Raw genomic sequence first — 209,414 nt, forward strand, 5'->3', positions numbered from 1 at the left:
ATGTATAAATGTCAGAAAGAATATTTCCTTCTCCATTTTTCAGTTGTTGGCTTAATGTAATTGGAACAGAGGACAGAAGGACCATTTAGGACTAGCTTTTAATTCTGGCCCTCCATAATTGCAAGCAACCATTCATTGCTTTGTGCTTACAGATGCAAGCTAGAAGATGCAAATGAAGACCCTGACTTTACAACCATGCCCGCACCATTATGTCCCAGGGTTTGCTACATCAGGCTGCGGCAGCAAAACAACCGCGCTTTGCAAGCAACTGAAAAAGCAACTGAAACAAGCATTATAGTCTTCATTTCTCATGAAAATGCAAGGGTGTTGTAAAGAAACAGTTTATCAGTGGATCAGAAATAAAACCTTAATAAATCTGAGAAGAAAACATCATTTTAAGAGAAAAAGGCATCTCTCGGAAAAAAAAAGAGAAAACTAGCAGAAAGCATATCAGAACATGTTGTTCACTTCCACTGGAGTAAAAATGCGCTATGAATAGATTCCAGGCAGTTTTCAGCTACTCCCACATTTGCTGCTGAACATATGTCACAACAGCAGCTTTGGCCATGGTGGTGTAATGTATCATGACAGCAAATATATTTGAATTTGGGAGCAGGCTGAGGTGCGGATTCAAACCACTAGGCAATGGCTTCAAGAATAGATGGAGAGAGAGATGGACAGAATCTCATTACACGTTATAATAGGATAGTTCCTATCATCTCTGAGATTTGTGGTTATAGACTTAGTGATTCTCAGAGACATTTAGATGCCCAAATATAAAGTTAGGCATAAAAAGGGATTTTTAAATGCATCTGGGCATACACTGAATTAATGCGCTCCTGGCGCAGTCTCATAACCCCATAGTCCCACCAGCTGCTGATGCCGAGACCTGCACTCCCTTGCTGCTGCCCCACAGACATGGGGGCCACCATCGCCAGAGGTCTGACTTGGTCGCTGGCCCCAGATCTGCTTGCTCTGTCTCTCCAGTTGCTGGCACCTAGACTTGACAGCGCTCACACACGGGACAGAGTGGGAGGTTACATGATAAGATAGTTAAGAAAGGATTTATTACGAAAATAGGGTAGAGTGCAGTGATCAGGCGCAGGGCTCGGTCAGACAGCGTACTGACAGGCACTGCATACGTGCGGCCAGCCCTTTTTATACCCCTCCTCTCTCATCCCCTCTTTGTTCCTTAGAAAGTTTCGCATAGTCCTGCAGGCCGCTCCCTGTGTAAAAAATCATCATGTTCCTCTTGTTTCCTCCTTCTTATCAGTTACAAAGTCCAGGCTGCTCATGCCTGCCAAAGCGACTGAAGGGTTGGCTCCTTGTCTTTGTCTTCCTTACCGCTTGCCTGCTGGGGTTTGTATCTCTGGGTGCCGTGTTTATTGCTTCCCCCTTTGCTTATTGTCCCCTTTGCACTGAAAATGTCCTTGTACTGATAACGTTAATAACACAGATGCTCTTGCATTCCACAAATCCTTACCTATCTGTAGACCCCCTTGCCATAAACAGCTTGTAAAACCATGGCCTGTCTGTCTTCCTGCAACCTGAGACAGGAGCTCAAGACATTATTAATCTCAGTTGGAAGATGTCATTAGCCTTGGCATTTAAAAGCTAATAGGAAAAGTGAACAATCAAATTTATCTGTTATATTGTTGAGATGTAGTACCAGGTACAAAATACAAAGACAGAACGAGCCGTGCCAGTGGATGAGTGGTGCCATATGTTAAAGAAAGTATCTTTCAATTACCAGTTAACTGTATCAACAAGTAAGATAGAGTCTCAGGGGACTGAAATTCCAGAAATAAATAGAAAAAATACACTACTGCACTAACGGTCAGCTAAAACAAGGGTAGTAGCACTTCTAGTGGGAGGAAGGTCAGAGAGTCTGCAGGGCAGGCAACTGATGGGAGACTCCAACAACTCGAATGTAGACCAAAAGAGGAAAAGCAACCCTTGGCTTGGTCCTGAGCAGGGTCATCATATTATTGACAGAGAACCACTCTGTAACAGTAACCATAATATCCTTGGATTCAACATCCTGTGGAACCACCAACAAAAAATCAGCACAGAGGAGTAATATAAAACAAGAGAAATGTATCATTAAAAGGGGGCTAAAAGGAATGTCTGAAAGAGTTAAATCTTCATAGGTGGCATGGAGACTTTTTAAAGACATTGTTCTGGAGGCAGAGCAAATGCATACTGCCTATCAATAAAGACCTAAGAATTTCTAAAAGGAAGGCTGTGTGTGTAAAAAGCATGGTAAGAGAGATTTGTAGATGAAGAAGGCATCCTTCAACAAGCAGAAGTTGTATCCCAATTAGAAAAATAGGAAAGGACTGTAAACTCTGATGGGTTAAATACTCCCATAATATAAAACCTAATAAGGCAGCCAGAAAAGGAGGTTAAGGAACAACTTGCAAAAGTTATAAAGACTAATAATAAATCCTGTGAACACATCAGGAGCCGAAAGCCTGCCAGAGAGTTTGACTGGTCTGTCAGGCAAGTAGGTTGTTAAGATGCAGAAGGAACATTTGGAGAAAATACAGCCGTAAAAGAAAAACTAAATGAATTTTTGCATTTGTGAATGGCATGGAAGAGCTGGGTAAATTCCAGTGGTGGAACACTTCTCTAAGGGGAATGACTTTTCTCAAGTTAAAGTGTGAGAAGAAAAGATGAGAGAACATGTTAACAAAATGAACAGTAGCAACCTGCCAAGACCAGATGGTGTTCAACCAAGAGTTTTCAAGCAGCTCAAGGATGAAGTAGGTCAAGTACTAACTGCTGACTGTAGCTTCTCACTTAAAACTATCTCAGCACAAGAGCACTGGAAGGTTGCTCATGTGACACCAGTTTTTTAAAAGGATTTCAGAGACAGTTTGGAAACTGTGGACCAGGAAGCCCACATCCTTACTAGACAAATAAGTAGAAACAATGTAAAGAACAGAAGAGAATTAGTCATCACATGGAGAAAATGATACATTAGGGGAAGACAGTATGACTTTTGTAAAGAAAAGTAGTGTCTCACAAATCTATCAGCCTTCCCTGAGAAGTCAGCAAGCATGTGGACAGGGAAAATTCAATTATTACTGATTTCCAAAAGCATTCAACAAGATTCCTCACCAAAGGAACTGATGAAAATAAGCTGCTATGGGTTATGAAAAGGTCTTACATGGACAAATAGCTGATTAAAAGGAGAAAGACAGTAGGAATAAATCATTGGTTTTAACAGTGGAGTCCCGCAAGGATCTGTGATCTGGTCCATGCTGTTCAATATTGTCATAGAAAAGGACGTGAATAGTGTGGTAACAAAACATGCTGATGATATTAAACTGTTCAGGGCAGGGCAATTTGTGAAGAACTGTGAAAGACTTTATGTTACTAATTGACTCAGTGACAAAATGGCAGGTGAAAATCAAATTAGATAAATATAAAATGATAGCATATGAGAAAAAACAATCATAACTTTACATATATAGTGATGAACTTTGAATTGACCTTTACCACTAAGGAAAAAGATCTTGGGCTTGCAAGAGAAGGTTCTGTGAAAACATCAGCTCAGGGCTCAGCAGTGATCAAAATGCAAATTGAGAACTAGTGGGATTATTACTAGAAATTATTAGGAGAGAAATAGAGACAAAAACAGAAAGCATAATTATGCCACTGTATAAATCCATGATGTACCTAAATCTTGAATTCCCTGTGCAGTTCTAGTATCCCCATCTCAGAAATAATATAATAGAACTGGAAAAGGTTCAAAAAATTTATAGACTGATGAGAGATAGCGGAGGGCTTCCAGATGGGGCATAACTAGATTGGACCTCTTCAGTCTATAAAAGAGATAATTGAGGGGGAAATATGATGGCAGTCTATAAAATCTTCAGTGGTCCAAAAAAGGTACTAGGATTCAAGATTGTTCACCGATTTGCTGGATGCAAGAACTGAGATACATCAAATGAAAGTAGAACATGGAAGGACCAAAACAAACTAAAGGAGATAATTCTTTCTGCAAGCTATAGTTAAGCTATAAAAAGTCTTTGCTTCAGGATATTGTGGATACAAAACCTTCCACAGGTTCAAAAAGCAACTGAAAAATCATCAAAGACTCTCTCTCTAGCTCAGCAAGTTCCTGACTTGCAAGTTGCCGGAGCTGGGAAGGTATTCTGGGGAGAACGTGCTTGCCCTGCTCTTGTACTCCTCCTACTCATATACTATTAGCTGCTGTCAGAAACTGCTGGGCTAGATGGAGCTTTGATCTGACCTGTTAGTGTTTTTTACATTCTTGCGATTATTTTAGCATTGTCAATCTGATAATATTACTTCCCAATCCCAGCTCACCCAGCTGTTACAATCTCCATGAACCCTTTTAGCTCATTAAATAATTGTATAGGGTTTCGGCACCTCCTTTCTGTCTTTGTCTTCATTCCTTCACCGTTTGTGGTACCTTAGTATCGTTTTTAGACATGCATGCATTTCTGTCACTGTTCACTGTTTTGAAAAACTATCTTCCCAAAAGCATTAAAAACAAATTAATGCCTGTAGATGTACTGCATTCTTCACGTTCAGGGGAATTCAAGTGGTCAGTACAATTCTAAATAAGGCCTGTATGGAAAGGGTAGTGTTTTATGTAGTGTGCTGTTCTAGAGGAAAAAAACATTGTATTGCTGGGAAGTCAGTGGTCCAAATGGGTGGATACACAGCAGTCTGCTGTTCTTCAAACACCTATTTTGGCATTGTGTTTTGAAGGGAAACAGTTACAACAGAAATTTTCATACTTCCCCGCTCAGCTCATGCAGACAGTCTTAGGACTAATGGGGTAAAGAAGGATTAATACAAATATGTCATTTAAAATGGTGATAGACCAGATACAATTTATTTATATCCTTTTGTATTTCTCCGTTTCCTAGAAGAAAATATTTTCATGCAGTTCATATCATTTTAAAGCAGTCTATTAATAATTGTACAAAACCTAAACAGCAGAGATAGTAATGTATATATTAATAATGCATTTACAGAAAATAAATACTCAATTAAGCAAGCGCATAATGCCACAAAAAATTAGTAATAGAGAGCAAGTATAACCTTAGATCATTTTATGAGATTATAGATGTCTAAGAAAGTTTTTGAAGAGTACATGTAGCAAAGCCATCTGCAAGGAGAAAAACATCCAGCCTGGCTGCCTGGTAGCAGCCAGCTGCCACAAACAGCCGGTTGGAAAGTTCTCTGCGGCTTGGCTAGCCAGAGGGCATACCTCGGCCACACGGCCATCTGTGGACTACCACTCTAGGGAATATTAAATTATATCACATCATCTTGAGCCAGAAGAATGACTTTTCTGACTTCTTTCTTCCCCTTTTTTCTCCACTGCCTCAGACTTCCATAGAAACTTCCAACAGGATGGCATGTTAAAACGTAAACTAAAACCGAAACAGCAAGCTAAAGGAGCAGGTCTGTAATTTCCATAGCAAACTTTCTTTTGAACCTATATAAATATTACCTTTTCTTTTTGACTCTATAACATTACTAATTCCTATGCATCTCCTTTAATAATTGTCTTTAAAACCTGATAAAAATCACTGATACTATTGTTCCTTTTTCCTGAATTTTGTTTACACAGATTAATAGATTTCTTCATAGTGAAATGTAAGCACTTGTCTCCTGTTGGCTTAAATCTATCCCTATGTTTTAGATAAGCATGTTTACTTATCATATCTGCTCTAACCTTTAGCATTTTTCTGAGGAGGAGCTGTATAAAGAGTTGTTTCCCAGGAAGCACAACACACTGCGGTCCACACAACTTCTACCCCATTCTTTATCGGTTAAGCAAACTCTCAGATCACCTTGTCTACTATTTTATAGATAAGCTACCCTGTGCATATATTTAAATGAGATATATTAGGATCCTAGGAAAAGTCAGACTGGAAGGGACCTCAGGAGATCTCTAATCCGATCTCCTGCTCAAAGCAGGGTCAGCTATGAGGTCAGACCAGGTTGCTCAGGGTTTGATTCAGTCACGGCTTGAAAACCTCTAAGGATGGAGTCTGCATTACCTCCCTGACCAACCTGCTCCACTGCTTGACAGTCATCATGTTGAAAAAGTGTTTCTGTATATACAGCCTGAATCTCTCTTGTTTCAATTGATGCCCAGTATCTCTTGTCCTCCCACCATGCACCACAGTGAAGAGCCTGGCTCCGTCTTCTTGGTGACATCCCCGTAGGTATTGGGGGCTGCTATCAGATCCTCCCCAAAGCTGTCCCATGTCCAGCCTGAACAAGCCCGGTTCCCTCAGCCTCTCCTCATGAGGCATGTGCTGCATCCCCAGCCATCTCAGTAGCCCTCTGCTGAAGTCTAAGTGCTGAGCAGAGGGGTATGATCACTCCCCTTGCTGGCTGTAATCCTGGTAACGCAGCCCAGGGTGCTTTCTGGCCTTCATTGCTGCCAGGGCATGCTGCTGGCTCATGCGCAGCTTGCTGTCTACCAAGACCCCAGATCCTTTTCAGCACAACTGCTTCCCAACCAGTCAGTCCCCAGCCTGTATCATTGCCAGAGGTTCTTCCTGCCCGGGTGCAGGGCTTTGCAGTTGTGCTTGTTGAATTTCTTAAGGTTTCTGTTAGCCCATTCCTCCAGCCTGTGTAGGTCCTTCTGAAGGCAGCTCAGCCCTCAAGTATGACTGGTCCTCCCAGTTTGGTGTCCTCTGCAAATTTGATGAGAGGGCACTCTGTCGCCTCTTTCAGATCATGGATAAAGATGTTAAGAAAACCACAACAACAAAGTGTTGTAATCTTCCCAGCAGCTTTGCCTGAGGTAAACCAGATGTGCAAAGAATAAAATACTGTGAAAAGGCAGGGGCTAGCAAGGCTGCGACTGGAAGAACTCTCCTGTCTCTCCCCCTCTGCAGCCTCCAAGAGCATCAATAAACTTCCTTCTGTGTTACCTAGGCTTAAATTCAGGACAAATGAGAGAGCTATGGGTAAAAAATGTACTTTGGGTGAGCAGCAGACTGACAACCCATTATAAGTAAGGCTCAGCTGAAGCAGAGAGAGTAAGTGGATAAAATAGAGAACTATAATAAGAATAGAGCCACTAGGCAGAAATTGCAAGTTAGGCTGATGTAAAGGTAGACGATGTAAAGATTCTGTGTAAGGGTAGACTGCTTATTAGCTCATGCTCTGCTCTGTTCAGGTCCTGAAAGGAATTCTCTTCAGGTGGTGGTAGTGTCTGGGAAACGGAGCAGACACCTAAGCTGCTCATCACTTTATTGTGTGCATTCCCAGCAGTGGTTTTACTTAATGTGAAGTTGTAGGTTAGCTCTGTCATCCTAACAGGGCAGCAAGACTACAGCTGCTGAGCTACATTCTCATCTGTAGGGCACAGCTCAGCTGCATTGAGGCTGAAGTTGGAAATTTTGCTCTGGAAGGAAGGGAATGTTAGTTTATAGGAAACATTGAATGGTGATCCTTGACGCTGAGTAACCAACCAAACGTGGCCACACATTTCTGTTTTTATTGCAGTGTGTTCTATTTTCTACAGTTTTTATGAGTCCAGAGGAGCAATGAGGAGGAGGAAAGAGGTGATTTAGAGTTGCCTGAAGAACACAAGAGCAATTACCGTAACCCATCAAGGCTTTTCACAGCTGAAGAAAGCATGAGGAGCGTATTTTGACAGTGTGCCATAGCCAGACAGTGGCCTGCTTTGTGTTACTTTGTGAATAAATAGTGCATGGCCGTATCATGAGTTTATACAGATTTTTCAGAATCTGCTGAGGATCTATCATTTAAGAGTTTTGTTTTGCTTTTCTGAACTGTATAGCAAATTAAAAAAGAAGGCTGTCCACAATACACGGTTTTATCGTGCCATAATAGGAAACAGAGTAAGACAAACCAGTTAAAATCCCTGAAAAGGAACAGGCAAGATGGAGACTGTGCAAGGGACAGGCCAGGGCTGAAGTAGTCAAACAGTCCCTTTTTCATGCTGTGGAGCTATATTACTGCTTGCTGGTGCCAGAAGGGGGAAAGATGCAGACTCTTGGAGGAAAGGATTATCCACATTGCATTATGCAGTTCTGACAAGTCTCACATCCTGGGCATGAAAATCCCACAGTTGATCTCCCCTCTCCTAAAATGAGGTTTTTGTTCTCATAAATTTGCCCCAGCAACCCTCCCACTCCATGTCTGTGCTCTTCTGCCCCTGAATGAAGTCCAGCAGGACAACCTGATCCTTGGCCTTGGGACCTGCTAAGCATGAGGTCTCTGTGTCTCTGACTGCCGGCATGTGGTCAGACATACCCAACACCTGACCCCCTTCACCACAGCACCTTCTGAACAGGTCCAAAGCATCTCTTTCTTTCTTTCTTTCTTTCTTTCTTTCTTTTCCCCCACTGTCAGGATCAGGTATTCTTTCAAAACAGGCCAAAGTCACTGCTAAATCAGATACATGGATTCAAGAGCTCATGAAGAAAAGTGCTTCCTACCACTATTTTGCTGTAGATCTGTGTAAATATTACAACAAGGGCCAGTAAAGGGTAGGGTATGCCCTAATAACACAGAGTAAAGACGCAGGAGTATGAATTCAGACCAGAGAGGTCCCCTACTTTGGTTGTTAGTCTCACCTGCAAGCCTCTTCACTGCAGTAAGGCCACCAACACTTCCTGCATAATGCTGTGGAAAATGTCTTACCTTGGCAGGTAAAATAAAGAGAAATAAATCTGCTCTTCCTACAGATGTACAGATATTGAATCATGCTTGCTTGCTAATATCACTGAAGTTGTGCCAGAGAACAAAAGAGAAGTCTGGGCCAAGAGAAATCAACTCTGAAAACACAGAAGGGCATTATTTGCCAGCTAGGCTTGTGAGCCAACGCAAATCCAAGTGCCCTGAGCCAACACATGCCATTTCTGCTCTTCGAAACTGCCGCTAAGGGACTTGCTTAAGATGTGACATTTCAGGCTGAGAAACAGAAATAAAGTGATTTTGGCATTGTAATAGATTTATAGAATTCCTCCTGCAAAAGTATGTAACCTGAAAACCTTATTGCAGGATTGCTTGGAGGCATCTTTGGGCCTTCTCCACACTTTGGATGCTCAGTGTATTGTGACATGTCTTTATTTTGACTTAGATTTGCATTGTCTATCCTTTCTGTTTTTGTTTTCCCTTTTGCAAAAAAAAAAAAAAAAAGGCTTTGGAAAGCATATTGCTTTCTGAAAACTCTCTTTCTGCTTATTTTAAACTGCTTCTGCCAATGCATGGTCTTGAAATTAAACACTGCAGGAGGAACTCCTTTGCTCATCATATTCAGCCTCTGTTTTGAAGGGAGGGAAGGAGGGAGGGAGGGAAGGATTACAACAGTCATAAGGAAAACGAGTACAAAAGTCATGCACAATGGATGCCCTTAGTACCACTTTCCAGAGTTCATTTCTCTTCCTTAATCTCTATGTTTAGACACATTCAGCTTGACTGGGTCCAGAAGATTCTGCTTATTTCATCTTTCCTCAGCAAACCCTTACTCACTGTGCAATGGTAAATAATATAACAAACTTATTGTCTGAGCTGCAGGTCATCTTCCACACCTTCCTGGCAGGGGCTGGAGGAGATCTTTCTGTACTGGTATGTAGCACTATCAGATCTTCAGCTGGCCCTCCCCAACTCTTGAAAATGCCTATGGCACTGTAAGTAATGATGCTCCAGGAGTACATCAGTCCATCCTCAGTATTCACCCATGTTCCTGTAGAACTGATGTCCCATAAGTTATTGGTTCATGGATGTCACACATTACTATGTAACGTTTAAAAATCAGAATAGTATCCAAGCAAGGTGAATGATAACTTGTTTGCCAACAAATTTTGCAAAAATAAGAAAATATATTTCTAATTGTGATCTAAAACATAGCATCCTTCCCAGAAATTTTTTCAAGAGTTTCTCATTCCACACAGCTCTTGAAGATGAATGCCAGAACTGCCACATTTCATCTTGTCCTGGTTATAGAGCTGTATCTATACCTCTAGCTCACTAAGGCAGACTCTGAACACCCAGGAACCCTCAGGCTTTAGCCACAATCTCTCAGGAATGAGCAGCAAAATGAACAAACTCCCCAAAACCTTTTGTAGAGCAGATCTCTGTGTGGGAGAACATGCATACAAACTTCTGTCCTCAGGAACACCTTACAGATAAATGAACTGCTTCCAGTAGCAGACTCTTAGGACTGTAAATTCAGTATGTCTGGTTCTTTCTCACATTCTGGTTTCACCTAACACTGCAAGCAAATACAGAAGGCCTCCCTTCCTCTTGCTACTGCCACCCCATCTTCCCCTTCAGGATCTGCTGAGATTTGGCACTTTTGTTGTGCTCACTATTTCTAATCTAGGGGAAAAAAAGAAGAAAAAAAAAAAAAGGCAAGATTTCATCTGCCAGTTGCTTTGTTTTACAGATTGTATAACCCCAAACCCAATGATTACACCTGTGTCTTGGGTAAAACCGCAGAAAACTGCAGGCCAAACATGAATCACAGACACATATATCATGTACGTGATGAATATGGAAATGGGGTTTCTGCAGTGAGTAACGTCTCCTGTCCTCCTCACCCCACAAACATATGGTTAGTTTTTGGATGGTCTATCACACAAACCTTCACATATCTTGTGTAGGTGGTGAAGGCAGAGGTGACTAAGGGGTTGAGCATGTGGTGGTGGAAAACCAATTTAAAACCAGTCATCGTGCTGAGGTTGTGTCAAACGCCCAGGAGCAGGGCTGCACTGTATGGGCTGCTGGGTGGAAAGTATGTCTGACTCAGGAAAGGCCTGAGCGAGCACTGAAAGCTGCTGTCGTGGGGTCATCTGCTGCAGCCTACACATGGCTTAGGCCATTCCGAAAGTGCATTGCTGTTTCCCTGTCACATCCTGTATGTTCCCATTAGCCGTTCTGTTGGATAGCATTTTCCATTCCTCTGGGAATTCCACATCTGGGGCCACATTGCTCTTTCCTTTGCAAGCTGAGCAGAGCCCAGACTTCTTTCCTCTTCCAGGAAGCAGCTTGAGGTTAACCCGAGCCATTTTATTTTTAGCTGAAACTTTAACTGGATGTGCATCTGTGCACTAAGGGCGCTAGCAGGACAGGAGGACTTAAGGTGGAAGGGAGGCCTTTACCTTACTCTTTACAGACCTTTCTCTCTCTGCTCCGCTTGTAGAGCAATTAGCCCCAGCTAAAGTCGGGTTTTATAAATACCTCCCCCTCTTAGGCCTGGAGCAGTGAAAAATTCAACCAGAGCAACCACTGGTGTGGAGATGAAGTGCTGCAGTCTTGTAGCTGCAGGAGCAGTTGCACTGGTAAAGGCATGACCGCAGCACGACACGAGCATGGTAACAGCAGAGTAATGCTGAGTGTCTTCCTGTGAAAGTGGTTTCAATTCACTTTCCAGAAGTAAAGGGTATTTTTTGCAAAGCTGAAAGCAAGGCAGCAGTTGGTAAGCTCTGTTGGGATTGTCAGCCTGACCTGGGTTGTTATAATCCTTAATAAACAGTATAACTGCTTTAATTAGGGGTATGAACTTTTCGGTTTGTTTTCTCACAGAGGCATTGTACCAGGAAAAGCCACCGATTTTTTAGCATAAACATGTGAATATCATTACAGTTTCTTTCCCTTCTCAAATGGAAATGCACTTACTTCGCTATATCTGCTTACTGCTTTAAACCTGATTAGTTGAACAACATTAGAAGTAAAGCAGTGCTCTAGGACGAGCTCTAGGACAAAATATTCAGAGGATGCGCAGCATTTGCATATTATCAGTAGTTTCTGTTAGACAGCAAACCAAAAGCAATAGGGAAATTCACTGCTGTGGCTGTAGGGGCCAGGTGCACACTTAAGCTTTGGCAGCAAAAAGGTGGGGGGTTTTCCACAACTTTTCTGTCTTGGCTGAAGTATGTAGTAGGACAACTGTCCCGGTGCGTTTGCTAGTGTATCTTCCACCAGTGGTAAATGCTTTTAGCGCAGTTATGACAAATGTTTCTACCACAGTCTATAATGAAAAGCCCTCGTAGGTTCATTGGGAATGTCCCCACTGATGGCAGGAGCTGTCTGATGGCATCACGGATGATTGTAGGGCTCCTTCTTATGGCCAGCATGGTGTTCTCCTCACTCTGCTGTGGACATGACTGTATAAAAAAGGGCGAGTCCTACCTTAAATATGCCTGTTTCTCTCCACTGACACAAAAGGAAGCCCAGAGCGTCTGGCTCAAATATCAGCATCTCTGTGGTAGGCCTCGAGGTTGGGTCAGGTGAATCTCTCTGCAAACCAGGCTCAAGTTTCAGATAAACCGTGTCAGGCAAGCAGATACAGCAGACCTTGCCTTAAGCAAGGTTGAACAGTATTAAAATACTAGAGAGGAAAAGAAAACTAATAGCTCATTTAATTAGGCATTACAGCCCCTGATGGATAGTAATAGGGTTTTGCAGAACTGGAGACAAACCTGCAGTGTTTCAGCTGGCTCAGACGTGAACATATAAGTGAGTCACCTAGTCGCAGCTTTTCTTCAGCAGCAGCAGCAAGCAGAAGTATTAAAATTAATCTAATTTAGTGGGGAGTAGCTTGTTTGCAGACCACATATAAGAGCCATACAATGTGGTTATTTAAATCAGATTCAATAGAGCTTATAAACTTTTCTAGTAATGCAATTGTTTTCTCTAGTAATTGTATTCACATTTATATTCTTCTGATTATTTACATTGTGTTGGGGAGTGTAAGTGTTTTATTGCTTCTGATGAAAGTTATGAAGAGCAAGGTGGATAATTATCCTGGAAAATGATGTCTTCAGCTTTCTCTTAACTTCATATTACTATTATTTAGTTAGTGGTAAGAAGAAAGAACTTGATTTACTTACCTCAAACTTCTTTACTTAACGGTAGTGAGAAAATGGGCTTTTAATACAGCAGGACAACTTTTAAAAAGTTCATGGAAGATGCAATCTAATTACAACATAAGCAGCCTTTGTCTTTGCTATATTTGGAAATGACGTGATTTGACATTTCTCATATGTGGAGATGGAGGTGGAATGAAGAGATTTTGGCCCAGAAGTTTCGTGTTTGTTTAGAGACAATGGAAAGAAGAACCAACTCATGCCTGACGAAATTTCTGTGTCTTTCTGTAATTACTTCTATAAACAAGCTTTCCTCTGTCTGCTTTTGCTGGAGTAATGCAGCTGATGTGGGTCCAAAAGTAAACCATATGTGCGATGTCTGGCCCAGTATCAACACCAGTACCCATACTGTCATGGTCCTGCTCTGTTTTGAGGTGCTGGCTGTCCAGTTTACTGATGTCCAGTGTCTGCACAGTCAAGGTTGGGGTTTCCATTCTTGCTCTGGACAGCTCTAGCAGATCATTTTTTTCTGGTAGTTCTCAGCTTCATAAACCACCTATGTACAATGGGAGGAACTGTATGAAGAGGGCTGTTGTCAATACATGTCCTGTTTTAGCACTTTAAGAGCAACAACTTCATTTTAACCACAAATGACTATAATTTATTTTGTAGCAAGTCTGCCACAACTTTTCAGTAGACAAAAGTCACCTAAAAAAAACCCTATCCATTTTAAGCACATTTACAATCAGTAATGCACTAAAAAATGGTGGTTTTGCATGCCTTTTTAGGTAGCATTTCTTCAGCCATTCTCTAGCAGATCATGGTAGAACTTGTGACTTGCTTCTCTGGCTATCTCATTCAAAAACATTTGGCAAAAAGCATCTGCAAAAACCATCCGCAACCAAGGCTTACCTGTGGGGTCAGTTTGACAGGAGTTCCTCCTCCCCTTGTCCCTTTGGACTTTGCCATCCAATTCACATGATCATTTCATTGCTTTATGGTTGTTCTTATCTGATGCTCTGTGTATAGCCTGTCAGATCCACCTCCATTTCAGATTTTGAGGGCAAAGCATTCTTCTCCTACCATAATGGTTATTACCCCTTTTCACTTCCCCTCCCATGTTCACAAAGGCAAAAATGCTCTGGAGCAGCTGAGACCTCAGTGTGGATGTGCATTAGTATGAAAGTGAGACCTTACATCCCTAGGAATTGTGGGCCTCTGTGAAACGCAGTTTGCTCTTTTTGTCCCTCCACACTTATCATTGCTGCTATGAAAATAACACTTGAGCTTTGGACCTCGGACTTGCTTTCCCTCAAAACTTTTCTTCCAAGAATTATCCTTGTCTTTCTTATTAATAAGAAAAGAGTTCATTTTGTTCAGACCTGCCAAGTAAGGCGCATTGATTCTCTGACGTTTAATTTTTTGCTTACATAAGGCCACATTTTAAGCCGCCAGCAGCAATGGAGGAACGCACAAAGAGATTTCAGTATACCACTGAGACAAGAAATCTCACCTTCCTGCTGTTATCTACTCCCTCATCACAGTTTGGCCGTATCCCTCTGTTTTTGCTGCCATGTTTGTGTCTTCTGAGTTAATCATTCTGCTTCCCAGCCTGCACAGTGCAACCACTTCCTAGTACTTGCAGACCACCATGCAAGCTTGGCCGGTGCTTCAGTAGCTTTCTGGACGTGCGTTCTGTCAGCTTTCCTCCTGCTTTATTTGTCCTGCCATATAACAGACGCCAAACATAGGTCATACAGAAAGTGTTTACTTTCTCCTTCTGTGCTTTGGCTGTACACCCGGTGCATTGAGCAGCTCTTCTTGCAGAGACACACCATTCCTGCTCCCATATATATGCCTTCCCCGAGCTGTTTTACTGTAACTGTCACAGCAATAGGGAGTGCCTCTCTCATCTCTGTGTTCACCAGAGTTTATTTTGTTCTCAAATGATCAAGAATGCTTTATCAGAACCTGTTTTCTCTGTATCAAGACATTGCTCTGATGTGGGAGCAGGCTGGTGGCACCTGTATCTCTCCTGCGGTGCCTCAGGTTGCAGAAGGAGCTGCTGACAACAGCCATCCCAGCTTCCTTTTTCCCTCCCTTAATACACTCTTTCCCAAACCTTCTTTCAGTCTAGTTTCTGTCCCATTTGCATGAATGAGCTTTCCCTCTGTGCCTGCCTAGCTGGCTCTGCATTTGGCCTGTTTCTCACTGCAGCTCGCTGGATCTTGATGCTGTGCCTGATGTATATCACTGGTTCATCATCATGGACATTGGCTGCAGGCTTGGGTTTACTGCATTTAGCTGTCCAGGTGCTTTTTTACTGACACAAGCAACAGATACATTTCTATTGGTAAGGTTCCTCATTATCATGTTTCACCCAATTTGGCACCTCAAGTCTCGGTTAAGGCTCAGGTGCACTGCTGAGCACAGGTTAGTTTTGAATACTCCAGTGACAGCTTCTGTCTCCTCCGCACCTACAGCCTGCTTCTTTTTCATGGCAGGGATTCCCCGGAGCTCCCCCCGGAGCTCTATGTTCTTGGACTCCTAACAAATCCTTACTGGTTGCTTTTCTCAAAGCTTCACCATTTCTCATTCTCTGTTTGGTTTATATTTCTCTTCCTGCTCTCTGGAAGAGAGAGACAATGCTTAGCTGGAGGAAGGACCGGAAGGAACTGGGAGTGATGCCTGTATGGACTAGTTAGAGGAGAATTCAGCTTGTAAAAAGGAAGCAGGAGAAAATGACTGATGGAGGCTGCTATTTTGGGGGGGGGGGTCGAGTGACACAATGAGAATTTCACAGAATCACGAAATGGTTGAGGTTGGAAGGGATCTCTGGAGCTCCTCTGGTCCAAGCCCTTCTGCTCAAGCAGGGTCACCTAGACCATGTTACCCAGGACCGTGTCCAGATGGCTTTTGAATATCTCCAAGGATGGAGGCTCCACAACCTCTCTGGGCATTCCCACCATGCTTTCACCTCTTCTTCAGCTTGATCTTTCAAAACTAAGAGCCATCTCTCAGAAAATGTACTCAACCCCCTAATTAGCAAAGGCTTAACAGTTTGAAGAGCACTCATTTATCCAGCCCACTCACTACCATACATAGCTAATTTTGTCTTTCCCTATTATCTTTAACAATGACAATTATTAGTCAGGGATGGTAACATTGCTTATAATGGCGAAAAGACTGACATGCCTTCACAGGGAGAAAAAACAAGCAAAACCCTTATTCAAGTGCTCTTCAATAGGCAGGAAAGACACTGGAAGAGCCAGTAACTAAGCTGAAGCCAGACTAATTCAGATGGGAAGTTCAGCAGACATTTGCAGCTATAACCATCGGCGCACACTGCAAGTGAACCCCTGTATTCCCCATTCTTCTGTGGGCTTCCACTCTAGAGAGAAGCTCTCTGAAAGGAGTGTTTTAGCAAAAAGAAACTCCTGCTTTTCTCCGAAAGTGAACAATCCACAGTCCAGATATGACCCACCAAAAGACATCATCCAGCCTGTGGCTTGCTGCTGCCCTCTTTCCCCAGGGCTCCATGGCTTCTCCACCACCGCATGACTGGTCACACATCTATCACCTGCCATCAGAGCCTCACACTGGGGCATTCACATTGGATCACTTGACTGGAGGCCACGTGTATGTCCACACGGGACAGGAGCAGATGAAATCACAAGCTTTGAGGAAAGTGATGGTAGAAAACCCTTGAGTTCCTATGGAAGAGGAGTTCAGCATGACCAGCTTAGTTAGTTGAGCATAAAGTAGTGGGTGCAGCATAGCTGGAACAAAATGAGACATAATAGTTTGTGAAAGCCTGGCAGTCATTGCCTCTTCTGGCCTTAATAGCTTGAATTTATGAATCTATTAAACAGGTATTACAGGGTGACATTGGCCGTGGTCTGGCTACACTAAAACGTGCACTAGATAGAGTTTAATTAGCCTAAAGTGATGTACACCTGCACTCCAAGGGTACTTAAACTGCGTTAACTCTTTCTTAAATTGATTTGGCTTCTGCCTATAAATTACTCAATTTAGAGTAATTGATTTAAGCAAGGGTTAAAATGGGTTGAGTGCATCTCCATTATGGGCTCTTACTGCTTTAATTAGGTCAATTTAAAATCATTTTAGAAAACTTGTACCAACTGGTTTAGTTAATGTAGATCAGAAGCTTGATATGGTCAAACAGCAAAATAATTCATTGAGTCATCAATTCATCATTTTAATGGGTAGAAGTCAGATGGTTTCTTTGGCCTCAATTTATGGTTTTGGTAAGTCCAGCTCTGCTGGAGCGTGCATGTATGCCAGGGCCAAAATCAGCAGAGTTTGAGAACAGCTCTTCCCGCCATGCTGCCTTAGATTAAAGCCAGCTCGTGTTTGGTTTATCAGTTTCACGTTAGAAGTGGCAGCTATTTATGAGAGCGTTAGCAGCCTAATGCTAAGACTGTAACCCTGCACACAAACGACGCCCAGCTGGTGTGCACCAGGCCTGTGCCGCCTGTCTCCGCCGGAACGCCCGTTGAGAGCAAGAACCTGTATTCCCAGTGCTGGCTCTTGCATGCCTCCAACCCGGCATTCAGGCGAGGAAGACAGAGGTCAGGAAGTCAGAAAAATGAGCTGTGCTGAACCACAGAAAAAGGCAAGAGCATTGCAGGCACCGTGGGGAAAGCTCAGAAAGCCAAGTCAACCTCACTGCTCGCCACGAGGATTCACAACAGGGGCAGATGCCTGGTGCTCAGGTCCCGGGCTCAGAGGTGAGAGCAAGCGGTTCAACAACCGGCCATAGCACAGAGCCTTTCTGCTGAAAAGCCACCTCCCCCCAGAGCTAGATGTGCCTGGAGCAATCTGAGAACATAGATCGCAGCAGACCGAGCGAGATATGCTTCCTTATGTTGCAACGCTGCTGGCGATATCAGCCGAAGCACTGCACAAATACTGAAACAGCCTCCATTTGCACCGGCAGGTAATTGCACCTCGGCTACTGGACATAAAAATCCTCAGGCTCTTCCCCTGCCCCAGGCGCATGCGGGCAGCGCCATCACGCAGCACGAACAGGAGAGCGTGAGAGTGCTGCCTCTCCGGCTTTTGTCTCAGATTGGTTTCCTCTTGAACGGATTTCCTCGGGGGAGTTTGTGCATGCACGCTGTACTCCGGCTGCAGTCAATAACAAAGCTTTCAGTTTTTGAAATGGGGACAAGTCACCCTCTGGTCTTAAAAGGCTTTGTTTTTTTGTAGTGCGTCGGGTGGCTTAACCTATTTTAACAATTTTTAACGTGACACGGTATATGTAATGCATATATGTATGTCTGAATAAAACTGTGACAATCTCCTGAAGCAAGGGCTCTTTTGTTTTTCATTTGGACAGTGTCGTATAGCAGATGTGGGCGCAGTGCAGATAAGCAATACTATAAACTGGAAATCCTGCCCATCGTCATGTAGTGGCCAAGTCAGTATTGCCCTGTACTATAAAGTCAGCCATGCAGGATCACGTAGTTGTAAAACACTACCAAGGCAGAAAGCTGGCCTGATATCTCAGTACCACCAGCTCGAGGAGGAACATGCAGTAGGCTCATGCATTGCAGTTTGATCTGGAGACTGCGCAAAAGCAGCCACGTTGGCCAGGACAAAAATCTCTCTAGCCCAGTATCGGTCTCCAACACTGGCAAACAGCCAATGCTCAGAGCTTAAAAAAAAAAGGCAAGTACAGGGCGATCCTTTCTCTGTCAAACCTTCACAGATCCCGGCAACTAGCAACTTAAGAACGTCCTGAAGCAGAGGGTGCAAATAACCCAGCGTCCTCAATGACAGTCCTCTATGAATTGGTTTCACCTCTTCTTGAATCCATGTGTGGTTTTCACGGCTACCAAACCTCATGGCAAGGACCTCCAGAGTTTAATGATGGAAATGTTTCCTTTTCTGCAGCTAAAGCTGTTTCCTGAGAGCATCCTCCAAAGGAGGAGCAGGAACGGTCTCAAGGAGGACCAAAGCAGTGGGGCAGGAAAGTCAGCTGCTCTGAGGGCAAGGATCAAGGCACACCCATGCTCCCTGGATATTTAAAAAACAGGAGGAAAAGGAGTGGGAGGAAAATTCCTCCCTCTGGTGCCCGGGCCAGAGGGTGAACGAGCAGGAGGGTGAGAGGTTGCAGGAGAACGGAGGTGCTTCCTCCAGCAAACCTGCCCCGCTGGGGTCAGCTCCAGCCAGTGCACACTGTTGGGTTACAGTGGCTGCTGACGTGGGCATGGCCACCTTTCCTGAAACGGTCACAGTGGCAGTCAGCCTGACTTGGATTCACCTGCACCCTTCACATCTGCAGCTCACGGGAGCCTCCGGTTTTCAGGCTTTTGTCCAAAACAAGTGTTTTACTTCAAAGCTGAATTTGCATGGGAAGCCAGAATTCCCCAGGCCTGGCTTTGGCTGACTTTCCCATGTTTCTCTGCTTCAAGCACATAACTAGATACACTGGAGAAGGAGTCTTTCCTAATAGACTGTCAGTCATTATTTTGCTTGACCCTGAACTGTGGTGTTTTTGACTTCTCAGCCAAATAAATGTTTGGGGAATGTACTTCTTTGTGATTTTTATCTCTCTTCTCTCAGCGGTTGGATCAGCGTTTCATCTGCCCTGAGCCAAAGTTCCTGGCTGCAACGTTTAAACCTCTTCATAAATCACACTTTATTTCTCCTTGCTTTCCATCACTGGGAGGTGTCTTTTCCAACTCCAGCCTCTGGGTTTTTAACCATTTTTGGAAGAGCCAGAGGAGCTAACGGTGCTGGTTTTGCAGAGGAAAGCTTTGCTCTGCCAGGTTGTCACGTGCAGTGCCATGGGACATCAGTTTCCAAATGGTTCAGAGCGGTTCATCCACAGTTTTGCAAAAGCACCATAAGTACAACTGTCCGTCTTGCTGCACGCATAGAGTAACTGAACTTGCAGATGCTTGGGCAAATTTCAGGTAGATTATTTCCATGAATTGTTCTTCTGGTTCTGCATAGAGATAGCTGCAATTAATTTCTTCAGTAATGGGGGGGATTAATTCATTAGTTTAAACCTGCTCCAACACTTGTATTCTGATTTGGAACGACACGGATGTTATCTGTCTCTAAATCTTTGGTGAGAAGCTGAAGTGCTACATCACCACTTCCCTTAGGGAAGAGGAAGAAAAAAAAAATCATATGTATTTCCATGCAGATTTGAACAGTTTAAATATAGCCTGTTACGCTTCCGCCAGCAAAAAGCAACTGCACTGTGAATCAAAAAAATTTTTTGAAAGAACAGTAGAAATAATCAAAAGGAAGGATCCATGAGAAAGCAGTGTGTGGGTCTTTTTTCTGATAGTCAATAGCCAGAAGAAAAAACAGTTTGAGCCAGAGTGGTGAGTCACAGCAACATGCAGCCAGCCCAACTTTTAGGAGTTAGTCTGGCACCCTGCAGAAGCTGACCACGAGCTATCCCCAGAGACAGCCCGATGGCTACCAGTCCCTCCTAGATAGAGGCCAGAGAAGAACACAGGGTCACGGTACGGTGGAGGAAGAGCACGAACAAACAGTTTGGAATAGAAAGGGAAAACAAAATCAGGGCTGTACATGATTAATGATGGCTTCCAGGAACTAACAAGAGCCTCCAAACTGTACCGGCTCATCTTTAATTTGTTGTGAGCTTTTATTTATTCTGGTCACAGAGCATTAGTTTAAGTCCCATTTCATGACCTACGCGGGGAAGTAAGAGATTTTATTGAGAACTGCTGAGCAGTGCCGATCTCCGAGGCAGGCTCCAGTGCCAGGAGGAAGTCCCAGGGCAGCCACCAGCCCTGCGGGCGCCCGAATGAGGCCGGGGCCCTGCTGTCATGTCCCCATGTACCCACAGGTGGGAAGAGCAAAAGCGGCTCTCCAAGTTCCCTTTTGCATTTTGGTCCTCTCAGCTGAACGCGTGCTGTTCGCAGCGCAAGGTCGTGAGCCTGGCGTGTCTCAGCGCCTCCCGCTGCCCTCTGCTGCTGCGGGCTTGGTGGGACGAAATCCTGCCGGCAGCTGATTCTCACCCGCATGCCTGAAAGAGTCAATATTTGTTTATTGAAACCCAACTATTGCTCAGCAGCTCAGACGATTTAGGCTAGAAAATCAACATAAGTGTTTGTGTCAGGATCAGGGGAGACGGATTCACAGCACCTCCAGCCTGGGAGGGTCGTTTCTAAAGGCCAGTTAGGTGAGTAATTCCCTGATCTCCCCTACATCTTCCCCACTTTGTCTTCAAACCCGCCATCCGTGAGTCCTTCAGGCCTGTCCCCCAGTCCTGGTATCTTCTAGGTCCATGAGCTGATGGCAGCCAGCTCTGCCAAAGGTGCCAAAGACTCGGAGACATGAGATTTCTGAGTCACGAAAAGCGGCAGGAGCAAAATCAACGTGCCTGGCGCACCAGAGTGCACGGCTGAGCTGGGCACCGCACCCATTGCTGCTCTCAACCAGCAGCCCAAAAAAAGGAGATAGGCACCTCAAGGAAGACTTAGGGATATTAGCAAGGCCCTGAGGGATGGATGTTGTGGAGGAAGCAGATGGAGAACAAAAATGGCCCAAGACACGGAGATACCAAGGCTGAGGGATGTAGGGGGTTCAGGACAACTCAACCAGGCTCCTCCAGCCCTTGCTATCCCCTGGCAAACCTTATGCAAAGCAATGGCAGAGGTCTTTTAACTGCTGTTCCTCTCCGGTATTTCTGAAGAAAATGCCATGTATTGATTCTTCACAGACTGTAAAACCTCTCCTCAGGATCTGGCATTTTCTTCCAGCTGTTAATTATTAATGATCTCACCTCATACTGGGGTTCTCTCACCCTGGCAGGCGGATCCAGGCCTGCCCCAACAAGCGCAGGTGAGGTGGAAGAGGAGGGAGGACCTCGATCTCCTCCTCCCTGTCCTCAGAGCACCCCAGAGGTCATGTCTCCTGGCTGCGCCAGCACAGGAGGGTGGAAGCTCAGCATATCTATCTTCTTCCATCTTCCAAGCTCTTTACCACCAAATAAACAAGAAGATTTATTATTTTTAGTATTAATGGCCCTGCTGTCATTGCCTTATTTTTAGTATTAATCATCCCAGACATCTGGGATAATATCTGAGGCTACCCAATACTGTAAGATTTCTTAAAAGCAACACATCTGGAGTTTAATTTGTTTTGTGCCTTTGATGATCAGAGTTCATATGTTCAAGTCCCATAACAGTGAGAAACTTCCTCCTTCAAAAACAAAAGCAAATATTCTCAAGAAAGCAAATCTCTTGAACGAAACACCCATTACCACGTGGCATCAACCCATGACAGTTATTGGCACTGTGGCTTTTTAAAAGGGGTAAACTATCACAGCTGGAAAATCAAACACGGACCCCAAAGATCTTAAAACAGATTGAGAAAAATTCAGTTCCTTTGTCACCCGGACTTGCATAAACATGCAAACATAATGGCCCGTGCATTAGAGGACATGATCATTTTCCACTGAACCTTCATTTTCAACACTAACCCATAGAGATGTTACTACAAAAATCAAGTGTGGCCTGCCAAATCTGGCCAGAGGAGCAACTTGCTAGAGGTGCTTTCAACCTGGCTCCAAAATAGGCAGAGCAAAAATATATGGAGGACCCACCTAGCCTGCAAATTAAAGTAATACTCAGTGCTTTTCCTTGTCCGATTTTGGGAAGAACTTTTGAACTCGGCTGGCCTCTCCTTCAGGCTGACACCTCCTCCTCCCCACAGCTTTTAATATGCGGTAAGTGAAGAACAGCCAGCTAGCAAATGCACAAGAGCGAAAGCACTTCCCTGCTGCGTTCAAATGTGTCTCTGGAAGAAGTCAGCACTTTTACAGACAGCCCCTGCCCTGCTACGCCGGGCTGCCAGTGACATGACTGGAGAAGTTAAGGGGCAGGAGGAGAGATGAAAAAAAACCAAGAGGCTGCTGAGCCGGGGGTGACAGCAGAAACCAAAGTTCTGCAAAAGAGTAGTTACAGGAGGGAAAAAAAGCCCTGGGGTGGGGGAGAATGTGACCTATGGACCAACGGGGAGAGGAGTGAATGTCCTGGCACTGATCTAGCAGAGCATTTCGGATCGATCTCAGGAAGTTCCCGACTGATGCTGGGAAACCTTAACCCCACCTTGTTCCTGGAGATGCCCTGGTCCACAGGCATGTGGTTCCCCTGTGCTTACAGTCTGCATCAGCGCACAGCCGGGAAAGCTTCAGCGGGTCACTCATCCACGCCCAAGTCCTGCAAACAACCCCAAAATAAGCATTCCTACCATGCAGGTTTTGTTTCTTGTCCACAGTGGGGGAGATGTGGTTCTGGTTTCTGCACTGTACCAGAGTCATCGGCTAAAACTGAGAAGAAATAGGGAAGCCAGCTAAGCCTGCATCTTGCAACGCACAGCTAAACCCAGCCTTAAACGATCTAGCTGCAGATCCACATAGGGCTGGTGGGTCTGCTAGAAATCCAAGCTGGTGACTGATGAAACCTAGAAACAGTGCTCAGATCCTTTCCCTCAGGGGCTTGCTTGCTTCCTGGGTATTTTATCCTTTGAAAGGTTTTGTGTAAGGAGTAATTGCCTGTAAAACTCTAATGAGACCAAGTGTAATTGATGTCAGGGAATTGAGTTAAACCTCTTCAGTGCATCATCGCACCTTTCTCTCTGGAAAGAAGAATTATATGGCAGATGGAAGCTGCATTCAGATGGACTGCCTGCTTCCCAAACGCAGCATTTTTTGTGTCAAGCAGAGCAGAGCAGAAGATGACTGTGGTTTGCAGGATCCTAATATAGGTATCGCCACAGAAATGCCCGAGTCCTCCACCATGCTCTCAACCATGATGTTTCTCTTGCCAAGCTGAGCAAAAGAAAGATGACTGTGGTTTGCAGGCTGCTAAAGCAAGTACGGACCCAAAAATGCCATGCGAAGTGATGTGATTTGTCTGAGATCACGCGACGTCTGGGTCTGGGTCTGGGAACGGAGCCCGGCTCTGGCGAGCGTTAGGCACATTTGCTCTAACCGCACAGCTTTCCTCTTCAACTTAGCGGAAACCTCCGACTGCCTGGGCAACCTGCAGGTACTCGGGCTTCATCGCGCTGCATCAGCCGGTGACAAAACCAGAGCGGACACAAGGGTGAGACGCTCTGCACTGACCCGACCTACTTACAGCCTGGAGAGGAGGTGCCGGGTGTTTGCAGCTAAGCGGAGGCAGCCACTAAATACTGCAGCAAGACGTCCCTTGACTGCAGAGTGGAGAAAACCACAATTTTGTTTGCAGCAACATTTTGGCTCTCGAGGCAGAAAAAAGCCAACACCAGCTGCAGCACAGGAATGCCCACGACGGCTAAAAGCAGGGTCCCTCGCCCGCCGTTGCTTCACCCCATATTTGTGCAGCACAGCTGGATGCTGCAGTCTGTCCCATTTTAGGGCTCTGCACCTGGGTAAGTATTAGCTGGTTGGCATATATTTGTGTCACTGCAAAGATGGGTAGTTAAGGAATCATTTTCTTCACCGATGCATATAAAAACCATTTACCAATATATTTTTCTGACACTATGCAAAAAGCTTAGCAGTGACACAGCTTCACTCCACACTAAAGGCATTAAAAACCGCAGGCTTGGCTTCACTGGGAACGACAGGACTTTAGCTGTCCCTTCCCCTTCTCTTTTTCCCATCGGCTCTGCTTAGTTTAGGGAGTTTATCCAGGATTTCTCAGCCTGCTGTCCCAAACAGCCGGTGCAAATACACTGTTCGACACAGAGGCACATCTAAAATCAGACCAGTTTCAGGAGCACCAAGAGTGAAGGATCTGAGCCCATGGCACGGAGGAGTATGGACACCAGCTGCCTCATGGGCAGGATTGCAGAGAAAATATCCATTGGGAGGTTTCTAGGGTGGGATTTCCACCCACAAACTTCAGATGTCTCTAACACAGGAGCTACACGGCTCGATAGTCACAGGGAAAAACAGGCTCTTTTAAGATCTGAGGCCTTGGCCTGTTGCACGTAGCTGTTTCCGAAGGAAATCATTTGCCTCAAAGTGCCTCTGCTGCCTGTGAAGGCAGGCCGGGGTGACGAGCTCACACGCCATGTTAGCAATGAAGATGTTCATGTTTTCAGGCTGACGGACGTCACCTCCATCTCCTTCGCAGAGCCACCTGCGGCACCGTGAAGGACTGCTGTGGCCGGGGGTGCTCGGCATCACGTCGGCGTGCCGGGAAGAAATCCCACCGGAGCAGAACCTGCTGGTCTTCAGCTCTTGCCCTGTATCCGTTCCTGCAGCGCTTCCTCTGCCCAGCCACCACGTAACCATCTCGCGTGCTCACGGGTAGGCTTTGAATACTCGAGAGCGACACATAAATAGTAATCTGAGCGCGAGCGGAGAAGGGAATTGGGTGGCAGGATTGTCTGACAGCTCTATTTTTAAGCGGTGTGAGGTCTTGCGAGGAAACCAGTGAGACACCGCGGCGCTGATGGACGTCCCATGTGGGCTGCACCAGCTCAGATGGTGCTCCCGACTCCCGGTGAAAGAAAGCAGACACCTAAGCAAGCCTCCGACTCGCTAAGGGAACAGCAAACGTGATACAAGCCTGGCTAATGCCTGAACGCTTGTTCGCATCCCAGCAGGCCAGTAGCTAATAACAACGCAATATAACCTAAGGAGACGGGTTCTGAGGACGTCCTCTAAATAGCGAGGGGAGTCTCTCCCAGGCGAAAATCTTGAATTTTGCATTTGCACTGAGAAAAAGGAAGGAAGGATGGGGGAAACGTGCATCAGTAAAGTTCACAGACAGAGGGAGAGTTCATGCCAGAGAAAAAGCATCCGCGCAGCAACGAGGTCAGGGGAACTGTCCCTGCAGCTCCAGGATCTCAGCAACCTCAGGCAAGAGACGTGGAGACAGCAAGGGAAGCAGCTTAGCGTTGAGTCTAATTTAGAAGTGTGTTTCCATATTTCTTTTTCTTTTTTTTTTTTTTTTTTTGGTAACCCTATTTCTAAGTTTGTGATTAGGTGTTTAACCAATTTACACCACTTTCCCTCCCTCCTGCGCAGGACCGTCAGCTGGATTTCTGGTCAATCATGACAAAGATGCTTTGTATCCATTTTCCAAGAGGGACAAAGAGTCTTGGCAATGCAAGATTTGTTTTCCAAAGTGACTTATGGCCTAGGAGCCTAAATCCATCAAAAGTCTTCCTTGAGGAAATTTTCCAAATTTCCTTTGGGCATTTTTCAAATGATTTATTAGGCAGTGAATAAACTCTCTTCTCAGATCTACAAGACTTCATTGCTAATTTATGCCAGATTTAGAAAAATAATTAAAAAAAAATTAGAGAACTGTAAAAGTTGAAAATAGTTTTATCCTTACACAAACCTCTTCTAAAATCATTTCCAAAAAAAATCTGGCTTTGTAAAAATAACTCACTCCCCTAAACAGAGCTCGCACAAAGTCTTTTGGTTGGCGGTACAGAAAACGTCAGTTTTGTTATGCTAGGAAAACCGATACCACTTGATCTGACATATAACACACTGGGTTTTGTTTGGGGGTTTTTGTTGGTGGCGGTTGGTTGTTTGGGGGTTTTTTTTGTGACCCAGCCGGCAAGGTGAAAAACCCAAGTTAAACGCACTCTTCAGAACGTCTGTGTTCCTCTTTCCAAAATTTCAGCTTTCTCATTCATAAAACCTCATCTGAAAGGCTCAGTTCTTCTCGCGCAGTAGATGCGGCATCCAGAAGCCCAAATCCTCTTACATCCTCGTGTCATCCCGGCGCACGTGGCCCCGACGCGCGGCCAGGACGCGGGACCTTCCTCCCTGCCCGCCGGCTGCGAGGGGCCGCGGCTCTGCCGGGTGAATCCCGGCCAAGCCGGACGCGCGGCGGCCTCCAGCAGCACAGGTGGCACGAACGAACGGGCAGAGACCCATTAGCGTGAGTAGCTCCCCTTGGAATGGGAACGCTTTAGGATGACGGATCTTGGCAAGGAACCCCCCCCCCTCCCCCCCGCCACGTATGTCGGGTTCTTCCCGCAGGCCTTGAACTGGAAGCCAGGGAATGTCCCCCGGCAGCAGGCAGAGGAAACGGCCCTCAGCCTCAGTTCTCGCAATCAGCCCGAGGCCGAGAGGGAGCAAGGAGCTCCCGGAGCAAGGCGGAGAGCGGCTGCGGCGGGGACGGCCCCGCGCGCTCGGCCAAGTCCCGACTCGGCGCAGCCCCTGCGCTTGCCCCCCAGCCAGCAGCGCCCGGCACGAAGCAGCCCAAGAGCCTCCTCCTGCTGTCGGGAGCCGCGTCCTTGGGTCTCTTCCCGCAGACGTCAGCTTTGCCGCGGGCCTCGTCGAACGCGTCTGCGACGGCAGGCGCCTGACGCCGGGGCTCCGGGCATTGACCCAAACGGCGGCCTCCCTGCGGAGCAAGCGCTGGAGGAAGGGAACAGATGTGCTCCAGCAGCCCATCGTCTTCCAGACACTGGGCTTTGGGCAAGAGGCACCAGAAAAAGCAGCTGCTAGGAGCTGTCAGCTCACTCGGCAAGCCAGGGATTTCTTCTTGGAAAAGGCAGTGAAGCCATGGCCACAAAAGGCTCCAGTGACGGCGTGGGAACAGCTGGTAGCCAGGCCCCTGCAAGCCGCAGAGCAGCAATTCGGCGCAGCGGAGGTCGCCTGCCTTCACAAATTGCTGCTGGCCTCTTTAGCTGTCAGTCGCAATTCGGAAGATAAGCGCCAGCAGCCTAGCTCCAGGCTGGGTTTATTCCATATGAAAATGGACTTGGAGCATGTACGTTGGGCATGAGCCACATCTCAGAAGAATGAAGATCAGCTTTTTCAAGGACTAGCTCACAGCTGTAAGCTTAAGCCATCAGATATGGTCACCGCCTGTATCCACAGAGCGGGGAAGCAGGAAGAGCTGCGGCATTTCCCTTGGGAGCTGCAAAACACACAGAGGAATGGCATGAAGTTATTTCCTTCCTTTAACAGTGTGTTCAAAATTTTTTTTATTCCTAAAGCCCTGTTGGATCCTTCTGCTCTCTCGCAAGCAGACAAAGAACTGGGAGGATAATTTTACAACAGGGGTTTGGGGGTTATTGCTGCTGCACGTGCAGTTCTGGATTTGCAGCACGGCCAGCCGGACTCAGACTCCCGAGACGTTGCACAGCTTCTCCGCTAAGACACAAAAATCCTCTTTCCTGCTTCTCGTACTTCTCCCGAGCCGCTGTGTAACCACACTGCCGTAACCCAGTGAGCGAGTCTAGAAGAGGAAGAGGCCCCAGGACTATTTTTAGCAAAACCCAGTTTGTCTTTATCATCACGTATTTTCACCGCACATGCAAGCTGCTAGGTGCACGCCGCAGGGCGCGTTCTGCAGCAAAAGGCAGCTTAGCTCAGTCTAGCCTGGCATCGCTGGCAGAGGCTTTGCCCCGTCATTTAGATTTGTGCAGAGAGGGCATGAAACGAGCATTCACTGTTGCTGTCCCTGGCTTGGGAGTATTTACCCTCCCTCGGCACCAGATGCAGCATAAAGCTCCCAGGCAAGCAGAGAGTCTGGTCCGACCCCAAACTCCTGCCAGGCCTGAGCTTGGCAAGAGCAGCAATTCAGAGGCAGCTGTCTCTGTTCTTGTAACGATTCGGTTCTGTAGCTTTACCAAGAATTAAGGAAGATCCATTAACTTGCAACTGATCCCTGTAGCAGGCCGAGGGCACTGCTCTGTTTTACAGGATTATTTACATTCACGAGGCTATCGGGGCTAAAACACTTCTCTAAAATTCTGCATCTTGCCGAAATAATTCAGGCTCCCACGCAGAGGATATACAGTATACTGGAAAGCAGAAGAACCCTGTACTGAAGTGTTTTACAGAGCGTTGATTTTTCCAAGGTACTGCCCTGGGATTTTTCTACTGAGCTGTTGCACCACGAGCATATGATTTGCTCTACTTGCCCTTTCGGTTTTAACGTCCCATTAATAATGCAGCTATGTATTTACTGCAGTTTGCATTAATGTTCCACTGTTACTTCTTGATCACTCATTATTCTCTCTGTAGTGCTAGGCAAGGCTCCAAAAAGCAAACAGCTGCAGCAGTGTTACTAGAGAACAAGTCGCAGCCCCAGAACCAGATTCGACGCAGACCTGCGGCGGGGGGGTGGGGGACCATTTATAGTCACAAAGCTGGCAGAGAAAGCTACACCAAGGCAAACAAGCACGGCTATACATCCTCACGGGCTCGGCGATGAGACCTCAGCTTTTCAGGGGCAATCGGATAGTCAAACTCTTTCGAGGGATCTAAGCCAGAAAACTGTAAAACATTGTTAATGAACAGCTTGCTTAATCCTGGCTCTGAGACATCCACTGTAACAGGAGCAGGAGCAGGCTTTGGAGCTTCCTCTGGCTGACAGCTCTGCTCAGACCAGCTGCCATGTGCAGTCATGCAGACCTCTTTGGAGAACGTGCTAATGATACAGACACCCTCCACCTTCACAGGAAGGGTCTCTGCTCAGCGCTGCATACCTGAAAACCACTGCTTATCTACCACTTGCCCCTGCAGCAACCTAAGCTCTTGGAGGCACCTTGCTTTCTCCAAAAGCTGCCCCAGCCCAGCATCTCCCTGGGATCCGTGCTCCCACGTTCCTCTCCCAACACCCACCTCCCATAGGGAGCATCCTCACAAAGCTCACCCATGAAACACAGCTTGGACCTCGCACAGGAGGTGCCGCAGTGCAGCAACTCCTTTTCCCTTGCCAAGTTCTCACCTGCCATCGGTGCCCACAAGCTGCCTCCTGCCAGACCGAGAGCTCCCAGACAGGTTGCTGGCAGGAGGAAAACCCCTCCTGCCGAAGGAGGCACTCGGGCACAAGCTCCAGGCCGAGAGGTGGGGAGCAAGACCATACAGAGAGGCTGAGCACCCCACTCAGGTAGCTTGGCCTCTCCTGTCTCGAGGCACCAAAATCTGACAGGGATGTAAACAGAAACCTTTATCGGTCATATCTGCGCTGCACAGCTCTTTACAATGCATCTATCTGCTGCCCCCGAGGGCTCCATCCTTCCCAGGTAAGGCTGGTACTGCACTACAGAGCAGACCAGAAACGATCTAGAAAGCCGAGGAGGAAGGGGCTGGGTGGCTGCCTCTGCTGGGGCTTGCAGCGCTCACCCATAACACAAGGGTTCGGGAACCCTCTTTTCCCTAAGGGACTTCCAGTGCATGTCTTCCATGCAGCAGTAAAGTGCCCTAAAGCCCCTTAACAAGAAAGCAACAATCCTGTTTTGAGGCAGGATTTTTCACTATGCTTCTGGTTGAGGTTGTTCAAATGCTAGAAAAAAGGCTTTGATGCTCTGCCAAGAAAGCCCAGGGGAGCATGACTGCATGGCCTGCCTTTTCCTACCTTCCCCTGGGAGCAGGGAACTCAGAACTCATCCCTCTCTTATCCCTAGGAACAGTAAATCATTTCCAGCAGCACTGAGCAGTTTCGGGAAAAGCGAAGCCTCCCTGTTCCATGCTGAGCTGCGGGGTGGTGGTTAGGGCCCTCGGAGGAAGTGAGTTTCAGGTCCCTCAGGGCACCGGAGAGAGCTGAAAGCAGGGCTCCCACATCCTGAGCGACTGCTCTAAACACCAGCCTCGTGGCACTTGGGTTTTTTTTAAACCCTACATTTAACCTACAAAACACAACTTTGGGTCTTCAGGGCGAGCAAGTGTCCAGGCTGTTCTCCGTGCTACACAAGCTGCAAGGAAGAGCAGGCATTCAAGATGCACAACGATTTCCAGGATTCCTTTCTGGCTACATTAGCAGGTTGCCATTGAGCAAGCTGGTGGACACAGATCTCATTCTCATCTACAGCACAGGGGACGTCCGCACGCCGAACGAGGATGCCCGATTCTACCCCAAGCTTCACATCTACCCCAAAGGCTGTATTCAGCACTGACACCTTCAAAAGGCTTTTTGAACCTCAGCCTTTGTGACTGATGCTCACAAATTCTCCTGCTTGACGCAATCCCCTTGAAGGGAAAGGCTTTCCTTTGGCTTGACCTGCCAGTAGCCTGCCAGACCGGGGAGCATAGTCCGGTCACCACCATCTGACCTTGCGTGAAGTGTCTCGGAGGTGTCACAAGCCCTGTACTTGTCAAACCCTTAGCAGATGAAGTAGCGTCCAGTTTTAGTGCTTACTAGCAAGCTTCAAGTGGTTTGTCCAGAAAGGCTCGGAATGATTAAACATCTTTTAGAGGCCCCTTGTCACCACTGCTTGGTTTGACCTGCACAAGCATAACAAGGGAATCAGTGAGCTGGCAAAGCAATCTTTTCGGCTCCCTGTGTTCTAATATTTAGCTTAACTTTCAAAATGAAAGAAGCAGTAATTCCTATTTGTACCCATTTTTATTGCCTGTCTTATGATTTTTAAAGTTTACTGACAGGAAACAAGCCTTTAATTACAATTTGTTAAGCTTGAATAAAGCTCACTTTCCATCTGCTGTGCAAAAATATAAGCTGACTCATCATTACGGACACAATGAAAAGGTCTGATCTCCCTATCTTACAGGTAGGAATCTGAATCAGTGAGTAGGTGTTTTATACCATACAAACAGGATGAAAAATCGCACTGTAGGTCTTGCTTGCCAAAGCAAGCGTCACCAGAAGACACTCAGGATTTGTGAGGATCACCACCTCCCCTTCCGGCCCCATAGCTACGAGTCCCTCCTGTTACAGCTTTAAAAGAGCCTCTTTCTCCGGCTTGCACGGCTGCATATGCACCAGTCCGTTCCTGGAGTGCACATTCAGTCAAGCTGATAGCCTTTAGCTTTCCAGATAGATCACACATGATTACTGTATTAGCAGAGAAAACACAGAAAGAAAACAATTTTGGAAGCTAACTTTTCTTCCCTCATTCCTCCCAGCCTTAGAGTATCTTGGCACCATGCAACGCAGCACATCATTAAGATAACGGATGCTTCCCAGTGAAGAAGCATAAGACCGCGGCCAATGCCAGCACCGCATCTGATTTCCGAAACACCTACAAACATAAATGCAGCTTCTAAATGCTACATATATAAATTAAAATACAGCAAATCACCACAAGGTTTGTTCATTGTTAAACTAGAACAGTCAAAAAATAATAGAAAAATCATGAAGTCAAAGATAGCTGAAGAGAAACTTAGAAATAGGGTACATTCAAACTGATCCTGCTGAAGACAGTCAAAAGCAGCGTAAAGTGGCTGGGAAGACTGGGAAGACTCAGTGCCTGGGAAGACTTAGTCATCTGCTGTGCTTCTGCACCACTCCTTACTAGTTGAACTTGGTCTGATATCAGAAGGAACCAGGATGAAAATAATCTTTTGTTAGCAGCAAAAATCCCACCAAATTCGGATTCGGATTCATAAAATAGCTGGTTGGAAAGAGTTCCAGTTACGAATTCCTATCTTATTTAAATATTTGCAAAGCTCGATTCTCATAATCCAAAGCAACTTTCTACCCACTTGTTTGGCCTTTCAATCCTGATCCCCTCTTCCCTATGAATCAGCTTTTGGGGGTCCTTTGCTCCAAAACTGACCCTACTTGTCTGTCTCATATCATTACAGAAGACGCAGGCAGTGCCACATCCATAATTATAGCCATCTCCGAGAGAGCGTGTGCGAGGATGCAGGCTACCTACCCGCAAAGAAAACAGTAGAGTGACAGGAAGAGTTGGAAGAAAGAAGAAAGAAACTTTTAAACATACGAGGTCTAGCTGCACAGAGCTTCATTTGTGTGAGCAGAAACAGAAGTCTTCTGACCACAGGAAGCAGAACATTTCTTCTACCTCCATTTTCTGTATGCATGCGAATTTTAAACAAACCAGAACTCCTTCTGTCCCAGAACTTCTGTCCACAGACAGAAACAGCCACCTACTTTGTTTTTTTAAGTAGATACGATCCGAACTGCAGTGCTAGGGGCTTTCCTACACTGTCAGCTGTTAAATTACAGATCAGAATAGCTTTTCTGATAGTAGCATGTGCTTAAGCTTTAACAAAATAGACAACTCAAAACTCAAAAGGGAGGTTGGCTCCTCCTGGCACAGTCAGAGCAGATTTTCCAAAAGGCTCTATTTCAAGAATCATCAGTATGAGATAACCTGGTAGCATGACTGACTTCTTTAACCGCCTACTGAATTCATCACCATTTCCTGCACAGCTGATTCTGCAGGGAGCAAGAAACAGCTCTTTGGCTTAAAAGCACAATTGATGTGGTGTCAACCGAAAGATAATAGACAGTTTTCAGATAATATCACTTTAAGTCTGTTTTCTCAGAATGAGACTACATACTTGCAGGCACTTTAGGGCACTGATCTCATTTAGATTCCCCCCCTAAAAAAGCATGCTGGCTGGCTGCTGCCCCACCGACGTACAGCAGTATTTCTCACCACTGAGAGCAGCAAGCAAAGCTGACAAGATTGCTACCCGGAGCACTAGTCTTGGGACCTTCAGAGAAGCAAGCTGGTACCTAGAAAAAGACATCTTCAGGTTGCTCTGGTTATTCTCCATCTTTTCAGCTGCAGCACAGAATAACTTCACACATACACTTCCAACACACAGCACTTGTATTTATAAAGAAGTATCAGACTACTATTCATTACTCCTCCGTAACTTAGTTTCCTACCAGGACACAATCAAAGACACCTCTTCAGCTTCACTGAGAATGAATATGAGCCTTCAGACTTAGAGTCTGAAGAAATGCCACCGTATCTCCCCAAAGAAGATGGGGCACAGGTGCAATCCGCAGCACACTGCAAATAATTCTTAGGGATTTTTCTCAGCACAATGGGCTGTAATAGCATAGAGGGTAGCCTGAAATTCAATCTTTTGTTACAACGTTTGTTCTTTCCTCATCTAGCTAGTTGCAAAACTGTATCCAACCCACCCCTTCCTGGCTGTTTACAGAATTCAATGTTTTTGAGAAACATGTAGCAGGTGTTAAGATCAGAGATAGGCACAAGGAAATCTTTTACAAAGAAATTCAGAGTGAAACTGCAGAGCAACCAAGCTAATGCATTTGTTGAGCTTCAACACAATTTGGAGCACATCTGACACACAATTCGAAGGGGCTGAGGCAGACTGGAGTCCGTAAAGATACTCCACAGAGGCTCTTCCCTAATCCCACACCAACATCTCCCAGTGTCTGATCGCCTTTAGCACGGCTCCACTGAATGCAGCCAGCCCTGGAGCTCCTAAGGGAACTCTGGCACTTTTCCACTACTGTAGGGGTGCCACAGAGAACAGTCAAGGGTTGAAATCACTCAGAAAAGGTGCCTATATGGTAGTGAGCAAGCTCCGAAGAGAGCACAATTTGTGTGCATCTTGCGCATTTCATTTTGATTAAAAAAAGTCTAAACAAAAAAGTCAGATTTCTGAAAAGTGACTATTTCTATAGGTATCCAAGAGTGCAGAGCTTTTGGCTATGCCATTTTAACAGCTATCATAGTCAAAGTGATGGCTGTTGACTGACAAAATTCCCTCTGTATTATAGCCACATAATAGGGCGTTCATAATATTGTTCATGATGTCCTTTATTAAATATCCTCTTTGATACAGAACATATAAGCAAAAATAGTTTAAAAACTCTTTTTTAGTCATTCTTACAGGAGTCTTCTATGCATTGTTACAGCAGTTCTCTTTAAGGAATAAATCTTTATCAAATGTGAGGTTTTTCTTTGCGTAGAAATCAGTTTCATACAAAGAAGTTGCCAGGGCAGATCCTGAAAGAGGCCTACAGAACCCAAGAAAACTCTGAATTCAGATAGTTGGTTAATAATGCAATCTATTAACTGTGTCACAGACACATTATTCTTAAACAGGATAAACAGGATAAGAAAATACATCTTCTAAAGCTTAAAAATAAAATAAAATAAAAGGCAGTACAAGTAAATACAGGAAAAGAAGAGGACATGCCTCAAGCACAGACACTTCAATACATCTGCAAGTCTGAGTGCTATTTCAAATACTGGAAACTTGTCATGAAACAACCGTGTGGCAACTGGCACTCCCATCCAGACGGGATTCCACCCCACAAAAACCAGACAGCACAAACAGATTCTACTTTGACTTCTGCTTAACAAGGGTGTTGCACAGGTTACGTGACACCCACAGGACCTGCTTTGTTTCATTCTTTTCTATGTAAACCAATAATCTCATTTTTTACATTAATGAACAGGAAATAAATGTTTCCTTGGGCCAAAGGATAGCTCCTAGGTGCAACGTTTCATTAAACAGATTAGGCTCATCAATATCCAGGTTAACGAAGGTACCGGCACGGGGAAGATGACTGGAGACAGTACATGCAGTCGTTCCACATGCTGCAGGAGTAGCTGCAGGGCATACATATCTCCTATGATGAGCATTTTAATCCGAAGCCTTAAGTTACAGGCAAAACATTACGTAAGAGGTTGCTTGAGGTCAAACAAACCAGTCCCTCCTTTAACGACTTTTCCAACCACTAGGCACGCAGACGGAGATCTCAGTTCATCGTAGGCACCTATAACAGAAATCAAGCGACAACGTATTAGGATGGTATCCAAAGGCTTCTCACAGGTCAGTGCTAAAAGCCGATTTGTTTTTACACACAGGAACTTATGTGGCTCAGCCGCCTAGATTTGGAAAGGCACTGCCACCTACTGTTCAGGTGGAATTTGTATTTCTGGAAGCAGAAGTCCAACACGCTTCCTGTCCCTCCCATACCAGCTATTATCTCTTCCTAATCTTTGGGGGCAAGAGGAGGATCAGGCCACACATTCCTAAATTCTCTCCAGTCAGCATGAAAAGACATTCCGAATTCCAAGAGAACATGTATTTGGCCTTGCACTGAACACATTTTGCTGATTAGATAAATTGCTAAAAGAAAAAAAAAAAAATCAATGAGGCAAAAACCAAAACGATTCCCTTTTCATTGCAGCCTTTTTCCTTTGTCAGACTGAATCCTTTTGATGTGGATTTTAAACCCTTCCGGCTAGATACGAAGAGGACTTTGCACTGGAGAGACATTCCATGAATTCCTTTGATTTTGTGGTTACTCGCTGTAGCGCAACAGTGTCACAGAAATTTGGAAGCTCTCCAGATGACATGTCTGGCTAGGAGTGTTTTGCTTTCAGTGTTTTTATAAGCGTTTGGACTGCTTTTCATTCATCCTGAATACCAGCAAGCTGGAATTTTGTCATTATGGCACGTTGGAAGATTGGAAATAAAAGTTAAAACTTTTGCTAAGTTTGGGTCATCTTTATTCTATCGAGCAAAACGCACCGAGCTTTCTGCCTTACAGAGGCTGGGGGGAAACCGCAACGCAGCACAGTGCACGGCGTGCGCTTGCTGCTCTGACCTCAGCTCCAGCTGTACGAGTAAATCGCTGCTCCTAAATGTGTGCCCGTTGAAGGACAAAAAAGAAAAAGCTTCTTTGTTAGAGCGTTACACAAAACGGTCACAACTGTCCTGTTGGCTCATGTGATATATTAACAAAGAGTTGTTCTTTGAGCAAACTGCCACGGGGGTTTCATTTCTGATGCAGACGTGCTGTCTGCTCACTGGACCCTCCTGGGGCAGCAACACGCCGGGTCATACCTGCTACCGATGGCCCTTCCCGCTACTTTAGCTATGCCCGGTAGTCCCAACCCTTCTTTTTTTTTTTTCCTTCTTACTGACCAGGGCCATAAGGCGGCATCTTTGCAGTGTCTCTTTAAACGTACAGTCAAGTCATCAGCTGCATTATAGCAAATTAGATCCAGACGGCCGCAATCCACATTATGACTTTGATCTCTATCTTGATGAAATCAATAAATCCCTCCACTCATAATCGCTGTAGCTTTCATGCCGATTCCCCACGCCCTTCTGTCAGTAATGCACTTCATATCTTTATTCATCATATAAGCCATAAATAAAATTCACTTGGCAGAGACAAAAAACCCCCTTACTTCTAAGCCAATATGTGATATAATATAAATCCAGAGAGAGCAACTGGCAGGATATATCCTCTTCTATTCAATGTCACCCTTAATTTACACTTTTCCTTTCTGTTTTTCAGACTTAAAAGATGCAGAAATTTTTTGGCTGGGACTCCTAAATATACATCTAGTGACATTTCAAATGCTCTAAAAGAGCCACGTGGCCAAGTGGGGCTGGTAGAGATGGTTCAGAACCTAAGAGATCTGTACCCTTTCCAGAGCAGCAGCTGCTGGAGGCCAGAAAGGATACTCTTGGGCATCTCAAATGGCACCAGAAACCTACTGTTAAACAAATGAATATGACTCTGTGTTTGAGGAAAAAAGCAAAGACAATAAAATGCTACAAAGTGGAAGAAAAATACAACCAAAGTAACAAACGGGAAGACTCTTCTCAGAATAAAATTCCAAAGAACAAGGTTAGAGCAGAAGAGATGAAGAGGTGGAAGTTATAATAGAGACATGAAAACAAAACAGAGATGACAATTTCAATGGTGCAGGTAGAGACAGAAAAAGACAGATTTAATAGTTCGTTATAAGGCTTTTTTTATAGTAAATCTTAACAATCTTACGGTTTGTTATAAAAAAAATGCTATCTAATTCTTAAAGAAAAGAATCACAGACCCCACATGTGGGAGCTGACTTCATTTAAGCTGACAGAATTTTATTAAAAACATCTGGGACATTCTCATAGGCAAGGGCTTAATTAAAATTTTAGCCTCTGGCATTTTTTCCTAATGCAATTCTGTATTACTCAAAGTAGTGCAAAGTTACGATGAAAACAAAGCATATGTGAGATGCTGCAGCAATATAGTCCAGACTAAACCACTTACCCATCATTGTTGCTTCCTTCAAGAATTTGTAGCTGGTTTCAAATGTCATCTGTTGCAGGGGGGAAGAGTTGGACTGAATTCCAAAACGATTCAGTGGTTTATAAACTCCTTCAAAGCACATGTAATCTGCCACCAGCGAAAGGTGCCGAGGGTCTACCACAATACCTAAGAACATGGAAAAGAATGAACATCAGAGCGCTCACGGGCTAAGGTTTGGGGGGGGGGGGGATTGTTTTGTTTTAGAAGAAAACAGATCTAAAATAAACACCTTGATCCTAATGAACATGGAGAACATCTCTATTAACATTCCTCTGACAGCTGCACTTCTGCGTGTAGCTGGCATAACTGCTCCCCTCAGATACCCAAGATGGGCAGACCTCACTATGATATAAAACGATATCTCTGCAGGGAAACTATAATGTCAAGAATGCTGTAACGAGGCAGAAGTTTCACTATACATAACATCGATACATTACTCATCTAGAGCAGGATTCAGTGCTAAGAAAACCTGCGTCATTGTTTACGCAAGATGGGATCCCACATCCTTGCATCTGTGGCAGGACAGAGCTCTTTCCCCTCACCTGATAAGCCATATTTGCTCGACACTGGAATCACAAAGGTTCTGATATTTTCTGTGCATGATGTTATGCATCCACAGAAAACCCTATTTAGGCTAAACAGAGGTAGCACATGTTTTTAAATAATGTTCACGGAGTCAGTGTGATGGGGGATCATTACTAGCTCTGTCAACATTTACCCAGCAGTCCTGAACAATTTGAAGGTCAGATGGTTTTGGGCTGCCGTTTGGCAAATGTGTTTAACGTATCTGGTTGCTAAAATTCTCACTGCATTAATCTTCCCCCTTTTCAATAGTTTAATTCACAGCAAGACTTAGATCACCTAAGGCCAATTCAACAATGCAACTTCAGCAGCCTAAGTGGTTAGGCATCTTACCTAAGCTAGCTGTCTGGATTCTCTAAATAAAATAGAAGAAAACCTCAGACAATGCAGTACAGCTATTTTAGGAAAGATATAAAGGCAGCGTAGACTCCCATCATTTAAGCAGCAGACAAGATTAATCCTGTTCTCACGGTCGCTATGCAAGTCTTACACAGTTAGGTTCTTCGAATGTTAATAGCTAATTCATCTGGACCTTCCGGCTTGCAAATTAATAGACTAGAATAGAAAAGATTTGTGAAGAGGGAAATAAATTCAGCTTTGTCTAGCAAATTTTCTGCTGATTAAATGGAACCTAGCAATTAACTAATGAAGTCTTCACAGAAGGCACCATAATGATGAAAATGATGAACAACTGTAACTTAAGAATACACACATAAATGAAAACATCGTGCAAAGACATAACTTTCTGAGCACAGAAAGGTTTCTGTGTTTTTCCCATCTTAGTGATAATACCTAAAAAATGACAGTCTTAAAATAGAAAGAAATCCTACCATATACAGCAAACACATCTTTTATTTCCTTTATAATCACCCTCAGGGCAGACTCAACACCATAATTCTTAGCCATGGCATGAATATCATTGGAATAAAGTCTGTTCAGGTCCAAAATCTGAAAGCAACAAACACAGATGCAAGTTAGAACAGCAGTTACTCTATTTTTCTAAATAACTAAGCAAGCTAAGATCTTTTTTCACTTTTCATTAGCTTAAACTGCACCAACAGTTGCAGAACAACTAGACAGCAGCTCAAAAATGACCATGGATTTACGTTTAAGCTAGTGACCACAGGATTTAAACACGAGGACAAGTAGTGGAATCAAAATTCAGCACAGAAAAATATGACCTGAATATAGGGGGGGAAAAAAAAAATAAATCCCCAAGCAGGAGGAGAACATGTAAAAGTCTCCAAGCAATGCAATATAATGCCAGGCCCAGTCTGTCTCAGACATCCAAAACTTTCAGCAAAAGCAGTAGAGAAAATGTAACACAAAAAAAATCCTGCATTTGTAGAACTATGGGCTACATGGCATAACACAACTATTCATCTCCAAGTACTGCAATTCATTTAGATGGAAGAACTCCCTCAAGAAACATTTATAGAGACGGTTACAAGCATGGTGTGGAATTATTTGTCATTAGATACCGGGCTGCTGCACAAAACTCATTTGCTATCTACCCTTGAGAAAAGACTCTGTTGAGCTCTGAACATATCCTGGGGGAAGAAGGAAGAAGAGAATTTAAGAGCTGAAAAGGACACACATCACCCCTGCTAAATTTAAACGGTACCCATTATCCACTGTTCCTGCCTAGAACACAAAAAGATCATTCAAGTTCGAGTTTATAAATAGATTACATACATCAGAGTATCTGAACAGCTCGGCAAGGTTTATCCCTTCGGTATGTAAAACGAGTTCCTTCTCTCCTTCCGTACTGGTGTTTTCATTCAACAAGCACCGTGTGATCCCCTTTACCTCATGAATGACTGTGTTTCGTGCCAGAGACACCAGCAAGGAGGTGAGGTCAAAGTACACCTTCATCAGAGGAAGCGCCAGTGAAACCTAGAAGGAAAAAAACCCAGTGCAACGTCATTCTGTAAGGAAGCTTGAACATTAGGCTCAACGAGCAGCCTACTTTTTCTGAGGCAAAAAGTGGACACCTGGGACTATCCTAGTGTTTATGTGCTTGGGCACACGCAAGTCTGACTAGAATTACAGGCAAATGATGCTAATATGAACACCGCACCCCAGGACTATTCATGCACACTGCTCTCAAGATCCTTGGACTTGAACTGATGGGGGTTTTTTTTTTTAGATCTTTAGTCTTTTTTCCTTCTGTCCTGCAGGAGGACCACACAAGCTTCTCAGCAACTGTAGCTTGTTTGATTTTGCTGCATTTTCTCACCGTTACAAAGCAGTATTAGGTCAGGTCAAAGTAAAGGCATAAAATTTTTCAGCTTGATCTAAACTGAAAAACTGGGGAGGTGGATGGCAGAGGTTGAGGTCAAAGGTTGCTGGTGGGGAGGTTTTGGGGGACAAAGGACATGGGAGTAGAAGTGGGGGGAAGAGAGTGGGACAGAATTATCCAGTTAGATCTGAAACAAGAAGTTTTATTTTTTAAATAGTTAAAAAGGTTTGTTAAAAAAGGGAGAGCGAAATGTTTCTGGATCTATGAAATTCACATTCCCGCGAGATTTTTCAGCTGACACTATCACATTCATTCCAGAATTTCTGCCCTTTCTCGTTACTGTATCACAAAATGATATACTCCAGCTTTATTCATTCTAAATTCCTCTGCGAAGAGACGTGCTTCCCCCTATAGAGCAGGCTGCCCTTCTGCCCATCACCTTCAGGACACATTCACAAACAGCCTCCTGCAACAGTCCTGCTGTCACTTTTCTTTGTCAAGCAGCTACGCAGTGGTGCATCATACATTTAGAAGTTAAAACACCACGAACCTGTCAGTTGTCATAAAAAAGTTTCAGTAGGGGTCCTGGAAATTAGGGCCTGCTAAAAATGTCAGCTAGTATGTTTGCTTTGAGGCATGAGCTGCCCTTTTTCTACATTAATACAGCAGTACTGAGACAAAGCAGCAGAACTACACTGAAGAGATTTATTTGTTATGAGCTCTACACAATCATTTTGCAAGAGCACACAGATGTTTACAGGCACTAACTATAATCTTACCTCACACCAGAGTTCATTTTCTGTATCAAATGTGTAATCCTGTATTGATGGGTGGCTGCTCAGAACAGCATTTATTCGTAACTCTGCTGATTTAACTAATTGATCCCTCTCTTTTTTGGTCTGAGACATAAAGGAAAGGTGTTGAGAATCATCACCATCTGCTCCACTCTGATCTCCTCCTTCAGCGCCTTGAGTCCTTTCTTCTTTCTCCGATTCAGCCTCTTCCTCTTCTGGATTCTCACCATGTTCATCCCCATTCTCTTCTTCACTCTCATAATCAACCTGCAGAGAAACAATATTGTACTTATTATTTGAACCAAAACATATACAGATACAAAGCACACCATTTACTGTTTTACTCCTCAATATCCTTGACAGATGAGTTGTATCTCACCTGCAACTCAATGAAAACAAAATTCCGTTATAAAAGCAATGATATAACAGATTCAGTTCACCCTCTATTTTTTACAATCTTGCCATTACTTCTCAGTACAGTCAGGGATGATAGAGGTTTTTGTGACTGCAGCAGAATTTGTTTTTTTCCCCAAAATACTCTTTCCATAATTCAGCTCTGGGAATGAACTCTCATCACCTCAGGAGATTTTCAATTACTCTGCCCTCCTGCTGAAATTACAGCAACCCACCTTTAAACAACAATTTTAAAGTAGCGAACGTGAAACAACATGAACAGCTAAGGAGAGTGAACTATAGTAAAGTTTTAAATACAACTAATAGCATGAAACTAGTAAGAGGTAAAAATCATTACCTCTTCTTCCTGTTTCTTCCTCCTCTTTGCTTCTGTAGCATCACCATCCCCTTCATCAGCTTCTGCATCAACAATCTTCTCTTCTTCATCTTCTGGAGCTTCACGATTATTCAATACCTAGAAAACCGTGACAGGGGAGATAATCAGGCTGACTATGCTGGGAAGCTGCAACTGCATCAAAAGATATTAGTCAAACATTCAGATTTTTCAGTTCCCCTGTCCAATATTGTTCCACCCTTAAGGACAAATTAATTTCTGTAAGACTACTATTCTAAAGAAATAATGACCTCAAACTGGTGATAGCTTTAACAGTAAACAGGAGGAAATTCTACAAGATAAATAAGCTACCATTCTGGTTATTTGACAGTCTTTGTAGGGAAAGAGGTGACAGAAGAAACATACAGAAGCCTTTCAGTGAAAAAAGGAGCTTCCCCAAAGGTTTTGGCAACAGCTGCTGCAATAGGACCTTGGTCTGGGAGCAAATGGAGATGTAACAAGTTTTTATCTCACTAAAGTTAAAAGCAAATAGGCATTTTCAGAATACAGTCCTGAAGTAAACTGGATTTTATACACAACACCTTTGATTTCCTTGTTAATTTTATGAGAATGCAAAGATAGTTTATGCACAAAGAAAATATTTAAGTAGTAAATTAGTATCTGTGAAGAACTTCAGAAATAGAATTAGTTGTTCACACCAACATGTAAATCTGCAAAGCACTATATGCAAAAAAGGAGTATCTTTATTTTTAAATGTCACTGTTCACATCGCAACATGATAAGCTCTTCTGAATTCTGGTTCTCAAAAGAACGTAAAGGAAGTAAAGCATTTTCCAAGTCACATTTTTCTGTACCTGGTCTTGGTCACCATCTAAATCTTTCCGAGTTGCTTTCCGGGCACTGACTTCAGTAAAAGATGCCAGCTTTGCATTCTTCCTCTTAATTGCTTCCATCAAGATTTTAAAGAATCTGAAAGAAATGCAACCCAAAACATCTAAGCTCAGCAGTACTGCAGTCAATTACAAGCTCTCAGAAAATGAGTATATTTTGTTTAAGAAGCCAGTCAACTTATAAGAGGACATATTATTTGGTGAATACAAAAGTACTTCTAGGTTAAGGCAATAATTTTTTCCATGTCCCCTCTCCGCTCCTTCGAGAATAAAAGTGTTGGTGTCCTCTGTCTTGCAATACGTATGTAATAAACACCAAGCATCCAAGGATAAGGAGTAGGATGTTGCTTATATAGGCTATTCTCCAAGTACATGGAAAAGGTGAGAAAGATCTGCCCCGATGCAACTCTGCATTGTGGCCAACCTACAGATCTAGAGTTTTATTCAAGAGCATAGAAAGACATGGTGCAGATGCTTTTGCAAGCCTGTGCTTAGGAGGCTGCTGCTGAGCAAACATGAAAGCATCTGAAAGTGAACCAACCTTGTTTCCATGAAGCATAAGATGTCCCTGGGCTTCACACACTTCTCCTCTCGGTAACATTCGTGGGGCAAGAAATGGAATTTGATTTTGTAGAGGCGATGTCTGTTCTCCTTGCTCTTCACACGCAGAGATTCCTCCATCTCAACTTTCTGCAGGACCTACAAAAGCAACAACTAGGAACACAACTCCTTTGATGAAGGCATTCCATTTACTTCCTGCAACTCCAACGCTTTCCATACGAGACTGGAATTACACACAAGGCTAGCTGCCAAACTTTTCTGCTGGCTTTGGGGCAGCTCCTGGGGAGGAAGATTATATCCTAATGCAGCATTCTTTTTGGCTTAAACTCTTCCCAGCAATCAGTTTAGACAGTACTGGGAGAACAGCTCCACCTCCTACCCCACTCTCTCAACAAAGGCCATACTTCCTAGCGGGTCAACAAATCCATCTTATTGACCCTTACTCCTTGCTCACTGAACACAACAGCATTTCAGCACCAAGCTGAGACTTAACTCTATCCTTGCTGCTTTCCAATCTGAAGGAGGAATAAGACAGAAGGAGGTAGTGCATGCAGCAGACCACAGGAAACACCGTAGTCACAGGAAGAGAGAGGGAGCACAGAATAAATCAGATTTCAGTACCCCCGGTCTCCAAGGTGCCGCAGGTTTTGCTTCTATTGAGCACAGCCACAGGGTGGGGGGCACACGACATGACAAACAAAATGCTCTCTGCAGTGCTAGTCACTTCCAGATTAGCTTTTCTCTTAAAGATGAGGCAAAACCCTCCAATTCTAAGGCTAACAAAAATGAGCTTGAGGTAAAGACAAAGAAAGCTGTGCCAGCAAACCAAAATCCTCCCTTCCATTATACTATTACTATGCCTAAACTGTGTGGCTATTACCCTTTCTTTATGTCCCGTAGAGAGTTTGTAGCCTGTGACAGTGCTGTACATATTAATTTGAATCTAAGCCTCATGGCCGGTTACAGAAATTCCTTTCAGTGCTCCACCTCTCCTAGCAGATTTCACAGGTTCAGCAGGCAAGAGGTGAAAAGAAAGGACCCTTTCAACTCTTTAGTCTTGCACCCATAGGTGTGCCTTCAAAAATGGAAATCACTAAAAAGCCAGGCTAACTGATGAGCTTAAACGAGAAATATTTTGTTTTGCAGATCCTCAAAGGATACACTAAACAGGAGGCTCACCTCAGCTAAGCACACTCTTGTCAGCTGCTTCTTAAGCTGTTTCACCTTCTTGTGAGCTTTCTTGGTATTGAACACAGGAACACTCATCATTGGTGTTTTAATATTTGCACTGGCTACCATCAATACCTCCCGCAACCTTTAAATGAAGAATGATCTTTCAAGTTAAGTAATAAAAGCATTATGCAATCAAATAAACATCTAGCTCATTTAATAAGGTAGCATGCAGCAATTGCCAGCTCCAGCAAAGCTGCATACATCAAGAGCAGTGGCTACCATTGCACTGCACCTTTTCACTTTTCTGGTTCATCAGGCATCTACAGCACAACAGTAGCCCTGCTGCTCTCAATCAGATTATCACCCCAATTACAGGAAGAGACCAGAAAAACTAACGAAGCTCGTTTCCCACACATGCACATTGTATGTTCCTTGTACTTTCTCCCCCTCCCCTGCTCCACACAACCACCTCCCACCTAAGGCATCACACCCAGACATGAGCCAGGGTCAGCACCGATGTTACTCAGAACGAGCTAAGGACTGGCTGGTAAACACGTGTGTCAAGTGGCAAAGTCACTGTCACCAAACAGAAAGCCAGGGCGAACCTGGCTGGTGTTAAAGAGGCCTCTTTCTACCCAGGCGATGACAACCCTAAACCTGCAAGACTATTGTCTTTCAGACTCCATTTTTTTGGCAAATTTCACTGCAATTAACTAACAGGTTTAAAAATTACTAGGTGGAAGAAAGGGTAGGCAGAGAGCAAACCACAAAGCTCAATTTCTTTAGGCTTATTTGTTTTTGTATTTTGCTTAGTAGAGTATAAGCCATTTGCTATGCATCACGTAAGATTAAGTGGCCTTCACAGGTTATTTTATATCTAGAAAATAAATCAAAACACCTGTAAAATTGTAAAACATTAAATATATCTGAACACGCACAATTTACAATTAAACTGAAGCATCATTTGCCCTTAAGATTACATGTGTAACAGCCAGTAAGATTAAGCAGTATTACGTAAGGAGTCCATTGAGAACACAAGTTTCTCACCTTGGAATACCCAATGTGACATTCATTTCACCTCTGCCAGCAAAGTGGAAAGTGTTCAAAGTCATCTGTGTGGAAGGTTCCCCAATACTCTGGGCTGCAAGGAGACCCACAGCTTCTCCTGGGTCACACAGGGATCGTTGCCACTTTAAATACAACAAATCCTTTAATCTGAAGACAGAAAACAAGCAGAGGTTTAACTCAATGTAGTACAAATAAAGAACTGGGTATAGACTGAAACATTGCTCAGTTTAACAAAGTTGCATCTTTCAGCCAATTTCTCTTGGTGGCCTCTGGACGCAAACACTTTACAAACTACAGAACTGTTTAACCCAGTCGGATCTGACAAACGCATTTCATTAACACAGAACTGGGATGTTAGACAAACCATATTCTATTTGCTGCTAATTCCTAGATTGTTAAAAGAGAATCTATTTACTCTCATTTGCTCCTCTTAACTGCCTTGCTAACTCCAAGGGGTGGCAAGAGTACATTTTGATATTTAACTGTGTTACTGTAAAGTATTATTTTATATGTAGGGGAATACACTACAAAACTCCAGTTCTGAGGAGAAGGACCTGGGAGTGCTGGTGGACAACAAGGTGACCATGAGCCACCAGTGTGCCCTTGTGGCCAAAAAGGCCAAGGCTATCCTGGGTTGCATTAGGAAGAGCATTGCCAGCAGGTCGAGAGAAGCAATCTTCCCACTCTGCTCAGCCCTGGTGAGGCCACAGCTGGAGTACTGTGTCCAGTTCTGGGCTCCCCAGTACAAGAGAGACATGGAGCTACTGGGCCAAGTCCAGCAGAGGGCTGCTAAGATGATTAAGGGACTGGAGCATCTCTCATATGAGGAAAGGCTGAGAGAGCTGGGACCGTTCAGCCTGGAGAAGAGAAGGCTGAGGGGGGATCTTATCAATGTGTACAAGTATCTGAAGGGAGGGTGTCAAGAGGATGGGGTCGGACTCCTTTCAGTGGTGCCCAGCGACAGGATGAGAAGCAACGGGCACAAACTGAAACACAAGCAGTTCCGTCTGAACATAAGGAAAAAACTGACAGGGTGACTGAGCACTGGAAGAGGTTGCCCAGAGAGGTTGCAGACACTCTATCCTTGGAGATTCGCAAAATCCATCTGGACACAGCCCTGGGCAATGTGCTGTAGGTGACCCTGCTTGAGCAGGGGGGCTGGACTAGATCTCCAGAGGTCCCTCTCAACCTCAACCATTCTGCAATTCTGTGAATAGCAATCCATTGCTGTTATTCCACAAGCTATTTGCGAAAGCCCTTACTAGCATGGAAAATTCAGGTTTGGAGGGAACAGATAAGCAGTGCCTCTCCATTGTGTGCCAGGCACATTCGGCTTTCAGGAACCATTCTGAAACCCACTGTTTTGTTTCAAGAAGATTATCAAATCTTGACTTTGTAAAGACTTTTCATCTTTAGCAGTCTCAATCCGAAGAATAGAGGGTTTTTTTCCCCCTTTCAGTGCAAAGAGGTAAACACACAGAAGCTACTACCTATCGGAAGAAAATGCTGGTTGCACGTAACATCCTCTGTTCTCAGATTCCCATTTGCTGATGTAATCCTCGACTCCATTTTCAAATGTTTCCGAAACAGATGCAAAATAAGTATCTGGACGCCAGACTGCAAGGCTTGGGTCAGGACACTTATTTGTCTTTTTCTGATATTTTCTTCGTTTCTTCTCATCTAGTTCATACCACATCTTCAATAACTGAAAATAAGCAGATTTTTAAGCAGGTTGGTTTACCCACAACAAGACCAAAACAAAATAACACTACTCCCACCAGTAATCAAGCAATGGAAAAGAAGGAAGAGAGCACCACCTGCACAATGCTTAAGGGCATATGTAACACATAGCAAAGAACAATCGAGTTACAAAAATGGCTTTCTCCATTTTCTGGTATTTATATGTAGCACTTTTGATCCCACAAGATTTCAAGGTACTTTACAAGCTTGAAATAGTCAGAGTATCTATCCACAGTGATCACTTTGGACTCCAGTGAAATATAGCCCCCTAAGAATGATTTTAGATTGGGAGTGATATCTCTGAACATACTTACATTGTTACTTCTAGCTGGCTAGCACCTCACTTGTCTAAGACCAGTATGAGAAAGGAGCTTTTCTTATTTATAAGAGTGCATATTCAAGCCCAATAGTTCACCAGAGATCTTCAATTTAGTCTGCATCTTGTGCATGCTAATTGGTCTTATTTCTGTTCTTCATTTTGTTATTTTTTCAAGTAACATTTCAAATGTTGCGTTTAATAAAGAAAAATTAACACTGATTAAAAAAAAAAATCAATACAGAAAATGATTTAAATGTATCTTTACAAAAGCCTTGCTGTTTTATGAGGCATGAACTGGGCTTGGGATAAGGAAGTCTGTTCACTGAGCTTTATAATATATTGAGCTAGAGATATAGCTATATCTATGTATCTGTCTATCAAGAGAGAGGGAGAGAGAATGAACGAATGAACGAAGGTAAGAATCATGTGGCCAAATTGTTCCGAAGGTTATCAAAAGTGCCTATAGTCACACAAATCTAGCATAGCTGCATAAATCAAATCAGTGACAAGGCACAGTATTTACAGAGAAGCTACTGGAGTTAGATCTGTCAACACCTTTAACTTGGACTTTCATGCAAACTGTTCACCTTCTAGTAGGGCAAATTCCTTGTGAAGGCCAGGCCGTGGCGCTGTACCTGCCTGCATTTTGTGCCTGTACATTTGTTCCTCGTTTGCAGCCAAAACATATAGATTAGTGTGCTGATGTACAAGAGTTACCTTTTGAAAGGATCATATAAATAGTCTATGAAACACTTCAGGATGAAGAAAAAAAAAAAATTACTGAATTCTACATTTTTAAAACAGGCTAAGTCAGTTCAACTGCTTTTGCTTTACCTGTAAAGTAACAGGATTTCTTCCATTTTTGCTCTCTCCTCCAGGAATCTGTGCTTTTACACTTGCCATTTTCTTCTGGGAATACATCAGAAAACCTCCTTCTCTTTGCACAGAGCTTTGGTGCCTGGCTCGCCACTTTTTGATGGCTTTGAACTGCTGGTTAGCTTGGTGAGACTCCATCTTTGCTAAAGCTTCATCCAGATGGTTTGTCTTTTGCATCACCTAGGAAAAATAATCTCTTTATGATCATTCTTCTCTCTACACTCACTATAGCTGAAACGGCAGAGCAAACTGAAAAGGACATCTGCTGCCACTCAAAGTTTTCAGCTGCTGCAACAGAATTTTCAAAATTGGTTTTCAACCCAGCTGAGGCTAAAGCTCTTTTATCTTTATGTGAATAGTGTCACTTTTTTACTAATTAGTGTTTGAAGCAACACTGGTAAAAGGAAGTTATCAAACTTGAGAGGCTTAATGGTAAAATCATCTGTATGGATATGAATCCAACTGCAGCAGTTAGAATAGGAGAGAGAACAGGGAGAATACTTGGTGCTCTGTTGAATATCAGACTGCTTAAATCATTCCACAGACTTAAAATACGCTTCCATACTTTGAACACACTGGCAAATAAAAATGTAGGATAATCAGAGTGACATGCAAACAACTATGCCACTGGATCATTAACAGATATGTCAGATGCTAACTGTGCATTTAAGTGCATGAAGTCTTCCCCTTCATCCCATATAAGTACTTAAGATTTAGGTGTTCTACCTCATAGTTTTCTGCAATGAAAGGAAACTGCTTGGGTTGTAAAAACTGAGTTTTAGGGATATCAAGCCCATCTTCTCCATACAAAAACTGCACCACACTGCCATCGCTGTCACGTACAGTCAGGTCATACTGAACCACCAGCCCTTCCAAATGTTTTATGATACACCTGCCACAAGGGAAAAAAATGTTGTTAGGAGGCTACAAAGTAACAAGGATGATATAACTCTAACATAAGATATTACTGAAAACAGTATTTTTCAACTGTACTTAATGGCTGATCAGGAAATCCTGGAAGCCAAAAATCTTACATACACATAAGGCACAGATGAAACATTAAATGATACCGCAAAGCTTTATGTTACTTGTTCCAATTTCCTTGGACTGAAGGGCCTGAGAGAGTAATTGGTTATTTCATTTTATCCCTGCCCTCTCCCTCTTAAGTAGCTGTCTGAAAGGAGGAGATATATCTCCCTTAGAACTGTCTACTACCTTGCAAAACAATTTAAAAATTCCACCTTCTTCTATATATCGGAGGTGTTACCTGAAAAAAGATGAGAGCCACACAACGTGGCCTAGAAAAGCTAGAGTTGCCTGAAATTTATGCATTTTTACTCGTACCAAAAAAAGCAAGTCACCAAAAGAAGTTGCTTCCAACGTGAGCCAGAGAGAAGTTAGAAATGATAAAGGTCCCCTTGATCTAGTCCTCTAGAAAGTCAGTCTTAGAATAAACATTCATCATTTGAGACAGCAAACACTTTTTTTTTTTTTTTTTTTAAAGAAAGCAAGTACTCCGTGAAGTTAATCTAAGCAATACATGTGCCTCCTCCAGTCTGCAGAATTTTAGAAAAAGCATCTTTTAAAGTCCCAAACTCTAAAACAAGCCTCGTACCTTTGAAGGTATCCAGATCGACTGGTTTTGACAGCTGTATCTACAAGACCTTCCCTGCCAGCCATGCAGTGAAAGAAGAATTCCTAAATACAAACATAATCCCATCAGATTACATTTAAAAATAGGGTGTACACAGCTGATTTACCTATAATTGCAAACTCTGTATTACAGTACTAAGATCTAATTAAACTTCAGTATGAGCACAAGCAATATTAAACTTACAGAAGGTTTGATCCCAGTGAGAAACCTGCCGGTCACAAATCCTCCTGAGCTAGGGGAAAAATCATAAGGCTGGAAACAGGGCAGTGATTTGCCAGATGCCATCAGCGGGGGCCTTCGACCTTCCAGCTCAATCTGGCCCAGCAAACAGGAAATCTGCACATGGACAGGAAGTATGCAGGCAAGGAAAAAGGAAACCATCACTTTTCCACCCAACTGTTTGCTCACATTAAGTGCAACACTTTTCAAGAAAAACATTTAAAAACATTAAATATTCATTAAAGAAATTCTTGCTACTGATGGGCAACAGAGGCATGTAAATCTCGTCTGATCTTTTTAAGCTATTCCAGCCACTCGACCCATCCCTTAACATTTCCATTCTCATTATGTATGTTTATTTTAATACAAAAAGACATGACACTAAAATAATTAAATGCTGAGGTTCCTACATTGCCCTCACTACCTCTTAGCAGTGCACTGAAAAACAGAATAAAAATCTCTTGAGTTTTGGTCATTCTCTCTCACCTTCTTCCCAGAGCGAGAATATACGGACAGAATTTTAGACAGCATTTTATATCTAGGGTCTGTTGCTTGGTATCTGTGTTGCAGAAGGCAAAATGAAAGAGCATCCTTGCCATTTCCACCAGATGCAATGTAGGTTTTAGTTGTCCCTTATTCGGTGGTGGAAGAAGGGAACAGAGGGGTCAGCCTCCAGCAATGCCCAGGAAAGCTTTTTCTTCTGCAACAGGCTTGTTTTTATAATCTTTAGCATATTCCTTCTACTAAGAAGATCTGCTATTTCTATAAATCTTTATGTACTAAGAACAGATGCAAAAATAGAAGGTTATAGTAAACACTGACTCTCCCCCATCACTTGCTGAGGTCTTTATTACATTCTTCTAAAAATTTTCCACATCAAAGACAGTGCCATTCCCAAAGCCCAAATTAAATATCTTGCTTTGCTATTAGATATTCACACAGTTCCCACACGAGCTTCAAAATAATTTGCATTCTAGGACAAATCATCTCAACACACATAGCTGCCAAGTATTATAACTGTCATATTACCTGCATTGTATTTACAGTAGATCCTTTGGCTCCTGACTGTACCATCAACTGCAAATTGTTCTCTGGAAAGCTCCTATGGAGACCAAGAGGCATACAAACCTAAAGTTTTGGGGTGACGGGAAGAACAAAGCCAAACCATAATTAATAAACCATAATTAATAAACCATAATTAATCAATAAACAGTAATTCCTGTTGAAGGCTTTAAAAAAGTGAAACCAAGACTAATCACAAACATTCCTATTTATAATTAAAGAACAACAAGAGAATTGGAAACAATAATTTATGATAGGCCCAGATGACAAGCCAAAAATTAAAGAGTGCCTTGAATATTAAAGAGTGCCTTGAATATTAAAGAGTGCCTTGAATATTAAGTCATCTTCTCATTCAGGGAGGCCAAGGTTAAGGTACACTGGCAAGGCAGCATGTGAAGCCTCATGCTGGGGGCAGATGGAAAGCTTCAGCCTTCAGAATGGTCAGCCACTCCTCATCAACGTTAAATTAACTTAATAAGAAAGTCTCCAAACAAGATTAGTATATACAGATGCCTCAGTGCCAACCTTGTTAACTTCATTGTTGTAATTGTTTACTTCCTCCTTGAATTTCAGATCAACCATGTTAAAATCTCTCTGGTCTTTGCGGAGATGGGCATCCTGCCATTTCCCTTGGACCTCATCACATGATGCTGTTTCTGGCAAATTAAGAGCAGCTCTAACAGCCTGAAAGTAGAAAGATTTTTTTAGGTGCCAAGCAGACAGGATTACACAAAGCAGGATTTGCAAGTTTTTAAATTATGGGGATAAAAACTTTTCTGTAAGACAGACTTACTTCAATACCACAATGAGTTGACTTTTCAATAATTTTTTGTCTTTTGTGGTCTGCTTCAGGTTTAACCAAGATATCTTCAATCCCTGTTAAAGACAAGAGAGATCACATAATGACCTAAGCTCTAAAAAGAATGAAGAAAGGACACCACTTTTGTTGCCAGGAAGCTTGAGAGCAAGGAAGTGGAAAGGAAAGACAACCACAAAATGTAGTAATTGCCAAGATCAGGTTAACCCTAGTTTGACAAGAAAAAAATTAAAAGCTCTGGGTGTTTTTCTGAGGGAGGAGGCCTAGACTGTCAACAAAATATGCAGTATAAACTAAGTTAAGTAGTAAGACTGCAAAAATCAACTCCCTAAGTTAAGAAGCCTTAACATCAGCAGTCCTTATAAAACCCTAATCAGTGAACTTGCACATGTACAAGCATGTTATAGGCCAACCACAAACTCTTTGGTTTCCTCTTCCATTCACTTCAAAGTTCCTTTTAGATGAGTTTTTGAGCATCAGTCATTTACTAGATTTTTAAAAAGGTAAACTCAAAATACAGACCCTTGTGACGACAGGACCATGAAAACAGTGATTTGGAGCATATCAAAGATAGGAACCCTATCTTGCTGAAGGCTAACCAGGCCTTTCAAACATCCTGCTGGGCCGCACCCCAGTGTTGTCTAACAATAACATAAAGTATTTCTATGACAAGGACATGTAAAATGAAGCCAGCGGTTCCTCATTCCCACTCAAGAGCTATTTTGCAGAACCCTACTTCTTTTTAAGTTATGAAACAGCTGTCAATTAAAGTCCTTCAGCATGGTCTCCCATAATATCCTGACAGCCAAACTGAGGTTATACAGACTGGGTAAGTGGAGGGTGGAAAATTGACTGGATGACCATGTTCAAAGGGTTGTGATCAGCACGATCAAGTCCAGCTGGCAAGGACTACCCGTGGCATCCCTCAGAGATCATTACTGACCTCGAAGAGTTCAACAAAGGCAAAGGCAATGTCCTGTATCTGGGATGGAAAAAACCCATTTAGCAGTACAGGGTAGGGGCCAACTGCATAGTGCAGCTTTGTGGATAAAGGACTTGGGGCAACGTGAACATGAGTCAGCAGTGTGCCTTTGGAGTAAAAGCCAACCACATCCTGGGCTGTATTAACACGAATGTAGTCAGCAGGGTGAGATGGCAGTGATTCTTCTCCTCTATTCAGTACTTGTGACACTGCATCTGCATACTGTGTCCTGTTTCTGAGCTGCCCATTACAAAAAATAAAATAAAATAAAAAAATCTGTAGGCAGTCCATCAAAAGTCACCAAGATGGTTAGGGGGCTGGAGCACACAGTGGACAAGAGACTGAAAGAGCTGGGTTTGTTCAGCCTTAAGAGATAAGGAAAAAAAACCCAAAACAATTCTTCTTGAGGAAAAAATGTTTCATATTGTGGGTGGTCAAACACTGGCAGAGGGACCAAGAAAGGTTGTGAAAACACCATCCCTGGAGATATCCAAAACTTGACTGGACACAAGCCCTGAGCAAGCTGATCTAGCAGGACCCGCTTTGAGCAGGGAGCTGCATTAGATGACCTCCAGAGATCCCTTCCAGCCTAAATCATTCTAAGACTCTAAGCATACAGTAGCTCTAGGAGTAGAGGTGGGACACTTCACTAGTGAGTTCCACACATTTAAGACTGCTGAGGCCATAGGCTGTGTTGCCATCTCCCTCTATCTTGGCTCTTTCTGTCCAGCCCCCGCTCTGCTGTTCCCATTACAACCTTGACTCTTCTACCTTTTCTCCTTTTCTTGAACCTTATTCACTTCATTCCACAGTCTCATTTTGATCAGTCCTGAATCTTCTCATCTTCATCCAATCCCAGACTCCTGCTCCAGTCCCACGTTTCTCCTCCTGATGTTTTAACTATCTTGTGGTCCCAGGTAATGTTCATTACTTTTGTCTAACCAGTTCTTGCACCCTGTCTCTCAAGATTTATTTTGTGTCTTACAGTCAATCACCTTCCTCGCTTCTCAACAGATCTCCACTCTTTCTCCTTGGTTCACAGCAGTCTGTTGGTTCCTTACTACTACTGTCTACCAGTTGATCACATCTGCATAACCCTAAGTGATCATATTGTGACTTCAGACAAAAGCTGACTTAAATCTGCTGATATATATTATAAATATTTTATTAGCATAAAAATACCTTGTAAAACTCTATACAGCCATTTGAAATATTTTAACTACTGCAAAAAAGGGTATAGTGAAGGTCAAATCTTTTTTGTTTGACAAGTGCATTTTTGCATGACTTTGCAGAGCTGTAATGAAAGTCAACAATTTACCGAAAGATTAACAACTGAATGAGACATGCAAAACTTGACTTAACAACCCCTCAAAGTCCTTCCATCTCACTTTATCACTAGTTATGGTTTCTATGCAATGATTCTTTTTCAGAGGAGTAGAAAAAAAAACAAACGCTCATGTGTGTACACTTTGATAGGGAAGGACAGGAGAGAGAGAACTCAGTGATGAACTCAAGATTACACTTTTTCTTTATGTTTACAAGGCCAGCTATGCACTGAATGGAAAAAAATGTTTGGCAAACAGCTATCCCGCTGAGGGACACAAAGTCTTGTGGAACTTTATTTAGACAACTCTTGGCATGTATTATGGCCGACAATGTCTGTTTTACACCTCAGGAGGTGCTGCACTACAGCACTGGTGAATGAGTCCTTGTGTTACTCACCCATTGTAAATCCCCTGTAGAGCTGCAGATAAGCAGTAAAGAGGCGTCCTAGACATGTTAGCACTTTCCCACTAGTTTCACCCCCATAGATTTCATAGCAACAGTGGACCAGGCCATAGGCAGAGCTGCCGAAGTGAGCTTTGTCCAAGACACCACAAAGTAACTCCCCGCTTCTAATAATAACCTGAAAATGAAAACACAGTTAAGCAAGCAAACAGAGATCTTGATCCCAGTGTGATCCAGACCACATTTAGAGTGCAGACTTCTTTGTGTAATCCACATGAAAACAAGTTTAAGAAGTTTAAAAGGACACATCAATTGGTGAACAATATCTTCAGTTAAATATTTTCAGATTATTTATAGTTCCAGAGAAAGGAAAAAAAAAAAAACACCTTCTAATCAAAGAAGAAAACTTCTAATCACATTTATATTTTTCCACCTGTAAAATAAGACAATGAAGACATACAACATAATAAAAACACAGACGGAATCTGTATCAGAGTCAGGATCAGAAAAAAGTTCTTCCCGACTCCCAGGCTTATCCTCTAGTTACTGCCAGAAGGTGGCGATTATTTCTCAATATTTATTTTTAACTTTGTCATCTCCATGAGTCCCTTCCCATTCTTCTACTCTTATTAGACTTGTATTAATATATAACCCATCCCAGTATCCAGAGTCACTTACTGCACCAGCATACCTGAGATTCACACATTGAATCAAGATTAGTTTCTAGACATCTTTTTGCAGGTCCCTTTACCCAGGCTTTTCCACCAATTTTAGCTTTCCCAGTCAAATTCAGTGGGATGTGGTTTTCTGGAATGATGTTTATTAACAAGGTAGAAACAACCTATGAAGAAGCAGAAAAAGTGGCAGGAGCTGTCCATTTTCTATATTCCCTTCTCACTATAAAGAACCTGGCATGGAGAAGAAAAGCAACATCCTATGCATATTTTTTCCACTGACAGCAAAGCTTTGGAAGCTCAGATCTGTAGTCTCCAGGACAGGAATATCCTCTTGCTACTCCAGCCTTTAAAGGATCAATGAGCTGACACACAGTTATTCAGGAACATATGGCACCAAATATACAGCTCTCCTAAATAGTAGAGAATACAGCACCCACCAGGGCTCCTCAGATATTATACCAACATAACGATGATTTCAACCAAACTGTCAAATACCAGAGTATTTATCTGCAACCTTTAAGTTCATGGATTTAATAGCTTTAAGTGGTTCCACCCTCTCACTCTCAGCAAGAAGTTCTATTTAATGGGATCAGCAAATTTTTCCTCTGCTCTCATGCCTGTGAACTGCAGCACTGTTAAGAGCAACAAGCAAAAGTACAATTCTAATACTGTTATTTTAAAGGAAACAAGACTCACATAACTCTAATAAGAACAAATATCAAGTTCAATATAGTGTTGCTTAGACGATGGGATTCTGCTTTTCAGCAACTCAGCAGCACTGGTTGGAATATTAGTTCCACTTTGGAACCACCAGCATTCTTAACAACTCAATAAATTTTAAACTACCTGCTTTCCCGTCCATAATCGCTGTGGCTTCATAATGGCAGGTGGAAAGATTTTAATTCTTCCCTTTTTGTCTGTTAGTCCTCGGTAGACAAGCTCCATATATTGCTCCCGCGTGAAAAAGCAGCCCCGGATTGTCATGCTGACACCAGAAATCATGTGATCTTGGATCAAGCCAGGAAGTGGCTTGCCATCCTAAAGAGAGAGAAAGATAAAGGGTTGGAGGGTAAAAGGTCATGTGCTAGCACAGCTCCCAAAATTAGTCCAGGTGGATAAAAGCACAAAGTCATTTGTGAAGAACTCTTTATCATGGTATACCTCTCTACTAAATCTCTTCTGCACGTTGACATTAAAAGGAACAAGATTGTTTGGATGCGATGGTCCTTCTCTAAAAAAAGGAGACCAACTGGGTTTTGGAAGATAAGCAAGTAATAATGCCTGAGCAACAAGAATCTGCAAAGGGAACGAGCAAGCCTGGCAACAAGTGGGAGATGGAAAAGGAACCAGGAATATACTGGTACGGATAAGCATTTCAGGTGCCACAGACAACAGCAGCCAGGTACTACAGGGGGTTAAAAAGAGCAACACCACCATGACCCGTAAACAACCGATCACCACAAAAAAAAAAAAAAAAAAAAATCAAAGCCAGGCTCAGAACTAGATTTCCAGATTTCTTTCTGGCCTCCCTCCCATGTGCATGATTTGAGTCTGTGCTCAGCTTACAAAAGGCAAGAAGGCAGAGGCTTCCCCAGTCACATTACAGAGTTACCATTACATCAAGGCAAACAAAAAATTTTCATTAATTATTAGGCAAAACAAAACATTTTCAAAGAGCGTGATTTCATGAAGAAAGTAATTTATCCGACAGTTTTATTTACCTTTGGAACCAGATACTGTTCATCAGTAAAGGCTAAGGTGTAGGCCTCTGCTCTGCCCAGCTCACTTTGCGGAAAGTGAGCGTTCATCTCATCACCGTCAAAGTCGGCGTTGTAAGCCTTGCAGTTGGCATAGTGAAGCCGCAGCACTTTCTCTCCAGGCAGAATTCTGGCCCGGTGAGCTTGGATGGAGGGTCTATGAAGGGTGGGCTGGCGGTTCAGTAAAAGGACATCTCCATTTTTAATATGGCGACACACCTGCAAGAGAATTTTAGTTGCTGCCTATTAGGCATTTTCCTGCCTGCCTCTGAAAAGAATGAATCTTCAAATATACACACATCCAAAACATTTGCTTTCTAGTATTAATGTTCTGCATAACCCTTTATATGAGAATCAAGTCTCCTTGCCCCCGGAACCTCTCTGTTCTCCATCAAACCACACTAAGACTGCAAATGCACCATTAACACCCACAAACCATAGAGATCAAACCAAGTTAATAGCGTGCAAGCCATGTCCTATCAACCCCTCCTCTCCCATGGCAATGCAGAGATCAAAGACTGAAAAAGAAAGGAAATTCTGACACTTGTAAATGAGAATACAGGCTGTTTATCCAAAGCCCTTAGGGTTGACTTGGTTATACCCATCATAACTCCAGGCATCCCAGAATAAGGTACTACCAGCTGGAGGCCAGGGACCTCTGAGTTCTAGTTTCAAGTTTGAATACAAGACATGTTCAAGGCCACACAATACAGTTTCCTCTACAATTTAGTCCCTCAAAATAGTCTCATTTTAATTTTTCTGTCAGTAATACACATGCTATAATAGATCCATCTAAGTGATTATCAACTGCTGGAAGATAAACTGCTTGTACAATCTAAATACCTAGTATTTATTTGAATATATGCGGATTTCAGTAGCCATGCTGGTATTTCCAGGAGTTAAGAGCAAACAGAGCTTAACTATGTTGTGCTTAACATTTCATAAGTTTCATTCGCAGCTTGGGTGGTGGGAGCCTTCAGCACGTATTTCGGCAGTGAACTCTGTTTTCACATTTGTTTTGCAGATCACCATCCCTTTAAAAAGAGCCAACAGAGAATTCTGAAGTTTCTCTTAACTAGCAAGAGAGACAACCCTGCAAGTCCCAGAACAGTGAAACTGCGACTGATGCAACTTCACAGTCCCACCAGTGTGGTAATCACCAGAGGAACCACCACTTTCCACCCCAGCATTTGTGAGCCTCCGATACCATCTTGTGTGTAAGCAGCCTGGGTTGCATCCTTTCCAATCTCGCTGTGACACTTGGTCTAGGGGCTCGCCATGTTATGTCGTTTCAAGCAGATATAATTTATTTCTGCCATATAAAGAGACTTTAGATTGTCTTCACCCGACACTTCATTTGGAAATGTCCAGCAAGTTCAGAACTGGAGCAAATACTTAAATGCCTGAGCCCTGACATTTGGTGGCTCTCCAAAAAGCTGTTTTCCTTCACTGAATATTTACCACAGTGTAAGCTTTCACGTGGCCCTGAAGGATTACCCTCAGCCTCCAAAACATACACTATAAGAAAGAGTCTCATTATAGAAATTCAGGAAAGGAAAGATAAAAGTGCATACTAAGCTGCCCAACGGTTCATCATTCCATTTAAGGATCTTCCCACATGTACTTAACTGAATCAGAATCAACCAAATTCTATGATTTAAGATACTTCTATATCCTGATTACCACCAAAATCTCACAATCCTACACGCAATTCCCTCGTCAGGTAGCCACGGTTAGCCATTTTCAAATCACACTACTCTGCTATTGCTGAAGAGACCGTAGCTTCAGCACTCCAATTCACAGGTGCTTTTCTGCCACGGCACACAACAACGGGAGCCAAAATTTCAAATCCTGTCCAAAGCAGAACAAATTAAGAGGCCAAGGAAAATGCCTCTTGATCCGTACAGTTTCACTTACACAAGCACTTGGGAGCTGAAGCCCTCTCCTTGAAACACTGTGTTGGCTAACAGGATATTCTCTGTTCCTGCACTTGTTTTCTCATTTCACACTATGCTAAAAGCAGCTTTCCTTATGTTCTGTCTTGGGTATAAACATCTGTCAGAGGTCTGCATATACTGTTTGCACTGATGAACCCCGAGGAGAGGAGATTGCTATCAGGGGCGACAGCTCAATCATCATGTTTATTTAACAGCAACCTGGGCTGGAAGCCAGGAATTCATGGGCTCTTCTTGTCTGAAAACAGTCCTCTTCAGACAAGACTTACTACTGCTTTGCGCCCCTCTGAAACACAGGGGCAATACAGAACTTGCAAGAGCAATATAAATATTATATCTGTGACAGGTTCTGAGAGAATTGACACCACAGAAATACTCAGTCTTAAATATTAAATCTGCATCAGGTCTCTATTAGAGACACAGGTATGCATAACATATATTGTGAGAAGACTATTCATCATTTCTGCAAAACTTTTTGCCCTAGCAGCTAAACAGCCTTTGCAGACAGCAAATTCCCAACTCTTGCAAGGTAAAGAAGCATTAAGAAATTTCATGGGTTGATTAAATTGTAGCACAGAGAAGTCAAGTTCTCAAGCATCTCCAAAGAAACAATCGCTATAAACACTACGCATTTCACAAATGTTAATGTCTGTATAAATAGATGTGAATCGGTGTGGCTGTTTCTTGTTTTGCAGTAGGTAAAATCCTAGGTCATACCACCAAAACCCAGACTGTTCCTTCCCTGGTCTGTGCCACTATCAGCACTGATGACCCCAAATGGAGGACTTAACTCCATCCCTGCTCAGGGATACTCACTGCTGGAAGTCACATCAGCTGCTTGTGTTCCAACTATTCTACAAGTACACTGAATTTTAGCCTTCAGAGCTACCATGAAACAACTGTTCCAAATATGGAACATATTTAGTATTTCAAAAAGGAAGGAAAACACCACAAAATTGGCTGGGAAAAGCTGCAGGGGAAGGGACACAAAAACATAAGATTAAAGCAATAGTTTATCTTCCAAACTATTGCCACTAAGACTTCCCAGCAGTAGTCAAGTAAGAAGAGCATCTTGGCAAGGTGTATGCCACACACTGGACATTAAGAGAACAGTAAAATTCAGAAAGTGATCCAATATCAAAAGTGATATTAGGATTCTAAAAAGTATCAAGCATGTGGTGCAAAGTCTAGTTGGAGGCCTGTAGCTAGTGGTGTCCCCCAGGGGTCAGTACTGGGTCCAGTCTTGTTCAACTTCTTCATCAGTGACCTGGATGAAAGCACAGAGTGCACCCTCAGCAAGTTTGCTGATGATACCAAACTGGGAGGAGTGGCTGATAGACCAGAGGGCTGTGCTGCCATTCAGAGAGACCTGGACAGGCTGGAGAGGTGGGCGGAGAGGAACCTCATGAAGTTCAAGAAAGGCAAGTGCAGGGTCCTGCACCTGGGGAGGAATAACCCCAGGCACCAGTACAGGTTGGGGGCTGACCTGCTGGAAAGCAGCTCTGCCAAGAAGGACCTGGGAGTGCTGGTGGACAAAGTGACCATGAGCCACCAGTGTGCCCTTGTGGCCAAAAAGGCCAAGGCTATCCTGGGTTGCATTAGGAAGAGCATTGCCAGCAGGTCGAGGGAAGCAATCTTCCCACTCTACTCAGCCCTGGTGAGGCCACAGCTGGAGTACTGTGTCCAGTTCTGGGCTCCCCAGTACAAGAGAGACATGGAGCTACTGGGCCAAGTCCAGCAGAGGGCTACGAAGATGATTAAGGGACTGGAGCATCTCTCATATGAGGAAAGGCTGAGAGAGCTGGGACTGTTCAGCCTGGAGAAGAGAAGGCTGAGGGGGGATCTTATCAATGTGTACAAGTATCTGAAGGGAGGGTGTCGAGAGGATGGGGTCGGACTCCTTTCAGTGGTGCCCAGCAACAGGATGAGAAGCAATAGGCACAAACTGAAACACAGGAAGTTCTGTCTGAACATAAGGAAAAATCTTCTTTACTGTGAGGGTGACAGAGCACTGGAACAGGTTGCCCAGATATGTTAAAAAAAAACAAACAAACAAACAAAAAAAAACCCTAGGAGAGCTCTGACAAGCCAAGTCTTTGTAATACTCACAATCTTCAGTCCTGACTGGGGGGCACCTGAAGAAGGGGTAAGAAGCTGCTTAGCTATAGCTTCCCTTTGGGTCAGGCTGCTGGCACTCAACACCGTACGAGATCCATCTTCATTAATGACCATGGAGGCCCCAGGGTGAACCTTTGGGCCGTTTATGACAGCCTGCCTCAGCTCTTTGACATTCCAGGGAGTGACTGGCTGAGGGTAAGTCAGTTTGGTAGCAAATACCTAGACAGGAGGAAAAAGAGGAAAGAAATAATTAGTTTTTCAACCTTGGCTTAAAACAGTACTGAGTCACTGAGAAAACAGTGCTAATTGTTAACTCACACAACATAAGCAGAAATTATGTGAAGTTCTTTCTTAGAAGCATCCTCATCTCAACCAGTTGTCATGCTTAATAAAATCACCTCTGTTCTAAAATCCCCTACTATAAGAATAGAAACTATGCATTTTTTTATGGTTTTCAACTGCAGTTAAAGATGAAAACTCAATTAATTTAAAAAAGTATCAGGATTTTAGAATCTGCAAAAAACTGACAAAGATATGGGGGGAAAAAAGCGTAATCGCCATGCCCATCATTCTCAGATAGGCAAGCAGAGAGTGTTATAAGAAAAGTTCAAGTTCAGGCTTGCTGTGATGTCTGGAAGGTAGCAAAATTATTAGAGATGAACTTTTCTTAAAGGTTGTCACAGCTGTTACAAGATACATTGTACAAAGACTAAGAGAGAAACAGGATCTACCTATAAAAGTTCATATTAATTCAGAGTCTCAGGAAGCAAGTGCAGCTTCTCCTTTTTTTTCCAGTCTCTTTCCTAGATGTGGTGTTTAGTATAATGGTATCACATATAAGCAAATACAATGGTTAGTATAACAGCATTACCTGCTCTCCAAATCTCCTTCTTTATTAACACAGAGTGTTAACACAGAGCTACAGACACACTGGAGAGGTAAGAATTCAGATGAGACAGTAAATCTGAAGTTTTAAACTGCTTGCTCCGTAGCCAGAAATGCTACAGTATTTCAGTCCCCAGTGGTACCAAAAAGAAATAGTCCTTTATTTCTTCTTACCATGGGAATGCCAATCTCATTCGTACCAATGTACATATCAGGGCAAATGACTGATCGAGCAGCATAATCCACACGTTTTCCCATCATATGCTTGCGGAACAGACCTTCCTTTTTCTCTAATAGCTTTGAAAACAAAAGTTAAATTAATGATTATAATGTGAAACACACGTTACAAGCATGGAACATCAGACAGACTCTCAAGATATTAGTGATGCGTTTGATGAAAATGCCTGCATACTATGCACAAATATTCCACTTATTTTTTATTCCATCTATACTTCTCATTACAACTGTCTGTCACATACGAATTTCAGCAAGTCTAAGGTTCTCCCTGCTACTCACCTGACGAATACCAGGGTATTTTTCTGTCATTAGCTTGTCCATGTCACTATCAAACACAATGTTGACATGGGTCTGAAGACGAATCCAAGCATTGTACAGCTTATCTGCAATGGTCTGCCCTGGAATCACTGCCAGGACAGAACGGTCCAGAGGTTCATTAGACTCCCCTGTCTCCTACAGGGGCAGAAAATGGAAAATTGGACTTAAAGAAAAACACCCTCCATTCACTCAGTTGGAATTTTAATATTAAACACCAAAAGAAACACAGGCCAATATTTTGCACCTCATTAAAGACACTGAATCCAAAAAAAGCATTAACAATATAACCATAATTTTTAAATTATTATAACAAAGTCCTTCAGACTGGTCAGCTGTCAAGCTTTAGAAACCCACTTGGATGGGAGATCTCCAAAGACAACAGCTACATATTCCAATGGGATTTTAACAGATGGTTGCTTGGTAAGTGACAGTCTTCTTTCCAAATTATCTTTTTGCTAGTTAGTGACTCCATGCTAAGAATCACTGTGCTACTGGAAAGTCCTATTTTTAGATTAAAATAATATAAATCCAAGAGCCTGTACTATTTACATCACTTTGATTTCATTCTTTCTAAAAGCCTGTATCCCAGACATCTCCAAAACGCATTAATGTTCTGTCACATCAAATGTTTTAAGAGCATTATCTCCACCTAGCGGCTAAATTCAGAGCAACTAAAATAACTTAAAATGTTTACAAAATATTTTACGCTTAAGGATGCACATCAAGCTGAAACTAAGCTCCAGGATCAAAGAACCCTCCGTGACACAATTCATGAACACACATGAGAAGAGGAATTCACTAGGATTATGATTTACTTCCGCTCTGTAGGCTAAGTGTTAATTTCTAACCTGCATTATAAAGTTTTTCCTTCAAGTTAGATACAGAGGTTTCCTCCCTTTAGAACACCACATAGGAGTGAACCTGCCTGGCAGAAACACAAGGTTTCTTCCATGTGTGTGTAGCACCATGGAGACAGACCTGATTAGAGTCTCTAAAGGCTATTAGAAAAATATTAGACCTCATAACAACGGAAACAAAATACTTGGAACTTGGATGACACTCCAAAACAACGTATAACTGTTATTCCAAGATTGGGAGGGGGGGAGGGAGGGAAGGAGTTATCATGCAAAAGCTGAGGATATCCTGACTGAAACTAGTTTATCTAGTTTCCTTTACACTTATGTTCTTAATGAGGGGGTTTCAAGGGCAAGAGACACAACTGCCGATGTGGATGTTTAATGTTCATGACACGTATCTCAATCGTGCTTGCAAAAGTGCTCTCATCACTTGTTAAGAGAACTAACAGGTATGTATTTAGAGCTCCCTACTATATGGTCAGGTCCCTCTGTAGGCAATAACCTCAATTCACAGGCTGAATTCAGGAGCTGAAGTTTTCCTAGCTTCCTCCTTGCCTGGCTTCGCAACACAGATATGAGAAAACACTATGAAGTCGCACAGCTCACCTGATTGGTGATGACGTACGTTATTATTCACCACTATATCACCCATGGGAACTGGTCAGTAGTAACCAAGTATCATTACTAGTTATTGTTATTTGTGAATTAATTGGTTCCATCTAGAAATTAATGGCCAATAATAACGACCATCACAATTGGCTCTACTAAGCTTAGAAGATAGTGGCCTTTCCCCTCGCCCCCAATTTTCATTCATTGAAATGCTGGAAAAGTATTACTGTGACTGCTTCTGCTGTACATATTTCATTCTCCAATAGCAGAAGCCCATTAGTTCTCACATACAGTAATCAAACACAAGAAAAATGAAACTAAAGAAATCTGCGCAGAAGGTTTTTGCCTTTGCACCACGTGAGTGGAAAGTGGTACAAGCAAAAAGCTATGGAGAACACCTCCAACTGCATATATTCCAACAGCTTAGGCAGAAACTGTTATTGGAACAGTTTTAACAGGAACCTACTTGAACTTTACCCATGTATTCAAAAAGGAAAGAATAACACAGCCAGCAACACTTACCATTTGGATTTCATCTTCTGTGATTTTTATCGGCTGACATTGTTCTTTTGCCATGAAAACCAAGAGCTTCCGTATCATTTGGGCATCTTTCATGACAGCCTGCAGGTTCACAGTCTGTCCATTCGTGAACATCCGATCTCCGAGACGATTTATGGGACGATACCTACAGCAGATCAGAATCATTTTAGCTTAAAGTCACCCCCCCACCAAAAAATCAGCAACATAAGCCTCAAACATTCTAATTCCTCAATGCATGAAAAATAATTCTATGAACCAACAGTGTGTATTTAAAACTTCAAATATTATACTGGGACAATCATAAAAGAAGAATGATTTCTTAACAACAAATTTTACTGGTACTATACAATTATAATATACTGTAATAACTTGAAATTCTAGTACAAATTTTTTTTTTCTCCCAAAATAAGTATTTCAGTCCTTTTGTCAACTTCCTTTGAAGTTATACTGAAATTTATCATCCATTACTGCTATGATTTTTAACACTTCACTGATACAGACACTGATTTGCTAAAGTATTGTAGGAGTTTACATCCCCAACCTCTGCAAAGAGTATGTGCTAAAACCCATGATTTCTACAAAGCTTGTCAGGAAATTTAGTTACCTTGAAGGTGGAACCACAAGAAGATCTAAAAAAAACATATCTGGACTGAATCCTGCACTCTCATGAATATCCATCCCAGGGAAAAGATAACGCAAAAAGAAACCTGGAAGGATACAATAGCAAAGACAAACTCATTAAGACTGCTTTTCAGTGGGAATGCAAACCCACAAATGCATTTGGTGAATCAAGCCAAAGGCATCTGCTGGGTTAAATACTAGAAAGCTTGGTTAAAATAAAAACTTATAGGACTTGATTAAAATAAAAACATATAGGCATAAGCACCCTGGAAAGAATTGCCATTGTTCTTTTTGGTTACACACATGCTTTTTTAGAAATAATTCCAACCAGAAATATCGAGTATAGCAAAAGAAAAAAGTAAAGCAGCAAGAAACAGTTCACGGCTACTGGCTGTGTCTGATATATGAAGCCCTTAGATTTCTCCTGGTAACTGCAGATACGTTCAGTGCACAGGGAACTCAAAAGTCCACTAAATACATTCTCACAGTCTTTAACCTATGTAGCTGTTGGGAACAGTAGGCACAGCACCATACAAACATCAAATTCTCTGTAAATAACAAACAAGCTTTGTGGGGAGCCACAATTTGAGAAGAGCTGATCAACAAATTAATTCACTGAATCCGGCGCTCTGCATTCACTAGCTACCAGTCCTCCTGTCACAAAATCTATTTTGCAGGCAGGAGCCTTTAAGGCAAAAGGCAAAGATTTGAGGAGTCCACACGAGAACAAACGTTTGCAGAGTCTGTCCACTAAATGACACAAAGAACATGAGGTAACGTTGCTCTAACACGAGTTACCTTCATTCTTCCACAGAGACAGGATGTACTCTTTGGCAGTCATTGGTGTTAGATATCCTCTCTTCCCTAACTGGGTTTCATCAATAACTGAAAAATGAAAAAAAATAAATTTAAAAAAAGCACAAGATGTTATTTTAAAGGGTTTTCTTAGCTTATAATAAATGCTTCTAGCAAAGACAAGAAATGAAAAGAAGAAAATGCATACACCAGCTGATATCTACATTAAAATATCATTAAGATGTTTGCTTTGGGGATAGAATATTAACTAAAAAGAAAGACTCTGCAGCATGAAAAAATAAGCCAAAATATACATGACTATTGGATACCAGTACAAAGGACTGAAACAGAACTCAACTTCTAGCATCTGAAGTGTATGCTTTATTTGATTAATAGCAAAACTGCACCCCTCTTCAAATGATAACGTCCATGGACTGAAACACAGATCAAGAGTCAACCTGCAACGGGGGAAGTAGGATCGTCAAGTATTACCAGCAAGATCATGAAATACCCAATCGGCTGAGGCAACAGCTATAGTCAGCAATCCATCTGTCTCTTAACTTAAAGAGACTGGGCTAGCTATATTTCTGATGGGAAATAAAACACAGTATGGTTTTGCTACTGAAGAGCAGAGAGATGATTTCTCTTCAAAAAAGAGCCAACGCTTTTAGGTGTTAATTTCCACCTCTATTGCAGGTGAGCCCTTCTGCTCACAGAGTACACTAATTCAAGAAAAAACAATTCTCCTATGACCTCAGATAAAGTTTCCTACTGTTCTTTTTGCTGAAGCCCAGAGATCCACATTTTTCATGCTGAAACTTTGGTTCCCTGTTCCTTCACACAGAAAGCCTTTCCATATCTTAAATGTGAACGCATCAAAGCCAAGGTTAGAGGTACTTCCTCCAAGATACCACATAAAATGAACAAATGTAACACAGGCTGTGCAGAATTTACATAACTATCTGGCTCATCCCATTTCAGAAGATACAAGACTTCACTGGAATGAAAGCAATCACGTGCTGTTACAGCCTTGGTCTTTGAACATTGACAGGAGGAAGATATTTCTTACTTGTATTTCAGATGTGAATGTTCACAGAGACCATGAGAACAAAATGCCTGGTTTTGGAGCTTGCTGTGGTAAGGCAAGGTATTCTAAATCTGGCAACTCACCTTAACCTCCAAAGCAACTATTTTGATCACTAGTATAATTAAACATTCCTGCAAAATTGGGACAATCCTAAAGGGGCTCAACTAAAAAGGTCAAAGTTGCACCCTACAGTTTCATAGGGTGAAGTCGCAGTTGTCACTCAGAAGTGGTTAACATGGGGATATCCGTATCCTTGCCTTCGTTGAAAGTGTTATGAATACAATGCTAAAGCAGAGACCTCTCCACTTAAACTCATCACTGACGTGCTCCTCCAGGAACAACTCAAAGATTTAATCTAGTGCTCAAACCACAGACTAGCAAACAGAGTAAGCTCTATTTCTAAATCTTTTCTAAGAATTAACTAACTAATACGCAAATCCATTTTAATTCTATCTGGTCATGTAAAGGATCAAAGATACAACAGAGGGGAAAAAGGGAAGTTTCAAGAGATTCATACACTAGAATAATTAGGCCTAGGAATTGTTGCCAACTTTCTCTTCCATCTTTTCCTCTTTAAGAGGAAATTCTGCTGTCAGAGGTAAGATTAATTACTTTGCTTTTTAAATGAGGTTCACCATCTTCCTCCTAGTTCTTTTTTATAGCTTCCATAGTCTGAAAATCTAGAAGAAAGTCTGCTACCCCAAAAATGCAGTGTTCTATAAACCACATTATAGTCAGCATATTATGCTTTTGTACTTCTGCTCTTGACATACACGGAGACACTCAGAGCTACAAAAGCACAGCAGGCTCACAGAGAATACAGGAATTCTATGGAACTGGACACTCTCCCTACTGATGGGCCTAGTCTTTCATCCAATTTTTATACAAGTTGCAAGTGCATATTCACTGACAGGAGTCCCTGCGCCTTAAATACAGGAAAAAAAGTGCAAACAGTTGAGGAGAAGACAAATATTTTACTTGCTGGCTCTTCTAGGATGCCTTCTTCTCCTGACTTCTGATATACTGTGGAAGGATAGGTTACTGTCAGCTTGCTGTTATGCTCTTTTCGCACTAGTGATCTCCTAGATCTTAAAGAAAAAAAGGGAAGGTGGACAAAAGTCAGTACAAAGGCTTGTAAAGGTCACCATAATTAACTTTATGTCATCTGTTTACTTCGTCACATAGTAAAACTTACTTGCAGTTTGGGCATTTCTTTGAAGCCATATGTGCTTTCCAGAACTGTGCTATCAGCTTATTCTTACATTCACATACATTTTTTACCTGACAAAGAAACAAAAACTTAAAAATAATGGAAATAAAATAATAATACTAACAGTCTTCATGTTGATTGTTAATTAATGCACTCATTTAAGCATTGACCTCTAGTGTTCTTCCATCCTCCTCCTGTCTTTGCTGGAAACCTAAGAATTCCTTCTCTCCTGATGCTCAACTCCCCTCTTTTTTTAATTCATCCCAGAAGTAGTCTTTATTCTTCAAGTTTGTACTAAATTTTAGAGCTTTTCTCTAATGATGATTTAAGAGGCCAGAAGTCAGTCTTCACTTTTAACTGGTCCTCAGTGTGCACCGTTTCTAAAGTGCTTCAGGTTAGTTTTGAAACAAGTAACTAAGGAATTAAATTTGGCTTATAAGAAAATCTGCTCTAAGATGTCAGACAGTGAGTAACTCTGTAAACCTGCTGGATGCATGAGCTCTCAAAAAAATGTTATGCAGTTCAAACTAGCTGATACACTAGCTGGTACAAAATTATCATAATCGGCAGATAGAGTACCCACAGCAACATGAGATTATTTTTATATTGTATTTACATCATCAAAGCATTTGCCTTAACAGAAAGAAAAGTGTGATTTCTAGCAACCTAATAGCTACTCTAACTTTTTATGGCCCAGAAAATAAAACCTTTTCAAGCTTAACTTTAGACATTTGACTCAAAAAGTCCTTCTTAAATATAACAAAATTCAGGGCTCTGGAGTCTACATAGTAACATGCAGAAAAAAAATCTATTGGTCTATCTTAAAAGGACATAAAATCCAAGATCCTGGGAAGAGCACTGATTCTACTTACATTTGAACATTGATCTCCTAGTTGATGATTTTGTAGTATTTCATGAACATGGTGATTTAACTCTTCTTCAATTTCTAGACCTGTTGCATCTGCATTTTGCTCTAGAAACTAAAAAAAAAAAAAAAAATTAGAGAGAGAATAAAAGAAATAGTGGTAGTTCTAGTGTTACAGAGCTATCAACTTAAAAAGGAATGGAGGAAGAGAGAGTACTTACCCTATTCAGGATGACTTCAAGATCATGGACTGCATGAAGCAACCCTCTCTCCAGAACCTTCAGCTGACTTAGCAGTAAGTGAACCACAGCTCGAGTACAAGTCAGCATGTGACAATTTAAACAAGAACCTCGAATTAGAAGGTATAATTTCTGTGAAGGAAAGGAGAAAAAAAAAGCTATTGCTGTAGATTTATTAGTTTGCACAGTACGCAAGTAGATAAATTTGTTTGAACTTAAGGAAAATACTATTATAAATCAGATATTAGACTAATCATTAAATTTAATCATAAGGAATTGGGTGAAGATAAAAATCAAGCTCATACACAAAGCATATTCTGCCAACAAACTATCTGCAGACTGTCTACATATCAATTATGGGGAGAAGAGCCAAAGCACGTCACCCCCACAGCCACTCAGGGACGAAGGCTGCTCTCACGTAGCACTGCAAGTACAGCTTTCTACTAGCTTGTTCCATAAATGACCAGGTGGTATCCAAATCTCCACCCCAGTGACTTGAAACTGTCAGGACACAAGGACTGTCATCTGAAAGTGAGATATTTAGGCTGAATGAGTAGCCTAGGCAGGAGCCTACTACTGTAAATGGAGAGATGGTCACCTCAAGAGGAGAGCTCAGGTGCCTGTTATAGGCTGGATGAATTGTCCTCTGGAAATAGCCCCACTTCTCAGATTCTAGAAAGAGCTAGAAAGTACTAGGCAGATTATACATCTCACATTCAGAGGACTAAAATATGGTAAATCCTACCCTTAGTGTGAGGAATCCTTTTATATTTAAAAGATGAGCCTTGGAAAAACACCTACATGAAGCACTTAAGAAATGCTGCACAGTTTAAAGTCTCATCTGCAGCTTTCAAAACAGGCTTATAAAACCTGTCCTGAAGGATGTACACCAGATCTGCTTTACATCATGTCTATAGCATCCCATGTAAGTACAACAACTGTAAAGCTATGAAAAGCACATATGTCTGTCTTATTTTCAGGTGCTAGAAATCTTCCTGCCAGCCTTTTTTTTTTTTTTTAAAGGAAAACAGATGGATTTTCTCTATATAGCTTAACGTTTTTCAACTCTCTACTACTGTCAAACTTACAACACCGTGTTCTTCTATTTACTTAGCACATGCTGTATGTCACTCAGCATACTGCTGGACAGGGTCTTGGGTCTTACCCGCATTGATCCAGTCTCCTGAAATAGTTATTCTGGAATAAGAGCCTGAGAAGAACATATAAACACAGATACTCCAAGCTTAAACAAGCCCTGAATGTCCAGGAAGCACTCAGAGATCCTAGGGTAAAGGCTTGTGCTGTAGTTGCTCATGTAAGCTCATAAGAGTAGATTAAGGAACCAACTAATAGTTTTTACTGTGTCATCCATTTAATCAAATCATGAGACCCTGCAGTTGGCCATATAGTTCAGTGATCAACATTTTCCCCCTCCTCATTTCTTAATAGTGAATAAAATGACAGTTACAGCAAAGTATATGTTTTGAAAAAAATTTAAGCAGTCTATTTTTATCAAAATTTCATAGCACAATAAGTTTTTTCTACTACATTCACTTACCAGGTATTGCTACACTTAAACTAAGAGGAAAGACAGATCTCTGCATCCTTAATATTTTCAAAGACTACAAGATAGCTTGAGCACCATCACCCATTTCATTAGCAAGGCAAAAAATACTTATACTTACATCAAAAAATAGAGGGTTATAGACAGTCAGAGGTAGTTCTATGTGGCCAAAATGGCCTGGGCAGTTGCTGAAGTTCTGCATGCAAGTCGCACACACTTCTTTGGAGTCTGGAGGTCCCAAAGCCAAGTCATACAGTCCATTAACGGCTGGATTCCCCACACTATCCAAATACTGAGGATTTGTTATGTTTTTTACACTGAGTTTCCTGTAATTGGAAAAAAATAAAATCAGTGGCAGCAGTCACATGCTATACACTTGAATATTGCAACTAGCATTTATGTTTAATATCTTTTTTTTTTTAATATACTTGAAAACATCTCCTTCAGGGCAGCTCATGAAATCAGCAGGAATTTCTGCATCATCAGCTTTATTCATTCAATCACTCATCCCACAGTAAATATTTCTTTCAAGCCTCTATCCAGTACATTAAAAAGACAAATCGTTTTGTCCGCAATGCTGTTTGCGAGGTCCCGGCGCTGCAACTCCTCAGGCTGGTGCGAGAGCAGCTGCAGCTCCCCCCACCTCGCAGACCCCTTCCTCCCCACCCACGGGCCCTCTCCCGCAGGCTCCCCCCGGCCCCACAAGCGCTTCCCCACCCCCAAGACCCCCAGCCGGCCCCGCCAGGGCTGAGGGCCCCACACAGAGCCCGGCAGCCCCCCATCCCCCGGCAACTGGGGGGGAACCCAGTTGCTCCCCCCCCCCATGTCAGTGGCTGGTGAGGGCCGCACCGCGGCCGGACTACATGTCCCAGCATACCGCGCGCCAACGGCCCGCCGAGGCCAGCGGGCATCCTCGCGCGCGGCATGCCGGCAGTTGTAGTTCCCGGCAGCCCCCCGCTAGTCAGGGAAGAGAGCAAGTCACCGCCTGCCCCGGAGCTTCACCTGATCTCGTCGGCCGTGTACATCCCGAAGGAGACCCTAACCAGCCGCCGCCACGGCACCACCTTCGGCGGCCTCATGGCGAACGAGCGAGCCCTCGCCGGCCAACGCTTTGCTAAGGCTGCTGCGCCACGGGCAGCACCACGCGAACCCCAGCGGCGGCGGGGCGGGGCCGGGCGATACCACTGCCGCGGAGGGGAGGCCGGGGGGACGGCTCCCCCCCGCGCCTCCCCCCCGCGGGAGCAGTGGCACCGCCCCCCTTCCGGCAGGGCACTGCGCGAGCGCCGACATGGCGGCGCGGCGGCTGGGCGGCAGCTCTTGGCAGCAGATGAGCTTGCTGAGCAGGCGGTGGTGCTTGCAGGCAGGCAGCGCCGGGAAACGGGAGCAGAACCGGTAAGGCTCCCCGCTCCCCTCAGCGCAGCTAACGCGGGCCCGGCGGCGGCGGAGCGTTAGAGGAAGCTGTTGGGGGGTGGAATTGAGGCGCGAAGGGCCGCGCAGGCGCAGTGGGGTCGGCCAAGTGCTGCGCGCAGGCGCAGTGGGGTCTCGGGCGGCTCCCCGCGTGCGCGGCCGTTGCAGGGCGGGAAGGGCAGAGGGGCAGCCCCGGGGGTGGGGGGGGGGTCGGCTTTTGAGCCGTTAAACGATTTCTAGCCCTGAATCTCGGGAAGAAGCACGTCGGGGGAGCGGTATGCCTTGAGCGAAAGGACCCTGCTGCTCCGAATACTGCTTATAGGCAAAATGTAGCTCCCACTTGAGGTAGCAAAATCATAAATTATAAGATAAATAGGTTCGAAATACAGAAGAAGTAGTAACTGCATTGTATGACTTTAAACCGCACAGGTGTGAATATGTGTTAACTGCTTCTCCCATAGGGTCGAGATCAGTGTTGAAGCATGTGCTAATACCAGGGCTGTAGCAGGCTTCATGCCACATGTGGTTTGATCCTGCCTATGGTGAAGTGTTAGACTGCTCCATGAACAAAATTGTATTTTAATATAAGCTTTAATTTATGTTAAAAGCAGTAGAAGCTGGCCAATGGCAAGAGAGCCTTAGAGGTGTGTCCCGTGAATCTGAACTGAGTACAAAGCAGCTGCTTTGCTGTACACAGCAGAAGCAAGTTTAAGTGAGTGTGCCTTTCACGGCTCCAGTTACGCCAGTGTGCTCTCTTCAGCTCTTTAGAAAGCGGAAGGCCAGGCAAAGATATGTCTAGTTTCACTATTCCTGACTCAGAGTCTTTTGTTTGTTTAAACACTACTGCTGTCTAAAATCTTTAAGAAAAGCAGCTGCTTTAAACTTCACTCTGCCTCTAAAAAGTAAAATTGATTGTTTTTCTAATTTATATTCAGGACTTTCTTTCTCGGATGCAGTAATTTTTGAAAACTATGATACCCCCAAAATCTGTAACTCTTTGCTTTATGTAGTATGATCTTTTTCTATAATCCCTTTTCTCTACAAATTAGGCTTTTAAGAGAAGCATCTAATAGGAGGTTTATAATAATACTCTGGAGCTGGTCACAGTGTAGCATTTCTGTAACCTTTCTCTGTTAAGGTTTGAGTTAATGCTACTACTGTAAATTCAAAACTCTGTTTGGTTTGTAGGTACTCTTCTAGTAGTACGACTTTAGAGAAGACTGTGGAAAACTCAGAAGGTATGATATTTTAATTACTAGTTTCTTATGTGTTTACTTTTGTATCTCCACACAGTATAGCCCGTGATGAGATAAAGAGGATATCGAATGCCCTTCTCCCCGCCCCCCTCCCCCCCCCCTTCTCTTTTCTTCCCTGCTTTTTGTGCAGAGATTTCCTGGCTTAACTTGCTTGGTTACCCTCACCATCAGTTCTTTGCTTAGCTGTATGAGAAGATGTGACTCCATCCTTATTCCTTCTAACTAGGTTTCTGCCATGCTGTCTTTTCTTGTGAGGATACTCTCCAGCAAATTAAGACTTCATCTCTGTCTCATCTAGTCTCACCTCACTAAACCTATGAAATCTCTTTTATAAGAATGACTGTACCAAATCAGACTAAAAATCCACCTAACCTGGTATTCCGTTGCCCACAGCAGCGAGAAGCGGATGTCTGTCAAAGTGTAAAAATAGGACATGTGTGTAGTGTATTTCTAGATGCTGTTTTAGCCCCAGCAGCTGGTAGCCAAAGTACTTATTGAGTCAGAGGTGTTTTTATGCATTTAGTAGCCTTGACGGAAGTTGTTTTGGGTTTTCCAGTTGCTCTTTGAAGCTGCAAAAACTTTTGATAGCCACAACTTCTGGTAGCAAGGAGTTTCCCACCTTAACACGTGACAGTTTCTTGCACTTTCTTGCTTCTGTTCCGTATCCCATACTGTAATTTTGCTGTAAGTTTTGTGGAAGAATAAACTGGGATGTTTGGAGCAGTGCTGCACATGGAAACAAGTTACTGCCAGTCAGTAACAGCTCATGGAAGCACCAATACAGAGGCAATAGGAAAAGTGCCTCTGCAGACCCTGGATCTGGGGGTTGTAAAGAGAAGGTCACACGTTCCTTTTAAGTGGTCTGTACACTCAGAGGTGTGCTTGCTGTAGTCCTGTAGGGTTTTTTTCCCCCCCCTGTGTCTTTATTTCAATTATCACTGTCCTCTGTGAATGGCTTTACTAACAGGCTTTGCTGACAACTTCTAGCTTGTTCTTTGCAGTGTCCTTTTTCTATTTGTGGTAAAGCTGAGAAGACTGATTTTTGTGACTGAAAGAAGTTAGCTGTTGGTGTCAGGGTGCAGGAGCAGGAAGTTGGGAGGGTGCGTTGCAGAAGTGTTCAGGCAAGCTGAATTGTAAAAAACAAACAGGCAGAGGCAACGAACTTTGAACTAAGGGACTAAGAGTAGTAAAGGGAGGAAGCGCAAAAGATTTGGGCTCAAGCTGGAAGATCTGGCAATAAGGATAACTGAGGAAACTTGGGTGGGTAAATGGGTACAATCTCTTTGATGTAGAAAGGATTATTTGCCACAGACTCTGACCCCATCTGGACACAGGGCTGCTAGTCTTCCCATCAGCCTTTTTTTATTAACATTGCAATAAATTGTGGTCTACGTCAGACTGTGATTTTAAAATCTATGCTTGATAAATACTTTTAGCTATATTATCTTAAATGAGGGATTTTCATGAAGCTAAGATAACGTTTTCTTTGGATATTTGTTGGTTTCTAATAATGATTTTAATTTTGTTTCTTACAGTTACTCGAGAAGAAATTGTGCTTCCACGAAGGAAAACCTGGTAAGTGTTTGTTTATTGTTGGAAAATATCTTGACCTGGAAAAAATTCATTGTCAGAAAGCAAAATGTAATCTGTTTATGCATAAGACTGGAATGGGGATGTACCAAAAACAGTCCTGCATTACTACCCACTGCAAATGAGTTTTCTGTAAGGGAAAACAGATGTGCTCTGTGGAATTTGTCTTGTTTATAATTAGTATTTCACTTGACAATGTATTGCCAAATTGAAAAAGAAAATTCAAGTTGCCATAATCATGGATTTAGTGTCCCATTAGTGGTTTTACCTCTGAATGGGAGTTTTAGGACTATTCTTAACTCTTCCTTTCTATGCAATGTATACCTTCATTCCTGACCATTCTTTTAAAAATAGTTTAGGCACTGCAGTTTTAAACATGGTTCTGTTTCTTCACGAAAGATCCCATTCACTAGAAATCTGTAAAAATGAGTTCGTTTGACTGTCTACCTGTAGGTATGTTTTGTTCGGCAAAGTCAACTCAGCCATTGACGGCCTGTTGAATAAAATCCTTCCTAGAAGTAACGCAGCTGAACAAAAGTGATTTTGTTAGGATTGTCCTAATGTTCTAAAGTGCTTAAGATGAAATCGAATGGTTATACAGAAAAATTAAATTTATAGCCAAACGGTGTCTTCAAGTAAACCCAAAATAAGACGACCTTCAGCCTGAAGCCTTAGCATTTTCTCTTTCGGTATTCTTATTTATACTCATTTACTGTCTGCCAGAACAGGACACTAATATGTACTGAGTGTTAGCTCGAGGAAAAATGCTAAATAACTACCTCCTAAAATACTTTGTGTTTTGTTTGCCTTCATGTGTTTAGTTTCCAAGTATGTTCCATCCATATGAGGTGATCCAGTTGTCTGATTCTACTAGGGCTATACAAATAGCTTGCTTAAATTTATGCTCATTTTTCCTCAGCATTTCTTAGGATCTGTCCATGGTTCTGTTCTTGTTACTAACTCACCAGGAATTTTCACAGCCATTTACAGTGTTAACATAGTAGCCTGCTATTTCGTTCACACATTCTGACCGTGTGAGGTGTCATGTAATATTCTTTGTCTCTTTTTTTTCTCCTGGGTAAATGACTGTGTTCTCAAGACTTTCAGAGGCCTGTTCACTGTTTGCCTGAAACACAGCCAAAGTCTTAAGGATGTGCAGGCACAGGAGTCTGGCGAAATCTAGCTCTCATTCAAGACTTCTCTTGAAGAGAGACTACTACATCTGGCATTAAGAGATGGGATAGTCTTTAGGGACCCTGAGAGAATTCTTTTCTGTCCCTGCCCTGTATTCTTCCTTTGATACTGCATAACAAAGGCAGTGGTGATGACCGGAAGCATGCACATTTTTCGGGTTTTCCTCAAAGTCTTGGTCTTAATCCCTTAATTGGTCTGCACGAAATGTAACACACAAGATTCAAAGTCTGCAACCCAATGTTAATCAAAGCTCCTTTACTTTTAGGGATAAGCTAGCGGTTCTTCAAGCACTGGCTTCTACAGTGAACAGAGTAAGTAGTTCTGTTAAGATCATGGAAATAGGTTGAGTTTTCCATCTCATGCATTGGACTGTCACTCGAAAGGATTGATTTCTGCCTTGACCATAAAAGAAAAACGGGACTTTTACATCAGATTGTACAGGGTTTCACTTTCGCTTAACACTCTTTGCTGTGTCTGCAAAGCTCCTTTACCACTCCAGTTTCCCAGTCCAGACTGCTTCTGCCCAATCTCAGTCTAGAACTCACGCCTTGAAGGAGCAGACAGGCTCTGTTCTTGTCAGGCCAACAGCTGTAAATACTATGGTGCCATTCTTTAGTGCTGGGCCACTGATACAAGATGAGTCTGTGCCATGCTTGTAGTTTGAATTTATCTTTTGTGACTTTTGAGGGTAATGAAAAAGATCTTTGTCTCAATTAACATCATTTTAGTTTTCAAAGAACGCTAGTTTCCACTGGCCTTGGAACCTCAAAGTAATCAAAAATCTGCATAATTGCCAGTTACCAACATCTTAAGTCCTCAAAACACAGTGGATCTTCCTTATCTTTAATATTATGATCTTCCTTATCTTTAATATTATGATTAATTTAAGTCACATGAAAAAACACTACTTCAGATCTTTATAATGGCAATCAGGTATATCTTACTAATGACAGTGAGTAATCCAGAGCTTTTAGTTTGCATTACTGTGTGGTGCTGGCTCTGTACTGGGGCAAATAACTATTAAAGGATGGTGGAAGAAGGTCTGAATATGCAGCATGAGTAAGAAAGATTGGATTTCATGACGTTCTACACAGAGCAGAGCAAACTCAGGATGTTATTTTGATCTGAAAGTTTCTCCTTCCCTTTGCTGTGATGTAAAATGACTCTTAGGTATAGAGAAACAGAACTTGACCTTTCTAATTAGTGTGCCATTTACACTTGTTAAGAGTTGAACTGCCACTAGCTTTTGATTTACAATATTGCAGACCAATGTGCAGAGATATCTGTGGGGAATTCTGGAAATTGAAACTGATCCCACAAGTTCCCTCCGCTCCCCCAAGACTATGGTAGTTGGGGGCCCTATTTGCTTTGCAGGGCACACATTGCTTGTCGTGTTATAGTAAGGACCCTTTTGTGATCGTTATGTCAGCCTGCATATGTATATGTGTGCAAAGGAAGCGCTCTTAAAACTGTTTCCAAAGAGACTACCCGCTTTTGAACAAGTGTTTGGTTTTTTAAACGGGCATCAGGTCATGGTTATGGTGGAACTGTTTGTTGTGCCTTAAATTGCATGGGGCAATGTGATAGGTCTACAGCATGCCTGTGTACACAACTATAAGCCTTTGAATCCTGGATTCTCCTTTCTGCAGGATCCTACTGCTGCTCATTATATGTTCCAGGATGACCCTTTCCTTATGCCAAGAAATACAGCCAATTCTGTAAGTATTTTCTTTCAGATCTTTGATAGCTTTCTCCCCCCAGACTATGGGAACTCTAGCCTATTGTTGTTTTAATTACAAAATAACATGAAATATCTATTCAGAATTTTTTTGTCTGTGTTTCTTAACTCATAATGATTGTGAAGATTTTCTGGATACAAAAAAATTATACAAAATTATCCTTTTTTCTTCTGCCCCTGTAGGGAGCTGCCAACTGCCACAGCTCTGTTAACATTCCTGCGGGGCTTACCTATTTGGTTATTCTGCTTCTCTGCATTCATAGTCCGTTAAATAAATCCAACAGTAATTCTTTAGGTGAGGCTTTGAACATACTAAGGCTATTATTTACATACCTTGGATACAGAATGTGAAGATATTGTGGTGCAAGTGTTGAGATTTTATGCTTACAATTTAGTTAAATTTGACTCAAGTTTGTGAACTGGAATGCATAAGGTCACTACTTACATGTATGTTGCTACATAAACTACATGTTATTAGTTATTTGTCCTGACCAAGGTGCAGAAATTTTAATGTTATCACAGGACAGCTGTTTGGTAATTTAGTAGTATTTAGATGAGAATAGAAGGAGAGAAGGAAAAGAATTTTCTCCTGATATTCTCTTTGTCTGAGATTAAAGAGCCTGAAGCTGAGGCAGGAGAAAGCAGAACTGAAAAGGAGGGCAGGAAAGAAGTGTTGTAGGTGACGTTAATTAGAGTGTAGCCAGAGAAGACTGGGAGCTGAGATGTGTTGTGCCAGATCAGCAACATGGTTAGGAGAGAAGAGAACTTCAGCGGTTCTTGTGCAGACTAGAGATGAATGAAGCTACTGAGAAGTCTGAACAGAGTTGTCAAATGTGAGGAGTTTTAAAAGAAATTGTGGAAGAGGGTCTGACTTAAGAACTTGAGGAAAAGGAGGGAATGAGAACTGGGTGATGCTAATGATGCTCTTGAGAAATGACAGACAAGGAGAGAAACTTCCTAATGCTGTACCTCTGAAGAGAAAAGCTTTTGAGTTTGTGGTGGTAGTACAACATCTCAGATGTGTGTCTGAGACTAAGTCAAGGGGTGAAGTTCTGTAACGGAGAAGTAAATTGCATTCTCGTTTAAAGAAATTGGCATAAATACTTGAATGTTTATCTGGAACATTGTCTCGTCCATATGTTCTTCCTAAGAACTGAAGAGGAAGAATGAGTTAAATTTGATCTCCTCAGAATATTCAATGTTACAGAAGCTTTTTCCTTGTTTTCAGTCTCATTCAACTTTAATTGCATGTTTCTTCGTCGAACTGTTGTTCTCTCTCTTTCCTATGCAGCGTCTACTTTCATTGTCGAAGGAGTCTGGGAGAAGCGCTGCCAAATACATTATTAAGGAATTTCCTCAATATTTTGACAAGACTACTTCAGAGCCTAACATACCAGTAAGATTTTGCTTTTCATTTTCATCCTTTCTGTGCTTTGTCAGGTAGCGAAATGACTTGTAAGACTGGGCTCAAAACTAATGTAGAAGGATAATTTTGCTAACTGTTTTGCAGGCAGCTATGAAAGAAGTGTTATATTTTTATGGTGTTTCTGAAGTGAACATTTTGGCTTAGGAATTTATCATCTCAGGCTCTTTGTAAAAATGGGAGATCAGGATGTGTGTTCCTTTATCACCAAAATGACTACTGTTTTAGGCTGGGAGGGTCAGGAGATCATCAAAGCAGCGTATTATTGGGTGAAGAATAAACCATATTTGGCTAGTGTTTTAGCTGTGAGAAGGCTTGAACATCTGTTTAACTTGTGCTCTTTGCTTTCAGTGTTTGATGCCTGAGAATCTCACACCTCAGATTGAAGGAGTGAGCGAGGCAGCTCTCAAAGAGCGTATCCACCTCAGAGGAGTGAAAGCTTCTGTGGACCTCTTTGATCAGCTCCTACAAGCAGGTATGCGCTCAGTTGCTAGATCTTGAGCTGGAGCTCCACTTACGTTGTGCCAAAAATGATTTGTTAGCTGTCATAGCCTAATGTGAGTTAGTCACCTTGAATTAGAACTATAGAGGGGACCGGTGCATGGGTTGACACTCAGTTTGTCTGCTTGAATTTGTCTGTGAGGGCACTTAGTTTAACCCATGCTGAACAGTGGAATTCCTCCCTGCTCAGTGTAACTACATCCATAGCGCGTATGGAGACCTAGGCCTTGTACGGAGGCAATTACGTGATTATGTTGCTGGCTTTCACTGCTGGCTCTGTTCTGGTGAACTGGTTCTCCAGAATTGTTAGGTGCTCCCGATCCATTGCTGGTCTGTCACGTCACTTTGGTAATATGGAAAACAAAGAGTTTTGCTGATGAAGCTGTGGATGGTATGGTATTGATTTTTTTTCTTCCAAAGTGGAAGAATTAGTGAAAGGGCAAAGCAAGACCTGTCAAGAGTGGATGCAGTGTGGTTGAGTAATATTCTGCCAGCAAAGGCCCTCATGCAGTAACATATTGGCTGGTATAAGCTACCTCTGTACCAAGCACTTTACTGCTGTAAGGAACAGCATAGCCCACCAGCTGAGTGCCCCTTCTGTGAACCTGCCCTCAGTAAATGAGTCGTTACGATTTCCTCCTTAATCTGGATCTTATCTCGGTCATGGGTGAATAAGGAGGAAGCAGTAGAAAACTCTTAACTGACAGAGCCTCTGAAGGAGGAAGATCACTGGGAAGCTGAGACCTTCTCATATCCCTTAGCAGATGGAAGCAAGAAGATTCCATCAAATCATTGTCTTCACTTGTTGGGTTTAAATACATTTCATAGGAAAGTGAATCACCTAGTAGTCTTCACAACAGGTTGTATTCTGTGAGTAGTTATGAAAAGCACTTGAAATTTTAGTTGTTGACTTAGGCTTTGGTTATTTATTGCTCTTGGTTGCCAGCTGCCACTCCCCTCTACCACTTGATCAGCAAAGCTCCACCCTTTCCAGTTCTCTAGGTGGCATCAGTGGAAAACGGGTGGTCTAGTTCAGTGTTAAAAGTGCCTTCTAATGTGACTGGGTTTCTGAAAGTGTTGATTTCACATGCAGTTGTTACAAATTTGCTAGAGAACACTTTTATGTCAGAAGAGAGCAAAGTGGCGTAATTTGGTGTCCAAAAGTGTTCCAACATCCTGTAGAATTAATAGCATATTCTTTACTTTCTCTGCAACTGTTGTGCATCCTCATTTTTTATAGGTAGTCCTGTATCTCTGGAGACCACAAACAGTCTTTTAGATTTGTTATGCTTCTATGGAGATGGAGAATCTGCTCAGGAAAAACAGAATGAACAAAAAGGAGATTTGGAAGAACCAGAGGTATGAAAAACCTATTCTCTTATTTCTGTCCTAAGTAGTGTAGGAGTGTATTGAGATGAGATTGTACTGTGGCTGCCTGGAAGATGGGGTGAGATGGGTCAGATGCTATATCTTGAAGGAATGCTTATTGCAATTATAAAAGTCCTGTGTCTGATCTGCTAGCAAATGTAGTTTCACTAAAGCTGAACTTAACAGCTGGAACCCAGCCAGTTCTGCTGAACTGTGTTTAAATAGCTGTATCCCACTGGCAGTCATGTTTTTGTAGTTCACCTGCAAAGAAGACTTCTAGTACCTCTAGTGTAGTTCAGCTAGTTTATTTTCCTCCTGTTTGAACCCTAATAACTGAGTCTTAATGAGGGCGGGAGGTTCCCTGTGTGACCTTGGAATATCAGTTGATCAAGTAGAGCAGTAGATACCTTACACAGTACCTCTTTCTCCCTCAACAATTTACCCAGGGATAGTTTTATAGATCATGTGATACAGTGCAGTGATTCCCACTAACTCCACAAAAAATCATGCATATATAATTTGTCTTGTTAGTATGCTTAATAAACAATGTATATTTAGGTGTGTTTAACATAAACAGTTTTCTTACCTAATTTTTGCTTCCTGAACATTGTAATAGAAATCATTTTAACATAATTCATACAAAACTGCCTTTGGTAGCGTATAAATTGCTGCTGAACTTCTGTTCAGCAGATCACATAATTTGATGTTGAATCATAACTTTGAATTCTGAGAAGCTCATTTCCACAAAAATTTTTTCAGGAGAATACTTCAGAGCAGAGAAGTCCAAAGAGGCAGTTCCAAAAATCTTTGAACTCATCTGGCTTTAGATGGAGGTATAGAAAATGCTTCCGATGTTCCTGTATTCAGCGGGCTGTGCGCGTGCATTGTTATTATAAAACAGATTTAAAGATTTTTTGTCAACCTACAAACAAAAAACTTTCTAGAGGAGATGCAGATCCCTCTATAGCAAACTTTATAGATAACAAACTTACTTTTCTTACTTCTATCTTGGAAGTATTCCTTGTTACTCAAAAAATTTTTTTTCTTTGTATTGAATTTGCAAAATCAGATGACATATTTACAGATACTGCTTGTTAAATACACCTGTATTCACTAATCTTTTAAAGTGGTGATGGAAATCTAGTAAATGATTACAGAATCACTCCACGTGTCAGGAGTAATATGTTTGAATGTCAGTCCTTAGGAGTATAGCCCATTATTTTGTTCTGTATGTTGAATTCTTTTCCTAAAGGTGTCTTTTACTGAGTTCTTTGACATGCAACCTGTTTCTTGATTCTAGGGAGAACAGCAACGCTGAAAGGATATTTAAGATAATGCCGGAGAGGAATGCACACTCCTATTGCACAATGATCCGTGGGATGGTGAAGGTAAAATTATCCTTCAAGGCTGGGAGGCCTTTTTCAGCTTGTGAAATCTCACATAGGCATAGAGATTGTCAATGTTTTTGTTCATTTATTTTTTCCAGCATGGGGCTCCTGCTAAAGCCTATGACATGTACACAGACTTGCTGAATGAAAGGCACAAGGGTACGTGTCTCTTGGTTTTGATTTGTGGTCTTCTATGTAGCAGAAACCAGTTTTAGGGTACATATATATTCATTTCATGGCAATGATGATTGGCGCAGGGGTACGGACCTCAGCTAGATCATGGGAGCTGAATGCAAACTGCTTATTTCAGTGCAGCTGGCATGTGGCTGGCTCGCTGGAAACAGGTTTGCATGAGAACTTCGCCAGAAACTGAGCCATGTTAGAACAAACTTTTCTGCAGAATGTAGTTATCAATTAAAATGAATTATCTTAAATTTTCCAGCTGATGTGCACACTTTCAATGCACTGATTAGAGCAGTCCCATATCTGAAGGAGAAGTTCGCAGAAAGATGGGCATTAGTCAAGGTAAGGAGGCAGAGGGCAGAAGTTTGCAGCTGTTACAAGACTAATGCTAAAAACAAGAGCTTCCTAGAAGGTACTAATTTAAACCACTCTGCAAAGGAAGTACGCCAATTTAAACATACAAACTAACTACTGAGAAAGAGGGGAAAATGTGCCAAATCAAACCTGTGCCCATGCAAAATAATGTGCCTTTTAAGAACACAGCTGATCCAAGAACTGTCCAGCCAGAAAATGACTGGGAAGTTAGGTGGGGAGATGAAAAAAACGTTTCTAGATTAAAAACTCTTCTCTGAATTGTAATTGAAGGTGTTGTGATGGAAATGGAGTTTGGGGGGATAGCATTAGAGGTTCCAGTTCCAATGAGATAACGTCAGGGAAGAAAATTGGTGAATTTAAAAATCTTCTTGGTATGCTAGATACAGATCTTCAGGATCTGCTGAAGTGATTTAATTGTGTAGTCCTATTTCTTGGTTAGCTTAATTAAAGATGAGATAGTACTCCCTTTACTAAACGATCAGTTGAGGCACAGTCATTCACTTGCAGGGGAGGAGAAGGGTAAGATTGGGGAAATGCTGTGGTCCATAACATGTGAAGTATGTGAAGTACTAAGGGTTTGGAATATTTTTGTTTGTTTAAGGACTTCCTGAATCACATGGTTCAACAGGAAGTGCAACCAAATGTGCTAACTTTTAATGCTGTACTGAAGACTCTGAGAAGATGTGGTGGCGTAGGCAGAGGTGTATCTTTATCGGTAATACAGGAAATGAATGCACTTGATATAGGTAAGAGAAACAGAATGGCTGTTATATTCCAGTGCCAATTCCAGAATAGCTAATTTAAGAGAGTTCAGCAGCAAACACAGTGGCTCCTAGTTCTAGGGAAGAAATATAAGCATTTGCCACTGTGTTCTTGGCTTTACTATTTGCCTCCTGTTGCGAGAAAATGGAAGAATGAAAGCTGTAATAACTAAGCTGTGGCCCCTCAGCAAACCAGTGCCACTGAATTTCAAATTAAATCATAGTCTTCAGAATCTTCATTCAGTGTTTATTACTAATTATAATACAGGGGATGCATTAAGCCACTTAGGTCAAATAATGAAGCATTTTGACGCTAAAAACGCTCTGAAGTTTTACGGATACCACTTTGAAATCTGTGGTATTAAGGCTCTTTAGTCTTAAGTTATGATCTTGTATATCATTAGATTGTTACCTGTAATTACATCTGGCTATTCAAGGACAGGTGTGTATGCAGTGGAGTAGTAGGTCCTGGCCTCTCTTACTCTTCTTGTGCTGCTGTAGCAGGAATAGTGAATAATGTGAATATATAATCGCAGCAGGCAGCTGAGTCAGCTAGCTTCCTGTAAATCAAGGAGATAATAGTTCACAAGCCACCCAGTTGAGTTCAGGGTTATATATCTACATCTGTACAGGAAAAAAAGCTTTTGCTGCTTTAAGTGATGATTTTTGATGATGTCAACTGACTATTGCAGAGATAGGGAATATCTGCACTATTGGTTTTATGTGTTGTAGAGAGCGCTTTGTCCTAGTAATGTGCATGCTGATATACTAGAGGTCTGTTCTTGAGCAGAGTGGAAAACTAGTTATGAAATATTTATGCTGTTAATTTAAAGCGCAGGAGCCTGGCTGCTTGCCCCATAGCAATATGATATCCCAGCTGATGGTCTGCCCTCAGGAGTCATCTCTCCCGGTTATAATGTGTGTGTGAGCTCTGGTCCAGCAGTTGGGTGGAAGCTGAGAGAGATGGTGGAATAAATTATGCACTTGTCTAACTGGAAGTGCTGAAGACAGTGCAGTAGAGCTCAGGCATAAAGCTCAGCCAAGTATGTCAAAGTAACTTCAATGTTTTTTCTTTTCAGAGCCTAGCCTTGCAACATATGAGCATCTTCTCCATATATTTTATAGATCTGGTATGTGCAATATGAACCCGTCTGTAAATGTGTCCTGTTTACCTTTTGTTTTAAGTGTTTCCCAAATGTTATGGGTGAAAGCAGTTGATACGTGACTTTAAAGACAACTTCTTATGTGTGCAATCCCAATCTGTGCTGTCTGATTCTACCTGAGTGAAGAAAAAGCTGCAGAAGATCCTAACCCCTTACAGAGAAAGAAGAGTCCTTGTGCTTTGAGGACTGGTGGAACTGGAAAGAAAACCTATTTCCTTCCCATTTGTGGCCTCAAATTGATATAGTTGAAGAGCAAATGCTGTAGTCTGACTACTACACATGTGATTTCATAGCCTCTCCCACTCAGAGGGAAGAAACTGTAGAGAGATTCTGCCTTTTGGGGAACTGTTCTGTGATTTGGAGCTATCTTGAAATATTGTTGTGGGGAAAGGTGGGAGCCCAAATCTTGCGAGTCTGTTAGCCAGAAATCCTTAGGCATGGGAGGAGAATAGACAGAGTAGTGTCATAACTGCGGTCCTTGTGCTATAACACATGTGAAAGAGCTGCTCTGGAGTCTCATTTTGCTTTTTCTAAATCTTACTGCTTTTTCCAGTGCCACCTCCTAATAGACAAGCTTCCTGGCCTGTTGTGTTCCTAGCTAGAATGTGCTTGAATATTTCTGAATCTGTCCTGTCATGGTGTAGAAATCTGGCAATAGTAGGGCAGCTTTTAGTGCTAATAAAATGGCAGCTGCGTTTGAGCCCTACAAGCAGGGACGGAGAGAGGAGAATCTTGACACCTGTTTGCAGGGCTTGTTTCCATTTCCATAGTGTATTTACAGACTGGGGTTCTTTACTGAATGAAGCACGTAGCGCAGCTGAGATATGATGTTGCCTGTCTGTTTGTCCCACAGTTGAGCTTCAACCATCAACCATCATCGCTGAGATACTAGAAGAAGTTGAAAAGAGGAGTTTCACTCCCCAGGACCCAGATGACGGTACTGACAACCTGCTTTTTTTTTTTTTAAGCATGAATGAAAAAGCTACTTAGGTAATTTCAAGTAGTTCTGCCAGCCAGAGAGAATGCATGCAGCTTGCTTACATCAGCCCCTTCTGATAATTTTTGGAGACAAAGAACCAGTGCCTGGAAGGTGTGCTATGCATCGGCACGTTGGCTTCTGTGTGGGAAGTATGAGCAGTCGCCATGTGAATGTGTGTTCCATGCAGTAAAAAACATGAAGCTGTTCATGAGACTATTTTAAGGAAAAGCATCTGCTAGCAGCTTCAGTGAGATGATACATCTCTGGTGAAGAGATTGCAGTATGATGCAATTTACTGTCCTAGTACTTTCTAATCCTTTTCAGAAAATTACATGAAATGAAACTTTATGGAAAACTGTATTCCAGAAATCAATCTTGGATCTGTAGGAGGGGAAGATTCTGAATATCCCACATGTCTCCTGGGCTCTTGCTCCCCTCTGTATGTCCACTCTGTGCCCTAGGATGTACATAAGCCTTTTGTACATACAGAAGTAGCTGCAGCTTCAGTCAGAAGGCAAGTGTGGCAAAGAGTGTGCAGCTGTGCTGTGTGCGACGTGGTGTTAACAGAGTGCCTGAAGGCACTCTAGCTCCTGATAGATTTACACGTGATAGGATGAAGAAGCTGTTACAGTGCATGCTTCAAGAAACAAGTGAAGAGTTGATCTGCTGTTTGGCCATTTAAAGGACAAGTGTAGATTAAGAGACGTTATGTTTAAGTAGCACGTTAGGTTATCCTACAAACGATTTTTTGTCCTTCAGAAGGAGTCCGGAAGTAGTCAGACTGCTGTACACCTCTTTTGTTTGCTTCTGTTTTGCTATGCTCGTTAGTACTGTTTCTTGCTCTAAACTCCTGCCAGAAATGTAGACAATGACGATACATGTTCAGCTCCTTCAGACTCTTCACAGAAATATCACTATTCAGCAAAGGCAGTGATGATGGGCACAGGGATACAGACCTTGCCTAAATCATGGGAACCGAATGAGCTTTTCCACACAATGCAAAAAAAGGAGAGAGAGAGAGAGAGATTGCTCACATAAGACTAGATGTGAACCACTTTGTCTAAACAAGATGTACACATTCTCTACTCTTGCTCAAAGTGGGATCCTTCTCATGCTCTTGATGACTGCTGTTGCTGAATTCAGCTTGACACTTTGAACAAAATTGAGGCTTGTTTTTCCTTGTGTATTGTGGTTAGCTGTATGTGAACTGACTCTTACCTTCAGAAACCTCTATGTTCTCTGTGATGCCTTTCCTTGGCTCAGAGGATTCTGTAAGCTGTAGCTGGAGTATACACTAACCACTCGAATAACACAGTAATATCTTCTCCAGCTCTAAAGTGTTAGGTTAAAGAGTTAAGTCTTTCAAGGGGTATGTGTATTGTGCGTAGAGGTTTTAAGTAAATTGCCTTACAGGTCTTTCCTCCCATTTGCTACCCACAGAGAGCCATTGCTTCAGTCTCTGATAGCATCCAATGCTATTAAGTTTCCTTTAAAAAATATAAAAAGACTCCCAAAATCTTGCAGCACAAATAAAATGAGCTATGGAGCAGATGGTTTCTTTTGTACATCCTGTTCCCCTGTGGCTTGCTTTGCCGGTTCCCTCATCAGGGAACGTCAGTCTCCTTGCTGCTTTGAAATGTTGGTTACAGAGACCAGAGTAAAAGCCTCATGAAATGGGAAGGAGGCATCTGTTTCGGGGGGCAATTGCACATTCTTGGACATCTCTGGGGTGTACTGAAGAGGTGGGTGACCTGCCTGAATACCTGTCTTTGTTGCATGTATTCTCTTCTCCCAGAGTTAATGGAGAAGGGGAGCAAGCTGGCTGCCCTTTTTAACCTTCTGATTTAAAAAATAATGCTCTCTTGAGTCAAACAAGTGAATGTAGCTTTTGTAAAACAGTCTAAACTCAAACAGATCATACGTTTAAATCTGTTTCCAAAAGCACAGCCATATTAAGTGGCTCCAGAATACTGGCTAGCAAAACTCATACCATGCCAAAGTCTCTAAATATAAAATCAAGATCCCTGCTACATTGTCAGCTTAGCTACCAATCTGCTTTCTAACTGAAGATGTCTTGTCTGTCCCCTGGCAGGCTGGGTTATTGAGCTGCTATTTGTCTCCTTTGGAGCTGGAAACTAACAGACTGCACTTTTTCCCTTTCAGCCAACTTTTTTCCCACTGCTATGCAAGCGGTAAGTACCTGTTGCCTGCAATCAGAATGAATTATTCCTTTGAGTCCTCCATCTATTTCAGAACTGCCTGTGAGTTTTTCAACCTGTCATAAAAAGCTCAGCTCTTGGTATCTTTTCCTATTTCACCTGCCTTGGTCACCTCCTATAACTTCTCTCCCTTAGTCTGCTGTTCTTTCCTTGTTACCTGCTAAACTGCTAACCTGTGTGCCTGCGATGTGTGCATCTGACAGCTGCACAAGTCCCCGTCTTTCGTGCCCTACCATCTGCTTGCCAGTCACACTGCAGCTGTCTGACGCTCTCTGTCGCCGAGGCTGTCTGTTGAGTTTGGAGAGCAGCTCTTAATTTTGCCCACTGAGACAATTACACATTTATGTCTCAACTAAAGAAAATGCCTAGTCAGTCATTGCACTGAATTGCACCCTGTTGTTAAAACTGTTTGCTTTCAGCTTCGTATGTTCGTGAAGCTGAGTCTAAGAAGGATGTATTGAGTGTTATATTTGGTAGCTTTAAAATCTGACTGGTTTATTCCAGTGCTGTGATCTTAAGGATATCAAGCTTGCCTATAGATTAAACAAGTCAATGGAGAAGGGAGACAACTGGAAATTCTTAGACATGGATCGGTTAAATGCCTACTGGTAAGTGAAGTGCAGCTTACATTCAGTGTCTGTGTATTGTTGTCAATTTGAATACAAAGTAGGATTTGAACATTGAGCGGTAGGATGCTTTGTTGAACATCAGCTAGCTGCTATATGTGCAATTTAGGAATTAAATGACAAAGTCCCTCTGAAGAACAGTTATGGCCTTTCCCAAACTGAAATGAAGTGTCTTGGAGTATGTGAAGTTAGGTGAAGTTCATAAATGTCAGAAGGCTGAGTGTGTAAAACAGATCGTAGATGACCATCAAACTCAGTATTTAAAATTATGCCTCTTTAGAGGTCCCTCTTGCATTGTAGGAGAGTGTTCTGCTGCCAAGAGAGCAGGGAAGGAACAGAAGTCTGTAACCCAGCCCTTTCACTGCCTCAGTCTAGCTTAATCCTTATCCAGCCAGTTGTATTTTCCACAATCCTGTTGTCCACTTAGTGTTACCGCCTAACCGTTTATCCTGAAACAGAATACAGGTCAAACCTGGCTGTCTGCATGGTGTTGTAGAGAATAGCTTGCAGGACAACAGATGTATTTAGGCACCAAACTCCCAAGTAATTCCACCCTTTGACAATGTAATCATGCCGTCTGAAGCATCTTCACCAATGTTGTTAAATACTGCAGTCACAGAGCGTAATTAACTGCTTGGACTGGCACTGACCTGATTTGAAGAAGAGCCTATTAGAGCAGTGGAACTAGAGGTGCTCTGATAAATTCGTGGAAAAATAGTATCCTCAAAATAAGGTGCAGTTTGAGGTGGGGTGATTCATATGATCTGACTTCATCTTACAGGTAAATAAATCAAGGCAAATTAATTTCTTGGTATAGAAAAGTTGTTTTTCCTATTCCATTTATTGGCTCAAGGTTCCAAGCTTGTATTGTGAACTCGGGCAAGTACCCAGGTTAATTCAGTTCACTTCAGTTCTTACTTAACCTTCAGCTGTGTTCAAGAGGGGTTCAGATACCTCAAACCCGGTGTCAGGCAGAGAGATTGCGTTTTGTAGAAACTGTAAAAGGCAGTGGCCTACTTTTAACTAATCCTGCCAGTTACCTAGTGTTAGCAGTAAGTTTTTTTTCATCAAAAATACTGCTGCTTTTTTAATTGTATTAGGTATTGCAGTAGTAAAGTGGGATTTTCATGACCTGTAATACAAACCTGATTAGAACACCATGATTTGCTGGTGCTTCTGTATGGTTCAGCTGATCTAATTGTTACTAATTAGTACTTTTTGTCCTCCTGTAGGTCAAAATTTTTTTCACTGCTGTGTATGATGGAACAAATAGATGTTGTCTTGAAATGGTACAAAGAAATGACCCCTTCGGTAAGTGTGTCTTAGCGTAAGCAAGCTTTAAAGCTTTAGTATGGAGAAGTAGTACAGTTATAGTAGACTAAAGTCACTGTCTTCATCAGCTCTTCTATCCAAGTACTAGAAGTATGTTTGACCTCCTTCAAGCACTGGATGCAGCCAACCACTTGGAAGTGATCCCTTCAGTCTGGGAAGGTTAGTGATAGCCATGTGGCTACCTGGGCAATTTGCTTGATAAAAGTCACGATGAACTTGAAGTGGGAGGGAGGTGGAAGCAATGCTTGTCATTGGACCTGTGACAACGTGGGTAACTGTGCTCCAGTCTTCAAAATGTAAACCTGCCACTGGAAGCTTCCCAGTGCCACCACAGAATTGCCGTGATAAGATATTTTGGTGTGAGGGACATTATTCTGTAGTGGGGTGGTGGAAAAAGTACTAGAGAAAGGCAGAATTGACATTTTTGCTGGAGGTACAGACAGTCAGATAAATCATGGCTGTGTGATGGTTAATATTTATCTCTTGGAAAACTGAGCGCTTACTGGAGAGTAGTACCTTAATCAGCAGCCCAGGTTTAACTCATTTAAATTCATTGCCTACTTTTTTGCATCTTCAGAAGGGGAGACAAAAATGCAGCTAAAGGCTTTAGCATGCAGAAAATATCCTACTAACTGCTGTCTTTCTCTAAGCAGATATCAAACAGTTGGGATTTAGTAGGAAACAAGATCTGCTGGAGGAGCTTTTGTCTTTGATGAGCAGGGAGGAGCACCCTGAAGAGGTAAGGAGGCCCAGTGAGAATTGAGTAGAGCATTCTGCATTTCTGAGCGGCATACACGCAGAGTTTAGGTGCTGTGTTATTGTCCTTGGTCACTTTTGCAGTGTTCTCCCAGTTGGTGTGCATATACCAATACAGATACGCAGGTTTATGTGAGCCTATGCAGGTCTGCTCTTTACTGTCTTCAATCGATAGAGAAACCTCAAATTAACACAAGAAGAGAATTCCTTACAAACCGGGAGTTTGAGAAGGAATCCAGCCCAGCCACAAGGGCTGCTCAGCCAGAGCTTAGCACATCATCGGGAATGCAGAGTGCAAAATTCAGGGATTTTGCCACAAATGTCATTGCAGTAACTGGCTCCTCAAACTGAGGAGGGTTAAGGCTTGTGTACGCTGCAGAGGTCTCTGAACGCAGCTTTTCCACCAAAGTGGTCTTGGAGCTTGCCTAGCGGGGACAGTCCTCCTGACAGAGGAGAGAGACTTTTCTGCCAGGAGCAACCACTGTTAATTCAGAAATTTAAATCACGCAAAGGCAAAAGTTTACCTTATTCCAAAAGCTTGAGAGGAACCTCCTGTAAAGGTATCATCTGGTGGTATTCCTTCTTGGTTTGGCCAATGATGATTAACCGACACGTAGGCAAACTAGCCAGTGCAGATCCTGCTGGTGGCACTTACCAGACCTGTAGTATCTGTAGGAGGATGTTGGAGGAATGTCACTGAAAAGGATACCTTGATCCTAGAGGTTTTGGCATTAACAGCATAATCTTTTACAGACTCAGCTGGCATTTGCCAAATGTGCTGAAGATATTAAAGCTGCCCACGAGCAATCCGGGAGGGACCAGGCCCCATTAGAGTGGACAGGCAGCGCACTGGGCCATGTCGTCGTGTTGTTCTCCAGGGCTGGGAGAACCCAGGATGCTTGGTACGCCTGTGGCTTTCGTGAGCTCTTGTCTTGCTAACGCTGTAATTCAAGACGTAATCACAAAAATCAGAAGCTAATGAGTGATTGCTTTGGGACACTAGTGCAGACAACAGCAGGGAGTAAATCCTGCTGGGAATGTCATGGGGAGGGGTTCTTAATTTTGCTGTTCATTCTTGGCACCAAGTTACAGCTGCCTGTTGTATAAAATGGTTTAGAAATAAATGTAGCAACTGGCTTAGAGCATCATACACCTGCTTTGGGCAAGGCAGGGGTTGATTATCACTTTAAGTGCTGCTGATTTCCTAGAACTTCCTAATTTCTAATTTTTAGAGCTCTTCAGAATTGAAAATCCTTAAGAGTTTAATCAGAGTTTAATTAAACTTTTAATTAGAGTTAACATTAATTAACGCTATAAAGAAAAGTGGTTTTTTAGAACTTTTTAGAATTTGAAGCTAGAATTTTCTGTCCTACATGCTTTCAATTCAGAATACTGATTGAAATACCCAGCCCCCAATTTTGGGTTGTGAGCCATTTTCCATTAAATACAGATAATCTCTTTACACTGATTCATTTGGAACAAAGAAGTGGCAAGTACCTCCCTAAAAATATGTGAGATTTTAAATTAAAGTTGTCACCAGCTACACTTTTTGATTTTTCTGTAGTAGAAATTACTGAATAGCTTAACACAGTATCTTAACAGGTGTATACTGCAGCTGTGAGAATATGGATGGCAAGGGATCTGTTCCAAATCTGTGGGAAGATCACCTCATTAAATAGAGCTTGCAGGTGTTCCAGCAGGTGTTTATACAGGAGATTTAATACCTGCCTTTTTTTTTTCCCCCCTCTATTGAACAGGAACATGATGGAGCATTTCCAGCAAATCAACAGGATCCCCACGTGAGTACATTAAGGTTCTGATTTCACATACTGAGTAAACAATAAGTCGTCCATATCTTACTGTTATGTCCTGAGTGTGCATCTGTATGCGTTTGTCCATCAACTGATACTAATGTTCTGAGATCTTTCTGCATCCCAAACATGATGAAGATGCAAAGGATGGTTTAAGTGGTTGATCCTTGAGATGCCATTGAAAGAAACTCTGGAACATGGACAAACAGTGTCACTGATTAACTCTGTATTAGAAATCGGTCTAAGCGGCACCCTTGAACATATGTGTTCACCCCTTATGCTCAAAAAAAAATTCTAATATGCTGTTAACCAAGCATAGGTGCTTCAGAGGTATCTGGATTTCTGAAGATAAGTTTATCAAGTTAAATCCTAAACTGTACATGCCACCCTCTCAGACTACAAGAGTTACCTCATCTCTGGATTTTTCCAGTGAGAAATGCTCTATTTAAAGTAGAAAACAATTTCTATGCAAGAAGAATGTGTCTGTTTGGTGCTTATGTAGTCCTTGAGTGTGGCGTTGGAGATGGGGTTTTGCCAAGACTCATTACTTCTGTGTGGCTGACTGCACCAGTTCAGATGTCTGGTGCTGAAGGCAGCTTCTTAATGGTACTTTGTGCTTGGCCTTTTCTGCAGACTTTTGTTAGTGTGGCCCAAGGAAGCATTGATGCTGCCAAGCCACATCGGAGCCCCTGTCTCAATTTGGGGAACAGGGAAAGGAGAAGAATCCTCCTTCTGAAATCTCAGCGTAGCTGATAGTCCATGGCTGCTGTGGGTTATGAATGCGAGGGGAAAGGAAGCAGTTTCCCTGCTGTTACCTCATCAGAAGGCTCTTCTGGTTGAGAAGTCCCCTGCTTTCGCTTCTCCACCATGTTCCTCGCAGCAAACGCTTGTTTCCCTGCCTGAAGGCAAGACAGGCATCTCCAGCAGCTGTCGAAGCACTTTGACGTGAAATGGAGCTGGCAGAGCAGAGCCAACTGTCAGCAGCTCCCAGCGCCCAGGCAGTGCAGTAGCCTCCAGCAGTGACACGCCTGCCTTGGATTTAGAGGCACTGCTCTCGTTGCTCCTTTACTTCTGCCAGCCCCATGAAAGAGGGGCAGGGCCTCGTGCCGGGACTGTAAAGAAGGGAAGGTTATTTAGGCTGCTGCAAAGGTAAGATCGTTATTTGGAGCAGGGCCCTGTCTCTGTGCAGGGGAGCAGAGGTGGTGCCTTTGGTTAGAGTAGCAAAGGCTGAGGTAAAATTCCCAGCCGCTCTGGTATGAGCTGAATTGGCCTGATTCTGAGTGATCTGAAAATCTGTCACCTCCTTTCCCTCTCTGAAGCGCCTGCTGTAAGTTAATGGCCACCCTGCTTGGGGCGCTGTGGAACAGTAATGCTTGCTTTTCTCTTGCAGTGACCAAGTGATGGATGAGTTCTTGAACTGTGCCAAAAAAACCAACTGCCCGGATGAGGCAATTAAGCTGGTAAAGCTGGCAGCCTCCTTTGGTCTTCCTTCAACTCTGAAGTTTAAAAGCAGAACAGAGCAGGAATTTGAACTCTCTGAAAAGCAGAAGTAAGTTGGAGTACTTAATAGTGTTGCTTGAAGGGGTATTGCAGACAGGGTGTCGGATCATAGTTCCTTCATGAAGGCTTTTCTGCCAAGGACAAAATTGGCTTTCCAAATGGTCCACGTCTGTTAAGTGGTGCACCTCTGTGTTGACAATCGCTCTGGTTCAGTTCACTTGCAAAAATCCCTCAGTGTTTGATCCCACACTGTATCCATATCCCACCTGGGAGGGAAGCTAACCTTCCCTTTTGGTGGTAGTTATATCCAGCGCTCGGATTTTACCTTTCTTTCCGGAATGTTTTGCTGCCTGCGTTTGGCCACTTCAAACATAGTGCGTATTTCAGGCTAGGAAAAGCAGGGAAATGGTATAGATGGTTTGCAGGTTCTGAGGATCACGGTCAACCATCAGTACATCGGGCCAGGCAGTTTGTTGCTGAGCTGATGCAGTCAAACTCAGACCACGGGCCATAGCCTTGAGGGACCATAGTTTGGGAGCCACTGGTCTGGTCCAAGGGAATGAATAAACAGAAGTTCCAGCAATCTTGACAGTTGACCCACCAGTTTCTGGGCAACTGCAGTAGTCTGCTTTTTGGGAGGAAGATGGACGTACTCCTACCAAATGCTGGCGGAGCCTGTCCTTTGAGAATGGTAGGCATCAGACAGCTCCTAATGTTCTCTTTGGAGAGGTCTGCCCTGTGTTTTGGATAGCTTGTTTCAAGCAAAAGGTTGCAACAGGTCACTGATCTTTACTGAATTGTTTTACATCTACAGGAACACATTGGAGAGTATCCAGTCGGATAGCGACAGCAGCGATAGCGACAGCGATAGTGACCGCGATTAGCTGCCCCTCCTGCTTTCCCTTTGGAGAAATTGGGAGCGGCTACCGCTTTGACTCCAGGATGCTGCGTTGTGAAGTGAACTGGATTGCTTTGGAGAGATGCTGCAACTCTCCGTTTCCTACCTGTGCTACAGCACTTCATGCCATTATGATATGGGAACTACTTGGCAAGAGTATGAGGTCCTCATCAGAGCACCCTGGGAGCTGTCTTGTTAAATGTCCTCAAAAACTTCCACCACAAACATGGGATACACCAGAGTGGTATCTTCTGAATCACTGCCTGCAAGAACTAGCTGCTGCTGAGCAGCTGAGGCCTGGTGGAACAGCTTGGCTGAAGGCCTGGGGAGCTCCAGTGCAGACGGCTGCTTTCTGGAGGCTGCTCAGCAGGTGCAGGTGCTTGACAGCTTGGGCAAGATCACAATTCCTGTGGCTTAAACCTGCTCTGGGTTGAATTCCTTTCCTGTTGTCACGCTTTCATGAACTACTTAAGTATAAGCTTACTCTGTACATAAACACTGCAAGTAATGAAGTATTAAATCACCTGTGGTGTTCTTCCTTGGTGGACCTACAGAACCTGCCCCACCTTTTGGGTGTTTTGGAACAGGCTTTGGCCTGTAGAGTTTAAAGCTGTGATTGATAGAAATAATTTCATTAGCCTCTGTACAGCTGGAGACTGCATCTCATAAGTCCTTAGCTAAAACTGTTGATTATAGAAAGTCTTGCTGCTGTCCATGAGAGGATACATAAAGTTCATGCAGAATGCACCAATAAATGTACTGAGGGGACTGTCAAGGAAGACAGATGCCTGCCCTGGTCCTTTCTCTGCCTTGCAGTTAACTAGCCCTTACGGCAGTGTTCTGCCTCTGTTCTGAGCTCCTCAAAGGCTCTTGAAGGCTTTTTTGAGGTAGTTTAGCTGAAAGTGCCAGGGAAGTTGTGTTCCTTCAGCTGTGGCTTAAACCATGTTCCAGTGGAGGGAGTTTACCACTTCACTGCCATGCTTATGAGTCTTTTAATCTGATTCTATTTATTTGTGGAAAAAAACACCTTGATGTGCATAATGCTGCAGCACAGCAAGTGAGAGCTCACCACTGTGGGACACAGCAGAGGGCTTAATGAGCTTGGGAAACAGCAGCTGCTGCAGGTTGAACAAACTGCAGCTTAAAGGCTAAAACTAAAGTGTTCCTCACATTACACTAAGGACTCGCAGTTAAGCTGTTTTGAAGGCACTTTGCTCCAGCAAGTAAATGTGTGCGTTGTTACTGCAGGTTAGGGTTAGAAAATGAACAATAGAGGACTATCAATCATCACGTGCATTTTTTTTTCCCCCACAGACTAATTTATGCTCCTTGCTTCACTGTACCAATGGTTTAAAACAGGAGTATTGCTAGGTACTTAACAACAGAAGGTAGGCCAAGCCACGAGTTAGTACGTAATTGCTGCAGGGAGCACTTTAGGTTTTGTTAAACCCAGCTAAATGTGTTGCTCTGACGCTATTTTAAGTTATGTCTACTTAAACCTGTACTCATACATGGATGTTTTACAGCCATTGTACAAATTAACAAACAGACCCTTGATCCCATTAATGAATTCTTACTCCTTGAAAATAGGATGGGTATAGAGATAAAAAGTTTAGTCTTCCTCAGGTCACTGAGAAAGGCTGTTGTAATACTACCAGCTGTCATCCATAGTTTATTTTAAACAGGAAACTGAACAGCAGGAGAAAGTGGTTGAAATCTTGTTTTATTCAGCTGACAAAGTGGCAAATCATTACTGAGAGGTTACAAACATTATTTTGGTTGGATCACAAGCCCTCTTGGTAAGATGGGGCAACAAAATTGTTACACAAATTGTAGAGAAGCTTCCTGAAGTTGGTTGTCATGATAACTCAAAACCAATACGAGTGCAGCGGGTGGCGAAGTTAAACACAGTGCAAGGAAACAGGACAGTACCCGTGCTTTGACGCTTCCAGCCCAGGCCAACTGCTTGGTTTGCAACCCTTAGAGACTGTTGGGTTTCTTTCCAGCACAACCAATCGCGAACTGCCTCCAAAGCTCTACTCCTAGCTCACTGCACTTGAGTTGTTCCTAACCCCACGGCACTGGCGTATGCTGTCAGGATATCCACAATTTGTTTTGTTTCTAGGGTCATTCGAGCCTCAGTCAGCCAGTCGTGCGCCACTCTCCTGGACTCTCCTTTTAACTGGTTGACAAATTTAGCTGCCAGCTCCAGATCTCCATGTTCGATGCAATAGGAAGCATAAGACAGTAACTTAAATGTATCCAGGTCATCAGGGCTGAGCTCAGCAGGCGGCTTCAGCTGTTGAGGGTGAAACACAAGAAGGGACTGCAGGTATGACAGGAAGTATTGATACAAGCTGTTTCTTGTTTCGTCGATCATAGCCACTCTTTTTGCCAGTTTTTGGACTGCATAGAAACGTGCTCGGAGGGCCTCCTCGCTGTACACTCCCCGCGTCAGAGACTCTTGAGGGAGAGCTGCTGTTAAGGCTTCTGTAAACGCGTTGTCGGAGCAACTGGCTTTGATGGCCTTCACCGCGCTCTCCAGTGGTTCTGTGGGACTATCCCCAGAGGCTGTTTTCATGCAGTATTTTAGTGCTTCGACTGAGAGCCACAGCTGGTGGGCCTTTCTGGCTTCTTCTTCTGCAACAGCGTGGCCTGGAAAATAAGCCAAGAAGGGGACTGTTAGTTGGGGGCATACATATAGGCAAAGTACTAAACACTTAAGTGTTTGAACTTAAGCAGCAAAAGGTCCCCCCCCCCCCCCCCCAAAACCAGTTTATTTTCAAAAGCAGCACTCTGAATTGTGGATCAGACTTGCTTTGACCACAGATGCTGCATTGGATACTCCATGCGTATAAGAGAAAGAGCTAGACAGCTTTGAACTTCCGCAGCTGGGATGTGTTAGGCGCTGAGCACAGCGGCAAAGCCAGACCCACTGGCTACAGGCCTAAACCTGTGTTTAGGCACCCAGTTTTGGTAACAGGCCTCTAGTCTGTGAAGAGATGCAGTTTCAGTGCTCACTCTCAACTGCTTGCTCGATTCCTTTCAGTCTGGCATAGGCAGTGTTTATATCCAACGTGAAGTTGTCAAGTTGTTCCTGAGTAAGGCGTCGGAATTGCATTTCTTGTTCACTGAGTTTTTCTGATAAGTTCTGAAACAGAGTGATAGAAGAGTAACATCTATTTAACTATATTAACGTATCTTTATAAATTAGGTGTTTCTGTCAGGGACAATGCATGCAGTCAATACAATACGCCCATAAGAAGCCCTATTAGGGTGAGTTGAACAATTACTGCTTTTATAGCTATCAAAAAGTCCTCACCTAAAGCAAAAGCTTTTAGGAGAAGTCAGGATAAAACCCACATGTTCAAGCACTACACTTCATCTCTTCTGGATGAGCAGGCTTCACTCCCTGCCTACACTTCAGTGTTTTGAAGGTGGTTTGGGACTCTCGTCCTGTGAGGTGCGTGTTTTGCAAGGGTCCTGCGGAGGCATTTAACAAAATTGCCACCTAATCCATTTGGGCACTTTCCTCTCCTACCTGCTCAAATTCCACTTTCAGTTCCTGTTCCTGGATCTTCAGAACATCTCTCAGATGATCCGTGTGGGCAGCGGCCTGCCGCCGGAGCTGGGTCCTCATTTCGCTCTCCATTACCTCTCGGACTTCTTCAATCTGCACCCAAAGCAGCAGTTATTACACCAGTTTCTCAGTTGCTTGCCAGCAGCTAAGATTATGTTATCCATCAGTGATTACTTAGGGTGCATTTCATAGAAATCCCATTAACAGAGCCTATGTTTCATCTTAAAAAGCTGCAGAGGTCCATCTTAAAGCTGAGGCTTTTCTTAATTAAAAGAATAGCTTCACAGTCCACAATGCCAGTAACAGGTAGTTATACTCGCTACACCCTTAGCGGGGCTATCAAAGTATTGTATTAAAAGTACACTGGCCTGACAAACGGAACACTTTGGTGTTTACAAATGAGATTCCAAACAAAACAAAAAGCACAGCACCTTCCCTGTGTGCTGTAATGCTGTTCGAGTCGGACACAGTCATACCCCCTTCCCCTGATCTTTTAGAAAAGACCTGCTGCAGACAGTGCAGGTTGGCACAAGGAAGAATGGGTCAGCTTTGTTTAGGAACAGTTGAACAGTGTTTTTTCTTTAAAAAAGGAATTTTATCATATCCCACCTTCCCTTAAATGCAGTTTCAACAGTTCAAATAATTTAGAAAAAATGAGCTCTAAATTAACACCAGTCACTGCAGTACTTGCAACTAATAGGTTGTAGGTGAAATCCTTAGTTTCACTCAAGTCAATGCAAATTTTCCGACTAATGGCCAATGTTTGATCTCGTTTTCAGAAGCACATATGTAAAAATAGCAGTAGCATTTAGCACAAGCGGCTGCTTACAGTACGATAGCTCAAAGGGCAAAAACTCCAAGGGCCTGGATTTCTACGTGTTTGAGTTGTACACCCTCAACGTCCAAAGCAGCATTAAATTCCTAAGCAGTTTTCCTAGTCTTTTTGAAAGAAATCAAATCCCAAACCCCAAGCAAAGCCCACAGTGGAAAAATATGCAGATACCTCCTGTAAGGAGGCAGGATGGAAGGACTACAGACCCTCAGACAGCCGTACTGGGTCAGATCAACGCTTGTTTTGACCCAGTAATCCTGTCTCCAAGAGCAGCCAGGAAAGACATTCTTACTTAAGAATGATAAAATTCTCCCTCCTGCTCAAGGTCTTGTTTCCAAGCTTAGCCTAGCAGGGGGCCCGTGTTCGAAGTCTTCCACAACTCGCAACATCCCACCTGCTCTTCCGTGCACTTTTTCTAGTTCCAGCCCACCCTTTTCGATACACGGGCAGGTGCGTTACTCCATTTTACCTTCTTCTCCTGTTCGATTTCAATCTCGCTTTTGTGATGCTCCAGTGCTTTGGCCACCGCTGCCTCAAGCGCCTTCTTATCTTCGAGTTTTTGCTTCTGCAGGGCCGACTCGATGTGCTGCTGCTCTCTCACCCGCTGCTCCGCCAGCTCCTTGTTTAACTGGTCGATGCGGCGATGGGCGTGCGCAATGAGCGAGTTCAGGTCGTCCGTGGATAACTGGCCGGCTAAAGCAAGCACAGGGCGTGAGGAAGGTCTGCACAGAGCTTCCCCCTTCCACCCCAGCGTCCCGGGGCTGCACAGCTCCACGTTTTAACCAGCCAGCTTGTTTTATGAAAGGAGTTTTGGAGCACGTGAAGCCCTTTGAGCCATACTAATGCCCCCCAGTTTCCTTTCTGAACCACCCCTATAAGCAAGCACTTTCTGCCATTAGCAGGCATTATTTCTTTGTCATGATCCACACCTGTTACCTATACTCCCATATCCACGTTACATCTCAGTGAGAAGAGACTCCGGACAACACTGCCCATTTCTTGGTCTTTACACTACTATGTATTTTCCACCAGGATGTGTAAAACTCAGGTGCTGACTGATGTATCTAGCTGGGTACTGAGAGGAACAGCTTAAAGAAATTTAATCCAGAGAACACCAAAGCGATGGTGAAAAAAAGCCAAAATAATGTTATCTGTTGAACAGTTCTCCAGACCAACTGTTTACAATTAGATTTCTTATCCAAATTTGTACCTTTCAGGTGGCTCCTCAGACAGCTGCAGTGGCCACAACTAGATTTGCATCTGCTAAAAAGTTTGCTACCTTTTTTTCTGGGAGAGGAGGAGGAGGAGGATACAAGCTCTGCCTGCAACATCTGTAGGTTTGGTGACCTGAGAGTGGAACGTGCTCTGTAAAATGCTGCAGCTCAGACTTTCATCCCGACTGCCAAATCGCCCTGCTTCATATGGAAAACCTGGGACTACTCAGGAAAAACATACGCCTGCAGGGGCCAACGCAAGCAAAGTTCAGCAGTCCTTTAGGTGCTCTGCTGGAGAGCGCTGGAGAAAGGGCTGGTGCGGGTGGGACCTAAACTTGGCTTTTACGAGCCAGCAATCACACTCAGCTAGGAAGTGCCGCTAGACAGAGAGTTTGTGGTTTAAGCTACACCTGCAAAGCGAGCGGAGAGGATCCCAAAGCACAGCTCGGTCTGAAAGGCTTTAGGGATGCACCATCCCCACTCTGTCCGTATCGCGCGTCGGTTAAAGCGATGTACAACACAAACATAAAAAAGGACAAAGAAAAGAGACGACATTCACAGGACTGGACAAAGATGTAGCGACTCACCTAAATCAGTTATCTCTGCAACAGAAAGAGGAGAGGTTGGAAGAGTTAATGCACATTCACGGCAGCAAGTCAGTCACGCAAAAGCAAAATGGAAAACAGTATACTAATAGCTTCCTATTTAGAGTGACTTAAGCCTGAGTCCAAGTCTTTAGGAACTTAGAAAGAACATTACGGTGAATATAAAAGTCTCTGTACGTTACAAGCACGATGTAGCCCAAAACATCCCATAACCACTCAAATCACCTGTAGCAACCCACAGACTGATGTTTAAGTTTAATGGTCCTCGCAAAGGAGTGGTGCAGATAAACCACAACAGCTTAGCCAAAGCAAGGGATACAAGTTTGAAGCAGAAAAGTGCAACATGATACTGCAATTTTCAGTCTGGCGTTTCTAGGTTCTTCTAAATCAGAAGCCGTCGGGGGTGGTGTAACTAGATAAGCGAAGGAACAAAATCTCCACGCAGCAGCGGGACTCACCGACCCTAACCAGTCGGTCCCCTACGCTTCAGCAGGCTGCACCAGTCTGGAACTGGATGCACGGGAGCTACGAGGAGATTCCCTCTCCTCCACGCTGCCAAAAAGCAGTCTGTTTCAAGACCAGATCCCAGGAAAGAAAAGTCTAAAAATGTTTTCATGTTCTTATGTAAAGAAAAGGAAAAAAAAAACCAAACCTCTGATTATTCTGTTGTTATAATTCCATTTTTCTACAAAACTAATACCTCAAAAGACTGCACATTTAAGGCAACACAGCAAGCTCTGCAAATAGTTCATTAATTTAGAAATGTTTTTTCCCATATTTGTTTGAGATTTTTACAAAAAAAAAAATCAACCATTTCAGAGATCTGGTACCTTCTTTTAGCTACAAAAGTGATTTGTGGACTAAGGTCCACACTTCTAAAGCATAACACAGTACTAAGAAAAAGTACGTTGCAATACTTCGTTCTGTACTTCAGGAAAGCTGCATTATGCAATATTAACACCACATTTTTACAAACAGCAGATGTTACATCTAAAAATAAATCTGCTGCAATTCAGAAATGAAGTTATGATAACTCCCTTTAAACACCGAGACTAAAAAAAAACACAAAACCATCTTAGATCATTTAGTACATTTTACATAACACGACTGCTTGGGATTATGTGGATTGCGGTTTTTTTTAAAGCCTGTTACTTTTTTACGTTAAAACAGGCAGTAATTGTGCCACGGAAGTACCACAATCAAGTTCTTGCAGTAGCTCATCCGCAGTAATGGTAGGTGCACACGCTCAACCTACTGCCGCTTTGCTTGTCTTTAAAATGGGAGTCGTTAAGCTAAGTCACGTTACCTGCGGGCAAAGAGTGTGCAGAGGTGATTACTGTGGATGAGCTGCCTCCTTAAGCCATCGTAACTCGATCATGAGTCTGATTCCTTCCCTGCTTGCCTCCTGCAACACTGTGGTATAAGAATATTTCCGACAGCTCAAGGTAATACGTTTTTATTCCTCTAATAAGAGAGAGAGATTCTAGCCTAACTTTTGACTTGCATTTCTCATTTCACTTTTTGCTATTATTAGAAAGCAGAGAAGAGCTCAAGCTGAAAAACCCAAGTGCCTCAAACAAACGCTAGCTCATAAGATGTCCAGATTTCAGGCAAAGAATTGTAGTAGCATTAGCAGAAAAAACAAGAGACATCTATTCACCGCTTTTGGGCAGCGTGGGCTGTAGTTCGATATAAGTTACTGTGCCAATTTAATTTAGAAACAACATATGCTGGAATAAGGTAGTGTACAGAAGGGAAAAGGAGGAAATTGAGCAGATGGGACAAGTTTCTGGTGGTTGTTTCTTTCTTGTTTTTCAACACAGTTAAAGAAAAAAGTTATTGGTTCCCAGTAACAGCTCAGTGCTAACTGTACATGAGAAGCAGCACTTACGCACGTAACACCACCTGAGCAAGGCAAGTGACTGTAAGCATAAGCTTCTCTCATCACAAAAATGCATCTAGAGTTGAAATTTTATAGTGAGAGAACATTCGGTATGTATTTAATCTGATAGTCACTAATAAGCTTTTGCAGTAGCTGCTCAATATCCAAAAAGAACAATAAATTATCTCTGTTCCAGTTTCTCTCTCATTTCAGTGATGACCTAGAGAAACTCCATAATCATGCTATACCTACAATCACAGAACTACTGATCACTGAGCAATGCAAATTTGACCCAAATCTGGAGTGACCACAAGACAATTTCTCAAATCAGGCAGAGCACATGACAGATTTTATGCTGGCTTTATAGTGTGTTTAGGTATCGCTTTTCCTTCCACAGTAACAAAAACTGCTAAAACATGATACATTAATTACCAAAACAAAAAAAAAAAACCAAAAACCCTAACTCTGAACCAGAATTTATACCAAATCAGCACTTTGCGTCCTGCACTACAATACATTACAATATTAGAAGCCATAAATCCAAATTCATTTATTGTGGAAGCAGGGACTCGGTTATAGCTGTTCTGTAGCTGTTCTGCTACCATCGTGCATTCATGTTAACGGCAACAAGACAGATGCCAACTCCGTGAGTAACTGCGCTTTCCTGAGAACGCCCCCGGCTGAAATTCAGCCTGCCTCGCTCTCCTCTGCGGAAGACACGGGCTTCCCAGGGTCTCTATTCCTGGAATACCAGGGGAGGGAAGAGATGTTTAAAAAGCTACATGAGCTTTATCATACAAGAGCTACATTTTGTGAAATACAGTGCAGGTAGTTTATAAAAATTAAGTCATTTTGTAACACCTGCTTTAGACTACTTGTTTTAATTGTGAATTAATTTTAACTTCTAACCAACCCAACGATATAGGAAACAGGAAGCTGGACATTTGATTGAGTGGTCACAATTGCAGAAATGCTGGCAAACAAAATGACTAGTGTGTAACAGACTTCCAAAGTAACACTGCGATCAGAGACTTACTTAGCCCCTTCCAGCCAGGCTGCACATCTGGAGTGATACTATCAAGCTCTCGCTGAAATTCTTCTCTGGCTGTAGCCACAAGCTCATGATATTGAGCTACTATCTTAGCCTCCGACTGCGCTGCCTGAACCTACAACAAACAAAGTAAGATTATATTTATTTTTCAAGGCAAATATTGAAGCCAGAAACATAAATAATTCAAGAGCAGGACTCGAGTGAGGGGTGTTTATAATTATAATTATAATTCTTTGCTGGAACTATCACAAGTCCATTCTCTCTGTCATGTGCACTGTAACTAGATAACCAATCTATAGCCCGGACAGGACCCAAAGAGTATCATAAATTTAGTCTATATCTTCAAAGATACCTAGCTCTTTTCCTCTGCTACAGAACAATTTTTGCTTCCAGACCAGCTTTCAGCTATCAGATAGGTGCAGCAAGTTGGCCCTGTGACAGCTGCCCTCCTCTCAGTACGCTGTGATGTTCCCACTATTAGGCTAAACTGATAGTGGGCTATTGGGCTAACGGGCTGACCGCTGGGCTAACAGGCCGACCGCTCACCTTTTTCACTACGTTGTCCAAGTCGACTATCATATGATGAAGATTTTCTTCTGCAGCAAGTATGTGAGCTTTGGCTCCTGCGATCTGAGACTTCTTGGCATTCTCGATGACACCTTTCATCTTCTCTAACTCTTCTCTGAAAAGAGAAGCTGCCCGTTACAACTCGCACATGTCTTGCGACACAGCCCCAGACAGAAGTTGACTTCCTGCATTCACTGGACGACTCTACTGATGTTTCCCACCTACCAGCTCTATGATTAGGATGCTGCGATCAGGAAGTTCTTAGAAGGAGGAATAAGATTGTTTCAGACTCTTTGGTACACTGAGGAGCAGGAGCACAGGCACCAAAGAAGTACAAACTACAAATTAAGACATGTGACTACTTTTTCAATTTGGCCTGAGCAGATCAGTTTGATACGTGCACAGGTGACCCTACACACTTTCTAGAAACTCATCTAATTTCTGCCAGCCGTCACATGGGTGATGTTACCTTACCCCTTGATAAGCCTTAAAAAGGAGCAACATACTTGGCTTTCAGAAGGGCATCAGCAGCTTCATCCACCGCTCTCCTCCGATCCTTCAGTGCTTCCTCCAGCGTGCGCCACTGAGTTGATTTTTTCTCCCCAGCACTCTAAAAAGCCCAGATTTCTAATTAGGGTAATCACAACCACTAAAAAAAAGTTATCGGAAAAAAAAAACCTGCAGAGATTCAGAAGTTCCTAAATTCATTTCATTTGAAAACTGAGCAACGTTCACTTATTTTACCACCAACACAGCTGCAAGCTTTAAGAACGTTTTTCCTCTCAATGTTATATTCCGTTTGATTCTTCCATTTTGTTCCACTTGAGCAACAGCCACTTTTACACACAGCAATCCTCACACTTCTGCATAGTGCTATGGCATTTGGGGGAAACCTCTACATGTACTAAACTTAAAAACAACTTTAAAGTTTTACAGGATTTTAAGTATTAAGCTTAAAAAACAAACTCTCATTAAGATCTTTTTTTTTTTTCTAACCAGTTAGTTTTACTAACTACCAGGTTAGCTTTTGAGTGCTTGTACAGTTTGTGCGTATGCCCCTGTTCACCTGATTAACCACTAGATGATATGATCTGCTCCAGAACAAGAAGCAGCGGTTCTGCACAAACCCAGATGTCGGGGCACCAGAGCCACAAGCCGGGATAGTTCATACACCCCCAGTCACCTCCAGACAGGGCAAACGTATTCCAGACTAAGGAAAGAACAATCCCCCAGGAAGACTTTGGCAAAGGGAATGGTTTAACGGAGCTATCAGGGTAGACAGTACGGCACCCTAACTATAATCAGATAAAAACGGGGTTGGAAATTAAAATACAATGAAGCATGAACTGTCAAGACTATCAGTGTGTAACTTGAATTTCTCTACTTGCAAAATGGGAGTAAAGGAGCTGGGGAAAAACAAGTCATAAGCATGAACACTTTACTATTAAACTGCATGAGTGGAAAGATTAATTAATTAAAACTGCGACAAAGAGACACTGCAAGAAAAGCTTCCAACTTTATCTTTCATTGGAAGATGGAAAGGTTTGCTGAACACAGTGCAAAAAAATTGTTCCCATTTGTCCCGTTTACCTCAGAATTGTCCATTGCCTCCTTCAATATTTGTGCGTGGGCATTCACAGCTTGCACAGCGGATTCCTGCGCGGTAATGGCCTGGAGGGTTATACGAGCTGTACTGCTTAGGGCTCCTTCTAAAGTTGCTGCAAGGGCTGGAAAAATACACTGAATTAAACTATAAGGAAAAGAAAAGAGTCTTACAATTAGTGAAATGACACGTTACATCCTCCGCATTTCCTCAGCTGTCTCCTTACATTACTTTCTGTGACACAAAAGACTTGGTCAGTTTGGGAGCTATGCTGCAGCCTACAGAAGAGGAAAGGTCACCAGAATACGCTCCTTTTTTTAGGAAATGAGTAATAAGCCATAAGCCTGCACTTAGAGCAGTTCACTCTGTAAATAAATTATTAAATAAATATTCAGTTAATAAAGCCATTCAGTGGAAGACCTTTATCACACTTTTGCAAGGAGGTGCGTTTAATACAATAGGTATTTTCCATCTTCACTTGTTAAAATGGTTACCAAGAGAAAGTAAGTGTATATTCCTATCTTCCACAAGGAAGTACAGAGTTTTTCTTCCCAGCCGAGAAAGCAGTGGAAGCAATTATCTGTTCCCGTTGGTATGCAAGCACACATGACCTACTAATTATTCAAGAAGGATCCAAAGCAGAACAGTTAACAGAATTATCAACTACCGGAGCCAGATCCAAATAGTGGGGCAAGTAAATCCACCTTCCCAGTAAATATTCCTTTGTTTTTTTTCCCTTAACACCTTAACTTCTTCACTTGCAACACAGTCCTAGTAAGAAGCAGGGAGCTAATGCCACAACTCTTGTTTCTATTAGTGTTGCTGGGGCTCCTCTAAGCCAGACACATTCCTGCACAGTAACAAGCAGCAGCAGACCACAACGGCAACGTCTGCAGGGAGCTCGACGTGGCTCTGAGCCTGCGAGGTCCAGGCTCGTACACCGTTCCCATCGCTCGCGTGCAACAGCGCGCCCAGGCGCGGGCCGCGGCCGAGGTCCAAAGCACCCAGGGAAGCCTGAGCGTGGCCGGCACGTTTGCCAAGACCAAGTTCACGTGCCCAGGGTGTGGGCAGGTCGGATGGGACCCAGCTCGCTACCGGCATCTCTTCCAAGGTCAGTTCTTTCCAAACACGATGGGAACAATAAAATAAAAAGGTTATAGCTCTCAAGGCAGGCTAAAGCACATCCAGTACCCCAGTATGGTTAAACTCCCTTTCGAGCTTGTTCTAACTACGTGGTCAGCTATAAACTTTCACTTACTTTAAATACAGTAAGGAAGGTTACAATTTTTTTCTGAAATAGCTGATCAGCATCCATGCAGCTAATGCCTCTACCTTACCTCCCCACCAGAGGCTCCCTCCATCGCTGCAGGTCTGCGGAGCCATCGCAGGCAGCCGCACTTGCATCCCCCCAAGTCCGAACCAGTTCTTCAACATCCCTTTGCTTCTCCGAGAGGCCGGTCTCCCTCTCAACCCGTCAGGGCTGGCTAAGGAGAGCATGCAAGTACCCCGGCACTGGCAGACGACCTGCAGCCTGGGCTGGGTTTGCTTTCAGCAGAGAAGTCTCAAGGTAGCTGGCCACAGGTTTCCCCAGACACACTAGACAGCAAAACACTACCTACCAAAAACACTTCCCTATTTCTCTGGCTGCCCCTGAAGCCAATGGGGAAACGACCCAAAACTCCTGATTTAAAGAATCCTGCTGCAGCAAAACCAAAACCAAACAACAGCCCAGAAGTATTTAAAAACTAATAAGTCAAGTAGGAGAAAAACAAAACAAAATGAAATTCATTGTTTTGAGCAAGATGCGCAAGAAGGACGTAAGCTGCAGGACATGGGGAAAGCTAGGCAACCTCTCAGTAGCATGGCTGCTCCAAGAGCGCTTGGATTAATAGGTCTGTTCAACTTAAAACCCAAGCAAGGACTAGTCACAGTGTCCAATGCAGAACCTGTAAGCAACTCTTCAGTGTCTTGACACAGTGCTGCTGAATCACCACCGAACAAGTGGAGGTAGCAGCTCTGGGAAGCAGGACCCGGCATCCCAGGGGATGGGCAAACTGAACATGAGTCAACAGCAACGAAGCCTAACTGTGAACTGGGCTGCACCAACAGCAGCGTATCCAACAGGTCAAGGGAAGGAATCATTCCCCTCTAACTGACACTCCTGAGACCACATCTGGAATATCGTGCCTCGTTTTTAGACCCCACTATAAGAAAGATACCAACAAACCAGGGAGAGAGCACTGGAGGGCCACTAAGAAGCTTGAGCACAACTCATTCTGCCAGAACAAGACAGGTAAAACCGAGGTGCATAAGCAATTTAGACTCTAAAGCCAATACAGTCTAGCAATTTTTCTGTTGTTGATGCATACAACACACACAGAAAAACTAAGGCAACAGTCATTTAATGGTACAGACTTACCTGATATCTTCTCTTGTTCCTCTTTGTCTTGCTGGGCAAGCCGGGCTGCAACTTCCTCTGGTGATCGTTCTTTCACAGCGTGGGAGTCTTCACGTTCTTTACCTGTTCAGAAATAATACGAGTTAAACCATTTTAGTGGATAGTCTGAATTAGTACATGGGTTATTTGTAGGGAAGTAACTTTCTAGTCAAAATCAATTTTCGTAGTTAGTATTGCTTCATAAACCTAACTCCCACATAAAGCCATCCTGAACTACCTCAAGCTTTTTTATGCCCATAATTTCAAAGGCTAGTCTCAAAGCTTTTCAAAATTAAAGACAGTTGCGTGGATACCTCATTTGCACCTGTAAATTCTATGCTCTCTAGTTACAAAAACATACAAAATTGAAAAGTGAAAGGTAAAGCAAGAAGTGAAAAAAACTTATGGGTCCAAGTTCAGGCTTTAAGTGAATATCTGCTCACATTTTTTTCAGTGCTTCTTTGGCATGCTTGGAGAGTTCAGCCCAAGTAAAGAAAGATTAGGGAAAAGGCTACAGCAAATCAAGATTCTGTTCTCTTCCCCAGCCTAAGGCTACCGAGAACAGTTTTGCTCCCCAAAACAGAGCGAGAACACTGAGCTAGGTGATTCCCTGAAGATCAGCAGTAAGTGTGCAGACAAACTGAGGAGACAACCCAGACGTCTCAGCTCCCAGACTCATGCTGCAACAAAAAACACCAGGAAACCTTTGAATGCTGATGCCAAGAATGTATTTACTCACTGTTGGCACACCTTTTCTGAAACCTGATAATATGTAAAGAAATGAATATAATCTTATCTGAAAGACACTATCATAGAGAAATGAGTGTTTCTTATACAGTGTTAAACAGTAAGTTCAGTTCCTTCACTTAGCTCTGCACAGACCTGCTTTTCCGAATCAGAAAAGCCACAAAGAGCAGAGGCAGAGCAGACTGTACAATTTCCCGTTCAGCACAAGAAAAAAGGCAGGATTTCTTCTCGAGTTCACGGCTACACCTGTCCACCTCTCCTAGGTATCGATCTCAGCTCCTTAGTATGCTAAGAGTCTTACTAACAGACCATGCAAGTTCTTCCTTCTGCAAGAGCCACAGAGGGTCGCATCTTTAAAACCTGACAAATATCAACACAAGAATTTAGGCACTCAAGGTAACAAGTTTTTGGTTTGCTTCATGGTGTTCGTGCATATGATCGTTTTTTACCTTCGTCAATCTGCATCCCAGGGGCGGGCACTGACATGGCTTCACCTGCGGCAGAGATGACCTGAGCTGCAGTTGTGCCTGCTGTCAAGTACAGTTAGAGAACAAAACCAGTTAGTATATACATGCTGTAAGGCAAATACAGGGAGGTACAGGCTTCTAAATTTTTTTCCTCTATAGAAACATACTATTTGGATACTCATATCATTATTTCTGGGAAAAGAGAACTGCACTCCCCCCTGTGGAATAAACATCTTATATGGAATAAAGTGAAGATCATAGACAGCAACCAGGTAGTACTTCCGCACACAAAACTTCACTGGACATGACAAATGAAGGGAAAAGGATGACAGCTGCTCCTCTCTAAACCAATTCCATCTGATCTGGCTAAAAAGTAGTTTGTAATTATCCCAAATTAAGCTTCTTGCACTTGTTTAAAAAGAGGAGACAAATCCCCTCAGAGCCCAGCAGGCAAAGTGCTCGTCCTGCCAAGTCTTGTATGTAAACCATGAAGGACAGCTCTTGCTTATATTTGATTCCAAAGCGTTCTAGAAGGTAAATAAACTTCCTAAAAACTAACCCAAAAATAAAGCTAAAGCCACTTTAGGCAAGTTTTCTTATGACTAGAATAGAAAATAACGTTATTTCTAAGAAATTATATTCATTTTCAACCACTCCAAAAGACTACTTTAATCTACGATAAAGGTATGATATAGGATAACGTTAGCTATTTTGTTTCCCTCTGCGCGACGTTCTGTAAAGTTACCTTCCTTTTCTTCTGAAGCAGCAGCAGCTTCCGTTTTGCTCTTTTGGGATCTGGTAATGGGCTGTTTAGAGTCTTTCATTACTTCTGCTACAGATGAGATCTTCAGTGGGCCTTGCTGTATCTTGAAGATCAAAAATAAGAAATGTTATCAGCTTTCTAAACAGCCTGTGTCTCACTGAGTCCACTACAACGGAGAAGAACATTTGTTCATCCAGATGACTCTACCGTAAATCTAAACTTCAAGGTACATGTGAGAACAGTAACAAGGCCATATAATTTCTTGCCCTGATTTTTGATTTCAGAGAGAATCTGTGTAATTTTCACCTCTCCTGAACTGAGCGTACAGCAGTGGCAGTGTTCAGTACAAATAAAAGTTCATTAAGGTACGCATAGAAAGCAAGTAATTTCATGCCCCAAACATTACAAATACTTCTCAGTGTTTTGAAACACTACAGAAAATACAGATAACGCAGAGACTAACTATAAAGATCATCTGCACATGAAGGTCTGAAACAGCTCCAGAAAGTATATTTTAACTACCCTCTTGGACATTATTTAGTCCATTTAAGAATACCTTAAATTAATTCAGTCTACACTTTTCCTCCCCTTCAGCTGTTATCCTCAAAACAAGTTGGGCCATCGTTCTTCCCAACCCAACTTCAGTTTTTCAGCTAACTGCGCCAATAGCTTGTTCCCTCAATTGTAATTTTTTATCCATTGACAGCTATGGGAGTCACCTCCCGTCCCCACCCCGCCGAGCTCCTAGATAACGCTTTTCCAAATTGTAGTGGGGAAAAAAAAACAGAATTGTTTTAAAGATAAATGACTGCATAATTAAAGATGTGTTCTAAAAAAAAAAAAATTGTACACAAATATTTTATCTGGATAGCACTGAACCGACGATCCTAGAGGCACGGAATGGGTTCAACAGACACGGAAGAATCAGGTTTGCCTGGCCTCACCGCTGCCCCTTTGGAAGGGCTCAGCCGCCAGCACGCAGGCAGATGAACGCTTTCTCGAGGGTCGAGTACCGCACGGTAGGAGGCTATTAAGCTCTTCCTATCCAGCATACAAAGCCACAAGGCAATAACAAAAGCATTTAAGTTGGAGCCATAACCGGGCAGACGACAGTTTTGTTGTCTGACCGCTGTGTTTGTCACAAAAGTTCCTGGGTTTACTCGCTGCCTGGGAGGCACGAAGAACTTGGACGATCGCAAGGGAACTGGAGCGAAATCCAGACGCGACACAGGTTGGGTTAATCGATACGCCACACTCTCCCATCCCATTCGAGACAGCTTGCTTAAACTCAAATTAAAAATATTTTGGTGGTCTTGGGGGTCAAACGGCTTCTGAAAGCTCAGAACAGGCAGGGGCAGAGCAGCTTTTCAGCTTGCTTGTTTTACCAGGAAGTTTTACCATTTCTTTTAGATGAAGTTTCTAGATGCAATTTCTAGTGTTGGGCTGAAAGCAGGATCAGGTTCAGAGAAGGAGACCTCTCCTTTCTGCGGGGTCACATCACTAAGATCTCATGGTATGATGCTCAGGTATCACTCTGAACTGTTCACAGTGTTACCAATTCACAAGGTTCTCAGTACTCTTTAAAACAAAATCAGCTTAGAATGAATGGTTCTTAATCTCGCTCCATCACTAAGTACACTAAATCTCTAGCTGTAGCGAAATGGCTAAATTCCGGTGTTTGACTACCCCTTTTTGCCCAGACTATTTATGAGTATAAGCATAACAGTTTTAAATTACAATCTTGCTGGATTATTTTACTCTTAGATAAGTAAAAACGACAGTTTTACAACCCAGGGACCACAACCATACTAAGATGATAACAGGAAACGTACAAGCAACCCTACGTTAGGCAGCACTAAGAAAACTCTGTTAAATGGGTAATTCATGCAACAAGAAACAAAAGTGCGAAATAGGAAAGAATCTACTATGTAGCTCAGTATCTTTTTGAAGAAGGGCAAAAATCTACAACTCTAATTCATGAAAATGCTCAGTTAATAATTCTAAACCTAGTACATGCCAAACTTGATCAGAATTTGAAAACTAAGAGCAGCTGTTTTCTCTGTAAGAAGAAAAGAAAAGGAGTGGAGGTGAAGGCAAAACACTTACTGGTTTCTTTGGCATCATAACGCTATAGGGCGCGGGACCGAGTGCCATCTCAAAGAGCTTATCAGAGTAGGGAACAGCCTTCTCCACATTTTCCCGGAAACGAGCATCATAGCTGGCGTATAAGATAGTTCCACCTACTCCTCCACCCACAAACAAGACACCTGCACCAATAACTTTACCTACAGAAACACTAGGGGAAAAAAAAAAGGAGCAAAAGCTGTTTATGTAAATCATATCAGTAACATGACAAGCAATCATCAAACAGATTTTAAACCTTTAAGCTTACACTTTGTTCCAAAAGTTCGCCAACGAATAAACCCAGAATCCACTTTCAATCGCTCTGAGCCCCAGAGCATCCCCAGCACCGCACGAGGCAAGACGCCAACCCACGACCTCGCTCTGAGGGTCTCCCTTCTAAATAACCATCACCTTGATTAGCTTCACTTAAATCCGATTGAATCAAACAACAGACATACAAAAGCCATGAGAATAAAGTTACTAAACAACCCCACCACCACCATTAACGTGCCGTCACGTGAAGCTCAGAAGCAAATTCAGTCTTGGTGAATGTGACGCAGGAGTCATCTCCACCCTCCAACACCTGCCACGTACCCGGATTCTCCCGGCGCGGCAGCGTATCCACGGCACTGCCATAACGGACGGAGTGAAGCTCTCCCACACCGGCAATTCTGCAAGGGACGAAGAAGGCAAGAGTCAAGCAGTGAACACATCTAAATGTCTCCTCACCCCAACAAAAGTAACAGATTCGTTTGTTTTATCATCACATCTCGCACATATTCTGAGGAAAGTGGCAGCTGGTACCAGAGCAGCGACGTTAGACTGTGTTTTGCTGAGACTGGGAGTCCCCACAAATGCAGCTCGCAGGCTGAAGGCATTTTAAGATGCAGTTGGTCATTTCGAACAACAAACAAAAAACCACCCCAGCTTATTTCTGCATTTATTTTGCCTATTTACGCTTCATACCTCCAGCCTGGGTAGTACCACTGCATTAATCAAGATTCATCAACTAGGGCAGCCCAGCTGTGACCAACACAGAAGATGACAACACTTGTTTAAATATTTTAAACTATTTTCATTTTGAAGACATAAAAGCACTTCTTGAGCGTGGGACGCCCGCCTTCCAACCCAGGACTCGCTCTTTGAAAGAACTAATAACACATCTGCTTTCAAGATAGAAATCAGATTATAATACAAATGAAATTGCTGTATTAAAGAGTGGTATTTCAGCAGACTCTAGTTAATAAAGAGCACATCACTCAAGATTTTTATCTTCTTTATATCTTAGCTGAAAACGAAGGTCGACCAGAAAGACTGGTTAAACTACACTAACCCAAACAGTAAGGAAAAATCTGTTTCCCTGTGTTTTTTTTAAACATGAACTGCTGGAAGAGGAATACAGGTCTCACGGGACATCAGCGTGCAAGTCGCAAAAGGAGCTTTCCCCATAGTTGAGGTCTTCTGGGCAACCAGGCAATTTTTCTTAAAAAACAAGACAGCTTCACTAAAACATAATCAAGTAAGAGACGTTTCTCTATTTCTTTTTATGTATGGAAATAAACAGAACGCACAAATCTTGCGGTTTAGCTCCTATCATCATCCGATGACACAGGGAGGAAAGGCAGCAACGCTGAATTCTTATTCTTTCCAGAACATCGGCCAAAACCGTGTAATTGGTAACAGGAGCGTGTGCGTCACGAGGGGAAGCACGCGCTTCTCATGCCGGCGAACTTCACAGGCCTTCACTGCGCTCAACGTTTCCATTTTCCGGTTTACAATGGGCAGTACAGAAACACAAAATTATAATCAAAAACGCTACAGACTAAGTTTATTAGACTTGATTCTCCCAGAAGCATACGTTGAGGTTTTACTGGTCTGATTAAATTGAATTTTACTAATAAAAGCCTCTTAAATGATTTTGCAGTCAACTGTTGCACGTGTTTCTGACTCTCAGTAGGTCCTTGTTACACCAGTAAGTACAGAACAAGCAAAATATTTTAGTATTATCCATACAGCTCAACCTAATAAAATGAGGGAAAAAAAGATCGAGTTTTCAGTCCCTTCCCAAACTTTATTTTGACCAACGCTCATCTGGAAATAAGCCTTTGCTCAGAACTCCCCTCCCCAGGCTTTCTGGAGAGCGTTAACTGTAATATCAGCATGTGGTCCGGTTCGTTATTTTTCACACCGGCTACACCTACACGATTACAGCTCAGACCTAGCGATGGCAAATAACACCCTGCCCATTTTGTCTTCCCACCTTCAGCAAACACATCTGTTCGCACAGGCTGCATTCGGGAATCGAGCAGGACGCAGGAGAAAGCTTCCTTTGCTCTGTCCAGCACATGGGCTTTGTCCACCACAAGGGCTTGCTAGTTCGGGTTGGTTGCTTTTCTTCTAAATAAAAATAAATAGTCTAATTTATTCATAGTTACTCAAGGTGAGAGCAAGAGAAATGCAGGCATTTGGTCCACGTTGTCAGACCCTCGCACTCCTACCAAGTATCTCAAACCTAAGTAAGGCCCAACAATTTTTTGGAAGGTGCCTGCAACATGTAAAAAATCCCATTGCTAGCCAGGCAACGGCAAACTAAAATCTTTAAGTGCCGATGTTTTATAAACAGAAGCCCGAGTCTAATTTTTTCCTTCATGACCAAATACGCTATTATCTCTAAAGGTCATGGGCAAATTTCTAAAGTAACATTGCTCTCTCTTGGCCATTTTCATCATCTTACTTATACTCACTGCATAATCTTGATTTGGAAAATTACAAGAAGTTTCTAATCTTCCTTTTGCATAATTACCAGGAATTTAGTACAAATAAATATTAGAAGTCTAAAAAACTGCCAGTGTCCCCAAGGATTTGAAAGAATTGTATCACCTGCACGGTGCTGCTTCTTGTAAGGAGGCAGCAGCAAACCGCTCGCTGCTCTGCGGAACAGCAACTCCTCTCGATAAGGAATCGAGCTGCCAGCGCAGCTCCCTCGCCACAAGGACACCGCAGAGCGGTTGTTGCCAGTTCCACCTCCTACTCCAATGCTTCTACGTGCTATTTGTTCCATCCAACGTCTTAAACACTTATCATTTTACATTCGCTATCCACTATTATATCACTACAAGAATCATTTTGCCAGGCACATCACGCTTGCCGCCCAGTTCATATGAAGAACTCCAGTGAACCTGACATTTGAGATTATCCATACAAGCTCACGCCGGCAAAGCCCTCAGGACGGGTGCAGCACAGCACGGCGCAGCCAAGCATTTAAAAAACAAAGCGAACACCTGCCTTGCAGGTTCATCCTTCACGCACAACTTCAAGCAATCAGACACAGGACAGAGGACACGCCATCCTCTGCACTCATTCAGCCCTGGATAAACCTCTCTCTTCTAATCACAAGGCTCAAGCCTCTTTACACAGACTGAAGCCTGTAAGACAGGTAGTTTCCTACAACACTGCAGGAAAACAGAAACTTTAGAGGAAACTACCTTTGCATTGATAGAGGTTATGTGTAACAAGGGTATCTGACCGCAGAACTGAAAGTCTTTTTGCCGTCATTCAAGACTTCTGCCACCAGTATCACACCTTCTAAAAGAAGCTTGCATTTATTCTCAAAGAAAACTATAAATACTCCAACCGACGCAGGAAGAGTTTCTCTGCAGCACTGCACATGTACTTGGGAGCTTTTATGAGATTGCCATGATGAAGACCAACCTCCTTGGAGATGTTCTACACCCGACTGGACACAGTCCTGAGCAAGCTGCTCTAGTTGACCGTTCTGGAGCAGGGCATTGGGCCAGGTGATCTCCCACAGTCCTGTCCCACCTCAGCCTCTCTCTGATTCTGTGACTCTCTCAAAGTCACAAGTTTGACTTACTTATTAACAAAATTGCTGATTCTCCCATTTGCAGAGCTCACCAATAAGAGGGAAGGCTAAAACTTCTACCAGTCTCCACCATTAACACTCTACCATGAAGATTTGCTATACCTAGACCCTTATGCTGCTCTGCTCTAACTTTGGTGCAGAGCAGCTGCTTTAGGACCTGTCCATACAGCTGCGCTCTGCTTCCCGGCTCCCTCTGCTCAGGAAATCACACATCCTCAGGGACCTGCTACCCCACAGTCCCGACCAATTTCACCTCTGCGCATGACTGGATTTTTGACCTGCAAAGGATTATCTTAATATCACAACACAGAAGCAGACTGTCCCAGGGTCAGTTTCCATATTCCATATAATTAAAAAAAAGGTTATTTCCATTCTTTAAAAAATGGTAACAACTTGCCATTAATCGATACCTAATACTAAAAAGTCCCACACATCTCTTTTGGGGCTATATCAGCATGTAATGATCGAGTTTCCTAGCCGAGCAGCAAGGTACTGGTGACTCCTGAGTGACACCACTGTGGGGGCTGCAGGCATGGACTGGGCTCCGGCCCGAGGCTCAGCGAACCGAAAGGGACCCGAGAGACTACTCCACATGGCAAGAGACGCTGCAGATTACAGATCGAGAAGCTGACAAACGTTAGAGAGGGCTGCAAGAAAAGGCCGGATTGCAGATGTGGTTACAGGGGGAGACAGGCGAGGTGTGCCTGGGGATACCTGCTGGGCAGCTCCGCGTGCCACCACCGCAGCCGGAGCAGGACAACAAACCGATGCTGCTGCTCCGATGATACCACGGGCGTCAAACTGCCATCAGGCGGGTCGAGGGATCGGGGCGCCCGCCCTTAGCAGCAAAGGAGCCTGCAGGACAGCCAGATCCCACAACCTCGCATCACCATGCCGGCGCCCCTTCCAGGCCTGATGGCTTCAGCATCTTCCCAATAACATCTGAGCAGCCAGAAGGTATCAGTCCCATGAAGGGAGATATATTTTCAGTATGTGTGAAAATCAGCTAATAATATCGTAAACCAGGTTAGGACTTCTTGATTATAGGCCTTGATTACAATTCTGTATCTCTTGCAAAATAAACACTGGAATTAACACTTGTTTCTTATTTCCAGTTTCGTGTTTCTTTCTGTGTGACAGAAGAGCAGTTTTTATTTACAAAAACTTCACGTGACTGGCAGTTGTCTTCATGTACATGTACAACAGCTGTCTTCAGCTGTACATGTATAGTACAACACACATATCACTGTATGCCTTAAAACTTCCCTAAAATATGAATAATCAAGTGAGTCCTAAAAATAAAAATATAAAAACTGTTTTTTTTTTCATACATGCTTTCTCTGGCAAAACTAGGTCTCCGTTGTTCTCAGCCTCATGAAAAGAGGAGCGGGGATGCAGAAAGGAAGAAGAGTGAGTTATTTCTGAAGTCAGCAAACAGCCAGGGCACGGAGGAAAAGCTCCACAGACACCCGGGCGCCCACGTTAGTTTTTCCACTTCACTTCTGCACACCGAAGGCACGCTGCAGCGCAGCACCGCATCTCCCAGAGCCGTAAAACCATTCCAGACTTTTTTACTTTTAGGAATGAGCATTTGCCCGGAGCCACGGACGAGGGGCACCCACGAAAGCCCGTTCTCTGTCTCCTCCCAGCCCAGCTCTGCCCAGGCCCCGATTTCAGCGGGCCTCGCGGACCGGCCGCGCAGGACGCCCCAGCGCTGTCAAGCAGGAGCCGAAGGCAAGGTCACGTCCTTCCTCGTCGCCGCGGGGGCCCGGCCGCCCCGCGGCGGCGCTGCCGGCCGCCCGCACCTCACGGCCGGGCCCCGCCGCCGCCCCGGGGCCGTGGCTGCCGCCTACAGGCCGGGCCCAGGCCCGGGACCCCCCGCGAGGCCCCGCCGCCGGCAGAGGGGGCGGCGAGGGGACTACAGCGCCCAGCGTGCACCGCGCAGCGCAGGCCCAGTGGGGCCCCCCCGGCCGCAGCGCCCAGCGGGAAATCCCGGCGTGCCCCGCTACAGCCCCGGCCCGCGGACGCCTGCAAGGGGGCCGCCGCCCGCTACGAGACACGTAGTAGACTACAAGGACCAGCATGCCCTGCGGGCAGCTCTTCCCACAGCCAGGGCCGGCGCGCTGCACGCCGGGGCTTGCAGTACATTCGACCAACCAACGAACAGCGCCCACCCGCCGAGGCGCCTCATTGGCGCTCGCAGCCGTCGCTCAGCGGCGGAGCAGCCAATCGCGCCCGGCCCGTTCAGAGTCATTCAGAGAAGACTGAGCCGCGATTAGAGGACGCGCCGCGCCTCATGCCCCCCCCCGCCGTCTCCTCTCCCCCCTACAGCCTCGAGTCAATCACCGCGGGGCGGCCCAGCCCGCTTCCCGCGGCGCCACGAGGCGGGCAGCGGGGCCTCGCCGGCCGCGGGCGGGCGGAGGGCAGGCGACGGCGAGGATGACTCACAAGGCTCTCCCGGGGCTGCGCGGCCCCCTCCGCCTCGCTCACCTGCGCGGCCACTGCGGCCCCGGCTCGGTGACACGCACGCAGCATCGCCTCGGCGCCTGTCGCGGCCGGGGGGAGGTTGCGGGAAGGCGCCGTGCGCGGTAACTCCCAGCACCGCTCAGCCTCCGCCCCCCGCTCGCGCGTAGGGCCCGGGGCGCATGCGCGGCAACCGCCCGGGCTTCCGCGCCGTGAGGGGCGTGGCCCTCCCGGCGGAGAGGGCGCGGCCGAGCCGCGCGTCCAACCAGAGCGCCAGGAAGGGGCAGTATGCAAATGAGCGGTCGCGCGGCAGCAGGCGCGAAGCCTGGCGGGGTGGCGCATGCGCAGGGGCGCGGCAGGTCGGCGGCCCCGTGGCGGCGGGGCCGCTGCTGCGCAGCCCTAACAGAGCTCACTGAGCAGCAGTGCGGTGCGCTCGTAGCCCCGGTGTGGAATCTGTCGGGTCCCCAGGAAGAAAGCACGTAGGCAGCGCTACACAAGCGCCCCGGCGGGAACGGAAGAGGCGCTCCTGGGCGGCGGGGGATGGGGAGGGGCCGGGCCCCCGTGTCATTTTTCGCGCAAACGCGGTGGCTTCAAGCAGCTGTGGAGCCGCCCCGGGCAGCGCGGCCGCCGGGCGGGGCCAGGGGGGCGCGCCCGCCCCGCCCCGCCCCGCCCCGTGTCCTTCGGCGGCCGCCGTAGCCGGGAGGCGCGCGGCGATGGCGGCGGCGCGGGGCGCCCTGGCGGGTGGGTGGCGGCTGGCGGGGGCTGCGCGCGCTGCGCTCGCGGCTGAGGGGAGCGGAGCGGAGCGGCCATGTTGGCGGGGGTGGCGGGGCGCCGGGCCCTCGAAATGGCAGCGCGGGGCGGGCCGGAGCCGCCGCTTCCCCTCACGCTCTTCTCTCCGCAGGGCTGCTGCGGCCGCTGCGGGCCTGGGCCGCGGCCCCGCTGGCGCTCGGCCGCCCTCGCAGCGCCCCGCTGGCGTCGGGCCTCTCCGCGCCGAGCGGCGGACGAGCGCGGGCGCCCGTAGCGGCTGCCGTGAAGACACTGCTGCTGCCGTGTGTCAGGCCGCCCGGCGCGGGGGCCCCCTCCGTCCTCAGCAGGTACGGCCTGGCCGCCGGCGGGCATTGCGCGCACGTCCCGCGCCGGAGGAAAGTCGGAGGAGGAGGAGGAGGTTTGCGTGAGGTCCAGCGGCAGTCGGCGCTCGCTGCGCTGTGTTTAATATTTCCCGTGGTGTTTCCCGGCGTTGGGCTGGGTTGGGAGAGCGATGGAGGGACGAGACCAGGGCCCTCGGCTGACGTCTTAATTTCTATCTAATATTTATCAAAACAACTTGAGCTACTGCTAAATCAGCAGGAGGGAACCAAAAGAGAGCCGTTAACATGGGCAAGGTCACGAGAAAAAATATTTTAGTAATAAATCTAAATTTTGACCAAACTCCAGCTCCTCTTTAACACTGAGGTGAAAAAGCACTTTCCTCCTTATTTTCTGGAAATTTTCTTGTACTGCTTTTTACTGCTGCAAACAGGACTGTATTTTAATCTGAAGTCTCCCACTTCTGTTAAAAGCATAAAGCTTGAAAGAGGATGCAAAATGGAATATGCTTTGCATACATACGCTTTGCTTTACAATTAGGCTTGTTGTTATAATCGGCATTGTTTCTCTTGCTCATTAAATTTGCAGAATGTTAATATTCTAACACTTTTATGCTTATCCTTGAGTTTTTAATTACATCTTTAATAGATGAGAAAGCTTTTTTTTATGGAACAATGACTTCGAGATTAATTTTAGCTAGAGTTCAGCTGTGCAGTTTGAGTGTTGATATGTACACATCCATTAAATGGTGTATTGTAATGTTAGCTCAGCTGCTCTTAAACTTCTTCAAACAAGTCAGAGCTGCTTTCTCATTATGTGAAAAATCCGGTGATTAATTTTAGGGAAAAGATATTTTATTCCTGTTTATTTTTCCCCATTTTTTTTCCTGTAGTGTCACATTTCTACTTCCAAGTATACTTCAGCAGCCAGTGAGGACTCTCACATATTGCAGCTTGAGAAATGGAAAGAGGAAAACCGTGAAAGCTGTGACTGATAGGTTTCTCCGACTGCACAATGGTCTTTGGGTAAGGAGAAAGGTAAGACTTTCTTTTTTTTTTTCTTTTTTTTTTTAAATGATCTTTACACTTCTTGTAAAGTGCTTGTTCTTTACAGATGGTGGGCTAATTGTCCTCCTTTCTGTTAGAAAGAAGTAGCTAGTATGGAAGTTTAAAAAATAACAAAAAAATACAGACTCTTGACTTCCTGAAAGCAGAATGATTTGTTCTGGTTTGCTTAGCAGTATTACTATATTTGTATATGCAGCAATCCGCCTTAAAATTCTTTCATGTATTGTCTTCTGACAGGCTGGTTACAAGAAAAAATTGTGGAAAAAGTCAGCTGCCCAGAAAAAGCGCTTGAGAGAGCTAGTGCTGTGCAACAAAACACAATGTAAACTGCTAGATAAAATGACCACTTCTTTCTGGAAGAGAAGAAATTGGTACGTTGATGATCCCTATCAGAAGTATCATGATCGCACAAATCTTCATATGTAGAAATCTTTTGTTTCATTTTTGCATCCCTCTAGGAAACAGGTGATGTTATATGGAATATGTCTCCTTTATCTATTTCCAAAGGTAAATCTGTAATGCCTGTTAATTTTATGAATAAATATGCCTATATCATCTGGACAAAATTATGAGTCTCAGTGGCCAAAATAAAGGGATGTTCAAGAATATTTTGAGCAGTAACTTGTATTTTACTTAGCAGAGGTCAGGTCACCTACATGTTCTGAAGTCTCTTGGTTGAAATTCTTGTGAGTGTGTGTAACACGTATGTGGATGAACACAGTTTAAACATTACTGAAAGACAGTGAAAAATTAAACATACTAAACTTTAAAATTTTCTAAAGAAACATGTTTAGATAACTTTGGGATATTTCTTGCTATGTCCATACCTATTGGTAGCTCCCCGAATGGAGTTCCCTTGCAGAAGGGGAGAAGGGAGAGGAGGGTCCCACTTCAGCACTGCTGCCTGTTACAGTACCAGATAGACTGCCGCCATGTCTCCCATGGGGGGGAGCACAGAAAAACAGGCATTGCGTGGTTACATGTAGCTTTGATAACTGATTTAAAAAAAAAAAAGTATTAGCCAAATTTAATTACAGAACTTCTTTACAGGACTCAAAGTTTACTATTTGTGTTATTTTTGAATAGTAGAATAGATTCTTTGGGTCCTACTCTACACCCTCAAGCAGTCAATTCTGAATATTTTCTCACTTGCTCTTTCTTTAAGCATAATTATACCCTACACTGCATATTGCATATCTCTGATCACATTTATGTATGGAAGGATTTATTACAGAGTCCTTTTGCAGTGTGAGATGTGACTAGTTTCTGGTTTTGGCAAGGGCTAGATCATGGGCTTTCTCTACAAAGTCAATGAATTCACTGGTTACTCAGAGTGTTCAGTAGCTGTATTTTTTCCAGTTCATAATACAGAGAAAAGTTCTGAAGGACATGCAGCACTTAGTGAATACATCTATATACAGTTAGCCAGAATTGAGATAAAAATAATACAGCAATAAAAGTAATTATTCTGGCCTGCCAGATACATTGAACAGAATAAAGATGTTTTCTTCTTTATTTTTTAAAAGAAAAGATTAAGACTTTATTCAAGATGTATATCGAGCAGTATAACAAAGCCAGCAAAACATCAACCTTTGGAATACTGTTGTAATGTCCATCCTGGTGAGGCATTAAGTTACTATTTCATCACAGATCTCTTCTACTGACCACAGAAAGAAATCACATGAAGTGCACAGTTATGATTCTTAAATAGTTTGTATAAATGCAAATCCCAACATAGTGTTCTCTGCTACTTCAAATATGGTGCTAGATGCAAAACTGGTACCCGGAACAAACAGCAAGAAGGAGACCGTGATTAACAAGCATTCAGTCACAAGTACATAGATTTCGATACTACAGGAGAACACTTATTTCAGAGAGCAGTCAGAGGCAGCAGGTTGTTTACATGAGGCTAAGGAGCATTATATCTCTCTAAGCAGCTTTCTCCCCTCCCTTTAGGAACAAATAACCTGATTTTCCTTTCCTTTTGTGCTGGGTTTGCACTTATACAATTTAGATTGATCCAGGATTATTTCAAGGTTACAGTGATTCGACATGAAGTCTTTCTTGTCTGTATTTGGCATGACCCTGATTCAGCAGTTGGCAACCACCGCAACTGCACTGATGCTGGCCCCAAGAGGAGAAAGGGGGCACGGAGGGTTGCAGTGAGCTGCTCCAAGTTTATTCTGTTTATAATTGAGGTGGTTTTATGGTATTGTGGTGAGGTAACTTAGAGGCCTGTTTACCCCAGAACGTCTTCAGCTGCAGTTTCCTTACCTTCAAAGCCTCGATTTTATTTGCATGCAATAATGAGCATTTCATGTGAGACCACCCTTATCCTGATTTAAGCTTGTCTTTTTTTAGGGCTGACCTATAACTCTTAAGGTTATATGTTCCAGGCCATCTGCTGAGAAGTCGGAAGGTGGTGTCTGCTCCACAGGAATGATGGTAGAGGCCAGCTGCCTGACAGCCTCTGTTAACAGGCTTTTCTTGCTTAACCCCGCGAATCCCAGCTCTGTAGCTATTCTAAGCCATCAGCTGAGCGATTGCTTGCTTTGAGGAGTGAGTAATCCGCAAGCTGCAGAGCTAACAGTCACAGGCTGAGGTGGGAGGAAGCTAGGCATTGCTTTCCCGTGAATCCGTGCCTAAGGATCCGGCCACCCGGGAATCCTCTCTCTGATGGAGGTTTGCAAACTCTGGCTCGCCACGAGGGGTCAGCATCAGAGTAGGAAGGCGACTCGCTGAATCAGGCTTGTTCCCTGGCAGAGACTACAGAGAAAAACTGGAACAAAAAACTTCACGTCTGGTGTTTATTCTAAATAAATGCAATAGCCAAGTAGTAAAATGACAAACTTGGGGCAACATCTGTAAACAACCTGTGTGTGGAATATGAGGAATTAAAAGCGAATGACCACTCTATTCTGTATACAGAACACTACAGCACTAAGTGTACGTGTTTAGGCATTCACATTTCCTGTCTATCTATCTATACACAAATATACAGCTCAGTTGATAAATTAATACATTTCTGCCAGAGATATGAAAAGTCTTTTTTTTCTCATTTATACAGTGAATGTTTTGAGAGATATAAGGCAACTCCCTTGTCAACAATTTCACCTCAGCACTTAATAAAATCTAAACAGTCAAGTTTACAGTAAAACAGCAGATTAGACGCACATTTAATAATTTTAGTGAGAATCAATGTTAATACAGCGTGTCTGAGAATAGAATTTGTCAGATGTTATGTAGCTCTATGTTTTTATTTTTTTGGCATAATTGAGTGCAAACTTGTCAGCTTTTTTATCTTATGGCAGCCTATTGCATAGCAGGGAAACATAGCTTGCTTGCAACAGGATTTTATTTTCTGCTAACACTGCAAGCAGTTTTTCTATTTCTTTTTAATGTTCGCCAAAAAAAATCAAATAAACTCTAAAGCTGCTTAAAAATAAAACACGCAAGGTTAGCTCCTCAAAGCTTTTGCTGTGTATCTTCTAAGGACTGACTCTTTTGTAACTGCTATTTAGACAGATTTTGTTTTCAGTTTACCTTCTGAAAACTTTTTCCTTCCTATCCATTTCAAAATATGATTGAATTAGCACATGTAAAGAAAATAAAATTCTCAGGTAATGGGGCCAAATATTGTGGCAGACACAGGAAATACGTTTGTTTTTTCCACTTCCTAGCCAGGTCAGATAACATTTGTGTGTGCACATAGTTTATTTCTTCTTCCCCACGTACTCTGGAAGCTCTGGGGAAAACCTCGAGGATGCATTAGAAAGGGACAGCTGGGATATGGATGCATACCCGGCAGAGAAAAGTTTTTAAAGGCCACTTCAGATTTATTTCTGAGCCTGATACACTCCAACCGGCTACTGGCATCCTGGACTGCTGCACCTGCACAAGATTAACAGTACTGTTCCTAATCAAGTCCGTGTATTGATCCATTAGTGATGGCACTTCTACGTAATGCTAAATGTTTCTCTAGTCTATAAGATAGGTCCAAGAGCAAACACAAAGAGTCACGTAATTAACGTATGTGTGAATTTCACATGCTTAACACTTACAAGAGACACCAACTTGAAGCACAAATACACAAATCCTACAACGTTTTCCTCTTCTTTTATATTTCTCATTTATATATGGATACAAATACACCATTCAATCTGGTTCTTGTGATTCTAACCAAACTCCATGCTACAGGCAAAACTGCAGGCCTCGAAAGGAAGCTCAGACCCAGTGCCCTGCTCCGCTCGTGTAAGGAAAACTCCAGCACCACACCAGGAAAGCAGAACACTGGAGCTGACATTGGTACATGCCGGGGAGAAAGGTGCATTTTTCCCCTGGAAATAAGTCACTAAAGTCATTCTAAATTCTGTTGCTGCAGCTATTACGAGCCTGGCTTGCTCAGGCTTTAAAATTGGCAGTAGAACATTTGCGACAAGCAATACGATCTAGTTCTTCTAGCCTCCATCATTTTCCACACAATACTCTCTTGGCTCAGGCTGATCAAAATTAAGACTCCCCCTTCATTACATTGCTGAAACCATTAATTTTCTCTTGTGCATCTCTTCCTCATCCTCTCTAAGTGGTTCTGTCTCTACATTTTTAGCACAATGATTTTCTCAGAATACGTGTGATTGATTTGCAGAAAGAGAAATGGAGTTGCAGCTCAGCTTTCGCTAATGAATCATGGGCATTTGTACAGTCAAAATAATTCAACATTTGCTATATCACTCACAGTCTTGAGGAGGAAGGGAGGGAAGAGAAATCCATGGCTTCTGCAAATCCACTTCATTAATGATAAAGCCATAAGTAAATACACTGTCAATGCATCATCGTGAGCAATTGATCAGTTCTGTTTTTACTGTGCATTCACAGAGCTAGAGCTATGCAGACACAAGTAAGAATTATAAAGGTACGGCCTTACAGGAATAGCGTGAATGGGTGTCTATTCTGCGAACGAAACAAGGACTCGTACTCTGCAGGGGTCTGTCAGATTGTCCTAACTGTGTTGCGGACAAATGCATGTAGAAGCGTTTAACAGAAGAGTACAGAGAGAGGAGAGAGAAAGGCCATGTCTACAATGCTGTACATCAAAGCACATCCATCCCACTGCTGTTTTCTACATTATTAACATGTAGCTCTTTAAGGCAGAAGAGAGACATTCTGTGGATCTTGGTGCTATCGGCTCATTGCACTCACATTGCTTCAGTGGCAGAGGACGAGGTACTTTTCTTCCTGAAGCGAGATCTAAGGGTCCTAGGCGGTGCCTGCAGAAAAGTAAGAGAAAACTTCATTAGCGCCATAGGAAAAAGGTTGTTCTTTACGTGGTGCCTCTGTGGTAATTATCCTGTTTCAGACGTGAAGAGAGAAGCAGATCCTTAGCCCTGAAGATCATTAATAAATGACCAACTGAGGATTACTTACCCCTTTTAAGAAAACTGTTGTAGGCCTTTATCCAGGTTACACCACCACCACCTGCCCCTCTGGCACTTGGTAAAAAGCATGGCTAAAGGTTGCTAATAATGCAACGGGCTAAGGAGCCAGGTCACGTTGGTGCAATTTACAGCAGCCCTTGGATCAAGAAAGCAAATTGGTGGTAGAAAGCCAAATGTAGTGTTTCCCAGCCCTCCCTGGGATGTCCAGGGCAGCTCCAGCATCTCTGAGGGTACAGCTCATTGGGACACTACAAACCAGAAGGGGTCCCCAAGGTGGAACAACCCGGGCCTGAATTTTCACAAGGCAGAGCTCTTCTGAAAGATCTCCATCACCTCAGTCTTACTATAATCCAGTGATGCCTGCCAGTGCCCACCAAATAGCCAGCAGGGCTTCCTCACCCGGCAGAAAGGCCAGACACTCATTTGAGATTTTTTAAAGAGAACTATTGCAATTCTGCCTCGCAGTTAGCTGCTGCAGAGAGTAGCAGGCAGGCAACTCACAGCATGACTCGCAGGCCAATCTGAGGAGAGCCACTGAACGCCCAAGAGGAGAAGCCAGACCCACTCCTTGAAATTGTTTACTCTGATTAACCCCAGACTGTACAGACTGAGAGACAGAAATTAGCTAGAGTAGCAAACAGAGAAGCCCTTATCAGCAGCGTGCACTTGGCACGGCATTGTGTCTTGTGAGATGCACAAAAAAGTTGTTACAGGCCGTTAGAGAGGAGCATAAATTCTGAATGGAGATGCCTGTCGCAGCATCATGTAACACCACAAGGCCTGGTAAGCCATTCCGCTTCATTTACATACATATCCAAAGCCTTGTTTTCATTAACAGCATAAACCTATTTACCTGTGAGACTATGGCAGCATCTTACCATTCATAAATGAAGACTTAATCATGTCTATTTTAGAGGACTTTCCAATCCACGATCAGGCTGCATTCTTGTGATGTAGCCAGGTATAAACATTCATACAAATAAGGAACTGCAGCACAGTGAAGTTGTGTTTAGACTCCAGCTCGCTTGCCCATAAACAAAAGAAGCTGCTGGCAGAGAAGGGATTAATCCAAAGCCACCCAGCTTCCAAGCCTGAATTTCTACCCAGGTCCCCACTGTGAATCACCAAAGAGCTCAACACACCAGGGTGGGTGGCTCCATCCAGAAAGGCCCAGCTGGAGAACGGCTGAGGAACAAAGCTCCTGTGCATGGCAGTCAGCAATCCTGCACCACCAGACTCCATAACTGCTGACTCCGAGTCACCACCTGCAAACCAGGAGCCCTGGGACACAGCTTGACCCCTGGACTGGTACCTCCCATAGCCTGGGAGAAGGCTGCTCCTTGGGCAGCCAGTCCACCCTTACAGCAAAGCAGCCATTAACTACACATTAGCTTCTACACTGGGAACAAATAGCTCTGCCTCCTCTGGGAGGCCACTTGGTAGCACTGAGAGTAGCTACAGAGGCACCACCTTTTCATGGTAACAACAGATCAGCCCAGCTGTTGGTGACAGCCATCAGAGCAGGAACCCTTGGACAGGTGGGGTCCCTGCTGGGGCATCTACATCCTGTCCCTGCAGCAGGGCCAAGGCTGTCGAAAGCAACGCTGGGTATAAATAAGGAGTGTAACTAACGGTGGGACATGTAAGGATTTCAACGCTCCTTTTACACTGGTGATCTTAGAAGCTGCAAGTAGCAGAAATAAAAACCCATTAGAACAACACAGAACCGCTGACTGAACCACACCGCTCCCACACTCTCACACCGAGCCGAGGGAAGGTGGAGCAATCCCGCTTACCCATGGTGGAGATCTCCCTCTTGAGTCTGAGAGTTACATTCAGTGGCTCCGTTTCCACCACCACCCAGATCTGGAAGGATTCTTCACCTACAGCATCTCTCACAGAGGTTGTATCTCCTCCGTAACAAAATGATGCTAAAATTCTTTTGGGCAAGCCAAAATATGAGATCTGCTCTCCTTCAGCTCTTTTTGTATCTTTGTAGCAAATTAAACCACACTTGCTAACACAGTCCCTGATTCAAAAACCTGTTGAAGTCACTGGAAAAACTCCTGCTGATTTCAGTGGGGTTTGGCTAAGTGTGTACTGAAGCAAGAGGGACCAGGCTCTGAATTATGAGCTCTCTGGCTGTGGCTTCTGGCTGTTCTCACCACAATTATCCCGCCTCAGGGATGAGAACATATTTTCCTCTATGGAAATGAAAAACCACCTAATGGTTGGTATCCAAAACTTCTCACTGAAATACCTCCGCATTAGCACATGGTTTAGAGCTAGATCCAAATTTTGCAATTCAAATACATCTCTGAAGCTCTCTGTAACTATTATCTCCACATGCACCAAATTCCAGCTTTGATCAGGGAACCCACACATGTGGAAAAATAAGTGTACCCATAGCAAGACCCACCCATGGAAGACTAGAAGTACATTGCTTAGAGTCAGTGTTTTTATGCCAAAGAGTTCAGCTGGACATTCAAGGAACCTCATAGGAGACAGCCTTGACAATATGGAAGTACCTCCAGAGGTCGATCCTTCTTTTTGGGCTTTTTGTTCATGGATGAACAATCCAGTAAATCATTCTCTTCATCATCTGAGAACACAAAGCCTTTTGTTTCACAGTTTGCCTCACGTGGCTTTTCATACTTATTGTCCACATCTAATTAACATGGCCATTTACAGTCTAAATGTGAAGACAAAGGATGAGGAAGGTCAGCGATAGTTTGATTCACGTTCCACCAAACCCCATCTCACTGCAAAGCCATGCATCTTCCAGGGATTAATAGACAGAAAGTTCACACATCACACTCTAGTAATAGCAGTTGTGGGGTTAGAAATCAAAAGACCCTAGTTTTGAATCCATTGTAAGCTCTATTTGGATTATTTTACATAGAATTTAGACTAAATTCACAGCCTCTGATGTTCTGGCTTTTGACTCCATTAGCAGATTTTTTTTATGTTTGGCTCAGGGATAAATGAGATCTCTTGAACTGCCAATCTCATCCATAGTTCCTGCATCTACTGCTTCCAGAAGGAGTGTTCTCCGGAAGACACCAAATGAGAGCTGAAGCTCTGTGGACAGTAGGGAGATGGCTGCTTTGGATGTGGAAATATGCAGAGCTAAGCACAGCAGCACTGACTCACCTGAAACTGAGAGAATTCAAGCCAAATGCCCAATTTAAGATCCACTGAAGTTAACCAGATGAAGCTTCCTGCACCTCTGCAGACAGTTTCTTATCAGCAGGGCTGGAGCTTTCTTAGTTAAATTGACAATTATGCTTCTTCCATTTTGAAACATCTCAGGAGTGGAAGCGTTGCTGTTCAGATGGCATTAATCACAATTATTGGCTCTCTACTTAAGACTGTTCTGTAAGTACGCATATAAAATAGTGCTTTGTACTTCATGTCTCAGACTGACAGCAAGTCTCCACTGGACCGAACACTATAGTAAGAGGATGGAGAGAGAAAGGGGAAGTGATTTGCCTACAGCAACATCACAAGTCAAGAGTAGGTCACTGGCGCTCTCTCCAAATTGAAGTCAACAGCTGAATGCTGTCAGCGCCTGTGTTCAGTCCACAGGATGTAGCTGCTACTCCAGAGAGCAGCGCACACCATCCTCTGGCCACTGACCCTGTGTTTCTACCCCTTTATCATCATTTGCATGGCTAGGTTGGAATACACCACCACAGGTTTTCAGGAAAAGCAGGAAGTTGGCTTTTTCCCGGTTGTACTGAAAATGCTGATACTCACATTGCAGAGAGGCCAGGGATAACTGCTGATTTAGGGGTTTTCTATATGTGGCTGTGGTGCTAATACTATACTGTGGGGAGAACACTAAATATTTTTTAGACCACATGGCAAACCAGTCCAGGGACATTTTATTTCTCCTTTCACTTGGGAAGTGAGATATCCAGGGAAAGCCCAGCTTAGGTCCTCCTGGTGTGGGAGTTGGTCCTCAGGGCCTCTCTGAGCCAAGGAAAATGAAGTCAAGTTGGCTTTAGATGTGATTTGTTCAGACGTTGAACACAGCCTAAACCAAGGATGCCCAAATCTGCAGCCTGTAGGCCAAATGCAACCCCAGACGCCAATTCATATGACTGCTCCCAGCTGCTCTCTTCCCCAGAGGTCCCTCAGGCATGGACTGCAGGCTGGATGGGTAGTTCACCTGCCGTAAGCGTCTGGGCCTTTTGAAAACGCACAGATCAACCCTAGCACACATACAGTGCAAGCACAGTGAAGCAGTAAGGGCCAGACCACTGCACCAGGCCTTCTCCTGCCAGCAGAGCCCATGGCCTGCCCTGCTGGGTGATCAAGTTTTGTGGCTGAAGTGACAGGGGCCAGCTGACTTTGGGCAGTTTGACTGCTTCCAGATCAGTAAAAATGGGTCAGGACTTCTTTAAACTGCCTCATTCAAGGTTTGCACAGTGGCACGGACTATTTTTAGCCCCAGTTCAGCAGCATTAGAACCAGTCTGAAAGCAGGGGAGAATGTATTTCCTCACTGGATGAACATCAACCCTTCAGCAATGGAAATCCCATCTTGTTCCCCTTGCCGTGTTCTTTTTAGAGGAATGCAACCGGGGTCCGACAAGCCCAACAGCACATCCCCAGGCATGTGCCCCTCTGAGCAGACAAGGGCTTTCCCTAGGGAAAAAAAGGGACATTTAAGAGGAGAAGTAAGGGGTGTTGAACAACCAGCGTTAGACAGAGCATCCAGCAGGATCAGTGATCAGACTGTGGAGACACAGGCAGCTAAAGCTGAGAACATATAGGATCAGGCAGATGTGCCCCATTCCCTTCATCCTCCAGCCAGCAGCTCCACTGCAAAAGGGCACAGAAGGAACTATCAGCCCTGATAATGTTTCCAGGAATCCCATGCTTTTCCAGTGTACGTCGCTTTCTTCATTATTATTCTCTCCTTTGAATGGGTGCTGGGCAGAAAAGCTATCCAGATGGCCCTGCCATCCATGTCTTCTCTGTCTCCAGGACAGACACGGCCTGCTGCAGGCTCTTCCACAATTCCCATCAGGCTGAGTGTCATATCCCTGCCTAGGAGCTGCTCCCTTGAGGACCCAGAGGATGGATCAGTCGCCAAGCCGCCTGCATGTTGCTTCGACCCTTGCAGCAGAAGGTTTTGTAATGTCCACTGGAAATAAGGCTGAGACCCTTTTCTTCCCTACTTCATCTCATTGTGGATGAGGCACCAAAAACTAGCCAAATGGAAACCAGGTTTGCTTCAACCTTACTGAACTGGAAAAGGGAAGAAGAGGGTCTATCCCAGGCCTTTCCACTACATCTCTGACCACGGACCAGAGCAGATCTTGAACACACAGGGCCCATCTTTTAAGACACTCAGTGAGAAGGGAAGCTTCCTCTCCCCTGCTGACTCAGAGAGGACACCTGTGTTGTGAGCAATCCCATCCTCATATTGATTTGGGGTGTCAGACTTTGTCCTACATTTGTGGAGCCCACAACATGGTACTGTAGTGGGACTGGAGCAAACTTATCTCAGAAGGACTGCCGATGAGTTAGCGCCAACTCTGAGGCTGGTTTTCTATGAGCAGGGCCATTACCGGATAAAACTGAAATTCAACACTTTCCTGCATCAGGACAGTGGGTCCTTTGTAGTAGAAAATAGATGTAAAGCAGGGAATTAATCATAATAACAAGCACACATGTGAGGAATTAGTGGGAAAAGGGATGAAGGCTTAAAGCAAATGGATAAGTTCTGGGACACCAAGATTTGATTCTGGGCAAGGGGCAGGCTGAGGAGCAAAGCACTCTCAGGGGTGGCACAGGCTTCTTGAGGGCAGCACTTGGCCATGAGTGACCTCCTGTGTGTTTCTAGGAGCCCTCTTTAGGATCGGGGGCCTTGGGCCCTCAGGCCACTATCAGATGTCTCAGAAGTGGCAGAGCTAGCAGTGTGCACAGCTTCGGGGAAGCAGCTGACAGCCCCTGGGACTGTCTCCCAGGGAGGAGGTGGCTGTGTGAAAGCATGGGACGTGCGCCAGATGCCTCCCCTGGCTCCCTTGTGCGTCAGAGACTCTCACTCCCCGTGTCAGAGCAGGGTGTGCTTTGGGGTGTCTCCCCCTGTTACACTTACAGCTCCACATCTTTGCACACAGGAGCAGATCCAAACCAGATTATACTCCTCTCTTCTCTAAGGCAAGACAGACTCTGACTGCTTAGAAAGGGACCCCTTAATTCCAATTCTTCTGATCCTATCCTAATTCCTTCAAAGGGAACCGATATAACCAACACTTTGTGTGGGAGGCCTCGAAGCTGTGCATTTCCTGATGAAAGCAGACATTCAAGTGCTTTGCAGAGTTGGATCTAAATTACTAAATGCACCACAGGGAACAACCCAGCACTGACAAGAAAATGGAGAGCCAGATCTTTGTCATCTTTAATCTTTGCGATTCTACACGGGCTAAACAGTCTCACTTGTGAAACTCTTTTTACAATAACAAATGAGATTCTGTAGCAGGCTGTTTTCTCAGGAGGTGTTTGTTATTGACTAGTCTCTGATCTATACTGTTGTGCAAATCCAGAGTGACTCTGGATTTACACCAGTATAACAGAGGGCAGGACCTGGTCCAGTCAAATTATGAATGAGCAAAGGACGTTGACCTAGATCCTCTGAAATATTTGAACTTGAATGCACTTGCAGCCAGAATCAGGCACCCCAATACTTTTGAGAGGAGCTGGACCCCCCTTATTTTCCCGGTCAATATTTCTTGGCCACCTCAGTTTAATTCCTCAGGGGTAATGGGATAGATCACAGTCACATATGATACAGGCCGAGGAGCCAGGTATTGTATTACTGTAATGGAAAACAAAGTCACTCCAAAGCTAAGCCTTCCTTCATATAAGGAGGTTTGCACACCACTTAGTAAGAGAAAGAGAGCAGATATTTATTCTACGATGGTGATCAGCTTCTTTTCCCTGCAACAAAGACAAATTTGCCATCATTTCCAGAAGACACTGACCCAAGTCATGTACCTTCCCCAAAGTTTTCATTGCCAAACCAAGAAGTTAGGAGCAGCCAACTCCACCAGCACACACTGCCCAGCAGCCACAAAACAGAGAGAGGCAGGATTCATCTTTTCAAAGCTGAAGTCACGTGCAACCAAAGCAAACAAGTCTAATCACGTCATCCACAAAGTCATCAGTTAATGAAAATACATCCCACAAATGATTAAATTGTTAAGGGCTATTCTATTCCAAACACCTCAGATGAAAACTCATGCAATCTGTAACACTTACATCAGAGTCCCATAATATTTACATGGAGAAAAGGAAAGAATAAACTGTTAGGGGAAAACATTTGGGTGTAGAGGGGAAGGAATATTGTTTCAGAGAACAGAAATCTTCATGTTGGCTATTCATAACATCTGTGGTTGAACCAGAGTTCATTAAACAGCAATGTATGTTTTAACTTTCTGTTGCTAAAATGTAAATGAAAAATTTTCCTTCCCTAAATTAACAAAGATATACATACTAAAATGTTTTTAAATACCCAGAGAAACTCCCAAATTTTCATTCAGAAGATCGGCATTACAAATTATCCCTGAAAAAAATCTGATTCACCATTTAATAAAGGGAAGCTTTAAGGAACAAAGAGCAACAGGAAGTTGTCATTTTTTTCTTGAGTGGAGTGATTCTTTTTCTTTTCAGTGAAGAAAGGTGAAAAAAATCTGCAAATCTCCAGCACAAGAGCTGAAAGCAAAATCGACTAAGAACAAAAGCGAAACCAAAGACCACGTAATTGTTTTAATTCAGAGACCTGTGAACCGACCCTTTGATGACAAGTCAGTTAGTTAGTTTTTTTAAAAGTACTTTCCACTGTAATAATCTTAGGTGCAATTTGTAACACACCACAAAGAAGGGGTTGGATACATCTAATATACTAGTAAGGTGACTTGTTTAAAGCATGGTTAAGTGAATGTCTCATTAAAGTCCCTGTTAAGCTGCATTGCTGATTGTGCGTGATCTGTCACCTGGTCTTCAGGGGACTAAATCAGCCACATGCAGGAAAAGAGCCAACGTTATTTTGCTGCGAAATCTCCAGGAGCTGCCTTTATGCTACAACATCTTGTGCATGACTGACTGAACGCGTTGGCCAGGCTGATAGCGCTGAGCTGTAGCTCTAAAGACGCGTGTTACTGGATCAGTCGCTGATACGGAGCACAACCCCGTGATGCTTCCGCACAAAACGGTTCTACTCCTCACTAACATCCTTGCACATTTCGTACATTGTCTGAGGCTTTGATCAACATTTTAGTATTAAATGTCCCCCTCTAATATATGTTGCCATAACATTCTCCTGATGCACCACTGCTTCTTGAATACCTTCTAGATATATTTCTTCTCTTCCAAGATTAAAGTGGGGCCTCCCTCTCACTCATGCCACAAAAGATCTTTACAACAGCATTCGAGAGATGTCAATGGAGATAATACCATTGAACATAAAACTTGGGATTTCTTAAATGCAAGTTCCAGTCAAGCTTGTTTAACACTGACCAGTATTTAAGCATTTATTTGGGCACTGTCTAAAGACAAGCAGCTCTCACTGGAGATTTTCATTCCATTCTTCCTGAAGGGGAAAAAGGTTCTTACGTAATTGCATCATTGCTCCTTAATGCTGCCGTCTGATTTTCCACGGGGCTTGAACACAGGAGAAATAAATGAAAAGCTTTTGTAAAGACCCTGGGAGGAGTTTTGTACCACTGAACAAAAGCAGGGAGAGCTGACACAGAAGCTGTCAAGAAGACACATTTCAGTATACGCAGTGGAACATGCCTGCATTTAGTGAAGCTGCCCAGAGCAAAGGGGGATGAATGTCCTGAACTGTGTCAGTGCCCCGTCACGTGCGCACCGCAAGGCCAGCCCGAGCGAGCTGACAGCGCCGAGAAAGCTCCTCTGCGAAACAAACGTCGGCAGCGGTAGAGGAGTCCACTGCCCTTGGACAGTGACAGATCTGCTCCTGTATGGGCTGATCCCACGGCGCACTTAGCCTCGTCTTCAGTCTCTGCGTAAATGCATACTCCATGACACCTGCAGGCCACCTTCTTATGAAGCCACCACGGTTTTGGTCAAAATTTTTCCTTGTCCAGTGCCCCCTCATGACATTACACAGGGAGCAAGGGCAGCCACTTTTGTTCCTACCAGACTGTGCTCTTACAAGAACTGCGTGGGTTTTTATGAGTCAGCCAGCGAGAGAAATAATTGAGTTTCACCTGCGAGAGCATTAAGGCAACTGCTCCTGCCAAAAAGGCTGCATCATGGCTCTGAAACAGCTTTTAATATTCCTGCTTGAGATAAGACTTGACTATCTGCCCACTTAGATTGCAAATTCTTTGGGAACGAGGCAAGGAGTATTTTTATGTTGGTATTCTGAAACTGGCTACACGAAAGTTTGTAGCAAAGAAAGATTGGTAACAATAGTTTAGAACAACTCAGTCTTAGCTAAACTAACTTAGCTTCTTTCTTCTCTCTGCTTTTCGCAGAGTTGAGAAAATATATTGACATTACGTAGTCAGGGAGCAGTTCTCCGAGCTACCGAAGCTGCACTTACAAAAGAGCATTTTAAACGGCAGGCCATTGTCTGGGAGCGCATTAATGCATCTATTGCCTTGGAGACGGAGCAAGGGTGGCCTGCGGAGGCAGAACGAACCCACTGTGAGATAAAGCTTCGCCGTATTCTTATTGACATGATCCGAGTGGCTCGATTATGTTGGGGGAAAAAGAAAAATTAGTAAGAAAAGCCAATCTGAAAGGCAGCGTACACAATTTAATGCTGACCAACACGACTTTGGGCCCAACTTGTAAACACATTGGACTGATTACTGCTGTAGCATCATTAAATGACTTCCCTAAGGTTAACTCATGACTATCAAGCACTTAAGGACTCAAGTGATTCTTTTTATAAATAGCACTTTGGATTCAAATCTAAAAAAATAAGTTTAGGCTAAGATTAGAAGGGTGCTAATAAAATGTACTGTGAATACAAGTGTTTAATGACTGCTTGAACAGATACCACTTTAAACAGTCTTCGCTTTCCTGCACCGTGGCACGCTCACTGCAACCCGTGCTAGTGCCAAGGAACCAGAAAAGGATCAAAGGGAGGGTGACAAACCGGTTACGAGGGCTGGTCTGCCACCTCTCACTGCGAAAGGAGCCAGGGAGGCGGGCTGTGAGCATTAACGCCGCACAGCACTGAACGGCACATCAGGAGCAAGGCAGGGGAAACGCGCACCCTGCTTCTCTGGAAGTGACACGAGCCAGCCGCGGTGGCTGCAAAGCGGTGGCAGCGCTGTGATCCTTCAGTCCCTGCGCTGCTGCGTCTCAAGGGTGCTGCCAGTGTGCAAAATAAACACAGAGCACACAAGGTGAGTACTAAAGGAGTGAGTTAAGGATGTCTTTTGCTTCCACCAACGTGAGATGCTGCGGGTCAGGACTGCTTCTTTCTCCCTAGCCAACCTGCTTGGCAGCCCCATCCTCTTCTCCTGGCATGCCCTATTTATCCTGCCTGTCCCAAACACAAACGCCCCTTGCGCATGGGAGAATCCTGCGCTAGGGTAAATCCACCAATACAGAAACACGTGCCAATCCCTACTGTAGGGCACGGTGCAAAGCAGGGCTGGGACTGAAGGAGGTTTGCTCTTGCTGAGTTCCCAGCCGTTTTACACTAGTCCTGGGGTATACAGGGGAGAGGAGTTAAACCGGTGCAGCAGTGACAGCGGTGCATCCTCTAGAACAGAAGGGACTGAGGTTTTCCTCCGCAGAAACACTGCCCAGCCTTGGTAACGCAGGTCAGTACGGTGAAAAGCACTGCAACGCTTGCCATCAGCACACACGCAGCTACAAACTCATTCGCAGCCTGTCCTTCCCCTCGCCTGTTCCCGCTGTGTTAGGAAACCCAGTGAGTAAGAGCGGCAGGAGCAAGCCAGGCTGGGGAAGGCAGCCATGCCCGAAAGGGATGCGTGGATGTCACGGCACGGGAAATCCAGCACTCACCTCTGAGGAGTCGGCACACTGCACAACACGTGCACACTGAAAGAGGAGCTGAGCGTTAAGACCTCATCGTGCCCAACTAGCATGTCTCAGAAAACTCTTAACATCGCTCCCTCCACCGAACCGTTAGGAAAAGGACTTTACGGCCCCTGTGTGCGGTAAAGAAACAACTCTCTCGATTCACTAGCGAGGAGCACAGACCCAGGAACGCAAAGTGACTCACCCAAGGCTCTGTGCCTAAGGGGTATTAAGGCTGGGATTACATACAGCTCCCTGGCTCTATTTTCAGACCACTAAACAGACACAGCTTCTGACTAAGGGGGGCTGGGAACGTGGATAAGCAATGTGTAATGCAGCACAAAAAAGTGTATGAGAATAAACACACGGTGCGATACTGGGGCCTGGATTTTTTCAGTAGATTTAGAGAGGGCTTCTATTGCAGGCACTGATGCAGCCATTCACACAGCTTCTGAAGGAATATTATTCATAGACCCGTGATCTTAAATCAGGAACATGCTGAGGAGTTTTGTGGGGATTATATTTTAGTGGAATTACTACAAAGATGAAAGTAACCAAGGGAATTGCATTGCACCCTTCAGGGCAAATACAGGTGATTCACAGGTATTCACAAAATTTGTGGCCTTAACAGCTTCACCTTGCGGATGGTTTGCATCTCAGGAAACAGCCTAGAAAACATTTCCAGTTTGATCCTTGTGATATAATCCTCACGCTGGCATCAATGATTCCAGACAGAAGTGGTGTTTGGAGAAAGCAAGGTTTGAGCAGTGTGTGATCTCTTTAGTCCCCGTCATTCTGCACTGTAGACACCGAAAGTCCTGCCATAGTTTCACAGTCATTTTAAACCAGCATAAAACAGCACTGCTGCTGAAAGCACATGTCCCATTGCCCCTCGCACTCTGACCTCCACCTTCCTCGTCTCAGTGCTGATGTCTGTGCTGCTGCTCTTTACCAGCTTGAGGATCTGACCCACGCCAAGAGTAACCTGGCAGCAAGTAACAGCATTTAGCTTGAATCAGCTCCATGTGTGGGGTCATCACAGGCAAACAAGATTCATGCTTCTCCAAGGGAAAGGATGGTGTGGGACAGAAGCAAGCAACTGGGTCATGCCACTTCTTTCAACAGCAGCGCTGGCTCACACCGGCTTGACTTTGCCATGAAACTCTAGCCTTTGTGTAAAAGCGAGGCATCTCGGCCAGCCCAAGAGGCCTGCTGTGGGTTTAGCCGTTGCCTCTGATTTCACACAGAAGGTGCTCAGATATTCCAGGTGATGGGACATAGTGACAAACCCAAAGAAAACTATACAAAAAGAAGACCATAACCCAGCCCAAATGCTTAATTCCACTTTCTGTTCAACTTTCAAGACTGCAGCACAAAACAAAATGGCAGGTGGAGTGAAGGACAGAGGGACAACGAGTGATTTCCATTACTGATCACAGTTTTTTAAAGTTTTATTCTCTGAGAGCTCATACAACATATGTGTATGAGCTGTTCTCATACATCTTGCCAGAATTTTTCTGGTTGGCAGGGACACAGCTATCCAGGCATATCCTGATTGCTGATATCCCCCCACCTTTGTTCTGTCCTGCAAAACCTTCAGAGTTTAAGATCAAAAAACAAACCCCAGAAACAGCCTTGATTCTCTCCTGCCCAGAGGAGTGGAGCGTCGCAGAAAGCACACTGCACATTTCTGCTTCGAAATCATTCTGCCTGGGAATGATCTCTGCCTGGGCTCAGGCTAAGCAGAAACAGCACTCGCAGTGGGCAATACGGAGGGGGCCTTCGCAGCACGTGCTACTCCAGCCTGGATGGTGTCAGATCCGGACAGTGACACCCCCTGATGCAACGCAAATCTCTTCCTGCTGAAGCATGCCCCACGGACTCACCCAAAGCAAGCCCCGTCTCCGTGCCCAACCAACCCTAGAGGTTTCAGCTGACATCAGCAACCGTGACACGTGTTTGTACCAGCTACAGCATTGAGCTTCGTGACAGACACGGTGGGCCAATATCTCATTCCTCAAATCACACGTGTCACTCATGAGCCATCAGAAGGGAACAAGTTTCTGCCGGCACTGTCCAGGATGCTTTTAAGGCAATAATGTAAGGTTAAGAAGTGCCAAAGCCCACTGTTAATACAAACACATATCTACATGGATTGTTGCTGGGCGGTCGCCAGAGCAGCAGAACAGCCTTGAAAAGTATTTGGAAATATTGTTCTGGGGCTTCCAGTTCTCTGTAACTTCAGGCATTTACAGCTCCCCGAAGAGAGGGGCAGTTCTGCCTGTGCAAGGAGCACAGGTCAGGACATGCATCAAAGCTAAAATATCACAGAGGCTGCCAGGAGGCTAAATCGAGAAACGCTGAACTAAGAGCAAAGCGGGAGATCAGACAGAGGACAGGTGGTCGGCCGGTTACACGCAGGCAGGGCGAGCATCGGGTTTCCGCCGCGGACGCCCAAGGAAGGTGTGCACGTGCCCCGGAGGGGGGTCTGCAACCACACACAAGTCGTAGCGAAAGGAGCCTTGTCCCCCAGGTCGCCTATACGTGGCTTCTGACTGGGTGCGGGGAGGAGGAGGACAAGGCTCTTTCTGTGGGGATCAGGGTGAAGACAGTGGGTGCCCGCTCTTCGGCTCAGCTGCCCGTACGAGCAGCACTGCTCGGCGTATAGAGGGCTCCGTTTACAGGCAGCTAGGACAGCTGGGGCTGCCCGAGCGACTCCACTCTTGCTCAAGTAATAGCACAGCTGTCTGCGGTGCCTGGCCACGGGGTTGCGGTAGCTCCGGGATGAGCAGCAAGAGGGAGAGGAAAAGCAGGGGAGACTCCCGCTGTCTCAAAGGCAGCTCTCTGAATATTCTATTTCGTGGCCTCAGTGGGCAAAAATAAACCTTTGCTGTGTCTGCATGGGGTCCTTACAAACTAAATGCCAACCTCTTCACACAGCGCTGGTGTGAACAGGGGACTCGGTGAGTCGCAAATCAATCCAACCAGCATCAGTCACATTTTAAAATTAACAGCAATGGAAATGAAACAAGCTGAGCAGTTATTTACTGTAGCCTGAGGACAGCATGGTCCTGTAGCCAGGTTTGGGCAGAGCCAAAGCCCGCTGGCGTCAGGAGAGTCTTTCCACTATGTCAGTGGGCTCGAGAGATGCAGAACCAAAACCCAGACCACTCCTGGTGGTCACCAATGCAAGTTCCAACAGTCCTGTCTATCCAGGGAAGACGATGGACCTCTTTCTATCCCCTTACCTTTCCAAAGCAGTTTCTTTTAGATACAGTATCTGACTAACACCAAGTTTCACCCCGGATCTGGTTGTGTTTTCATTGCTCCGGGAATGGGATCCATCTGTACTTCCGCACCCTCAATCTAAAGCGCCATCTCTTGTCTTTGCCCTGCTGCTGTAAGTGAGGGTGTGCTTCCACGGACCCTTCTTTCAGTAGCAAAGCCGGCTTGAGGAGTTTCTGGTTCCTGGCCACTTGTTGCCATACCACCTCTCCCTACAGGTCTGCCAACATAGTTATTTTTGAAGCCCCACAGTAAAGTGGATCAGTGAATTGATCCAAGTTAAAAATAATCTCACAAAAACAGTAAAAGAGAGAAAGCATTTTTAATTTGAATCAGTCACTGATCCAACTTACTGCAGGTCCCCCTTAAGCTGACTTAGCCATCAAGAAAAAATGTGGACATGTGAATAGAGAAGTGAACACTCAAGAAATAAGGAACAGCAGTGCCAGGTCAGATCACAGGTCTGGTCAGACCTGTCACCTGTCACCGACAGTGGCTGGCAGCAGTTGCCGAGGGAAGGGTGTAATACCAGGGCAGGCAATAGCAGGGCTTCCCCAGGTTGCCCTCCCGGCTGCCATCCATTCCCAGCTCAGGGACTGTCACAATCTCAGACCAAGAGCAGCAGGGCAGCTCTCCACAAACCAGCAGGCTTTGCCATGAAAGCAGGTACTTGACAGCACAAGAAAATAACTCCTGATTTTCCCAAGGTGGGTTTGCTGCTTTAGGAGCACAGCTACACCGTTTTCAGAATTTCTTCCTAAGTTCACAGCTCTTTACTAACAGGACAGCTTGAATGACCACAGCTAACCCGTTCCATGGTCTAGGGCTAGCACCTGACATCTTGCTATCATAAAGCTGCTATTCTCTCCTTGACGTGGCTGTGTCTCCCACCGAGAAAATTTAGAGCCTGTACTAGATGGAAAACAAATTCTTCAGTTTTTGTGCATCCTTGACAGCCATATGAGAGAAATAAAGAAAGCTTTCAGGAACCCTACAAAAGCAGGCCCTTCAGCAGGCTGCGTGTGTATGTGCGCCTTTGGCAGAGCCCGCAGCCTCCGTAGAACTGGGTGATGCTCGCACACGCTCCCAGGCGCGTGGATGCCAGTCCAGGAGCAACAAGAGTTACAAGCACTACAGCAGCGCTTGGCTCTTCTGTCTGTCAGGTTGGGTAAGGCTTTACTGGCCTCGCGATGCCACCTTCCTCACACAAGCCCCACATACATCAGCACTTCTCAAGGCACCCGGGCACAATAACGCTTCAGGTTCCTGTCCCTGCCGCAGCTTCCAGACCAGACTGGACAGTAACGTTTGTCATGGTGGGTCCTGTGCACAGCCAGCGTTTTATCTGCAATCGCTTCCTGAGGAGCTTGTAAAGCATCTGCTAAGGCTGAACATAAAAATCCTGCCTATGGGAACGCAGACAGACACGAGCACTACAGTTACTGATCATCTGTAAATTCAGGCAGCCTCTTTGGGCGGACAGCCTAAAAGAAGGGTAAACATAAAAACAGACATTTTAGTTGGCCAGAAGTGTCTCAGAGGTAGTGGCAAGATAGAGGCACTGTTACTATCAACGGAGAAACCCTCTTGCAAAACTGGATCAACACACAGACAGGCCTTTTCCACTGATCAGATATTTTACATGTTACAATCATTGAACAGAAAAGCCACATAAGAAATCTTCCAGGGCATTGACCATAAAATACATGAGCATCTTCTAGTCTGTCATATATTGCTTTCAAGACCTGTGCATGGGAAGTGCAGCTTGTTCTGCTTTACCGACATACCGAGGAACAAAAACACGCTCTTGGTCACACCAGTATTTTGCAATAACGCAGGGTCTGAACTCAGGCACCCTATTTTGCAGTCTTGCTTCCTAATCATGACACTGCTCTTTTGCAAATGCAGGACCTGTTCCTTAAGCCTTCCCTAGAAGTCTACATAAAGCAGGATTTCTACTCAGACCAAGTGTACAGTGGCTGCAGTCCCACACAGGCTCTCTAATATTAATGTTCTTAAAGCTGTCTTATGTATCGCAGCTACTGCTGTCATGCTTCTAACAGCCGGTGGCTTCCAAGACCCTTTACAAGGAAGCAGAGCTCTTCAGCTGAGTTACCCTCACGTCAAACACCCGGTCAGAGGTATTTTTGCTGACTCCCTCTGATGTCAGACTAAGTCCCGTTATCTCTAAACCAGGCGTATAAACAGAAGTCGAATGTTTCTGTGACACAGTGGGCACTGCTGACATGGACGTTTGTGTTATCTAAGGGCTTTGACACAGGAAAAAGAGCTGTGTGTCAGCTGCTCTGTAGTTAGTGCCCATGCACAAGTTCCTATATATACACTACATGTATATATAGTATACCGATAGGCAGTTGCAAATTATCTCTGTCCCTTGTTTTTATGTGAAAGCTCTGATTAAACAAATACGGAAGCTGGAGAGACAGGACAATGTCTGGGCTTGTGCACTGAGGGCAACGTCTACTCATGCAGAATATGGCCCTCGGGATGCGATCCACAGATCTTATTCCTCCATACACATATACACACACACGCGCGCGCTTGTCATGACTCCACTCTGATCAATTCACCCGTCTGGTCAGTGCCCGTGCAATAATTGTGTCCCTACAAAACAGCACAGGGACGGGAGATACTATGACAATTTCTTTCACTTAATCTGATTAAAAGCGATGGCAGAACTGCAGCCATCAGTCTTCCATACAGCACGACCCGGCCACAAGGTAATGAAATTACCTTCTGGCGACGCCTCTCTGTACTGGCTGGGGTGAGAGAGGGGGCCTACAACAAGCAGGTCCTCCACTAGGGATGTCAAAGAAGTGCCTAAGTGAGGTGGGACAGAGGGAGCTCTCAGGAGATTTTGTAGCTTTGTGTAGATTTCATTAAAGGAAAAATTAAAACCAAAACTCCAAATCATCCAGATCCAAAAATCTGTAATACATTCCAGACTCAGTTTGAAAAGTTTACAAATGGTTCCATTTTTCAGAGATCCATTTGGAGAGATCTTTGTACAGTACTGATAAGAAATTAGATCAAAATCAGCAATTTGGGTGTATTAAGACAGGGTTTTGTGGCCAGGTGAGCTGAGCTCGCTGCCTTCAGAAAAAAATTACACAGGCTGCTCTGCATAACATTAAGATGACTAAATTAGGTTTGTGCCATTAATTATTTTGATACAAATGATATGTGGATTCTTTTGTTTTTCTATTCTGTGCATGAACCCTTTACCTTCAGACTGATTACTTCAGATGGTAATATTCTAACACTGTATACAAAACAGTCCTTATCTAAATGCCAGAATAACAACCGCTGTGCATTAACGTGAGCTATTTCAGTTTACCTATAGAGAGAAATTATTCAACAGAGGATGTTAAAAAAATAAATTACAATAATGAGCTATAATTCTCAGAATGTGTGAAGGGCTTGAAGGATATTCTTTAGGAAGGAAGAGACAGACGTCTCTAACATATCACCAAACTAAATGCAAACTAGAAGAGGCAGCAATCTACAGATGCCTGAAACACTGTTTCCGCAGACCTCAACACGCACAAGCTGAAACCGCTGAATTTCAAACTTGCTGGAGTACGTTCCACAAGCCAGCGAGTGCAACACGCCTGCAACCTTCTGTGGCTTCTCACTGGAGCAGCAGAACTGCCTGATCTGTGGGGTTGCCCTGGAATCACAGAAGCAATCTGGAGCCCCCTGCTCGGGAACACCCTCCCTGGCTCAGCCTTCTGGAAGAACAAAGAAGAAACTGCAAAGGTATCTCAGATTACACGTTTTGGATCTGGGCCCACAAAGATTTCTTGAACCAAGCTTGAAGTAAATTTGTGTAACCATGGGGCTGTTTTTCCCCTTTGTCCTTTCAGAATCTGAAGTCAAACCATTGCCTTTGCTTGTTTTCCATGCCAGCGCTTACACAGTCACCCTTCGTATCATAAATAGCTGTCAGATCTTCGTCTCTGCTTCTAGGAGTGCTTTATATGAGTTTTGTTTCTGAGTAGGCTTCATCAGTGATGCAGTTCTTAAAATACAGCTGTCAAGTGTTATAACAGCTACTGTGCAATTTAGAAAAAGCACGAGTGGGCCTAACTCAAATCAGATACACATTAGAACTCTATTTCACCTTTAGATGACATAAGAGATCTAGCCTGTATCATGGTATGGGGGCTCTGATGATAATAATGACCCTTGCGCTCTCCTGTGCATTCATATCCCTCCTTTTTTGCAGTTCCATTAGCCCCTCTCATCGAAAACCCCATCATCGAAGCCCCAAATCCAGGGCCTGGCTTTTCAGCTCAAGTTGCCAGGACTGATGCTGTCTCCCTTGACTGCTCGACTCCAGTCTTGGTACCAGCCAGGAACAGTAACTATCAAACAATGATACTGTTCTCTCTCTTAAGTGCCAGGAGACTCAACAGCGTGTCTGCATCCTGCGAATTCTGGTACGCGCTGCCTGCAATGTCTGTTCCTATATACCCCTGCCAGCTGCATGACTTCATTCAGCTGCATGATATTCTGGAAAACACAACGGTGAGGATAACGCCGGCACTTACCTGAGCTGCCAGTGCCTTCCGATGTACTTCTGGATGTTTTTGGCTGGCTCTGTTTGCTACTTGTTCGTACAGTGACCGAGGGAGGAACAGTGCTGCTGCTGTCTCCACGAATCGTCGAGAGGTCCTGCATGCTAAAGCTTCTTAGTCTCTCGGACAGAGCCCCTTGTCCCTGGTTAAACAAGCAAGCAAATGACACACACACAAGTCAGATCCCACAGTTCAGTTTGAGCCTTTCTCCTCCCTCCATCAGGACAATAGGAAGAGAAAAAATTGTCTGGTTCGGTAACCTAGAGAGGATACAAATGAGTTAACAGCTTAACTTCCCTCCCCTTGCTTTTCCTCCTGGAGTAGTACTATGACTAAAGTCTGACCATTCACATTTTTGATGGAGAGCATCTCTGATTCTTCAGTGTACTCATTTGAGCTCAGAGTGCTCTCAGCCCTATCTGAAGTAGCAGGATATTGAATCTGTCTAACAGGTACTTTTCCTCACCAATATCTCTGTTAAATAGGTGCTTGCCCTCAAAAACACAATTAAATGTTCTGCATGAAAATAGCTCCCTCTTCAAGATAATCATCTATGATGACATTCACTCAGCAGTTCTCAGTCATACAGAGAATTTCCAGAGCATGGAAAATTTGAATTCTTAAGGTAAGAAAAAGTTATTCTTAAAACCAAAGAAATACACTTTTTCATGCAGCTTAAGAAGAAATAAACTCACACACTATTTTTCTTCCTTTTTAAGATTAGCTCTCACTCAAGCAACAAGAAACATAGTCCTTGGTGAAAGGAATATAATTGTTCTTCATAAATGACAGGTTGTTAAAGGGATACCTTTCATTAAAACTACATCCCATCAAAGAAGATAAATATGTATCTTCCTGAATTCTGTCACCCACATTCTACACGATAGCCCTAGAAAAAGAATGCTAGAAATTGCAGAGAAATCGAAACAAAATTTATCTATCCTTCCTATTAGCTACATTAAGTGACATTCATAATAAAAATAAATAGCATAACTGATGAAAAGTACATTTAGATTTTAGTATTTTTCTGTTTTCTTCAGAAGGACACTCTTCATAACAAATAGTCTTGAAAAAAAAATACTGACATAAATAGACAGGACTTGATTCCAAAATATTTCTGCTGCGTAAATTAGAAGAAATTCAACCAGAGCAAGACTGCTTAGGCTGAGGTGAAGTCAGAAGAAGGCAAAAACAATCAGAAATCTTGCCCTGCTTATTTAACACAAAATAGAGAGCGGGAAACCAATGTGCAAATGGCCCAATAAGGCACATTGTAGCAATGCACACACCATCTTCACCTCGACTTGTTCCTGTCAAAGCAGTACGTAAGGGGAAGCGTAGACTGAAGTGTTCCTCAGGGCTCTGCTTTGGGACTGGACCAGAATAGGCCACTGCTCCCTTCTGGCCACCGGTTTGAGTTTCCTGCCCCCAAAGTGAGGGTGCGGGCGAGGGGGCAGTGAGGAGTATGCTCTGGTGCCGGCCTGACGTGGAGAACGGACACATCCTGGCCATCTACGATCAAATCCTGGCACATTCCTTGCAACGCTGCCCATCCTCTAGTGCACTGTCATTGATACGATGGGGTGGCAATGCATTAATTATCTTAGAGGTACCAGTTTCCCAACATTACTTCAGAAACTTCACACGCAGGTAAGTGGAAAACTAGTGCCTCTACCCCAAAAAATTTTTCCTTGAAAACTGTTACTTCTAGGGATGGAAAATAGACAAGGCATCAAGTGCTTAGAACTACAGTCACTGTGACAGCTTGCACCTTCTGCCTTCAAGAAAATTGCTAGATCAGGAAACTCTCAACTTGCCAGCCTGAAGCTTTTCAGGCAAGAAAAGTCCTCGCCGGGTTCCAGCTTCCTTCTCAACTCCACAGTGTATCAATTCAAGCACAGCCAGGTTGTGCGTTCAGGGTTGCAGCACTTTTCCACATCAGCAAGACGCAAATACCACATGATGAAGACTTCTTCAGTGCTGCCCCGAAAGAAATATCATCTAAGAGAAACCAAACTGAACTGCCCTTTCTAGAAAGGAGTCGCATGGTGGAGCTGGCCAGGAAGCTGCACTAGGATTTTTCTTTTCTTTTTTTTTTTTTTTTTACTGAACCTTTGCTTTCTTAAGATCTCTCTCTGTATGCTGTGTTTGGCAGCATTTTGCATTTAGCTTTTCTGCAGACTGCTACAGAGAAGTGTCCACACACCCACCACGCTGTTCCTGCAGACTTTATTTTGCTCTTTCTTGTTGACCAGTTCTAATTTTAAAGCATTTCAAATGGATGAGGCTTTATTCCTTGAACACTGAGTTACTTTGCTGATTTTATATTTTTGGCAGTGGAGTCCCTAAAGCAGATACTTAATTAAGATCTCGCCTCTCCTATCATACTCTCCAACCTGCCACAAGAGTTGATGCCTGAATTTTGGCTACTTTCCTGCCAGTGGCTAAGCCACTCTTGGGACATGCTCTTACTCTAACAGGCAGCTCAACTTACTCCTTTTAGGCCAGTCTACGGTACATTTACTCTGCAGTAACAGGCTGCAACTGTCACTGATATACTGAAATTTGCTACACTGAAGTTTGCTTGCACGGCTGCTTAGTTGGGGGTGACCTCAGCAGGGTCACAGCCACCAGAGCTCAGTGCAGTATAGTCCTGGATGGGTTTTCTAGCTTGTCTCGAATTCCTGCCCTGCAATATTATTCTCAGTAGCTAGCTGAAAACTAACACAAGCCATGCTACCCTGCAGTCCGACTACAATGGACAGATCCTTAGCGAGAGCAAGTTGAGAGCCATCAGATCACTAAATAACATCCTGGGGCTGCAGACCGGCTGGAGCAGCATAGCCGGAGGGTTAGCAGCTGATGAGCTGCTGTAAGGCGAGCGCTGGATTCCTCCCACGTTACCCGCTCAAGTGTCAGCGGTGCCTGAGCCTGTAACCTCCCCCAGCCCCTCTGCTCAACCAGGTCTGAGTACCACTCCGCTCAAGCTTTGTGCTTGCGGACAGGAGTCGGATTAGAAACAAGCTTCACGCGTCGGATGAACCTGGCAAGGAAGATGACACCAGTGCGCTCTTTTGCATTGAAAATGAAGCCATGCTAATATTCTTGCACTGCAACCTGTGATATAGTGGCATACAAGGATCAAAGGCCCCAGAGAGCTTTAAAACAAAAAGACCCAATATATGCCTGTCATCTGCTGTCCATTACATAGTATATAATGTGCATGTCTTAAATACATTGATATCATGGCAGCTGTGCTAAGAAACTTTGATGTTCTTCAGGAAAAAATTAAAGAAATTTAAAACACGAAGAAAAAATACTATCATTCATTAACAAGCCTCGATACATCGCAACCCGAGTTTATCACAGCGAGAATAAAGGTTGCTCATTACACACATAATAGCAAAATACTACCGTTATTGCCATTCCATGAAACAGTTTGTTCAAATTTCACAAATGGCAGGAATAGAAATAGCTTAAGCTGAGGGGTGACAATTAACGTGTGAAGGAGCTTGCTGACCTTCCTTCCATTTTTCTTATCTTTCAAACTTTTGCCGTTCCTACAAAGACCTTCCATCTTTGTAGGAATAGACCCGACTTTTCAGTTTTCCTAGGACACCACATAACACTTGAATCACAATTCTTTCCTAGTCACTGCAACATTTCTACCTGAGCCCAAATAGAAACATGACAGAAATTACAACAGAATCAGGACAGTTTCAAAGTTAAATGGTAAATGTTATTACCAGCCTTAATTTCCCTGACACAGAAGCAGCTGCTGTATATGAAATCACAAACATTTAAAAAGCCAACATTGTGAGGGCTTGCACTGCTATAGTTATATTTTTTAGCAATAAAGTCTTTGTCCTGCAGTAAAGTTTATTATTCCGTAATAAGACTTACCATTTATTAATAACAGAAAAAACAAGTTAATAGCTTTATTTCACAATAGATTTAGCATAGCATACATCTTGGTCCATACTCGGTTAAGTGATCACGTGGCCGTTCAAGAGCAGTTGTTTGGGCCTTTGGGGGGTTTATTATCTTGGCTGCGATCCTACAGGCGCTCTTCCAACTGCTACAGACACACAAGATGTCCCAGCGATTTCAGCACACTGTGTGTCCCACAGGTCCTGCAGCTATGCCCAGGCCGCAGGCCAGAGGTGTCTGCAGCACGTCCACCCGGACCTGGGCTAGTTTTATCCTAGTGAGCTTGGCTGCAGTGACACTCTGAGAGTGGCCATGGGCAAGAGCATTTCACCGCGTCAACAGCAAAACAGCATGCTGGTACTGAATAATTTTTTGAACACGGGGACGGGAAAGGCTGTGGGGCTGTGGATGTCGGCACCTCTCTCTTTTTCCCCAGGGGCCCAGTCAGGCCGATCTTGCTGGCAGTGTGGGACCTGTCCCTTGGGGACTTCATCCCCGAGGAGAGGACACATGCAGACAGTAGTGCTGGGACACTGGGTCTTCTCTTTACTTTCCTGGGGCACAAGACTGCCTGTCTAGATGCAACTTCTGCCTCATCCAGTTCTCGCCTAGGACACAGACTGTCCCCAAATGCATGGCACCCCGATAGAGTATTTTGCTAGACAGGGTGGTTTTTGGTGGCAACAAGTGGGAGGAGATATCTATCTGTCCTCCTTCTCACCAGTACCCGCTCCCAAATTGATCTGATCTTGTTGTCTCTAGGGAAGTTCACCCCATGGTGAAAGCATGGTACAAGCTGAAAGCAGAGCCCTTCCCACCCCACTGATGAAGATCTATATCCCAGCACAAAAGCTTCCTTCTCCTGTTCCTCTCCCAGGACCCACCAACCTCGCTAGGCCCATAGACAGGACAGTTCTCCTCTAAACAGGAGCACGGAAGGGCCAGGCTGGGCCAGGCCTCAGCGGCACTGGATAGGACAAACGACTAATATCACAAATGACATGGTAACATCACCTCCCAGTAATGTGCTATCAGTTGGTATCAACCTCATTTAGATTCATGACACTACCAATGGTATTGATTTATCACCCCTCAAAACATGGATATTTAAGCTGCACAAGGTTTTCTATGATTCTAAGGGTTTTTTTGGCAGTTAAAGCTCCCATCCATGTGGCATACTAATTATTCTAAAACTAATTTAGGTATGTCTCTACCTGCTTCAGTCGTAACTCCAGCGATAGTTTAGGCATACCTTACCTCCCCAGAGCTAGTGAATTCTCTCTCCACCTTTTTGTGGTAAAAAACAGTTATCAAAACATTCAGCTTTTAAAGTCAGCTAACCTGCATGCTACCTTCCTCTAAATGTTGCAGACATTGTCATCTCTAGAAATTAACGTTAACCTCGGTGGGCCCAGGGTGCAAACACTGACCCAATTGGTATTTGCCTGTAAGGATCAGAATTTTTGATCTTTTTCAAAATCTGAAGTCAGTAGTGTGACAGGCCCTATAAAAAGCACTTCATCCGAAATTGCTGGCATTTTCTTCATTACTTTGCTTCTCTATAGTTAATCCGTACATTCGTATTTGAATTAAAACCTTACAGAGGAAGAAGGATTTAGGAATCTGGAAAACTGGATTTAAATCCAACTGGATTATTCATGGGGAAAAAAAATCCACATACTCAGGTGGCTTTACATAGGCCCTACATAAGTGAAATTAGGCACACAATTTAAGCAATCTGCAGTTCATATAAAAAGTCCAATTAAACGTGACCTAACTGTAAATAAATAACAGTGTCTAGATATTCTCATACCTTCAGTCTGAAAATCGGAAAGAATTCTGTAGACATTATTTAGGCTTCAAAACATCTCTAATACCTAGAGAAACCCCATTTTGCAGCTGTGCAAACTGTAACACAGCATGGTGAAGCGACACAAAATCAGCAACCCCCCCCCCCAAAAAAAAAAAAATCACATCATAAAAGAGGAGCTTTTAATACGGTCAATGTTAAAACAGGTTGGCACCTTCTGGCCTTTTGCAGCTTAGGATGAGTAGTTAATTGACAGGCAAGGGAACGCTAAGTCACACTTACCACACCTTTAGCACAATGCTAACCCTGTTAATGTTCTCCTCTCGTTCTGCTGTACCTTTGGTTAGCAGTTCTCCTCCACAGTAACAGACATGTCTGCATGCATGTTACAGCTTCTGTCCTGCAGATATTCACTACAAGCTGTAGCGCGTATTCCTAGGATACCAGTAATTACTCCAGGGTCAGCAAGACTTCCTCAGCTACCCCAGCTGACACGCTATCAGTAAATGCTCACGGAGCTGCGTCTTCACCTCCGAGCCAAGTCCTGGTCTCCCTAGCTCCACTGCAAGCCCATCCATCCTCATGGAATTGCAGCAGTGCGAGAGAGGCTCCCTTTATACGTTAGTGAGAAAACAAAAGCAAACACAATAGCTTGGCCAACACAGTAGCAACAACCTGAGTTAGTTGGTTTTTTTCCACAGACAAAATTCCCTGCCTGGCTGCTGGAGTCTCTCTGATTGCCAGCAGAGGACTTGGGAGGCGCTTTGCTGATAAGATCAAAGAGAGGCTTTCAGAGCTCCACACGCAGGATCTACCCACTGGAAGCTGAGCAGACGGTAGCTGACCTCAAAGCAATCTCAGCTGCAAACAGCTCAAACGAGCCTTACGGGGAGGCAGGCATTAGTTCGGGGTTAGTGTAAGCATTCCGCCGGTTACCTGCCCTTCTTTCTGGTCCAAATACAAGTGTAAATGAAGTAGCTGAGAGACCTAGCAAGGGAAAAAGAGAGCCAATGTGGCAACACACATAAAAGCTTTGAGAAGAAAGTCTATTCAAAGCATAAGTAACCAAGGTGAGACATGAGCATGACATCGGGTACTGCTGTACGGGGACTCACATACACATCAGTGATGATACTAGAAACTGGGAGAAGCAGCAGGGACACCTGGAGGTTACACCTTTGAATGTAGCTTCTCCCTTCCTCAGTTTTCCCAGTGAGATGGAGAAAACACTCCACAACCCCAGCCGATAGGGTGTTACCTAGCAAGTATGTTTAGAGTTAAGCACGTGATAAACACAAAGGGTTACCGCTCCACTCTTTGCACTTGATGGGTGCTTCCCATTGGAGAAACTCCTGGTGTCTGGCCACTTTTGTAATCCAGACTTAGGATCATTAAGAACGGAGTGGATTTACTACTAATTAAGGCACAGGATTAGGGGAGGGACATGTGACGGTTGGCAGTGCTCAGCAGCCATTTTCGTGCCAGGGACTGAGAGCTATTGTGAGAAGTAGGTTAACACTGGGGACCAGCTCCCAGCAATGAGTGGGAGTCTGCACGCAGAAACGTATCGCACTTGGCTGCAGGAAGGCCCTGCAGAGCGCCGAACCGATGACTTTACGCTCCGAGCACAGGCCTGAGGGAAGGGGGCAATTGCTTCTGCCATTCTCAAACTGTATGAACACAAACACCCTGTGAGAAATGCCCTTATGAGCAGGGCCTGCGTGCCGAGCAGGGAACAGCTACACAGTTCGGAGATGTCAGACACTACTAAAGATCCAAAGGGAAACCAGGTGACGTTAATGCAATGGTGGAAACCTAATTTCATCCACCCTTTTTGTTTGTGTAGTTCATTTCCTCTCCTGGGAACTGTCTGTTATTGTCTCTCCCAGTCGAGTCTCTCCACGTAGTTTTACTGTTTGGTTCTGCCTGTGCATTCACTGGCTGTTATCTGCTCCTCGGAGACATCACTGCAAGAGCCAACGGGAGGGAAAAACTAAAGCAGCTACCTGGGTTGTAGCTCTGAAACAGCATTCAGTTTTCATTAGTTTGGTAAAAATGGTTTCTAGAAGATGTCAGAATGAAAGATAAATCACACCATGACAGAGCAACAATCCATGAAATACTGTAATCGCTGGCATGCTACCATACATTTCAAGAAAACAATGAGTATTTTTATTTACTGGTATAATATAGCTCAGTCAAGTGATCATAATTTTGGATCCCAAATGGAGATCCCTTAAAGTAAGCTACTTTCAAACAGAAGGTACTTGGCACTTCTGAGATAACAGATCTCCAAAGGTTTCTCAAACAGAGTACTTTTAATCACTCCTGCTTTCTGAAACTCTTGGCCATACAGACCAGGGCATACATACAGTGCGATCATTACACATCCGATACTGAGCAGGCTGGACAGAATTGTCCTCTGATATGTTTGGTAGGCAAAGAAATAATCTGCCCCCGAGCAGTGGGATCTCATCATTAAGAGCAGCTTTATCCAGTCTCTTCAAGGAAAGGATCCTTTCTGCCTTCCTCTTTCCCAATTCAAGTAAAAGGACAGTTCTCCACTGTCACACCATGAAAGGCAGCATTTCCCACGTGACCTTGGACTCCAAACTCCCACAGTAAATAGGTCTCAATTCTCATGGAAAATTAGGGAGCTAAACATTTTTGACTTTCAGGCAATTGCACTGGCTATACCAACTAGATATCAGAAATGAAGAAACAGATGCTGTATGCCTACGGAGGGTGAAATCTAAACTATCATCAGCATTTCTTTCAATGCCCTAACTTAAAAAACAAAGGCACTGTGAGACATCCCAACAAATTTCTTGGGCCAAGGAAACCTAAACCAGTGGAGCTGCGAGCTGACATGGGTGGTGAGCCCAGAGGTGAACATGGAAGTGAGGTCGCTAGACCAGAGAGGTGGTTGTGAGCTGAAGCAGTTTAGGAGCTGCTGACGCTGCCCCTCCGGAGAGTTAAGGAGGTGGATGAGCATACCGAAATCCTCCCGCCTCCATTTGCACGCCTGGCCTTTTTAACAGATAACCAGAATGACTGTTAACTTTGGCAGCACCACAAGTCATATTTCCCCACGCATAAAAGGCTCCTGGACTATTTCTCAGACCTACTAGGCACAAATGGGCTTTTCATCGACACCAGTCGTGCGTGCCTGCTCCCTCCACCCCATTCATCATCTCCTGCCAAGGCACCGTGCCCACTGCCAGCGGCTCCCCTTTTCTGAAGATGGGCTGTACCAAGGGAGCACACAAGGGGCCACAGCACCAGCTGTTGGGCAAACAGTCCCTGTCCCACGCAAGGCAGAGGAAGATATCAGAAACATCTTGGTAGTGACCATCTGTTGGCTGTAGGATGTTTTCTGCAGCTCTCTCTTCAAACGGTTAAAGTGGCACTTTGGGGATGGTTAAATAGTTGGAAGAAATATTTGTCTGGGAGGAGAGGGCATTGACCTATTTGGCAGAAATAGTTTATCTAGGATGATGAACAAGGAAATGTGAGCAGGATCTAGGAAACCCAGGAGCTTGATGGAGAGGATCAGTGAGGGGGAGAGGCCAAAGAGCTGCAGAGACCAAAAAAACAGTGATGGGAGCATTGGGGAGACAGAGGGAGGGAATGGCAGGGCTGGGCAGGGTCTGGGAAAGGGAAGGAGGGAGTAGAAGAGCTGGGGATGTGGGACAGAGCAAGGAGGCAGGAAGCTCAGGGTGACAGACGGAGTGGTGGAGGATGAGGAGGCCAGAACAGCAAGTGCTGGAGCGTGGTGCCAGCGAGGAAGCACACACGGGTGTGTTGGAGGAGGCTGGCGGTGCTTCCCAGCAATTGGTGCCTCCCTCTCTGCAGCCACACGCTTGTCCTAGCCGCCGTTCACATTAGCAACCGGACTGGCAGGCCCAGGGCCCCGTCTGATGGCTCTGCTGCCTGGTCTGGACCTTGCACCCACCCCCTGTCAGAGCCCCACACCTGGGCCTCTAACAGCCTTGCTGCTGCTCCACTTCTTCTCCTAGAGCAGAAGAAAGGAGAGGTGCTTATTTCCCAAGGCTTTTTCTGCTTTTCCTCTCCTCCTCTGAGGGGAGCTGGAAAGAAGAAGGTGATCAGTGCTTAGGACCCCTCAGGAGCAGGAAGGGCTGAACTAGCTGGAACTAATTGAAAACATGCAAAGAACAGCAGGATTTACTGGCTGGTCATCTAATCCCACCATTTAGCACTGACCCACTTGAAGTCACAGCATGCGACAGGATGACCAAGCAGGGAGGACAGGATTACAGAGGCCCAAATGAGATTAGGCTCCTGGGAAGGGAACATAGGCTGCTGGGGGCATGGAAAGGAGCCGTGCTGAGTACCTAGCAGGGGTAATAAAACCAGATGTCTGACACTCTGTCTCCACTTGGAGAGCATCAAAAATAGACTCTCCTGAGAGAGAGAAAACACCCAAGCTAGCCAGCTGGGCAGGCCCAGGGTACTTGGGACACTGACAGCTCCTCAGCCTGTAAAATGATTTGGCACAGGTTTGTGCCAGTGTTAGCACAACTGTGGCTTCAAAACAAAACACAACAGGGGAGGGGAGCAGGAGGAAGGGGACAGGAAAGAGAAGCCTGTGCTTGGCTAGCTAAAAATACAGGCTATTTAAAACAGAAAGGGGAAACGGCCAGGGGATCGGAGATAACGAAGGTGCGTGTGTCTGTGCTCAGCTTGCAGCATCTTGGCCTGTGATAAATACATAAGTAGCGTCACGGAGAAACCCCAACCCGAGAGCCAGCCTCGTTGTGCCGAGTGATCTAGACACAAAATAAAGACATGGGCTTTGCCCAAAGATCTTATCGCCAAAGGCAAAAGACTATGATGGATCCAGACCACTGTGGGAGCACAAGATCAGTTACAACTTGGAGAACTGGGAGAGGACAGGGCTACGCACAGTGGGAGACATGTCTCCAAGTACAAGAGCCTTCAGATTGAAGCTCATTTCTGAAAACAGGTCTGTGAGGAGCACACTCTCAGCCCAGCATCTTGCTGGCTATTTGCCAGCAGAAGATGCTGATTTGCAAAGTCTGGGGGTCCATTTCTTAATAACAAAGCACCTTTTCCTCACCCATTAATCCAAGTGAAGTCAGACAGATCCTCACTTCCTTTTGCTGGTAAAAGCCATGTTTTCCATGGGAGCTGTAGGTGCTCAATACTCCTGAATATATGGTCACTTCTACAGGCTCCAATTTTAACCTGACCAGTTAAAGACTGTAACCCAATGAACCTGTTCAGGGCTCACTTTCTCATCTACACTCAATGCTTATCATATGCTAGCTAGATACCTTTAAACCTTGGCATTCAGAAAGCCAGAATAAGCCCTACAAAGAGTGCTCTCCTCCTGCCCCCACAAAGCAGTCTTGCTCGGCATCTGTCAGCTCAAAGTGTTTTCCAGATAATTAGTCATTTAAACTTCTCTCATGTGGGATAATCTAGCCCTGTCATACCTCTTTCTCAAGTAGCATGTAAGGGTGTTGACAAACATTTAACAGCAGTTGAAAAGTGGGGCAACAAAAGCTGTTATTACCACCCCTACCTGCCTGTATCACCCTTCTCTTGGAAATGGCTCCCTCTGCAGCAAGGACAGCTAAATGGGCACAATGTCCACACCGGACCCATCACACTTCACATCCTGGGATACTGGAGTAATCCCAGCTCAGCACTTCTGTACCGCAACACATCAGGCTGTGAATCTCAGCCATTCAACTCTCTCTCTGCCAAAAAGATGGCAAATTCAGTTAGAGAAGGGGAGAGCCAGAAACCACTTCAACCATTCCTGACTAATACACCATGAAGGGTGCAAATGTATTAAGGGTGAGGTCCTGTGAGCAGCAGATCTCATCCGATGGCTCCCCACTACCAGAAGAGATCTCGCTTTGCTTTCCTCTGGTCATACTGCTCACCATGCAGTTCTGCCCCTTCCCTTGTGCTGGCTCAGGCACTGCTGAAACACATTTGTGAGCTCTTTTACTCACTAAGAAAAATAGTATTCCCTTCCTTTCTCTTTCTGGGTCTCCAAAATGGTGTACAGGAAACACTCCTCTGGTTCATTACAGGTAGTGCTGTTTTAAGCGCTGTCTCTAAGGTTAGGCCTGCAGATGCGCCACACAACAGTACTACAGAAGTCACAGCATGGATTGCTTTCTTCCAGCACTGAATGGGGAGCTTCGTTAACTCAAGCAACACAGTATCTTCCTTGTACCCTGAAGACTCTCCTTTCTTCTGCCCCGCTTCCTGCTGTCACTGGACCTGGATTTCAAGGGAGCGGGATTCTTAAGAAACATACTGGAAAGCAGAACGGTAGGAAGAACAGTGGTGCTAACTGTTCATTCGGGCTAAAGAGCTGATAAAGACACTGTTCCAGTCCTGAGATGAACAAGTGGGTACTGTGGGTTGGGGCCACTGTTGGGTTTCCCATATTCTGGGGCTACCCAAGCAGGAATCAGAATTTCTTCAGGATTTATGCACAGTTTCTCCCTGCATCCTACAAATGGCTCTAGCGCAGAGAGCCTGCGGTGCATTGTAGGAAGGCGTTCGGAGCAAAGGGAGTGCTGCAAACAGGCATTCCCAAAGCCTAACTTATGACCGTGGTGCGACTTCTTCATGCTTCCAGAGCAGCAGCGAAAGCCTCAGTGTCGCAGAGGTATCACAAATGCTGAGACTTTGGGGACATAACACACAGCTTTGCCTTAGCTCCACATCTATCCCAGATTTCACTTCAGATTTGGGTTAGCCAGCAGTCCCTGGGTTAGCAGAGCCTCCCCACTGAAAAAGCAACAGTTCAAGAGCAGAGTTTGAACTGCCCATGGTCTGAGCCAGGCCTGAGAGCCACAGGGAAAGGGAGGAAATTCTTCACTTCTCTTCAGAACATGACACAGGTCTTTCATCCCACCTTTGCATGGCACATCCCAGGGACTCCCCACTTCCATAATATCTTCCATTCAACATGCTTTATAGACCTTAACATATTTGGCCACCTAAGGATGTATTACTCAGTTTTACAGAGGCTAAGGCCAGGAGAGATTAAATGATGTGCCTGAGGTCATAAAAGAAGCATGTGGCAGAGCAAAATCAATTCTTTAAATTCCCATTCATATGTCTTTCCTAATACCAGCACCCATCTTGCCCATATGCTCCTACTATCCTTTTGCAAAAGACACTGTATTTGCACGAAAGCCTTATCTTCTCTACCAGTTTTGCCCTGCAAAGCACAAGAGCGTGGTCACTAAGCACATCTACCCTCAATCATGGTAATCCATTGTCCGGGAGCAGGACCACAGAGCGCAGTTATCAAGCGCATGCAGCTTTTATGCAAACAAAGAACAGAGATACCAGCTATTTTTTGGTTCTGTCTGTAAGCCAGGAACAGAGTACAGGATATACCTCCTCACATGAGACCATCCCTCCAACATCTAGTCATTCTCCAAAAGCAACTAATGCCATTTCCCATTCACTTGTATATACATGTGCCTCCAGTAAAGTATACACCAGGTATGTGTTAACCTTGCAGCTGAACTTCTAACCTCCAGGAACTTCTCCAGATCCCATCTGCTTTCTGTCAGTACCCAAATTAGAGGTCACCAGAGCCTCAGGAGTTCTCAACAATTCAGCACAGCTATAACAAGCTGCAGTACAGATGGCCTTTCTCTTCACCTCAGGTGCTGCTGATCAAAAAAACACGCCTCAGCCAGGGCGTTAACTGTGTTCACCTAACGTTAGTCAGCATCCTTCATGGGACATATACACAGGATACATAGGATATATAAATTTCAACAGAGGTCTGAGGCAGACCCTAGCCTTAATCCAGCATTTACCATCTCAAAGAGTTCACTTCCCACCACATTTACTGCCTTCTACACAGTATTCATCCCAAGAGGCACCTGTGTGGCTGATGAATGGGAGATTGGGAGGCAAGATCAAAAGCAGTGAGAGAATCTTTACCCCCATTCTCTCCCCCTCCACACTGTGGCTGCTGTTGGCGATGGATGCAGACCAGATGCTAATGTCACCCTGCTGACCCACACCGTTACCTTGGAAGCCGCCATGACGGCTGCTGTGGCCGCGACGTTCAGCCCTCGCTTCCCGAAGTGCACAAGGGCATCGTAGCTCCGATCTTTTGCCTGGACGAGGCAGTCATCAATCTCCTGTCATGGCAGACAAAACAAAACAAAACAAAAAAAAAAAAGCACAAGAGGGACAAGTTCAGAGTGCTCCCAGCCTCACTCTCTTGGCAGAGTCAGGTCATCTCTCATGGAGACAGACACCTCCCTCCATTTCCCCAATTTGACTGGAGAGAAGTTCCTAGCCAACGTTTGCAAGAAGAAAAGTTTGGTGAGGAGCAGTAACTTCCATTGCAGCCTTGAGGAGTTCTTTATTCTATAAATGGATGACTGGGTCCCCAGCATGAGGATACGCCTGCACAGTGCAACACCACAAAGAGGTCCTGGAAGCAATATAGCCACATCCACCTGGGCAGAACGGACCAAGATACATCAAGAGCCATTTGTAATCTGTGGGGTCTAAAGACAAATTAGATCTTTTCCCTAGTTTAAAAAAAAAATGCAGCATGGTTCTGCGCAGCTGCAGTTCTACTGGCCTGGGTCCAGGATTGGTGGTCTCAGAAGTATCTGAGATATCTTTGCATAGTACCACAGTGTTTGGCTTCAACATGCCCATGGGATTGGTAGGTCCTGTGGTGCTGGACTCAGATGCTGCTCAGTAAACAGTGAAATGGTTATGAAAGTCCCTGCCCTCACCCTCTCTCTCCCAAGACACAGGGGCTTGGATGATAATGGATGACAGAGACTTCCAGAGCTCAGCTATTGGGTATGCTGGGTTAGCAGTGACTGGAAGCTGCAAGAAGCTGCTGGCTGTTTAGCGATTCCTTTCCTCTTCCTAATGGGTGACAGGTGGCACCCCAAAATGCACAAGCACCACTTGTGAGGAGCCTAAGCAGAAGTTCCCAGGAAGTAGAGAGACAGGAGACTAATCCCCACTGTCCTTCTGGAACAAGACTGAGACACAACTGTTCATTCACTGTCTATGGCTAAACAGAAATCTTTCACTTCCACAGCTGCCACTGTGGGAAACAGTTATTTGCTTCTTAACAGTTTGCATGTTGATACTTGGCTAATAGCTGTTCTTGGCCCATGCGTTCAGAAGAGCCAAATGGATCTGCCTGACAATGTCCCATTCACAGCCACTGCAGTCCCCGAGGCAGGCAAACGATCCAGGCTGCAATGTTCCCTCTGAAGTGAACAGCGAGACATTTCTCAAACCAGGACTTCAACATGCTTCACAAGTTTTATGTTAGGCGCTATAACTCTCCCAGCCAGGCAAGTGCTTCCTAAGCCCCTTTCACAGACAGGATAGACTAGTCTCATAGCTGCACAACACGTATTATGTAGAGCTGGGTACAAAGTTAAGAAGTCCTGGCTGCCAGACCCTGTTGCTCTGATCATATCCAGCCACAACACAGCACTTCAGCTATATTCAACAAGTATGTGCAAAGCCACTCAGGAGGTATTTTTACTCTCCTCCCTCCTAAATTCTCAAGTGCACAGAGATGAGCTAATACGTGTCAGTGAGCTGAACAGATGCCAGTATTTAAAAACACAACAGCCACAGACAAAGAACAAAAACACCAACAAAAAAGAGATGGTAAAATGGCAGAGGAAGAGAATCAGCAACTCCCAGTCCTTCAATGAAAATGAGTGATACAGAGACTGGAGCAAACACACTGTAGATCTGCTTCACCCAGAGAGAGCCTGGGCACCTGTGATTACCTTTTCTTTTGAAGACAGTGTTGGGTGAACAAATTTTCTGTACAGGAGGCTGGAGCCTTTTGTGTATGGAGAGAGCAGCCAAGCTACAAAAGCTATTTTGAGTTCATAGTAGAATGGAAACCTAGAAGAAAAAGAGCTGTTAATGCCCACTCCCAAAGTAACCACTGTTCTGATTAGGGATGCTCAGCACAGGAGGGGACTGGCCAGTTCTTAGCTTAGGGCAGGTTTTACTTACCAGAGAATCCAAGGATCAACACACATTTAGTCACCTTTGCACGCATCTCAGCTAGACATGTGGGTAAATCTTCCCTTTACTCAGGTATTAGGGCCATTAGTTAATGGGCTGGAAGAGACCCTGCTGCGTGATAAGAGGAGCTGTCTCCACGCAGAGAGCACAGATGCTGCCTTCATAGCATCCCCAGTCATTGGGAGGCAGCAAAAACCAGCCCAGGAAATGAGTGCTCCAGCAATTTATTTATGCACCTTTCATCCCTCTGTCTTTCTGCATTTAAGATAACATTTATCTGACTAAAACTGAAATACAAGGGCCCTTTGCTGTCCAAGCAACATGCAGTATAAAGGTGCATATCCAAAAGGCAGCTTTCAGGTAGTGTGGCAAAATAAGCAGGGCACTAACTCTAACTAGGAAAGGAACATGCTCCCATTATCACAACAGGTCAGGGACTTCTCGAGATTAGATTATTTAGACCCCTTCTGGAGGACAAAGCCTAAGCACAGTGCTGGTACCCTTTGGAGGCAGGGGTGAGGGAGACCCTGTGATGGTTGCACACCAGCCCAGCTGGACCATGCTAACGCAGCCCTGTCACTGAGCCAGATAGGCCATACAGCAGCCAGGTCTGACCCAGTGGGTCTCTGTGGCTCTGCTCTGAGCATGGATTTGCTAGTTTGGGCTTCTATTCGACCAAGGATCCCTACAGCATACTCTGTTTCACAGGCTGGACAAGCCCTCTGCCATTCCTCCAGAGACCCATGCAAAACCTCCTCCAAACAACAAAGTCCCAGATGATCACAGTGGAGGTAGGTCTGGGTGCAGACTAGATAAAGAGACAATAACGCCCATTATCTCCTTTTGCACCAGATTTGACATGGTGCCAATACCCCTGATTCCCTTTTTTTGGAGGACTTGCTACAGGTACTCAGTGCTGTGCAGGGACAGGCTTTAGGTGAGGGACAGGCACTACAGTTAAAACCCATTGACCCGAACCTGAAACCTACTGATCTCACCAGTTTCCACTAGCTTGGAAGAGGCCTTACTAAAAGGGCAACCAACATTTCCAGACTTGAGCATCTAAATTTAAGGCTCTGAATCTGATTATTGGGCATTTTTGTGCTCTGATCCTGACAAATGTTACCAAGAAACCTTTGGCTGGCACCAGTGAGCCCCCATCAGCACAGATTGTCATTGTCCTCCATCAACCATCAACTCAGTCTACCCAGGAAAGGACCTGGGAAACATCTCAGGAACAACAACAACCCATGCAGCAGCCTAGAGACAAAGCCTGTGCTGCAGCGCTCTTTCTGCCTGATTCACAGATTCTGTGTATTTATTGCAGGACACAATTAGGTAAGCCCAGATCTGTGCCTGAAGCTAAAGCTACTGTTTTTTCTGTGATGATTTCTGGAAGCATCCAACTCGGTTATCAGCTGCGCCTCTGACAGAGTCCTATTTCCTACAGGCAGGGGACAGAGCCTCCTGTAATGATTTCTCAATAATCTCTGAGCTGTTTCATCCTCTTCCTTCCTTTTCATATGACAACACTAAGAAAGGAAGCACAGATCCTCCAGACAAAATACTTCTATGCTCCTGAAGCTGTTCAGTCTGTGTTCAGAAGGCAATGCACCCCTGTACCCCTCTTTTCCTTATAAACATTTTCATTTTCTTTCCATCTCATTCCAAAGACCCTCTCCCATCTGATGCTCACCAGCAAAGAAAGATATCCGTGAACGTCTCTGCTGTTGTGAAGAGCGCGAATATGATCCAGTACATCATCCATTTGACCTGACAAAAGAAAGCAGTAGTTGTATCATTTTTCCAGAGGGTCTCAAACCATCTCTTAAAGGCACAAATGCAGAGGGATCCCTCACAGAAGAGAGGGTCATTTTTTTCCCCCATATATTTATAATTACTAAGGACTTGAATATGATGCCAGGGCTTCTCCCACCTCAGCACGAAAGACTCATCAGATTTCCATGCAAGCCATTGGGAAGGAAGAATTTGGCCCTTCGGATTGGTCTCACAAAAAGGCAGAACATTCTGACTTGCTGATCCCATAGAGGAAGCTCCACTGGCCAGATGAGGGCTACCACTGTCACAGGTCATTAAAAATCTCATTTGGCACATCTTAATACCAAAGGCTAGTATTAGGGTGTGGGCCAAATTGCAATTATGACAAAATACAATTACTTATATAATATCCACAGACAGGAAAAAGCAGCCAAGAAAAAATAAAGAGTTATCTGCCCATCCCATGATCCAGGGGTCACACACAAAATCAACTTATCATAAGTTACTGAATTAATATGTATCGGTTGATCCATGGTACCTACTCGCATACGTACCTTTAGACCCATTGCACTGATAAGGCAAGTGCAATAGCTTAAATCTCTTTACCTAGGGCTTAAGCTTGAGCATTTACCTCACATTTGCGGTGAAAGCACATACTGTGCTGTCACTGCGTTCAGCTACAGTAACACCACCGGATGGACTCTGCAGTGGGTGATTTGGGGGGGGGGCTCTCCTCTATGGTGACAGTGACAGACAAGGAAAGAGTCTTTAGGGACTGTGACTTGGTCAGAGAAACTGCAGAGTCTTGAGTAATTCAAGAGTCTGGGGGTTTTTTTGCTACTGAGCAGTAAATGGCATTTAAAGGCAGGGCCTAAATTATACTGAGGTATGGAGTATTGGTTCTTCTTGGTCTGGAAGGAAACAGCTTATCCACCATATACCACCTGCACTTCCACTAATTTTTATTAAGTGGTGTGGTGCTCCTCTTCTGCTGCACTATCACCACAGAGCTGACGTGTGTAGCAATTTCCAAATACTGGAGATGAGAGAGAAGCATTTTATTCTCTCGCAATAATTTTTTTCCATTGAAAAACTGTAAAACTGAAAGTTCAAAAAAAGCTTTAAGGATCAGTATCTCTAAAGGAAAAGTGACGGCAAGGCAACAGTTATTAATTTAACAGAAAATTGATGGTTCTATTTGAAAATGGAGGTTCCTATGGAAAATTCCAATTTGATAAAAAAAGCCATTCCTGTCTGGAAAAAATAACTGCTTAATGACAGAAATGTACCCTGCATCCCTAAGCAGCTTTGCCGGAATATTATAAAGCTTAATGAAGTAAAATCCATGAAAAGCCATCAGAGTTTTAGGCCTTGTCTGAACTAGAATATTGGATCATGTTAACCGAGGCTGGGATGATTACAACAGAACGAGAGAAGGCTGCAAAGAGGGCAGTACAAGAGGGACACCTCTACCAGGCGTTGCTCTGGAGAAGGATGATGGAGGAGACAACACGTCTGGATCTCACCAGCTCTTGCTCCAGCATCTCTCCTGACGGCAGCGGTGGAGCCAGTACCTGCAGCGTCTCTCCATCTGACTACAAGTGCTGCAGTTCGTCCCTGAGCACCTGTCACCCAGCTGTGTACCTGCTCCCCTGACATTGATATTGGGTTACAGCAGTTACACTGCCAAACGCCTGCGAAAAATGTCTTCCCAGGGCAGCTTCTGCCAGACTTTTTACATAACTGACTCCTTTAAAGTCTCACTGCCAGCACGGCTCTGCCAGACACTGCTGCCAGCAAAACTTTTAAACACGACCCAAAATCTAGTGTGGTGGGGCTTAGATCAGCCTAAAACACCATGTATCCAAATGACTGTTACCAAACAGAATAAATATAAACTGCAGAGATTTAAGTTCAGACTAGTACAGGTACACCTGCATGAAGGTTTGTATTCTGTCAGTGTTAATTTTTTCTTTCTTTTTTTTTTTTTAAATCAGACCTCTAGCCAATGGATCTCCACAACTGATGTATTAAACTGAAAACCAGTTTCAGGTACAGACAAGGTCTTAGATCCGCTATTCCCAAATTAGGGTCATGACCCCATAAATCTGATGCAAGTTCCTCTTTTGCAATTGAATTTCCAACAGGAAGGGGACTCTTCAATGGAAAATTTTGCAGAAAGGGACTATGAAAAGGTTAAGTATCAGCAGTAGACACTGCTTGGGGATGCTAGCACAAGCATCAGCACTTCCAAGCAGGGGACACACCAATTTTGAGAAGTACAGCTTGTGCAAGGGCTGCAAGGACATTTTTCCTCAAGTATCTGGTGTGTTGGGTAACACAACTCTCAAAATATCCCAAACCATGATCTGAAGGAGGGCAACGATAGACTGGAAAAATCTTAACAGCCACTCTGAGTCACACTTTGAGTTTGCACTAAGGACTTAACGGGATAGCCATCTAAGCCGTTACCCAGAGGAGAAAATGGGCTCATTATCCCTGAGATCTTGAGAGGATTGAGGAGTCAGGATCTGGAGGCAGAGCCGGGTTCAGCAAAGTTAACAAAGAGCTGAGATTGTGAAGGGCACTGCAAATCCCATAGGACCCCAACGGGGCCCAAGTGGTATTGATTCTCCCACATTTCACTTTCCCTAATGGCACATCTGCCTTTAGAAACTGGGGCCGAGGGAAAATTTTTCAGCAGAAGGCCAAGACAGCAAACCCAGTCACCAGACCTGTCTCTAAATAGGTCAGTCCACAAGGAAAGATATTTGTGTCTCAGGATCCAGTCATATACGCTTCGAGTTGCTTCTTCTGATCCTTCTTTTGAACACGCAGCTAAAGCTTCAGGGCTTTTTGAAGCGGCTTTGATTTATGCCACTCTTCAGAAACAAAGGAAAACACGCAAAGCTCTGGATGGCAAACACCTTTTAAGTCAGCTGCATGTGGCTCGCACCACCAGAGGAAGAGCATGCATTTGTCAAAGAACACATCAATGCCATGGAGAGCCAGGAGCAGAAACCCAAGTCTCCCAGTTTGAGCCTTCTGCCTAGCAATCAACCAGGCAGCCTTCAGGCCAGACTTCCCCTTGCCCTGGTTTATGAGCCTTCCCAGAACACAGCTGACATCTTTACAATGTGGTGAGGAGCAATCTTAGAAAACGAACCCCGCGGCACAGTCACCGACCTCATTACTCACATATTCTTTGATGTCCTTTGATTTCACGGCTTTGTAAGAATAATATGCAGGGTAAAGAGTGCCAAATATCAGCCTGAAAAAGAAACAAACAAATGGCAAATGGATTAAATTGATTTCCTGTCACAGAGGAAGATTTTCTTCCCTTCTGTTAAACACATTTCTTGCACTAATAAAAAATGTTGAGATCTGATTTAAGCTGTAGTGAACTAAGTACAGTATATGACTGATTTCACATCACTGAATTCAAAGAAATTGTTGCCAGTGATATGAACGAAGAGCAGGCATCCAAACCATCTTCCCCTTTCGGAATGGTTTCCATGGCTCTAATTTACAAGGCCACATCACATTTAATAGATATTGACCTAAGAGGGCTGTCACATAACACACAAAAATAAGACCACCATGCTTAAAAGGAAATGAAAAATCTGATTTTAAAATAATCTACTGTGACACCACGAATATAGGAGCATCGCTTCCAGAGACAGGGCAAAACGAGAACCATTTATCTGAAATTCCTTCCATCTCTGTTCAAAATGCTGGAAAAGCTGAAGAGGACAAAACAGCACCCAGGTTATACTGGCCCTTGGTTTGAATGTGAGGCTTTACCCTACATTAAACCTGTTAAAGGGAAGAGCCCTGCACTGTTCTGTGAAGTCCGTTTGGGCTTTCCACAGAAGGAGGAATTTGCCCACCAAGATACAGCAACAGGATTCACCCTAAAAATCCCAAATCTCCTACTGTTCTTTCAGACAGCTTCCTTTCAGCTTCAAGTCTGCAAGGGATGCCGTCAGGTTCAAGCTTTTCTATAAAAAAAGAAATAAGGATCCGGATGTTGAAAATAGCACCACAGAGGAAAAAAGCTGGTAATTTTTTATAACGACTCCTCTCTGCATCACTGCCTAGCTGCTTATTCACTTCGATTATTCTGGACCTGGGCACAGGCTTGTCAAAACCACTTTGCTCTGCCCAGGCTTCAGTCAGTTTTGTTCAATGCAGGATGATGCTGCAAAGTCTGAACTCAAAACATTGCGGGGGAATGTTTATTGCCTTGCAAACATCCCTCTTCCCGTTGGATATTTTGCTTCAAATTCACCAAGCTGTTTCCATTGCTCTCGGGAATGGAAACGATCAATGTTTCAGTCCCTAATTGCGAAGCCACATGGACCTGCGGTTGCCTTTTCCACTCTGCCCGTAGTGTTTGTGTGCCATGGGACTCATAATTACAGTTGAGTCCATTACGTGCGTAAGGCATTAAAAATTTACATCCTGGGATACACTGCACCATTGAGCTTCTCATAGCCCAAGAAGGTATTTGCGAAAGAAGGGAATGAGCCAGCGCACATCTTGATTTCCAAAGCAGCGACCGAAGATGATTTGGCCACTATTCATCATGGTTGCTGTAGCATAGCTTAGCAAAACCTGAAGCACAATGCAGATTTCAGAAAAGCAACTACTGAGTGAGAAGATGCAGTATTTTACAGAGGCTACACACTGGCTTCAAAAAGCTTTACTGTCAGCTCTGAACCTATTTCACCCACTGGGGCTGTGCTATATGCAGGGATTAGACACAAATGCTCAGAAAGAAGAGTCTGGGAAACCAAACACTTTGTTTTTCCTTGCAATATCTTAGCAAGCAGCAACACTGTTTAAGGCAAGAAAAACCCCACAGACAATGGTTTGATCCTGTTCTCAGTGAAGCTAATAACAAATATTCCCCCCTGAGTTCAACGGCAGCAGGACTTAATCCAAAGAAGATAATGCTCACAAAAGACAGAAAGCTCCACACTATTCAGCAAAACAACCAGGCAAGCGAATAATATTTTTGGCTCTGCTTATAAAAAGTACCACGTTTCTGTCCTTCCTCCTCAGCCCAGGCAGGCTGCTATCTCATGCTTTTATTTCCTGCAAGTAATCACTGGATGATTGATACTCACTTCCTCAGTTTATGCTGATAACAAAAAGTAACTGGATCCTGAAGAAGCAAACAAGTTTACAGGATCACTAAGACAGAGCTAATGACGGACAGTAAACACTTGAAAAAATTCCTGCGAGGGAAGGAAATCCCACAATACGTTTGCTTATGCAGAGCCAGGGACAGTTACTAAGCCGATGCGCTCTGCCCAAATGGGAGTTGGAGAGTTTCGCTGATTTTGCCTTTTAATGCGTTGTCTGCATATATGGACATTTACTTCTGCTATGGTTTAACAGACTGAAAAGTGGTTTAAGGGGTGTTGGGTCCTAGCCTTGACACTGCTGTAACTTAGTGGAGTGGTTTGGAGTCACTTAACCTCTGGGTACACCCTACAAAATGAAGATAAAGCCATCTACGCATTTCTGTAAAGCATGCTCAAGGTTATGGAGGCAAACACCTGCACATGGGTATGTCCCAAAGTCTGTTGAGGTTACCATCTTCACTGGGCTTTGAATCAGGCTTAAGGAGCATAGCTGATTCAATTTATGGAATTTCGGCATTTCTCCATCTCTTCCCTCCATTCCTCTTCCCTGCTGAAGACAATACCTCTTTATTTTCCCTCATCTAAGTTTCCTGTGTAATCAAGGTTATCTTTGGTTCCTGCTGTCCTCCATCCTACACCCAGACCATTGCCATATCCCTCCTGGACAATGCTCTGAACTGGAAACCACACGTGCTATGATTTTTTTCTATGATACGCGCGTTGGCTGCCTGTCTGGTTGCCCGTCAGCTGGAAAGCCAAATTGATGAGCTACCTATGGAGTCTACAGTGCAGCTTTTACCTGGCAGACACCGCTATGAAACACGCTCTGATCCAGCAGCTGATTTTTATGAACAGTATAGAAACTTAGTATTTGAGACCCCTCTGACCCATCTAGTTTGGCTGAAACTGCTTTGTAGATCCAAAAGTGGTAAGAAGAGGAAAGACAGACTGCTTAAGCCTCATTTCCTTAGGCTAAAAATACAGTGTCAAGCCCCGCTCCCCACCCATCCCACCCATCTCCAGCTCTCAAATCTCCTTTAGGGTGATCTATGTGTCCTGGGAAGCCTTAGCTCTTTTACCCTCTGTGCAAAAGCAGAAGCAGACGTCTTGATCAACAAACCAGGGACCCCCAAAGCTCAGTGCAGTAGTTGCTACATTTAAAGCTTCAGAGATGTGTCTCTACAGTCTGGGCCCTCAGGGGACAGGGAAAGGCAAGGAGCTAGTGATATTCACCGGTGAGTTAGGACTAGTTCACTTGCAGCACTAAACTAATAACCACAACAGCCTAGTGATTCTTCCCCTGCTCCATGCTGGAGCTCTGCATCAATCGTAACTGCCTTGAAAGAGGACAAAATAGCTGCTGTAAAGAAATCAGTGAAGAGTCAGCTAACTGTGCAACAGGAGGCAAAAGTCTAAGCAAAAGGTTAGTCTGACTAAAGAGTGGGATAAGGATTAATACCGAAAATCTTATAATCCTATTACGCTCCTCAGCAGCATTGCCCAGTCTGGACTGCTACGCGCACTTCCGGTCATTCTTTGTCTAAAGGGACACAGCGGAAACAGAAGGGGAAAGGAGAAGGGCAATGAAAGTGTGTGGAAAGACACTGGAAGAGATCCATAAGAGCATCTGCAAATACTGCAATTGTTTCTTTTATAGCAAAGACAAATAATCAAGGTTAGAACGGGGAAGCAACAAAATACCCAAACAGTATAGAAAAAACAATGCAGCTATCCCTACTGCAAAATCATAAAGAAGGAAAAACCTCCTCTCTGTCACAAAGAGTTAATCTGCGCTACTCATTGCCTCAAGGTATGTCACGGAGCTGACTAAATGCATTTATTTATGTAATTATATTATTTGGATTTGGAGGTTGTTTTTTGCTTGCGTTATTCAAGTTAACCACTAAATGACCTGGGAAAGGATGGAGCTTCCTGCACTATGGGGTTTCCTGATTATCAGGAGCAACTGAAAGCAACTGAACTGTCGGCTTCTCTTCAGTGGTCTCTGGGATATTACAGGGGGGCTGCTGCACCATCACCAAACCACTTTCTGTCTCCACTTATCTGCACAGCCACAGCTAGCCCTGGACATTATGTCCTTTCTGCTCCTTCAGCGGAACTGCAAGTACAGTGATCTGACCATCACAGAGCATGGACAACCGGGATGCAGCAATACTCTTGATAGGATATAGATCATAGCCTGGGGATCAGCATCAGAGCTGGCACCAGAAATTAGGAGGCTTCATGTGACATCTTGAGTTCTGACGTTTTGGTGACGCTATTTTCCTCCTGAGGGCCCTGGTCCTGTGGCCATTTACATGTAAAATTAACTCTCGCATTCAATACAGTGGCCACTGAAATAAATGGAAAGATTCCCAGTGATTCCCAGGAGCACTGGCCAGGACTCAGAAGTAACCTCCAGAAATACCTGCACGTCCATTCTCATGAGCATTTTTAACCACGCAGATATTTTCTGGACGGGAACCAACGTTACAACTATCTCAGCGTGGTGCTGTTCGTATCCCAAGCCATTTGAGTTCTGCTTACCTAGCTGCCACACCATCCGCGCCCCTGGCTGCTTGGGCTGCGCAGCCATTTAGAGCACTGCAGTACTACAACACAAAGAGAACAGCCTTTATTTTCCCCATAAATAACTAATGTTTCCGTATCATCGGCACACAGCAGTCAGGATGACAAACTTCTGCTCGAATGCATGGATGGATACGTTCAGGAACTGCCGAAATATTTCGGTTTCTTCAACATGTTCACTGGCTAGTATGTACTTCTTGTGCGCTGAGCAGCAGCTGAGCTGTCGCCACGCCAGGGTTCGTAGCTGGGACTGCCAAGAAGGGTGCCAATAGGTTTGTGTTCTTTATTATCAGTCCTAATTAATGTTCACACGGTGCCACAGATTAAAAATAAACGGCACTGTCTTTGCACCAAAGGTTCCCAGTTTAAATCTAACAGCTGTGAATGTGAAAATAAGCAGAGCACAAGGTCAGGGAAAGGGTTAATGTGAGTCACTTTACAGGCCAAATGCCTGATATCCAAGAAGTGACTGGCATGAAGGAAACACCAGCTGCAGAGGAGCAGAGGCTCCAGGCTGGTATTCCCTGGGAGATGGTTCAGACAGACTCTTCATGGTCACTTTGCAGCAGAATAGATACTGCGAAGTGGCTCCAGGGTGGCCAGGAACTCGGCCCTTCACCTTCAAGGGTGACACTATGTCCGCCACCTCTACCCCAGGAGACGTGGATACCCAGCAACACCAGACTGGCACCCTGATATGCACCGGGAATGCCAAGGGTGCACTATGTCTCAGTGAAAAACAGTCCCCTGAGGAAAGCGGTGGGCCATTTCAAACTACATTTGAAACTGGAATCAAATATATCGACGTGGGGTTGGTACAGTGCGGTTGAGCAGAGCTGTGCGGCTGCACCCATGGCACTTGGCAAGAATCACACATCACCTCCATGGGTACTACCAAGGTGTAGTCCCCTCATTCACCCAGCAAGTCTCTTTGCTCCCCACCTCCATGGCTGATGACCTGGTTAGCTGCTGAGATCTTGTCTTCACAACTGCTTCTGAAGCATCACGCGCACCCACAGCGTCGAGGAAACAAAGAGCAGGCCCGAGACAGTTCAGCATCTAACACAAAATGACTCCACTTTCCATCCGGATTCACTCCTGACTTCTCTCACTATAGGCCGCTACGGAGGTCCCCTCAGCCAGGATATGAGAGAAGCAAACCACAAACTTCAACTTGGCTACTGTAATCTAACGGCTGGTGAAACCTAATCACTCCTTTTGGTGAAACTGCCGAGTAAAGGGACACCCAACTGTCCTTACAGCAGAAATAGCTGGAGCAAGGGCTGTCCTTGATGATTCTAATTTAAGCAGTCTTGATCCTCTCAAAGCAGAACATTTTTCCCTCCAGTTGACGCCACCTTTTTTTTCAGGGCCAGGGCACTCCTCACAGAGGAACTGGAGGAGAGCCAGGCATGAACAGGTGAAGAGACATGAGAGAAGGAGACTGGTGGAGGAAGTGGCCTCGGCTAGCCTGGAGGGCTTGCAAGGGTCCCTGACAAGCAGGGGAGAGCAGTTCCTCCAACTGTAGTGAGCACAAGGAAGCTCATCTGCCTTTTTGGCAGCAAGCAATGCAGTGATGTCCTTTTTCAGTGCATAACTCCCCCTGGATAAAATCCCAGCTTCCTTTGCAACATGCAGGGCAAGCCACCCAAGGGAACTACTAACTGGAAGGCAGTTGCTCCCCCAGTGCTTGATGGCAGTCATTTTACACTCTCCCAACCTCCACTGAGTCTTCTACATCTTGACCATTGACTTAGCACCTGCCACCTTTTAACTTGATACGGACATTCACGGGCCACAGCAGGCCCACAGAGCCATTCCAGGGGGGCCAGGGAATGTGAACCCAACTCGAGGGGCCGAGAGCCTCTCTTGCAATAAGAAAAAAAGGTTAGCAACACCTTGCCTGCAGAAAATATGGGACAGCTGGAACAGGGAGGATCCAGTAATGGCCAATCCTGTCATGCAACTGTGACATTTGCCCACTTTAAGATCCCACACCGTGACTTATCTCAAGAAAGAAAATGTGATTTTCCTTTTCCCCACTCCCCACTTCTTATTACAGACAAAAATACTGAAATAACAATAGCGAGAGCATTGCAAAATATTAGGATTGTAAGATAATGCACCTGAAGGCTGTTTCTACTAAAACTACCAGCACTGAAGTGGCTCGCAATGTTGATATTTATACTGACACCCTTGAGTTTCATATTAAAGCCCAACTGAGATTAAGCGCGTAACTCACTCTTTCCAGAGCTATTGCTTCAGGCTCTCTTCAAACTCGGTCAGAATTGCATCAGTTTACCTACAAGTTAGCACTACAAGATTTTCTTTACAGTCTTTCAGAACAGCAAAGGCCAGTGTAGCTGCTATAAAAAGACTTCAAGGCTCTGCAGCTATTTTAGGAAGGGAATTTATTGCAGGTAGATGGCTTAGTAAGCTGCTCTGTTCTGCTTTGCACTGCTTTCAGTAGAGCCGCTTGGCCCAGTGAAGAAGGGCTGCTGATGAGCAAGGGGAATCAGTTTGCCACCGAGGCAACACTTTGCAGGAAGGGTCTGTGTGGAGAACCTGTAGTGCTGGTGTGGGACTCCTGACCGTTGCGCGAGGTGAGGAGCTGCGGGCTGGCAGGAACGCTGTGCCTGGCACACGTCGTGAGGCTCTCAGCAGCTGCCTGCGAGAGATAGCGTTTCATGGGCCTCATCGGAGGCATTCGTGCCACTGCTGCTCCTCCCCTCGCACTCCTCTCTGTGCTTTGGCTCAGCAGGCCCGGAGGAAAAGCAGTCCACATCCCAATCCTTGTCCATCCCAGCACTGCATACAGACCCTTTTTGGGGGAGAAGAAATAATTCGAAGTGTGATATTGAGGGGAATAAAATCGGTGCCTTTTTAAGAAGGAAACATCCTCTCCTACGTGACTTGTACAGACCATCAGAGCCACCAAGCTTCACGACCCTGAGAAGGCAGGACTTAGCATCTGCTGCGCCCGTGTTTTCCCCATCCAATACAGACTGTATAGCTCCTGCCCTGAGAGCTCTGTCTTTCTCCAAGGCAAATAAATGGCAATTTGAAAACCCGAACAGCATGTTTTAAATGGAAAGGGCTGTTTTTCCTGACTGTGAAAGGTGGGATGTTAATATGGAAAAAAGCTCTTTTCAAAGCATTGACATTATATTCTATAGATGACAGATGGTTTAAAAATTGTATTGTGAGTTAGCCTACTGTTTTATGATAGGCTCATGATACAAAAAGGGAAAGAACTATATAACCTAACCTAATTTTTAGGCTAAAAGGGGTATAACCAATGTGGATTGCATATCAAGAAAGCAGCTCTGCATTACTATCATCTAAAAACACAAAGATCATGCTACAAGTATTATTTTGGCATTATTTTAACTGATGCTACGTGAATCAAAAATAACTCCACGAATTCTTGGAGGAAGACCAGAAGCCCTAGCTGTACCCCTACACTAGTCAAGGAGAGCAGTTTGATATAGGAACAGGTCAGCCCAGCACAAAACAACCCAAGGAGAATATCTTACTACTGTCTGGATATTTTTATGAATAATAAGCTAGCAAATGAACAAGAAACGGCATAATTCCTTCCAACAGTAACTGACTTAACTTCTTACGTCTCTGCTGACTCTACAACATTAACCTGAAAAAGTACAGGGCCAAATACTTATTTGGAGGGACCAGCTGCATGGAAAGCACATGGGACCCGTCAAAGTCAAACCACTTCAAAGTGCTTTATTTTTATATACACACACACACACACACACACACACACATACATATATATATATATATATGTATCATCAATCTCAGTGGTAAAGCAGGTTTCATTTCCATTAATTTCTGATTATTTCCATTTCATTCATGTTTTTTTTTTCCTTTGTAAATGATGAGGAAATTGGGACCCTCTTGAGATTACACAGGAGACACGAGCAATATCCATAACTCCTATTTTAAAGCACGATTGCAGGAAAACTAAGGCAAGATGATTCTACACGTAATTTCATAGTCAGACCATCCTAATCCTGTAGCTTGTACTGGTATCAGACTGCCACATGCTATATATAACATCTGTGACATTGCAGGGAGTTCACCGGCCATGCAAACCACATTTCTCTTTATGGCCCACAGCCACAAACTGGTATTTCTTTTGGGTGCTGTAACAACCTTTTAGGGAGGGGCCGAGACCTGTCTTTACTAGAACCTGCCAAATTAAAAGAAAGAAAGAAAATGAGACTCTGCCACACAGCTTGAAAAAGCCAGAGCTCTAGTTTTTTTCTCATACGCATTTTACAAGAATTTCTAGTGTGAATTTAATAGAGTTCCTTCCTCAAGGGTCTTTTCTCATTTCATTCATCCTTTTTAATCCCTCCATTTTAGACAGATAATAACAGCACGTTAATGAAATGCATGGTACAGCAGAGATAAACACAGAGGGGCAGATCCCCAGCTGGAGCAAAACTGATACAGAGCAACCTCTAGTCTAACTTAGACGTAAAGGAAAGGAAATCAGAAGGAAACAAGACTGATCCGGAGCCATGGATCACTAATGCACAGTCAGGCAGAGCTCCTAGCTACGCCTCTGAATCCAGTAAAATTATTCATCTCTAATTAAAATAAATTAAAAGCAAAAAATCACCATTTAATGGATAATCCCAAATCAGAATGTTAGGTTATGTGATAAAAAGCTGGTTTCCACACACGCAGAGGAGCACAAAGGCACGACGGCAGGTGGGGAAACACGAATAATACCCTGTCCCGGCCCCTGCCAGGGCTGTCCCAGGAGAGCCACCAGCCCCACGGGCCAGGGATGCCACCCATCGCCACGAGTCAACGGGAGAGAGTCTCCAAATCACCTTAAAGACTGAAGGGGGTTACAGCCGACAGGGGAATGGGACTCGCTACGGGATGCAGGGGAAGAGCATCTGGGGATCGCACAGGACTTATTATGAGATGTTTAGGGGAGGAACCAACGGCAGAGAAAGGGAGACATCAAGGTGATTTGGGGAGGAACAAGCATGGGAAAACAGCGGGATAAGGAGACAAAAGGGGCCAGTTGCCTGTAAACAAGACACTTGTCTGGCCATGGCCTGCACCTGGTGGTACAGTTTGTCCTGTGCTCTCATTAAGCTCCATTTCCAACTATTCTCCTGGGTGAGGACTCGCTATTCTATGTGCACGTGTGTCTATGGAGGTCGAAGTGCCAGCAATCGGAGTCGGACCATGGGTCATACGGGCCTGTGTCCGTGGTGCCAGCAGCTGGTGCGGGTGATTGTACGTATGCCAGTGTGCAATCGCTAGCGAATATCCAGCGGGACTAGCCGGCGCACCTAAGGGCCAGCACACGTTCCCTACCGCGATGCACGTCTTTAGCCCATTTTCTCCCATATCAACGAAGAGCAGCTTAGATTTAAAAAACAAGGCCTCAGCCAACACCAAACCAAACCACTGCAAACCAAACCATTGTAAACATACTTCTTCCCCACACATTCTCCCTCTAGGAAAGAAGAGGAAAAAGAGCAAAACTCATGTGACAGATATAATTTAAAGCACTATTGGAAAGTGATTGAGTGAAAGCATGGGGAGAGCAATATAAGAAACAGAAATGTTTCCTTTAGTATAGAACCACAGAATAATTTAGGTTGGAAGAGATCTTTGCAGATCTTTAACCCAAAATAGGACCATCTTTGAGGTTACATCAGATTGCTCAGAGACTTGTCTGGTTGAGTTTTCAGTTATCTCCAAGAATGAAGATTTCACCATCTCTGGGTCCCTGTTCCAGTGTTTGATTACTCCCACTTTGAAGATTTTTTTTCTTTATTTCTAAATTGAATTTCATTCGCTATAACTTTTGTCTGTTACCTCTCATCTTTTCACTGGGTGCCTCCAAGAAGTGCCTGGCTCTATCTTCTCTGCAACAAGCCATCAGGTCATTGAAGACAGCAATAAGTTTCCCCTTTGCCTTCTCTTCTTCAGGCTGAACACACTCTGCCCCCTCAGCTCTCCTGGTACGCCATGGGCTCCAGCCCCCTATCCACCTTGAGTCCCTCCACTGGACTCACTCCGGTTGGCCAACGGACACACTACTCCGGCCACTGTCTCACAACTACCAAATAGAGGGGAACAGTCACCTTCCTCAGCCTGCTGGTGAACCCCCTCACTGAACCAATCCTGTATGCAGATTTGGAGAACGCCTCTGCACTTTTCCCTTCTTCAGAGGTGCCAAACAGACAGGGATCCACTCCTGGAATCCAGAGTACCTTCAGCTGAATAAATTTAGGAGAATTTTCCTTGCTGCTTGGAGCCACACCACACCCTTTCCTTTGCAAGCAGAGCTCTCCCTGAGGAGCTAAGCAGGGGTCATGCTATGACAATAACGGATGTCACACGGCAGTGAGGCTCAGAAAATGTTTCTTTTATTCTGCTCCAGATGACCCATTGTAGCAGCACAAACTTCACCAAGCTTCCTGTAAAACAAAGAACTTGCCGGCAAAGGAAAGCACCTGAAGAACAGCACCACATTGCTTTACCTCTGCTGTTGGTCTAGCTTGCAGTTAGCTACAAACTTAAAAAGGGGGGATGGAGAAGATGAAATGAATATTTACAGACACCTCTTACTTTGATTCTCCTACTTAGTCATTTTTATGAGCTAGAAGGGCAGCTAGATTTCCCCTTATCTCTTAGTGTGAGCCTTTGGGTCATTGCACTGTGCAGTGTCACTGTGAAATGTAATGTTTTTATGGTAATGCTGTTGCATGATCTACTCTTACGTAAAAACCACTAGCAGTGAGAAGGTTATTATCAGCTTATTTACTTCTACGACAAACACCACTGCCCATGGCATGTATCTGGAGATATGATGACACATCCTTTATTTTGCTAGAGCTGCATATCTCATGGAGAGAGTAAATTATTCATACACATGGCTAATAGCCATAATGTGATAATTTTTAAAAGCGTCAGAGGCAGCAACCTCCAGCAAAGCCTTGTTCGAGCAGAAAGCTGATCTTAAAGGCTTCCCTAAATGACAATCTTCACCATAGTGTCTAAATTCAGCCTTTAAAAGTTGGAGAATCACTGTATTTTCCAGGTTAAATGAAAGGTTAAATGAAATTGATTCGAAGAATACTTATATTCAGCATTTTCAAAGGTTCATCTATGTTAGCAGCAGGACAAATACACACCCCAGTATTCAGTGAGCTTTAATTTCTCTGACCTACTAATTCTCAGAAGCTTTTCAGGAATATAGCTGGATGCATGACCAGACCCTAGGCACAGAAATATCAACATCTCTCTAAGTGTCTTACCATCCTCAATTAGTTCTCTCCAAGCCTTTGGGAAATGGGTAAGTACTTTTATCCCTGTTTTACAGATTGGTTTCTCACAGGCCCAGCTGAGTTTCCCCCGGTTGGACATTCATCAGGTTGCAGTGACAGCATCTAAACACCGCATCTGTTGTGCCTGTAACTTGCCAGGGCTGAGTAGAGCATAGTCACTGCTTCTGGCTTGGAGCACACCAGCACACAGCGTGTGTGAGCACCTCGTGCCTAGGACACCTCTTCGGAGGAGAGACAGTTGCACAGCCTCTCAAATTCATATCAGTCCCTCAGCAACACTTGCTTGTTGCCCAGAACCGCACCAAAGGTTAAAGATTTCTGATTTACAGTTCACTTTATGGGAGCATGTGACAGATTCAACACAGGCAGTTTGCACAAGATTCTAAAATATCTCCACACTTTGCTCAGTAGTACAACAACCATATACTTCAAGACAGAAATACTGGAATTTAGACACATTTCCTCAGCACTCTGGGATGTTTCTTAAAATTCAAGGCTTCTCTTCTGAACCTTGGAATCTTTTCATTTCTATTTAACTTCCCTACTTCGTGACTAATCCCACAAACGAATATTCTTCTGCTGCTACGAAATGACTATTCTGCTCTCCCAAATCATTCGATCTCAGTAAGCATCTCCAGTTTTTATATTTCTTTACCAACACCCAATTCCCTTGTTTCATTTCTGGTGTTATCCTACTCTACCTCAGTCTCTCCTGAAGCTCAACAGGTTAAACAGTTCTGTTACACCAAGGACTCTAGATTTCAGTCTCTGTAGTATAGGAAGTTAACTTTGGGTCTTTCCATAAAGATAAGCCAAAGGAAAGGGTTTCCTTTAGCTTCCTCCAATTTTCACAGCATTGCTACTATTCACCTGCACCAGAGTTTTTAAGTTTAACAACCATCTATTACACAGACTGAAGGAAAGACTTAACACAGCAAGGACAGGTACCTATGGAGGCATCCTGTGATACATCACTTCACACTAAGAACTTCACTTATCAACCGGAATTCATATATTTTAGATAGAGATTCCCAGTTGGAGTACACTGAGACATGGAGCGGTTTTCAGAGATGACAAATATCTGTAGTTTCCATTGATTTTGCTGGAAATACTGAAGCTTTCCAGCACTGGAAATCAGCAGCTTGGTCACAGTCCAGGTAGAGTCCATGCAAGAGCCGGAAATAGAAGTCTTGATTTCCAAGCTATGTTTCTGTGCTAACCTTTGTCTCCTTCATCATTACATTTAGATGAACTCACTCTGTGAGGCCAGCTTAGTACCTCAGTACTGCTAATTCTCACATTTCTTCATTTAATCTCATCAAGTGATTTCTTTAAAGCCCAAACTCCTAGAGTGACATGATTATAGGAAAATCTCATTTTAAAATAAACTCTCAAAACTTCATGGTTTCTGAAAAAAGAACCTGCAAACGATCTTGCAGGTTCAGAGTGCAAATCAAAGGGTCTGATGTACAGATATATCTGCATATATATTATAAAAGTCAGGATTTTAAATCTAGTCTCGTGATTTGGTGGGGAGGTGAAGAGTATTGACTCAGGTTTTTTTTAATGCTTTTGGATAGCAATATTGCTACCCAGATATCAATAATTGTTTTGAAAAAAGATGTCACTCTCCCATTTGCATTCAATTTTGATCTCTCCCAGACTTGTTATCTCTTTCTAAATTTCAGGCTTTAGCTGAAAGCATTAAAGAGTAAAAGGGACTAGCCATGCCGTTCTGCTGTGGTCTGGATGTCCTCAAACAACAGTGAGTTTAAAGCAAAGCCTGTGACAGCTCCATTCTTACGCTGTGAGGAACACCGCTCTGTTTGGGGCTTGGAAAAAAAGCCAGTGCACAGTGCAATTCAGAAACGTAAAGGTTTTGCCTCTGCTTTTTCTTTTGGCTTAGTGACTTCACTCTTTTTTCCCCTCCTCACCTTCTCTCTCACACACATATACGTTGCAGTTTGCAGCTACTCAAAACATAACATGATATATAAACTTAGGTTTAGGAGCCAGATGGAGATTTCACAGAAATAACTTTAGAGGAAAGCAAAGAGAAAGAGAGCCAACGCTTCCAAGTCCATTACGGAGATTTCTAAGCAAGCAGCTGCTTGAGAAGGCAGCCTGTACTTTTTGCAGGAACACCCACACTGCCTGCTATTTTACGCATGTTTTTTCCACCACTTCTTACTGATTGCAATACTGCTTGTTTAAATGCCACAGTCCAGTGAGTGTTTATTCTCCTTCCCAAACAAGAAGATTCACACAGAAGGAGTACAGTGCTGCAAGTATCACTCTCCTGAAACAAAGCATTTGCTGTTTTGAAGTGAAATGGTTAATTGTTTCAAATTCAGCTGTAAAAAAAAAAGATGCCTTGAAAACTGGATCTTAACAGACTTCTTCAGCTATCCCTGGATTGACTGCCAGGAATGAGGTTTCTTGGTTTCAGGAATATACCTAAAACACAATAGAGTTTTGAATAGGGATCTGATTTGTTACAGCCAAGTATCTGCAAACCTCAGCAGAATAATAATTGAAAAAGAATGCTGAGCTATTCCAGCGGCTGCATAGCACATCCGAGCACAAAAGTCTCAGGGCACACTATAGCAAAGAGAGGAATATTATCCAATCTATAAGAAAATCTTTGAAAAAAAATGGAGATGTTTTACAAGATGAGATTTACATGAGATTAACTATGAATCATACACAAACAACAAGAAAAGCAGATGCTTTCACATTACGGTACCATGCAAAATCTGGCATAGTACTTATGTACTTAAAATGCATGTCCTGCCTCATGGACAGGAGGAAAGATCTTTCATTCTGGCTGTATGTAGTGTCTTATCCAGCGCTGCTCATTCTGCACTGATTTAGGAATAAGCTGTGGAAATATGCATAGGGTCTGCAGCAGCAGTCATGTATGCCACATCCTCCTGGCCCTTGGAAACGGCTGTCAGGGGGCCCTTGGGATTCTAGTCCTGGAAGTCCTACAAAGCAGCACTGAAAGGGATTTAAGATAGCCAGGATCAGGGACACAAGCTAAGAGCTTGGCAGCAGCACACTGTGGCTAGCTGGCATGCAGCTATGCGCAGCACCCTCCGTAACAGGACTTCACATAAGGGTACAGAGATGAAGTATGAGAGACAACAGAGTTTCACCCTGTCTAACATGATTAAAATAGCTTTTAAAATATACATGCTCAGGTGGTCTGCAATAAGTCACTAGGATTCTTTCCACTGAGTTTAAAGAGAGGGTGTCATGCTCTTCATCCTCAGCTTTCAGTGGGTATTGACACTTATTAGAGAGAAGCTCAATAATGAAGCTCAACAGAGCGCACCATATCTGAGTTCAGAAATACCTCGATTACAGGCTTTGGGGTGGTCCATTTGCTTGGCTTTGGTCGCTGAAGTACAGGCAAAGGCATATGGCAGTTTAGCGATGACATCCTCTACAAGGTTTTCCCCATTCTGGGCTACAGACACAGTCTTGGGAGTCTGACTTGGGTAGATTTACATTACTCACTGACTTCCGCAGAGTTGCACCAGTCAATACAAGTTGAAGACCTGATGTTGCCTTAGGGATGAGAAAATTCTTGAGGTTTGCCTTGAAACAGAATTTTCCAGCTCTTTACTCCTTCTGTCTGCAGCAAATCCACCCTTGATCCTTTGGGTTTATCACAGGCTAGGACTGGGAATTTTTGTGGCAGTTCTTGTTAAAATTTGGCAATGCATCACTTAGCCTACTTCCATTGACAAAACAGAAGAGTTGCAATTATCTCAGAGGTGAACCATCCTTCCTACCTCATCTAACGTGTTTCTTTTGCTAGGAGGTTACAAGACACTGAGAAACTTTTCTATTAAATTCCACCTCTTCCGTACTGTTGTTTGGCTGACTGCTTCTCACAAGTGTTCTACAACTCTGACCATGTGCCTGCAAGGCTTTTTTGAGCATGTGAGATGTTACACTTATTTAATTGCTAGATTAGAGAAAAGGGGTTAGTGCAAATTCCTGTCGGGCCCAAGAATCCCTGGTATTCTAAAAGAATGTGTGGTTACTTATTTACCTCTAAATGTTCAGCTGCTAGACTGTCATTACAAATTTCCATACAGCATTCAGCAGTAACAGAACACACCATATACAAGGATCTCAAAATGCTGTCCAAATACTGATGAAAACAGCTTTATCCAATGCTGAGATGGGAAGCTACTGACACAGCAGGCACAGAGGGTAAAGCAGAAACTCTAGTAGACGTATTCAAGGTTACCATGGTAAACTGTGTTAGAGATATATGACAGCTATAACTGTCGACATCTACAGAGAAGGATATAACTGAGAGAGAGAGAGGTGATATCCTAAGAAACGATCACTAAGATATCACTTCTCCCTGAATCACTCTCTTAGAGTCAGCAGGGGATTGGTTTGGTTGCAGCATGACAGCTATAAAAAGGGGTTAGCACAATAAAACAAGTATGACAAAATTCCGACAACATTTATGCAGGAAACAATTTATTCCGTTATTTCATTTTCTGTGTTCTTAAGGTATCCATTTTAAATAATGGCTTTCTCTGTGTTTGATCCTACAAAAAAAAAAAACCCATCTCTGTATATAGGACAGCGGAGTATGTTGCTATGGAAATTGTTATGATCTACTTAAATTCAACAAATCCAGTTTTACCGGGTATATTCTTCTGTGTATCTTGACTTAATTATTAATGTTCTTTCTAAATAGCAACATCTTTCTGTTTTGACTGAAAACCTTATAAGCAGAGTCAAAAAGATAAATGAGGAAAGTGGAATCCTTTGTTCAGCTGCAAAACGGGTGCAATCAAGCCAGGGAAAATGCCAGCAGCCTCCAAGCTGCCCTGCCAACGTGCTTCAGCTCAGACCTATACAGATCACCTGGAAGGCAGAAAGTCTCATTCAGTCCTTGGGTCCACTATGTCCTTGGCCTCTCTGCTATGATTTCCAGCAAAAACACTGGCTAGGATGGTGGTTTTGGTGTAGAGGTAGCTGTTCAGTGGACGCTGAACAATGACTGTCAGTTCATTCCCCTACAGCTGCCAGTCTCGTGCGTGTTCTCCAGCCATTCAAGGCCAGTGAAACTTTCAATCTTTTCCCATGGACTCTATCACTAAACGCAAATGGTTTTTGCCTCAGAGCAGCTCCAGCTTCCACCTTTCCCCTTCCAGTCTCACTACAAACTGTGAAGGTGGATTTTAGGAGCCACATGATGTTATTCAGGGTGATCAGATAAATAGTTTCTTGTGGGCCACGTAATAGTGGTGGCTCATAGTTCTCAGTTTAGACATGCACACGCACAGTTCAGCTCCTGGGCTTCACGCGCCACCCTGACGCCCCCTCCAAGGCCCCAGCAGAAGAGGCAGTAGGACAAGTAGAACCTTCCACGAGCGGGACACAGCTCACGAGCCATGAACTGCTCCTCCACCATAGGAGGCCAAAGAGCGGCGCAGCCCAGCCCAGAGAAGTCCTGCGGGAGTTCCCTGAGGCCAAACGGCTGCCTTATCACTGAGGCTGTTTAACCCAACTTGCAGCCTGGCTAAGCCGCTCTCCTCACACACACACATGGCTAGCATTAGGGCAGTTGTCCAGAAGACACACTGAGAAAGGTAGTCATGAAATGCTGTGATAATGAGAAGCTCTTCTTACTGTTGCTGCTGTGCTCTTAATCCTGACTGAGCGCTTCGGGTCTATCCTCTCTAGGAGGATATTCCTCTTGCTTCCTGAAACACTGCCTAAGCCTGGCTTTCACTCCTCCTTGACTGCTTCTCAAGGACTGACAGAGCCAGAAGAGCTCTGCCACAGAAGAGGACAGTCTCCACAAAACATCCCAGATCACTTCTGAACTTTTGACCACTTGACTTGGAAAATTTTAGCCTAAAATTAATATTTGCTTTGTCCTTCCAATTCTACCCCCAGACAGTGCTCCTCATGCCCACAGCAAAGTATATCACATATAAGGTAGAACTGATAACTTAGAGGTACGTAAGTTATGACTGAGCCCTTTATGGATGCAGAATTGAAAGAGAGCGGAAAATAACCTGCTCTCTTCACACAGTAAGCTTGCAGCCCTGCTGAATCCACACTCTTGGTAGTCCTGTACAGCATCTGCAGCATAAGTCCTTCCCTCCACTCTCATATGAGAAAGGTTATTGCTCATAAGCCACACTGCACAACATGAAGCAAGAAATTTCCATTGTTTTTTTGGTTTTCTCTAAAAAACACTTATTTAGAGGCTGGAACCAAGAAACAGAATAAATGAAGTCAACTGAGCTGAATGAAAGGAAGCAACAGTATGAGCTCAACAGAACAGAAGAGCTTCTTGAGCAGGAGCTGCAACTGTTTGTTGATGCTGATAGTATTGAATTGCTCGGTAGTCTCAAAGGCAGGCTACTCATGTTGCCCTAGCATTGCTGGGATCTGTCCAAAAACCACACAAAACTCTAGACATGAGGGGCACTCTTTCTAGCCCCTTACAAATAGATTCTTTAGCGCTCTTTGTGTTGTCCAGTAAAATATGCCATTTTGCAAAGCAAGAGGTTACTGTTGTCTCCATTAGAGAGGAGGGGGAAAGAGGGAATACAACTTTATTGACTGGTTGATTGATCCCTTCCTTAGAATTGGCTGATTGTTGATTTATTAGTAATTATCGCAGTCCTTCTTTGGAACTGGCTGATTATTAATTTATTAGTAATTATTGCATTAGGACATAGCAAGGAAGTAGTCAGCATTTCAAGAAAGAAACCTTTACTACGCATGACACAAGGCCAGTGTTCCCAGATGTCTCCTAGTCATTCCCAAGAGTCAGTCTCCAACTTTACACTTAACCCTCTATCTTTGTATAAATACGTGAAACATAACTCTTCATTTCTACTTATAATACTACAACCAACTTTTCTTCCTCTTCAGTACCATCTTTGCTCTTCTTCTGCTATCTGGCAGCTCTGACCAGTCTGCAGCTTCCTGCTTTACTCCCCAGATCAAATAAAAATCCGTTGTCCTCACCTTCTAGGTCCTGCAAAATGCGTCTGCCTCTTCTTACAAGAAACAAAAAGTAGGATATCCCACTAAGGGTATCCTCCTGCTCTGCTCTGAGCGTATTATCAAAATTATGGCCTTGCTTTGTGTATGGAGCTTGGGAAAATACCACCCGTTTTTCTAGTCCTAGCATGCAGCTCCACATCCGGAGTGCCCTCCTGGGTCCTGCCTGAAGAATGAGCAGGCACACCCTGTCATCTCACCCCTTCTCTTCAGGAGCGCGCACATCATGGAGACATAAAACCCAGGTTTCACTTTGTTGCTTCTTCTAGTTCCTTCTCTTCACTCTGCTCACTGTCTGCTTTACCTGTATTTCATCAGTTTGAATTGAGAGCTCGTCAGAGCAGGAATATTATCGTACTATATCCATGCAAAATGTCAGAATAGGCCATGAATATCCTACCAATAGTAGTGTCACAAAGAAACCATCAGGGAGTACAGGATCAGTCTCATAAATGATTCTGGAACTGGATACTGCAAGGCAGAGTTGCATTTATTCACATATTATTTATTTTTGTATTACCGCAGAACTTAGGAGAACCAATTAGGGACTAAAAACCCACTGTCTTGGGTGCTGTATGATCAAAAATGCTAAATGAGAGTTCCTGCCCCGAAGAGTTTACAATTTAAATAGCATATGAGTGATAAAATAGGATGTGACACCTTCCTCTTCAAAAGCAGCATTAAGTTCAAATACACAGGTGATTTAAGTGAGATTTTGCAATCTAAGTGTTTTGTTTGCAAGGGGCCTGATTGTACAGATACCTCTCTCCACTGAGCCATTTCATCTCACAAGACCCATCTCTGAAGCTGTTGAGTGGCCCTGACTTTGTTATAATCAAGTGCAGAGTCAGATAAAGCGAAATCTTGGCTCAGATCCTAGCTGCCTAATGAGGATATAGAAGAAATTTTGACACTCAGGGTTCAGACAGCAATCCAAACTGGCCAGTTCTTCTGCAGCACTCAACTCTTCACCCACCTCTGTGATCAGACTGAAAGTTCTCAAGATACCACCTCAAGGTATCTGAAAAGCAGGAGAGCAGGAAGGCAAATGCACTGCTTAGTACCTAGAAGCAATTGCTCAAGAAGTAGGAGGTTTGATTATATGCCTTCTTCATCCTCCCTACTGAGCATTTCCTCTTGACCAGACAGCTCTCTATTTAACACATAACCTTTAATGGAAACACCTTAGAGATGTCTGCTCTCCTCCATTAACTGTAGAAAGAGCATGGAGCAGTGTTTCTCAACCTTTTCTAACCTCTGGACCAGCTGACCTTTCTGAAACAAATATACAACTCATTTTATAGCCCACTGTTCCTTAAGGATAGGTGATAAATAAGTGAGTCGCATGGAACTGGTATAATGTTGAAATGTTAACATTTTACAAAACTGTAATTCAGTTATAATTAAAAAAATCCTTATAATTAAAATATATATATATATATATCATATTAACAGACTCCTGACTAAATCATCTGGTACCTAACGGACAACTGCCTGAGAGCGCGAATGCATGAGGGGTTCTGTTTCAGATCTGCAATCTTTTCACAGACTGTCTGATATTTTATGGACCATCAGCCATCTGTGGACCACTGGTTGAGTAACTTGGATCTAAGTCCCCTTGCTGGGACTAAGAAACCAATTTGAGGTAGCGTGGTGCCTGACTTAGTAACCTAAATTAGGCAGTTTGGCTATTGCCTTCTTCTGTCTATGACACTGATGACAGCATTGAGGAATGGGCCACTGGAAGGGAAAATACAACATATTCAGAATGTTTAAGCCTTTGGTTGTTTGACTGTTTCAGGTAGTGTCTATTTAAGTCTGTATTTTTGTTTTAATTCTTCCTCTCCTTTAATTCAGATCTTTCCCCCAATCATAAATAAATAAAACGACAAGCCCAATCCCTGGTTCTCTTAATCAGATCCCCTTTCCTTACTTTATTGGTCAAGGAGCCTGGAGGAAAGAAGAGTTACTGTGGGTTTTCTGTGGAATACTGGACACATCACTTGATCTTGCTGCGCCTCAAGTGCCCTCTCCAGTAAAATTGCAGTAAGCATCATTCCGATGATGTAAGACTAAATTAATGCCTGAAGTGCTTTAATGCAATGAGATGGAAAGGGCCCCATCAAGGCAAAATACCTGTACTAAGAGAGCTGCAAAGACCAAGCTCTGCAGTTATACTCCACAACTTCTAATTTGGTAAAATGTCCTTCCCTTACCAAACTGGAACTGGCAACTTCTGCAATGAATGCGTTCATGCGTATGCAAGAAAATCTTCCCCGCTGGGGCTGACAGCATTTCCCGCACATCTGTGCTTGTGCAGGAAAATCTGGGTCACGGCTGACAAAGCAGCAGGCAGCGTTATCCCCTGCAGCGTGATCAGCGTGGTTGCGTATCACATGAAGGGCAAAGCAAATGTCGCACCTGCGCTGGATGCTCCTCTGTCAGTTACTGTCACCAACAGGTTCTGCCCCCTCAGCAGAGCCGTAAACACCGCAGCACAGCCGCACGTGGCGCGCACAGGCCTGAGCCGGCAGCCACGAAACCCGCTTGCTCTTCACGCTAGGGAGAGCAGCAGTGCGAAACAGTGAGGATCGTTTCAGGATTACCCTGCCATTATCTATAGACAACATTTCTTCGCAAATTCGGCACGCTCATAGCATGGTGGGGGGTCTGCCCGTCCCACTTCTTAGCTTCAGAGCATGTAAAAGCTCATCCCGCAGCCTTAGCTAAGACCTCAAGCCATGCTAGGTTCATTGCTGTCTTTTCACATAGCCCAATTTTGCATCACTGGGGTTGAAGCCTATACAGAGTAATAAACGCCACAGTCTTTCGTATCATTTGCCAACACAGAGTAAACAACACGTGGACTGCACAGAAGGATCTTCACATACGTGCTATATATCAATGGAGAAGCTAATGCCGACGTGTCGATAACCAAAAGCACAGGCCCAGCCATTCCCTTACCAGAACAGCTCTCGCAGTGGAGCAATCCCTGTCTCTGCCTACCTATCGTATAGAGGCTACGAGTTACCATTTTCTGCAGTCATATAATCCCGATTACAAGACTTCTGTTTGTTCATTCATAAATCTCTTCAGGCCTTCCATATGCATGAAAAACAGGCGGAGGAAGGTTCTGCTAGGTTTTTCTGTAATGGAAATTCATAACTGATGTAAGCGGTGTCTTCTGATTAAATCAGTGGCTGACTCAGTAGCGCTATGGATTTACACCCACTGAGGACAGGGCTGGCAGATCTCACCTACCCCAGCTAAAATGGCACCACACTAGAAAGGGAAAGCTGAGAAACTGTGACAGGGAAAGAAATTTCCATCATCAGTTTAAAGAATTCTTTGCTTCCTCTTCAGTTTCGTTTGTACTCGCATAGCTCCAATGGCAGCTGGAGGAAAGGATGTGTCTGATAAATCCCAAAATCCCTGTTACTTCCCCATGGGGCTGGAAATTCCCAGTGGACATATCTGGGGCTGCCACCCCATTTCACACCAAACCATAAAAGATCAGACAGGCCATTACTGATAGTTTGATTTAAAAAAATACAAGGAAAAAAAACCCATAATTAAGGCTGCGTTTACTTATCATAAAGAACACATTTAACCATTTTATAATCATTTGTAAAGCACTTTTAAGCTCCTTACAATATAAATTCAAATGCCCAAGTCATACTACATCATCTCAACTATCAATGACCTATCTGGTCTAGCCTGACTTCTACTGACATCTCCTTCCTCTGCCACATGTTCCAAATTGAAAGGCTTTCAACAGGCAATGTGCAAAGGCTAACTTCCAAAATCAGAACAGAAACCTGTAAGCGCAAAAAGCAACTTACCTGTTTCCAGGAAAAAAACAGGTTTTCTACAATAATGCAATAGGCTGCATTTATATACATGACTTTTAATTTTGAAATGCTTTCAGACAGTGGCCAAAAGGCACAGCACATCAGTAACCATCTAGGATTGATGGTGTTGCGCACTATGGCCAAACAGGACTGACATAATGATGTCAAATCCCAAGTCCTTCTGCTAGAGTGGCCTCTACCACCTCAAGCAAAAAAGAATCTCCTTTAAAATTAATAGCAATAAACTGTAGATGGTAGGACATGCCACTGATCCCTTCTGGTCTGTCTCAAAGAAGATAAATTCAGCGCAGTTCATTACACTTCACAGATGAGGAAACTGAAATACGGGTGTTCCAGGACGTCCCTTCTACTCAGAGAGGATGAATAAGGGGTTGCAATTAATCCATAGATAACGGTGCCATCCCATTCCAGTTACTGCGAAAGACAACGTGACAAACAACTCCAGGATGCAACAACCAGTTACAGTGATCCTAGGCATCCCTGGGTAAAAAAATCACCTATAACCTACCGTCATGAGAGAAAGAATGTTTTGATTTTGTTCTCACTGAGGCGAGTAAAAAAACTAGCTGGACTCCAGTAGGATCAGTATTAGGCTTTTAAAGGAATCAGATATCTGGGGACAGGATTATCTTCTTGTTTTGCATTTGTACAGTAGCCAGTACAGAGCCTGACAATAATAAAGTCTTGCACGCTGCCACCTTAGCACACGGCTATGGCAGTATAAGACGCTGTTTTACAGTTTCTGCCATTTCTCAGCTAGATGTTACCAGCACAGCGTTCTTCAGGCAGACAGAGCCGGCGAGCACTCCCGACCAGCACCAGTACAAACCCCAAACTCAGGTTGAAGCGATGTAGGAGACGGTTTGTGGTAAGCTGCCTGACCTCACACTGACGTGGGTGACGAGCGCTCACAGACTCCTCTCCTTCAGCGTTGTTTTGGAAGCAAAAACCTCCAAGACAGAGGCAGTTACAACAAAATTACGAGAGGTAATGTTTGAGAGTGTCCCAGCAGTATGCTAAGTGAATGCGTGTCCAAGCCCCAAATGAAAAAAGGCACCAAAACGCCTACCTGCTAACTAAACAAAACAGAGCGCGGATAACCAACAGGGATGCTGGAAGTGACAAAGCACCCAAGAGCCAAAGCAAAGCTCTGCTTTGGGTTTTGGAGCCCTCCCTATTAGCTGAGTCATATCAGACATAACCCCCACTGAGATCAGTAGCGGTGCTAAGAGCACAAAGCAAGATTCACGGTCTGCTTAAACCACACCATGACACTTTCTTTGTAATCCTTACTAGCTAGTAACATCTGAGGAAAAAACAACTGAACAGGCATGGGCAGGAAAAAAAAATGCCTAACCAGGTGGCCATCCTATCTATCTGTACTGATGGATGACTTGGTAATTCATAATGAGATGGGGAAATCAGATTAGATCTTAAAGGATGGATGTGTATTTAAGCTAAGCAGCTGTGCAAAGAAAGTGGGGATCAAGCTTGGCTCACACTAGGTTTCCTTGCAAAATTATTTAATTATTACCATGATTACTAAATGATTTAAACTACATATTCAAATGATTATTTTGCTATTGAAACGCTATATCAGTGGTACAACCTTCTACACAGGTAATCTGACACTGTGCCATGCTATTTAGATGAAGCTGAAGAGAACATGAAGGTTTGTATGTTCAGTTAATTACCTGACTGCAGATGTCAACTGCTGTGGTGCCTTGCCCCTGTCGGATTTCTACCCAGTCCATGGGTCTTGCATGAAATCACCTGGGTGTGCGCGCCGTGTGCGTGTCAAGTCAAATAAGTTAAACTGCCATTTCTCTTCCAATTCTCTTTGTTCTTAAGCATTATCTGGGTTATGTGATAACAGCTTTTTAAAACTGAGAATCAGTCTAGCAGAGAGGAAAGAAAGGAAAGGCAGCCTTGAACAGCGCATGCTATGTCTCACATTGTCATCGGTGGCATCCGCAGAGTTATGCTGTTCATATTAAATCATTTAAATATTTAACGTGCTTTCCCAGAATGAAGTGCAAACCCAATAATGGCTAGCAACAGCTGCAGCCGAATCCAGATCATATAACTCTGGGGGCCAAACGCAACTCTGGAAACCTCAAAATGTTTCATATCTGACAGGCACCCAGTGTCTTAATGATACAGAGAGGCAGCTAAGATCAGGCTGAGTTTTCCTATGTTTCATATGGCAAAAGGAGACCTTGAAAACGCCTTTCTGGAACCGTGCTGATAGTGCAAGCTCACGGCACGTTTCTTCCAGACAAAGAAAGTGACAGGCCTGTACAGACCCTGCATGACTTAAGAGCACAACAGATGTTCTCCTGAGTCACTAGCTGCACGTAACGGACAGGGAAAACTGGCAAACAATTCACCTGCTTCAGTGCACTAACCTTGACTGGCCACGTTTCCCGAAGGGAGCGCAGATGACAGCTCGGCCATCCTGCCGCCCCACCTTAAGCACAAACTCCCCCCAGACATTTTTCTGGCGGCGCCGAAAATGCCCTTTCCCCACTGAACCTCTTCTTAGCTGGGGCAGATGAACATACACCTCGAGCTGCTCCATTTTCCCCTGTTGCATGGCAGCGTTTCCAGGGAATTTCGACCCGCATTCCCACCTACAGCGTTCCCGGGCACGGAAAGGCTATAGGACCAGTGCAAGAGCCACCCGCTTCGCAGGCTCCCGAGGAATCGAGGACGCCTTTTTGCGAGGAAACGGGGGAGAATCAGTCGCTATTTCTTTCATAAAGGCTACGAGGGAGCAGCGGCGGGGGAGCCCCCGCGGCCGCCGGCCCCAGCGCCCCCTCGCGAGTCCCGCCCGGCCGCGCCGCTCCCCGCTAACAAAGCGCCGCTGCCCAAAGCCCCGGCCGCCCCCCAGCCCGCTGCTCGCGGGGCCCCGAGCGGCCCCTGCGGACACACGCGAGCCCCGCGGCACCTCGCGCCGCAGAGCCCAGGAGCATTTTGCCCCCGCCTTGGTAACGTTCCCACGCTGCAAAATCCCGTTTGACACATTTTTTTTTTCCTCTTTTTTTTTCCGCCCCCCCCCCCCCCGCGCACCATCCCTCGCAGCCACCCGCTAAATTCAGCCGAGCGGCCGCCACGGCGCAGCGAGAGCGGCCGCCGCTACTCACACCACGAGCCTGGAGATGATCCATGACACCATGGCGCTGCGCGGCCGCGGCGTCGCCTCGCCTCGCCTCGCCTCGCCTCGCCCGGCGCGCACGGCTCTGCCCGGCTCCTCGCCCGCCGCCGGCCGCCGCCCGAGTGAGCGGGGCGGGCGGCTCGGCCATCCGGCCCCGCAGCCTCAGCGCAGCCTCACTGGCGGCGCCGCCGGCGGCGGCAGCCAACGCGCAGCCGGCGCCGGCCGCGGAGATTGGGCAGGGCCCGCGGCCGCCCCTCCGCGGGGCTCGGCGCTGCGCACGCGGCGCGCCGCGTTAGGGCTCCTGGGGTGCAGAGAGGAACATCCCCCCCCGCAGCCCGGGTAGCTTGCGGCAGGCACGGGCACGGCCGACAAGGACCTTACTGGCCGGGTGACGGGTTGTCGCTGTCAGCGATGACAGCCGGTACCTCTCCTCCACGTTCATTTTCCGTAGGGGACCTCACCGGGCGGGAATTCCACGAGGAACGCTCACCCCCGCACCAAGCGACACACATCAGCTTGACCCGCAAGCTGTTCTTCCCCAAGTTTCCCTTCTTTTCCTTCACTGTGTTGGCGCAGGTTGTTGCAGATGTAGTTAGGCTGTGGGAAAGCATCCTCCACCGCTTTGGTTTTCCCCCCTCTCAGAAGCACACGTGCCTGTGGGAATTCAGTGTGTTTCACAGTTTCATGGTAAGCCCGGGATCACGGGCTGGCCACCAGGAGAGCAGCCCCAGGCTTTACTTCTCCTCAGGATGCTTCTTGGAGCAGTTGGCCTGGTTTTGGGCACTTGGGCCAGGGGGGTAACTACTACCCCGGCTGCACTGTAGGGTCTCTGCCTCCAGGCCTCGCACACTGCTCTTCCTAGAACTTCATCTGTAGCACCCGTAACCTTCAGCTGAAGCTGCAGGTAAGGATACACGTGTAGTTAAACTTCAGCACCCCTGGAAACGAGCTTCAAAGAGAATCAAGCACCTACATCACTGCATCGCTCTTCTCCCTGTAGTGGGTCTGTTCCTCCACCAGAGGGAACTTCCACTTCACTTTGGGACCTGTAACAAGTTATGACCTCCTCATCGGTGGCCTCGGGTTTCCAGCAGCGTTTCCACTATAAACACCAATATTTTCTGGTTACAGACAGGCTGTGAACCGCAGCTGGGGATTCAGGGCCACCACCAAACATTCCTGCCGCCAGGACTACAGGCGTCTACAATGGCAGCATTGCTGGTGGAGGTATTTTGATTACTGTACAAGCATTGCAGAGACAGGACTGGGTGATCTGTTGCTATAACCAAGTATAAATTAGTCATTTTCTCCAGACAAGACTGCTCTCTGGAAGAACTGCCTTCTCTCCAAAGGAGCCATTAGGCCACCTAGCCCAAACTCCAAGCCAGTGAATTATCCTGTAGGTGCTTTACTTGTATACTATGGCCGGATATGTTCTCCGAGTGGCAACAATGAAACTATAGCTTTTAAAATCTGTTATCAAAGGTTTGTCATCTATCAGGATTATTTAGTGTGGAGGTTTTAGACTGTACATTGGCAGACGCTCCACAGCATTATTACAGTCGTGGATGTGATATTATTAAGTATATGACACAGACCTCTGCATAAATATTCATGTAATCAGCACAGTACTTGCCAGATTTCAAGCACAGAAAAAATGGACCAACAGGAGAAGATACAAGATCATAAGGGGGGATGACAAAGAGGACAACACTCAAAGTTGCAGCAAAACATTTTAGTGCCCAGGGCATAACTCTCACCCTCATGCCCCCTTGGCTCCTTCCAGCCTTTCTTGTCAGCATCTTCCAGCCCACCATCGTCTGTGCAGCTCTGTCAAGTCTCTGTAATGCTGCCCTGCAGCTCTCTTTTTCTGGGCAGCAACAGCCAGAAAGGCTTGAAGGTATTTTCTTCTGTTTGGCAGCTCTCCGTGATACGGGTAAGCAGGACATGTAAGTAAGTCAAGACTTTCATGTTGCCCTTTGGTACACAGCTGACACCATCACTCCCTGATGCTTGTTGACTAATCTTAGACCTCAAACAAACATATAGAGATGGGTAACAAAGTAGATCTGGTGACTGAAAGCCTAAAGAGTCTGCCAGTGGGAAGCTAGGGAACTTTATTTATAGAGCTAACTGGCAAATAAAGATTGGAGGGGAGAAATTCAGCTATCCTCAGTCACCAGTGGAAGGGTGACAATGCCCCTGCCTACTCTTCATGGGTTCTCTCGTAGGATAACAGCATTACAGCCCTGTGACCATAAACTCTGCATATGACATCCCAAGCATCCTGGAGAGAAGCTTTGCTTAAGGAAAGCCTTTCCTTTATTAAACTGGCTGACTCAGGCTATAAGGAAATAGTGGAGAGATACAAGGAGAATTAAAGCTGCAAGACAGATAGGAATTCATTTACGCAGCCAGCTGAGTGGAGATGCCACCTGATGCTAATGGAACATTTTGAAACAGCTTTGGCAGTGGAAGAAAGTCAGGCCATGGAAAATCCTAGGCAGATTGCACCATTGGATGGTTTAATCTCTGTCCCCCAAATAAAATAACAAAGCAAAACAACTTTGTTAGGGAAAGGAGAGCCTCCACCCTTGCCCTAAATACTATGCAGCCTTCTCCTAGCAACTATTTTTCCAGAGGAGTTCACTGCCATGGAGAAGTCAGACCCACAACAGCATTATCATAATCAGACTGGTTCCTCTTTGGCCCCGGAGAGAGGCGAGGTCAGCCTCACAGCTGAACAGCCACTGTCAAGCTCAAGACTTCTTAGAGCAAGAAGAACGACTGATACACATACACAACGCACTGTGTTGGTAACCAAATGTAGAAAAGGCCAGGAAGTGGCCAGTGCAGGGATTGGGATAATGCTTATCAAGAAGCACATCCTCCAATGCATCAAACCTGAACAAGATTAGGATTATACAATCCTGGAGACCAAAATGTCTCTAGGCATTTCATTCTGAAATGAATAGTTTGAGAAGATCAGCAAGCCTAGTTAGGAAATGTTCCCAGGTATTGAGAAAAGCATCACACAGGAAACCTGGGATGATGTTTAGGTGTTGAAGGTCATGTGGAGAAAATAAAAAATGACAAAATGAATATATAAATAAATAAAATATAGATGTAATACTACCTGTGGGTACATACCTTTTAGGTACTGTAACCATACTATTCAGTGTACCAGGAGTAGAAGCAAGCTATGATCAGTAAACAGGTATTCTGCAGCCCACCAGGGATCATACATATATAGGCACAACCTCTTGAGGAGAAACGTTTTCTGCTCAGAGCAATCTCTTGGATTTACCTCCTGACTTCTACTTGGGAGGTAAAGAAGAGGAAGGAAAAAAAAAAAAGATAAAAACCCCAGACATTTAGAGCAAAAATCCAAGAATGTAACTCCTGAAGGCACTAATGAAAAATGTCCATTTCTAAAACTCCAGATTCACAAACAGATATGGACCAGATATGAAAAGGTTAATAATACCCTATGGGGAGTATTGTTAAAGCATGTGGAGACAGTCAGCATTTCCTGGCTGCCATTTCCAGTTTTATTATTGAATAACTTGCTTCAGAGCTATGGCCATTAGCAAAGAGAGATTAAGAAATGTCTATTTGACTCGAAAGTGGTGTGGTCTGGCATGAGAGCTGGGAACTGTGACTGCTAAGAACCTCTCTTCATTCTTAATGACTCATTAGAAGAGCTTGGGAAAAGCATTGAAACCACGTCTGAATTTATCATTTGGCTTTGGGTAACCAACAGGAGACAGCTTGGCCCCAAATATTCTAATACAAAATTCTACAGCACAAAGATCAGTCAGTGGTACTCAGTATCTCCAAATATCAAGCTCTGAATACCTCAATGTGTGCATCAAAACTGTCTTTGGAGAAGTTTGTTCTTTGCTTTCCCATATCCCCTCCTGTAAATTATGTGTTACAGGATGTCTCTGCCTTGGAATAAATCCATGTGTCTTGGATTAATTCATTAGCGACTGCAAGGCATCTGCAGACCCTCCAACTCCAAAGGAAATTAGCCCAATTCATGGGCAACATGTTTTCCATTCAATCATTTCAGAATGAACAAAATGCTTGGATTATAGAATTTTATAAACTGATGAAAAAAGGACCATATCTTAGACTGGAACTTACTCTTCCAGCCTTGAATTTTAATAAAGACATCAATAAATTACCACTATTTTTACAGTACTTGTAACACTCATATGAGTCCTCTTGTTCCCTGTTACCTACTACCATCCTTCCTCCTCAAACCAGTCATGCACAATCATCAGGTCTATTCCATGTCTCCAAATGATCTGTGTCTCTGTCACTCCTAAAACAGCCTGCTGTGGACAGCTTATAACATAAATGTAAAAGGAGAGGAAGCAGTTCAATAAAAATTGATGCACGAGCAAAGAAAATGGCAATCAGAACACAGACTGTTGGAAGATACATCTGGGTGCATACCTCCCTTCTACAGCAGGTAAAAATAACACTACCATTTCTTAGGGATGTGACATGCAACTCCCTTAGATTAGCAAGATGTGCTGCTCAAATATGTTGCCTGATTCTCCACAGGGAATGAGAAGGGGCCATGATGTCATGATTGACATGTACCAGGAAGACTGTAACCAGTGGCACTTGGTAGCATTGCATGAGGGATAGAGGGACAGAAGGGAACGGACAGAATTTCCCCCTCACAGGAGCTGGCTAAGTGGGTGCTAGGTTTTTTGCTACTGTTTTCCTGAAATGATTCCTCATGTCTCAGTTTCCTGCAGCCTTGGTGACGTGGCAAGTATCTCTCACCTCCAAGTACTGTTTTGGTTGGATGCTTGGAGAACGTCAGCTTGGGATTTTCCCACAGCATGTCCAGATCCTCATAATCTTTCTCTTGAGGCCTTTCTTCTTCATGAACACTAACTCTCTGAATGTCTGCTGGCATGAGGAGAGAAGGCAAGCATGACAGAGATGTTCCCTGTCTTAAGGAAAGGACACTTCTGAAAGGAGAACTGCAAGAGGAACTTCTAATTATAAAACATATTCTTCAAGACTGGAAACCAGCAGCGAGACCTACCCTATTCTGCTTTGAAAAAGGCCATTTGATCATTCTGAAAAAGGAAAGGAAAAGGGCCACTTCCTCGGCAAACTGCTGTGACTGATGCATACTGAGTCAAGACTAGGGGAAAGTTATTCTTTAAATTTGCTGATTTGTGACTCTCTAAGGCCTCATTATTAGCCACTGGCAGAGAGGAGATACTAAGACACAGAGCTTTGTTCTGATCCAGTGTGTCAGTTCTTATATTCTTACACTGGAAGGCTGCAATTTTTTTTGAATTTTGTGACTGAGTGTTCAAATATGACTACAATAAAAGAGTAAATACACTAGAGGATGACTTGACCATGTTCCTGCCATTAAAGGAGACACAGAGAGAAAGGAGGAAGGTAATTAAGAGCTAGTGTGAACACCAAATGCATTAAAGAGGGATGTTGAGAGAAATATGGTCGGTGTATGGTCTTGAGGTCTCACGGAGGCACCATGCAGATGGGAATGTTAAAGATAATAAGAAGCTGTAAATAATGAGTGAAAGGGGCCTCTCTCATGGGCAGAAGAGACAAGGTGTCCTTCAAGAAAACAGAGAGGGAATGTGGAGGAGGCTAGAGACAGCCCAAATTATGTTAGGCAGAAGCTAAGGGGCAGCTACAGGCTGGTCTCAGCAGTTTCTAGAGACAGGCTGTCTTCATGGAATGATGTAATAAAAAAATTCAAGGAAGCAAGAGAAGAACGTGAAGTGGGGTTCTTTGCCATCCCTTGCTGAACTGCCTTTAACCGACCAAGGGAGATCTCAGAGAATGCTCTCTTTAGCAGGATCCTGCACTTAGCAATTAGTAAACCAATGTGGCTTTGTAAAAACATGCTTTAATAACTGTCTAAACGCTACTTCACTGCAAGTTTTAATAAAGAACTACTCCTGACCCTCAGGATCAATTTAAATCCTAGCACAAACCTCGATGTGGCAACTGTAGATTTCAATTTTGTGCAAAGAGCCCCAGGGGAGGCAGAAGGAAGCTAGCTGCACTGGCACACCTGGCAAACGTGCCTTCCCGTAGGAGCTATTCAGGAGTACTGCCAGGTGAGCAGCAATCTCACCTCTCCAGGGGTTTTCCCATACTTCTGCGAGGGCTTTCCTTCTCTTCTCATACGCCACAATGTACCTGCCTCTCTTGTTTACATCTTATTTCTGTTCCTCTCCAGGTGTGTAAACCATGTACTGCTTTACACCTGCTTTCTCCTCAGTTTGTACTCTGGTATAAATGCAAAGAGAAATGCTGAGTGTCAAAGCACAGGGCATATTAAAGGCGCTAACTCTCATATCACATATGGACATGAAATCCCAACACACTAAAAACAGCTAGTTCTAGTTCTACTTAATTCTAGAGAAAGTAAAAAGGATGTCAGGGAAAATATGTCTCTTTATATGGACATGTTATATAACTGTTTTTTCCTCCACAATCAGGGTAGGAGACAAATTTGCACTATCATCCCGCTTCTCTCTCTCATCACATGGGAGCAAGATCAAGAATTTTAGTCTTTCTAGGGACTAAAAAGGCTGAGTTCCAAAACTGAAAAGGAACAAAAGCACGATCCAAACAAACAATTTAGAGGCTTCAGAAAAAGAAAAAATACACCCACTGAGATGAGGGTTTTCAAGTTGCCTTCTATAGCCTTTTTATAGAGGACCCCATCTCCACTGACATTATTCCTTCCTAAAGGCTTGCAATCCTTCTCTTTAATGTCACTATTCATAAGACCAGATAACAGTTCCTTGGTTAGTATCTGCTTACGGCTCACAAAGGTCAGTGAGTGGTATGAGAATAGCATACAAAGCACTCCCAACATTTTAGTATTGGGAAGTGATAATAGTCTAAGACATCTCTGAACAATGCATGTCTGACCGAGGAAAGTGGCAGCAGTTTTCCCACACAAATAATGACCCAGTCTGACTGCTTAGAGCAAGATCTGAAAAGGCTACAGCTGAAAATGGAAATTTGGACTCCTAGAAGTCTCTGTTTCAATACCACAAACTTCTGTATAAAAGTAACGTAGAGAAAAAAAGCCAACACCCAACTGCTAAACAAAAATGAAAAAAAAGAGCAAAAGAGAGAAGCCTTTGTGCTAGAATGCCATTTTTCATATCAGTCTCCAGTCATGCTCCAGCTGGCAAACTGCAAGTTCCAACCTCTCTAGCTGCTAAGAGCAGCATTTGCAAGTATACGCTCTCACCCCCTCTCTCTCCCCACTCCAACAAGAGATTCTTAATTGCAGTGTACGTAGGTGTTTTCTACATCTTCTTCTCCCTCAGACTCCATTCCAGCCCTCCTCTGTCAAAAACACTGCCACTGTCTATTACAGCTCAGAGATTCTCCAAGCAGCGTGGAAACAAAAGGGACATAATAATGCTAGTGCACTGCACTGCTGACAGCAGCATTCTGAGAGTATATCGTTATTCCAGGAGAAGCGTGCCAGCAGCTCACAGAGTCTTACCAGAACTAGCCCGAAACCAGCCTGGGCACCGATAAAGGTGTTGCTGTAGCAACACAGACCTTACTGTGAGATAGCTACGCAAGTACATCCTCAGTATCCAAGGGAGGATTTTCAATTCCTGCTTGAACTCCGGCTACACCTGAGTTTGTAGGATCACAGAACAATTTAGGTTGCAGGTAGCCTCTGGAGGCCATCTGGTTCAACCCCTTGCTCAAAGCATGGCCAGCTTTGAAGTTACATTAGGCTGGGGAGGGTCTTTTCTCCAGCTAACATTTTATACAATAGTCTAGACACGAGTTGGTGAACTGCAGTTAGGAGTGGGCAGGTGATGTTACAGTGTAGCAGGAGCTGAGCTTTTCACAGTACAACAGCTCTGCAGGACTGGCGAGGTAGCAGGAGACCAGATGCTGTCTCAACACTGAAGTTGTCTTCCCTGGTGCCAGCAGTGCAGCAGCTATCAGGCAGCTGGGCATCATTCTGTGTGGCAAACCTCTTACTGGTAACCGCACTGTTCTTTTGAATGAAAAGTTGATTCTGCAGAAGTTCATTCCTTCTGCTCACTACGTGCAAGAGAATTTTGCATGCCCTGCTTTAGGACTGTAGGAAAGAGGCATGGCGGGCAGCTGCAGCCATTACTTAAGAGTTAATCCCTGTAATAACCTTTGTTAATCTAGCTACAATGAACAAGTGGTAAGGAACATATTCAACATACCCATAGGGTGCACGTTAGATTAACGGGATTACCTGCGGAGGGTGGTAATACTACTCTGTATTTATTCAGCACTTCTCTGAAGAACAGTAGGTACTTTTCAAAGGTGGGTAAATATTTGTTATCCTGAGAGAGGGAAATTTAAGTGCAAAGAGGTTAAGTAATATAGCCAGTTCCACACAATGAACCAGCATCAATATTCCTAGCCTCATGCTCCAGCACAACATTTCCTAAGCCATCAGGTGATAAGACCTGCTCATAAATTCATAATAATTATAGCACATCCTGGTTTATTATGCTAACAGTCTGCTTATAAAGCAAGATTTATATTGCTGATTGAGCTACCATTTTCACTGCTCACTTTTTGTTAATTTTGAAAGAGTCTACAAAAGAGATTTGGGGAACATACATGTATGTTAAGATAGCAAACTCAGAAAAGTGATCATCCTTTCCTTTGCGCTGTACCATGTCTAACACACCGTGCTAGGAAATAATCAGATGCAAGCATTCTGACCCATTTATAATTGATCTGGTGTCTTTTATAGTTTGTGTTCATAAAGGATTATTTTGCATTCTTTGTGTGCAAACAATAGATATGTTTAAAGTATTCTAATAAAATAATGAACTTTAAGAATAAAGCTTTCTCTCTCTTTTTCCTCCTCAGAAGATCCTTTATGGCCACAATAGATGCCTGTGATTCCTGTCTTTAGAGACAATTCTTCCAATATTCGTAAGGCCGTTTATACCACTGAAAACCTGTGAAAGCTGAACACAGTGTCACTTGTTAGCTCACTAGTGCCTCATATTAACATTTGCTTGCAGTAGCTTTCACTTAAGAAAAAAACTGTTTCAAGACCTACGTAATTTGAACAATAATGTCTAAATCAAAGAGTAAGCACAGAACTAATCCCACCTTATGCTGACCTCAAGGTCAGCATTTACTCTAAAAGTTAAAGGGTTGAGTTTAAGTCAATAATTGGGGATCTCTGCAGTGAACAGAGAGAAACAGACACCTCTAGGGGACAATTTGTCCCACTTATTCTAGATGCTTATTTTAGTATGAATTGCCTTCTCGAGGTGCTTCTCTTCATTCCCTACAGAGTAATCCTCGACAACTAGCTGCCTGCCAGTAGGTGAAATTCATTAAATGTATATTCTTTGTAATGGCTGCTTGTGACCTATATGTTTTAATAAAGTAAGCCACATCCTACCACTTCTGCAACCGGACACATAACTGCTAATCATCTCATCTGTGTGTGTCAGGAAAAGTAACATCTGACATACAATCATAACCTCTAAAATTCAAAGTCCTACAATGATCTGTTCAATTTTGTTTTTCCAATATTTCATTTATAAAATCCCCTTCAGCTTTATCGGTTATCTTCAGTCACCTAAAATATTTTCCTACTTGCTTCTGAGACAAATCCATCTCAAGTTGCCCCAAGGTAGACATACAAGTTTTAAGCTTCCCCTCATTCTTCATCTGTCCAAGTTTGAGGCACAACAGAGGACAGCCTGGCATAACTTGAAAGTGTCTCTTGTGTGCTCATTAGAAAACTACAGCAGTAAATTTTACTTTTCTGTGATGCTTTGTGCATAGGAATTAAGAGTAAGAAGAAGCACTGTGAATCCATGCTACAGCCTTACGTTCCTCTGCAAAGGAAATGGGGAGATGTAGTTTCCTTTTACGGAGAATGCAGTCAGGTAATTGTGTTATTGAAGGAATTAGATACGGGGATGTGAGGAAAGCTCGCTTCCTACGCTTTTCAGAAGACATGAGAGACAAGAGAGCTTGCATTCCTCCTTTTAGTAAAAGACAGGCTTGACATATGATCTCTTAAAAATTCAGTGGGTAAAATTTCTGGTTTCACTGGAACCAGGAATTTGCTTTAAAACTATTGTTCTAATTTTAGGCGCAAATCTCTACTGCCAAAGTCTAGGGTTAGGAGAACAGCTGCTAACCTTTGACAATTGTGAAGAGGGACATTAGTTTAGCTGGCATGTAACTGAATAGGAGAGCTTAACACAGAAGAGTAGGAAATTACTCACGTGTTTTGTACGGATAAATACAGCAAAGAGTATCATAATTGCCAGCTCCAGAATCAATTGCCATCTGCACTGTGGGCTCCACTTTGGAATTCAGTGCGGTCCCAGTGGCTTTAGGAATGTCTGTTCTTCCCCTTGCTGGGCTGATGGTGAAGAGAAAGAGGCCTCAGTACTTGGCAACAGAGATGAAACTGAAAGAGCATCAGTAACAAGTCTCTAACTAACAGCTGTACCTGCTTTTTTAAATGATACTTTTGCTTCTCACTCTCCCTAGCTAAGCTGCTGAAAAAACCCAATACCTATTTCTTGTTCTGGATTGAGAGTATGGGAAAGGTGGAAGCTAGTTTGAAGGCACAGGAGTGTCAGCTACTTTGATTTTGCTTTGGACATATTTTACTCAAAATCTCTACTCTTGCTTATATATTCTTTCTTGCATTGTCCCTATTTCTGAATTAGATGACTCATTTAATCACAATTTAATATTAAATACCTTCTGGAAAAAATTCTTAGCAGACACTTCACAGTCATGCTTTTTACATCCCTAGCATCAGAGAGCATACACACTTATTAAAGTTTAAAAGGAAGAGGAAATTTGAGGATTAAAATAATGTTTAATTAGTAGCTAGAATACTCATCATCTTTCAGGTGCACAACACAAAGCAATTCATAATGATTATAGTTATCCCCATCTTACAGAGAAATGAGATGAATTAAATTATATCCCCAATGACACACTTAGTGTTAGATTCCAGATCTGTTTCCCAGTTCTGCGCTATATCAACCAGGTCACGTTTAGCAACATACAGTTTTAAAATATTCCTGGTTCTTCTGTATTCCCTAATATCTGTATTCACCAATATCAGGGATTTTAACCTTTTCCCCTCTTTTTTTTTTTATAGTGATACCAAAGCTAATAGCACTACCCTAGCTTTATTAACATTGTATGAGGTACCACATGCAGAATTTCCAAAAAAAAACCAAACCCATTTCTCATCTGACTCTTGACCTTGAAAGATCACATATTTTCCCTCCTAGAATCTGAGTTACTATACTAGCATGTGAAACACCTAATGCTCTCCACTAAATACCCCTTGCTCCAATTCAAGTGATAGCTAGTGAGCGGCAGCACAACAGAACTAGAGTCAAGAGGCCGACATTATCTTTGGGGAGCAGAAGGACTTCCAGTGCATTGGGTAAGATTCAAGTACAAATAACCTACCCATGAAGATCACTCTGGAGTGCCTTATTCACACCCGAGTCAAAAGGCTGAGCCTTTTTTTAGTCTCTATACATTTGAGAACAACAACAGTTCTTGTCCAAATTGCACGTTTGTAATTCACAACATTCACTACTTCTCCCTGCGTTCAATAGTTTGTCAAAAATATTACATCAAATTACCAAGGTGAAAACATTACCAAGCATTCCAAAAACTTCCAACAGAATACAGATGTGTTCTTGAAAAAAAGCAGCGCTCCAGATTTTGTCCAAATTATCCTAGGAAGGTATGTAGCAGGCAGATACAATATTAATAAAATTTCTGTCAAATAGATCAGGATTCACTGACCTCATACCTGGCTACATAAGCCCATGAGCCTGAGCTGCAGGAACTTCCTGTCAGATCCTGTAGACAACAGAATAACGTCTCTCCAAGGGAAGAAGTTCAATCACTAGACAAATTTGTTTAAAACTAAAACAGACATCAGGAAGCACTTTGTAATAAAGTTTAAGAGCCCCTCTGGCACTGGAATGGAATGAAATAATGGCTAACTGGTCTTTGCCAAATCCAGGTTATGTTATTTTAATGACGAAGGAGCCTAGACATTATAAATTTGTAGAATATGAAGAACATGGCATGCTTTCAGCTTGTCCTGAGGCTTTTGGAGCTAAAGCTAATTAACAAGGAACAATTTTCCTCAGTTTACTAAATAAAGTTGTTTAAATTTTGCTGAATAGCTTTACTCAACTTTCTGTGGCTCTTTTTCACATGGGTAGCAATATTACTGAGCCATTCCTGCTGTGCTGGTGGTCACTGAGGCTTGATTCAACCATATGCATCAAGATAATATTGATTTGCCTTCTTTAATTAAAGAATGATATCATGAACTCTTTGAATTATTACTTGATAATGTAATAAACCCTGTAAGAAAGGAGCTTTTTTTATTCCAAAACAGGCCTTCTCCGTCTGGAAGAGCTAAAGAAAAACAAAATCAGTATGTATTTACTAACCACACTTAATGTTGAAGGTTTGTTCATGATTATTCTTTAAGGGTTGTTATTGCATCACTTGATCTATGAATACCTGTTTAACTTTAGAATTAATCTGAAAAATTTAATATCTAATCCCAATCCCCACATAATAATTAACATCCAATTAAATAATTAAATCATTAAGTGTTAAATTAAGAGTCAATTAAAACTTAACACCATATCCTGACATTATCCTAAAACTTCTCTCACAAATTCCTGTTTCTACAGTTAAGTGTTAGCAAGCCTAAGCCCTATTAATTGATAGCTAGCAAAGGAAAAGCAAATTAGTCCCCACCACAAGAGCCCTGCATAATAATTTGCCCCCAGTTATCAGAGAAAGTATCTTCTAAGAACATGTGTGTCTTGATATTTAATGTTAGCCACCTGCCCTACTTTGAATAAAAAGTCCCCTTCTTGCAAACTGTCTGTCCGATTGGTGATATCAACTACTTTTTGATAGTAGGAACCCAATTTTCAAGTACAAAATTTGAATAGCAGGTTGACATTTTATATATGGAGAAGCAGACTTAAATTCATGAATGTGGAATTTTTTAGGCACTTGTAACTTTTAGTTATAAAAATTGGCTATTGAAAAGTTTCATTGCACGTATTGTTGATATAAATCTCTCTTCACCTAAAGACCCTTACTTTTTTTTTTTTTTTAAACTAGTAACATTGGGAACAACAAGAGAAACATTTTGCTACTTACTAAACGGTGATTAAAACAAAGAATTTATTCAAGTGTTTTCTGCAGTTACTGTTTAAAGAACACCTGCTTGAGAAGATTACTTTTCCTCAAATAGGAGCTAAAGGCTTACTTATTAGCATTTCACCTCAGTTGGTAACGCTGGCTATAAAAATTATGTACAAGACTCCTTGCAGGCAGTAGAACAGGTTGAAATACACTGCTTTGTAGTTTAATCACAGTCACGTGTATTTACAGAACAGTTTGTTTTGCAGGTAGCTTGAATAGCATTTTGTTCTTGAGATGCAAAGAAAGGGTAATGTGATCAAAACTCTAGGCCAGAAAATTACCTGTGAAGCAGCATTTTGAAGGTAGGTGAGTAAAGTCATATGAATTCAAAAGGAATGTTAAATATCATGTGTGTATCTAGGGGTTTGTGTGTGTGTGTATATATATATATACACACACTTTTTTATATATATTTTTATATATATATATATATATATAGTGTGTGTGTGCAGCACAATGATATAGAAGATTTGTATGTGTACAATCCAGAGTGAGATACTTGTATCTATGCCATTATCATAGAGCTGGTTTGTCTGAAAGCTATTTCTGAACACAATATTTCTTCCTATTGACACAAAGTGTGAGCGTGTGTGAGGGCGCGTGTGCACGCACAAAAACACACATAATTTTTCTAGTAGACGTAAGTTCCTGTGGATACTATTTTGAGTGGTGATAAAAATAAACAGGTAGAAAAACAAAAGCATTTTTTCACTGAAGCGTAAGGTTAAAATCCTGGCCACGTGGTTTGGGAATTATATTTGTTGTAAAGTTATACAACAAATTCATAAATGTTTATAGCCACAATTTAATGTTATGGTTCTTGGACTTCTTGACACAGGACTTCATTGGTTACCCCAAATTTATAACTTCTAAAGGAGCTAAATAATTTTTAAAAGATATTTGGTCCTGATTTAACTTCTTCAAGGGATGAAGAATTCTAGAAAAGTTAAACAAATACTCAAAACAAAATGATTTCAGATATAAGTCTATTTTCATTCTCAAGGTCATTCATGGACTATGTCACCCTAACTAGCATTCCATACTTGATCTTCTAAAGTTTACCTCAGTTTCTCAGCTCTCTATGCCAATACCTACCCAAAACCAGTAAATTCTCCAACATTACCCTTTCTTCATGCTACTCTTTGCATGTGGGAGTTGGTCATTCACAAAACCCTCATTGTTATTTTTCAACCCCCCCCCCCAATTAAAGCCTTTATTATAGTATCTACAGAAAATTTTTACCATTAGCCAATGGGTATGCCACCACCAGTCTGATCTATTCTACTAATATTGTTTCCTCGTTGCCTAATGCTCCTCTTCCTTTATGTATTAACCAACTGCCCTTTGAGGCAAAGTGCTTTGTAAGCATAAAATGAAGGGCTTTGAATAAGGGGGTCATATATCTACATTGTACAACAATATATATAATATGTTGCACAGCAACTGTTACAATAGTTGTAATACCTACAACGAAACAAGTAATTTAGTTTCAAGTATAGTTTGCTTTTATACAAATATATTTTATCCTAAATTCAATTTTGTATTTTCAGCATATGTGCTAGAAATTTAAATGTTCTTAAATCTGAGAAGAAAACTTACTCGTTTCTCCTTTCAATGTCTGCTAATGAGTATTTCTCAGCACTACATGTAGCTGATGATCTACTAGACTGTTTTCTATTATCCAGCTGTGTTTGTTTTTCCTGCTGAAAATACTATATAATACTTGGCTGATGTTGTTGCTGGCAATCACTGGAGAGGTCTTAAAGCTACAAAGGAATTTGGGCTGACTGATCTCTGTTGGGTGAAGGACAGCAATTAGTTCATCACAGCGAGCATGGTGCTTTTGCACCTGTTGATTTCGTACTAACATGTTTGTTTGAACGTCGCAGGAAATAAGCGGTCACTGTGGAGCCCTGAAGCAAAATAGTGGGAAAAGCTTTAAAAAGGCATTTAGCACAAGTGAGGCTGGTTTGTTTGAGAAAACAGAGGAAGAGACCAGAACATGGCAGGAATATCCAGTCTTCAGGCAGAAGTGGCAGAGCAGGGCTGAGCCTCTGCTGCCGTTAAAAGGGGATTTCTGGACCTCAGAGCTCTTTTGTGATGAGCGGAACCCGAGGAGAAGTGTCAACCGAAGACCGGCAGTTTCTGGTAAACTGAATGACTCAATAGCTTATCTTGAATACTTTCTCTGTTTTTATTCTTTCTGCCACACCGCATGGTAGGAAAATCTTGTGGTAGGAGATGAGTATTTGTGCCTCGCTAGGACACTGCAGGATAGTTCAGTACCATTTTCTCCACAAAAAGGACTGAGTAGTTAAACTATCTTGGCCACAGTCTTTCATAATAATATGTAGGCCTTGGAGGAAAGGAATGGAGGAATGTGAGGTGGAAGAGGACATTTGCCTGTAGATATGATGTCATAAACCAGCTCAACTACAACCAGAACTTCTCCAAAGCCTGCCATATTCCCAAGACACCTCTAGAACATATTATTTTCTCCCCCACGGCTTCTCCGGCCATTCGGCTACCGGGTGTTGCTAGTTCTCCTCAGCCTTCAACGCCACCAAGCAAGATGGCGGCCTGTGAGACACTTCCGCCTCGCCGCCGCCCGTCCCCCGGCGCCGTCATCCCCCCTCAGTGCGCACGCGCAGAGCGAGCCCTGAGCAGGTGTCAGGCCCTTCAGCAAGTGCGCTTGCGCAGAAGCCCGGCCGCAGCGCCCCCGCAGGTGCACCTTGCCGCT

General features: G+C 43.9%; 5 protein-coding genes and 1 non-coding gene across 7 annotated transcripts; 3 read left to right on the forward strand and 3 right to left on the reverse strand.

Annotated features, from left to right (window-relative positions):
* Window positions 1-34,318: 34,318 nt before the first annotated feature.
* On the reverse strand, window positions 34,319-72,565 carry POLR1A (RNA polymerase I subunit A). Its single transcript, XM_067298357.1, has 34 exons — window positions 72,419-72,565; window positions 71,538-71,742; window positions 69,835-69,984; window positions 69,621-69,728; window positions 68,734-68,819; window positions 68,517-68,626; window positions 66,455-66,541; window positions 65,640-65,742; window positions 65,018-65,180; window positions 62,991-63,164; window positions 62,649-62,771; window positions 61,581-61,808; window positions 57,481-57,735; window positions 56,606-56,797; window positions 55,774-55,923; window positions 55,077-55,260; window positions 52,349-52,431; window positions 52,081-52,239; window positions 51,523-51,621; window positions 50,458-50,610; window positions 50,236-50,318; window positions 49,347-49,512; window positions 48,579-48,800; window positions 47,176-47,390; window positions 45,665-45,832; window positions 44,624-44,759; window positions 43,425-43,582; window positions 42,848-42,962; window positions 41,997-42,113; window positions 41,231-41,512; window positions 39,905-40,105; window positions 39,040-39,157; window positions 37,589-37,753; window positions 34,319-35,302 (listed from the first exon to the last, which is right to left on the reverse strand). The coding sequence occupies exons 1-34, from the start codon at window positions 72,493-72,495 to the stop codon at window positions 35,202-35,204; spliced, it is 5,136 nt and encodes a 1,711-aa protein (XP_067154458.1). The 5' UTR covers window positions 72,496-72,565; the 3' UTR covers window positions 34,319-35,201.
* A 134-nt stretch (window positions 72,566-72,699) lies between these two features.
* On the forward strand, window positions 72,700-96,440 carry PTCD3 (pentatricopeptide repeat domain 3). Of its 2 annotated transcripts, XM_067298358.1 has the most exons (24): window positions 72,700-72,808; window positions 74,012-74,061; window positions 75,615-75,654; window positions 77,129-77,174; window positions 78,513-78,581; window positions 79,893-79,997; window positions 80,376-80,499; window positions 81,766-81,884; window positions 82,653-82,726; window positions 83,194-83,281; window positions 83,380-83,440; window positions 83,724-83,806; window positions 84,441-84,585; window positions 85,680-85,730; window positions 86,617-86,700; window positions 88,906-88,934; window positions 89,466-89,569; window positions 90,820-90,898; window positions 90,988-91,078; window positions 91,573-91,658; window positions 92,429-92,577; window positions 93,433-93,474; window positions 94,877-95,035; window positions 95,801-96,440. In XM_067298358.1, the coding sequence occupies exons 1-24, from the start codon at window positions 72,705-72,707 to the stop codon at window positions 95,868-95,870; spliced, it is 2,052 nt and encodes a 683-aa protein (XP_067154459.1). In that variant the 5' UTR covers window positions 72,700-72,704; the 3' UTR covers window positions 95,871-96,440. The 2 variants fall into 2 exon arrangements, with proteins under 2 accessions (XP_067154459.1, XP_067154460.1); XM_067298359.1 differs by lacking the exons at window positions 92,429-92,577; window positions 95,801-96,440 and having other exon boundaries at window positions 94,877-94,964.
* Window positions 83,517-83,659, forward strand: LOC136992291 (small nucleolar RNA SNORD94). Its single transcript, XR_010884484.1, has one exon. It is a non-coding gene; the product is annotated as a small nucleolar RNA SNORD94 (small nucleolar RNA).
* Window positions 96,441-97,824: 1,384 nt separating the features above from the next.
* On the reverse strand, window positions 97,825-120,226 carry IMMT (inner membrane mitochondrial protein). Its single transcript, XM_067298362.1, is given in 14 exon segments — window positions 97,825-98,539; window positions 98,906-99,035; window positions 99,426-99,557; window positions 100,766-100,989; window positions 105,034-105,163; window positions 105,595-105,730; window positions 106,122-106,225; window positions 107,206-107,342; window positions 109,638-109,739; window positions 110,804-110,932; window positions 111,615-111,735; window positions 113,739-113,928; window positions 114,351-114,427; window positions 120,130-120,226. Coding segments are annotated over 14 exon segments (2,265 nt in total). The 5' UTR covers window positions 120,175-120,226; the 3' UTR covers window positions 97,825-97,931.
* Window positions 120,227-120,780: 554 nt separating this feature from the next.
* On the forward strand, window positions 120,781-122,863 carry MRPL35 (mitochondrial ribosomal protein L35). The gene is made up of 4 exons (XM_067298360.1): window positions 120,781-120,843; window positions 121,004-121,196; window positions 122,081-122,225; window positions 122,493-122,863. Exons 1-4 carry the CDS (start codon window positions 120,816-120,818, stop codon window positions 122,679-122,681), a joined length of 555 nt encoding a protein of 184 aa, XP_067154461.1. The 5' UTR covers window positions 120,781-120,815; the 3' UTR covers window positions 122,682-122,863.
* A 720-nt stretch (window positions 122,864-123,583) lies between these two features.
* Window positions 123,584-193,485, reverse strand: REEP1 (receptor accessory protein 1). The gene is made up of 9 exons (XM_067298363.1): window positions 193,368-193,485; window positions 167,401-167,473; window positions 164,120-164,196; window positions 162,177-162,297; window positions 160,422-160,535; window positions 146,592-146,760; window positions 138,718-138,753; window positions 130,219-130,358; window positions 123,584-127,522 (listed from the first exon to the last, which is right to left on the reverse strand). Exons 1-9 carry the CDS (start codon window positions 193,397-193,399, stop codon window positions 127,451-127,453), a joined length of 834 nt encoding a protein of 277 aa, XP_067154464.1. The 5' UTR covers window positions 193,400-193,485; the 3' UTR covers window positions 123,584-127,450.
* Window positions 193,486-209,414: the final 15,929 nt, after the last annotated feature.

Source organism: Apteryx mantelli, chromosome 5 (assembly GCF_036417845.1).
Source record: "Apteryx mantelli isolate bAptMan1 chromosome 5, bAptMan1.hap1, whole genome shotgun sequence".
Classification (NCBI taxonomy): domain Eukaryota; kingdom Metazoa; phylum Chordata; class Aves; order Apterygiformes; family Apterygidae; genus Apteryx; species Apteryx mantelli.

Coding starts and splice junctions, on each gene's coding strand:
- POLR1A (XM_067298357.1), bottom strand. CDS start 72,495: ATGAGGCCGCCGAAGGTGGTGCCGTGGCGGCGGCTGGTTAGGGTCTCC. Junction 71,743..72,418: donor TACACGGCCGACGAGATCAG/GTGAAGCTCCGG, acceptor TTCCAATTACAG/GAAACTCAGTGTAAAAAACA. Junction 43,583..44,623: donor CAAGAGTGTGCTTAGCTGAG/GTGAGCCTCCTG, acceptor TTGCTTTTGTAG/GTCCTGCAGAAAGTTGAGAT.
- PTCD3 (XM_067298358.1), top strand. CDS start 72,705: ATGGCGGCGCGGCGGCTGGGCGGCAGCTCTTGGCAGCAGATGAGCTTG. Junction 93,475..94,876: donor CAAATCAACAGGATCCCCAC/GTGAGTACATTA, acceptor TTTCTCTTGCAG/TGACCAAGTGATGGATGAGT. Junction 95,036..95,800: donor GAACTCTCTGAAAAGCAGAA/GTAAGTTGGAGT, acceptor TTACATCTACAG/GAACACATTGGAGAGTATCC.
- MRPL35 (XM_067298360.1), top strand. CDS start 120,816: ATGGCGGCGGCGCGGGGCGCCCTGGCGG. Junction 120,844..121,003: donor GGCGCGGGGCGCCCTGGCGG/GTGGGTGGCGGC, acceptor TTCTCTCCGCAG/GGCTGCTGCGGCCGCTGCGG. Junction 121,197..122,080: donor GCCCCCTCCGTCCTCAGCAG/GTACGGCCTGGC, acceptor TTTTTCCTGTAG/TGTCACATTTCTACTTCCAA.
- REEP1 (XM_067298363.1), bottom strand. CDS start 193,399: ATGGTGTCATGGATCATCTCCAGGCTCGTGGT. Junction 146,761..160,421: donor CCGTCATGGCGGCTTCCAAG/GTAACGGTGTGG, acceptor TTGTTTAACCAG/GGACAAGGGGCTCTGTCCGA. Junction 138,754..146,591: donor GGAAGGCACTGGCAGCTCAG/GTAAGTGCCGGC, acceptor CTCCTCTTTCAG/TGTGCACGTGTTGTGCAGTG.